Source organism: Tachyglossus aculeatus, chromosome 20 (assembly GCF_015852505.1).
Source record: "Tachyglossus aculeatus isolate mTacAcu1 chromosome 20, mTacAcu1.pri, whole genome shotgun sequence".
In the NCBI taxonomy this organism is placed as follows: domain Eukaryota; kingdom Metazoa; phylum Chordata; class Mammalia; order Monotremata; family Tachyglossidae; genus Tachyglossus; species Tachyglossus aculeatus.
The window spans coordinates 29,548,449-29,834,435 of NC_052085.1; the positions used below are offsets into that span (position 1 = coordinate 29,548,449).

The 285,987-nt window shown below is 47.1% G+C and overlaps 7 protein-coding genes across 20 annotated transcripts in view; 4 read left to right on the forward strand and 3 right to left on the reverse strand.

Moving 5' to 3' along the window:
• The first annotated feature begins 23,160 nt into the window (after positions 1-23,160).
• On the forward strand, positions 23,161-85,603 carry PICALM (phosphatidylinositol binding clathrin assembly protein). 4 transcript variants are annotated; one of them, XM_038761862.1, is made up of 21 exons: positions 23,161-23,296; positions 47,279-47,421; positions 48,602-48,677; positions 49,579-49,681; positions 53,944-54,037; positions 56,739-56,850; positions 58,050-58,156; positions 59,232-59,273; positions 61,373-61,458; positions 63,477-63,600; positions 63,971-64,107; positions 64,902-65,005; positions 69,056-69,202; positions 74,616-74,723; positions 77,135-77,266; positions 77,357-77,387; positions 77,559-77,658; positions 79,143-79,166; positions 81,580-81,639; positions 83,458-83,562; positions 85,493-85,603. In XM_038761862.1, the coding sequence occupies exons 1-21, from the start codon at positions 23,167-23,169 to the stop codon at positions 85,505-85,507; spliced, it is 1,980 nt and encodes a 659-aa protein (XP_038617790.1). In that variant the 5' UTR covers positions 23,161-23,166; the 3' UTR covers positions 85,508-85,603. The 4 variants fall into 4 exon arrangements, with proteins under 4 accessions (XP_038617790.1, XP_038617791.1, XP_038617792.1 ...); XM_038761863.1 differs by lacking the exon at positions 79,143-79,166; XM_038761864.1 differs by lacking the exon at positions 69,056-69,202.
• Positions 85,604-88,532: 2,929 nt separating this feature from the next.
• Positions 88,533-125,695, reverse strand: CCDC83 (coiled-coil domain containing 83). Of its 4 annotated transcripts, XM_038761947.1 has the most exons (12): positions 109,027-109,103; positions 106,721-106,789; positions 105,624-105,737; positions 103,977-104,061; positions 100,505-100,673; positions 99,092-99,259; positions 94,160-94,251; positions 93,299-93,367; positions 92,093-92,214; positions 90,707-90,783; positions 89,896-90,098; positions 88,533-88,867 (listed from the first exon to the last, which is right to left on the reverse strand). In XM_038761947.1, exons 3-12 carry the CDS (start codon positions 105,719-105,721, stop codon positions 88,703-88,705), a joined length of 1,248 nt encoding a protein of 415 aa, XP_038617875.1. In that variant the 5' UTR covers positions 105,722-105,737; positions 106,721-106,789; positions 109,027-109,103; the 3' UTR covers positions 88,533-88,702. The 4 variants fall into 4 exon arrangements, with proteins under 4 accessions (XP_038617875.1, XP_038617873.1, XP_038617874.1 ...); XM_038761945.1 differs by lacking the exons at positions 106,721-106,789; positions 109,027-109,103 and adding an exon at positions 125,281-125,695; XM_038761946.1 differs by lacking the exons at positions 106,721-106,789; positions 109,027-109,103 and adding an exon at positions 125,281-125,694 and having other exon boundaries at positions 90,728-90,783.
• SYTL2 (synaptotagmin like 2) lies at positions 94,247-207,204 on the forward strand. Of its 5 annotated transcripts, XM_038761940.1 has the most exons (26): positions 94,247-94,353; positions 96,247-96,429; positions 117,158-117,403; positions 124,502-124,582; positions 125,218-125,350; positions 134,541-134,636; positions 147,177-147,310; positions 153,694-153,845; positions 161,290-161,434; positions 164,220-164,301; positions 166,443-166,557; positions 168,667-169,509; positions 171,322-171,393; positions 176,023-176,124; positions 178,672-178,725; positions 180,896-180,943; positions 183,340-183,434; positions 189,636-189,755; positions 190,959-191,128; positions 193,041-193,143; positions 194,805-194,975; positions 200,614-200,692; positions 201,847-201,943; positions 203,285-203,490; positions 206,323-206,490; positions 206,521-207,204. In XM_038761940.1, exons 6-25 carry the CDS (start codon positions 134,634-134,636, stop codon positions 206,466-206,468), a joined length of 2,937 nt encoding a protein of 978 aa, XP_038617868.1. In that variant the 5' UTR covers positions 94,247-94,353; positions 96,247-96,429; positions 117,158-117,403; positions 124,502-124,582; positions 125,218-125,350; positions 134,541-134,633; the 3' UTR covers positions 206,469-206,490; positions 206,521-207,204. The 5 variants fall into 5 exon arrangements, with proteins under 5 accessions (XP_038617868.1, XP_038617872.1, XP_038617869.1 ...); XM_038761944.1 differs by lacking the exons at positions 94,247-94,353; positions 96,247-96,429; positions 117,158-117,403; ... (8 more) ...; positions 168,667-169,509; positions 171,322-171,393 and adding an exon at positions 174,869-174,975 and having other exon boundaries at positions 206,323-207,204; XM_038761941.1 differs by lacking the exons at positions 94,247-94,353; positions 96,247-96,429; positions 117,158-117,403; ... (11 more) ...; positions 180,896-180,943; positions 183,340-183,434 and having other exon boundaries at positions 178,675-178,725; positions 206,323-207,204.
• A 2,819-nt stretch (positions 207,205-210,023) lies between these two features.
• On the forward strand, positions 210,024-211,333 carry CCDC89 (coiled-coil domain containing 89). The gene has a single exon (XM_038761994.1). The coding sequence runs from the start codon at positions 210,182-210,184 to the stop codon at positions 211,253-211,255; it is 1,074 nt and encodes a 357-aa protein (XP_038617922.1). The 5' UTR covers positions 210,024-210,181; the 3' UTR covers positions 211,256-211,333.
• Positions 211,334-219,668: 8,335 nt separating this feature from the next.
• Positions 219,669-228,946, reverse strand: TMEM126A (transmembrane protein 126A). Of its 3 annotated transcripts, none has more exons than XM_038761988.1 (5): positions 228,910-228,946; positions 225,182-225,355; positions 222,385-222,578; positions 221,114-221,228; positions 219,669-219,923 (listed from the first exon to the last, which is right to left on the reverse strand). In XM_038761988.1, the coding sequence occupies exons 2-5, from the start codon at positions 225,283-225,285 to the stop codon at positions 219,722-219,724; spliced, it is 615 nt and encodes a 204-aa protein (XP_038617916.1). In that variant the 5' UTR covers positions 225,286-225,355; positions 228,910-228,946; the 3' UTR covers positions 219,669-219,721. The 3 variants fall into 3 exon arrangements, with proteins under 3 accessions (XP_038617916.1, XP_038617917.1, XP_038617918.1); XM_038761989.1 differs by having other exon boundaries at positions 228,886-228,929; XM_038761990.1 differs by lacking the exons at positions 225,182-225,355; positions 228,910-228,946 and adding an exon at positions 224,776-224,857.
• A 2,471-nt stretch (positions 228,947-231,417) lies between these two features.
• On the reverse strand, positions 231,418-241,594 carry LOC119941497 (complex I assembly factor TMEM126B, mitochondrial-like). Its single transcript, XM_038761962.1, has 5 exons — positions 241,527-241,594; positions 238,145-238,404; positions 236,248-236,441; positions 234,262-234,373; positions 231,418-231,995 (listed from the first exon to the last, which is right to left on the reverse strand). The coding sequence occupies exons 2-5, from the start codon at positions 238,258-238,260 to the stop codon at positions 231,830-231,832; spliced, it is 588 nt and encodes a 195-aa protein (XP_038617890.1). The 5' UTR covers positions 238,261-238,404; positions 241,527-241,594; the 3' UTR covers positions 231,418-231,829.
• A 4,183-nt stretch (positions 241,595-245,777) lies between these two features.
• Positions 245,778-285,987, forward strand: part of DLG2 (discs large MAGUK scaffold protein 2) — a 793,095-nt gene continuing 752,885 nt past the window's right edge. The window contains exons 1-2 of one of the 2 annotated variants that reach the window (XM_038761625.1): positions 245,778-246,077; positions 270,011-270,142. In XM_038761625.1, coding sequence (XP_038617553.1) covers positions 246,059-246,077; positions 270,011-270,142 — 151 coding nt within the window. In that variant the 5' untranslated portion in view covers positions 245,778-246,058. The remainder of the gene's footprint in view (positions 246,078-270,010; positions 270,143-285,987) is intronic. The other variant, XM_038761626.1, reaches the window with a different exon arrangement.

Here is a 285,987-nt window from a genome sequence, read left to right on the forward strand (position 1 = left end):
CCGGGCCTGGGAATCAGAAGGACCTGCGTCCCAATCCCAGCCCTGCCTCTTGTCTGCCGTGTGACCTTGGACTAGTCACTGAACTTCTCCGGGCCCCCGTTCCCTCATCTGTAAAATGGGGATTAAGAGTGTGAGCCCCAAGGGGGACAGGGACTGTGGCCAACCTGAGTAACTTGGATGTACCCCGGCGCTTAGACGAGTGCTTGGCACGTAGTAAGCGCTTAACAGGTGCCATCATTATGAACCCCCCGTTTTACAGATGAGGCAACCGAGGCTCTCCCTCGGCTGCCGTTTGTTTCAGCGGCTCAAGATCGTCGGAGCATTCGAGTCGCAGCAAGACCAGCATAACTGTGGTTTGGCTGCCAAAGCTGTCAGCTCTTTTCCTTTAGTGGCTCTTGGCCGGGAAGCAAAGGAAGGTTTGCACTAAGAGCCCAAAGAGCTGGTTTTAGTACTTCATTCATTCATTCAATCGTATTTATTGAGCGCTCACTGCGTGCAGAACACTGGACTAAGCGCTTGGGAAGTCCAAGTTGGCAACATATAGAGACGGTCATCATCATCATCATCATCAATCGTATTTATTGAGCGCTTACTATGTGCAGAGCACTGTACTAAGCGCTTGGGAAGTACAAATTGGCAACACATAGAGACAGTCCCTACCCAACAGTGGGCTCACAGTCTAGAAGGGGGAGACAGAGAACAAAACCAAACATATTAACAAAATAAAATAAATAGGATAGATATGTACAAGTAAAATAAATAAATAAATAAATAGAGTAATAAATATGTACAACCATATATACATATATACAGGTGCTGTGGGGAAGGGAAGGGCTCACAGTCTAGAAGACTTCTGCCCGAGGCCTGCTCTCCACTGCCTGAACTTCGCCAACCATCCGGCAGAAATGGACTTTCTGCTTAAGAGGGAAAAATAGCGCAGCTGATTAATTGTGGGAGGAAGACTCCCCCTTCCTCCCCGCTGCAGGCACCAAAACTAACAAGAAAAAAATTAACAACAAAAAAAAAACTATGAAAAAAAGCATCTGAGCAGCCAGCCACCACGGTCAGGCTAAGTAAGGTCAGTGCTTGAAAAAATATATAAAACAACAACAAAAAGATCTTCCAACGGCTTGCCGTCGCATGCTGATGGCTGGGAGCTGGGCATAGAGGAAGGAGAGGGTGGACACGGTGTTCTGAAAATCGAGGGATGGGGGAAGGAAGGGAGTAACTTTCATTCATTCATTCAATCGTATTTATTGAGCGCTTACTGTGTGCAGAGCACTGTACTAAGCACTCGGGAAGTACAAGTTGGCAACATATAGAGACAGTCCCTACCCAACAGCGGGCTCACAGTCTAGAAGGGGGAGACGGACAACAAAACGAAACATGTCGACAGGCGTCAAGTCATCAGAATAAATAGAAGGAAAGCTAGATGCACATCACCAACAAAATAAATAGAATAGTAAATATGTACGAGTAAAATAAACAGGCTTTTGTGCTACTGGGTCATTGCAGTTCATTCATTCATTCAATCGGATTTATTGAGTGCTTACTGTGTGAAGAGCAGTGTACTAAGCGCTCGGGAAGTACAAGCTGGCAACATAGAGAGAGCCCAACAGTGGGCTCACAGTCTAGAAGGGCAGTTGCCTGAAATATGTCAAGGTGATGGCTAAAAATGAACACGTCGGAGGGGAACGAATCGGGGAGAGCGCAAGTGAACGCACGTGGTACACCGAGGTCGTATAGTGTGTCGGCAACTCCCGACATTCAGAACACTTCCTTTCCCAGGAAGTCGTGGGGTGGGGTACTTTATGAATAAAATCCGGACCAGGACAATACCCTCATTTTCTTTCCTTGTTTGGATTCTAAAACCTGATTCCAGTGCCTTGAACGTTAATGGATGCTCAACAGATACTGTTGGGTGACTATTATTTATTTACGCTGCATAGTGTGTGTTTGTGTTGTAACTTTTCCCTCGAGAGCCAATCATACCGCAGTGCCTGAAGCACTTACCCGTATGGGGTAAGAAGATCTAGGCTGGAACTCCTTCCCTATAGAGAAAGGGACAGAGAGGTAAAGAAGAAGAGAGAGAGAGAGAGGGAGAGACTGTGTGTGTGTGGTTGTGTCAAAATATGAGATAATCATCCCCCATCAGAGACCCTCACCATCGCAATCACAACGATAAAGCGATCAGCAATGCCGTCCTGACAGGGTCGGGTGAATAAAGAGTACAAATCCAAATGCAAGGGCTAGGCAGAAGGGAACACAACTGAACACAACTTAAAGCCGCATTTTCCGTCACTAGCGAGACAAAATGGATCAGACAAGTTAACGTCGGCCCTAACTCAATCCAACACCATGTTGGGAAACCCCAGGGACTTAAAATGTTGGTAAATTTCTCCCCACAGTCAGATGGCCCTGCTGAGAGCTCACCTCCTCCAGGAGGCCTTCCCAGACTGAGCCCCTTCCTTCCTCTCCCCCTCGTCCCCCTCTCCATCCCCCCCACCTCCTTCCCTTCCCCACAGCACCTGTATATATGTATATATGTTTGTACATATTTATTACTCTATTTATTTATTTATTTATTTATTTTATTTGTACATATCTATTCTATTTATTTTATTTTGTTAGTATGTTTGGTTTTGTTCTCTGTCTCCCCCTTTTAGGCTGTGAGCCCACTGTTGGGTAGGGACTGTCTCTATATGTTGCCAATTTGTACTTCCCAAGCGCTTAGTACAGTGCTCTGCACATAGTAAGCGCTCAATAAATACGATTGATGATGATGATGATGATGATGGCCCCAGATGGTTTCCCGGGTACAGATCGCTTGACGGTGTCAATCAGTAAAGACAATGAAAATACGTTGGGCCTCCTGTTTCTTTTCCTTATCTCCTTTCTGGCGCACAGCGAAGAGATCCCTTTCATTCTGCACCTCTGAGACTAGAAGACAGGCCAGAAGAAATTCAAGAGAATTATAGCCAAGATCTTATCAACAACTGACAAGAGAAAGAGTTATCTCCGTAAGGAAGTCGGTCCGGTTTTATTTTTTCACCAGTAAGAAGCAGCGGATGAGAACTGGTCAAACGCAGTTAATATCTAAAGAAAATCAACTCTAATTCCAGTTAAAACCTGAAATAGAGGGTTAATTGCAGAAGATAGTTTATAAACGAGTCTATTAGCAGCACTGATGATAATGCGTGGAACTTCTGTGTCCTCTTTCCTCTAAAGAACTCAAGGCCCCTTTACTTTTATTATAAATGATTCATATTATTGTCCATCTCCCCCTCTAGACTGTAAGATCATCATGGGCAGGGAACTCGTCTGCTAATTCTGTTGCGTTGTAGTCTCTTCCAAGTGCTTAGAACAGTGCTTTGCACTTAGAAAGTGCTCAATAAATACCACCGACCGATGGGTCGATTGATTATTTCTTTCTCCCTCACCTTAATCCCTAGGTGGTCTGAGTGCTCTCAGAGAAGCGGCGTGGCTCGGTGGGAAGAGCCCGGGCTTGGGAATCAGAGGTTGTGGGTTCTAATCCCGGCTCCGCCACTTGTCGGCTGTGTGACTTTGCGCGAGTCGCTTCACTTCTCCGGGCCTCAGTTCCCTCATCTGGAAAATGGGGATGAAGACTGTGAGCCCACCGTGGGACAACCTGATCACCTTGTTAACCTCCCCAGCACTTACAACAGTGCTTTGCACATAGTAAGCACTTAATAAATGCTATTATTATTATTATTATTATTATTATTATTATTATTATTATTATTATTTCTAGACTGTGAGCCCACTGTTGGGTAGGGACCGTCTCTATATGTTACCAACTTGTACTTCCCAAGCGCTTAGTACAGTGCTCTGCACACAGTAAGCGCTCAATAAATACGATTGAATGAAATCATTCTCTGGGCCTCAGTTCCTTCATCTGGAAAATGGGGGTGAAGACTGTGAGTCCCCCGGGGGACAACCTGATCATCTTGTAACCTCCCCAGCGCTTAGAACAGTGCTTTGCACATAGTAAGCACTTAATAAATGCTATCATCATTATTACTCTCATTCCACATTCTGCTCAAGTTACAAAAAGAAAAGCATCCCTCCTTATTCTTCAGGGAACCCAGGAATGCCCTGAGTCTGCACAGTCCTTCTCTCCCCAGAAGTTGGATTTACTCCCCTCATTCACCCCTCCCTCAGTCCCACTTATGCACTTATGTCCATATCCATCCTCTATTTAGATTAATGCCTGTCTCCCCTACTAGACTGTAAGCTCGTTGTGGGCAGGGAACGGGTCTGCCGACTCTGTTGTATTGTAACTCTCCCATATATGTGCTCTGCATATAGTAAGCACTCAATAAATGCCATCAATAATAATAATAATGATGGCATTTATTAAGCGCTTACTATGTGCAAAGCACTGTTCCGTTAGAGGTTCTTTCCAGCGTATTTTCTAAACGTCGCCCATTTTTAAATGTCTCTAAGGGCAGTAGAGGCAGCCCCTGATGCACTGTGGGGCGTCTGAGGCCCTTGCCTAAGGATTTCTTCGCTCTGCCCATCATCCATCCATCATCATCAATCGTATTTATTGAGCGCTTACTGTGTGCAGAGCACTGTACACAGCTTGGGAAGTACAAGATGGCAACGTCTAGAGACGGTCCCTACCCAACAGCGGGCTCACAGTCTAGAAGGGGGACAGAGAACAAAACAAAACATATTAACAAAATAAAATAAGTAAAATAAATATGTACAAGTAAAATAAATAAATAAATAGGGTAATAAATCTGTACAAACATATATACATATATACAGGTGCTGTGGGGAAGGGAAGGAGGTAAGGCGGGGGGGATGGAGAGGGGGAAGAGGGGGACAGGAAGGAGGGGGCAGAGGCCCACCCTCTGCCCTACCCCTTTCCCCTCCCTACAGCACTTATATATACTTGTACCTATTTATTACTCTATTTTATTTGTACATATTTACTATATTTATTTTATTAATGATGTACATATAGCCATAATTCTAGTTATTCTGACGACATTAACACCTATCTACCTGTTTTGTTTTGTTGTCCATCTCTCCCTTGTAGACTGTGAGCCCGTTGTTGGGTAGGGACCGTCTCTGTATCATACTAGTATATATTTATAATGTAATAGTAATCAGAATTGTGCTATATGCCAAGCCCGTTGTTGGGTAGGGACCGTCTCTATATCATACTATTATATATTTATAATATAATAGTAATCAGAATTGTGCTATACGCCAAACACTTATACTATGTAAAAAAACACTGTACTAAGTGCAGGGGTAGATGCTAGATAATAATAATAATGATGGTATTTGTTAAGCGCTTACTATGTGCAAAGCGCTGGGGAGGGTACAAAGTAATCAGGTTGTCCCACGGGGGGCTCACGGTTTTAATCCCCATGTTACAGATGAGGTCACTGAGGCACAGAGAGGTTAAGTGATGGTTGGTGGAGGCAGGATTTGAACTCGTGGCTCTTTCCACTGAGCCACGCTACTTCAGTGATTAGCCGGATGTTTAGGTGGGACACAGTCTCTGTCCCACATGCGGCTCACATCTTCGAAGACCTTCTGAAATCCTACCTGCAGGCTACAGGAGAACTTTCACTCCAGCTAGCTCTTCCCACCGCAGCCTAGGGACCTCTTAGGGCTGACTCAGTTTCCCCCTCAAGCACTCCTCCCTGCAGCCAGGGATTATTCATTCATTCATTCAATAGTATTAATTGACCGCTGTGGGAGACTTTGAAGAATCTCTCTTCCTCATGTCACTGAATCAAAAGAATGAAAAGTTCAAGGCCCCGTTTGATCCGTCACTTCCTGATCCTTGGCTGGCACTAGGCATTACTCCCACCAGAAAAGACCACTTTACAGCTCATTTAAAGAGTTCAATGAAGGACCCTCCATCCAATTCCTCGTAAGGATCAAGTCCTGTTTACTCTTCGCCCATGCTCGCCAACCCAGACTGTAAAGCTTTCTTTTTAAAGCACCTGTTTGAAGCAAGCATCTCCCTCAAACGGAATTTAGGCCGAGGTGGAGGGCAACCACCTCTCTGAACCCTGAGCTGTAAATCCCGTTTCAAGTGAGTCGAAATCTAAAAGCGCTGCGGAGGACACGAGGAGGGTCGTGTTGCTTCTTAGACTCACTGTTTCCATTCAATAAACTCTTGGAAGTTGAAGGGGAAATCTGGGCTTCGGCCGAATCTTTCCCCCGGGCCCACAAAAGCGTTTTCATTTTCAGCTGGCAGGGCCGGAGGAGACCGGTTGTGGCCGGCGTTGGATTTCCTTTGTGATTTGGGGGTTTCTTTTTCCTGAGAGAAACTGAGGATGGAAGAGAAAATGAGCAGAACCTCTCTGCTAAAGTTGCTGGCTCCAAATGTCCGTGACGAGGGGAAGGTGGATTCCGCTGGAATCTGGTCCCCAGACCTGTCTCCGTTCAAAGCTGGGACTGCAAACACTTAAGGAGAAGATGTTGTTTAAATAGTTTCATTTCCAGAATGTGTGGACCGCTTTGTGCTTTTAGAAAATAAATCTGTTTGATGTCCTAACTGGAATTTAAACCAAATATTCAGCTAATTAGTTTCTCAGCCTTTTTCCGTGCCGTTTCCCATTTCAAAAAGACAGGACCTCCATTTTATTAGCAGATGAAAAACACGAAGCGTTTGGTTTTAAATAATTGAGTGGCGGCGGAACACTAAACGAAATTATTATACAGTACTTTGCTGACATAAAAGGCTTCGTGAATGCTCCCTATTACAGTAGTTACTAACCCAAATTATAATAATCGCAATAATGATCTGCCTGGCTCTGAGGAAGCTGGCTCGATTTTAGCGAGCTCTTGACCGTTTTTCTGAGCCACTGGAGGCAAAAACTCAAATACTGCTTATGAAAATGACACAAAAGCCCTTTGAACTTTAGTCTGTGAATATCTGTTATTTATTATTCATAAGATTGGCCTCCAGGCCTACATACATCTCATAGTACACTTTTTAATTTCTTGACTAAAACGACACCCAACAACACATTTTTTAACGAGTGTGAAGTGTCTATCATTTATTTACTGAGTAGTGGGGAAAATAAGACTGATCATCCTCATTTTTGGTTCTAGGGTTTTTTTGTTTCCTAATGGTATTTGTTAAGTGCTTACTATGTCCCAGGGACTGTACTAAGCGCTAGGGCGGTGCAGTTTCCCCGTGCAGTTTCCCATTTCAAAAAGACAGGACCTCTATTTTATTAGCGGATAAAAAACACAAAGAGATTGGTTTTAAATAATTGAGTGTCAGCAGGACACTAAGCGAAATTATTATACAGTACTTTGCTTATATAAAAGGCTTCGTGAATGCTCCCTATTACAATAGTTACTAACCCAAATTATAATAATCGCAATAATGATCTGCCTGGCTCTGAGGAAGCTGGCTCGATTTTAGCGAGCTCTTGACCGTTTTTCTGAGCCACTGGAGGCAAAAACTCAAATACTGCTTATGAAAATGACACAAAAGCCCTTTGAACTTTAGTCTGTGAATATCTGTTATTTATTATTCATAAGATTGGCCTCCAGGCCTACATACATCTCATAGTACACTTTTTAATTTCTTGACTAAAGCGACACCCAACAACACATTTTTTAACGAGTGTGAAAGTGTCTATCATTTATTCACTGAGTAGTGGGGAATATGGGACTGGGTCCTCACCCTCATTTTTGGTTCTAGGGTGTGTTTTTTTTCCTAATGGTATTTGTTAAGCCCTTACTATGTCCCAGGAACTGTACTAAGCGCTAGGGCGGTGCAGTTTCCCCGTGCAGTTTCCCGTTTCAAAAAGACAGGACCTCTATTTTATTAGCAGATAAAAAACACAAAGAGATTGGTTTTAAATAATTGAGTGTCAGCAGGACACTAAACGAAATTATTATACAGTACTTTGCTGACATAAAAGGCTTCGTGAATGCTCCCTATTACAATAGTTACTAACCCAAATTATAATAATCGCAATAATGATCTGCCTGGCTCTGAGGAAGCTGGCTCGATTTTAGCGAGCTCTTGACCGTTTTTCTGAGCCACTGGAGGCAAAAACTCAAATACTGCCTATGAAAATGACACAAAAGCCCTTTGAACTTTAGTCTGTGAATATCTGTTATTTATTATTCATAAGATTGGCCTCCAGGCCTACATACATCGCATTGTACACTTTTTAATTTCTTGACTAAAGCGACACCCAACAACACGTTTTTTAACGAGTGTGAAGTGTCTATCATTTATTAACTGAGTAGTGGGGAACATAGGACTGGGTCCTCACCCTCATTTTTGGTTCTAGGGTTTTTTTGTTTCCTAATGGTATTTGTTAAGCGCTTACTATGTCCCAGGAACTGTACTAAGCACTAGGGCGGTGCAGTTTCCCCGTGCAGTTTCCCATTTCAAAAAGACAGGACCTCTATTTTATTAGCGGATAAAAAACACAAAGAGATTGGTTTTAAATAATTGAGTGTCAGCAGGACACTAAACGAAATTATTATACAGTACTTTGCTTATATAAAAGGCTTCGTGAATGCTCCCTATTACAATAGTTACTAACCCAAATTATAATAATCGCAATAATGATCTGCCTGGCTCTGAGGAAGCTGGCTCGATTTTAGCGAGCTCTTGACCGTTTTTCTGAGCCACTGGAGGCAAAAACTCAAATACTGCTTATGAAAATGACACAAAAGCCCTTTGAACTTTAGTCTATGAATGTCTGATATTTATTATTCATAAGATTGGCCTCCAGGCCTACATACATCGCATTGTACACTTTTTAATTTCTTGACTAAAACGACACCCAACAACACATTTTTTAACGAGTGTGAAGTGTCTATCATTTATTTACTGAGTAGTGGGGAAAATAAGACTGAGTCCTCATCCTCATTTTTGGTTCTAGGTTTTTTTTTTTCCTAATGGTATTTGTTAAGCGCTTACTATGTCCCAGAAACTGTACTAAGCACTAGGGCGGTGCAGTTTCCCCGTGCAGTTTCCCATTTCAAAAAGACAGGACCTCTATTTTATTAGCGGATAAAACACACAAAGCGATTGGTTTTAAATAATTGAGTGCCAGCAGGACACTAAACGAAATTATTATACAGTACTTTGCTTATATAAAAGGCTTCGTGAATGCTCCCTATTACAATAGTTACTAACCCAAATTATAATAATCGCAATAATGATCTGCCTGGCTCTGAGGAAGCTGGCTCGATTTTAGCGAGCTCTTGACCGTTTTTCTGAGCCACTGGAGGCGAAACCTCAAATACTGCTTATGAAAATGACACAAAAGCCCTTTGAACTTCAGTCTGTGAATTTCTGTTATTTATTATTCATAAGATTGGCCTTCAGGCCTACATACATCGCATTGTACACTTTTTAATTTCTTGACAAAGCGACACCCAACAACACATTTTTTAACGAGTGTGAAGTGTCTATCATTTATTTACTGAGTAGTGGGGAACATAGGACTGGGTCCTCACCCTCATTTTTGGTTCTAGGTTGTTTTTTTTCCCTAATGGTATTTGTTAAGCGCTTACTATGTCCCAGGCACCGTACTAAGCGCTAAGGTGATTATAAGCTTATCATTCATTTCATTCAATCGGATTTATTGAGCGCTTACTGTGTGCAGAGCACTGTACTAAGCGCTTGGGAAGTACAAGTTGGCATCATATAGAGACGGTCCCTACGCAGCAGCGGGCTCACAGTCTAGAAGGGGGAGACAGACAACAAAACATATTAACAAAATAAAATAAATAGAATAAATATGTACAAATAAAATAAATCAATAAATAGAGTAATAAATCTGTACAAACATATATACGTATATCCAGGTGCTGGGGGGAGGGGAAGGAGGTAAGGCGGGGGGGATGGGGGGGGAGAGGAAGGAGGGGGCTCAGTACTTCTCTGTGCCTCTGTAAAATGGGGATGAAGACTGCAAGCCCCATGTGGTACAACCTGATCACCTTGTAACCTCCCCAGCGCTTAGAACAGTGCTTTGCACATAGTAAGTGCTTAATAAATGCCATTGTTATTATTATTATTATTCTCTGTACCTCAGTTACCTCATCTGTAAAATGGGGATTAAAACCGTGAGCCCCCCGTGGGATAAACTGATCACCTTGTAACCTCCCCAGCGCTTAGAACCATGCTTTGCACATAGTAAGCACTTAACAAATACCATCATTATTATTATTAACAATATTGGCACTTGTTAAGCGCTTACTAGGTGCCAAGCACTTTGCAAGCGAGGTTAACCCATTCATACAAAGCAGGACCTGCACTTAATATAGTCATTCATTCATTCAATCGTACTTATTGAGCGCTTACTGTGTGCATTCATTCATTCATTCAATCGTATTTATTGAGCGCTTACTGTGTGCAGAGCACTGTGCTAAGCGCTTGGGAAGTACAAGTTGGCAACATATCGAGACGGTCCCTACCCAACAGCGGGCTCACAGTCTAGAAGGGGGAGACAGACAACAAAACAAAATATGTGGACACGTGTCAAGTCATCAGAATAAATAGAAGGAAAGCTAGATGTACATCAACAAAATAAATAGAATAGTAAATATGTACAAGTAAAATAAATACGCTTTTGTGCTACTGGTTCATTGCAGTTCATTCATTCATTCATTCGTCTTTATTGAGCGCTTACTGTGTGCAGAGCACTGTACTAAGCGCTTGGGAAGTCCAAGTTGGCAACATATCGAGACGGTCCCTACCCAACAGCGGGCTCACAGTCTAGAAGGGGGAGACGGACAACAAAACAAAACATGTGGACAGGTGTCAAGTCATCAGAATAAATAGAGGGAAAGCGAGATGCACATCATTAACAAAATAAATAGAATAGGAAATATGTACAAGTAAAATAAATAGGCTTTTGTGCTACTGGTTCACTGCAGTTCATTCATTCATTCAATCGTCTTTATTGAGCGCTTACTGTGTGCAGAGCACTCTACTAAGCGCTTGGGAAGTCCAAGTTGGCAACATAGAGAGACGGTCCCTACCGAACAGCAGGCTCACAGTCTAGGAGAAAAAAACAAACTTCCAGTGGCCCGTACGGGGACTTAATGTCCTGAGGGCCCCAGAAATTATCAATCAATCAATCAATCATATTTATTGAGCGCTTACTGTGTGCAGAGCACTGTACTAAGCGCTTGGGAAGTACAAGTTGGCAACATATAGAGACAGTCCCTACCCAACAGTGGGCTCACAGTCTAAAAAATTACTCTGTGAGTGTCCTGATGGGGCCCCCCTGTTTCTCCACCACCCCAAGTTCCTTTCCTACTCCACAGCGTCTGCCACTGCAAGTTTTCCTGGGATATGTAGGTCTGGAATACCAAACCTGCTTCCCAGGCAGGAGAAGCAGGATGCCTTGGCTGAAGTCAGAGGACCCGAGGTCTCCCCCTTCTAGACTGTAAGCCCGCTGTTGGGTAGAGACCGTCTCTATATGTTGCCAACTTGGACTTCCCAAGCATTTAGTCCAGTGCTCTGCACACAGTAAGCGCTCAATAAATACGATTGAATGAATGAATGACTTCTAACCTCGGTTCTGCCGCTTCTCTGTTATGGCAGCTTAGGCAAGTCACTAAACTTCTCTGGGCCTCAGTTTCCTCATCTGTAAAATGGGGATTCAAAACCCGTTCTCCCTCCTACTTATTCGTTCACTCATTCAATCGTACTTACTGAGCACTTACTGTCTGCAGAGCACCGTACTAAGCCCTCGGGAGAATACAACAGAACAATAAACAGACACGTTCCCTGCCCACAACGAGTTTACAGTCTACTGTAAGCAGCGTGGCTCAGTGGAAAGAGCCCGGGCTTTGGAGTCAGAGGCCATGGGTTCAAATCCCAGCTCCGCCAAGTGTCAGCTGTGTGACTTTGGGCAAGTCACTTCACTTCTCTGGCTCAGTGGAAAGATCATGGGCTTTGGAGTCAGAGGTCATGAGTTCAAATCCCAGCTCTGCCACATGTCTGCTGTGTGACCTTGGGCAAGTCACTTAACTTCTCTGAGCCTCAGTTACCTCATCTGTAAAAAAAATGGGGATTAAGACTGGGAGCACCACATGGGACAACCTGATCACCTTGTATCCCCCCAGCGCTTAGAACAGTGCTTTGCACATAGTAAGCGCTTAACAAATGCCATCATTATTATTATTATTATTCTCTGGGCCTCAGTTACCTCATCTGTAAAATGGGGATTAAGACTGTGAGCCCCCGGGGGGACAACCTGATCACCTTGTAACCTCCCCAGCACTTAGAACAGTGCTTTGCACATAGTAAGCGCTTAACAAATACCATCATTTCAGCGCTTAGAACAGTGCTTTGCACACAGTAAGCACTTAATAAATGCCATTATTATTATTATTATTATTATTATTATTATTACTGTGTAGTTTACAATCTAAGTTCACATACATAATCGTTCATTCTTTCAATCGCACTTATCGAGCGCTTACTGTGTGCAGAGCGCTGTACTGAGCGCTTGGGAGAGTACAATACAACAACAAACAGTCACATTCCCTATCCGCAACGAGACATACTCTATTTATTTACTTATTTGTTTTACTTGTACGTATCTATTCTATTTATTTTATTTTGTTAGTATGTTTGGTTTTGTTCTCCGTCTCCCCCTTCTAGACTGTGAGCCCACTGTTGGGTAGGGACCGTCTCTCTATGTTGCCAACTTGGACTTCCCAAGCGCTTAGTCCAGTGCTCTGCACACAGTAAGCGCTCAATAAATACGATTGATTGATTGATTGAACCCCAAGTGGGACAGGGACTGTGTCCAACCTGATCATCTTGTATCCACCCCAGCGCTTAGTACAGTGTCCCTGTCCTCAAGGAGCTTACACTTTCATTCATGCAATCGTATTTATTGAGCGCTTACTGTGTGCAGAGCACTGTGCTAGGCGCTGAATTACTTCTGTTTACAACCCTAGTCTGACACTGCTGGCTGTTCTGGACGGGGCCCTTTATTTCCTCCCGAGGGCTATCTCGTTGCACTTTTGATTATTTTATATTTAGCAATGTCAACATGCCCCAGGGTGAAGTCAAGATTACCTTCCCAGATTGCAAGGAAACAAGGCTCGTTGCTTTGCTGCGGCTTTGCTGCTTGTCCAGAACACTTTCGCTATTTTTTTTTCCAAAAAAAAATCCAGCCAAAAAAGTCCGAAACTAAACTCATCAAAAGATTCTCCTTGGAGCCCGCTTTTCTTTGTCTTTCCCTGACTCCTTTTTCCCCCCCTTGTATTTGTTCCTGGAATGGATTAAGCTTCAAAGTAAAATGGGAAACAGTATTCTTTTCACAAAGAGAACGAAATGAAATGAAAACAAATAGAGGCTCAGTCAATTGTTTAGGCAATTATTCATTATGATGAGCCCCTGATTGCCTTGTAACCTCCCCAGCGCTTAGAACAGTGTTCTGCACATAGTAAGCGCTTAATAAATGCCATTATTATCATTATTATTATTATAGCATTTATTGAGTGCCCACTTGGTTTCTAGACTGTGAGCCCGTTGTTGGGTAGAGACCATCTCTATGTGTTGCCAACTTGTAATAATAATAATAATTGGCATTTGTTAAGCGCTTACTAAGTCATCATCATCATCATCAATCGTATTTATTGAGCGCTTACTATGTGCAGAGCACTGTACTAAGCGCTTGGGAAGTACAAATTGGCAACATATAGAGACAGTCCCTACCCAACAGTGGGCTCACAGTCTAAAAGGGGGAGACAGAGAACAAAACCAAACATACTAACAAAATAAAATAAATAGAATAGATATGTACAAATAAAATACAAAGCACTCTTCTAAGCGCTGGGGAGGACACAGGGTGATCAGGTTGCCCCACGTGGGGCTCACAGCCTTCATCCCCATTTTACAGATGAGGTAACTGAGGCTCAGAGAAGTTAAGTGACTTGCCCAAAATCACACAGCAGACATGTGGCGGAGCCGGGATTCGAACCCATGACCTCTGACTCCAAAGCCCGGGCTCTTTCCACTCAGCCACGCTGCTTCTTGTACTTCCCAAGCGCTTAGTACAGTGCTGTGCACACAGTAAGCGCTCAATAAATACGACTGAATGAATGAATGAGTGAATTACTTTACTTGCAAACATTAATGCTAGAATTCAAGCCCGTTGTGCCAGTGTCACTTGTTTGTTTGGTATTTCATTAGGAGCTTAGCTCTGTGCGTTGCTCTCAGTGGGTACTCATTAAATGCTAATAATAATAATGATGGCATTTATTAAGCGCTTACTATGTGCAAAGCACTGTTCTAAGCGCTGGGGAGGTTACAAGGCGATCAGGTTGTCCCACAGGGGGCTCACAGTCTTCATCCCCATTTTCCAGATGAGGTAACTGAGGCCCAGAGAAATGAAGTGACTTACCCAAAGTCACACAGCTGACAAGTGGCAGAGCCAGGACTCGAACCCATGACCTCTGACTCCAAAGTCCATGCTCTTTCCACTGAGCCACGCTGCTTCTATGATGCTCAAATCCTGTTAAGTTGCACTGAATAAGGATTGGTCACTTAGAGAAGCAGCGTGGCTCAGTGGAAAGAGCCCGAGCTTTGGAGTCAGAGGTCATGGGTTTGAGTCCCGGCTCTGCCACTTGTCAGCTGTGTGACTTTGGGTAAGTCACTTCACTTCTCTGTGCCTCAGTTACCTCATCTGTAAATTAGGGATTAAGACTGTGAGCCCCCCGTGGGACAACCCGATTACCTTGTAACCTCCCCAGCGCTTAGAACAGTGCTTTGCACATAGTAAGCGCTTAATAAATGCCATTATTAGTATTATAACTGCAGCAACTCTTCTGCCACAAAATGGTTTGCCTGTTTACGTGCTCGATTAATGATGAACTCTCAAGGCACTCCATCCTCCTTTCTTATTAGGTCAGAAATCTCTCTCTCCTATAGTTCTTTTCCTTGAAAACAAACGCTCTTCTCCAGCAAGTCAATTCACTTAATCCGATTCACCACTATATTGAACAACATTTTCTCGATTTTCCCACTTCTTCTCAGGCCCGAGTCCCGCATTTTTCATTTCCCACAAGATCAGGACACACTGTCCGTCGCCTGCTGGATCCAGGAAAGATCTGGCTAAATGTCAAGTGTGTTAATTAGACCAAAGAAAACAGCAGCTCTATTTTTATCTGCTTGAAAAACCCCATCGACGCCCTCCCCACAAGGAAAGTTATCTCAGGGCCAAGTTATTTCATTTTAGATGAGGCTCGAAAAGGAGGGGGTGTTCCCTCCTTAATTTTACAGTGGTAGATTTAAATGCCAGCATGGGGGGGTTCCCCCCTTAATTTTATAGTGGTGGATGCAAATGATAGCATAATTGAGGACCTGTCAGCTGTACTCAAATCATCGTCAAACCTTAATTTTGTAGAAGCATAACTTGGGGGTCCAAATTTTCAGTTGGTGTGAAACAAGCGAAAAGACTACAGACTTTTTATCGACCTTATATATTTTTATAGACAAAATCAGAACACATTTTTTAAAAAAAATGGAGAAGAGGTTCGCTACTTTAAAATATTCTTCGTCTCAAATTTTTTTAAAAAAATGGATGATCTCATTATGTAATCTAATTGCTTTAGTTAATTTAGATGTGGGACGTGGGTGGAAAGAAGTCAAAGGTACTGAACTTTGATGAGGCTGGTGTTTATGAAGCATTTACTATGTGCCAAGCATTAGGGTAGATGCGAGATAATCAGGGTCCCCAGATCTCAAAGGGAGGGAGAGAAGATAGCTTAGCCTCATTTTACAGATGATGCAAATGAGGCCCAGAGGAGTTAAGTGACTTGCCCAAGATCACACAGAAAGCAAGTGGCAGAGTGTCCGCAGTTCTGAAGAAAACGGGAGCATTTTACCATATGTTTTTGGCCCCGGAGGGAAGTGGTGATACAGATCTGATTCCTCATTCTTCTTATATACAGACCATTTGGTGAAGAGGTGTGAGAACAGTGCTTTGCACATAGTAAGTGCTTAATAAATGCCATTATTATTATTATTATTATTACCCCAGCGCTTAGAACATTGGCCCAGACTGGGCCCCCTTTATCCTCTCCTCCTCTGCATCCCCCCCGCCCTACCTCCTTCCCCTCCCCACAGCACCTGTATAGATGTTTGTACAGATTTATTACTCTATTTATTTTACTTGTACATATTTACTATTCTATTTATTGGTTAATGACGTGCATCTAGCTTTACTTCTATTTATTCTGATGACTCGACACCTGTCCACATGTTTTGTTTTGTCGTCCGTCTCCCCCTTCTAGACTGTGAGGCCGTCGTTGGGTAGGGACCATCTCTGTATGTTGCCGACTTGTACTTCCCAAGCGCTTAGTACAGTGCTCTGCACACAGGAAGCGCTCAATAAATACAATTGAATGAATGAATGAATGCTCGGCACATAGTAAGCGCGTAACAAATGCCATCATTAATTAGTTAATGAAGTCTAACAACTGTACTCAAAGTCCTTTTAATGAGAAAGGGACCGTCTCTATATGTTGCCAACTTATACTTCAATCAATCAATCAATCAATCAATCGTATTTATTGAGCGCTCACTGTGTGCAGACCACTGTACTAAGCGCTTGGGAAGTCCAAGTTGGCAACATTTAGAGACGGTCCCTACCCAACAGTGGGCTCACAGTCTAGAAGGCTCACAGTCTAGAGCCTTCCCAAGCACTTAGTACAGTGCTCTGCACACAGTAAGCGCTCAATAAATACGATTGAATGAAAGAATGAATTAGAAGAAACAGCAGCGTAATGGTGTGAAATCACAATAAAAATGATAATTATAATAATAACGGTATTTTTATGTGCTTACTACGTGCCAGGCACTCTACTAAGTTCTTGGGGGCCAATCGGGTGGAACACAGTCCGTGTGTGCAGAATCACAGTGCTCCGCACATAAGCGCTCAGTAAATACGATTGAATTCATTCATTCAGTCGTATTTATTGAGCGCTTACTGTGTGCAGAGCACTGTACTAAGCGCTTGGGAAGTCCAAGTTGGGATGAATCCCAAAGTCATAGAGCTCTGCCACCGGCCGGCCGTGACCTCACCGTAAGCGCTCAATAAATCCGATTGACTGACTGACCTCACCTCTCTGTGCTTCAGCCTTCTCATCCGAAAAATGGGGATACCTCCTCTCCTTCCTCTCCCCCTCGTCCCCCTCTCCATCCCCCCGTCTTACCTCCTTCCCTTCCCCACAGCACCTGTATAGATGTTTATATGTTTGTACATATTTATTACTCTATTTATTTTACTTGTACATATCTATTCTATTTATTTTATTTTGTTAATCTGTTTGGTTTTGTTCTCTGTCTCCCCCTCCTAGACTGTGAGCCCACTGTTGGGTAGGGACCGTCTCTATATGATGCCAACTTGTACTTCCCAAGCGATTAGTACAGTGCTCTGCACACAGTAAGCGCTCAATAAATACGATTGACTGATTGATTGGGGAGAGTGAGAGAGAAGCAGACAGCAAGAGGAGAGAGAAGATTGGCAAAAACGAGATAATAGTGATGGTATTTGTTTCTAGACTGTGAGCCCACTGTTGGGTAGGGACTGTCTCTATATGATGTCAACTTGTACTTCCCAAGCGCTTAGAACAGTGCTCTGCACACAGTAAGTGCTCAATAAATAGGATTGATTGATTGATTGATTGACCAGGAACTATTTCCGATTATCGGTTCCATCTCAGAATTTAGCAAACCATTTGGCCCACTGTAGGCGCGTAAAAAGAAGACCACAACCAACTGACGACCAAGCTTCTTACCTCCTAGGCTTGTCAAAAACATAGTCAACGGAGCCCAGAGTCGGAGTGGCAGTTCCCCACCTGGAAGAAAAGAAGAGAGAGAGAGAGAGAGCGTGATGAGGAACTTAATTTTAAGTTAGGTCGACGCCGCTTTTCAGTCCTGATTTGAGTATTTTATGATTTTTGCAGGTGAGGAGCAGGAACCTTGATACCAGAGAAGGAGGGCGGGGGGGGGGGGGGGGGGGGGGGGGGTCTCACGATTCTGATTCAGATCTGGTTCGGATGAGAAGCAGCGTGGCTCAATGGAAAGAGCCCGGGCTTGGGAGTCATCATCATCATCAATCGTATTTATTGAGCGCTTACTATGTCAGAGCACATGTGCAGTACAAATTGGCAACATATAGAGACAGTCCCTACCCAACAGTGGGCTCACAGTCTAAAAGGGGGAGACAGAGAACAAAACCAAACATACTAACAAAATAAAAAGGTCATGGGTTCAAATCCCGGCTCCGCCACTTGTCAGCTGTGTGACTTTGGGCAAGTCACTTCTCTGTGTCTCAGTTCCCTCATCTGTAAAATGGGCATGAAGACTGCGAGCCCCACGTGGGACAACCTCATCACCTTGTCTCCTCCCCAGCGCTAGTTTTATCCAGGATACTATACACACATGGTCACTGTTTTGCTTTATATCTTTCAAGCAGCCCCGGGCTGCAGTCGGGAGGCAGATGGTGAGTGCAAACTTTCACGGAGAACGTGTTAGCACCCCATTTGGAGCCAGAGAGATTATTTACGGCTACTATTATTGTGATTCGAGGTTGCGAAGAAGAGTATTTCGAACTCCCGCAGAAACACAGAGTCCCCTCATCCGGATGACCAATCCTCCTAGGAAAGGTGCTGAGAGGAAAATAATAAATCCCGGTAAGCGTGGCTCAGTGGAAGGAGCCCGGCCTTTGGAGTCAGCGGTTATGGGTTCAAATCCCCGCTTGTCAGCTGCGTGACTTTGGGCAAGTCACTTATTTATTTATTTTATCTGTGCATATTTATTCTATTTATTTCATTTTGTTAATATGTTTTGTTTTGTTGTCTGTCTCCCCTTTCTGGACTGTGAGCCCGCTGTTGGGTAGGGACCGCCTCTATATGTTGCCAACTTGGACTTCCCAAGCGCTTAGTACAGTACTCTGCACACAGTAAGCGCTCAATAAATACGATAGAGTGAATGAATGAACTTAACTTCTCTGGGCCTCAGTTACCTCATCTGTAAAATGGGGATGAAGACTGTGAACCCCACGTGGGACAATCTGATCACCTTGCAACCTCCCCAGCGCTTAGAACAGTGATTTGCACACAGTAAGCGCTTAATAAATGCCATTATTATTAGTGGGGCTGCCATTTGAGTGACTATACGTGTTCCATTTTACTCAGTCTATTTTTCCAGTGAATTTGTTAAAGGCAATATTGGAACTCTTGCTACTCTTCTGTAAATTGAAGTGTGTGTGTGGTTTTTGTGTGTGTGTGAGAGAGAGAGAGAGAGAAAGAGAGAGAGAGAGATTCCAGTTTCAACGTTGGTTGAATTCCTATGATCTACAAATTTATTACTCTTATTTATTTTACTCGTACATATTTACTATTCTATTTATTTGGTTAATGATGCGCATCTAGCTTTCCTTCTATTTATTCTGATGACTTGACACCTGTCCACGTTTTGTTTTGTTGCCTGTCTCCCTCTTCTAGACTGTGAGCCCGTTGTTGGGTAGGGACCGTCTCTTTATGTTGCCAGCTTGGACTTCCCAAGCGCTTAGTACAGTGCTTTGCACACACTAAGCGCTCAATAAATACGATTGAATGAATGAATGAATGAATGAGAATCTAGAGAAGCAGCGTGGCTCAGTGGAAAGAGCCTGGACTTTGGAGTCAGAGGTCATGGGTTCAAATCCCGGCTCTGGCAATTGTCAGCTGTGTGACTTTGGGCAAGTCACTTCACTTCTCTGTGCCTCAGTGACCTCATCTGTAAAATGGCGATTAAGACTGTGAGCCCCCTGTGGGACAACCTGATCGCCTTGTAACCTCCCCAGCGCTTAGAACAGTGCTTTGCACATAATAAGCGTTTAATAAATGCCATCATCATCATCATCAATCTCCTCCATTTACCTCTCACCTCCTTCTATGGTCAGGAGCTCAAATCCCAGCCTCAATCTGCCTTGTAGGGACAATTAGATAGCTGCTGACATCATCCTCCGGCTTCCTTTTCCTAAATTCCAGTGGAGCTATTGGGTTTCCTGTCCTGTCTGATACCCCCGGGGAAGGAAAAACGGAGGGACATAATGTCCCTCCGTTTATATATATAGATAGATAGATATATAAATATATAGCGACACCCTTAGGGGCGTCTCAGGTCACGATGCCAGGGAGGGGAAGGATTCAAAGAGGAGGCTTCTGGGGAAACCATCAGATGAGATGTTTAGCATCTTGATGGAAGGAAAGAAATATAAGCCTTTGAGTGCAATGAGGGGGAGGCGAAGAGAAACTGCTTTTGGGCAAGTCACTTCACTTCTCTGTGCCTCAGTTCCCTCATCTGTAAAATGGGGATTAAGACTGTGAGCCCCACATGGGACAACCTCATCTCCTTGTATTCCTCCCAGCGCTTAGAACAGTGCTCTTAGTGCTTTTAGAACAGTGCTTTTAGACTGTGAGCCCACTGTTGGGTAGGGGCGGTCTCTATATGTTGCCAACTTGTACTTCCCAATCAATCAATCAATCAATCGTATTTATTGAGCGCTTACTATGTGCAGAGCACTGTACTAAGCGCTTGGGAAGTACAAATTGGCAACACATACAGTCCCTACCCAACAGTGGGCTCACAGTCTAAAAGGGGGAGACAGAGAACAGAACCAAACATACCAACAAAATAAAATAAATAGGATAGAAATGTACAAGTAAAATAAATAAATAGAGTAATAAATGTTACCAAGCGCTCAGTACAGTGCTCTGCACACAGTAAGCGCTCAATAAATATGATTGATTGATTGATTGCTCTGCACATAGTAAGCGCTTAACAGATACCAACATTATTATTATTATTATTTCACCTTCCAGTAGGGTAGTTCTATTTATTTTATTTTGCTAATACGTTTTGTTTTGTTCTCTATCTCCCCCTTCTAGACTGTGAGCCCACGGTTGGGTAGGGACTGTCTCTAGATGTTGCCGACTTGTCCTTCCTAAGCGCTTAGTACAGTGCTCTGCACGCAGTAGACGCTCCATAAATACCATTGAATGAATGAATGAATGAATATGGACAAGATAAATACGATTTAATGAATGAATGAATGAAAGTAAGCGCTCAATAAATAGGACTGACTGACTGACTGGGCGGGAATTAGGCGGCCTCGGGCTTCGCGCCTCAGGCAGCAGGTGGTCGGGGGGAGGGGGAAGGCCGCGCCCCCGCGTCACGTGACCGCCTGGCGTCACGTGACCCCCGCCCTGCCGCGCGGCCTGTCAGTCACGCTAAGCCCCGCCCCCTCCAACTCGCTCCGCCGACGCGAGGGGCGGGGGCTACGAGTCACGTGACCCGGGCGGGAGGGAGCGGGGAAGGGGCGTGATTAGGAGTCACGTGACACGGGCGGTGCAGTGGGCGGAGCTAGAAGGCACGTGACCCTGGCGGAGGAGAGAGGGGCGGGGCCAGGGGTCACGTGGCGCGGGCGGTGCAAGGGTGGGCGGGGATAGGAGACACGTGACCCCGGAGGGGGCGGGAGGAGGGAGTCTTCTAATCAATCAATCAATCAATCATATTTATTGAGCGCTTACTGTGTGCAGAGCACTGTACTAAGCGCTTGGGAAGTACAAGTTGGCAACATATAGAACAAATAGAATTACAGCTATGCACTTACTATGCGTCAAGCACCATTCTACGCCCTGGGGTAGAAACGGTTTGGATACAGTCCGTGCCCCACACAGGGCTCACAGTCTTAATCCCCATTTTACAGAAAAGGCAACCGAGGCATAGAAAAGTGAAGTGACTTACCCAAGGTTGCACAGCTGACAAGTGGCAGTCGGCATTAGAACCCAGGTCCTAGAGAAGCAGCATGGCTCAGTGGAAAGAGCAGGGGCTTTGGGGTCAGAGGTCAGGGGTTCAAATCCCCGCTCCACCAATTGTCAGCTGTGTGACCTTGGGCAAGTCGCTTAATTTCTCTGTGCCTCAGTTACCTCATCTGTAAAATGGGGATTAAAACTGTGAGCCCCCCGTGGGACAACCTGATCACTTTGTAACCGCCCCAGCGCTTAGAACAGTGCTTTGCACATAGTAAGCACTTAACAAATACCATCATCATTATTATTATTACTGATTACGAGGTCCACGCTCTATCCACTAGGCCACACTGTTCCTCTTCCAGGATTTGGCAATTTGAGAAAAGGTACAGAGATGTCTGGATCTCTTTGTGCCCTTGGTTAGCACACCTCATGAAAAGTGATTTTCCAGAACTGAACTTGACTCTATTCGCTCACCATTGCTGTTTCAAAGTAGGTCCTTCGTTTCCACAGAAGGAATTCAGTCAATTAATGAATTGTATTGACTGAGTGGTTACTATATGCTTGGGAGAGTACAATACAAAAAATATAATAGGAACATTCCCTGCTCACAATGAGCTTACAGTTCTAGACTGTGAACCCGCCGTTGGGTAGGGAGCGTCTCTAGCTGTCGCCTACTTGTACTTCCCAAGCGCTTAGTACAGTGCTCTGCACACAGTAAGCGCTCAATAAATACGATCGAATGAATGGATGAAGGAGGGGGGCCGGCAGGAGGAGAAGGGGGCGTGTCCGAGGGACACGTGACCTCGGTGGCGCAGAAGGGGGCGGGAGCCACGTGACCCGGGCGGTAAGGGGAAGGGCGGGGGCTAGGAGCCACGTGACCCGGGCGGAGGAGGGAGGGGGCCGGCGGGAGGAGCAGGGGGCGTGTCCAGGGGACACGTGACCCCGGCGGCGCGGAAGGGGGCGGGGCCGGGAGACCCGGGCGAGGGAGGGGGCGTGGCCAGGGGGTCACGTGATCCCGGGGCGACGCGGGGAGGGGCCTGCGCGCGCAGAGGGGGCGTGGCCAGACGTCACGTGATCCGGCGGCGCGGGGAGGGGCGGGGCGGGCGGCCGGCAGAGGCCGTGGCGGCTGAGGCGTCTGAGGCGGCGGCGCCATTTTCCTTCGGGCTCCGGCCGGCTCGGCCCGCCCGCCCGCCTTCCTTCCGTTCTCCGTTCCTTTTTTTCCTCCGCCCGCCCGCCCGTCCTCCCGCCCGCCGGGCCGCAGCGGCCGAACCCCCCCCCCCCCCCCGCCCCCGGACGGCCGGGTCCGGGTCCCGGTCCGGGTCGGGGTCCGGGTCGGGGCCCGGTTCCCGGTCCGGCCCCGCCATGTCGGGCCAGAGCCTGACGGACCGGATCACCGCCGCCCAGCACAGCGTCACCGGCTCCGCCGTGTCCAAGACGGTCTGCAAGGCCACCACGCACGAGATCATGGGGCCCAAGAAGAAGCACCTGGACTGTGAGTGGGACACCGGCAGCCGGCCGGCCGGCCAGCCAGCCAGCTAGCCCCCCTCCCGCCCCCGGACTCCGGCTCCCGCAGCCTCGGCACGACCCCCTTCCCTTCCCTTCCCCTCCCTTCTTCCTTCGTTCCCCTCCTTTTTCCCTTCTTTTCTCTCCCCCTCTTCTTCCCTTTTCTTCTTCCTTCCCTTCTCATCTTCCTTCCCCTCTCTCCTTCCTTCCCTTTCCTTCTCTTCCCTTTCCTTCCTTCCCTTCTCTTTCCTTTTCTTCTCTTCCCTTCTCTTTCCTTCCCCCCTTTTCCTTCTTTTTCCTTCCATTTCCTTCCCTCCTTCCTTTCCTTCCCCAGTTTTACTTCCCTTTTCTCCTTCCTTCCCTCCCCTCCTTCCTTTCATTTCTTTTCCTTCTCTCCTTCCTTTTCCTTCCGTTTCCTTTCTTTTCGCTCTCTCTTTCCTTTTCCTTCCCTTTCCTTTCCTTCCCTCCTTCCTTTTCCTTCTCTTTCCTTTCCTTCCCTCCCCTTCCCTTCTTTTCCCTTCCCTTCCCTCCTTCCGTTTCCTTCCCTTTCCTTCCCTTCCCTCCCTTCCCTTTCCTTCTCTTCCCTTTCCTTCCCTCCTTCCCTTTCCTTCCCTTCTTCCCTTTCCTTTCCTTCCTTCCCTTTTCTTTCCTTTCCCTCCTCCCCTTTTCTTTCCTTCCCTTCCTTCCCTCCCCTTTCCCTCCTTCCCTTCCCTCCCCTTTCCCTCCTTTCCTTCCCCCGCCCCTCTTCCCAAATCATCCCCCCCCCCCCCCCCAGCCCCACTCCAGCTCCCCACGGAGATCCCCCCCACCCCGGGCCGGCCCTCCCGACTCCCAGTGCCTTGGGCATCTTCCTGCCCACCCTTGCTCCCAGTGAGTTCTCCCCAACCCCTTCTCCCGGCTGGATTATTCAGCTTCGTTGCACATCCATCCTTCCCCCCCCACTTCTCGCCCTTCATCCCTTCCTTCCCTCTGGCTCTCCCGTATCTTGGGTAGAAGGGGGGGGGGGGGGGGGAAGAAGAGGGGAGACTGAGGATTTGCTCGGCCGACCAAGGGGGCACTCTCTTTTTTTTTTTTGGAAAACTGGACGTGTTCGTGGGGCCTCCGCCGGGCTGAGGAATGGGTCTCCAGGGCCGGCGTCTGTCTCAGTGTGATCCTTCCAACCAGGTTCTGGCGAACGGGGACAGTGACGAGGCCGGTTTGCCGGCTGCGTGGATTTGGGCCAACATCCCCACTCGGAAGCTTAGAGGAGGAGGAGCGGAGTGTTGATAAAGTGTTGATCGGTTTGTAGATCTGACTGTCCATCGCTTCAGTCACCTCACGGCAAACATTTTAGAGACCGCCTTTCCGCCGTTTATCTAAATCTCCGCGTTAAACCTGCGCTTAGTGCTGTTGTCCATGGACCGTCTGAAACGGTACCAGGGGGTTTGAGAGGTATCTCCATGGAGCTGGCATTAGAGAGGCGATTTCTCTTGTTAGCTTGCGGGCTCACAAGGTCTGGGACTACTGCTCTCGTTACCCCTTTCTCCATGGACGGAACTTTTTTGTGGGAAACTCTGCAGAAGTAGGTGGGGAAAAGGGTAAGACTTACACAAGGTGAACAGTACTACTTTGCCCTCGTTGTATGTGTTAGGGGGGCGGCAAACTTAATGGCTCGACCAGGCGTTGACCTGAAACTTTCCAAGGTGAAGTAGGGAAGGGAGACATTTTCCCTTCCCTTAGACAAGGAGCATCCAGTCAATCGGACGTATCATTTTACTGCACACAGTAAGCGCTCAATAAATACGATTGAATGAGTGAATTTTACTCTAATCACACTTAGTGAAGCAATCTCTGGGACCTTAGGTTGAACAGCCTCTCTTGCCTGCTTTGTGAAGCAACAAGGGAACTTGGCCCGCTAAGTAATGGAGTCTGAGAAGGCTGGTTTCCTCTGCCTCTGGAAGCCTTTCAGGAAACTCGTGCTTCATTTAACCCAGAATTCGGTCAATTGTCACTTCAAGACATTTCAGACCTCGAATTTCATTTTCCTAGTTAGGGTCTCGGTCCTGGGTATCTGATTTTACCCCCTTTCTGGAGGAATGGTTGATTTGGGGAATGCATCTACCTGAACGGCGGCCTGCTTCCTGTTGCCTTCCCCTTCCTACTCCTTTCCTAAGCGGGTGTTTGGAAATGGGGTAGAGAGCGAGCATTAAAAGGCCTTTTGGAAAAAGTACTGTAATTTGTCGCCGTAACAATTGCCAAGCGGAGCAGGTTATTGCCCGAGACAAGCGGCAGGTAGCGTGATGACTTGAGAGATGATGCTGGGTGGTCTGTTGTGGCTTTCTAAATGCTAGCCCTTTTCCGTCTAATAACAGCTGTGGCAGATGTTGGCCAACTGGGCTTAGATTGATTAGAGAATATTCTAAATTCACGGGCCAGTTGAGTCAGCGGTTTCACTCCCTGCCTTGTTTACATCCGGTGACCTTTTCAGGATTCAAGTGGGACCAGTCCTTAATGTCAGATGTTAGGTATTATGAATACTAAGTGGTGTTAATTGTCAAGCTGTTACTATTGGTCTCTGTTTTTCTCAATTCTTCACCGCCTCTCACCCCTGTCCTTGCAAAGTTTGGTCAAAATCAACGCACTCTCTCTCTTAAATTTAAACATTTCCCCTGCTTCTCTCCTCCCCCACATGACTTAGTTGCCAAATTCCTGTTTTTCTCTTGAGCAGTCCCAGCCTGATTAAACAAAAGAGAAAAGACAGCCTCATACACCTAGTAATTCTTCCTCATTAGCCAACTTGAAGCTTCAGCTAAAAAGGACCAAACAGTCCGTCAAAGTAGGTCTCCTAGTTCTAGGAATCTGCTTTCTCTTTAGGGCAGTCAGGACTTCTGAACAAATATGCCACCCTTACCGTCCAGATGACCACATTCTTATATATTGGATGGAAAGCAAAAATGTCCTGTTATCCAGGATTTGTGTTTGTATCACCTTTTCATTCCCTCTGTACTGTAGCAGTATAGGGGGCTGCACCTGTCTAAAACTCTTCACACTGCTCATAGTTTTTTCATGTCAGTGTTCTAGACCTTTAAGTGCCCATTGTAATAATCACGGTGATATTTAAGGGCTTCCTTTGTGCCAAGCACTGTAGCAAGCACTGGGGTTGATAAAAGATAATCAGGTCAGGCACAGCCCTGATCTCATATTGGGTGGGGTCGCAGTTTAAGAGGGAAGATGAACAGGTCTGGGAATTCCCATCTTAAATGAGGGAAACTGAGGCGCAAAAGGGGTGACCTTTTGAGTCACTCAGCTGAACATGGTAGAGCTATTTGGGGGGCTGAGCGTTTTCAGCCTGCCCCAACTAGAGCCACCCCCAGCTCAACAACCAAAAGGACACGAGCGTTTCTCACCTGACCTCACTTCTGGGGAGAAGGAGCGGGTTTGCAGGGCACACTTGCGCAGGAGCTGGACGTTGCTGGGATGCACGCCGGGCCGGGACAGGAAAGCATGAGTGTCGAATCAGTCAGTCAATCGCATTTCTTGAGTGCTTACTGTGTGCAGAGCACTGTACTAAGCACCTGGGAGAAGACAGGATAGCAGACACAGTCCCTGTCCAAAGTGAGCTTACAGTCTAAAAGATATAATGTCCGGCTAAGCAGCAAAGAGAACGGTGCTAAATCTCTCAAGTTTCTTTCCTTTTTCATCTCTTTCCTTCCTCAGAGGGCCAGGTTTTTAAGGTTTAGGGGTTCACGTGGGCCACATCGCGGTGAAGCCCAGATTGGGTCAAGTTGGGTCCCTAAAATGTGAGCCTGTTCTGGCTGTTTGTGAGGATGGGGAAGGGCTGAACTTGTCCCCCTACATTGGGCGGACTCAAACTGGTCCCCCTACGTTGGGTGGACTCGCTCTGCGCGGTAATGCTTGTGGCATTTGTCACGGGCTTACTATGCGCAAAGCACCATACTGAGCGCAGTGCGAGGTATGAGATGAACAGGTTGGACATTGACCCTCAGTCCTGGAAGCTGGGATAGTAAAACTGAAGTCATTCACAGAGGAACTAAATAGTCATTCCCAGATGACAACATTAAGGGCAAAGTCCTTGTCTCTTATCCGTGTCATTCTTTCCTAAGCATTTAACACGGTGATTTATGCACATTGTTTTGTTTTGGGTTTTTTGGGTATTTAAGCGCTACGTGCCAAGCACTGTACTAAGCTCTGGGGTAGATGCAAGCTAATCAAGTTGGACACAGTCCCTGTCCCACATGAGGCTTACAGTCTTAATCCCCATTTTACAGAGGAGGGAACCGAGGCACAGAGAAGTGCAGTAACTTTCCCGAGGTCACAGAGCAGGCAAGTGGCGGATCTGGGATTAGAACCCACCTCCTTCTGATGCCCAGGCTCTATCCGCTAGACCACGCTTCTTCTGAAATGAGGGCGAAAGCAGCAGATGTGGCCTTTTAACTTGGAGAGTGCCTAAACATTTAGTTTTTTTCTTCTCTGTTTTGCTTTCCTCTTGTCCTTTGTAGTCCTCTAGTATTTCCATCCCCCTCTAGACTGTAAGCGTGTTGTGGGCAGGGAACTTGTCTGCCAATTCTATTGTATTGTACTCTCCTAAGGCTTAGTTTAGTGTTCTCTGCGCACAGTAAGCTCTCAGTAAATATCCCAGATTTTTCAGCCTACTTTTTTTCTTGATTCTTCCCGGCTTTGTGCCCTTTTTTTTTTTTAACCTGTTCTATTAATATGCCTCTCCTGTACTACTTCAGCTGTTTTCTCCTCCAGGCCCTGTAATAATGGCCTTCATTTCACCGACACTTTTCACTTCTGAAATTCCTGTCATGTTTTCTGCCTGATTTCAAGTGTTACTGTAGAAAAATAATCTGTAGTAACTCATCAACAAATATTTACTAAATGCTCAATGGTCGTGTGCAGTTATTATTATTATTATTATTGTCTACACCTGGCCAGTTTGGCTCATTTTCAGTCGTTATTTTGGGGACGTGCTTAGCTTAGAGCCAAGTTGACAATAATAATAACAATAGCAGGCCCATAGAACAAACATTACAGAGTCCTCAAGCACCACATTTAGTTTGGCATGGAGGTGGAATATGTAGTAATTGTATTTAAGGGCTTACTCTGTGTCAAGCACTGTATTGAGTGCTGGGATAGAAACAGGATTATCAGATGAGACACTGCCCCTGTGCCACGTGGAGTTTATCTAAGAGGTAAGCTATCTCATTCCCATTTTACAGATGAGGAAACTGAGGCACAGATGTTAAGTAGTTTAGAGTCTAGAGGACTGAGAACTCCTTGTGGGCAGAGATCCTATCCACCCACTCTTTTGCATTGTATCAGTCAGTCTTTGGTATTTATCGAGGGTGTACCATGTGCAGAGAATGGCACTAAGCACTTGGGAGTGTCGAAGACACATTCCTACTCTCCCAATAGCTTAGTACCGTGCGCACGGTAAGCGCCCGGCAAATATCGTTAAATGAAGGAACTCGCCCAAGGTCACACCATAGGCCGAGCTGGGATCTGATCTCAGGTCTCCTAACTCCCTGTTCCAGATACCATCCTTCGGAGTTTGATATAGCCCGGGAGAAACCGACCGTGTCTTTGAGGAATGGAGTCAAATGGAGAAGGGGAGGAACAGACCTTACGTATTAAATCACATGCCAGCTTAGCACATAGCCACGTGAAGGGGGAATGCTGTGGGTTGAGATGAGTGATTCTGATGCCTTACGCCTCCATCTCTTTAGGGTTGGCTCCCTCCATCTCTCCCCGTTCCTTCCTTTCCCGACTACTGGACTTAGAGGATGGGTAGAATCCAGCATTTATAGGCATATGAGTTTTTGCCTGAACTTCGGGGGTCTTGGGAATGTTTCAGGCACTAGCCATAATGATAATTGTGGTTTTTGTTAAGGCTTACTATGTGTCAGGGTTTCAGGCACTAGCCGTTATAATAATTGTGGTATTTGTTAAGGCCTGCTAGGTGTTGGGCCCAAGATAACGATCGTATGGTGCGACTCAATCCGCCAGTCACTAGTAATTGAATGCCTGTTGAGTGCTGAGCATTGTACCAAATGCTTCGGAGAGTCCAGTAGAGTTAGTAGGCAGGATGCCTGCCCTTGAGGAGCTTTCAATCTAGCGGGGGAGACAGACTCTATAGGAGGAGGAAAGAAAAGGAACCCACTACCAAAGGTAACCAAACTCAGGAGTGTGATCTTTGGCAATATAAAAATTTCAGTTGCTCTTCGCCGTTCAGTTCTGTCCTTTCTTTCTGGTGTCAGGGGGCTTACCTCTTTCTCTTAGTGTTTTTAGCTCTTTGGGTTATACACACGTAACTGGCCTGGCCTAGTGGGTAGAGTACGGACTGGGAGTCCAAAGGACCTGGGTTCTAATCCCCACTCCGCCACTTGCTTGCTGTGTGGCCTCTGGCAAGTCACACCACTTCTCTGTGCCCGTTACCTCATCTGTAAAATGGAGATTAAGACCGAGCCCCATACGTGACATAGACTGTGTCCATCCTGATTAGCTTGTATCGGACGTAGCGCTTAGTACAGAGCCTGGTAGCCTGTATCTAAACTAGCGTTTAGTGTGGTGCCTGGCACATAGCGCTGAACAAATACCACACACACACAAAATAGAAACTCCTGCTGTTTTCCTTTTAGGAAGTCCTAAAAGTGCAAAAACTAAATCCATCCCAGAATTGATTCATGAAGGTAATCTTGTAAATTCGTGACGATATTTAAGTGCTTACTATTTGTCAAACACTGTTCTAATCAGGTTGGAGCCCCTGTCCCCTTGGGGGCTCACGATCTAAGTATTAGCTCCAGTCTCTTTACATTTGTGTACGTGAACGTTTTTATGGCATTCACCTGCTGACTTTGATTTTTACATAATGTGTGTTTAGTTTTGAAAGTGCAAATAAGCTATTCCACAGGGCGATTTGGAAAAATCAAACTTTATTTGTAAAACGGGCATTTGCTAAGGTATGAACTAGAAGACCTCTGCCAAGGACTCGCTTGACTAGAAATAAAGTAACTTTGCCTTTTGAAAAGGTTTTCATCGTAAAGGCCAGTAAATAGAGACAGTGTTACTCAGAAGGCCCATTTTGTGGTTAAATAGCTTGTTACACTGACTTTGGTTCCTGGAAAGACAACAGCGAAGTCTGAATTTCACAACCACCCTCTCTTCCCAATTTATGCCATGTTCCTTAAACTTGTAGCTGCATTGTATGATCACGAAATATTTATTTTTTACACACGATCTGGAGTTGTGCACGTGAGCCTCCTTATTATGGTGAAGACTTGTACAGTTGGGGACTCTCTTTAAGATGTTGGGAACTCGTTGCTGTAGCTGATGGAAGGGGCTGTCTGCCACTTTGGTTTTCTGTTCTTGAATGGGACAGAGTGGAGGGGGTAGAATATAGGTAAGAATCTTAATCAGGCACTCTATGCCTCAGAAAATACCTATCACGTAGTCCTATTTTCCCAGAATTCAAGCTGGCTTCTCTGTACTTTTCCTCCAAAAAACAAAACAAACAAACAAAAAACCCACCCAAAAACAAATTTAGAGAAGTAAAATGAAAGCTTTTCTTGGGAAGAGACCCAAATCCCACCAGTGAGTCAAGTTTTCCTGGGCACTGTGTGATGTGCCCATTGAAGATTATTTTTAAATAAAAACCCTGAAGAAGCCCTTCGGGAGAAGCAGCTTAGTCTCCTAAGAAGTGGGATGGCATATGGAACCATCAGGAACCATCCTGCTGACCCGCCAAGATCAGGGTCCGCATCCAAATGGCTCACAAGGCATTTTTTTGTTCACATTCATTCATTCAATTGTATTTGAGCGCTTTCTGTGTGCAAAGCACTGTGCTAAGTGCTTGGGAGAGTATAATATAACAATAGACTCATTCCTGTCCAAACGAGCTCACAGTCTAGAGGGGACAGACATTAATATAAATAAATAGGTAAATAAATTTCAGCTCTATACATATGTGCTGTGGGGATGGGAGGGAGGATGAATGAAGGAGCACGGAAGAGCGTCGCAGAAGGGAGTGGAAGAAGAGGAGAGGAGGACTTAGGGAAGGCTTCTTGGAGGAGATACGCCTTCAATAAGGTTTTGAAATGAGGAAGAGCAATTATCTGTGTGATATGAGGAGGGAGGGCATTCCAGGCCGAAGGTAGGATGTGGGCGAGAGAACGGCGGTGAGATAAGATGGCAGCTAGGTAGATCACATACCTGGAGAACTGGGAACAAGACACAGTATTTCACAAGGGGAATGGCATTAGAGTATCTTAAATGCTAATTATTAGTATTTATTGAGCACCTACTGTGTGGAATACCGAGAGAGAGAGAGCAGTAGATATTAACAGTAGGGAAAATAATCGAGAATATTAGTGAAACCAAAGACTGAAGTAAATTGTAATGGAAGTCTCACTTTCTCTATCAACTACAGATAGGGGTAAGAGAGACCTACAGCTAGAATAGCATCCGTGAGGGAAGCATTAAAATGTTTCATTGGGAAACTTGTTCAGCTTCTCACAGGGCATGCTCTGCAGATTGATCACAGTGAAAAAAACTGCAAATGTGGAGAGCAGTGGGGAGCTTTGAGTGCCAACTCTGGAGAAATTTACTTGAAGAAACTACTATTTCTCGCATTTCATAAGATGACTGTGCTCTATCTATGTTGCGGGAGGCGGCATCTGAATGAAGGAATGTTTATGTGGAAGGTCATAGTTTTCTTCTAAAGATGATGATAATCGTGGTCCTTGTTAAGCACTTTGACAGTGCTTGGCACATAGTAAGCGCTTACAAATACCATAAAAATGTTAGCGTCACTAAATAACCTTGATGGTTGTACATTGCTACTTGCACTTCCTTGCCCCTGCCAGTCATGTCCCCACTGTGGCACGGAATAATAACGATGGCATTTGTTAAGCGCTTACTATGTGTAAAGCACTGTTCTAAGCGCTGGGGTGCAACAAGCAAGCAGGGTTGCAGCCCAGTGTGAAGCCCGTCCCAGGCAGGACTAGGGAGTAGAGCCCCGGCGGCCCAATTTTTCCAAACGCTGCTCACTGCACGGAACCAGCTTCGGGGCCGTGTTAATGGGGAGTTGTTGAGGAGTTGGGAGCACAAGTCTGTGTTTATGTAGCTTGTTTTCAAGAGTAGGATTGGGTAGGCTGGTGAAAGCATTGGGCTGGTACCTTCTCCAATAGCAAGCGTGGTAAAGTAGGAAACTAGTGGGGTTGTGACCTCTGAGTAAAACATCAAAGCTGATGTGGGGATGGGGAACGTTTCCTCCAGCTGGTAGGTGGCCTCAAGATATATTGTAGTGTAAACCTCAGTTCTGAGACGATTCAAGTGCCCTAATGTCTTTTTGCAGTGCTGTGGGTATTGTTTTCCGTGTGGGGTTACTTCAGATGCTTCTTCAACTCCCATATGAGGTGGAGGTGGGCAGGGAGTAGGGAAGGAAGCGTTCCCTGTCAGATGGTTAGTTTGATTTATTTGCGGGCTATGTTTGTTTTTGGGTTTCTTTTTCTTTTCCTTCGGTACCAGGAAGTAGCTCAGGTCAAGCGAGGGCTCCTTGATCATACAGTCAGTCTGTCGATGGTGTTTATTGAGTGCTGACTTAGTGCAGAGCACTGTATTAAGTTAGCACTTGGGAGAGGACAGTACAGTAGAGTTGACCGTCACATTCCCTACCCACAAGGAGTGTCTAATTCCTTAGTATTTGTCTGCAGGATCTGTGTCTGCAGAGTGAGCTAGATTTTTCAACTTGGCATAATCTTTGTGTTTAAAAGGTTGCCTCAGTGAGCCAAAGAGTTCTTTCTTTCTGCCTTCCCTGCCTGCATTGCCCTAGTTCAGCTCTCCATTTATCAACCCATTCTGGGTTCAGGCCCAACAGAATTGGGGCCGGTCTCTAGGTCATTGTCGATGGTTCTGCCCTGTTGTTTAACATTAAGATCGACTTAAAGACGATGTAGATGCAGTTGGACAGGGTGTGTGGAATTTGCATAAGCTTTGCAGTTGAAAACTCTCTAGATCTTCCCATTTGGACCGGAGGGACCTTGATGCAGATTAATGGTGTTTTACTCTGCGAACCTCCAATAGAGTTGCTCGTCGCCTTAATTAGCCATTGAATACTTGCACCTCGGTAACAAAACGCCCAATAATTCACCCATTGACCAAAGTAGAAAACTGAACAGTGGTACAGGAAATGGACGTAATCACTTATAGGGGGTGTGCGTGTACGTCTTCTCATTAGTGAAGTTAGAGTTGGTGGACTCGTGGCTGGTCAGATAATTTTATATTCTGTTGGAGAGAAGTAATTTATCCTTGTAAATAGCCATTGACTTTACGTTCTTCAAGAAGAAGAGATGGGTTATTTTTTTTCTTCCTCAGCTGTAAGTTCATTGTGGGCAGGGACTGTCTCCCAACTCTTACATTATATGCTCCCAAGCGCATAGTAGGTACTCAGTAAATACCATGGATGGATCGGTTGACCGATTCATGAATTTTGCTGGCCGCTTACCTCTTGAGGTAGAGTGTCTTGGGAAGGGGGTGTAGCCTGTAAACTTTTTTGTAGGTGGTGTACTAGTTTAGTAAGTCAGTGTGCAACCCTGCATAAACTGGTAAAAATTATGATCTCTAGAAAACTGAACTCTTGGAGTTTGGGGTGATGTTTTCATGTGAAATTTGTTCTTTACGTGATCACTTTGTCTCTCATTCCATAATTGGAGAATGTAACCAATTTTTATTCCCAGTTGTCCACTTCCTTTTAAAATTGTAACCAGCTGTCTGCAAGCTGGAGTGAAAAGCTAGAGTTTAACGGGCAGTTGTACTTCACTCTGCTCCTCTTGCCTTGCAAAAAAAAAAATATTTACATTGTCCCAGCTTTTCATCCAGGATTTTTCTGCCCCATTTCCAAATAAGCCATTTAGTGAGCTCCTTCTCAGTCTGTATTTGCACAGAAACATCATTTCAGGGTTTTGGCCTATCAAGAAGGTTATAACGACCTGCCAGTGTTTTAACATCAGCATTGAAACTGGGCTTATCACAGCACAGAATCGCTGTGAGAGAATGATGGAAAGCAGTGCTGAATGTTGAAGCGAGGAAACATTTTAAGGTTCCGATATAAAGATTAGGGCCCTGTGGTCTGGAAACACGGAAGCTGTGACGGAAGTTAAAATCATAAAAGGGGTGAATGGGAGACCGTGGCTTGGGTTTTGGATCACCGTGTACTAGAATCCCCAAATGAGATTGGGCACCCTTTGGAAGCGTGAAGGTGGTCGGTCAAAACTAACAGAGGGAAACACTTATTCTTAAGGATTCTTGCCACCAACTTGCCAGCGATGGCAGGATTTAACAAATGCTACCAGGAGGCCACTTTTGAGAGTTTCTGGGATGTTGTTGGGGCAGCCAGGGCCTCGATGACCTAATGACTTATTGTCACCTTTTGACATCTTTGAAATGGGGGTGGTCCCTAGGAAGGGGCGTCCTCCTACTTATTCATGACTCATCAGGTGGAAGGGTCACCATTGGCAACTCTCTTTCTCTGTCCTTGGGGTTTAAATGAGAGGAAATTAAAAGCGGAAAACAACACAGATACGGAAGGCCCAGGAATTCTGCAGAAGAGATGCCAGTGGCCTGAGAGGGTTATTGTCACCAAAGAATACTGGCTTAACACTTAATATGTCTAATTCACATCCCCAGCACTTTGATGCATCCGACTTTTTATATTCAACTATTTATTCAGATTTTTGATCCTGCACGTTTGTGCTACTTCCTGTTTTATTCTCGTTCTGCTCCTGTTTGTAATTTTATTTATTTATTTTTTTGGCCTGTCTCCCTCACTAGGTTGTAAGCTTCTAGAGGGCAGGGCACAGATGTCTTGTTCTTGTGATACTCTTTCCAAGTATTTGGTGATCTGAATTCAGTAGATGCTCAGTAAATACCATTGACTGATGTAATCCTCCTTCATGTGGGTAAGCCGGTCTTGACAGTCAACAATATCAAAAGCTGATGTGTGGTTTGTCTTTGTGCAGTCAACAAAACTCGAGCACACAAACTGGAAATTTTGAGCCACCGAAATCAGCGTCGTTCCCAAGTCTCCCTCTTGAAATACTGTGGTTACCCTTACGTCCTTGATTCAAGACATTGTCACAGTGAGAAGCAGCAGGGCCTACTGGAAAGAGCATGAACGTGGGAGTTGAAGGACTTGGGTTCTAATCCCAGCTCTGCCACTTGTCTGCCATGTAACCGTGGGCAACTTACTTAAATTCTCTGTGCCTTAGTTACCCCCATCTGTAAGATGGGGAATAAGACTGTGAATCCTATGTGGGACAGGAACTGTGTCCAATTTACCTTGTATCTACACCAGCGCTTAGTACAGTGCCTGGCACATAGTAAGCGCTTATCAAGTACCATTAAACACACACCCACACACATCTTGTTGATCGGCAGGAGGCAGTCTGTATGTTCATATGGTCAGGGCTGTCACTCATGCAGCCAAACGCAGTCCCATGACCCCCAGAACCAGGGCATAAAGACAGTGCCCAGTGGAAACCTTTCACCCCAAGACTGATTTCTAGAAGCCCCAGCTTTTTCTAGCTTTCAGAAACACCACCTTGCGAAATGCGTCCTTATGACCGGATGAGTCTCCTTTTGCGTTGGCTCAATCCAGTCATGCTACTGGTGCCTTTTGCCCTGGGGATGGCTCAAAAAAAGAAGAAAAAAAGGCCCTGTAGCACTTTGAGAACCCACTTTTCTATTTAGGAGTCAGAGTTCTCCCAGAATCACACGTTGGTTTTTGTGAACTTTCCAAAGGAAATGGGATGAATGTATTTTAGTGCCCTTTCTTTGAGGGTGGGGACAGAACTCTGGGTTCATGTTAACTTTCATGAGTGAGTCTAAAATTTGGGGGGAATGCAAGGACCTGCATTTTGCAAATTTTTGTGGTGGGAAGTGGTGGGCTAGCATTGCCAGAACTAAAGCAGATTCTTACCCTGATTGACTTCTGAGATACCAGTAATGATGTTACATTTGGTAAGAAGCAGGACGATTTGAACTGTACAGCTGGCAGCTCCTCCTCTGTAGTTTTCTGAATTGTTGAATTCCTTTAGAAAAAATTCAAACTGATCCCTGGGGTCCTCGCTGACTCTGCTCTTAACTATCTTTGGGGGTTATTTTTATCTAAACATAAGTGTCATCTTGAAGAAACATGTATTTAAGTTCGTCAGAAATACACGGAATTGAACCACACCCACAAAGCCGTTTACCGTTGAAGCCTGTTTCGACTGTGGATCCTTACCCGCCAAACTCTACCAATTGATTAATCAAATTCCCTTTATAAAACTTCCTTTGGGGGAAGCAAATTTTCAGCGCTACACTTCTGAGTTGGTAGAATATGCTGTTATTGCATTTGTCTCATCTGAGGGAGGGGGAAACATTCCCCAAGCTTCAGAGGGAAAGTTCAAACCGGATTTCATTGGCTTTTATTGTTTCTCACTGTTCAGAATGCCTTGCCAGAAATAGGCTAAGGAACCTCCAATCCTTCAATGAACTTGACACGTAATCCATCCTGGCCTCCTTGCTCAAGGAGTACCAAATCTGATCTAATTTAACATGAGCCGCTCTGCTTAGAGAGTCTCATTTTGGTAACATATTCCAGGGCTCTAATGACCTTTGATGCCAAACAATTCTTTCACATGTCTATTGTCAATCTCTCCTAGTCGAGTTGGAAACAACCCATCGTCCACTAGACTTTTGCGGGATTCCTTTGTAGTTTTCTCACTCCCATCTATGTAATTCCAATTCCTCCCCCGTTAATCTCCTCTGAACCTTCTCTGAGTTCTCATCGTCCCAACTTGATGGAATGCTCGTTTGGTTTTCTCTCAAGTGAAGTTTGAACATTCCAGTTTACCAAGGTAAATTACTTCAATGCTAACTCTTCCATAATTCATTAACTTTTTTTTTTTTTTTTGGTCTGGTTTAAACTTATATTACTTTTTCTGCTTAGGAAGCCAGAATGCTGGTAGCTGCCTCTATAAAGGGAGTCAGGCACTTGTTTCTCCTTGATCGTGACTTGAGTTGGATTGGTGGTAAGAGTGTTTCCATGTACAGAATTCTAATTGAAATGCTGCAGGTAGACTTTTGCAACTGTTGATGTTTTATTCACTTTCTGTTTCTCTTTGCAGGTGGAATTATGACTGTGACCTGAAGAAGGGGACAAAATACCCGTTTTAAAGACATCATCAACATGCATTTCTGGTTAAACGCGAGAATGAAGTTTTTTGTCCATTTTAAATAAATTCTTTTCAAAATCTGATGTCAAATTACAATTTGTTAGGCTTCACTTACGTAGTCAGCTCCAACTTTCCTTAAAAGCGACATTGAATCCAAAGCTGAGGAAATAAAATTCAAATAAAGCCAGAGTTCTACTTGCTCTGAAGTAACTTGAAAAGTGTTAGAAATTAGGGATGAATTTCCTACTGAAAATGAGTCTGTTCCAAGATCACAACACCCTGTATTTCTGGGTGTCCACCAAGTATTCATTCATTGTCGTATTTGAGTGCTTACTGTGTGCAGAGCACTATACTAAGCGCTTGGGAAGTACAAGTCGGCAACATATAGAGACAGTCTCTACCCAACGACGGGCTCACAGTCTAGAAGGGGGAGACAGACAACAAAACATGTGGACAGGTGTCAAGTCATCAGAACAAATAGAATTAAAGCTGTATGCACATCATTAACAAAATAAATAGAATAGTAAATATGTACAAGTAAAATAGAGTAATAAATCTGTACAAATATATGCAAGTGCTGTGGGGAGGGGAAGGAGGTAGGGCCTGAGGGGGATGGGGAGGAGGAGAGGAAGAAGGGGGCTCAGTCTGGGAAGACCTCTTGGAGGAGGTGAGCTCTCAATAGGGCTTTGAAGGGAGGAAGAGAGCTAGACGGTGCAGGCTGGGCTGGAGAAGGAGAGAAGGGAGGTGAGGCAGGATGGGGGAAATCAAGAGCAAACTATCCAAACTCTCCCAAGGCTTATATAGATCATCAGTGAATTGCAACATTCCTTGAAATGACGAAGTGGTCTGCTGTGGGTTTGATCGCCAGATTCTAGACCTGTTGATGCATCTGTAATTTTTCATGAGTAATCCCCAAGTGATGTTAAAAATAGCCCAATTTACTCCGTTGCTAAATTTAGATTTTTCTTTTCCTAAGAAAACGAACCCAAGAGTTTAGGGAACAAAGATCATACTTGAGATAGTCTTGAGTTTAGGGAACGAATAGAATAACAGCAATAAGTGAAGAAATAGTTCTTCAAGAGAAATGACGCTCTCATTTGACTGTGGTGTAAACCATCTCAATTCTTAAGATGACTGTTGTCTACGTTTGTCCACATTTCTGAAAAAAAAATGGATGGCTCCTTATAGCCTGACTTTATGCAGGGAGCTGGATATTGGGTTCTTTAGTCTCTCAGTTTGAACTGATCCATACAGAAAATGATTAAGTCACTGGAGCAAGTGCCCCTCCCTGAGGAAAGGTGCAATATACTTTTCTCAAGGCCTGAGATGACAACTTCTAGAGGTAATAAATTGTGACCTTTTTGATCAGCCTCGTCAACTTGATCACTTTGAGCAGATTTTTCTCTTTTTATTTAAAATGATCCAATACCAAAGTACAGGAGTCTCGATCACACCCATCTTCCCCTCCCCCCACCACCTGTGAAACGTTCCTAAGGGTGAAATTTTCACTTGTGAACTGTTATTTCAAAAGGAAATACGAGTGGTTCTAAGCATGTTCATCCAAAGCAGCAACATCCTTATCCATGCATTTTTGGACTTGTTTCAGAAGGCCTTCTCTTTGTCATTGGAGGTTGTGGATATAAAGTTCACATGCATATAATTGTGCATGGACATATCCCAGTTCCTTCATTTTTTCAAAACTTTCATATTTTTGACTTAGGGGGTGTGTTATTGTGTAAGTCTTCCTTCATATTTGGAAGCATTTCAGTTAAAGTAAATCAAGCCGGTGTGTAAATCGCAGTGCAAACAAGGATATACTGGCGGGTCCTTTTCTCTTTTTCAAGAGGTGAGAACACAGGCTTGGTGGTTTCTCCAGCCAAAAATAGCCTCCAAAATCCTCTTATAAACTTTAAATAACTCTCCCATTTCCTTTGTCTGAATTTGTGCAGAGCTTCTGTTGTACTAGGAGCTGGGAGTGCCGAACGACTCATGGTGCCGAAAGGAGCAAGCGATTAAGGTGTATGTATAAGGAATGAGTTTATGGGTAGAGAACTGAGTGTGTTGGAGCATTTTTTTGTATTTCCTAGATTGTGTTCTGAGAATTAGGACAAATATGGAGTTAAAAAAAAAACAGATGTGTAATCCTGGTGCCTGAAGGGAATTCCTTGGCTCTTATAGGACAAGTGGTGATAGAAGGAGCAGAACGCATTTGAGGCAGAGGTCCTGAGTTAAAACTGTCACTTGAGCTCTTTGTCAAATACTACCTTCTTGGTATTCAAAGATTGTCTAAGCTGAGAAGTTTTATTATGTAAAACCTGCATGGCCCTTGGACTACTTGACTGGTTCGTTACCGGACTGTAAGTTTATTGTGGGCGTGGAAAATTTCTACCAATTCTGTCGTATTTTGGTACAGCGCCCCACACACGGTACGCCCTCAATAAATGCAGTCGATGTAGCAGAGCTGGAAGTACTGATGAGAGTGTTAATCGGTGGTAGTTATTGAGCGCACACTGTGTTGAGAAGTTAGGTCACAGGTTACGTGCTAGACCAGAGGTCTCCTTGGCCAGGAGTTGGCAAACTGTGAAACAGATCTCTGGTGCTCAGTGATGGGGGCATTAGCCAATGCATTTACCTCTACTTGCTTGGTCATTGAACTGTCATGCCATGGGGACCCACCGAAGGGGTCTGAGTAAGGGGAAGAGGAGCGTGTCATTTTAGGGGGTGGTTCCTTCTCTTGTGGGTTAGTCCATTGATTGACCGTGGCTGAGCCGGCCCCAGATCAGGTACCCCTGCGTGGAGGGCGTAACTCTGTCATCACTTTGGACATTCAGTCAAACCTCACTAATTTGCAGCCCACTGACTTGGAATTTGGGGTAACAGACAAGTGAGCAATCTCATCACCCCTCCGCCTCCCACCTCCAGGGCGTAGCCGCAAAACCAAAGCATCACTTCCTTCCCCTTTCAGTTCCCTGCCTTGTCTTTTTGAACTCATTTCACCCCTGCCCTGCCGGAGCCTCCCACTTCTAAACACTCGCCTCTCAGTTGCCGGTTGGGGGTGATGAACAGAGCGACAGAAAAGTGTATCTGCACACAATAGCACTGTTGTTCAAAATGAAATATTGAGAGGATGAGTGATAGTGGGGAGTGGCAGAGGTATGAAGCTATAATGGAAGATTTGCAGAAAGAACATTTACCAAGAGGGGTAAAATCGGTTCCACCAAGATAAATGAGGCTTTCATGTGAAGTGCCGGAGTCAGGTGAGGGAAAATGGGGGACAATATGACTGTTCCAGACCAAGAAAGTGGAAGTGGTCAAGATGTGTCAAGAAGGTCAATTAGAGGCAGCCCGAAAGAAGAAACCGTTTATACAGAATTGAAATAGCAAATATGTAAGATGTTAAGTGTGGGGTATTTAGGCTGGTGTGCCTCTTTAAGAGTTGGGAAAGTTCCAGAGGTGATACGGATTTGCTGGGTCAGGAAGCAAAAGGAAAAATGAAGCCAGTTGCCCAATGTACCATCCAAAGTGGCCTCGAAGCTTGATTTGGTTGGAGGCCTTGAAAGCCAACCAAATACATTCCGCTTTTTGCTTGATCCTCCTGCTTGTTAGTTTGTAAATGTTCAGTTATTGAGGTTGCCCAGACAGCTTGTGCTCTCTCGCTCTCTCTCTCGCCAGTTGTGGGTCGGAAACGTTTCTACCATCTACCAACTCTGTTGTATTCTCCCAAGCACACAGAGAGCGTTCAATATGATCGATTGCTAGTGTAGCCCTTTGTGGAGTTGGTAGGGCAGTGTATCAAAGGCGGGTTTGAAGTGCTACAAAAAAGCAGGATTTAGTTCTGCCCTCACTTGCTTTGTGACTAATAGATTGGCATGGGAGAACTTGGAACGAAGCCCTTAAAATCTGTAGACTAAAAACTGCCTATGAATCAAAATAAGAGATTCTTTATGACTAAAACCCACCATTTGTTGGTGAGGACGGAGTACGAACTAGAAGCAGCATGAACTAGTGGAAGGGATTGAGTCACCTTACTGGGATTCCAGTTTTAGCTCAGCTACCAGCTTGCTGGGGAAGTTAGCCAACTTCTCTGTGCCTTGGCTTCTCATAGCTGTAGTAAGGTAATAATCCCTGTCCCATCTTGCCTCCCAGGGCTACTGGAGGACAGAATGAAAAGCGGTGAAGAGTTCTCTGAAAAGTGGTATTGCAATTAAACCTCCCAAGGCCCTTTCCTAGCTTTCTAATTTTACTGCTACGTTTGTTTGGGAACAAAGGCCATCCACTGACCTTTCGCTGTAATAGAAAATTGGGTGTAAAACGAGGCTATTCCTGTTAAATCTCATTTCAGTGGATATGTGTGTTGAGTATTTTTTTCCCCTAAAAAAAGTTGACCCTATTTGAAATCAGGTAAACCAGAATCGCAGTTACACTGTGAACATCGAGTGAACTAGAGAGTCACAACTGGACGAAAGGTTTCCACTCTGGACGGGGCAGAAAATCAGTTGAATCGGTCCTTGGTTGATGAGGCAAGAAGTGCTGGCTCCCGCTCTACTCCACGCCAAAGTTTCATCACCTTTCTGTGCTTTTTATGCCAGGAGAAAGATCAGAACTGCTTTGGAGTTCCACCTGGTACATATCTGGAGTTTCACGCAAGTCCTATGGGTAGAAAGTCCTGAAGAATGTAATGACTTGATAATTTTGAGGAAGTCATTTGAGTATAAAAGTAAACATGTCACTTCTCAGTAGATAGGTAGGCACTCCTTACCTGCCACTCTTTATCTGTGCTGTAGTTAGTATTTGTAGCATTCTTTCCTTCTCCCCGGCCCTCCTAATTATCGCAGAATTTCCCAATCTTTTGGAGGAGTAGAAGAATTGGTGACTGGGAAATGGGCACTAAATGAAAAATATTTTTCATGGGATTCTTGGAGAAATGGCCCTGTTCCAGTAGTCCACTCTTACTTATTTCATCAGAACTGCATTTCTGAATCTGACCTGAACGAAATTGTGTAAGAGAAACAAACTTTGTGATTCCCAAGTCCCACCTGGCCCATTTTCTTATAGTAGGGATGGGGGGGATAAAAAAAAAACCCAACAATCCCGTTCTAGAATGGGAGTAGATAATTACAGGGGAATAGATGCAGTTTGGTTATTTCTAGAAAACCCTGAATGAATTTGCAGTCAGAATTATGGTAAAAATGTTCTATTTTGTTTTGGGAGCGTGGACTCTTCAGTTAAGCGTATTGAGTGCTTACTGTGTGCAGAGCAATGTACTAAAGCACTCGGGAAGAGTACAATATAACAAGAGTTGATAGACACACTCCCTGCCCACAACAAGCTCCCGGTCTTCACTTGATTTGCAGGGAGCGAGTGAAATTGGGCTTGTGGCTTTCGGAGGTAAAGACTGGCTGAAACCGTGTGGATGATACTGCTTTTGGTTCAGGACTGCCACATTACAAAAGTGTCCCCTCTAAGAAAAAATGTGAAATCCCAATAGATTTATCAGGTAGCAGGAGCAGTAGAAATTTTGAAAGTGCCTGGGAGATACAGAAGTAAAAACAAAATTTGATTTTAATTTGTAGTGATTTTTCTGTTCATTGGCTACCTTTGGCCTAAACTCTGTCTCCTCTATGAAGGGGTGTGCTGTTCAAATGAACATGCCCAAGCAGTTTCACTTCGATTCTTTCCGATGCTTCCCAGCTGCTCCGTAGACCCGTGCAAAAAAATTGAAATGACAGAGAATAGAACTGGTGGAGCAGTTTTTTGGTGGGGTAAGGGGGATGAGAGCACTTTTCTAGAGCACAGATATTTCTGGAGCATGCTTTAGACACATGTGGATTGTCCCGAAGTGAAATGACTTCTTCGACAAGCGTATGCCAGCATGTAATTATTTTTTCCCTTAATTTTATTTTGATGACTCAGAGCCCCTCCGGGCATTTTACTCGTCTTAGCAGATATAAGCAGGGTTTAGTGCAGTTCCTTATTCCAAAAGAGACGTCTCCTGGATTGAGAGACAGGAAAGCAGAGGTGGCTGTGGCAGTGCACAGATGCATGAGTTTTGATTAGATTGGCTCACCCAGGATTGGTCAGAGGCGGGGTAAACATTTTCCTTCCGGAGTGGTGGAGTGCAGTCTTGGAAACATTTTCAGATTACCCCTTATGAATAGGAACATTGTGCAGGGAAAAAAAAATGTGAGCCCAGGTTCAGGCCTGAGAGCTGTCATTCGTGGAATTAAGCGAGCAGTTAACCGGCACCTTATTATAATAATAATATTAATAATAGTGTTGTGTGTCAAGCACTATATTAAGCACTGGTGTAGATGTGTGATAATCACAGCGTAAATAGGAAGAACAACAGGTATTGAATCCCCATTTTACAGATGAGGGAATTGAGGCACAGAGAAGTGACTTGCCCAGGGTCACACAGGTACTAGCGGAGTGGGGATTAGAACCCAGGTCCTCTGAATTCCCAGGCCTGTGCTCTTTCCCCTGGGCCCCACTCCTTCCCGTTCAAATGGGATATCATTCCCTCCAGCCCTGTAATAGTGGACAGGGTCCCTTGATGGTCACTGTTAGCCTGGTTCCCAACTTCAATGGTTTTTCTCCCGATGAGAGGAAATGAGGTATTCAGACCTGTCAAAATGGTAATCAGTCGTATATATTAAGTGGTTACAATGGGCAGAGGACTAAGCTCTTGGGAAAGTACGGCAGAATAACTAGCAGAAAAAGGGTAGTCATTCCTGTGCTTCCAAAGGGTATTAGGGTTGGGTACTTCTCTGGTTTTTAAACCATTCTGTCCTCCCAGTTATCAAAGATGAAAAGGTTTACTTTGTTGAAAGTGTTGAAGAAACAACTCAGTAGCCTCAGGACAGATGGCTGGCAGTGAAGCTTCTCCTGAAGAGCTTGTTTGTGCTGCTTTCCCTCATGGATCTGTAATTTTCTCTTCCTTATAGATTGTAGGTTCATGTCTATCAACGCTCTAGCATTGTACCAACCGATTAGGACTGTGCTGTGCACACAGAGTGCCCAATAAATATCACCGATTCTGCCATCTGTCCCTTTCCACATTTGGCCACCACCATTACAAGTTGGACAGAATCATTTGCTCTAACAGATAGGGCTCATCTTGAGATCAGATTCAAGGCTTGAGAAATCTAGGTGAAGTTCAGATGAAATTTAAGCGGTGACCTTACTTTTGATACAGTAGCCCATAGCCCTGGTAGCTGTAGCTCCCCAAGGCTCAGCGCCATTCATTGAGAAAGACCGGTCTGACGTCAGCCGGCGAGCGGCTTTTGGCACAAGGCTTAAGCCCTCAGATTAGGAGGCGAACTTGGTGGGTGTGAAATTGGGTGATGAGAGAATAGCCGGCCTGCAAAACTCTTCCTCACCGTTCCTAGGGAACATATGTGAGGGGGTGGAGGAAAAGTCAATAGCCAGAAAGTCCATGTATGAGTGAGACTTGTGTTCTCCTCTATCTGTCCTGCTTTCTTATAAGGGGGTATGACCGGGCCAAACGGGCTGGGGGCTAAGTGGATTAAATGTGCAGTTTACTGTACCTGACTGAGCCAGGAATAACCCAGCAGTGGTGTGGGAGGGGGTGACAGGCCTGAAGTGCCCAAGACCAGAAGCTGGGACCCCCCATCTGCTCTGGTGACTTAATCGGAATGTGGGGAGTAGGGGGGGCATCTAATGGAGGGTGGCCCCTGGGCCTGTTGGGATTGCAACTCTTAGCAGCTGTAGGGAGCAATCCGGCACATACATTAGTCCTTTCTCCCCCCATCCCGTGCTCCCTTCCTCTCCCACTTTGTCCCTAGAGGAAATGAGGTGTAGACCTGTCCTGGCTTGGTCTAGGCTCTCAGTCCTAGCCTGACTGGCAGGGTCTCACCTCTGACTCTGGAGCCCAGGGTTTTGCTGGTGGTTGGGCTGGGTTTTATTTTATTTTATTTTATTTTTTTGGAAGGGCGGGGGGTGCCCAAACAGAAGTCTTCCTTGGAATTAGGTTGATTTAGTGACCTGCGGTTAGCTATTGCCTAATAATAATAATAGTAATGGCATTTATTAAGCACTTACTCTGTGCAGAACACTGTTCTAAGCGCTGGGGAGGTTACAAGGTGATCAGCTTGTCCCACGGGAGGCTCACAGTCTTCATCCCCATTTTCCAGATGAGGGAACTGAGGCCCAGAGAAGTTGTGACTTGCCCAAAGTCACACAGCTGACAATTGGCAGAGCGGGTATTTGAACCCATGACCTCTGACTCCAAAGCCCGGGCTCTTTCCTACTGAGCCACACTGCTTCTCTTAAAAGCATAATGGCTTTTAAGTCCCAAATATATGTTTTGATATCAGACAGAATGCAGGATTCTCTGTACCAACCCCTTAGTTGTGGGCCAAAGGCATTCTAATAGGGACAGCCGAGCTTTCCTGGGTAGAACGACAATTTTCTTCTGCAAGGTTCAACAGTGATTAAAGGGAAGGCGGCAAAATTACCAGCTTCTGATGGCCTGCTGCAGAGCAAAGCAACAGCCCAGATGATGATTGTTTCTCCTCTCTGTCCTTGCGTTGAGTTCCAGACCCAACACTCCTGCTGGCTGACCGAGGACAGGTCCCTTTGAACAGCTGTCTGCTTTCCCTGGACTCTAGTGCTCATTTCTTCGAACCCTACAAAGCATACCTAAAACCCGTGGCTGGAGAATCAGAGCGTTTCGAGTGTTCAGTATTGACGGAGCGAGTTTTGCCTGAGACCTCCTCGATCAGAGCTATGACGTAGTGCTGTAACAGGAGATAGCAGGTTCTCGGAGTCCCTTCAAACGTGGGCCTTAAACCTACTCTCTCTCAGGGGCAACACCTTCTAGGAAAAAACTTGTGTTTTCTTGCCATAAATGAAAAAGGATTAGCTTGTGCAGTTTCTCCCTTTGGGGCCTGTAGCCAGTCTGGAAAAAGTGCTAAAAGATGATTCGGTTTGGCGACAAAGTAGACAAGACTGACTGATTTCACTTTCGGACACATCATATGTTTGGGGCCAAACAGGAGATAGAGCTAGGTATATGTTACACTACTTAAATCAGATCTGCTGGTTTAGTAGGGTTCACTTCCCTAGTGGGTTTTGAAAGCTTTTCAAAGCCCGATTTTGGAGGCCAGGCTCTGAGTGCACATCTCAAGAACTACCTTATTAAGTAACCAGAAGCCTCGGTTTCCCGCCGGGCTCGTTTGTTTTCCATCAGGGGACGCTAAATACAAGGACCCGTCTGCCGGTGACTCTGCTTTGGCCAGGTTTCCCGGACTAAAAATGAAAAGTGACTTGCCTGCCCTCTAGAAATCTTCCAGAAGTAGTGGATGGCGCCGTGGAAATGGGTGGGGCGCCTAACCTAGGGGAACTGGATTGTTCTTGGCAAGAAGCTCTGTGGTTGATTTTTGTTCCGTCTGTGAAGATCATATGAAGGACTCTTAAAAGGATGAAGAAGTTACAGAGCCATTGTGGGGAAAGGAGCTTCTGCTTAGGGTGTGAGAATATCTTTAATCGTGAAAATCTCTTACGATAACTCAGCGTCTGCCCTCTTTCTCTTAAAAGTGCCCTGAAAAGAGTGATAAGAGTGCTAAGCAGGAAAGAGCTATATGGGCTCTCTTGGTGTAGAGAGAAGAAAAGCGGCCTTCTGGCCACGCCATTGTCCTCAGAGCCCTCGGCCCTAGCAGTCCTCAACTTCTGTGAGTGTTAAATTCACTTAAAGCGTAAATGAATGAAGAGGTGAACCTTTTTGTACCTTTCAGATTTGATCCAGTGCACTAACGAGATGAATGTGAACATCCCTCAGTTAGCGGACAGCTTGTTCGAACGAACTACCAACAGTAGCTGGGTGGTGGTCTTCAAGTCTCTCATTACGACCCATCATCTGATGGTGTATGGAAACGAGGTAAGTACAGCTGGCCTATAAGTCGTCCTTTTCTCCTGGAATGATCACTCGTCGGGCAGAGGGGCTGCTGTTGTGAGAAGCTGGTGATGGGATTTTTTTAGGTGAGACAGCAAAAAGTAGAGCTGTGTGTTTGTGAGGGCGAAAGTACATGAGGTATTTTAAAGACAACAGTAGGGAGTCATTAGAAGGGACTCTAGTTCTTCGAGGGACTATTAAGGAAGGGAGAAAACACGTAAATGCACTTGAAGATCAGAAAATGCAGTGAAAATGTCGAAGGTTTATCAGCAGTTGCTTTTGCTCTGGACTCTTCTTCTGCCCGTCTGGCTTAGGTTTTAACCGGTCTGGAAATGCTTTGGGCTCATGAAAGTCTAGCATGTAAGTCAATCAATCAATCGTATATATTGAGCGCTTACTGTGTGCAGAGCACTGTACTAAGCGCTTGGGAAGTACAAGTTGGAAAGCAGTCCTGTAGGAGAGAACACGATCATCACAGACAATTCTTAGCCTCCCGTCACCTCCTTCGAGCGCAAGTGGAAATTTTCAGCCTATTGGTTTAGTGGTGCTTCTGTGCACTTGGAATAAAGTAATGACTTGTGCAAGTTGTCTGAAATTGACACTTATAAAATACAAATAAATTAGAATCCGAAATACAGACTTTAATTTTTCCTCCCACTCTAAGTCTGTGAGCCTTCCGTATGTAGTGAACTTTGTTTCTTAGTATCTGTAGGCAAGTTACAATATCCAGATTCTTAGATCGGCTGAAATACACTTTTTTTTTAATGGCATTTATTAAGCGCTTACTATGTGCAAGGCACTGTTCTAAGCACTGGGGGTATACAAGGTGATCAGGTTGTCCCATAGGGGGCTCACAGTCTTCATCCCCATTTTACAGATGAGGTAACTGAGGCCCAGAGAAGTTAAGTGACTTTCCCAAAGTCACACAGCTGACGAGTGGCAGAGCCAGGATTCGAACCCATGACCTCTGACTCCAAAGTCCGGGCTCTTTCCACTGAGCCACGCTGCTTCACTTAGGAGACTTATGAATTTCATGCACTGATAGTGAATTTCAAGGCTTAGTCCAACATTGCAATTCGTCGTAACTTTTAAAATGTTTCAATTATTTATATGGAATCAAAAAATGTCCTGAATTAACTTTGTGTTCTTTCCCCCCGGCACATAGCGCTTTATCCAGTATCTGGCATCAAGAAACACATTGTTTAATTTAAGTAATTTCCTGGATAAAAGTGGATTGCAGGGTAAGGTCAACTTTCTTTGTACAATCTTGAAAGGTAGGAACAGAGTGTCCACAGACGTGAATGTTTTCTGTTACTTAGAGAATGTGATGGAGAGGGAAGACATAGACTAAGTCGTGGAATCAGGTGGAAACTCTGATTATTTTTTTTTTCTTTATACAGTTGAACTATATATGTCAATATATAATTAAAAAGTGACGTAGTATTTGTGAATTCAGAGGAGATTTGAATTCAAATGGAACGTTGAGCTGGAACTGAGGATTAAACTTGCTTATCCACCAACGGTCAATAAAACCAACATTTGGGGATTATGTGTTCTATTTTCCTTGCCACCTAACGTTCCTACGTTTGCCTGGAAGGGAGGAGTTAGAAGCATGCTGCCTTGAGCGCGTGGCCTATCGTATTTTCAACCTACCCTTTCTCATCCAGGGTAGTAATCTTTCGGAATTAAAGATGTAACCCAGTTTTGCCAGCCATATTGCAATGGAGCGTGGTCTGAGCCAAGTCTGTCACCAGCATTCAGTCTGCTGAATCTCGCTTTTGGAGGGGAGGAATTGCTCCCGGGGGTTCCTCGAATTTGTAGTTCTGATAAGTGCTGAGCGACTTCTGTGAATTAGCAGTGGCACCCTGGAAGAGGGGTGTAACTTTCTCAGTCTTTTGGAGCCATGATCCTCCCTGGCCCATGGAAGTTGTGGAAGTGGACAACCTGCTCCGGCTTGAGGGGATTGAATTTATTCTAGAGATCAAAAGGAGCTTATCTAGAGGATGGAATTTATGCCAGAGATCAAACGGGGCTTATCAGACCTCTTGATAGGCCTGACTTCCCTTTTATTACAATGTCAGCAGAACTGTGGGGAGGGAATTTCATCCGAAAATGATTGAACCGTTGTTTCTCTCTCTGTAGGTTATGACATGTCTACATTTATTAGGCGATATAGTAGGTATCTAAATGAAAAAGCAGTTTCTTACAGGCAAGTTGCGTTTGACTTCACAAAAGTGAAAAGAGGGTAAGTTAAGTTTCCTTCTCTCCCACCAGTGTTATCTTAATGGGTTGAGGTCATGACAAGCCTGTGTCCATTTCAAAGCCTTAAAAGTTAACGGTGCTTTTTTTTTTAAATGGCATTTATTAAGCGCTTACTGTGTGCAGAGCACTGTTCTAAGCGCTGGGGAGGTTACAAGGTGATGGGTTGTCCCACGGGGGGGCTCTCAGTCTTCATCCCCATTTTACAGATGAGGGAACTGAGGCCCAGAGAAGTGAAGTGACTTGCCCGAAGTCACACAGCTGACAATTGGCGGAGCCGGGATTTGAACCCGTGACCTCTGACTCCAAAGCCCGTGCTCCTTCCACTGAGCCCTGATGCTTCTCCACTTTTGAATAGCACAAATGTTTATTTGAGAGACTTGGGGGGAAATTACGTTTATTTTGGTTTGTTGTGCGTTATACTGGTCTTTTTAGATCCCTGGCCTTTTCCTGACTTTGATAAAAAAAAAAAAAAACAACCAAGAAGATGGATGATTTTTTTTTTCACGTGTGACCCCTCTTCATTTGTCAAGTACAGTCGACTTCCTCCCAAAGTGGGCTCTTTAAGTCTTTGGCTTATCTGAGCCAAGTTCCGAGAGTCCGTTCCCTTTCAAACCCAGCACTTGCCGTAGTACTTGAGATTATGTTGATAATGTGGCTCCCTGGAAGCCCGGGACGGAGATCCCTTCAGTTGTGGAGCAGCTTCCACTCCCCTAACTCTGATCCTGGGAGCTTTCCTGCTGTAGCCTTCCTGGGGGAGAAGACCAAGGAGCCTTTTATGCAGCCTGCTACAGCTTCTGTCTTTACCCCATCGTCTGCTGACCCTCTGGAACCAGTCGTAGAGTAGCGGAGCCCCAGACACCAGGTCTAAGGGGACCCGCTCAGGACCTCGGCCCAGGCCTGGCTCTTTCCAGAGCCCACGTCGACGCTTGGCAGCTCCGCTCTGCGGTGACCATCGGTTGGGGCCGTGTCATCACGAAGCAGCCGCTGGTTGGTGACACCCTCCCTCCCTCTTCCTCCCATTGACACTTTAGTGGCTCGTGAAAAACGGCTTGCCGCCGAATTCCAGCTCTTTCGGTCGGCCTCCAAGAATCTGGTTGTTCCGATCGAGGTTCCTTAAGGAACCGATGCCAACTCTTTCCCACGGTAGTTTTCAGAGGGAACAGCTTGCCTGCACTTTGCTAAAACATTGCCCTGAAACTCCTGAAAGGATTATCGTATCTGATAGAGCCCAGAGGGTTTTAACTTCCCTTTATCAAGACAAAGAGGGCATGGCGTTTAACTGTATTTTGGGTCTTTATAAAATTGTCACGCGCATAAAAGCGTTTCTGGAGAATGGAAATTAGAGGTTGATGTTGGGTGCTCATTTTGCCTAGCATTGAATTGTTTTGGGATTGACTTGTTGTGAACCTTTCCCTCTGCTCCTGGCTTTAAAATACAGCAGGGTGTGGATTGCCCAAACAAACAGTATTAGAGACTCAAAAATTGGACCATGAAATAAAATTGGATGCATGCCTGCCAGCTAAGTGAATTTCTCACAGTGAGTAGAAGCATGCTTGGCTGTTGCCCTGTTAGAAAACTAGTGAATTGAATGGCCAGTTGTTTGGTTTGATGTCCCATTTTTAACTGGTGCGGTAGGTTGGGGCGGCAGGGGCGGTGATCTGCAGGTTATTTGGCTAGACACAGTTCATAGTCCACGCTTTCAATTTCTGAAGGCAGTTAATTTTCCTTAATCCCAGGGTGTCATGGTCACAGTGAGTCAGTGGGGTTATGAAGGGGGAGTCTCCCGAAAAGGTAACGGGGAGGTTGGCGATAGGATCCCCTAAAGGAAGCTTGGCTGCGTGGGCTAATGATAGTCAAGACCCTTTAAATGGCAGAGCTGTGGAATTTTTCCCCTTCCCTTCCCCAAAGGCCATTTCCTTCTTTGGGAGGGAACTAACCTGCTAAGCATAGACCTCCCGCAGGCAATTTCCCTTACACACCTTTCTAGTGATGATCGTCCCCTCTTAGAAGCAAAAAAAAATTGGAAGGTTTTTCCAGGGGCAGTAGCAGTTCGAGATCTGGAGTTCAGTTCTGCCGCAGTGTGTTTTCATTGCGTGCTTAGTCTGGAATGCCGTCGAGGAATTTGGAAACATTCTTTTGCTGGCATGCATCAGGGTAGAACGTGGCACGGTGCTGAGCGGGGAGAAAGCAATTGGGTGCCTTTGTGCGGTGGCTGTGCCCCGTACCAGGGGGTTCTTCAAGAACCAGTCTTCCACGTTACTGCCACATTTTGGAGGGCTAATGTAGCCTTAGTTGTAGCCAAGTCTCTCTGAAGTCTAACGGCCCCCATCGGGAGGGCTCCCCCAAAACACGCCTGGGAGCCAGATTGTCAGGTAAAATGCTTCACGTTCCAGATCGGGGCTCACTTGGTGGTCAGGAATCTGGGAGGGGTCCTTGCCTCTCAAACCTAACAGAAAAGTCCTGCTTCCAAACTTTCAGCAGAACCAGCTGTCTCACACTCGCTGCTCTTCCCCGAGGAGACTCATCGTCACCCAGAGGAGAGCTTTCCCAAGAAATCTTTCAGTTCCAGTGGCAAGCGCCAGTGGCAATAACATCGTTATTATCTCTTTAATCAATCCGTGGTATTAAGCGCTTATTGTATGCAGAGCACTGTACTGAGAGCTTGGGAGAGCTTTTAAAAGAGTCGGTAGGCATGTTCCCTTCCCACAACAAGGTTTTTATTAATAGTGTGGAGTTCAGAAGTCTGGAAACCTGGAAGATTCTGCCTGGCTCTGTGTTACGTGTTTTGGGCAGGAGAAGCACTGTATCAGCTGGGTTGTCAAACCAGATCACAGTGGAGTCTGACACAAATGCAGACTTGAATGAAATTACAGTGATTTCAAGAAATTTTGCGGGCCTGTTTCATATTTACGTAGTCTTAAGATGGTGACAGTTTAACATCGGTCATAAACAATGGGCCGTCAGGTTTGTGTGGGTTCACGGTGAGAATTCCTGGCTAGAAGATGCATTAGCGGATTCTCACAATGTAGTTACTAAATAATTAGGGCTATTCGACCTGGACTGCAATCCTCAAGCTATACTTCCAAGTAACTTCAGGTCCCTTAGCTTGTAACATCATCCAGAGATTTCTCTTCCCCTCAAAAAAAGCTAGCAATTCCCCCTCACCCCCCGCCCCCTCCAGTGGCTTCAGGAAGGATACTTTTGAAGGTCATCGGATACTACAGGGAATCCTTTTTTACCCTTGAAAAATGGGGTCAGTGAGTTTTTGCTTTTTTTAAAAAAAAAATTAAGTTAGTTTAATGTCTAAGGTAGTGTACCTTTGCGTACAAACCTGCTCATTTTCTCCAGGAAGAGGTCTTATTTTGTGTGTGTGTGTGTTGTATTGGGTTTTTTTAAATGGTATTAAGCTTTTACCATGTGTTAGGCACTGTAATTAGGGTTGGGTTAGATACAAGCTAATCAGGTTGGACACAGTCCATTTCCCACATGGGGCCCACGGTCTTAATCCCCATGTTACAAATGAGATAACTGAGGCCCAGAAAAGGGAAATGACTTGTCCAAGGTCACAGAGCTGACGAATGGTGGAGCTGGAATTAGAACCCAGGTCTTCTGATCTGTGCTCTAGGCCATACTGCTTTCTGCTGCTTGTGTTGCTTTATAAAGATGGGGGAGGGTAGGAAGAGCAAAGGAATGCTTCTGGATTGATTTAAATGAAGTCACGGGATCAAATGCAAAGGGCTGCTGCAGTGTGTTGAGTTCCAGGGAGGTCATTTTCTACCAAGAAGGCACAGACATTAACAGCTTTAAGGCACCTGAAAAGATGCCTTGTAAATTGACTGTCATTTAGGGATGTTTAAATAATTGCCCTGAAAGGAGAATGCATCCCTCTGGATTTGTCTTGCCTTCGTTCACTGCACGTGAGATGATCTCGTGAAAGTTGGGTCTTTTTTTAAACTCAGACCTTTGTGTTTGGGTGGTGGCAGATTTGTTGAGAGAGATTTCTTATTATCTGTACTAGTTTTTGGATCAGTGATCTTAAGTCCAGTCAGTTGGCAGGTCCCACCTTGGTTACTGCTGGCTGCCTGCTTCCTGACTGGGTGAGACCCATTTTACGAGTCTACATTTTTCCTCCATTGAGGGGAGGAAATATTTCCTGTTGATATCTGTTCTCGCTCCAGGCTTTAACTAGGAGCCAATGAAAAGCTATTTAGAAACATTCAGTTGATCCTCCTCCTTGTCTAACAGGGCAGATGGAGTTATGAGAACGATGAACACGGAAAAACTCCTCAAAACTGTACCGATTATTCAGAATCAAATGGACGCACTTCTTGACTTCAATGTAAGTTTACTCTAAGGATTTTTATGGCGTGGTTCATTTCTAATAGGTTGCGGTAACTTAAAAGGAACCAGCAATTCTGACTTCTCGTTCCAAATTAAATTACCTTCCATTTTCTCTAATTGCGTTAGGACTACCCCAGTGAGGGTGCAGGGCTTTCCTTATGCCGATGTCTCAGCACACTAAAGAGAGGAGGAAGGGAGGAGGAGAGAAGAGGAGGGATGTAGCTTGTTGTCACCCTGTTTACAAACATCTTTTGAAGGGGGCGTTTAGTCTTAGAAGGGTGTCGTAAACATATTCATTATAAGTGCTTTCCTTTGCTTGGCATTTATCCCGACAGAACCATTTAGAAATACTTGGAAATGCAAGTGGTTATCGCAGGATAATGTTCTGTACCCTCTTGATAACCAGAGGTTTAACGAATTTTCAAGTGGGTCCTGGGTATAGGCAGATAAAATTGCTTTTCAGGAGTAAATAAAAAAAAATTGTCCAGCTGTCGTATAACAGCTTCTGAACTGTTTGCATGAGAGGGTTTTATCCCCATCATTTGTGTTGTGTAGCTTTAAAGGACATGTTTAAGTTTGGTGTGGTGAACATGTGTGTATATATAAGCAAACTCATCCACTTGAGACAGTTTACTCAAATAGTGGCGATATTTATCATCAAGATATAAGAAGGTAGTTATGGAGAAAGCTTGTGTAAAGAGCGAGTTTTTGATTGTTAGGCTGCGCCTTTTGTTCAGAGGCCCTCTTTCCTCCACGGGTGTAATTTCCCTGATGAAAGCTGCAAAAAGGAGAGGCAGGATCATAAACGGGGTGGAAAATATAGGGCGAGAAGGTTGGGTGGGCCTAGGAAGAGAAGAAATCTAAGACCTCAGGCGGATGGTCGCCCAGGATGCTACGTAGAAGATAAGCCGATCGAGACATTTCTGCCAGCTCGTGTTCATACTTCCTGGGCTTCTTTGCCCATTAGAGGGCCTTGGAGACCTGTCTAATAGTAGAACGTGAATCCTTGGAGAATCCTTGCAGCTTCTGGGCCTTGGGGACTTCCAGAAGTCTCCATTCTCCTGCTTCCCCGAGCTGCCGGGTTGGGGGGAAAGGAGGGACGGGCGTTCACCCTCACACTTTGAAGACCTAGAAAAAGGAGGAGAGAGTTACTGCAGGGAATTTAGTTGAGCATTGATTCATTGACTCATTCATTCATTCGTATTTAGTGAGCGCTTACTGTGTGCAGAGCACCATTCATTCATTCAATCGTATTTATTGAGCGCTTACTGTGTGCAGAGCACTCTAGTAAGCGCTTGGGAAGTACAAGTTGGCAACATATAGAGACGGTCCCTACCCAACAGCGGGCTCACAGTCTAGACAGACAACAAAACAAAACATGTGGTCAGGTGTCAGGTCATCAGAATAAATAGAAGTAAAGCTAGATGCACATCGTTGACAAAATAGAGTAGTAAATATGTACAAGTAAAATAGAGTAATAAATCTGTACAAACATATATACAGGTGCTGTGGGGAGGGGAAGGAGGTAGGGCGGGGGGGATGGGGAGAGGAAAAAGGGGGCTCAGTCTGGGAAGACCTCCTGGAGGAGGTGAGCTCTCAGTAGGATTGATGCTCTGCCGATAACCTGGCCTGACTTATCACCAACCTGTTTTGCTATCAGAGCTGGCAGGAGGGTCCTGGGGCCAGAGGCTTTGCGGGGAGGGGATGCGGACATTCAGAGGGACTACGACTCAAGTGACCCCAGCACGTGTTGTCTAGGGGTGAATTTAGGACTCACAGTTGCCTCCATGGATTATTGGGGCCTCTGCCCAGCTCGACTGCCCGCGAGGCTTGCTGAATTGCTGAGTGGACCGCTTCAAGGGGACTGGCAGAAGTGATCGGGACACCCAAAACTTCACTCAAAAAAAGTTTACATGCACATGGAACAATCACCGTCCGATAATGGCATTGAACATTATAACCGGGGGAGGAGAGCATGTAAAATCCATGCCTTGGGTGGGTTGGCTTATTGGATACAGTGAATGGAAGCTTGCTGGATTGAATCTCTTGGGGGTGGGGGGTGTCTTGAACCCAGAAGGTATAGATATGAAGCAGTAAACACTAAATCACTTCATTATTCGAGGGAGAACAGGGAGGCTTAAGACTTACCCCAAGGATAGTGGCTACTTAACGATAAGGGAAACTTCTTGTAGGCTGTTTGAACATGAAAGTTTCCAGAAAGCACAATCACCTGCAAATTCAATTTTCCTGCAGCCAAAGCCACGGAGTTGTTTTCTGGTCACAATATGTGTTTTTTCAGCCTTCTCAGGATATCTTTTCAGACCCTGAGTGATTATGGCTCTGATCCTAAAAAATGATGAGCCTTTCTTGATAACCTTAAACCCGTCTGAATCTGACATTTTCATAAGCTCGTGATGGTTGTTCCGTGATTGGAAAGGAAGACTACCTTTAAACTGCAGTGTTTCAGTTAAAACCTGTTGATCGTTGGAATTGTTCCCTGGAGATTCTCCTGTCAATATGCATTTCTAGAATAGTTTTCCAGTTATGTAAAGTTGGCTATAGCAGTTAATTTCTGGTTTTATTTTTGGAACATAGAGAATGTTTACGATACTGTAACTTGAAGGCAGTTAATGATAGAGGGGCTTTGAAGTTAAAGACTTTCTGTTTAGGTGGCCAATGACTTTTCCTGATTTTTCCAGGTGAATAGTAATGAGCTGACAAATGGTGTAATAAATGCGGCCTTCATGCTCCTGTTCAAAGATGCCATTAGACTCTTTGCAGCCTATAACGAAGGAATAATTAATCTCTTGGGTAACTATTTCTCTAATTCATAGCACCGCATTTCTTGCCCATCTTGCTAACCGCATTCATCGGTCAGGAATCGCTTTTCCCCCCACTTTGAGCTTTGAACGCACATCTGAACACTTTGTTTTTGGAAGGCAGATTGCAGAATGTTCCAGAATTTGCCCTCATTGTCCAAAAAAAACCTCTTAATAATCCTTTCTTTGGGCCAGCAGGGTGATACTGCTCTGAATAGAATCTAAATGTGGCCTGCATTTTTCTCAAGACTGGCTTATCTTTAAATATTCTCGTGCCTAATTACTGTTTTACTCACTTGTAAACATAAAAGCATTTGCTTTTCCTAACTCAAAGCCAAGAATTTTTGGCACAGAACATGGCTTTTCTTTCTTTCCCCCCGCCATGAATTTTGACTGCCATGATTTTTATACTCCGCATCTTTTTTAAGTAGGTATTTTCTCTTGTAGTTTTTATTTCTTAGGATGCTATTTATTGATTTTTGTGTTTTGTATTCAAGTATTTTAATATTTTTGTGTGATTGTACAGTTACATTTCAACCTTACCTGGGGAATTCACTCGAATATTCAGGCAGAAAGGTTAAGCTTATCTTAACTGTTAAAGCAGATTAGGTGGACAGTCCTTTGCGGGTCTTATTTTACTGTTTGAATCATGCGCATTAAATCTGTGTATAAAATCTGTACATGCATGCTTGCTTAATCAATCAATCAATCAATCGTATTTATTGAGCGCTTACTATGTGCAGAGCACTGTACTAAGCGCTTGGGAAGTACAAATTGGCATCACATAGAGACAGTCCCTACCCAACAGTGGGCTCACAGTCTAAAAGGGGTTAAGATGTTAAGATGTTTTAAGATGCTTAAAAGATGTTAAGATCTCTTTCAAGTAACTTTGAGCTTCTACAGTTTAAAAAAAGCACCAAGTTTGTATAAGCTACTTTGTGTATGATTATACAAGTACCTGCATGGTTTCTGGAATTTAAGGGAAGTTTAGAGCAGAATTAAAATAAATGGCTTTTTTTTGCGGGGGGGAGGTGAGGGCCAAGAAATGTAGCCACCTCTCCCTAATATTAATCAATCGATCAATCGTATTTATTGAGCGCTTACTGTGTGCAGAGCACTGTACTAAGCGCTTGGGAAGTACAAGTTGGCAACAGATATATTTGACTTGATTATTTTTTTCTTCTTTGGCAGAAAAATATTTCGATATGAAAAAGAACCAGTGCAAGGAAGGCCTTGACATCTATAAGAAATTCCTCACTAGGATGACCAGAATTTCAGAGTTCCTCAAAGTTGCAGAGGTAAAATTATGTCTTTTGGAACCGCCTCTCAAACAATCACAATAGGCTTTGACAGTTTAGGTCTCGAGTTCACTTCCTCATGTTCAGACCAAGTGAGAGAGAGAAATTCTGGTTACAATCCTCTTGCTTTAAAAACTCCTCTCATTTGAAGACTAAGGCCTCCTCCCTCTTAGCCATCTTGCCTTTATACTATACTATAACCCCAATCCCCTTTAAACCTTGCCTAAATGCAGTGGAGAAAGCAGTTTATCTAAATTGGCGTGAAACCACCTTGACACCTTTGAGGGAGGTGATTCATTCTGAGGGAGCCTCTATTTTCTGCAAAGCTGAAGAACTTCTTAGGAGTGACCAGAACTTCCTTCAACCCAGAACAGCTCTCTTGGATCCGACCTTTCTAACCGCAGACGCTTAGTTGTAGAACAGAGTACCTGCTCCAGACATGTGAACGTCTTCTCAATGACTTTTACCTCCCTAATTTTGCTTCATTTCCTGAGATCGGAGGGTCCCCCCCCGCCCAAGAAAATGACAGAACTCAAAAGCCAATTATTGGGAAACAGATCTGGATGAAGTTTCTCCAGGTTTTAAGTGCACCGGTTTGGCTGGAAGTGTTAGCCCATCACTTGGCAATCGGGCTAGCCTTTGACATACCTGTCGTGGTCACCGGTTGCCAGCAGCCACTGCTGAACTTTGCAAGGTGGGAAGTAGCAATCGGCTGGACCCATCTCGCGCTCTCAAAATTCAGCATAAGAGGCAAAGAGAAGTTTGGTTTGGCTTTGCGGATCTCGTGTTCTAGGATTACCTTGTGGTGGTGGCGGGGTTGACGTGGAACCACATGGAGCCAGTTTCTTTCTGGCCAACCACCATCCCAGTTGCTACCTAGCAACTGGAATTCTGTAGGTGGTGAAGTTTGGTGTCTTTTTTTCTAGGTAGTTTTCTATATGAATGTCCCAGGTACTCACGTGTATTTTGTTAATACTCTCCCTCTGGCATAGCTTTTGTCTCTTCAGGAATATGAATTAACATTGTTATTGGAATGCTTTGATTCAACATGTGTTCTTTTTGGTTTTTGTTGCAGCAAGTTGGAATTGACAGAGGTGATATTCCAGACCTTTCACAGGTAATGACAATGATGGGTATTCTAGGAATGATATTGGCTGTTTTCTGTCACTTTACTGAGTTACCAGTACCTAAATTGAAGTAACAGAACTTCGACTGCTGACTACCGCTGTGTGGAGTATTCCGCAAAAGTGGACTGTGAGGATCGAACGGGCCTCGATTTGATCTTTTAACAAGCTTCTGACCTTCACTGTTGGTTTTTGCCAGTTGGCAGTTTAGCTGGGATAGCTCTTTAGGTGTTAACATGAAGGATCGGAGGTTTAGGAGCTTTTTTGTGTACAGTGTTCACAGCTGCTAACTGACCTATTGTTCTCTGCCTCCTGGACAAAATTAGAGTTTTTTGCTTCATCTCAGCCACCCTAGTACCACCTGTCCAATTTACTAAATAAACATTCATTGTCCATCGCTTCAAACTTGCGGATTCTTGAAGCATTGAGTGTATGATTAGCACTTGGGAGAGTACAATACAACAGTTGGTAGATACGTTCCCTGCCCACAAGGGAAGACAGACATTAAAATAAATAATGGATATGTACGTGAGGACTGTGGAGCTGAACCTGGGGTGAATAGGTACGCATCCAAGCGCGTAGGCGTCATAAGAGGAAGTAGGGGAAATGAATGTGTAGTCTGGAAAGGCCTTTTGAAGAATGTGAGGCTTTGAAGGTGGAGAGAACGATGGTCTTTTCATATATGAAAGGGATGGGAGTTTCAGGCCAGAGGGAGGACATGGGCAAGGGTTTGGCAAGATAGACAAAATGGGGGTCCAGCGATCAGTGATTTTCCCTCGTTAGTGGGTTTTTGTTTTGCTTTAGTTTCTTCCTTTGATCGAACCATTTGGATAGCGGTTGGGCCAGAGAGCGCAAAAGGACTGTGGCCTCAGATCGGAGAGCTAGGGCTTTTGGGGACCATCAACAAATACACGCTCACCTGGGCTAAATGAAAAACAAATGCTGTCAGGTGGGGAGGTGAGATGAGTCAGCCATGTGACTGTTCCCGATTGGGCAACCTCAGGGATGTTGGATTCAGGATGTGCGGTCATCTGGCTGGAGAACACAAATTAAACTCTTCCCAGGTCAGTTGCGGATGGAGGGGGCGGGGGAGTGAGGGATAGAACGAATATGTAGCTCCAGATCAATTAGTCAAAGCTATTTATTGAGCACATACTGTGGGCAGAACATTCTGCCCCGGTCCCCTATGGTAACTCCTCCTCAGTCCATTTACAGACTTTGGACCGAAGCAGTCAAGGTGCCTCTTTTATAATTTTGGTTTGAGTGGGTTTGTGCCCTTCCTTTTGGGAAGTCCTCCACGCCTGCCTAAGTGACTAATAGGTGACCTCTGGGCGGGAAGATTCTGTCACTGGATTTAGACTTGAATTCGTGGTGCGCAGCCTCCAAGTTCTGGTATTTATAGAGAACATCATACATTCTGAAAGGAGAAGAAAAAGTAGGCAAGAAGTAAAGCAGAATGCGCAGAAAGCTTTTTGTTGTTGTTTCAGGGATGGGCTTCTCTGAATGTCTGTTTCTGGTCAGCCGCAGTAGTAGATTGTAGAAACGCTTAGCTCTTCCAAAATATGCGTCTTCACTGTGCGTCTGAAATGAATTCCGTTGGGGAATTAGGGGACATCCTTCCAACAACACACACCAGTCCGAATAAAGCGCGGAGCCCTGTTCCGCACGTGCCCGCGGTGTCAGCCAAGATATGCATTTTCCTCAAGAGCAGACCCCTCGAGTTCTAAGAGAACTGAGTGTATAAACCGTTGTCCTTCGTCGTCTACTTGGAGCCCGGAAGTTTTACAGAGGAATTCGTAATCCATTTGCATGCCGTATGCGTGTCTTCACGAGTAGAGGCATCAACATGGAGCGCCTCTTGTAATGAAAAATATTTTAGAAAGCGTATCGTCTCAGGTACCTTCTGCTCCAGTGCCTCTAAATCGATTTTTATGTTTTTTTGCTAGAAAGGCGATAGCAGCAGCGGGGGTCCCGGGCAGGGTAATATTTTTTACCTTGTTACATTGTTGGTTTTCTGTAGCCCTGTTGTGGACAGGATCGTTGTTCAGGTGGTGGGTGGACTCACCCTTTCCTTGAATTTGTCCTCTTTAAGGCCCCAAGCAGTCTTCTGGATGCTTTGGAGCAACATCTAGCTTCCTTAGAAGGAAAGAAAATCAAAGATTCTACGGCCGCGAGCAGGTTTGTGTCTCTGAAACCCGTTGCGGGATTTTCGTTCAGTCTTTGTATTTTTATATCGTAGAATTCAGTTTGCAATTGCGATTGCCACCAAGCAAGCCCTTAAGCTCTTAGTACAGTGCATGGCACCCAGTATGGTCAATCCATACAGTCTTCTAGTCTTCTAGACTGTGAGCCCACTGTTGGGTAGGGACCGTCTCTGTATGTTGCCAGCTTGTACTTCCCAAGCGCTTAGTACAGTGCTCTGCACACAGTAAGCACTCAATAAATACGATTGAATGAATGAATGAATGAATCCGTGGTATTTATTGAGCATTTACTGTGGGCAGAACACGGTACACAGAACTCCTGGTGGGAGTATAGTACAGTGGAGTAGGGGAACCACCAGCCCTGCTCTCAGAGTTTAAAACCTAAAAGATTATTATTATTAATATAATTATATCTATCAATATTACCATCATCACCAAATCAGCTTTCTGGCAAGCTATCAGAAGTAAAGCCAAAATGATTTAGAATATCATATTGGAAAAAAAAAAAGGCCACCAAATCGAAGTATACAGATTTCTCCCAAATATTGTCTGTTAACCATAAAGTCTCTTTCAGTTTCAGGCTTATTTTGTGGTGGTATTCAGAACCTTTTGCGATTTCTTCATTTATTGTGCTCCACCACTGAAATTAGATAATTAGGGAATCAGTGTTCTTTCGGCATGCAGACTGAAACCGGGCCTCAGTTGTGATCTGGTCTTTTGGAAATTGCCAGCAGATAGATGTCTGTCCTAGGAGAGCTGCCCCATATAGCTTTACTTCCCTGTGGTCTCCAGAGAATTGGGATGCTAACTTTGGAAATGCAAGTCAATAATAATTATGCTAGTTAAATGCTTATTGTATGCCAAGCACCATACTAAACACTGGTATAGATAGTGTTATCAGGTTGGAAACGGTCTCTGTCCCACAGGGGCTCACAGGGTAAGCAGGAAGGAGTGGGATTATAATCCGTATTTTACAGATGAGGGAATTAAGATGCAGAGAAGTTAAGTGACTTGCCCACGATCACGCAGCAGACAAGTTGCAGAGTCAGTATTAGAACTCATTTTATTAGAACTTATTTTATTTTGTTAATATGTTTTGTTTTGTTGTCTGTCTCCCCCTTCTAGACTGTGAGCCCGCTGTTGGGTAGGGACTGTCTCTATATGTTGCCAACTTGGATTTCCCAAGCGCTTAGTACATGCTCTGCACACAGGAAGCGCTCAATAAATACGATTGAATGAATGAATGAATGAATGAATGAATGAACTCAGGTCCTCTGACTCCCAAGCCCTTGCTCTTTTCACCAGACCACACTGCTTCTCTGTGGAAGCAAAATAAAAACCATTTGGACGTATCAAATAAAAAATGAAAATGGTTTGTCAAGTGATATCTGTTAAATGCGTGCAATATTTAGCAGCATGAAAAGCAGCGTGGCTCAGTGGAAAGAGCCCGGGCTTTGGAGTCAGAGTCATGGGTTCAAATCCTGGCGCTGCCACTTGTCAGCTTTGTGACTTTGGGCAAGTCGCTTCACTTCTCTGGGCCTCAGTTCCCTCGTCTGTAAAATGGGGATGAAGACTGTGAGCCCCCCGGGGGACAACCCGATCACCTTGTAACCTCCTCAGTGCTCAGAACAGTGCTTTGCACATAGTAAGCGCTTAACAAATACCAACATTCTTATTATTCTTATTATTAACAGTTAAGTAGTAATGGTATTTACTGAGTGTGTATTGTGTGCAAGTGCTGGGAAAGTTCACAGGTGTGGAATTAGACACAGTCCACATCCCTTAAGGGACTCACACTTGATGAATGTTTTGCAGAAAATGAGCTGGCTGTAGTGTTTAATCCTTGGACACATACTCAGCTGTGGTGATAAGATTTTAAAAAACGCAGATTTAAGGAAGTGACTAAAGTCATTTTTTTTTTTTTAACAATTGATCCCTCGGTATTTGAATCATGTAAAGGCCAACAGCTTTGGTTTGTCCCAAATATTCCAGGGCTACAACCCTTTCCAATGCAGTCTCTTCCCTCGCAAGCACTGGCTTGTCACTAACCAAAGTCGACGAAAGGGAGAAACAAGCAGCCTTGGAGGAAGAACAGGCTCGTCTGAAAGCTTTAAAGGTAACTGGGGCTGCCCCTTCATTCCCAAAGCAAGTAAAGGAGCAACGACCTGGAAACCAACCGTTGTTATAGCTGCTTTTTTCTAGTGCTAGCTCCCGAACACAAACGGCACTGTCCAAACTCTGAGGATCCAGGATAGGAAAGGTGGAAGGACTAGGACTCCCTTTCCCTCTGGAAGCATATTCTCTTTGTAACCTCTAGTTTCCTTTGTTCGGACACCAAATAGCTGCTCTTGCACAGTTTCATTTTCCTGTTTACCATAGGGGATCCGCCGCGACAGACTTCTTTAGAGTGTTCGTTTGATGTACCCAGGAGCCGTGTAAACAAGCCTTGCTTCTGGATTTCTTACCCCAGCTCCTTTTCCCGGCAGGAACAGCGTCTAAAGGAACTTGCAAAGAAACCTCATACCTCTCTAACAACGGCAGCCTCTCCTGTGTCCACCTCAGCGGGAAGCATAATGACGGCGCCGGCCATTGACATATTTTCCACCGCTAGTTCGGCCAACAGGTAATGTGGTTCTGAGGCGGATGGACTTTTATCAGGCTGCCTTTTTGTAAATTACATTATAATGAGAATAATAATGATAGCATTTATTAAGCGCTTATTATGTGCAAAGCACTGTTCTAAGCACGGGGGAGGTTACAAGGTGATGAGGTTGTCCCACGGGGGGGCTCACAGTCTTAATCCCCATTTTACAGATGAGGGAACTGAGGCCCAGAGAAGTGACTGTGAGCCCGTTGTTAGGTAGGGACCATCTCTATATGTTGCTGACTTGTACTTCCCAAGCGCTTAGTACAGTGCTCTGCACACAGAGCTCAATAAATACGATTGACTGAATGAATTGACTTGCCCAAAGTCACATAGCTGAAAAGTGGCGGAGCCGGGATTTGAACCCACAACCTCTGACTCCAAGGCCGGTGCTCTTTCCCCTGAGCCACGCTGGTTCAAAAAAATCCAAAACAAACAAAAACCCAAACCGGATGCGACTATTTAATGTGATATTTGCACAATCGAGAGAAGAAAAGCAGTACTAAATTCCAAAGGGTCTTAGGTTTTTAATCACTCGATCAGTGGTATTTATTAAGGGTTACTGTGTAGAGGACATTGTACTAAGCTCTTGGGCGAGTACAGTAGAGCAGAGTTAGCAGACCAGTTCCCTCCCCACAACACCCTTACAGTCTAGAGGGGGAGTCAGACATTAATGCAAATAGCTATAATGGGTAGCCAAAAGATAGCTCCGGGTTTTGACCCTTTAATGTCTAGTCTGTGGAATTAAAACTCTCTCTTACTTGTCTCTTTAGCACGTCGAAGCTGCCAAACGATCTCCTTGACTTGCAGCAGCCTTCTTTCCATCCCTCCGTCCCTCCTCTCTCCAGCACCCCGCAAGTAGCCAGTACGTGGGGAGGTAAGCGCCTATTCGGTCCCATTCATCATCATCAATCGTATTTATTGAGCACTTACTATGTGCAGAGCACTGTACTAAGCGCTTGGGAAGTACAAATTGGCAACATATAGAGACAGTCCCTACCCAACAGTGGGCTCACAGTCTAAAAGGGGGAGACAGAGAACAAAACCAAACATACTAACAAAATAAAATAAATAGAATAGACATGTACAAGTAAAATAAATAAATAGAGTAATAAATATGTACAAACATATATACATATATACAGGTGCTGTGGGGAAGGATACAGCTGTTCACCCGTCGCTGTTCGCTCCCCTTCTCTTTGCATCCTCAGTAAGAGGTGGGAGGGACGTGACTTACCACGCTGCCTTTCCCTTACTAAATCTCCACGTCATCTGTTGCTTTGGGGAGGCTGAGAGAAGAACGGTAGACCGAAAATAGAAGGGTAAAAATCCCCAAGTAGTGGATGTTTGATGGAAGGGGCTGCTTCCTTTCCCTCTTCATAAGATGGGGACATCCAGTAAATCACTGAAGGGTATTTACTGAGTGCTTACCACGTGCTGTACTAAGCACGTGGGGGAGGTACAGTACGGTTGGTAGACACAATCCCTGCCCATAAGGAGCTTAGAGTCCAGAGTCAGACAATCGAATTAATTTGATTGTCACTGTCACCACTTTCACCTCCCCAGCGCTTAGAACAGTGCTTTGCACATAGTAAGTACTTAATAAATGCCATTATTAAATTAATTACAGAGAGGGGAAGTGGCACGCATCAGGTGAAGTACGTAAGGTGTGGTGAAAAAGCAGGAAGGGCAAAAGCGAAGATTGGCAGCCACGTTTCCGTTAAAGGCTGGCAATCGTTTTATTATGGGAAAACGAGTATTTTCCAGCCCAGTATTGGCAGTCACCTACTCTGTGCAGAGCACTGTACTAAGCACTGGGAGCGTACAGTAGGCCTCCAGTCCTTTGGGCAAATTTTTCAGGGTTTCCCCAAGTACGTTATTCACTTGGGCACCTGGTTGAATACCGTGACACTTTTTTGATTTTACAGGTCTTCTTTAGGATTCGAGGTTCAGTTCAAGAGTCACTATTTCGGGATTCAGACTTTCTTCCCAGTGTGTAAATAACGGACATCAGAGGTGATAGTCTCATTTGAGTGCTTACTGTGTGCATAGCACTGTATGGGAGAGTACAATATAACAATGCAACTGAGTTGGTGGACACATTCCCTGCCCACAGTGTGCTTATAGTCTAGACGGGGGGAAGCAGTTTTATTGCAATAACTCCGTTCCTCCCTTGCCTGGATTCATATGTTTATAAATATGAATTCTCCCTGTGGTATTTGTTATGACCGTCTTTAGGTCGAAGTTAGGAAGACAGCTTCCTCAGGTGTTCCTCTGATCAGTTATTCTCCCGGCTTAAGATTTTCACCGTTTTCTGCTTAACAGCAAATTGTTTTAGGAAAATTAATATAACTTGGACCTTAATATTATAGCTCGTCAGGCAGCTTAGAAAATGCATTTCCCTTTAAGACTGGAGTGAAAAGTCTTGTCTCTCACATCCAAGACTCCCAGTTTTGTGTAGGCTTCCTTGGCTTTTGTTTGGTGGCCTGGTGGGGGTGAGGGTTATTTTTTGGTTTTTCCTGGTTTTTCTGCCAGGTTTAAACCAGCCCTTAAGTGTGATTCCTTAAAAGCCACCGTGCCCGGGATGGGCCCAAAATCACAGGGTGCCTTAAGAGGACCCTGTGGGTGGGTGGTTGAGGGAGGAATCAGTGCTAAACATAACTTGGAATCAGTCATATTTGCCGAGAACTTACTCTGTGCAGAGTAATCAATCAATCAATCGTATTTATTGAGCGCTTACTGTGTGCACAGCACTGTACTAAGCGCTTGGGAAGTACAAGTTGGCAACATACAGAGACAGTCCCTACCCAGCAGTGGGCTCACAGTCTAAAAGAGTACTGAAGTAAGCGCTTGGGAGAGTACAGTACAGCAGAGTTTGTAGAAGCTTTCCATGCCCACAGTGAGCCTACAGTCTGGAGGAAACTAGGAACCTTAGAGTCAAAGAAGCCTCGTTGACTGGGCAAAAGAAGTCTTTTAATTGGAGAAAAGAGAAAGATGGGAAGAAAAAAAACCAGGGAAAGGCCACAGGTTCAAAATAGCATGTTTTGGTTCCTGGGAGATCATCTTTGCCAGTTTGTAGTGAAGCCTTTATGATGGTCTGTGGAGTTTTCATTGGTTGACACACTTAAGCCTTTTGAATCAAAGCATTTACCTGTAACCTGTTTTTTTTGCGGGGGGGAGAGGGAAAGGACTTCTAGATTGATATCTCTGACCGCAGAGCTGATAGAACTACTGTCTTGAAACAGAGCTGTTATGACGAGTTTTAGTGAACCGCTGATTGTGACAACTGAATCTTTCTCTGGGAGCAAAGATATTATGACTGATACACCTCTTATCCTTAAGGCTTATCTTAGCCAAACTCGTTTCTTCCTTTGATGCCCTGTTTCCTTTTCTTGTATGAATTGGCTGACCATTCCAAGTTCAATGCTTTATTTTCATTAGAAGAGGGATTTAAACGGGAAATCTTACTTAAGGTCGTGGTATTTTGGGTGTGTAGCTGTTCTCTGGTGGGATGGTGCCTCCTCAATACTTCGTATTCTCCTGCCTCTGAACCTTTGCATGAAGCACCCATCAGAGCTGCAGGAGGCCCTCTCCTCTCTGCCAAAGCTACATCCCCTCCCCAAATAACAATAATAATAATAGTTATTATTATGGTATTAAGTGCTTACTGTTCCATGTGCCGGGGTGGACATATGGTAAACAGGTTGGAAAGAGTGCCTGTCCCAGGTGGAACTCCCAGTTTAAGTCGAAGGGAGAACAGGTATCGAATCCCCATTTTACGGTGGGGAAACTGAGGCACAGAGGCGTCAAGTGGCTTGCCAAAGGTCACGTAGCAAGTAGATGGCATAGCCGGGTTTAGAATCCAGGTCTTCTGATTTCCCCTGCCCTTGCTCTTTCCACTAGGCCACTCTGCTTTCCCCATCCTTTAAAATATGATCAAAATGCACCACCTACCTAAGTCGTGGTTGAGTCATCAATCAATCAATCGTATTTATTGAGCGCTTACTTTGTGCAGAGCACTGTACTAAGTGCTTGGGAAGTAGAAGTTGGCAACATATAGAGATGGTCCCTGCCCAACAGTGGGCTTACAGTCTAGAAGGGGGAAACAGAGAACAAAACCAAACATATTAACAAAATAAAATAAATAGAATAGATATGTACAAGTAAAATAGAGTAATAAATATGTACATATATATATCATATATATATATATATGTACATATTTATTACTCTATTTTACTTGTACATATCTATTCTATATATATATAAATATATATATATATGTATGTATATATATATATATATATATACACACACACACACACAGGTCATGCTCCTCAGCCCTGCCATGCTCTCTAGGTCTGTCCTCGGGTTTACATTTCTGTACACAATAGCGATCATAAAACTGCACCCCCAGTTCTGCCATATCACTGTCCATTTTGGTTAGACTCTTTGGGTGCCGGGAGGCTCGGCTCCAAAGCCCCGAGTCTGTTTGAAGACAGAGTCCCGTGTTGTCAAAGAAATGGCTGGTGTTGGGAGTTTTCCTTTCCTTGGGGGTTCGTGAGAACGTGACCCTTTTGGGTGCATTTACATTACAAACCCTTTGAAGGGAGAGAGAGGGTCGATCTGTCAAATCCTACTAAACTGAGACCCAGTCGGAAGCACTTTCCATCTTGCCACACGTTGATGTGGAAATCCCCACTCAACTGGGACCCGGTTTAAAGTGTTTTCCATCTCGCCCCATGTAGCTCTGTCCGATCGTACTGAGCTGGGACCCAGTTTGAAGCGCTTTCCATCTTCAGTGTTTGAACTTTGAAAATTAAGCCAACTAACGGTTCTACCTAATCTGTTCCTTCGGCAGCTGATTTCGGTTCTAATGTCTCTCCTCCCTCTCTCCGCTTTCCTATACCGCCCTTTGGCCGCACAGATCCTTTCTCTGCTCCTGTTGAGACTGTCGATGATGCCATTCCAAGCTTAAATCCTTTCCTCCCAAAACCTGACGCTGTCCACCTCCCCATTTCTACAGATGCATCTCCATTTGCCTGTAGGACACCTACTCATGAAATGTTTGTTGGTAAAGTACTCTTTCAAATACTTTGCAATAAATGTCTTTGCTGCCTAAGAACTCATTTTCAGAAGGAACTGCTGTTGAGAGGAGGCAAACCAAGCCCTCCTTACATTAAGCATAAGTAATATGGTGAGTTGGTAGCTGCTTTTGGGGTTTTTTTTTTCCAAGGCTTTCTTTAGCATGGGGAAGGGGGGTCAGTGTGAGGTCATGGTGGAGGTTGAGAAATTGCCTCCAAGTTTGAAAATGAGTTTTCAATATTAGTGAGCGGGAGCATTTTGTTTAACACAGAGTGCTGTGCCCTCTGTAGCATACTAGCAGGTGTGAAAGTCAGAAAAGGCTGCGGATTCATTCATTTAATCACGTTTATTGAGCACTTACTGTGTGCAGAGCACTGTACTAAGCGCTTGGGAAGTACAAGTCTCGGCAACATATAAAGACGGTCACTACCCAACAACGGGAGATCAAAACATCATTTCTTGTTGTTTTTGAAGTCCTTTGGAATTTTTCTGGATTTCTCTCCCTCCCCCCCACTTTCATCCAATCATATTTATTCAGTACTTACTGTGTGCAGAGCACTGTACTAAGCGCTAAATATTAGCCTGATTTGTGTACACATCAGGGTGTTTAAAGGAAAAAAGTTGTAGTTTCCGTGGTTTGACCATGTTAACATATCTGTTCTTTTAGAGTATTTTGCTTTCAAGTGGACAGGAATTACTTGCCGCTTCCAAGAATGTGTTCATTTGTGCTCCTTCTTTAATCTTGGTGGGTGGGAGGTGGGGTGTGTGTGTATGTGTGTGTTTGTTTTTGTGGCTAGCCTAGCCAACTTTCGGACTACGATAAACAGGCTTGGAAATAGTTTGAGCTAGGAATCCCGCATAGTTGCAGGTCGGTTCTTTTTTTTTTCAGATAGCCACTGCCAGTCGTAACTGAGCATTTTCTGAAGCCAGTTTCCAGGAAGTGCTTTTTGAAATGGGAAGGCAGGCTGTTAGGTTTTCAGAGGGGGCCAGGCGTGGTCAGACTCATCTTTAAAGGCCGAGCTTTGACTTCTTGGATCTCAGCCTCTGTCTTAGGGGCAAATGGTTTTGTTCAAATGGAGAAGTGAGTTTTAGGAAAGCTCACCTGGGGCCAGAACCCCACCCTGCTTTAAAGCGTAAACACGCTTAATCAATCAGTGGTATTTGTTGAGGGTTTATTATGTGCAGAACACTGTACTAAGCACGTGGGAGAGTAGAGTATAACAGAATTAGCAGACACGTTCCCTTTATGACTTCAGTTTTGTAGCCAGCTTGTCACCAAAAAAAATCCCCCAGAAACCCCTGGGAATAACAAGGTTTTAGCCCACTTTTGTTTTTTGAGTGAGAAAACCCAGAAGTTGCTCTCCTTTGTGTTTTTAACTGGAACAGATTGGTTCATTTTTATCCATCGTGCCCTTGATGAGGTAAAACAAATGCTTCCATTTGTGTGATACATGAGGCGAATTCTCTTGAAATGTATTTTTTGATAAGATCAATGATAAAATATAGCTCTCCCTTGATATTTTTCTCTCACCACCCCCTCTCTCAGTGACCCTTCCTCTTATTTTTCTGCTTTTTATTGTGTGGTGTGCCTTGTTGGATTGTTTTTGTGGTCCTCAGCCTTGTCCTAACACTTCCCACACACGCCACGAACCCTCTTGGGTAGCCAGTGTGTTCGGAGGTAGGTAATTGGGTGCCGGAGTTCATTTCTTTTCCAGTGACTGACTGTCTCAAAGTGAAGTATTTCCATTTGTTTGGGAGACTCTAGTTCACTGTAGCTGGCAGTCCCACGCGTGTCCCCCCGTCCTAGGCGATTAGGTTAAGGAAAAAGGGCTCTCAATGGGTAGTGCTTTCCATTCGGTCATCATTTTTAATGTGAGAATTCGGGTCAGTATTTTTGCCTTATTCCAAAGGGGCTTGCCTTTTTTCTTTCCCCCAGTCCATTGAGTGAAACGAAAGTGTGGCGTTTGGCTAGGGAGACTTGCAGTAGGCTTAGGTGACTGGGTTGCCGTAGCATTAGGCCGTGGAGCGAGGCCAAGGCCTCCGCGCCACCCCCGCGCCCCCCGGGCACTAGGCGGGCAACGGACTGGCCTGTCGGGGAGTCAGGAAGTTGTTGGCGGCGAACCACAGTCGCTTGGAAGAGCCACCCACGCCGGAATGAATCACGGCTTCTCCTTCCCATTGCTCTCACTAGCTTGCCTTGGGTGTTTGGCGGATGCCCCTGGCAGCCGGCACCAGCCTGTTTGGTAGCCAAGTCCCGTAGAAAGCCGGCTCTCCTGGCCGTTTGGGGCCAGGGCTGAGGCTGGCGATGGTCTGGGGAGTCAGGCCTAATTGGGTTTGGCCATCTTGGCTCAGCGAGCCTTCGCTTGGGTTTCATCAGGACGTTCCTGGGGATTTCTGAGAACCGAGGTTCGGGCTTTGGGCTTCCTTCCGTGGGGAGGTGGGGGTAGGCTGGGTTAAGAGGGTTTGAAGGTTCAGTCGATCAGCGGGGACAACTGACTTAGTCGGGCCTGTAACGTGAGCATCGACACTTAAGTGACTTTTCGGCCATGTGAACAAAACAATAATTTATTTTTTTAATGGCATTTATTAAGCGCGTACTGTGTGCAGAGCACTGTTCTAATAATTGCCAGCTCACATTCTTCAACTCCTCCCCCACATTGTTGGGGCCTGGAATCTCTATGACTCTGTCCCGTAGCGAGTACACAGTGTAACGTTCCTTCTGACGGTCAGGTTTGCCTGCAGTAAATGCACATCGGGCATAATCTCCCATGGAGTCCTAGGGAATTAAAGTTGACATTTTTACTAGCCTGCCACCAAAACGCCACCCTGACCAGCTACTTTAGGCATTTGAACTGCGTGGGCCCCTGTTGGTTTCCAAAGAGTGTCCGTGTCAGCCGTGAATTCATTAAATCTTTTCTTTTTCATGTTCAGAGCCTGCGAGCTCCCTTGGGCTGACAATGGTAGCCTTACGCGCCCTCGGCCAATGGTTTTATTGTGCTCCTACTTAACCGTGGGCTTGGCAGTGAGACTGATCCCTATCTGGGAGTCCTCTGGTTCAGGGGACATGGGTTTGCCTGCCCTGTTTTCAGCTTCAGTTCGATCATAGCACCAAGTACTTCATCCTGGTTCCTCTCCTACGTCACCTCTTCTGCCCAGGAGTCCATGTAGGGGTGCCATTCTGGGTCAGCTCTGCCAGGCGGGCATTCATTCAGTCGTATTTATTGAGCGCTTACTGTGTGCAGAGCACTGTCCCAAGCGCTTGGAAAGTGCAATTCAGTTGCCGTGGGCTCTGCCTGGCTTGAGTCTCTCGGTCTCCGATGACTCTTGCGCCTGGTCTGGGGGTTCAGTTGCCTCTGGCACCCTTTCCCTTTCACCGAGATGTTGTGGGGGGAGCCCTGGGTTCATCTCAGGGTCTCACGTTCCACTCCCTCACGGGGAATTTAGGCACCCACCGCGGGTGAAGACTGGGCTGAAAGTTGGGCATGATCTGGGGACATTAGGAAGGAATCAGTTCTGGACTGCAGCTCTAGACCCTGGATCCCTTCCCTCCCAAGACCGATAGTCTCCATTGAGTCGTTCCGGTTTGCGGACGGTGCATTCTTCTGAAACGTCCTTCACCGTCCAGGCAGTTTCTGTGTGGGGAGGAGCTTTCCTCAGGCCCAGTGACTCGAATCTCGCAGCTCCACTCCGGGCAAAGTTATCAGCACAGGGCTCAGTTCTTCCCCAGTCCTCAGTTCTCAGTTCTTTTAGACTGTGAGCCCACTGTTGGGTAGGGAATGTCTCTATATGTTGCCAACTTGTACTTCCCAAGCACTTAGTACAGTGATCTGCACACAGTAAGTGCTCAATAAATATGATTGATTGATTGATTCCCCTTGAGAATCGAGGTGCGCCAAGGGATCCTCTTGTCTGGCCTGTGGGAACCTCCGCAGATTGGCCCCTGTAGTTAGACACTCTATTCCCTCGTCCTGGATGAGGTCTTAAAATTTTCCCATACTCTGTGTTCATTAGATATGTTCCCTCGACTCTTTCTAGTGCCCTCACCTTTCCAGCATGTGAAGAGGGTTTCCCTTTCATCCTCCGTTCCAGGAAACACACTGAATTTGAGAGCGCTTGATGTCGACTGTCCTAATTGGCCCTGCTCATTCTGAACTAATGACCATCATTAATATGAAGAGCCTAGGTGTTCTGATGACTGCTGAGCTGAACAAAGCATAACTCCGGTGGGCTGCCTGGCCTTTTAGAATCCTTTTTTCTAAAGAAGGCCTCTGCTGTCCTGCCACTGCCTATTCATTCATTCAGTCGTATTTATTGAGCGCTTACTGTGTGCAGAGCACTGTACTAACCGCTTGGGAAGTCCAAGTTGGCAACATATAGAGACGGTCCCTACCCAACAGCGGGCTCACGGTCTAGAAGGGGGAGACAGACAACGAAACAAAGCATATGAACAAAATAAAATAAATAGAATAAATATGTACAAATAAAATAAATTTCCACTCGGCATCCCTCCCGCTAGATTCCTGCAAAACGCACCTCCACCAGGAGCTCAGAGCTTAAACTCCTTGGGTTTAGCCAGTGAGGAAATCTGATGCCTTAATTCAGGTATATGCATTTTCTCACGGGCTTGTCCCAAAGGGTAACGTACTCGCACGGGACTGCCAGATGCGCCGGGAGGAGGGGAGCAGGAGTCCGGGCGACTGATGAACGTCACAAAAGCGTTTGCTGCAGTGGGGTCAGGCAGCCTGCAATTCAGATGCCCTGGTGTGTATTCGTCTTCCAACAAGGCGGGAATGGGAAATGTCAGTAACCCGTGGGATCTGCCTCTGAGTAGATTCGACCCACCTTCCGTACCATCCTGGAAAATGGGACGACTGACTTGCGGGGGTGAATCCGCCCCACTCCTCAAGTGCTTTTGTGGAGGTGAACTGTATGTCAGTGTGTGGGTCTCAAGCCCCCCTGTTGTGTTTGTCCTAAGTTTCTTAGTGCTAGACAGCAGAGACAGGTCTTATTTTTATTTATTTATTTTGTGTGTTTGTCCTAAGTTTCTTAGTGCTAGGCAGCAGAGACAGGTCTATTTTTATTTATTTATTTTGTCACGGCCCTAGGGTTTGCCAGGTAACATGAAAAGCGAGCACTGTTTTGCTGGGCCTAGTGATTCAGTCGAAGCTCTAGCCAAACACGGTCTCTGGCTTCTTAGTTTTCATTTCCAGTGGGAAGCTTCCTGTTCTTGAGTGTGTTGCTGTCTGTGATCTCTTCCGAAAACCGAGTGCCTTTGAAAAGTGTGTCACGGGGAGAGGTTTTTCCTCACCCTCCAGCACTCACTTTTTCGCCGTGAGCCCTGGAAAGGGACCACCAAAAACTGAGCTTTGTCTTTGGGGGTTTTTTCCCTTGGTTTTTCTCAGGGTTCACTCCTTCTCCGGTCGCCCAGCCGCAGCCTCCATCTGGCCTGAACGTCGACTTCGAGTCCGTGTTTGGAAACAAATCTACTAATGTAATTGTGGATTCCGGTGGTAAGCAGAGCATTATTTTTAGTGGCAGGGCGTCATTCTTTAATTCTTTGCTCTGGAGGGAGGGAGAGCAGGTAGCCCATTGTGACTAAGTGCAGAGATAGTGTCCCAACACAGACATTAAGTAAATCTGGAATGGGTTCCATTGAGAGTTGCCGCACTTCACGGGGCAAGAGCTGTTTAATCACCCCCCAGTTTTTACCCGAGTCTGCTGGGGCCCTCCTGCTCCCTGTAGGCTCCCCCCGGGGCAGGGGCCTGGCCAGTTGAGAGCGGCTAAGTTTCATATCCAACTTGCACTTCCCAAGCGCTTAGTACAACGCTCTGCACACAGTAAGCGCTCAATAAATACGATTGAATGAATGAATTATGTGTGAAGTTATTCTCCACCTTTCCCTTAATGGCTGAAGTGAAGCATTGCATTCTTGAAATGTAAAGATAATCCAGTGGCAGGTATGAGAGTAATAATTATTATTATTATTATGGTATATACTAAGCTCTTACTATGCGCCAAGCATTGTTTTAAACGCTGGGGCAGATACAGTTCATCAGATTGGACACAGTCCGTATCGCACGTGGGGCACACACGCTAAAGTCCCATTTTACAGATGAGGTAACTGAGGCTCAGAGAAGTGAAGCGACTTGCCCAGGGTCACACGGCAGACAAGTGGCGGAGTGGGGATTTGAACCCATGACCTCTGACTCCAAAGCCCGGGCTCTTTCCACTGAGCCACATTGCTTCTCAGAGGTGGGGTGGGAGGGGAAGAGTCCCTAGGAGCCTCATTCTCTGGTGTGTATCCACAGTGCATTGGGCACCGTGTGCTCTGCACACAGTAAGCGCTCAATAAATACGATTGAATGAACGAATCATCATCATCCATCGTATTGAGCGCTTACTGTGTGCAGAGCACTGTACTAAGTGCTTGGGAAGTACAAATTGGCAACATATAGAGACAGTCCCTACCCAACAGTGGGCTCACAGTCTAAAAGAACGAGTGAATGAACTCTCCCAGGGTCACGTACATGAGGCATCAGCCTTTGAGGATCAAGATCTCATATTGTATATTAGATGTCACGGTGATGCTATAGTACACCGCATGTTTCACCAACAGTGTTATTAGGGCACCCGGGGAGCTTTCTGTCACTTAAGGAACATTTTAGCAATATCTGTGCCAGAGAGACACTGGAAAGCGTTCCACAAATGGAATTAGCCGTGAGTCCCTGGTGTCGGGAAAGTAAGGATTGAAAGGTTGGTTTGTGAGTATCATGCTTTGGCAGTGAACCCCATTAGAGTCCGGCTCCACTGGAGGACCATTATATGACCGCTGCAAATTTGATGTATTTTTCTAGTTCCCAGAACTGTCCTCTAAAAGATTTGGGATGCATACATTTTTTTTTTTTCCCGGGTGCTTTTTTAATGAGTTTCTGGTTTGGGAGGTTGAGAGAAAAATGGATTTTAACAATTGTACTGGACCACAGTCCCTCTGGCTTCCTTTCCCACAACAATCTGGAACAACTCAGCTGGCTGGCTTAGATTCCGCTTCCTCTGTTTACCCCATCCTCCAGAAAGAAGCCTAATGGAGAGTAGTTTGGCGGGGGAGAGGTGCTGTCCCTCTCTTCCCTTCTTCCCCTTTTTCCCCCTTTATGTTTCCCCAAGCGTCTTTTTTTTTTTAAATGGTATTTTTGAAGCACTTTACTATTTGCCAGGCACTACTGTACTAAGCACTGGGGTAGATGGAAGCAAGTCAGGTTTGGACAAAGTCCATGTCGATCGATCAATAGTATTGAGCGCCCACACTGTGCAGAGCACTGAACTAAGCGCTCGGGAGAGTTCAGTCAGTGCAACAGAATTGGCAGAAACGTTCCGTGTCCATAATGAGCTATATTCCCACATGGGGCTCACAGCCTTAATTCCGACTTTACGGTTGTGGCAGCTGAGGCACGGTAAAGTGATTTGCCCAAGGTGTCACAGCAGACAAACGGTGGAGCCAGGATTAAAACCCAGGTCCTTCTGATTCCTAGGCCTGTGCTCTATCCAGTGAGCCACACTGCTTACCGCTGTGGCCGAGCCTCTCTTCTTCAGTGTACCCAGGGGCTCAGTCATCCATAGCACGGTCCTGTACTGAAGCAGGGGAAGAGCCGGCACCCACTGAGGTCATCTTTAAATGCCATTATTATTATTATTATTATTATTATTGTTATTATTATTATTATCTTTAATCTCCTGTCCCTGTAATTTGGCTTAGTTCGGAAATGAAGGGTGGTATTTCCTCAGAAAGAAGGAGGGGCTTCGGAACGACCGTATCAATCCCCCCTTGGAGGATTTTTCCAATAAGCAGATAAGGAGGGAAGGGTGGACCCCTTGAAATTGTAGCGTGCTGGATTCTTACGGATCCCGTTCTCCGTTGAATCCCCAGGCTTCGACGAGCTAGGCGGGCTCCTCAAACCGACGGTGGCCTCTCCGAACCAGAGCCTCCCCACCGCCAAGCTCCCTCCCAATAAACTCGTGTCCGACGACTTGGACTCCTCTCTGGCCAACCTCGTCGGCAGTAAGTGCTCGGTGGACTTCTCTGCCTCGGTGGCCCCCCGGTAGACCCGGCATCTGCTAAACGACCACTTTTCCTCTCTCTTTGTCGTAGATCTGGGTATTGGCAATGGAACAACCAAAAAGTGAGTGTGCCCATTTCTCCCGTAAGGAGGCCCACGCGAGGGAGCGGCGTAGCTTTTGAACGGAAGCCGCGCTGGGGCGAGGGCGGCCGGCGGCCATTCTCGCGGCTGCCCGGGGCGGGCCCTGGAGGGAGAGCCTCCCCTTTTCACCCGCTCTCCCGCTTTCGTTCCAAGTGACGTCAACTGGAGCCAGCCGGGCGAGAAGAAATTGACCGGCGGGTCCAACTGGCAGCCCAAGGTGGCCCCCACGACCGCTTGGAATGCCGCCACCATGGTGAGTGCGGGGCGGCCCCAAGAAAGGGAAGGAGCCGGCGGGTCACGCGACTCCCTCTGAAACGAGGGAGACGCCTCGCGGGCGTCCTGATCCGGGTATCCGAAGGGTCGTCCGGCTTGCTTTGTCACGTCTCCTTCGTGAGCTCTGTACCACTAACCCGTGTCAGTCGGTCAGTCGTATTTATTGAGCGCTTACTGTGTGCAGAGCACTGTACTAAGCTCTGGGGAGAGTACAATGCAACAATAAACGGTCACACCCCCTGCCCACGATGAGCTTACAGCGTAGAGGGGGAGACACGCATTGATTATAAATAAATAGATTACAGATATGTACATAAGTGCCACGTCTTCCTCCTAGTGTTAAACTCCCCTTTGTGGTTTCAGATTTACGGTGGCAGAACAGTGCGCTTCATCAGAGTAATCACGCTGGTCATTTCTTAGGCGCTTACTGTATGGCAGAGATTAGGTTAGAGACCATACCCTCTTTGTATCACATGGGACTCTTGGTCCAAAAGGGAGATGAGCTGTTTCCTCCCCATTTTACAGATAAGGTAACTGAGGCCCAGAGAAGCGAAGGGACTTGCCCACGGTCACACAGCAGGCAGGTGGCGGAGCTGGGTTTAGAACCCAGGGCCTTCTGACTCGGGCCCTTGCTCTATCCACTAAGCCACACTGCTTCCACAGTCACCCGATGGGCCGTCAAGCAGCGTCGGCTGGTTACCTAGCGAGCGAAGCTGTGTCACCGTCGTCAGACTCATTCCAGATACGTGAAGGCCGGGTGTTTCTCCCGGGTGACTGATGTTAAATGGCTGTTTAACTGGTGTAAGAAGTGGTGAACGTGACCGTTTTCACCCAGCTTTTTGGCGAGAACACGGTACACCATTTGAGATACCTCCGTGGGTCTTTTATGGACCCCCTCTGATGGTTTAAGTTGGGGACGATGCCTCACTGCGTCCTTCGATCAGCTGCCGCTTGCACCTTTTTCTCTACATTTCTACAGTCCTAACCGGTTTTAGAAATACGTACCCACACTCTGGAGGGTTTAAACTTTTTCTCTACATTTCTCCATTCCTAACCGGTTTTGGAAATACGTACCCACGCTCCCAAGGTTTTAAATTTGGCCGAAGGCAAACACTTGGCTAGCGTCCTGTAGAAAACTGAGCTTTATCTACCCAGGTGTTCACCCGCCTTAGAAACGGTACCCGAGCGAAGGTTCGCCTTTGCCGCGGCTGAGAATTGGGTGAGAGGGAGGGAGGTTTGGGCGAAAGCTTAAAGATAAGAGCAAGATTTCTACTTTGGAATGACGGCGCCTCTCGTAACGTAGACGCTCATTCACAGACTACCTTGGTGTTTAGGCATTTGAATTTTCAGGCAATTGTTGAGTGTACTTGTGAACTAAAATGCTCTCTCTATTTTCTGTGGTGGAAGTATTTGTTCTAATCCAGTGTTATTGCATTGTGTAATTGTTCTCCCTGGGGAAAACAGAATGGCATGCATTTTCCACAATACGTAAGTGACCAAAGACCGTAGCCCTTTTGCAATAAATTGGCATGCTATTAACCACTGCTGCTGCCAAATCTCATAACCTCCCCACTGTTCCACCTTTCTCATGTTCAGATCTTTGGCGTGTCAAATCCTCTCCGGTGCGTACGGATTCCGTGGGTGTGCTGTGGACTTTGATTCCAGTGGGGGCATGGGAAATAGCAAAGATTCCGTGTTTTTTTTTTCCCTTGTTTCCCCCACCTCGCTTAATATTCTGCCATTTGCTGCCAGATGGCTGAGTGTGTTTTGTACATCTCTGCTACCCTCATGCACTCCGTGAGTCCAGATTGAAGGGGAGAGCTTTCTCCTTCGGAGCAATAACTGCATGAAATCTCACAGGCTTCTGCTGAACATGATGTTTGGATCACTTTGCTTGCCAATCTTGACCTTAACCTAGGGCCAATAAATTATTCGTGCTCAGATGCAATTTCAAGCTCTTCAAATTGTACTTGAGAAAAAAATTCAAGCTCTGATTTGCCTATCTCTTCAGCAAAGGTGTTGATTTTTTTTTTTTTAACTTCTATTTGATGTCCGTTGTCGTTACTTGAGTAGGGGAGGCTAATAAATGGGCAAATACCGATCAGTCGATCGATGACTAGTCTTTCTTGAGCACCTGCAGGGTGCAGAGTCCTGAACGAAGCACGTGGGAGAGTACGACAGAAAAGTAAGGTGTGGTCTTTCCCCATAAGAAGCTTATACTCTGGCAGAAGTATCTGAGAGTCTCGGAAAAAAGTTCAGTACTGAGACTATTAATGTTGGTCCCTTTGTACGATGGGTCAGTAAAAATGAATTAAAAAGAGAAAATGCAGGCTTTTACATTTTTTGCTTCCTTTGTACGATGGGTCAGTAAAAATGAATTAAAAAGAGAAAATGTAGGCTTTTAAATTTTTTGGTTCCTTTGTACGATGGGTCAGTAAAAATGAATTAAAAAGAGAAAATGTAGGCTTTTAAATTTTTTGGTTCCTTTGTACGATGGGTCAGTAAAAATGAATTAAAAAGAGAAAATGTAGGCTTTTACATTTTTAAGCAGGCAGTGACTTTTGGAACAAGTCCTCTGGTAATAATTGTGGCATTTGTTAAGCGCTTACTGGGCGCCAAGCACTGTCGTCAGTGCCGGGGTACATACGAGGGAGTCGTACCTGTCCCACGTGGGTCTCACGGTCTTCATCCCCATTTTACAAATGAGGTAACTGAGGCCCAGAGAAGTGAGGTGACTTGCCCAAGGACACACTGCAGACAAGTGGCAGAGCCAGGATTAGAACCCACGTCCTTCCGACTCCCAGAACCGATACAGATTGTGAACAAATCTCGTTACCATTTATGTGATAGCAGCCACAGAGACCGCCTCCCTTCGTGTTCACAAAGCCCCAGAAGTGAGCGGGGACGTGGGGCCGGAACCAGATGATTTTTCTGCTGAGGCCGTTTCCTGAAAACGGGTTCATACCCACCCTGGGGTACCCCTCCTGGATCTTGGGCCTTCCCCTAGTCGGAACTTCTTTGGTTCCAGTTCTCAGCTTCAGGCGGCTGCGGGAAGTAGCCAGGAAGGAGCCTCGGTGGGCATTTTCAACACTGAGGGATCTCCCCTGTAATGATCATAGGCTTTGTCTTCATCATCATCATCATCATCAATCGTATTTATTGAGCGCTTACTGGGTGCAGAGCACTGTACTAAGCTCTTGGGAAGTACAAATTAGCAACATATAGAGACAGTCCCTACCCAACAGTGGGCTCACAGTCTGAAATGGGGAGACAGAGAACAAAACCAAACATACTAACAAAATAAAATAAATAGGATAGATATGTACAAGCAAAATAAATAAATAAATAAATAGAGTAATAAATATGTACAAACATATATACATATATACAGGTGCTGTGGGGAAGGGAAGGAGGTAAGATGGGGGGATGGAGAGGGGGACGGGGGTAGAGGAAGGAAGGGGCTCAGTCTGGGAAGGCCTCCTGGAGGAGGTGAGCTCTCAGCAGGGCCTTGAAGGGAGGAAGAGAGCTAGCTTGGCAGATGTTGGGAGGGAGGGCATTCCAGGCCCGCGGGATGACGTGGTCTTAGTTACAAACACCCAGGTACAAAGCTTTTTTATTTTTAATCACTTTTTTTTTCTTAAACCACTTTGTCATCCCAAAACTCTAAGCTGTCTTTTCCCATTGTCATCGTTTTGGGTACTTCAAGAAGCTCGATTTAATTAAGTAAGAGGAGCTGCGCCTCCAATTCACAGCAGTCTAGTTGCTGTTCAGTGCCAATTCATCACGGCTGTTCGGGCGAAGCTCTAGTGTCATCGCTGCTTTGGTCCTTCAGTAGCCTATTTTGTGTCCACAGGAATCACGGCTTGGGTGCTAATTTCCCTTTTCTCTTCCACCGTCTCAGGCACCCCCTGTTATGGCCTATCCCGCTACCACTCCAACAGGAATGATAGGCTACGGAATTGTAAGTACTTTGCTGGAAATAACCCCTTTCAAGTCGGTCGGTTGAGAGTAGCCGTAGTGAGAGGTGCTTTGCTTTTTTATTTTCTTTTTTGATTTCCACCTCCATCGGTGTGACTGCCGGACCTATCCATTGTCCCCGGAAAGTCTTAATGGGCTGACTGGCCCATTATGTTGCCAATTCCCAAGCGCTTAGTACAGTGCTCTGCACACAGTAAGCGCTCAATAAGTACGATTGATGATGATGATGATGGCCTTATTGGGTGGCTTTTCTCATTTTCCCTCCAATCTTTGCCCACACGTTGATTCTGGGAGGGAGCCGTGGGTCTGCCAGCTTCCGATTCCCCTGGCAGGACCACCCTTACCGCAGGGACCTAGAGCAGCCCGGGCCGTCCCTGGTCCAGCCCCCTGCCTCCGGCCTGGGAACGACTTCCAAGATGCACGGCAGGTGGAGGGCAGTTCTTGCCCGTAAATTCAGAAGTCGGGGTAACGGAGGCTGCAGTTCTCCCTTGGATGCCACTGTTTTAGCTCCCCTGGAGTCAGGAGGTCCCCTGCACCGGGCAAGCAACGCTTTGGCCACCAATCAGTCAAAAACGCTCAGGGGAATGATTGTGCGAACGGGATCTGTCCGGTCTTGGGGCGTACCCACCGTCTGTCTTCTCCATCCCGGTCCCGCTGCGGACTCCCACCGTCCTCCCGCAAAACGGGCACCTCGTCGTGGCCCATGCTTCCCTTTTTCAGCCTCCCCCATACCCTCCTTCCCCAACTCCTGGCCGGCTTCCGGTCCTCTCCCTATCAATCAATCAATCAATCAATCGTATTTATTGAGCGCTTACTGTGTGCAGAGCACTGTACTAAGCACTTGGGAAGTAAAAGGTGGCAACATATAGAGACAGTCCCTACCCAACAGTGGGCTCACAGTCTAAAAGGGGGAGACAGAGAACAAAACCAAACATACTAACAAAATAAAATAAATAGAATAGATATGTACAAGTAAAATAAATAGAGTAATAAATATGTACAAACATATATACATATATACAGGTGCTGTGGGGAAGGGAAGGAGGTAAGATGGGGGGATGGAGAGGGGGAGAGGAAGGAAGGGGCTCAGTCTGGGAAGGCCTCCTGGAGGAGGTGAGCTCTCAGTAGGGCCTTGAAGGATTCCCTACTCTCTGTTGTCGTTGCTGCTGTTATTGTTGTCGTCCTTTCGGAGACGGTGTCCCGTCCCCTTCGAAAGGCCAGCCCCTCTCCAGGCCCCGTTCCTTCTCTCCCTGTGCAGATCCTCCTATCTTCCTTCCTTCTCCCCTCTCTCTTAGTCTCTCCTTTTCCCTCCCAACAGGCCGAAGCATCCCTCAGCCATCCCCTCCTTTCTTTCTGCCGGCATCCGGTCCCCTTTCCAACTGTCCAACTTTAAATGGATCGTATTTATTGAACGCGTACTGCCTGCGGAGCACTGTACTGAGCACTTGGGAGGGTACAGTCGGTAAACATCTTCCCGACTCCCAGTTCAGGTGGAGGTGTTAATGAAGTTTATGAATGGGCATATAGGAATCGGCATCTCTGGGGATCCTTTAGCCATGATGACCTTCATTCCCCTTAAAAATTGGGCGCAGTAGGAAGGAGTGCCGTGGAAAGGGCTCAAGGGGATGACCAAAGTCTGGCGTTCTGTAGTGTCTCCTCCTCTCCCTCCCTTCCCCGATGCCCCTCGTCCCCAATTTAGCAGAAAGAGGGGAATAGGGCCTTTCATCTGTTCAGGTAGTGGAGGAACAGCGGTTTGGCCATGAATTGGCATTTCTTTTTTCAACTTTCTGCTCCGTTTTAGCCACCTCAGATGGGAAGCGTACCGGTGATGACGCAACCGACGTTAATATACAGCCAACCTGTCATGAGACCGCCGAACCCCTTTGGCCCTGTATCAGGAGCGCAGGTACTGGGCTCTGCCCGAGCCACCCCAAACCTGGGCGGCGGTTGCTTGGGCTGCAGGGCGGCCCGTCCGCAGCCTTCTGCTTGTTGGGGTGGGGAGCCTCTGCGCCTGCCCTCCACGAGGAGGGCTCTTCTCCAAGGAGAAGTGACTGGGGAGCCTCTTACCTGGAAGTCTTCCCCTACCCGTGATGCTCTGGGAGGAGGGAGAAGGGGGAGTTACGAGTAGTAAAAGCGCGAGACTCTCTGTCGGGGTACGTGCGGTCTAGTGGAGCCTGGGTTTGGGATTGGACGTCAAGAAGCCGTCCTCCGGGCTCTCTCGTTTGACGTCAGGTGGACCGTTGGCTTATTTTCGGGCAGCCAACCGGCGTTCCCCCAAGCCCTGCGTTATCCCAGAGGCAGCCTCCCGGCCGGGTGGACCTTGGGTTCGGCCCAGAAAAGGTGCTGCCGACGAACGGCCCCTCAGGCCACCTCTCCCTCTCTGGGTCCGGTTGGGGTAGTGTGGCCTGAGGGTCACGGCTCACTCCTGGCGGCCCTTGGGTAGGACCCGGGATCTGAGGTTTCCCAGACGGGCCATCCTTTTGCCCTGGAATTCTCACTCTCGACCCCATTCCCGGCGGGCAGTCGTTGGCGTGGTCCATCCACTAGCCCGCCGGGGCCCTCTTCTCCAGAGCCAGTCAGGTTGGGCTCCCAGTCCGCCCCTTTCTGGCTTAGTTTTCTGACTGAGTTACATTCAGTTGTAAGTAAGTGTAGTTCGGCACCTCCCTCCCATCGCCATCAGTATCCTTGGAGCCTTGGCGGGATCGTGACAGTCACCTGCATTGGGGCCGGGCTATGGGAAAACCATCCCGGACGCCCACCTCCCTCCGCCGTGTTACCGAGGGGTGGGCCGAGCTCACGGGGAGAACCGGGGTAGGCCGTTCCCCAGCTCCGCACTGGGGCTCGCTCCCGACGGGGAATGTTTCACACCTGGGTAAGTCAGTGTGGCCTTTGCTCTGGGCTGCGCCTCCCCCTGCGCTCCCTCCCCACACCCCAAAAAAAGTCAGATTGCACTTCTCGACATACAGTAACTCTCACTTAAAAGCATCTAACGTCCCAGGAAAGCAGCGGGGCCTAGTGGAGAGAGCACAGGCCTGGGAGTGAGAGAATCTATGCGACGTTGGGCAGTCACGTCACCTCTCCATGTCCGTTACTTCATCTGTAAAATGGGGATTAAGACTCCGAGCTCCACGGGACACATGGACTGTGTTCAGTCTGATGAGCTCGTATCTATCTCAGCGCTTAGCACGGTGCCTGGTGCCTAGTAAGTGTGTAACAAATACCATTTTTTAAAAAAATTGTGGAATTTGCCACATGCTCACTAGGGGCTAAGCACCGGAGAAGGTACTAAATCAGTTGTATTTATTGAGCGCTTACTGTGTGCAGAGCTCTGTACTAAGCGCTTGGGAAGTACAAGTTGGAAACATATAGAGACAGTCCCTACCCAACAGTGGGCTTACAGTCTAAATAGGTTGGATGGGGGTCCCTGTTCCTCGTGGTGTATAGGGGATGTCACCACACACCAGAACCTCGGCCAGCAGTGCCACTTAGCCTCGAGGAGGGGGCCGGCGGGGACTTCGTTGGCGTAACCAGGAGGATTCCCCCGCCGAGAAGCATTCCTTCTAGATCTCTTAAAGGGCAGGGTCCGAAGACCAGGGTTTGTGCAAGTTTGATCACGCTCTCCAAGTAGTCTCCTGCCTCATGATCTTTCCCCAGTCGAGCTTCTCCAGAGCCAAGCCGACGGGTTGTCCCGGCGTAGACTTTCCGACCTGGTCCCAGCGGTGGTGGTAGGGGTCTCGGGAATTGTGGTTGGAGGTCTCGGGGCCCGGGGCCCTTTGAGGGAGAGGCCGGAGGGGGCCCCGTCCCCAGGTGACGGGGGTGTTTCCCTCCCCCGGCAGATCCAGTTCATGTAACCCGACGGAAGAGCGGAGCCCGAGAGCCTCCTCCCACCCCGAGAGACACGTGCTCAGGCAGAAAATCCCCGCTTCCAGCCAAATCCAAACCGACGATCCGGTCCCGAGGAGAGGGCGGCGCTCCCAAACGATGCCAAGCATTAGCCGTGACTCTCAGACTGAGATCCGTCTCTCCGGTGACCGACCGACCCTTCGGCTCCGTCGCCGCCGCCGAACACCCGTAACCGGCCACCCCCGACGCCGGCCCCAGCTCGGGACTGGGGGGGAGGACTTCCGCTTGGAAAAGCAGCCCGGGGCGGAGACCGGTGGGTCCCGGACCGGAATTCGACGGGGCCCTGTTTCGGGGGAGCAAAAATCATAACCCGTATTACGCAGTACCTTTCTTTTTCTCCAGTCCTCAGATGTAGAAACCGTAACGGAAGTTAACTTTTCTTTTCCAAAAAAAAGAATAATAATAATTATATATTCAGTTTGCAGTAGACATTCCTTATGTATTTGTATTTATTTATGATTATCAGTTTAAGTCACATTAATATGGTATCAGACCTCCTTATGAAAATGAGTATGGATGTATACAGTATGTTTGATTTTTAGCCACAAGGACGATTCCGATTCCGAACGCTTCGCAGGCGACCTACAGAGCACTAAGTATTTCGAGGCGAGCCCGTCCGTCGGGGTCTCTCTGGGGAAAGGGAGGGTGGGGGGGAGAAAGAGTCATGGATGCATTAATCCCCAGAGTCTATTTCTGTGCCTGAGATATTACAGGGGAACGGCTTCACTGACTAGGAAGAAGCACGACACTACATTTTTAACTCGGCATTTGTGCATCGGGAAGGAACTCTATTGCTTTGTGCTTGGCGTGTCATTATTTTCCATTTGGCTTTAAGGCCTTTCCAAAACGAATGTGAGGAATTGCTTTCACTCGGAGACTTTCCTTCTTCCCGGGAAAACCCTGGGGAGCGCACGGGGGTGGGGAGGAGAGGAGGGGGGGCAAGTACCGGGACTCGGATCTGGCCAGCGCCAGGCGGACGATCCCGAAAGCTTAAGTGAGGGAAGTCGGATGTCCCGGGCCGTCTGGCGGGGAGCGAACGGGGAATTCGAATGCCGCGTTGACCGCGGCCCTGGGAGGACGCGTCTTTAACGTCGGGAAGGACAGTCGGGCTTGTGAAAGCAATTCTGTACACGACTTAAAGCGTACTCGTCGCATCGTCTCCGCAGATTCTATTTTTGTTTACAATATTAAAATGTACGTTAGCAAAAATGGGTGGATTTTCAAATAAAACGCAGCTTCCACAAAACGTCCGCCGCGGTGGCGGTGGTGTCGGCCTGCTGTCCTTGCCGCCGCGCGGGCGGAGGTGACCGGGGCCCAGCCCGGCCGCAGACCCGGCTCCGGCCCGGGGGCACGGACGGCGGCTCTGTGGGCCGGGCCGGGCCGGGCGGCCTCCTGGATCCGGTCGAAACGCCCTCCGACCGCGCCGGCTTCAGTAGATTGGGAAGACGAGGAGAGATCCCCGCTTTCCTTCCACGGAGAGACGGGTATCCTTAGCGGTCTGGTTTCAGTGTCGTTAGGGAGGGACTCGAAGCCCAGAAGAACGTGGCAGAAGCCCAGTTTTAAGGGAACTCGGGGAAGAACAGGTTTAATTTGCCTTGTGTGACGCTCGCTCGGTAGAAAGCTAACTGAAATGCCCTCTAAAATTGGACGAGCGCTCAAATGACTCACGTTTCTTTTCTTTCTCCTTTCCGTGGCACCTCCTCTCCCTCCCCCGGCTGCTTCGAGGGATCCGTCCATAGAGTTGGGAGAAGCAGGCCGATCCCACCCTCTGGATCTCGATCGCCCGTGGCTGCCGGTTTGGCAGCTGGCGAGCAGGGTGGCCTGGTGGATAGAGCCCCGGCCCGGGAGGCGGAAGGACCTGGGTTCTAATCCAGCTCCGCTGCTTGCCTGCTGTGTGACCTCGGGCAAGTCGATTCCCTTCTCAGCTACGACATCTGTAAAATGGGGGTTAAGAATGTGAGCCCCGTGTGGGACACGGACTGTGTCCAAACCGTGGCTCAGTGGAAAGAGCCCAGGCTTGGGAGTGAGAGTCATGGGTTCTAATCCCGGCTCTGCCACTTGTCAGCTGGGTGACTTTGGGCAAGTCACTTCCTTTCTCTGGGCCTCAGTTCCCTCATCTGGAAAACGGGGATTGATTGTGAGCCCCACGTGGGACAACCTTGATTACCTTGTATCCCCCCGGTGCTTGGAACAGTGCTTGGCACGTAGTAAGTGCTTAACAAATACCAACATTATTATTATTATTGTTATTAAATACCATAAAAAAGGGGGTGGGGGTTTTGAATCTCGCTCTCGGGCCCGTGAAGTTCCCTTGGAGAGCCTCAGCGGTGTTTGATGGGGAGATTCCTCCCTTCTACCCTTCGTTTCAATTTCTCCCGTCGGCGACGTGATCGAGGAGCGTGCGCGGACCAGATATTCTCCACCCTCCCCGCGCCGCCTCGGTCCGGTGGCTGGGCCGGTCCCTCGATGCCTTCCTGTCCGGGAGGAGGTGAGCACTACAGTGTGAGCTTTCCTACCCTGAGGTCCTACAAAACCCCAACCTCCGCCCTGAGAAGCGTTTGTGAGAATGTTATTCGTTCCGGTTGTGACAGCGTAACTTATTTATGCCGGACGGCAGGACCGGTAGAAAGGAGCTCTTGGGACGGAGGAGGTTGTCGGGAACAAGCAGACACGCGCTGCCCCTTGGGATGGGAACTTCAAGGAGGCTTTTACCATGCATCATACCTGGAAGACCATTCTTGGTGGTGCCTGGGAAGGCCTGAGAAAGCAGTGTGGCCTAGTGGATAGAGCCCGGGAGTCGGAAGGGCCTGCGTTGTGATTCCGGCTCCTCCGCTTGTCTGCTGCGCGACCCTGGGTGAGTCGGTTCACTTCTCTGTTACCTCATCTGTTAAATGGGGATTGACAGGGCCCGTGGCTTGTATTTACCCCAGCGCCTAATACAGTACTTGAAAAGAGGCAACCTGTTGGACGTAGCAGTGCCCGCACCCCCATTTGAACGTTTGGATTTGGGGCACTTTAATGAAACAACCCCGCTAATCCTCAAAAATCTTTCCTGTAGCATCACGTCGTCGGTCTCGCCCGGATCCGGGAAGCAATCGGAGCGCGCGCCGTTCACCTCTGGCATGGGGCGCCACGGCCCCTCGTCAGAGGAGCGACTGGACCATCTTGTGGGTGATGTGGCTGCCCGGCTCCTGCAGCGCTTCGCGCTCTCTTCTGCTCGGGGCCTCCTTCTCGTTCTGGTGAATGGGCATCGCCAGCCCTTCCACGCACATGAATTTCACCTCCAGTGAACCCATCTTCGCGTATTCCTGGGGGAACGGTTTGGAGACAACGGAGAGGGTAAGGCGGCGGTACGGCAGCCCGGGACGAACCCGAGCCTTTGAGTAAAGAGGAGTTTTCCCTCTCCCGCCTCAGTTGGGCCACACCCCTTCTTTTGAACCTTATAATTACTTGTGCGAATAATTCAATATTATTCTTGCCCCCGATGCCTGAGATAAAGAGGACGGTTCCCTGTATATATGGTTGCACATATTTATTACTCTATTTATTTGTTTTACTTGTACATATCTATCCTATTTATTTTATTTTGTTGGTATGTTTGGTTTTGTTCTCTGTCTCCCCCTTTTAGACTGTGAGCCCACTGTTGGGTAGGGACTGTCTCTGTGTGTTGCCAATTTGTACTTCCCAAGCGCTTAGTACAGTGCTCTGCACATAGTAAGCGCTCAATAAATACGATTGATTGATTATTGGGTCCACCCCAGCCCAGGAGCCCGTCTCCGGGCTACGGGACACGGAGAGGAACCGTGCACTGGTTGCCCTCGTGGAAGTCGTCCCCATCTTCTCATGAATTTATCCAAACCCTCCTTTAATCCCATGACATTTCCTGCGGCATTTCTCTCCTGGGCCCCCGAGAGAACTCGGTTTTCTCCTCTGGTAAAATGACTCGAGACTCTGAAAACAGAGATAGGTCCAAGGGGAGGAAAGTTTGTGCTGCCTAGATGGGGGCGGATTCCAGGTTTTACTCCGTGCTTATTACACCCCAGTACCTAGTCCCGCGTGGTTCACCGTAGAGGGGCTGAATAATTCCTTTTGATGGTGAATGTTCGGGGCGGGCTAGTATTCAATCGTATTTATTGAGCGCTTACTGTGTGCAGAGCACTGTACTAAGCGCTTGGGACCACTGTCCAGTGGGGATCTGTGGGAACGGCAACCCCCGGGTTCCGGGAGAGCTGGTGGCATTTCTCTACTACCCACTTGTACGTTTCGGGGCAGCCCAGCCTTCGAACGCCGCAGCACCCGGTTGGTTTGCCCAGCAGAATCACTTGGAAAAACGTACCTTGAAATCCTGTTCCTCCTGATAGAGTAAGTAGCTGAGACGCGAAGCAGAAGATACTGACGAGCGACCGTCTTCACGTAAAAGATGGCCCTCTCTAGGGGTTACGGAGTCATCTGTGGAGTCTAACTTAAAAGACAACGTTTTCTTCTTTCCCCAAGGGACTGTTTTACTCCTGAGAATTAAAGGTTCCATTTCTGACTTCCCTGCCGGGAAAAAGGGAGAGGAGGAAAAAAGGAATATGGAGGGAAATCGGATTTGAGAAGACAAGAATTTAGTGTTATGATTTTAGAGAAAGGAGGGTATTGGCCTAGTGAGCTGAGCACGGGCCTCGGCGTCAGAGGGACCTGGGTTCTAATCCCGGCACTTGTCTGTGGTGTGAGGTTGGGCAAGTCACTTCAGTATGCCTCAGTGATTTCATCTGTAAAATGTGGATTGAGACTGTGAACCCGATGCGGGGCAGGGACTGTGTCCAACCTGATTAGCTTTGTCTCTACCCCAGTGCTTAGAACAGTGCTGGACATTTAGTAAGTGCATAACAAATATTGTTACTGTTATTAGGTAGCATTTCTCCTAAACTTCACCTCGTCGCTCTCCTCAACCTCCTCACTCTTTCTCCCGTCTCCACTATCTTGAGTTCCGTGAGGACCCTCCCAGCTCATCAGCATGGGAAAGTTTTAAACCCAACTGGGCGTGGAGAAAGGCTTACCCGCCCTCGGTTTCCAGAGGCCGCCCCGGCCCTCCTCCCCCCGCGGCTAGCTCCGAATCCTGCTTTCCCACACCCGTCACCGCCTCCGATAAGATTTAATACAACCTGAAGGCAGTTTTATCGCACCTCTCCTCGCTTCTGGGTGAGTTTCCAGTCCAGCACACCGGGCCAGAAATAAGTGCCTAAACACACAAAATGCAGAGCTCATTCCTCTCCCTGAAAGGGAGGGTCAGAACGATGAGAATCATTTAGTCCGCTCTCTCGTTTTCGTTAAAGCTTTCGTTCACCGTGGAGGGGGAGTCTACAGCCTTACACTCAGCCCCACGAGGACCGCACGCATCCGGTTCGTGACACAGACAACGGTCCGTGGCCCCCAAGGGATTCGGGAGCTAAAGGGAGTTGGGGGAGGACAGGACGCTCAACGGTGAAAATGTCAGCAGGACCAGGGGGCCTTAGACTCGGTCCCCAGAATCCTCAGGAAATGCCCGTTGAGGCCAAACTGGTTTGTTTGAGGTCCATTTCACTCGGCCCTTAGTCCCACCTGCTGTAGTCCAAGCTCGTTTTCCTCTCCGTCTAACCTCGGGGGATGGAGGAAGATTGGTTACCATGGTAACCCAGTTGTGCAATAAGCTCTCTTTCTACTTTCCCCCCGCCCTCTCTCGCTCCCTCTTGATACTCAATTCTCTGGGTCCCTTCCCCGCCTTCTTCCACCTCCTCCCTGAATCCCCGGCAGGGACTTCCCAAACTCTCCACATTCCTCCTGGGTTGCGGGGGGTCCGGATCTGAAGAGCTTGTATCTACCCCGGTGCTTAGGAGAGTGCTTGGCAAATACCATGGTATTTCCTTGATCTCTGTATAGCTGCCCCTATCGATGTTCCTTACGGCTTTCTGGGAAGACAAATTTGCTTTAACGGTGAAGCGTTTTCACACGAGAACAATCACGGGCAGAGATGAGATGCGCTAAAATAAAGGTTTTTGGATATCTGTTTTCATTGCATTGGTTAGTTCTCCAGAGAATCGACTGAAGCATTTACACTCAGTTTCCCCTTCAGGGCTACCAAGCTAATAACTTAACCTGGCACTGCAGAGTAGGTAAGTCTAGCAGGATTAGTCACACTTTGCATTAATAATTAGATTTCTCGGCCTTTATTTTTACGGCACGTGGTATAAATGGTAACAAATACCATTTATATTAAAAAAAAAAACACTGGACAGGGAGTTCGGTGATGGGAGAGGGTCACTCTAAGGTTCCTCAGAGTCAAACACCCTCCCCGGTCTATCGGCATTGAGCGCATCCTCTGGAGAGCATCTTATAGCACTGATTCACGACCACTGGCTGTCCACTCCATCCCTCCTATCCTCCCGCTTCATGGATTGGAACGAATTCTTTTCTTCCCGTCCCTCCGCCCCAGGAATCCCCACAACACCCTCCGGCGAACACAGCCGCACGTGGCTGCTACAGCGCTGTTCGTATGTGGGCCGTGGTTTCACCTGGGTACTCTGAGATCCTTTAGTCGACATTCAAACATTTCGTTGACAAGCTTTACGTTTTCTTCCTCCAAGAGATGCGTGTCAAGTTCCAGATCCTCTACCTCCTTCCTATAAAGTGTAACCTATTCAGAGCAAGAGAGGGTAGCGGTGGGCGACCCAGCAGCCCCCCTCACCCTAGTGGGTCGGCCCCAGGGGGCTGGGCAATGGTGTCATTTACTTTTTAGCCAACCGATAAAGGCAAACTCCCTCACCCGGGAGCGGACATCTGATTTTCACGGCGTCCCTCTTGAAGCTTGGTTTCTTGAACCGATTTATTTTAAAATAGACTTTTTAAATGGTATTTGTTAAGCATTTACTATGTGCCAGGCCCTGTACTAAGCACTGGGGTAGAAGCAGCGTGGCTCAATGGAAAGAGCCCGGGCTTGAGAGAAGCAGCGTGGCTCAGTGGAAAAGAGCAGTGACCTTGGAGTCAGAGGTTGTGGGTTCAAATCCCGGCTCTGCCAATTAGCTGTGTGACTTTGGGCAAGTCACTTCTCTGTGCCTCAGTTACCTCATCTGTAAAATGGGGATTAAGACTGTGAGCCCCCCGTGGGACAACCTGATCACCTTGTAACCCCCCCCCCAGCACTTAGAACACTGCTTTGCACATAGTAAGCACTTAATAAATGTCATTATTATTATTATTATTGGGAGTCAGAGGTCATGGGTTCAAATCCCGGCCCCGCCAGCTGTCAGCTATGTGACCTTGGGCAAATCACTTAACTTTTCTGCACCTCAGTTCCCTCATCTGTAAAATGGAGATTAAGACTGTGAGCCCAAGTGCTTAGTACAGTGCTCTGCACACAGTAAGCGCTCAATAAATATGATTGATTGACCTTGCATCCTCCCCAGCGCTTAGAACAGTGCTTTGCACATAGTAAGCGCTTAACAAATGCCATCATCATCATCATCCTCAGCTTTCTTGACGCTAACTGAATGATGGTCTTCAAATAGAAGACCACTGGAGAGTTTCACAAGATCGTAAAAGAGCAAGAGGGCTTAGTCTATGGCACAAGGAACTTGGGTTACGAAGAGGGATGACAGGCCTATTGTGGGTCAGGTGACCAAGGAAGACTGTTGTTTCTCCTCCCTTGCAGCTGGGCCGGGCCGGAATCTTCTAAGGAGATGAAATTATTTTGTCTTTTCAAAAAAGGACAGGACAGTTACCTCTTTCTTAAGCCAGTCGTTTTCCTTGATCTCTGTATAGCTGCCCCTATCGATGTTCTTTACGGCTTTCTGGGAAGACAAATTTCTTTTAACAAAGAAGCGTTTTCACACGAGAACAATCACGGGCAGAGATGAGATGCACTAAAATAAAGGTTTTTGGATATCTGTTTTCATTGCATTGGTTAGTTCTCCAGAGAATCGACTGAAGCATTTACACTCAATTTCCCCTTCAGGGCTACCAAGTTAATAACTTGGCACTGCAGAGTAGGTAAGTCCAGCAGGATTAGTCACATTTTGCACTAATAATTAGATTTCTCGGCCTTTATTTTTACGGCTCCGAAGTTACCAAATTGAAATTAAAGCCAAGGCAACCAGCCTGCCCCTCTCAGGGTCATACCTGGAGAGTTTCCAGTACTCTACCAGTCTTGACTATGGCAGGGAGAGTCAAGCAGAGGCCTGTCCGTTCCATTCCTAGCTTGGGCAGTGCTTGAGAATGGCGAACCATCTGCTACAAGTCAAAACTCCCCTGTACTGGGCAGCAGCAGCATAGGAGAGAGTCGAGGGCGGAGACTCAAGTTGACTGCGCGGAAGGAGGCAATGGTAAACCACTTCTGTATTTCTACCAAGAAAACTCTACGGATCCACTGCCGGAACGACGGCGGATGGAGATGGGGTATACTGGGAGCGACGCGCCCACGGTATCGCTACGGGTCGCAGACGACTCGACAGCATAAAACCAGAAATTTGGCCTGAATTTTATTCCTAATCCCCCTAACCACGCGCATCCTTGCTTCAGTAATCACGATTCCCACCTCTGCTTCTGAAGCGCTTAAAAAGTTTAGGGGAAAGCTGAAAATATACCTTGGTGGCTAATTCCTTCTTCTCATCCACTTGCTTCAAAGTGAATCTGCCAATTTTCTTCTTTGTTTCTTCCACAGTGACTCGAAAATTCTCTTCCAAAACAGAAACAGATTATAAGTGAGTACTGTTGAAGTCCTGGCTTACAGAGTCACCTGACAAGAAAGCCCCGCTCATTCGAAGTGGATTCGACAAATGTGGGTAATGGGAAATGTAACTGTATTTCTAGAGAAATGATTCTGTCACTGTAGTACAGTAGTGGAGTGTCCCAAATAAATGTAGCTTCTACAGACAAACTAATGCTTTAGGGCTGGGAAGACAATGTGGCTTAGTGGTTAAATAATAATAATAATGATGGCATTTGTTAAGCACTTACTATGTGCAAAGCACTGTTCTAAGTGCTAGGGAGGATTCAAGGTGATCAGGTTGTCCCACGTGGGGTTCACAGTCTTAATCCCCATTTTACAGAAGAGGGAACTGAGGCTTACTGTGACCTACCCAAAGTCACACAGCTAAGTTAAATGCTTGGTCAGTGGAAGGGGGAGGGAAAAGGGGAGAGGAGGGAGAGAGAAAAATCATACAAAGGGATGATTCTGAAGGGAAAGAAGGAAATTGGAAGAAAAGTGAGTGATAAAGGAAAGAGTGGGAGTGGGTAAAAGGAAGTCCAATTTAGAGAGCCCTGAATGGTTCACAAGTCTCAGATGGGGCTCACAGAAAAGTTACCAAGTCTCCTATGACTACTGGGTCCTTTTCCTCTAGAAAAATAGTGCTCGAAGCAAATTAGGAATGTATGTATCCAGAGAGGAGCAAACAGATGAATTAGTCGTCTTGGGAAGTACGTCAAGCGAACTACCTGCGAAAGAGGGCCTCTCAGAGGTTCAGCTCTCGAGGCAGAACTACGATTGCATTTCCAGTCCTCTAATCCAGATTAATTTCCCATTCGGTGCTCTTTCCAGTATTACTCTGCTTCCTCCACAATTACAAAACTGGGTTAGGGCCTCCTGTTGGGGGACCAGGGAGAATCCTGTTTCTGTCTTCACAGAAGCTAAAAACCTCAATAAGTCTAGCCACCTCGGTATCTTTCCCCCATTGTAATAATAATGTTGGTATTTGTTAAGCGCTTACTATGTGCCAAGCACTGTTCTAAGGGCTGGGGGAGATACAAGGTAATCAGGTTGTCCCACATGGGGCTCACAGTCTTAATCCCCATTTTCCTGATGAGGTAACTGAGGCCCAGAGAAGTGAAATGACTTGCCCAAAGTCACACAGCCGATAAGTGGCGGAGCCGGGATTAGAACCCGTGACTTCTGACTCCCAACCCCGCTCTCTTTCCACGGAGCCACACTGCTTCTCTAATAATGATGGTGTTTTTTAAGTGCTTACTGTGTGCCAAGCACTGTTCTAAGCGCTGGGGGGATACAAGGTGATCAGATTGTCCCCCGTGGGGCTCACAGTCTTAATCCCCATTAGGTATCTGAGGCCCAGAGAAGTGAAGTGACTTGCCCAAAGTCACACAGCCGATAAGTGGCGGAGCAGGGATTAGAACCCATGACCTCTGACTCCAAAGCCCAGGCTCTTTCCCCTGAGCCACGCTGCTTCTTAGACCCCAAACTCAGCCCCCAAGACTAGGCTACTTTCCTCCTCAAGTCATACAGTCTGAGAAAGCCGGGTTCTAATCCCGACTCCGTCACTTCTCTGCTGTGTGACCTTGGGCAAGTCACTTCTCCATGCCGCAGTTACCTCATCCTGTAAATTGGAGATGAAAACTGTGAGCTCCATGCGGGACGTGGACGGTGTCCAAACTAATTCATTTATGTCTACCCCGGTGCTCAGTACAGTGCTTGGCGTATAGTAAGAGTTTAACAAATACAATTTAAAAAAAAGAAAAATGTACTGCGCTCTTGGCTCTTTTTCTGAGAGGATCCATTAACACCAGGCGATACTCTATCATTAAATACTAATCCTCTTCCTCTAAACCACGCAAAATGCACACTATCCTCTAACCTGCTTAGTGTTTGCTCTCCAAGTGTTTACATCATAATCCCCCCAAAGCAACACTAACAGACTTTTCTCTTCTGCCTTCCTCCCAGAATTCAGGTGAATTTCTCCTGGCTGCAGGAGGAGGGTTCGGCAGTGGGAAAGTTGTGACAATCCCTGGCTTGGATGAAGCGCACTGGAACTCGGAAAAGTGCCATCGAACCCAGGCTGACCAATCACAGCCCCATGAGTTGAAGGCAGCTGGGCCAGACCATCAAAATGCTAGCTGGGAGGAAGTAAGAATTTTCATAAAAATTGAAAATGCAGGCCTCAGGCAATCAGACAATCAGCCGTAAGCGTGCCGGACACTGTACTAAGCGTTTGGGAAAGTGCGCTACGGCGGAGTTGGTAGGAGCTTAAAGTCTGCAGCGGGAGACAGACGTTAAAGTAGATTAGGGACGGCGCTCTGCTTTTTAAACCGCTATCCTCATGCGTGTATTTTACGTGGATACTCGACTAGTTATTGGTTTTTCAGCTATTCCCATCCTGATACATTTGAACTACTTCCTGTTATAACCTTTTTTTTCTTCCTTTTGCCCCCACCATTTATAAGGTTGCTCTGCCCTCCCCATTAGGCTGGGGCTTCTGGAGGGGAGCGAGAGTGAGTCTTGCCTTTCCCTCCCCAGCATTTAGCAGAGAGTTCTGCACTCAGCAGATGCTTTTTTAAAAACTGAATTTGTTAAGCACTTACTATGTGCCAGGCACTGTAGTAAACTCATCAGGTTGGACACGGTCCCTGTCCCACAATCCCCATTCTATAGATGAGGAAACTGAGGCACGGAGATGTTAAGTGACTTGCGCAGGGTTGCACAGCAGACAAGGGGCAGCGCCGGGATTAGAACCCGGGTCCTTTTAACTCCCTAGGCCCATGCTCCATCCACTGGGCCCCGCGGCTTCTCGAACACACAGACCATTCTCCATAAAGTAGGCTTTTTTTCCAATTGTCTGTGAGAGGAGAGGTGGTATTATTTATTTAGATTACCTCCCTGCCCCCATTTTCCTTCTTGTCGTCAGTCTCTGTCCCGTGGGTACCTAATATGTGCTGAGCGATTAGGAGAGTGCAGAAGAGTTAGCAGACATGATTCCCTGCCTCCAAGGACTTTACAAGTCAGCTGGGGAGACTCTAAATTGATAAATGGAGAAAAAGGGAAAGCAAAAAGGAAAAGGGGGGATATCATCATCAATCGTATTTATTGAGCGCTTACTACGTGCAGAGCACTGTACTAAGTGCTTGGGAAGTACAAATTGGCAACATATAGAGACAGTCCCTACCCAACAGTGGGCTCACAGTCTAAAAGTACATAATATGTACATGAATTAGCGCTTAATAGAATAGGGAAGAAATAAACGTAAATGCAACATTATCATTGATTAACAATTGTGGTATTTACAGTGCTTTGCACATAGTAAGTGCTTAATAAATGCCATTATTATTATTATTATTATTTAAGCCCTCACTCTGTGCCAAGCTCTGGGATAGATACGATACAGTTTCTGTTCTACATGGGGCTCACAATCTAAGGGGGAGGGAGAATAGGTGTTTAATAGGTGTTTAACCCTCATTCTACAGAGCAGGAAATCACGACATAAGGAAGTTAAGTGACTTGCCTACGGTCACACGGCAGAAGAGTGGCAGACACTGGAGGAGATGTCATTTTAGAATGACTTCGAAGATTTTTCATTCATTCATTCAGTCGTATTTATTGAGCGCTTACTGTGTGCAGAGCACTGTACTAAGCGCTTGGAAAGTACAAGTTGGGGAGACTGTTGCTCTGTTGGATAGCAAGGGGGAGGGAATTCCAGGAAGGAAGGAGGACGTGACCAAGGGTCGTGAGCTTAACATTTATATTCATTTTTTTCAAGCTGAGTCCCAGCTCCCAGCGCGGAAAGGTTCTCTTTCCCAGCCTAGTGGGAGCCTATTTCCCTACTCTTTCCCTAGACCTTTATTTCTGAATAGAAATCAGAAGGAGTTTGAAGAGTACATAACTGCTGACTCGAACCCTGGGTAAGATTCCTCTTTTCCACAGCCTCCTGTGTTAAATCACCTAGTGAAATATTAAATGACCGGGTCACCTTTGTGAGCCGTGACTTATCTGGCTCTGTGATGTCATTTGCAAAATGTGACCAGAAAATGCCACGGCTTTTTGGCCAAGAGGAAAAATAATCCCGGGGAAGTTGAGGAAAAGTGCAGCCAATGGTTTCGCTCCATTGGAGGGATTACAATCTTGTTTCTCGCCGGCTCAAGTTCTCTGTTCCCAGAAACTGGCCTAGCGTCAGTGGTTGCTGATGACAGATTTTGAAATGCCCACTGGGTTTTGAGGAGATGAGAAGATACCGTATATAGGTCCCGGGTTGTGAGCCCACTGTTGGGTAGGGACTGTCTTGTACTTCCCAAGTGCTTAGTACAGTCCTCTGCACACAGTAAGCACTCAATAAATATGAGTGATTGATTAAAGGGGCTGTTGTGGCTGCTAAGGGGAAAATACCCAGGGCTGAACATCAAGTTGGGTCAAACCGGGACGGGGACGCGGCACTTGAAGGAGCCGGGCTGTTTTCTGACAAGGAAAATCTAAAAATATCCTGACGTGAACATTCAGGAACGCATCTGAATGTTTCTTTTGATTCTGCCTGGCCTTAGAAGTATTGTTTGGCCCCGTAACCAATAAGTTCTTTCAGTCCAAACTTGATAAGGCCGAGGACGATTCAACCGTTCATCTCTGTCAAAAATATTAGAAATCTGTAAATTCACTGCCGTTGGGGTTGTCCTTCAGTTCAAAGGTGACACTGCTGCTGATGACACTACATTCACAAGTGCGTCAGAGACTCTGTTGCAGAAATGCACCCTCGGCTCGCACGCATACACCCAACCGTACGGGAATTGACTTTGGGACGACTGACCTATCATTTCTTCTGTATTCTTTCTGATGACCTGGATCTCATTTTCTAAGGAAGAGATCTGGCTGGCGTGTTTTTTGCTCCCCACATTCTTGTATTCCTCCAGATATTCCTTCTCGCTGCGTTTCTGAATGTATTTTTTCTCAGCGCTCTCTACCTGCACGCGCATGTCTGTTGGAAGAAAATAAGGACAGCTCGTCAAAGATTCTGTCACAGTTCGCTGCCGACAGAGCACGCGTAAGCGTGTGCTGGGCCGTGACTGACGAAGAATAGCAGATAACTGTTCTTTTCAGCCCCGCTAACTGGGAGCCGTTGTATTTCAGAGGCCTGCTATGGAAATTAAGGTTTTGTCTAAAGGACTGGCCCGATTTTGTATAATGGATTAAATGACATGTATTATTCATTATTCTCGAGATCAGGCCTGTGGGCAGTAGCTGGTTACGACTTAAGTCATCCCGAAGCTCGTGACAGTTTTCTTTTGAGAAAGGTTACTTTGATAGAGTCTTCTGAAAACTTTATTGCCTTGAATGGTGAAATGGCATCATATGCCGGTCATGAGCACAAAACGTTTTTCCGCGATTCATATTAAATATGTTAGGGGGAAGGAAGAAAGCAGCTATAAACGCTGTTAAGTTTTAACCATCATAAATGATTAATTGGGCTGAGCCACAGCCCCAGTCATTTTTTCTTCTTTGCATTTCCTTAATGCCCCAGGTCCTCAACTACAAATTTACATGGTTCAGTGACTGGAAAATCTCTATTGCTCCTCATTCATTCATTCAATCGTATTTATTGAGCGCTTACTGTGTGCAGAGCACTGTACTAAGCACTTGGGAAGGACACGTTGGCAACATATAGAGACGGTCCCGACCCAACAACAGGTTCACAGTCTAGAAGGGGGAGACAGACAACAAAACAAAACATGTAGACAGGTGTCAAGATGTCAGAACAAATAGAATTAAAGCTAGATGCACATCTATTAACAAAATAAATGGAACAGTAAATATGTACAAGTAAAATAAATAGAGTGATAAATCTGTACAAACATATATACAGGTGCTTTGGGGAGGGGAAGGAGGGTTGGGGGGATGGAGAGGAGGAGAGGAAAAAGGGGGCTCAGTCTGAGAAGGCCTCTTGGAGGAGGTGAGCTCTCAATAGGGCTTTGAAGGGAGGAAGAGAGCAAATAGACATGTCACTATCTGCGACCAAATTTACCTACTTGTAAACACCGGTGGTGTTTTATAAAAGGCTTCTACAGTCAACCTAAGATTTATCTTATGCTACTAGAATGTTTGAAGCAGTGTTCATTATTTGAAAGTTCTTTTACAGCGACTGGTGCTCTTCAGAGATAAAACACTATATAAATCCACAAATAAATTGTCAATCTCGAACCATTTCATCTCACGATTAACCTACCTTCCAAATTCCTTTCCTGGTCTTTGACAAATCGCCATTTTTCCTTCATGGCTTCTTCAATTTCACCCCGCGTTACAGTCGGCTCTTGTTCTGACTTCTTGTCCTGCTCTCTCATTTCGCTTAGTAGATTCTTGATATGCCACAGCTGTTCTTTCTTTAGGCGTTCATTCTAAGATGAAAGCAAATAACGCTTGAACTCTGGCCTGGACTGTGTACATTTTTCTAAGTGTGATCGCCCACTGAAATAAGTTTCCCGTTGGTAAAAAAAAAAAAATAAAAATCAGGATTTTTTTTGACACGGCTCTATGTTCAGATTTAGCAATAATGCTACTGACGATACTTGACCCTTGCAGTAAGTTCAGCTGACAAGATTGATGCCCAACCGACAAATCCATTCACCGCTTACCCAAGATAAGGGGTCCGTTAACAACTGCTGTGGATTCCGGGAAATGAGAGTCAAGGAGCTCCCTCTCTGCCTTCCCCAGTTTGCATTACATCTCTACTTTTCTGCGGTTGCCCTCCTCTCTCTCAGGAACCATAGTGGGGGGAAAAATGTAGGATGGTGGGGGACACAGTCCTCTCAGGGTGAGGGCAGGAGGCCCCGGGAGATGGTGCATTGTGATGCCTGATTAGCTGGCTCTGACAGAAACGTCATCCTGGCCTGTCTTTAGGGCCGGGTACCATTTCTAATCCTGCTTCTTGGTGTCATGTTCCTCCTACAGCTTCTGCTCAAAACGAGCTACCTCTTCCTGACGGCTACACTGTGTGGTACTTACTATTTTTTTCCTCAGAAGGCCAAAGCTTTAATATTTTTCTTGAGCTTGTGCCTCCTTATCTCTGACATTGTTGTTTGCACTCCCTGCTAGGATTCCCCAACTAAACTCAGCAACGGCTCGCCTCGTCAATAGCCATTCTTCTCCACTGTACTTTCCTAGGCTCGCCTCGTCAATAGCCATTCTTCTCCACTGTACTTTCCTAGTCAAGCTGTATGGTGGTGAGTCTCTCTTCTGTGTTCATGGACTGTGGTTTGGCCCTTAAAGTGATCTTGCCTCCCTCTTTGACATTTAGGATTCCCCAACTAAACTAAGCAATGGCTTGCCTTGTCAATAGCCATTCTTCTCCACTGTTCTTTCCTAGTCAAGCTATACGGTGGTGAGTGTCTCGTCCGTGTTCATGGACTGTGGTTTGGCCCTTACAGTGATCTTGCCTCCCTCTTTGACATTTAGGATTCCCCAACTAAACTAAGCAATGGCTTGCCTTGTCAATAGCCATTCTTCTCCACTGTTCTTTCCTAGTCAAGCTGTACGGTGGTGAGTCTCTCGTCCGTGTTCATGGACTGTGGTTTGGCCCTTACAGTGATCTTGCCTCCCTCTTTGACGTTTAGGATTCCGCAACTAAACTAATCAACGGCTCGCCTCGTCAGTAGCCGTTCATCTCCGCTGTACTTGCCTAGACAAGCTATACGGTGGTGAGTCGCTCTTCTGTGTTCCTGGACTGTGGTTTGGCCCTTACAGTGATCTTGCCTCCCTCTTTGACGTTTAGGATTCCCCAACTAAGCAACGGCTCGCCTCGTCCATAGCCGTTCTTCTCCACTGTACTCGCCTAGTCAAACTATACGGTGGTGAGTCTTTCTTCCGTGTTCATGGACTGTGGTTTGGCCCTTACGGTGATCTTGCCTCCCTCTCTGACGTTTAGTTTATTTCAAGGAAGTTGAAGGAGTCGATGGAAAAAGAGACATGGGAGTCCGCTTAAGGAGGAAATGCAATTGAAGTACAAGCTCCTCGAAGGCAACGGCTGTCTTGTGTGTCTTTGCGCTCTGACAGTTGGAATCAAACATATTTATTGACTGTTTACTGTGTGCAAGAGCACTGTACTAAGTGCTTGGGAGAGTACAGTTGGAACTCAAGAACTGTTTTGCCTGACTCAGTGAATGAGGCCCTGTTCTTTCAAGTCAGCCTTTCTGGGGCCGAGGAAGGACTTTTTGGACTGCATTGTACTCTTTCCAGCACTTAGTACAGTGCTCTGCATACAGTAAGTGCTCAATAAATACCACTGATCGATTTTCTACCTTAATACTGTAACACAGCTAACTTCTAATCCACCTTTAGAAATCCTACAATTTCTTGCCACTGTCCCCGTGATGTCCATCAGTGAGGTTCAGATGCTTGGAAAATATGAAAGGTTGCTTTTATGTACCTCAACCCCTGCAACAAAAAACTCTTTTACCACAGAAAAGACCCGGATCTTACTTCATCTTCAAATAAAGATTAAATGGGGGGGAAAAAACACTGAAATTACTTTGACAGATAGAACCAAAACTGCTTGGAAAGAATAACTCTGAAAAGAAGGAATCGTGTTTTTTTCATGGAAAATCCCTTTGCCAAACCACTGCACCGCTGACAGAACACTTTTCAAATCCAGCCTTTTCCGTTTTCATCTGAAGAAATGGAAAACGCTTGGACCAAGTAGATTTTGAATAAATTGTGCTTAATTGATCTCTGGGGCTCATTTGAAGCTAATCAGATTGCACTGGTGTCGGTCAATTTTCTTAAGGTAAAAAAAAACCAGACAAAACACATTTCCTCCATCAGTGATAGTTTGAAAACCTTAAACAAAACCCCTCATTTATCTTTTTCTAAACTTGGAGAAGAAAAACAGTTGTCTCTGTTTACAGTTTCAAGATGTGAATTTTGAACTAAATATTATTCTTTTGAGGGTCTCTGGAATTTTCCTCTTGAAAAAATATGGCTTCTACGCAGCCTTAAAAAAGCTTCTGACATCAAATTCCTACCAGCATAGTCTGAATTAAATTTAAATTAATTGGAAGCAGGTGGATAAGATTACCCTCAGATCACACACTGGTTTTAAAATGAAGGGAAAAAGAGTTTGGCAAAATGCATTCTGAGTTTGGCCAAACCCAAAGTGCTTGAAAAATAACTCAGGGATGTTCATGGGGTTCATTCCCAAGCGCTTAGTACAGTGCTCCGCACACAGTAAGTGCTCAATAAATACGATTGAATGAATGAATAGGCCAAAAGGCGGAAATTTTTTTTATCTTTTTGTGCTTGATAAAGTGGAGCCAGTTAGTTATTTACTTAAGTCCTCGTAGAAGAAGTAGTAGTATCACTAAGTCTAGGGAATCTTGATACCCAAAATACCCGACGTTGAAAGCCACTCGAGGTTTAAAGAAAAAAAGGGAAAGGCAAATATAATAAAAAAATTAGTGTCATACTTCAGTTGAATGAGGGTGGTAGATTTTGAGATTAAATTTCAGACTCCTAAATGACTAAAATGTATAGTTTCCACTAGCAAACACCAGCCTGAAGGGTGAAGAGATCTGATAAATGGGGCTTGTAAACACGATTAACTTCCAGAATAAAGGGTATAATGTAACTTAGATGGACAGTGAATGAATTGAGTTCAAGGCATTTTAAAGTCTTTAAGAAGTGTGCACATTAAATAAAATACTCACCCTTTCCTGGTAGTTTTGGTTCTTTTCTTTAAGTTTTTTTACTTGAACCAAAAGTTGTTCTATCTCCTCTTCCTTTATCTCGATGCTGAAGAGAAACCCAGACGGAATCATTTTGAAAGATTGGAAAAGCTAATGAAGATGCCGTACGCTCAGATTAATCTGGGACTTCAGATTCCAGTAGACCTCCACAACTACTGCTGAGAAGCAGGAGGGCCTATTCATTCATTTAGTCGTATTTATTGAGCGCTTACTGTGTGCAGAGCACTGTACTAAGCGCTTGGGAAATACAAGTTGGCAGCATATGGAGACGGTCCCTACCCAACAGTGGGCTCACAGTCTAGAAGGGGGAGACAGAACAAAACAAAACATATTAACAAAATAAAATAAGTAGAATTAATATGTACAAATCAAATAGAGTAGGGCCTAGTGGGAAGGGCACGGGACTGGAGTCCAAGGACCTGGGTTCTAAGCCCAATTCTGCCAGCTGCTTGCGGTGTGATCTGAGGCAAGTCGTTTATCTTTCCTATGGCTCAGATTTTTCGTCTGTAAAATGGGGACACTTGTCCTCCCTCGTACTTCAGCTGTGAGCCCCATGTGGAACAGGGACTGTGTCCGATCTGATTGATTTGTATCGACCTCGGCTCTTAGAGCACTGCCCTGACAGGTAGTAAGTGCTTAAAAAATGTAATAGTAATGACAGCAATAATAATAATTCCAATTGGGGAGTGGGTCCAGATTGGAACAGGTTTTGGAGAGCTACTCTGGTCCAAAAGTACCTCAACCACGTCGGCCCCAGTCCTACGCTAATTCCAGGCCCAGGACACCGAAGCTAAGCGGTCCAATCTGAATGTAATGGTTTGTCCTGGAAAATCCCAGTTCCGAGTCCCTGGACTCTTTCTCAGAGTCAGAAGGACCTGGGTTCTAATCTCGGCCCTGCCACTTGCTGCCATGTGGCCTTGGGAAAGTCACTTCACGACTGTGAGCCACAGGTGGAACCTGGACTGTGTCCAACCTGATTATCTTGTATCGACCCCACCGCTTAGTACAGTGCCTGGCGCATAGTAAGCTCTTAACAAATACCATTAAAAGGGAGAGAGAGAAGGAAGGAGAAACCTGAAGAGTGGAGGGAGTTTGCACTTTGTGGGGACTCCAGCATTGTAATTGAGCCCTAAATCATCCCCCAATTAGCCATTTGGATGCTTTTGGTACCTGGGCTGACTTCTTCTATTGAAGCCTAATTCAATTACCTTTGGAGGGAAAGGGATTTTATAACTCTCACTAAACCCGCAGGACTGTGGTTCATCGTCAACTCCACATTCTGGGCCACTTTATGACGTTTCTGATGGGCTTTCCCCTTTTTTTCAACACTCCCGACAGCGCAGGAAATATCTTATTTTTAAAAGGAGAATATGCACACCATTCTTAATGCTAACCGACGAAAGTTGAGAAGAGTGGATTCCATACATTTAATTTGGAAAAGAAACCCCTTCAGTCAGATTCATGGGAGTTTTGTTGGCACGAGGAGAATGGAATTGAAGACTCCCTGATATCATTTCCTGTTTCTGGAGGGCGGTGAATTTTAACGTGAGTTCATACGCTGATTGAAACTTCAGTCAGAAACTTTTTCACTTCAGAATTTACACTTACTGGTATGCTAGCAGTGCTTCACTGAAAGGCAGTTTATTCTCTTTAGGTGATCCTTCTTGGACTTCCTTTTTCTTTGTTTTCCCCATATTTATGACCATGTGGATGTTCCAACTCCTAATGAAAAAAGAAGGTAAGGTCACAGCACCGGTCATCTCGATTCTTTGTTGTATCTCTCCCTATTGTGTGCTAACTCCCTCAAAGTCCAATTAGGAGAGTCCTTCCTGGGGCCGATTTTCCCTAAATCCTGGAACAACAGAGCCCGAGGGGACCTCAAGGAACCAACCCAACTAGTTTTTTGTTTGTTTTTTTTTTAATATCGTTTATTAAGTGCTTACTGTGTACCAGGCACTGAACTTACCGCCGGGGTTAGATACAAGCTAATCGGGTTGGACACAGTCCATGTCCCATAAGGGGCTCACAGTCTTCCATCCCCGACTTTTCCGGGTGAGTCCCCTGAGAAACCTCACCGATCTTTTCCGTTTCAACCAGTTAGATTCACATGACCTCAAAAGAGGGCTGATAAGGATTTTACTCGAAGGCTGGTGTAAAAATGAAAAATGGCAAAGGGCCTCGCTGGAATTCACAGTTCCAAAATAAACGCTCAAATATATCCCAGAGCAAATTCAGATGGCGTAATTGGCATTTAGATCCTTTAATGTGCTGGTAATAGTACTTCTACATTTGATAACGTATTGCTTCCGGATGACTTTCAACTCCTGAACCCCAAAAGTTTCTGGAAGGTCACAATCCTAGAAGAGAATTGTTGAATTAGTCGAAAGTCTGTATTGTGAGTTGGTCAACAACATGTGTTTATTAAGCTCCCCATAGAGCATGGCACGCTTCTAGAGAGAAGCTGGAGTTTTAAAGAATTTGCAAAATACCATCTCTACCCTGTGCAAATCTGAATCGGAAGGGAAAAAAGATAAAAGTGGGTTAGTGTAACTGCAGTTCATGGCATTTGCTGAGCACTTACTGTATGCAGAGCACTGTGTTAAACACTTGGCATTGCAACTGTTTGAAAAACGAATAACTTTAAAGAATCTTAGCAGCAACAAAGACATTCAGCAGAGCCCAGAAGACGCCGGGGCATTACGGACCTCTAGAAAGTGGGAAGTGCTCTTGGTATACCTCCTGGGTTCCTGGAGTTCTCGCAGTGCTCTGGACCTCTGTAAGTGCAGTGAAAAATGTGTCCGTCTCTTTAATGATCCCGATAATTTGTCTCTCTCCCTCCCCTCCACCCCCTGGAATTGAAAGGGGTGGCGTGCCACACGCTGTGATAATCTGTAGTGAGAGCCAGGTGGAGAAAAATCAGTCAATTGTATTTATTGAGCACTTATGTGCTGAGAGAAGGTGGGGAACTCCCCCAATAATAATAATAATAATGGCATTTATTAAATGCTTACTATGTGCAAAGCACTGTTCTAAGCGCTGGGGAGGTTACAAGGTGATCAGGTTGTCCCACGGGGGGGCTCACAGTCTTAATCCCCATTTTACAAATGAGGTAACTGAGGCCCAGAGAAGTTAAGTGACTTGCCCAAAGTCACACAGCTGACAATTGGCAGAGCTGGGATTTGAACCCATGACCTCCGACTCCAAAACCCGGGCTCTTTCCACTAAGCCACGCTGCTTCTCCAGTGCAGGCCTGGTGAGTGGACACTTGATATGCCACCATGAAGGTCTCTCTCTTCCCTCCATTCCCTCCTGCCTTCTTAGCCTAATTCATTCATTCGGTCATATTTATTGAGGGCTTACTGTGTGCAGAGAACTGTACTAAGCACTTAGGAAAGTACAACACAACAATAAACGGTGACATTCCCTTCCCACAACAAGCTCACAGTCTAGGCTGGGGGAGACAGACGTCAATACAAATAAATAAAATTACAGATCTGTACACAAGTGCTTTGGGGCTGGGAGGCAGGGAAGAGCCAAGGGATAAATAAAATGACAGATATTGTACAAAAGTGCTGTGGGGATGAGCAAAGGGGGGCAACTCAGGGAGATGGGGAAAAGTGGGGCTTGGTCTGGGAAAGCTTCTTGGAGGAGATGGGCCTTCAGTGCGGCTTTGAAGGTGGGGGAGAGTGGTTGTCAGATTAGGGGAGGGAGGGCATTCCAGGCCATGGGTCGACAGGTGAGATGGAGGCACAGTGAGAAGGTTAGCACTAGGATGTAGGAGAATCAATCAATCAATCGTATTTATTGAGCGCTTACTGTTTGCAGAGCACTGTACTAAAGTTAGCTTAGTACGGTTAGTAAAGTTAGAAGGTTAGCTCAGGGCCTGATGTGGGCTGGGTCTTGGCTCTGACATGGGAAAAGGCCCTCTAACTCTACCAGAGACACACACACACTTTTTTTCTCTCTCTCCCTCCCTTCCTGATGAGCTCCCCTTTGGCACAAAAGTGAGTTGGGGGTGAGCTCTCAGGGCTGGAGCATCCCGGCTGAGTTGGGGGGGATCTATGGGGATGTCGGCGCAGGGCATCAATTCACTCATTCATTCAACCATACAGTGGAAAAGAGCCCGGGCTTTGGAGTCAGAGGTCATATGTTCAAATCCAGGCTCCACCAGCTGTCAGCTGTGTGACTTTAGGCAATTAATTATGGCATTTATTAAGCGCTTACTACGTGCAAAGCACTGCTCTAAGCGCTGGGGAGGTTACAAGGTGATCAGGGTGCTCCATGGAGGGCTCACAGTCGTAATCCCCATTTTACCGATGAGGGAACTGAGGCCCAGAGAAGTCAAGTGACTTGCCCAAAGTCACACAGCTGACAAGAGTCGGAGCAGGGATTTGAACCCATGACCTCTGACTCCCAAGACCGTGCTCTTCCCACTGAACCATGCTGTTAACTCCTCTGTCAGTGACCTCATCTGTAAAATGGGGATTAAGACTGTGAGCCCCCCCCCCCCCCCCCCGTGGGACAACCTGATCACCTTGTATTCCCCCCAGCGCTTAGAACAGTGCTCTGCACATAGTAAGTGCTTAACAAATGTCATCATTATTATTATTATTGTAACCTCTCCAGCGCTTAACAAATACCATTATTATTATTTATTGAGCGCTTACTTTGTGCAGCAGGGCACTGTACTAAGCGCTGGGGAAGTACAAGTCGGCAACATATAGAGACGGTCCCTACCCAACATATTGAGCGCTTACTGTGTGCAGAGCACTGTACTGAGCGCTTGGAAAGTACAATACGGTAAGAAAGAGGGCCAGGCCCTGCCCACAATAGGGTTGCTGCCCAGCGGGTTATCTCTCGGGGTGGGTTCTCTCCTGTTCCTCCAGGCCCCCAGCCGCCCTCACGGGGACCACCACCGGCGGGACTTGTACTTCCCAAGCGCTTAGTACAGTGCTCTGCACACAGCAGTAAGCGCTCAATAAATGCGATTGAATGAATGACGGTCACCTACCCGGGCAACGGCCGCCACTCGCTTGGTTCTTCCCTGGGGCTCCGAGTTCACAGCATCGGCACGGTCGCCAAGGCAACGGCCGCGGCTCGGTTACCCTGGCAACCGCCGGAGCCCCGCCCGGTCGCCCAGGCAACCGCCGGGCTCGCGCCTCTCTCGGCGCGGGGCCGGCCCGGCGGCGCCACCTGGCGGCTAACGCGCAGAACTTCAGCAGGTGAGCAAACATTAATAATCATCATCATCATCAATCCTATTTATTGAGCGCTTACTGTGTGCACAGCACTGTACTAAGCGCTTCGGAAGTACAAGTTGGCAACATATAGAGACAGCCCCTACCCAGCAGTGGGCTCACAGTCTAAAAGTCTAAAATAATGACACAAATGATGGCGTTTGCGAAGCGCTTACTATGTGCCAAACACTGTTCTAAGCGCTGAGGGGGAATACAAGGTGATAAGGTTGTCCCACGTGGGGCGCCCAGTCTTCATCCCCATTTTACGGATGAAGTAACAGGCTCAGAGAATAATAATAATGATGATGGCATTTGTGAAGCGCTTACTATGTGCCAAGCACTGTTCTAAGCGCTAGGGGGGATACAAGGTGATCAGGTTGTCCCACGTGGGGCTCACAGTCTTCATCCCCATTTTCCAGATGAGGGAACAGGCTCAGAGAAGTTAAGTGACTTGCCCAAGGTCACACAGCAGACGTGGCGGAGCCGGGATTAGAACCCATGACCTCTGACTCCAAAGCCCGGGCTCTTTCCACTGAGCCACGTTGCTTCTCATTGAAGCATTCTTATCGAAGGCCCATCTCCTCCAAGAAGCCTTCCCTGACTAAGCTCTCCTCTGCTTAGTTAATCCCCATATCCCAACTGCTTTCAGGGAGTCAGAAGGACCTAATCTTGAATCCCAGCTCCACCCCTTGTCTGCTGTGTGATCTTGGGCAAGTCCCTTCACTTCTCTGTGCCTCAGTTTCCTCATCTGTAAAATGAGGATTAACACTATGAGCTCCATGTGGGGCAGGGACTGTGTCCAACCCAATTTGCTTTTATCCACCCCACTGCTTGCAGAGTGCCTGATACACAGTAAGTGATTAACAAATACCACAATTATTATAATAATAATGATGGTATTTGTTAAGCGCTTACATGTGCAAAGCGCTGGGTAGATACAAGGTGATCAGGTTGTCCCACGTGGGGCTCACAATCTTAATCGCCATTTTACAGATGAGGTAACTGAGGCACAGAGAAGTGAAGTGACTTGCCCGAAGTCACACAGCCGATAAGTGGCGGAGCTGGGATTAGAACCCATGACCTCTGACTCCAAAGCCCGGGCTCTTTCCACTGAGGCACGCTGCTTCTCTTATCCTCTTACCGTGGACTTCTAGACTGTGAGCCCACTGTTGGGTAGGGACTGTCTCTATATGTTGCTTAGTACAGTGCTCTGCACACAGTAAGCGCTCAATAAATACGATTGAATTCTGCTGAAATGCAGCATATTTCATTCTGTTGGACACATACCCAACAAATTTTCATTTTAAAGTCAAGTCTCAAACCAGGACTCTAATAGGATGATAACCCAAACTCTCAGGAAGAAGTTTGTTACCACTGTTGATAATTTCCAAGCACTTAGCACAGTGCTCTGCACACAGTAAGCACTTAATATGAATTAATGACTGATAATTATATTAAAAATTTCTAATATCATCTGTGGCACCATTCTCTGCCCCATAGAACATTTACTCTCTGTACTCCTCAGAATTCTTTTTGAATGGCTACTTGAGGTGCATCAATAAACCGGAATTTCCCACTCAATTCTAAAGCAATTACATTCGGGGTTGCATGAATGTGGTAATGTTTCTTTCCCATTCATCGGTCGGTCATCTAATCGGGAAACAACCCGTGATCTCCTTTTTGGAAAAGACTTAATTTTCCATTCGTGTGCCCGGTAGCTTCATCCCACAGGGACGGCGTGGCTGCAGTTGAAGAATTTTTCCCTCGGCGTCACCAAACTAGGGATTTGACGCTTCGGATCCCTCGCAAGGCCGGGGGAATTGTTTAGGACTTTTCGTAAGCTCCAGAAACCCAGCTGGGATTTGATGTCACGTCTCTAAAGGTCATAGTAAGCGCTTAATCAATCAATCAATCGTATTTATTGAGCGCTTACTGTGTGCAGAGCACTGTACTAAGTGCTTGATAATGGCATTTGTTAAGCGCTTACTATGTGCAAAGCAGTGTTCTAAGCGCTGGGGAGGTTACAAGGTGATCAGGTTGCACCACGGGGGCCTCACAGTCTTAATTCCCGTTTTACAGATGAGGTCACTGAGGCATGGAGAACTTAAGTGACTTGCCTAAAGTCACACAGCTGACAAGTGGCGGAGCCGGGACTTGAACCCATGACCTCTGACTCCAAAGCCCGGGCTCTTTCCACTGAGCCACACTGCTTCTCTTCAATAATAATAATAATGGCATTTGTTAAGCGCTTACTATGTGCAAAGCCTGACTCCTCCACTTAGCTGTGGGACTTTGGATAAGTAATAATAATAATAATGGCATTTATTAAGCGCTTACTATGTGCAAAGCACTGTTCTAAGCGCTGGGGAGGTTACAAGCGCTTCACTTCACTTCAAGTCACTTCACTTCTCTTTGCCTCAGTGACCTCATCTGTAAAATAGGGATTAAGAGTGTGAGCCCCACCTGACACAAGCTGATTCATTCATTTAATTGTATTTATTGAGCGCTTACTGTGCACAGAGCACTGTACTAAGCGCTTGGGAAGTACAAGTTGGCAACATATAGAGACAGTCCCTACCCAACAGCGGGCTCACAGTCTAGAAGGGGGAGACAGAGAACAAAACATTTTAATAAAATAAAATTAATAGAATAAATATGTACAAATAAACAGAGTAATAAATACGTACAAATATATATACAGGTGTTGTGGGGAGGGGAAGGAGGTAAGGCGGGGGGGATGGATCCACCCCAGCGCCACACAGTAAGCGCTTAACAAATGCTATTATTATTATTATTATTTCTCTTCACTTTGCTGCATCAAACTCCCAACACCCTCCCGCCTCGAGTTGTGGCATATCACTTCTCATACATTGTCTCTACTCTCCTGGGAAGCTAAACAGGCTATGGAAAATGAAAATTCCCCCATCCCGCAGAGCCCCAACACCAAGGCAAGTCTCTCTGCAAGGTCCTGTGACCTTCAGGGAATGATAAGGGACTTCGTACAGGGCAGGGAGCAGGAGGGAGGAGGACTGAACTGCGCCCTAAACAATGTTCCTTATCATCGCTTTTAAGGTCTCACAAGGTCTCTTCTGGACCCCTTCGCCTAAAATAATAATAATAATAATGATGGCATTTGATGATGAAGAGAAGCAGTGTGGCTCAGTGGAAAGAGCCCGGGCTTTGGAGTCAGAGGTCATGGGTTCAAGTCCCGGCGCCGCCACTTGTCAGCTGTGTGACTTTAGGCAAGTCACTTCACTTCTCTATGCCTCAGTGAGCTCATCTGCAAAATGGGAATTAAGACTGTGAGCCCCCCGTGGTGCAACCTGATCGCCTTGTAACCTCCCCAGCGCTTAGAACAGTGCTTTGCACAGAGTAAGCGCTTAACAAATGCCATTATTATTATTATTATTACTTATCCAAAATCCCACAGCTAAGTGGAGGAGTCAGGATTTGAACCTATGATCTCTGACTCCAAAGCCGTGGCTCTTTCCACTGAGCCATTGGTTGAGTGAATTCTCGTTCTCTTTTTCCCTCCTCTCTCTACCCAAAAGGGACCTGGGAATCTATACGTTTGGGAGCGCGATTCTGAATCCATCCCAGAGAAATCTGCTCAAGTCTAAGAAGAGCCGGATGCTTGAATGGGAGATTGTTCGTTCTCGCCTGTCCCGCCATCGACCCCCGGCCCCCGTCCTCCCCCGGGCCTGGAATGCCCCCAATCCCTCTGCCCATCCGCCAAGCTAGCTCTCTTCCTCCCTTCAAGGCCCTACTGAGAGCTCACCTCCTCCAGGAGGCCTTCCCAGACTGATCCCCTTCCTTCCTCTCCCCCTCGTCCCCCTCTCCATCCCCCCATCTTACCTCCTTCCCTTCCCCACAGCACCTGTGTATATGTATATATGTTTGTACGTATTTATTACTCTATTTATTTTACTTGTACATATCTATTCTATTTTATTTTGTTAGTATGTTTGGTTTTGTTCTCTGTCTCCCCCTTGTAGACTGTGAGCCCACTGTTGGGTAGGGACTGTCTCTAGATGTTGCCAATTTGTACTTCCCAAGCGCTTAGTACAGTGCTCTGCACATAGTAAGCGCTCAATAAATATGATTGATTGATTGATCGATCTCCTGCTAGGGGTTGGAGCCTACTTAATTGTCAGTTGATGACCAAAGGTAAAGGGGTCACGATTCTACTTCCCCCTACTCCGCTGCCAATCTTCCCGGACTTCCCTGAAGCCCCCCCCGAGGTGAGGGGGCGGGATTGGGGGGCTTCTACACTGTCCCCTCCTCCCCCAGACTGGGAGCTCGTTGTGGGCAGGGATTGTTGAGAAGGAGCATAGCCTGAATATTGGCTTGGGAGTCACAGGACGTGGCTTCGAATCCCAGATCCGCCATTTGTCTGCTGTGTGACCTTGGGCAAGTCGCTTCGCTTCTCTGTGCCTCGGTTACTCCATCTGTAAAATGGAGATTAAGACTGTGAACCCTACGTGGGACAACCTGACTACCTCATATCTATCCCGGTGCTTAGAACACTGCTTGGCATATAGTAATTTGGGCAAGTCACTTCACTTCTCTGGGCCTCAGTTACCTCATCTGTAAAATGGGGATTAAGATTGTGAGCCCCACGTGGGACAACCTGATCACCTTGTATCCCCCCAGCGCTTAGAACAGTGCTTTGCACAGAGTAAGCACTTAAATACCATCATTATTATTATTATTATATAGTAGACATCTGTTTATAGTTTTGTCGCCTGTCTACATGTTTTGTTTTGTTCTCTGTCTCCCGCTTCTAGACTGTGAGCCCGTTGTTGAGTAGGGACCGTCTCTATATGTTGCCAACTTGTACTTCCCAAGCGCTTAGTACAGTGCTCCGCACACAGTAAGTGCTCGATAAATACGATTGAATGAATGAGTGAATAGTAAGTGCTTAAATACCATAATTATTATTATCAGTGTCACTGTTTACTGTTCTGTTGTTCCTTCCCAAGTGCTTAGTACAGTAAGCACACAGTAAGCGCTTAATAAATACGACCGAATGAATGAATGACGAACCCAAAATGCAGTCAATCAGGTCAATCCACTAGATTCCTGTACTTCACTAGCTGTTTTATTTCTATATATTTTATAGAATTTTATAAATATATATATAGAATTTTATAAATATATATATATTATATATTTATTTTATTTTGTTAGCATGTTTGGTTTTGTTCTCTGTCTCCCCCTTTTAGACTGTGAGCCCACTGTTGGGTAGGGACTGTCTCTATATGTTGCCAACTTGTACTTCCCAAGCGCTTAGTACAGTGCTCTGCACACAGTAAGCGCTCAATAAATACGATTAATGATGATGATGTTTTCCCTGGGTTTGGGCAACAAACTGAATTTGGCAGCAAGGATGAGATCTCTCCTGAACCCAGTCGGGTCATAAGAGGTACGGTCCACTAGAAAAGATATCCTCTCCAAAAATAAACTGTGTCCAATGCAGATCCACCCAGTGAGTTGTTTTAATTGAAAAGGACGAGAGGGCAAGGACATTTTCCCACTATCGGCCTCTCCCTGAGGCATGAGAAAATGCTGGTTTCCTTGAGAAAATACAAAATGTTTTCTTTCCTCCGGGGCCCCGAGCCAAGAAAGCCACCGCTTTGAATGAAGATCGGGAAGCGCCCTGGCCTAGTGGAATGAGCTCGAGTCTGGGAGGAGCTGGGTTCTAATCCCGGCTCCGCCACTTTTCTGCTGCGTGACCTTGGGCAAGTCGCTCCCCTTCTCTGTGCCTCATCTGTACAGTGGGAATTTAGACTGTGAGACCCCACATGGGAGACGGACTGTTCCAACATATTTAGAATATATCTACTCCAAGCGCTTAGTATGGTGTCTGGCACGTTGTAAGCATTAAATAGTAAGGAAAAAAAGAGGATGCTTGGGTTTCCCTGCTAACATCTGTTAACACACATTCATTCATTCATTCAATCGTATTTATTGAGCGCTTACTGTGTGCAGAGCACTGTACTAAGTGCTTGGGAAGTACAGATTGGCAACATATAGAGACGGTCCCTACCCAATCAATCGTATTTATTGAGCGCTTCCTGTGTTCAGAGCACTGTACTAAGCGCTTGGGAAGTACAAGTTGGCAACATATAGAGACAGTCCCTACCCAACAGTGGGCTCACAGTCTAGAAGATAAATAGAGTAATAAATATGTACAAACATATATACAGGTGCTGTGGGGAGGGGAAGGAGATAAGGTGGGAGGGATGGGGAGGGGGAGGAGGGGAGGGGATTCGAACCCATGACTTCTGACTCCCAAGCCTGGGCTCTTTCCACTGAGATGTGTTCATGTGTGTGCACACACGAATGGAGCTGATACTGAAACAGGAGGCATAAATCTGCAGAGAAGCAGCGTGGCTCAATGGAAAGAGCACAGGCTTGGGAGTCAGAGGTCATGGGTTCCAATCCTGGCTCTGCCAACTGTCAGCTGTGTGACTTTGGGCACGTCACTTCTCTGGGCCTCGGTTATCTCATCTGTAAAATGGGGGGGGGGGGAAGAATGTGAGCCCATGTGGGACAACCTGATCACCTCGTAACCTCCCCAGCGCTTAGAACAGTGCTTTGCACATAGTAAATGGCAGTGGTGTTGACTCAGATGGGAAAGTTAGGGAAAGCAGGGGGTTTAGGATGAAAGGCAGATACCTCTGTTTTAGAGTTTGGGGTGCTGTCGGGACGTCCAGGTGGAGATGTCCTGGAGGCAAGAGCAGATGCGAGATTGCCAGTCAGGGCTAGAGAGATACATTTGGGAATTCTTTCCAAAGAGACAGTAGTAATAATAATAATAATGATGGCGTTTATTAAGCACATACTATGTGCAAAGCACTGTTCTAAGTGCTGGGGAGGTTACAAGGTGATCAGGTTGGGGGGGCTCACAGTCTTCATCCCCATTTTACAGGTGAGGGGACTGAGGCCCAGAGAAGTCAAGTGACTTGCCCCTTACTGTCCCAAGCGCTTAGCACGGTGCTCTGCACACAGTAAGCGCTCAATAAATACAATTGATTGATTGATTGCCCAAATCAATCAATTAATCTTATTTATTGAGCGCTTACTATGTGCAGAGCACTGTACTAAGCTCTTGGGAAGTACAAATTGGCAACATATAGAGACAGTCCCTACCCAACATTGGGCTCACAGTCTAAAAGGGGGAGACAGAGAAAAAAAACCCAAACATACTAACAAAATAAAATAAATAGAATAGCTATGTACAAGTAAAATAAATAAATAAATAGAGTAATAAATATGTACAAACATATAGACATATATACAGGTGCTGTGGGGAAGGGAAGGAGGTAAGATGGGGGGATGGAGAGGGGGACGAGGGGGAGAGGAAGGAAGGGGCTCAGTCTGGGAAGGTCTCCTGGAGGAGGTGAGCTCTCAGCAGGGCCTTGAAGGGAGGAAGAGAGCTAGCTCGGCGGAGCCGGGATTTGAACCCATGACCTCTGACTCCAAAGCCCATGTTCTTTCCACTGAGCCACGCTGATAGTACCTTCCTTCAGACTGTGAGCCCCTGGGGAGACAGAAACTGGGTTTGGTCTGATTATCCTTGCTTCCCTAATGCTTAGAACAATGCTTGCCACAAAGTGCTTAAATACCATTATTATTATTATTATCCAAAGTCATGTGAGTGGATAAACTCCTGAGCGGTTATTTAAACATTTATCAATGCTGATTGTAACAGGATTTAGTCATAGCACCTACTGAGACCAATGCACAACATACTAAGTGCTTGGGAAAACACAGAGAACCCCCAAGACCTATTTTAGACTGTCAGAGTAGCTCCCCAGGGCCTGGGTTTTATGGTCTTTAAAAATCAACCAAAGTCGTAAACAGTCTGAATGGGTGGCTGTGTTTTTCTGTTATTTCCAGTCCGTTGATGGTGATCGCATTGACCTCATCGCCCAGAAGGCCCAATTTCACAATTCTGCTCCAATTTAGAAAGCCTGAGAAAGCCCCGTTCCTTGTGAGATTTCCAGAGAAGAGGGCCATATGCTGAAGCATTGCCTCTGAAACTCCACTCCTACAACTCAAATATTTGCTGAAGGTTAATCTTGCCTCAGCCTTGCCAAAGGAAATCTACCCTTGGAGGCAGCTTTTTGTCTAAGCAAGGCTTCGGTGAGTATCATCAGGTGTAGACCTGTTATTCATGAAATTTAACCCTTGGCACCAAAGCTTAATAAACTCGAAGTTATCAAACACGGAAGGTATCTTGATTCAAAAAAAAGTCCAGGATGATGACTGTGAGCCCACTGTTGGGTAGGGACCGTCTCTATATGTTGCCAACTTGTACTTAGTACAAGCGCTTAGTACAGTGCTCTGCACACAGAAAGCGCTCCATAAATACGATTGATTGATTGATTGATGAAGTCAACCAATCGTATTTATTGAATGCCTGGTTGGGCAGAGTACTGTACTAAGAGGTTGGAAGAGTAGAAGTGAATTAGGAGGCATGATTCCAGGCTTCGACAACCTTACAATCTAGTAGAGCGCTTAAAACAGTGCTTTGCACATACTAAGTGCTTAACAAATGCCATCGTCATTATTATTATTAGAGAATCAATGATATTCATTGAGCACTTACTGCGTGCAGAGCACTGTACTAAGTGCTTGGGAGTGTACAATTCGAGTTAGCAGACATGCTTAACAAATGCCATCATCATTATTATTATTAGAGAATCAATGATATTCATTGAGCACTTACTGCATGCAGAGCACTGTACTAAGTGCTTGGGAGTGTACAGTTCGAGTTAGCAGACATGCTTAACAAATGCCATCATCATTATTATTATTATTATTAGAGAATCAATGATATTCATTGGGCACTTACTGCATGCAGAGCACTGTACTAAGTGCTTGGGAGTGTACAATTCAAGTTAGCAGACATGCTTAACAAATGCCATCATCATTATTATTATTATTAGAGAATAAATGATATTCATTGGGCACTTACTGCGTGCAGAGCACTGTACTAAGTGCTTGGGAGTGTACAATTCGAGTTAGCAGACATGTTCCCTGCCCACCTAAGAGCTTACAGTCTAGAGGGAGAGGCAGACATTAAAATAAATTACAGCTAAGGCATGTTATCGACAAGAAGGGGGGAAAATACGTTAACCACTGTAAATGGGCTGCAGGGTTTGAGAACCCAAGGTGGTGACACAGAGAGGAAAAACGACTCGAAGACCTGAGTTCAGATACAGCAGTAAAGATAGGAAAGCTGACTGCTCACCTGTTCACCTCCCGAGAGGTACGAGGGACGAACAGCCCCGATTCCAGCTGTTTTTTCCCTTTTAATAATAGTAATAATGGTATTTGTTAAACGCTTACTATGTGCAAAGCACTGTTCTAAGCGCTGGGGAGGTTAGAACAGTGCTTTGCACATAGTAAGCGCTTAATAAATGCCATTATTATTATTACAAGGTGATCAGGTTGTCCCACGGGGGGGCTCACAGTTTTAATCCCCATTTTTCAGATGAGGTAACTGAGGCACAGAGAAGTTAAGTGGCTTGCCCAGGGTTAATAATAATAATAATGGTGGTATTTGTTAAGCACTTACTATGTGCAAATAACTGTTCTAAGCGCTGGGGTGGGGCTACAAGGTGATCAGGTGGTCCCACTTGGGGCTCACAGTCTTAATCCCCATTTTACAGATTAGGTAACTGAGGCACGGACAAGTTAAGTGGCTTGCCCAGGAGTAATAATAATAATAATGGTGGTATTTGTTAAGCACTTACTATGTGCAAAGCACTTTTCTAAGCACTGGGGGGATACAGGGTGATCAGGTTGCCCCACTTGGGGCTCACAGTCTTCATCCCCATTTTACAGATGAGGTAACTGAGACACAGAGAAGTTAAGTGGCTTGCCCAAGGTCACACAGCTGACAAGTGGCGGAGCCAGGATTCACACCCATGACCTCTGACGCCCAAGCCCGGGCTCTTCCCACTGAGCCACACTGCTTGCCCTTGAATGTCAGTGGTGAATGTCAAGGGTTTAAAGCTCATTATGGGCAGGGAACATGTCTGCTAATTCTACTGTATTGTTCTCTCCCAATAATAATAATAATGTCGGCATTTGTTAAGCGCTTACTATGTGCAAAGCACTGTTCTAAGCGCTGGGGGGATACAAGGTGATCAAGTTGTCCCACGTGGGGCTCACAGTCTTCATCCCCATTTTCCAGATGAGGTAAAGCACTTACCCAAGCACTTAGTGGAGTGCTCCGCACATTGTAAATGCTCAATAAGCACCACTGATCCATGGATTGAGGAAAGGATACCAAGCGCTTAGTACAGTGCTCTGCACACAGTTAGCGCTCAATAAATACGATTGAATGAATGAAGAAAGGGTACGGCTACAAGTGCAGAGGCGACACAGAAGGGAGAGGGTCATACTCTTTTTCTTTTAGTGAACTCTCCCAAGCGTTTAGCTCAGTCTCCGTGGTGGCGTGCAATCAGTCGGACCATGGATCGACGGATGGATGCCTTCAAGTCTGTCCGACTGAAACACCAGTGGGATAAAACAGGAGGAGAAACTTCTCCCTTTCACATCTTTCCCTTCAAAGTCGCATCTCGACTGAACAACGCCAAGCTACGGGGAGATTCTCCTGCTCCGTGATTTCCCTTCCTGAGCGGTGCCAAGGAATTGCAGAGCTCGACCGGACGGGTAGATACTCCCTGACTGTGTAGTAAGTTTCTTTCATCTGCAAGGCTGCACCTCTACCTTTCCCTAATTAAAACCTGTTTTCCGGGATGGTTCACCCAGAAGGGAAATGAGGTTTCAGGTGAAACTGTTGGCTCAGGGCAGGCCCTCGAACACATGACCGATTCATGTGGCTTGTCATTTCTAAGGGACTGAGGCAGGAAAGGCCAGAAATTTACCCAGGGAGTGAAATGGCCAAGTCCACTGTGGGCAGGGACTGTGTCTGTTTGTTCTTATATTGCCCGAGCACTTAGTATAGTGCTTCGCACACAGTAAGCGCTCGATAAATATGACAATGAATGAATGAATTTCAGCTGCTCAGAACTTCCCGTTGCCTGAAACTGACTTATAATAATAATAATGATGGCATTTGTTAAGCGCTTACTATGTGCAAAGCACCGTTCTGAGCGCTGGGGGGGATACAAGGTGATCAAGTTTCCCACGTGGGGCTCACAGTCTTAATCCCCATTTTTCAGGTGAGGTAACTGAGGCTCAGAGAAGTTAAGTGACTTGCCCAAGGTCACACAGCAGACATGTGGCGGAGCTGGGATTCGAACCCATGACTCCAAAGCCCGGGCTCTTTCCACTGAGCCACCCTGCTTCTCTAGCAGCGTGATTTGATTTGGACTGGTCACTCCTGAGGTGATCTCAGAGTTCAGGAATTAGACAACTAGGAATGAAAAACAATTTTAATATAGAGAAATGAATAGCGCAGGGTCTCCATTCCAGGAAGATCTGGACTTATTCTTCTAGTTGTATGTATGTGTATATATATATATATATATATATATATATATGTATGTTTGTATGTATTTATTACTCTTTATTTATTTTACTTGTACATATCTATTCTGTTTATTTTATTTTGTTAATATGTTTTGTTTTGTTGCCTGTCTCCCCCTTCTAGACTGTGAGCCCACTGTTGGGTAGGAACTGTCTCTAGATGTTGCCAACTTGTACTTTCCAAGCGCTTAGTACAGTGCTCTGCACACAGTAAGCGCTCAATAAATACTATTGATTGATGGATTGATTCTAGTTAGAGGGTAATGTCGAGGGAACATATATTTTTGTTTCTGTTGGGTACTTCTAAGTGGTTAGCCCAGTACTTTGAGCTCAGAACATGCTCAATAAATATACCACTGATTGACCGAATGCAGAATGGGAGACAATCTTTAAACCAATCCCGTGGAAGGGAGTGTCTCCATTAATTTCACTGTATCTTCCTTTTTAACAAGACATTTTAACTACCAACATAAAAACCATGGATTACAATGACTCCGCTAGAAAATAAGTTAAAAGAACTCTCAATTATGTTTTGTTTTGTTGCCTGTCTCCCCTTTCTAGACTGTGAGCCTGTTTTTGGGTAGGGACCGTCTTTATATGTTGCCAACTTGTACTTCCCAAGCGCTTAGTACAGTGCTCTGCACACAGTAAGCGCTCAATAAATACGAATGAATGAATGAATGCTATGTTCCTCATCATCACTCGAGAGTGAATCTTGTAACTTCTTTTCTCTCCTTTCAAATGATTTTGTTTTTAATGAAGTCCTCGCTGGAAGCATCTCTTTTTTGTTGTTGTTCCCCAACGGAACGATGGTAAGGTCTCTGCATTTTTTTCTTGGTCCAGAGGAAAAAGGTTGGACTGGTGGTCAGAAGACCCCGGTCCTAATCTCGTTTCAGCCACTGTCCGGCTGGGTTATCCCGGCCAAGTCACTTAACTTCTCTGTGCCTCCATTTCCTCATCTGTGCAATAGAGACACAGTGCTGGCTTTCCTTCCCTCTTAGATTGTGAGCCCTACTGTACCCTCCCAAACACCTAGTAACGGCAGGTGTTCAATAAATACTATTGATTAAACAGGATCTTTGCATATATATCAGTGTCTTTCAGGCGCAGAGACCCTTCAAAGATAACCAGAATATCCTGAAAGGAAATGTGATTTCAATCACACCGTATTTTTTGAGCGCTTACTGCGTGCACAGTACTGTACTAATTTATATCTTGATTACACAGCCCTTCTGATAGGAAGGACTTCATCTAAGCAAAGGAGACTTCTGCTTTCTGCAATAGCTCCTTCTTTCCATCTCTGAGGGCCAAAATGTGTGGGAAGATTTATTTCAAAACATTGCCAGAGTAAACAGAGACTTCAAAGGGTGACAAATAATTTATGTTTGGAAAGGCACTTTGACTTTCATGGTTGAAAGGCAGCAAAATGACAATACTGATGCCCAGCTGTGAAAAAGCATTCACTACATGAATATTTTAGTGTCTCTCTCCTCGGCTAAACTGTAAGCTTTTTGAGGGAATGGACTCTGTCTATTAATTCTATTCTACCTTACTCTGTGATGAGTTCAGTGACCTTTTTCCTCTGGACCAAGAAAAAAATGCACACAGTAGGCATTCAATACATTGATGGATATTTCCTTTCAAACTCTTTATTTAAAAATAAAGATGACTTCTATCCTATAATAATAATAATGGCATTTATTAACTGCTTACTACATGCAAAGCACTGTTCTAAGCGCTGGGGAGGTTACAAGGTGATGAGGTTGTCCCACGGGGGGCTCACAGTCTTAATCCCCAACTACAGATGAGGTAATTCAGGCCCAGAGAAGTTAAGTGACTTGCCCAAAGTCACACAGCTGACAAGTGGTTGAGCTGGGATTTGAACCCATGACCTCTGACTCCAAAGCCCGGGCTCTTTCCACTGAGCCATGCTGCTTCTCTAACAAACAATATAAATGTTTTAATTTATATTAAATGCATATGTTGCCAACTTGTACTTCCCAAGTGCTTAGTACAGTGCTCTGCACACAGTAAGCACTTAATAAATATGATTGATTAATTAAATAGAACACAGGCATTGGGACTCCTGCAGATAGATTTCTGATACTTTCTTTTAAAATGTCAACTTTAAAATGTCTCAAAAGACATCATCATCATCATGATCAATGGTATTCATCAGGCACCTGATTGCAATGGACTGTATTAAGTGGGAGAGAATGCGAGACGCAAGATACACAAATCACTGCCGCATCAGGAGCTTACAAGTTCTACTACTAATAATTAATACTAATTATGGTATTTGTTAAGCATTTCCTATATATCAAGCGCTGGGATAGATACAAGTTTATCAGGCTTGATACAGTCTCTGTCCCACAGAGGGCTCACAGTCTAAGAGGGAGAGGACAGGTGTTTTATCCGTAGTTCGCAGTTGAGGAAACCGAGGCCCAGAGAAGTTAAGTAACTTGCCCAAGGTTACACTGCAGGCAAGTAGCAGAGTGGGAATTAGAACCCAGGGCCTCTGACTCCCAAGCCCGTGCTCTTTCCACTAGGCCATGTGGCTTCAGTGAGGTACAGACACTGACAAAAATGTTTACAGTACAGAGAGCAGGAGAAAGAATGCTATAACAGGAAATAATAATAATGGCATTTATTACTGAGCCCCTTCCTTCCTCTCCCCCTCGTCCCCCTCTCCATCCCCCGTCTTACCTCCTTCCCTTCCCCACAGCACCTGTATATATGTTTGTACATATTTATTACTCTATTTATTTTACTTGTACATATCTATTCTATTTATTTTATTTTGTTAGTATGTTTTGTTTTGTTGTCTGTCTCCCCCTTTTAGACTGTGAGCCCACTGTTGGGTAGGGACTGTCTCTATATGTTGCCAACTTGGACTTCCCAAGCGCTTAGTACAGTGCTCTGCACACAGTAAGCGCTCAATAAATACGACTGATGATGATGATTTATTAAGCACTTACTATGTGCAAAGCACTGTTCTAAGCGCAGGGGAGGTTACAAGGCGAGCAGGTTGTCCCACAGGGGGCTCTCAGTCTTAATCCCCATTTTACAGATGAGGGAACTGAGGCCCAGAGAAGTGAAGTGCTTACCCAAAGTCACGCAGCTGACAATTGGCGGAGCCAGGATTTGAACCCATGATCTCGGACTCCAAAGCCCGGGCTCTTTCCACTGTGCCACGCTGCTTCTCAGTAGTATATATGTAGTAGGCTGAAATAGCTCGATTGATAATTGAGTGTGCAGTCATTCATGTACGTAAGTGCTGAAGAAAGAACTTAACAATGACTTGCTTGGGAGGCCTTGGTATTATTTACATGAACAATATTTTTACTTTGCTTACCCAATCTCATGACTTATTTTTGCCTTTGTGTGCCATACATACGCTACCTCCAGCTGAAAGTCATCTAACCACAGAACAGACAAGGCATCATTTTGTCATTTTCCAGAAACCCTGAAAACCTCAGTCTGGTTACGGTCCTAGACACGCATTACTTAAAAATGAAATCATCTCTTAAAAATAACGAAGCTCTCTCGAACTGCCAAGGTCAGGGGGTGACCCTCATTTCAGCCTTAAGTCTAAAAGGGGATACCTAGGTGACATACGCTTATTTGTGCTCGTCTTACCCTTTTTTTGGGCTCCGACGCTGATGACCCCATCGATTGAATGAATCCATTTTGCAATGGCTCCATTACTTGCTGAGCCACATTTTCTGCCTTTCTCAGGGTACAGAGAAGCCTAGATCCTCACTGGCCAGACCCAGCTTAGCTGCATTCCAGGACATCCTGAGGCCACCCCAGAACCAAGTAGGTTGGCCTAGTAATAATAATAATAAATAATAATAATAATAATGGTATGTGTTAAGCACTTCCTATGTGCAAAGCACTGTTCTAAGCACTGGGGGGATACAAGGTGATCAGGTTGTCCCACTTGGGGCTCACAGTCTTAATCTCCATTTTACAGATGAGGTAATTGAGGCCCAGAGAAGTTAAATGGCTTGCCCAAGGTCACACAGCTGACAAGCGGCGGAGCCGTGATTCGAACCCATGACCTCTGACTCCCAAGCCTTCTCTCTTTCCCCTGAGCCGCACTGCTTCCCCCAATTATAGAGCAGAGGCCTAGAAGTCAGGACTGGGCTTCTAACCGTGGCTCCTCCACTTGTCTGCCGTGTGACCTTGAGCGGCCCGCTTAACTTCACGGTACCTCAGTTATCTCATCTGTAAAATGGAGTTAAGAGTACGAGCCCCATGTGGGACAGGGACTGCGTTCAAAGTGATTGGCTTGTAGCTACCCCAGTGCTTTGCACATAGTAAGTGCTTAAATACCACCATCATCGTCAAAGTTATTACTAATAATAACTAGTGTGATAGCACTTTCGGGTTGGACCGACAGTCCGTTCAGCCCGGAATTCGGGTAAAGGCCGCCATCTCTATTTTCATAGGAATGGGATACAAGCGATCCAGAAATCTTGGAATGACGCTCCCACCCACGGATGCCCTCTCACCTCGAGCAGTGCTGTTTCCTCGCCGGCTGCTTTTGGCCTCCCTTCAACCCTCGTGGAAGGACCGTCTCAGGTGAGTCTCCCACTTGGGTGGCCATGAGTCCTAGACCCTTGGCCAGCTAACCATGATGCAGCAATGGATATTCTGGTCCTGCTCCCACCCCCTCCAACATCCCTGCACCAGGGAGGTTTAGGGAAGAAGGGAAAGAGAGAGGGGGAAGAGATGAGGGGGAAGGGAGGGCCCTAATGGCTAGGCCTTGGGGTTAACAAGGTAGATGAAAACGAGGCAGGTGGAAATGAGGGAGGAGGAGAGAAAAACCAAACTACTGAGAGGCATGGGCAGGGAGGGGAAAAAAACAAGTGAGGGACTAAAGCCAAGGCGAACATGGTCAAGGGAAAGGGATGGGAAGAGGATGAAAGGGAAGGTGACTGGGAGGGAAGAGAAAGGAAGGGAAAGAGTGGGAGGAAAGAGGAAGAAAGGAAAGGTGAATGGGAGGGAAGAGGAAGAAAGGGGAGGTGAATGGGAGGGAGGAGGAAGAAAGGGGAGGTGAATGGGAGGGAGGAGGAAGGAAGGGTTGTGAGTGGGAGGGAGGAGGAAGGAAGGGTTGTGAGTGGGAGGGAGGAGGAAGAAAAGGAAGGGAAGTGGGAGGGAAGAAGGAGGAAGGGAAGGTGAGTGGGAGGAAAGAGGTAGGAAGGGTTGGTGAGTGGGAGGGAAGAGGAAGGAAGGGTTGGTGAGTGGGAGGGAAGAGGAAGGAAGAGTTGTGAGTGGGAGGCAAGAGGAAGGAAGGAAGGGTTGTGAGTGGGAGGGAAGAGAGGAAGGGGACAGGGAGGGGAAGCGGAGGTGGAGAAAGTCCTGCGGGGGAAGGGTGCGTGTGTGAGTTGGGCGGGGAGCCGCTGGCACCGGGAGTCCGGGCGCTCGGGCGTCCAGCTCCTCCTCCTCCTCCTCCTCCTCCTCCTGGCCCTGGTCCCGGCCCCGGCCCGCCCCCGGGCCTCGGTGGGGCTGCCCTCCCACCTGGGCGGAGGGGCAGGCAGCCCGCCAGCCAGGCCCGGGACCCAGCCGGCCCCCACGGGACCAGCGGGACCGGCCGCCGGGTAAGGGGGGACGGGCCGGGCCGGGACGGGACGGGGTTTGGGGGGCGGGGGGCCCGGAGGCTTGGGGGACACCCCCCCCCAGCCCAGCCCAGTCCAGCGCAGCCCTCTGGCTCTCCCGGACACATCGCGGGGTTCCTCTCTCCCTTTCCTCTCCCCCCGTCCCTTCTCTTTCTCCCCTCTTTTCCCCCTTTCTCCCCTCTTTTCCCCCTTTCTCCCCTCTTTTCCCCCTTTCTCCTCTCTTTTCCCCCTTTCTCCTCTCTTTTCCCCCTTTCTCCTCTCTTTTCCCCCTTTCTCCTCTCTTTTCCCCCTTTCTCCTCTCTTTTCCCCCTTTCTCTTCTCTTTTCCCCCTTTCTCTTCTCTTTTCCCCCTTTCTCTTCTCTTTTCCCCCTTTCTCTTCTCTTTCCCCCTTCCTCCTCTCTTTTCCCCCTCTCTCCCCTTTCTTCCCCCTCCTCCCCCCTTCTTCCCCCTCTTTCCCCCTTTTCCCCCCGTTTCTCCCCTTTTCCCCCCATTTCTCCCCTTTTCCCCCCGTTTCTCCCCTTTCCCCCCGTTTTCCCCCTTCTCTTTTTTCCCCCTTTCTTCTCTCACCCCCAACTTCTCCTCTCTCCTTCCCCCTTTTGCCCCTCTTTTCTTCCTGCCTGTTTCCAGCATTCCTTCAATAATAATAGTAATATTTGTTAAGCACTTACTATATGGCAAGCACTGGGGTAGATATAAGGTAATCAGGTTGTCCCACATGGGGCTCACAGTCTTAATCCCTATTCCACAGATGAGGTAAGTGAGGCACAGAGAAGTGAATTGGCTTCCCCAAAGTCACCCAGTTGATAAGTGGCAGAGTCGGGATTAGAACCCACGACCTCTGACTCCCAAGCTCAGGCTCTTTCCACCAAGTCACTCTGCTGCTCTATACTCAATACTAACAGGATTCATTCATTCAATCAGGTCATCCAGCAGACATTTGGAGGGGCTGGGGTTTGGAATCCAGGTCCTCTGACTCCCAGGCTACATTGGATTTTAATGTGGAGTTTTTCCCCTTCTGTTATTTGGGTCCCGATGTGATGCTTGTCTGCCACCGGCCAAACGCTAGATGCCAGCTAGAGTCGGGCAGGGACTGACCCATGTCCAGAGGGGGTTGAGATCACACTGACCTCGATTTCAGATCTCCCCATCAACCAAGTCGAAGAGAAGCAGCTCTGGGGTGGACAGACTACAGGCCGGGAATCAGAAGGACCTGGGTTCTAATCCCACCTCTGCCACTTGTCAGTTGCGTGACCTTGGGCAAGTCGCTTCACTTCTCTGTGCCTCAGTTACCTCCTCTGTAAAATGGGGATTCAGACCGTGAGCCCCACTTGAGACGTGGACTGTGTCCAACCTGTTTGTCCCTATCCCAGCGCTTAGTGCAGTGCCTGGCACACAGTAAATGCTTAACAAATGCCAGAAAAAAAAGTGCTGTTGTTCTTTAAGATCCAACCTCCCCCTTAAGTCAGTAGGTTCAAGGGATTTTTTTGCCTTTAGGGTAAAGGTGAATGGAAAACGGCCATCAGGGTTCAAGCCCCGGTTGCCATTCTGAGATTAGGGAGATCTCCCCAGACAGGGGAGATCTCCATGGGATAAGGCTGTTTATCAGCAAACTGGTGGGAGAGGATTTGAAGGAATCGGTGGGAGGCACCTAGAGAGAAGAGAAGACCTCCTCAATGGCAGCATATTTCTCTTTAGTTACTGGGGAAGAGGCTCTGACCCATTTGCAGGCAACAGACTCTCTCCACTCTCTTTACCCAGCAGTTATTCGTGGCTCTCCCGTGTTTTCCTCTCAATCAGCTCAGCCCAGAATTGCCCCTTCATGATTCCCTTGTGTAGAGGAGATATTACACTGGAAAGAAAAGATGAGCTTTACCCGTGGGATGCCGATCATATTTTTTACATGGTATTTGTTAAGCACTTTGTGTCAAGCACTGTTCTAAGAGCTGCGGTAGATACGAGGTAATCAGGCCCGGTAAGATCGCTGTCCCACGTTGGGTTCAGGGTCTAAGTAGGAGGGAGAAAGAGGTATTGATTGATGGCAGAGTCGGGGCGACAACCCAGAAATTCCTGTGTCCAGGTCAGTCCACTGCTTTCAAGAGAACCCCAGCCACACTAAACACTATGGTGTAATAATAATAATGTTGGCACTTGTTAAGTGCTTACTATGTGCAAAGCACTGTTCTAAGCGCCTGGGGGGGATACAAAGTGATCAGGTTGTCCCACGTGGGCCTCACAGTCTTAATCCCCATTTTACAGATGAGGTAACGGAGGCTCAGAGAAGTTAAGTGACTTGCCCAAGGTCAAGGTGACTTGCCCATGGTGTCCCATGAAAATGCCAGACTCGCGTCGTTCTCTAACAGTACCATGAGCCTCTTTTTCCGGAGGTCTGTCTGGGCCTTCCTTGGCAAGAGCGCTTCTCTGGGGGAGCCCCTGTCCCCCATTCCTTGCTGCAGATTTATTGCTGCTATTTATTTTATTTTGTTAGTATGTTTGGTTTTGTTCTCTGTCTCCCCCTTTTAGACCGTAAGCCCACTGTTGGGTAGGGACTGTCTCTATATGTTGCCAATTTGTACTTCCCAAGCACTTAGTACAGTGCTCTGCACATAGTAAGCGCTCAATAAATATGATTGATTGATTGCAGAGCCACCGCAGTCCCCATCCAGGTTCCTGTGAACCTGGGCGCCATCCCTGAGTCGCAGAACTCGGGGGCAGGAGCCAGGGCAGAGAGTGAGGCTGAAAAGAAAGAATCCCAGACATTAAGGCATCCCGTCCTACTTCTGTAGAGATTCATTCATTCAATCGTATTTATTGTGCGCTTACCGCGTGCACAGCACTGCACGAAGCGCTTGGGAAGTACAAGTTGGCAACTTATAGAGATGGTCCCTACCCAACAACGGGCTCACAGTCAGGAGATGGGTCAGCGGATAAACAAACAAATGGCCACCGCAGACCCTCTCCTTCCTGAGGATCAGATTGGGGTCAGACCCCCACTTTTCCTTTTGAATAGTAATAATGGCATTTATTAAGCACTTACTTTGTGCAAATCACTGTTCTAAGCGCTGGGGAGGTTACAAGGTGATCAGGTTGTCCCACAGGGCGGCTCACAGTCTTCATCCCCATTTTACAGATGAGGTAGCTGAGGCACAGAGAAGCGAAGTGACTTGCCCAAAGTCCCACAGCTGACAATTAGCGGAGCTGGGATTTGAACCCATGACCTCTGACTCCAAAGCTTGGGCTCTTTTCCACTGAGCCACGCTGCTTCTCAATGTAATGACATGAGGCCTGTTGGGAGCCATCAGGGGCAGGGACGCCGGGCTCTGCTTTTTTCCTCCTCAGTTTCTCCCCTGAAAGTGAGGGCTCGGTTAAAACTGTGGAAGGAACGAATCATTGTGAGAGAGAGAGAGAGAGAGAGAGAGATCATGTTCCCCTCCTCCCTTTTGCCACCTTCCTTTTTGTTTTGAGACAGTCCTTTTGGGTACCAATTTGGCATGGCGACTAAAGAGGCTTAAAAAATGTTCAAGCAACTTAGTAAGAGTGATAAAGGTTGAGTGAACTCTACTTAAATTATTAAGTGCCATTTCCGGAGGGCTCCCTGGGTTTTGTGCCCAGGTACTGAACAAAGAGAAGAATCAGGCTTTGCCCTCGGGCATTCGATCATCTCCTGGAGCCAACAAAAATCTAGTCTCATGATCGAGACCGGAATGGACCACTTCCTGCTCCGAGCTCTCTTGCTCTGCGACCAAATCCGTGCACCGTTGTGCAGTATTGGGACTTGGGGATGCTTACGTGCTTGCCCTTCCTCTGGTTTGATTTCCCATCAGATCGGCAGCTCCCTGAGGACAATGCCTTGTGACTGTTGTACCCCTCCCAAGCTCTTAGTACAGTGCCTGGCGCCTAGGAGACGCTCAATAATTAATCAATCGATGGTATTTATTGAGTGCTTACTATGTACAGAGCACTGAACTCAGCACTTGGGTGAGTGTAACGCAACAGAATTAGCAGACACGTTCCTTGCTCGTAACTAACTGACAGTCTAGATATCACTGATAGGTGCAGGATAAGATGGAGTAGGAGATGCAGGAGTAATAATAATAACAATAATAATAGCGTTTATAAAGCGCTTACTATGTGCAAAGCACTGTTCTAAGTGCCGGGGAGGTTACAAGGTGATGAGGTTGTCCCACGGGGGGCTCCCAGTCTTCATCCCCATTTTACAGATGAGGGAACTGAGGCCCAGAGAAGTGAAGTGACTTGCCCAAAGTCACACAGCTGACAAGTGGTGGAGCTGGTATTTGAACCCACGACCTCTGACTCCAAATCCCAGGCTCTTTCCACTGAGCCACGCTGCTTCTCTACCGAGTACTGAGGAAGGGATATTTAACAGCAAAATATCCCCCAAGCTGCATCCACAGCGACAGTTTGAACAGGTACTGGCTCTGTATCAAGGCCAAATGGTGTATCTCAGTCATCGATCAATAGAGTTTATTGAGCACCTACGGTGTGCAGAGCACTGGACAGAGCATTTGGGAAAAAGTGCATGATTCCTGCCTCCAAGGAGCGGGTGACAGACACAATTTACAGATAGAAGAAAATAGCTGTGGCCTACAGTGTGGAAATCTTTATGCATAAAAGTGCAGGGAGTGCCGAAGTGCTGAGTTGGTGAGAAAGTGCTGGGATAATTACTGAGAAACCGGCACCTGAGAAAAGTTTTTAATTCCACCATTTCCTGGAAAATGTGGCTAGATGATGGTGTGAGGGAGGTGGAGACTTGTACTCCAACAACCAATATCAGCAATAGAACTGATACAACCCCCCCTTTCAGACTGTGAACCCACTGTTGGCTAGGGACTGTCTCTATATGTTGCCAACTTGTACTTCCCAAGCGCTTAGTACAGTGCTCTGCACACAGTAAGCGCTCAATAAATATGATTGATGATGATGATGATGATACAATCAATCAACCAATTGTATTCATTGAGGGTTTACCGCTGTCTGCAGAGCACTGTTCCATTCATTCGATGGTATTTGTTGAGCGCTTACTGGGTGCAGAGCACTGGACTAAGCGCTTGGGAAGTCCAAGTCGGCAACATATAGAGACGGTCCCTACCCAACAACGGGCTCACAGTCTAGAAGGGGGAGACAGACAGTGTAGCTGATCCCTGCCCACAAGGAATTTACAGACTAGAAGCGGGTGACTTGGTTCTCAGGTGAAGAAATCCAGTCTGGAGAAGCAGGGGTCAGGTTTTCAGGGAGCGGGAGTGTGTGTTGGTGTATTTTGGGGCGGTGTTCGCCTCGCCCAGGGAGAAAAGTCTGTCCTGTTCCTGCTTCGCGCCTCAGCGCGAGAGACGCAATCTCTCAAAATTCCTTCAGGAGAGTCATAGAGTGAGCTCACCTGTTTGCTGGATGACAGCACCATCACCTGCCTCCCATAAAAAGAAGGTGGGACCAGGGAGAGTCAGGCCCCGGGGAAGGACAACACAACAGACTCCATCTGTTAGTTTTGGTGCTGATGGGAGAGAGGTGGCCCTGTTCCCCGGGAGCTCAGCCTGTTTGTTCTGTGGGTGTCACACATATCCGACTTGGAATGCCCCCAATCCCTCTGCCCATCCGCCAAGCTCGCTCTCTTCCTCCCTTCAAGGCCCTACTGAGAGCTCACCTCCTCCAGGAGGCCTTCCCACACTGAGCCCCTACCTTCCTCTCCCCCTCGTCCCCCTCTCCATCCCCCGCATCTTACCTCCTTCCCTTCCTCACAGCACCTGTATATATGTATATATGTTTCTACATATTTATTACTCTATTTTACTTGTACCTATCTATTCTATTTATTTTATTTTGTTAGTATGGTTTTGTTCTCTGTCTCCCCCTTCTAGACTGTGAGCCCACTGTTGGGTAGGGACTGTCTCTATTTGTTGCCAGCTTGTACTTCCCAAGTGCTTAGTACAGTGCTCTGCACACAGTAAGCGCTCAATAAATATGATTGATTGATTCAAGGCCCATCTCCTCCAAGAGGCCTTCCCTGACTAAGCCCTCTTTTCCTTTTCTTCAACTCTCTTCTGCGTCGCCCTGACTGGCCTCCTTTATTCATCCCCTCTCCCAGCCCCACGGTTGCCTTCCTCTGAACAGAAAGAGCACGGGCTTCGGAGTCAGTGGATTATTTATTTATTTATTTATTTTACTTGTACATATTCTATTTATTTTATTCTGTTAATATGTTTTGTTCTCTGTCTCCCCCTTCTAGACTGTGAGCCCGCTGTTGGGTAGGGACCGTCTCTAGATGTTGCCAACTTGGACTTCCCAAGCGCTTAGTACAGTGCTCTGCACACAGTAAGCACTCAATAAATACGGTTGAATGAATGAATGAATGAACTGGGGTCCTAATTCTGGCTCAGCCACTTGGCTGCTGAAAGACCTTGGGTAAGTCATTTAACTCTGCCTCTATTTCCTCAACTCTAAAAGGGGGATTGAATACCTATTCTCCCCCCTACATAGTACGTAGGCTGTGGGACAAGGTATATATATGTATATATGGGAGCTTAGAGTCTTGTGGCAGGGAGAGTTTCTCCTCCGGCAGGACATCTAGCTTTATTTTTATTTATTCTGGTGACTTGACACCTGTCCATGTTTTGTTTTGTTGTCCGTCTCCCCCTTCTAGACTGTGAGTCCGTTGTTGGTTGGGGATCATCTCTATCTGTTGCCGACTTGTACTTCCCAAGCGCTTAGTACAGTGCTCTGCACACAGAAAGCGCTCAATAAATACGATTGAATGAATGAATGTATATAAGTTTGTACATATTTATTACTCTATTTTACTTGTACATATTTATTCATTTTATTTTGTTAATATGTTTTGTTTTATTGTCTGTCTCCCCCCTCTAGACTGTGAGCCCACTGTTGGGTAGGGACTGTATATGTTGCCAACTTGTACTTCCCAAGCGCTTAGTACAGTGCTCTGCGCACAGTAAGCGCTCAATAAATATGATTGATTGATTGGGTAGGGACCGTCTCTATATGTTGCCAACTTGTACTTCCCAAGCGCTTAGTACAGTGCTCTGCACACAGTAAGCGCTCAATAAATACGATTGAATGAATGAATGAATGAACAAGGACTGTGTCCAACCTGAATAACTTGCATCTATCCCAATGCTTCGAATAGCGCTTGACAGATAGAAACCGCTTAATGAATACCATTGTTATTATTATTGTTATGAATAATAAAAGTAATTATAATAGGGAGCTTGCTCTAAGCAGATAGCATAGGGAAGGTATTTAGAGCTCCATCTCCCCACAGCACCCTAGTCCCAAGCCACCCTGTTTCTTGGCTGAGATCAGAGAAATGTTAAGGATCAGCAGGAGAAGTCTGGCAGAGGACAAGGGCACCTAAGGAACATTTAATAATAATAATAATAATGTTGGTATTTGTTAAGCGCTTACTATATGCAAAGCACTGTTCTAAGCGCTTGGGTAGATACAAGTTGATCAGGTTGTCCCACGTGAGGCTCACAGTCTTAATCCCCATTTTACAGATAGGGTAACTGAGGCACAGAGAAGTTAAGTGACTTGCCCAAAGTCACACAGCTGACAATTGGCAGAGCTGGGGTTTGAACCCATGACCTCTGACTCCAAAGCCCGGGCTCTTTCCACTGAGCCACGCTGCTTCTCTTGCGCTTCCTCTGTCACCTCGATGCCATCCCTGCATGGTGCCCCCGGGCCTGGTGGTTTCGCTGATGCCGGTGGTGGCACGTCACGGCCACCGTGGTTTGCCGAGGAATGAGACCCGTCAGCATTTCCACCAGAGAAAACCTTCAATTTGGGGGCTGCCGGCCTGTAGCCGTTCCTCCCGGGCCCAGACCTGGCAGAGCGTCTTGTCATCTGGGAGCGATTTGGGTTATCGGAATTTGAGAGGACGAGGGTGAGCCGGAGTCCGAAATGACGGGCCTTGAGGGGGAAAGGAGAAACCAAGTGGGTCTGGCTTGCCCTTGAGGTTCCCGTAGCCCGCTCCTCCGAGACGCGTCGCGGACCGTTTTTCGTCCGGGGTTCAGATGGGATTGTGGGGAGGCGGGTCAGACGTGCTGAAGCCGGGAAGGCCTTGGCTTCCTGGAGGTGGTCGTCTGGTAGTTCTGATTGACGTTTCTCCATCCCTCCTTCCTCCCCAGCTTTCGATCCGGAGCCTCTTGTGGGACGGGGACCGAAGACAAGGCCGTGCAGTCTCCGGAGCTGAGGGTGTCACACAGTGCAGGATTCCACACATGGTAAGTGCTTCATAAATGGGATTTGGTCATTCAGTCGTATTTATTGAGCGCTTACTGTGTGCAGAGTACCGTGCTGACAGCTTGGGAAAGTACAGTACAACGGTAAAAAGGGACATCCTTGGACGACCGTGACCAGGCCCGCCTGGTGGAGGAGGAAAGCAGCCGATGGAATCCACACTGGGGAAGCGGTGTGGCCTAGTGGGAAGAGCTCGGGAGTCAGAAGGACCTGGGTTCTAATCTCAGCTCCGCTGGGTGACCTTGTGCTAGTCTCCTAACTTCTCTCTATCTCAGTTACCTCAACTGTCAAATGAGTTCAATACCTGTTCTCCCTCCTACTTAGCCTGTGAGCCCCTATGTACAACCTGAATAACTGAGCAGCGTGGCTCAGTGGAAAGAGCACGGGCTTTGGAGTCAGAGGTCATGGGTTCAAATGCCGACTCCGCCACTTGTCAGCTGGGTGACTTTGGGCAAGTCACTTAACTTCTCTGGGCCTCAGTTCCCTCATCTGTAAAATGGGGATTAAGACTGTGAGCCCCCCGTGGGACAACCTGATCACCTTGTAACCTCCTCAGCGCTTAGAACAGTGCTTTGCACATAGTAAGCGCTTCATAAATGCCATTATTATTATTATTATTGTATCTACTCCAGTCCTTAGAACAGTGTTTGGCACATAGTGAATGCTTAACAAGTACCATTTTTTTTAAAACCCGCTGAATAGATTCCCCAGTGACTTCTTAGAGCAACAGGGTGGGAAAGATTCTGTGCACTTGAATTTGTGACCTTTGGCTGTTTGATATTTGCCCCAACCCCACATAGCTTTAAATTCTTTATTATAAACTACTTATTCATACTGCTGTCAGTCTCTCCTTCTAGACTGTATGCTCATCGTGGGCAGGGAATGTGTCTGCTAATTCTGTCGTAGTGTACTCTCCCAAGTGCTTAGAACAGTGCCCCGCACATAGTAAGCACTCCATAAATGCCACTGATCGATTTGATTAAGAACCGACGTCCAGGCCTCTTTGAAAGATGTGGGTGTTTTTTATCAAAAAGGATATGCTCTAGTAGAGGTCTCTGTATATAATATAATAGCAATAATAATAATGGCATTTATTAAGCGCTTACTATGTGCAAAGCACTGTACTAACACTGGGGAGGTTACGAGGTGATCAGGTTGTCCCACGGGGGGCTCCCAGTCTTAATCCCCATTTTACAGATGAGGTCACTGAGGCCCAGAGAAGTGAAGTGACTTGCCCAAAGTCACACAGCTAAGTGGCGGAGCCGGAATTTGAACCCGTGACCTCCGACTCCAAAGCCCGGGCTCTTTCCACTGAGCCACACTGCTTCTGTGTATATTCCACTTCACTAGTCTGCCTGCTTGTTTCCCATGTGACGCTCAATCGTCACTAGCCAGGGACATTTTGACGTCCCCAGAAAGTAGGCGTGCTTAAAATCGTTTCTCTCAGATTTTCCGTTCCGGACTCTTGGAATTAACGGCGACACGAGAAGCAACGTGGTCTAGTGGAAAGAGCGCGGGGCTGGGAGTCAGGAGACCTGAGTTCTAATCCTGGCTTCGCCACTTGTCTGCTGTGCGACATTAAGTGTGTTGTTTAAGTTTTCTGGGCCTCAGTTTCTTCATCTGGAAAATGGGGATTAACTGTTCTTCCAGTTCTTCCAGGGATTAACTCCCTGTTCTTCCTCTCCGTTTCACTGTGAGCCCCAGGAGGGCCAGGGACCATGCCCGATCTGATTATGTTTACCCCTGCAGTTAGTGTGGTGGTTGGCATATAGTAAGCGCTTCCCAAATTCTACAATTATTATTGCTTTCTTGCCTAAATGTTCCTGAAATGGAAAAAAAAATCTCTATAGGCTCAGTGTATTGATTCAGAGATTAAATATGGGATACTAATAGACGAGTCCCAGAGAAGGAGCATGGTCTTTCGGAGTCTGTGGCTTGGAAATTTCAGTCAGCAACAGTTATCGAGCATCTTCCGTGAGCTTAGCGCAAAACTAGATATGGAGGTACATAGCTAGAACTAAAAGATACGGTCGCTTGCTCTTGAGGAACTTCCATTCTAGTGAGAAGGATGGGTGGTCAGAAATGCCCATAGTAAGCGCTTAATAAATGCCATCATTATTGTTATTGTTATTATTAAATGGACAAATGGCTTGTGGTCTGTTTCAAAACGAATTTCACAACAGCAGCAAGACATGCATAAGCCCTGCTCTCCGGAAGCGTGCGATCAAATGAAGGGAGAGGGAGCAGAGATGGAAAAAGCGGGGAGTTGTGGGGGGAGACCGCCTGAGGGAGCAGGGTCTGGGAAAGAGGAAGATCGGGAAAATATGGGGCCAGCTGGGAATGGCAGCCAGGGCCGGGTGGAGTGGTAGAGGATGGCAGGGAGAGGCCTGAAACCTGGTAATGATGGGAGCGGAGGCCAGTGGGTGCTAAATAAATACAATTGAGTGAATAGACTGTGAGCCCACTGTTGGGTAGCGACTGTCTCTATATGCTGCCGACTTGTACTTCCCAAGCGCTTAGTACAGTGCTCTGCACACAGTAAGCGCTCAATAAATACGATTGATTGAATGACAGTTCAGATTCTTTGGATCATGGCGCGAATCCTCTAACAGAAGTTGGGGCATATGTTTTCATCCCGAAGCCAAGCTCATAAAAGCTCAGGAGATGCCCCAGCTTGGATCTCATGTGCATTTTCCAAATCCGCAGCAGTTTGTAAGGCCCTTTAGAGAGTGGTTTTTTTTTTTTCCTTTTTGTCTTTGTTCCCTGGGGGAATTACACCATTCATAAGAAGTGGCCCTGGAGAAAGATCATTCTTCTCTATAAAACTCGGAGTGCTGTTGGCAACAATTTCCAAAGCGGGTGATGGATTTTGTTAGTAAATTGAAGGTTTCAAGGAGGAAGCTGGGCTGCAAGCTGAAAACTGGGATTTATTTCCAAGTGGAGGCAGTGTGGCTTAGTAGAAAGGGCCCGGGGCTGGGAGTCAGGAGACCCGGGTTTTAGTCCCAGCTCTTCTACTGGCCTGCTGGGTGACCTTGGGCAATTCACTTACCCTCTCCAGGCCTCAGTTTCCTCATCTGTAAAATGGAAATAAGATAGATTGTGAACTCTGTGGGACAGGAACAGTCTGATCTGAAAATCTGTGCCTTTCTTGGCACTTAGTCAATCAGTGGTATTGAGAGCTTACTGGGGGTGTAGAGAAGCAGCGTGGCTCAGTGGAAGGAGCCCGGGCTTTGGAATCAGAGGTCACGGGTTCAAATACTGCCTCTGTCAATTGCCTGCTGTGTGACCTTGGGCAAGTCACTTAACTTCTCTGTGCCTCAGTTCCTTCATCTGTAAAATGGGGGTTAAGACTGTGAGCCTCCCGTGGGATAACCTGATCACCTTGTAACCTCCCAGTGCTTAGGACAGTGCTTTACACATAGTAAGCGCTTAATAAATGCCATTATTATTATTATTATTATTGTTATTGTGAGCCCCCCGTGGGATAACCTGATCACTTTGTAACCTCCCCAGTGCTTAGAACAGTGCTTTGCACATAGTAAGTGCTTAATAAATGCCATTATTATTATTATTATTATTGTTATTGTGAGCCCCCCGTGGGATAACCTGATCACTTTGTAACCTCCCCAGTGCTTAGAACAGTGCTTTGCACATAGTAAGTGCTTAATAAATGCCATTATTATTATTATTATATGTAAAGCATAGCATGAAGCAGCATGGCGAGGTGGATAGAGTAGGAGTCTGCGAGTCAGAAGGTCATGGGTTCTAATCCTGCCTCTGCCAGTTGTCTGCTGTGTGACCTTAGGCATGTCACTTTACTTCTCTGGGCCTGAGTTACCTCATCTGTAAAGTGGGGATTGAGACTTTGAGCCCCACGTGGGACAGGGACTGTGTCCAACCCGATTTACTTGTATCCACCCCAGCACTTAGTACAGTACCTGGCACATAGTAAGCACTTAACAAATACTACAAGTATTATTACTATAACTACCTAGTCGAGTCTCTAACGATAATTAAATGGTTTTCAGCGATATGCTCCTAAGGGAACCCTTTTATTAATAAAACGGTTTTATCCTTTGGGTAATTTCCCCTTCCAGTGGGACCTTAGGGGGAGTAAAATCATTTCTGGGGCTCGTTCCGTTCATCTGGCAGGAATCCCTGGAAGGTTGGCTTGCCTTAAATCCATGGAGTGGCAAGAACGCAACCCCTGGATTCTCGAGATCCACGGTGTTTGCCCTTTTCAAAAGCTGGAAAGGGGCCCGAAAACGGAAATCCAGTCTTGAAAAACCCGCATCTTGTGGGGAAAACTTCAAACGTCAGTCTCCTCCCTTTTAAGGGGAGAACTTCGGACTGTGTCTTCTCCCCATCAGTTTGCAATTTCTGATCTGCAGCCCGGCAAACACCTGTGGGTCCGGCATGACTTATCTAGAGCAAATACCTTTTGTGAACAGTGACAGAAAGGTAAGGAGCAGCAAGCCGCCCGTTCCATGAGGCCTCGGTGGCTTTAATGAGGAAGGAGTCGACTTATCCCGAAAATAAGCATATCTCAGAGCTGAGAAAATAGAAGGCCTCTTCACATCAGGCAACAACTCGGAGCCCTCAGAACGAATACGGCATGGCAGAGCGAATATTGGGCTTTGCACGGCATATGCCCAGGGTTAATGGCACTTGGCTGAAACTGGGCATGGAGCCCAGTTGAAACTGTGGTTGCTTGCTTGCCCACGGCCCCGGGGAGGACACGGCTCTCTTCTCTCTGGCTGTCGGCCTTCCTCTTTGGGTTTGAGGGGAGAAAAAGACGGAATGGTGCCCACCTTGCGTGCCCTGGGCTCGGGCCCTCCAATCAATCAATCAATCGTATTTATTGAGCACTTACTGTATGCAGAACACTGTACTAAGCACTTGGGAAGTACAGGTTGGCAACATATAGAGACAGTCCCCACTCAACAGTGGGCTCACAGTCTAGAAGGGCTCACGGTCTAGAAGCAGAGTGGAAGGAGTCAGTGCTGGGGTAGATACAAGGTAAGACTGGGGGGCTCACAGTCTTAATCCCCATTTTACAAATGAGTTAACTGAGGCCCAGAGAATAACAATAATAATAATAATGATAGCATTTATTAAGCACTTACTATGTGCAAAGCACTGTTCTAAGCGCTGGGGAGGTTACACGGTGATCAGGTTGTCCCACGGGGGGCTCACGGTCTTAATCCCCATTTTCCAGTGCAGGTCAGGGGTTAGAACCTCCTGACTCCCCGTCCCTTGGCTCTAACCACTAGTCCACACTGCTCTTTGGCATCATAATAATTATGGTGTTTGTTAAACACTCACTATGCGCCAGGCACTGTACTAAAGCATTAGGGTGGGCACAAGCATATCGGGTTGGACACGGTCCCTGTCCCACGTGGGGTTTACAGTCTTAATCCCCATTTTACAGATGAGGGAACTGAGGCACGGAGAAGGAAAGTGAGTTGCCCAAGGTCACACAACAGACAAGTAGTGGAGCTGGGATTAGAACCCACCCGCCTCTGGCTCTCAGCAGTTACCCACCGTTTCCCAACTAACAGGTGCAGGTTTCCTGGGGTTGCTGCCTATATGATGATGATGATGGTATTTGTTAAGCGCTTCCTGTGTGCCAAGCACTGTTCTAAGCGCTGGGGTAGATACAAGGTAAGACTGGGGGGCTCACGGTCTTAATCCCCATTTTACAAATGAGTTAACTGAGACCCAGAGAATAATAATAATAATAATGATAGCATTTATTAAGCACTTACTATGTGCAAAGCACTGTTCTAAGCACTGGGGAGGTTACACGGTGATCAGGTTGTCCCACGGGGGCCTCACAGTCTTAATCTCCACTTTCCAGATGAGGTAACTGAGGCCCAGGGAATAATAATAATGATGATAGCATTTATTATGCACTTACTATGTGCAAAGCACTGTTCTAAGCACTGGGGAGGTTAAACGGTGATCAGGTTGTCCCACGGGGGGCTCACAGTCTTAATCCCCACTTTCCAGATGAGGTAACTGAGGCCCAGGGAATAATAATAATAATAATGATAGCATTTATTAAGCGCTTACTATGTGCAAAGTACTGTTCTAAGCACTGGGGAGGTTACCCGGTGATGAGGTTGTCCCATGGGGGGCTCACAGTCTTAATCCCCATTTTTCAGATGAGGTAGCTGAGGCCCAGAGAAGTGAAGTGACTTGCCCATAGTCACACAGCTGACAATTGGCGGAGCTGGGATTAGAACCCATGGCCTCTGACTCCAAAGCCCGTGTTCTTTCCACTGAGTCACGCCGCTTCTCCTAGGTCAGCTGGGGTCAGCAGGGGGATTGGGCCTGGCAGGGGTAGAAAGAGATGAGCGTTGGGAGTGACATGAGTTTCCAACATGCATGCTTCCAGGTAGAAACCTGGGCACTCGGGAGTTCAGCAGGACCTGTTTTTCATGATTGGGGGACTAATAGTGTGCTCTGCACACAGTAAGCGCTCAATAAATACGATTGATAATAATGGGACCGCGGGGAACGAATCCCCAAAGGATGGAGCAGGGGGGTGCATTTCCCTCAATCTCCTTCATCTATCATGAGGCCCAGGGCATCAGCTGATGCTTCTTCTCTCCAGGCTGTGAGTCACCGTTAAGGCCAGACCCCAGTCCCGTGTCTCCTGACTCTAAAACCCTACGCTCTCGACCCGCAGCCGATGCGGTGATAGGATTTTTTTTTTTATAGATGCATTGATAATTTCAAGAAAATGCTATTTTCCTCGCCAACTGTCGCTCAGTTTCAGGGAGGTCAGATCAAGAGACAGTCTTAACTCCGCTGACCCCCTTCCGATGGCCCGGGGAGGGAGTTGGTGATCATTAGACTGCAAATTCCCGGAGGGCAGGGACCCCAGCTTTACTCCTGTCATATCATCATCATCATCAATCGTATTTATTGAGCGCTTACTATGTGCAGAGCACTGTACTAAGCGCTTGGGAAGTACAAATTGGCAACACATAGAGACAGCCCCTACCCAACAGTGGGCTCACAGTCTAAAAGGGGGAGACAGAGAACAAAGCCCTTAATACAGTATAGTATTACTGTATTACTTATGAGGATAACGGTTCTGTCCGGGTTAACGACCTCCATATGCTTCCAAGCCCTTAATACAGTGCTTTGCACACAGTAGACATTCAGTAAATACCGCCGGGAAGCAGTGTGGCCTAGTGGATAGAGCCCGGGCTGGGAGTCAGAAGGACCTTGGCTCTGTCTCTTAATAATAGTAATAATTATTATAGTATTTGTTAAGGTAATAATTATAATAGTATTTGTTAAGCGCTCACTATTTGCCAGGTACTGAACTAAGTGCCGGGGTGATGCAAGCCAATCAGGTGAAACCCATTCCCTGTCCCCTGTGGGGCTCACAATCTCAATCCCCATTTTACAGATGAGGTAACTGAAGAACAGGAAAGTTAAGTGATCTTGGGCAAGTCTCTTCACTGTTTCCTGCCTCAGTTCCCTTATCTGTAAAATGGGGATTAATACCGTGAGCCCCATGTGAGACATAGATTGTGTCCAACCCGAATATCTCTTATCTACCCCAGCACTTAGCACAGTGCCTGGCACATAGTGAACGCTTAGCAAATACAGCATGGAGCAGCGTGGCTCGGTGGAAAAGAGCCCGGGCTTGGGAGTCAGAGGTCATGGGTTCAAATCCCAGCTCTGCCAATTGTCAGCCGTGTGACTTTGGGCAAGTCACTTCTCTGGGCCTCAGTTCCCTCATCTGTAAAATGGGGATGAAAACTGTGAGCCCTCTATAGGACAACCTGATCACCGTGTAACCTCCCTAGCGCTTAGAACAGTGCTTTGCACATAGTAAGCGCTTAATAAATGCCATCATCATTATTATTATTATTCTCTGGGCCTCAGTTACCTCATTTGTAAAATAGTAAGCGCTTAATAAATGCCATTATTATTATTATTATTATTAATACCTTTAAAAAATTGATTGGGAGTCTCCCACTAAGAAGGCTGGATGAATCTCAGTCCTGAGACTTGAGAATCAGCATCCTCCATGAAGGAATTGGTTGTACAGTACTTTGCACACAGTAAGCGCCTATTGAATCCGATCGAATGAACAGTCCCCTACACTGTAATCAGAGATCGTGTCTACTATCCCTATTGAATGCTCCCAAGTGCTTAGTCCAGTGCTCTGCACATAGTAGACTGTAAGCTCCCCCCCCATCCCAGGGTAGATACAAAATAATCGGGTCGGACATAGACCCTGTCCCACCCAGAGATCGCGGTCAAAAGGGGAGGGAAGACAAAATCCCCATTTTGCTCACTGTATATGCAGTGTATCCGGGTCACCCTCTTGAGCCGAAAGGACTCGCTCTGGGGCGCGGGTGAAGGATTGACTGCCGACTTGATCCAAACGCCCAACGAAACTTCTTGGATTTTGGGTTTTGGATCCCTACATCCACCCCGCAGTGCCCTGGTAGTAGCACACTTAGCCAAGGGCTTATGAGGATAACGGTTCTGTCCGGGTTAACGACCTCGATATGCTTCCTTGTGTAGTATTGCCTTTAAAGGGCAGGCTGTCACTGGCCCAAGAAAATGGTCTTGGCCTATTTTTAGGCCCCTGGTGATGGTGGGGCTCTGGAATGAACAGAATCCATAAGGTCAGTCCGGGGTTTTCCCAACAAACCGGCCGAATCGTGCATTGGCCGCTTACAGTGTGCAGACCGCTGTGCTAAGTGTTTGGGAAAGTACAACGCAATAGTTCGTAGATGTGATCCCACCTTCGTGGAGCTTACGGTCTACAGGGGGACAAAGACATTCCGGGGCTTAGTGGAAAGAGCCCGGGCTTGGGAGTCAGAGGTCACGGGTTCTAATCCTGGCTCCGCCACTTGGCAGCTGTGTGACTTTGGGCCAATTCTGGGCCTCAGTTACCTCATCTGTAAAATGGGGTTGAAGCCTGCGAGCCCCACGTGGGACAACCCGATAACCCTGTATCTACCCAGCTCTTAGAACAGCGCTTCGCATGTAGTAAGCGCTTAACAAATGCCATCGTCATCATCATAAATAAATTCATTTATTCAATCGTATTTATTGAGCGCTTACTGTGTGCAGAGCACTGTACTAAGCGCTTGGGAAGTACAAGTTAGCAACCTAGAGAGACAGTCCCACTTTTTGGTTGTGTGGGCAGGCTACCAGGGGAGTGTTAGCACTCGTATGTCCTGGCTGATTTAGTCATTCATGTGTTTGGAGGCAGGGGATTGGGCCAGATAACCTCTCACCATCCCTCCAGCTCTGATTCTAGGGTGGATACAGCAGGCACGCTTAGGAGTTCATTCATTCATTCAATCGTATTTATTGAGCGCTTACAGAGCACTGTACTAAGCGCTTGGAAAGTACAAGTTGGCAAGTAAAAGGAGTCGTTCAATAACATCACTGGTTGAATAATTACTTGACTAGGCCCAAAGGAGAGGAGACCAGGAGGAACAAATCTGTTTTTCTTTCAACCTAATCAGACATCTCCAAACGGTCTCACTACGATAGAATTGTTGACTAATTTCAGGTCTATGTACTGTGCAGTGCTCTGTGAGGTTTGGAGTGCTTTCTCAAATCAAGAATCGTTTTAATCCAAAGGAGAAGCTTGTTTGTTTTTTTGGGTTTTTTAAAAAAAGATTTAGCTGGGGTCATGTGGGTTTTGTCAGCGTCGTGTGTGTCCTCTCGAAAGCTGGGGAGCGTGGGACTGGGGAGTGGGGGGTGTTCCATGGCCTTCTCCTCCACGTCAGTCTCTGTGCCGATCCACAGCAGGCCTCGGGACGGTACGGTATAAAAGACACATTCCCTGCCCACAATGAGCTTACAGTCTAGAGGATCTTCCGAGGGTCTCTCGGTGGGCAACGAGGCGGGCAGGGTGGTGGCACATTCTGACGCGCCCTTGAGAATTTTAGTTACAGATCCATCAGCCGGTCGGGGGTTCTGTGAACAGAGCATTGTATTAAGTCCTTGGAGAGCTTGATACAACAGAGTTGGCGGACATGAACTCTGCCCTCGAGAAGCTTACAATCTAGGGGGGAAGTGGCTGCACGTCAAACTGAATAAAAGTAAAATGCTATATAGTATCACTGTTACCCATCAGAATACCCTATCAAGTTTATTTCCACACTTCTATGTTGCCAATTTAAGTGGAAATGACCCAAGTTAATCACTCGGTAGCATTTATCCAGCACCTACAGTGGACAGGGAGAGAGTGGGATTTGTCTACAGGACTCTTCTTCTTTTGGCCCGTTAGAGGCTTTGGGTCATAGTGATGATGATGGCATTTGTTAAGCGCTTACTATGTGCAAAGCACTGTTCTAAGCGCTGGGGGGGATACAAGGTGATCAGGTTGTCCCACGTGGGGCTCACAGTCTTAATCCCCATTTTACGGATGAGATAACTGAGGCTCAGAGAAGTTAAGTGACTTGCCCAAGGTCACACAGCAGACATGTGGCAGAGCTGGAATTCGAACCCATGACCTCTGAGTCCAAAGCCCGTGCTCTTTCCATGTTGAAAATGAGGCTGAAGCGATTTGTTCCCTGAGTCGAACGGCTGTATGGGCAAATTCCAGTCACTGACGTAAATCTTTTTATATTCTATTTCCCTTATCCCTAATCTATTTTATGATCTGTCTCCCCCTCTAGATTGGTTGCTCCTTGTAGGCCTGGATCATGTCAACTAACTCTGTTGTATCATTCCAGCGCTTAATTCAGTGCTCTGCACACAGAAAGGGCTCGGTAAATATCACTGATTGATTGAAACGCAGGCGGTAACTCGTCCCTAAAGCCATTTTGGCCGGGAACATGGCTCTATTCCGTGAGTTGAGCTCACCGGCCTGTGGATTTGGCCGATACATCGTGGCCTGCTTCAGAGCAGCTTTCCCCGTAGCACACAATGTTCTGGAATGTCATGACCCCTTCCGCAGGCTGCTTTGTAACGACCTTACAAAGTAGAAAGCTGCTGAGCTCCTTTGTGTTTTTATTCATTTGTCCCATGTGTTTCAACCCCTTTATTCTCAGCCCGTGAGCTCCTTGGCGCCCAGGAAATGTGACAAATTCTCCTCTACGGGTTTTTTCCCCAGTGCTTAATACAGGGCTTTATACCCAGCAGGTGCTTAATAAATACAATAACCAATGCTACAGCTGTACCCTCCGCAAGCAGAAAATTCCTCCGGCCTGACTTCCATAATAATAATAATAATAATGGTGGTATTTGTAAGCACTCACTATGTGCAAAGCAGAGTCCTAAGTGCTGGGTAGATAGTCACATCGGACACAGTCTTCGTCCCTCATAGGGATCACCGTCTAAGTCGGAGGGAGAGTAAGTATTGCATCCCCATTTTACAGATGAGTAACTGAAGCACAAAGGAGTTAAAAGCGACTTGCCCAAGGTGACAGAGCATTGATGCAAAGCCATTCTGCTTCCCAACATAATGGGGTAGAAAACACTCCCTCCTCCCACACAGGGTTTGCAGCCTAAGGGTCTGGCACGTTTGTTACCTGCCCAACAGGTAGACACTGACTAGCCACACAAAAATCTCATTTTCCAAGCCAAAGGCCCCTGCAGCGGGAATATATCATCTTTCCCAAAGTCCTGAGCGTTGATCAGGAGGAACAACGGATCACGTTTCCATCCTCCTCGTTTCTTCCCATCACCCGAGTGGACGTTAAACATCTGCAGTCCCTTTAACGTGGTTTCACCTCTCCCCACCGTGGGCGTTGAGTCAGAGTTTGTTTCCTGACCTACACTCCGGGGGGGTGATGAGGTGGCAGAACAGGTTTGGCTGATCTTGAAGCAGTCGCCTCCTGTCGCCTGTGATCTTATCAGGCGCTTAGTACAGTGCCCGGCACTCGGCGGGCGCTCAGTAAATACTAGTGTTATCAAACACTCTGACTCCGCTTTCCGTCTTCTGAACCGTCCTAGACATTGGGAAGCAGCGTGGCTCAGTGGAAAGAGCCCGGGCTTTGGAGTCAGAGGTCCTGGGTTCAAATCCCGGCTCCACCGATTGCCAGCTGTGTGACTTTGGGCAAGTCATTTAGCTTCTCTGTGCCTCAGTTCCCTCATCTGTAAAATGGGGATTAAGACTGTGAGCCCCACGTGGGACAACCTCATCACCATGTAACCTCCCCAGTGCTTAGAACAGTGCTTTGCATATAATAAGTGCTTAATAAATGCCATTATTACTATTTCTCAGAGATCTCTGCCCTCCTGGGATTGGTGTCCTCACACAGGCATGGTGAGACCTGACTGTGAGTCTCTGTTGAGAAATTCCCCTCTGCTGGGATGAGGCTGTCACCCATCCCCTAGGGTACACAACCCCTTTTCCCAACATCAAGCCAGGGACAGCCACCTCCCTCCCGACCCGCCGATTGTCGGGGTTTGCGGCGTGGGGGCTTTCTGGCCGGCCTGGTTTAACTCCACCGACGTTAGAGTTTACCGAGACCCGGCTCCTCACCTAAAACCAGCCGAAAAAATCTGTTTGTGCTTCCTTAAAGCCAATCCGAGCCGGTGGCCGGGAGGATTTCAGCATGATCGACCTGAGCTTCCTCACAGAAGAAGAGCAAGAGGCCATCCTGAAGGTCCTGCAGCGGGATGCCGACCTGAAGAGATCCGAAGATGAGAGGGTCAGGTAAGATGTCGCCGTCGGCACGGTGTGGGGGGCATGCGGGGAGAGAGGGCGGAGGAAAACCCGCGGATGGTGAATATGTTCAAGTCCCCCTCTAGACTGTAAGCTCACTGTGGGCAGCGAACATAGCTATCAACTCCATTATATTATTCATTCATTCAATCATATTGAGCGTTAACTGTGTGTAGAGCACTGTATTAAGCGCTTGGGAAAGTACAATACAGTAATAAACAGACATATTCCCTGCTCACCACGAGCTTACAGTCTAGAGGATGAGACATTATCCTCTCCCAAGCCCTTTGTACAGTGCTCAGCACACAGTAAGCACTCAATAAATATGGACGATCGATCGTTTGAGCAAAGTCGGTTCGTTTGAGAACATCAGCACGTTCCCTGCCAACGAGGAGCTTGCAGCCGACTGGGGGAGTTCGGGCTGGTGGTTATGTCCCTGGACTTGGTTTGGGAGGATCCTGGGATTGAGAGCGATGAGGGATGGATATGGAGTAAGCCCGGGTGACCGGGAGGGAATGCCTGAAGGTAAGAAATCCGGTCTTGTCGGTTTTAAGCCGGGAAAGAGGAAGCTCTTCTGGCCTGGGGGTTGTCCAGTGGGCAAGTCTCTGCCCAGTTATGGTCAGCCCTGGGGCCCAGATCATTTTACGATTCCGCCTCCCCTCTGAATGGAGAAGCAGCGTGGCCTCGTGGAAAGAGCATGGGCCCGGAAGCCAGAGGACCTGGGTTCTAATCCCCGTTCCACCATGTACCTGTTACGTGACCTTAGTCGAGTCACAGCTTCTCTGTGCTTCAGTTCCCTCATCTGTAAAATGAGGATTAAGACAGTGAGCCCCACATGGGACATAGACTGTGTCCAACCTGATTAGCTTGTGTCTACTCCAGTGCTTCGAAGAGTGCCTGGAACATAATAAGCGCTTAACAAATACCATAAAAAAAAAAATTGCCCTTGTCTCAGGGATCCCAGCTAGCTCTAAAAGTCTCGCCCTGCTGTTTCGTGGTTCAATGTAAATAGGGTGGGGAGGAAAGTCCCCCCGGAAATGCAGTGTCCTTACTCAGCGCTGGCTGTCTTAGCGTGGGGTCTCCCCCTTCTAGGCTGTGAGCCCACTGTTGGGTAGGGACCGTCTCTATATGTTGCCAACTTGTGCTTCCCAAGCGCTTAGTACAGTGCTCTGCACACAGTAAGCGCTCAATAAATACGATTGAATGAATGAACGAATGGGGGAGATCGGGGTCAACAGCGCTTAGAACAGTGCTTTGCACATGGTAAGCGCTCAATAAATGCCATCATGATTATTACCAGCACCAGTCGGTCTGCAGCAGCGGAGCAGAACGCTGTGGCTCCCCCGGCCTGTGGTTTCGTGGCTTTTCATTTCCATCCGCCGCTCAGAGAGGATGGGAGGGCAAGGGCTGGGGTGTGATTCCCCTTACTCTGGTCTCCTGTCCTTCGCCGAATCGAAGTGGGCGACTTGAGGGTGTTTTGGAAACTCTGATGCGACTTGAGCTGTTTCTGGTCCGTCCCCCGGCCCCGCCATCCCCCACTTTCTGCCACGGTGGCTTCGCCCCACCCCCAGTGTTTATTCAGGTGCGGTGGTGTGGCCCGAATCTGGGACTCTGGTGTTGGGATAAGGATGACGCACGTCACCCAGGGCAAGGAGGCCTAGAGCCGTTGCCCTGTGGCTACACAAAAACAAGCCCCACCTTGCCACACAGACACACAGATGCCCACATATGCACGAAAATGATTGAAGGACATCTATGGGACGAGGTCCTTTCTTTCTCCAGCATCGAGAGCCACGAGTAGCAGTACTGCACTAGACATAACCATCATGCTTCTTCCTGCAAGGGCCAGTGGTGAACAAGTGCTTAGTGCAGTGCTCTGCACACAGTAAGCGCTCAATAAATACGATTGAATGAATGAACCGACAAGGGTTACGTCGGCTTTCTGGACTGGCTCACTGCCTTACCTTCCTCTTTATCCCTGTGGCGTTTCCTCCCGCTTAAGACTCCTCCCCTCCATCCCCAAACCACCAGACCACCCCTCTTCTCCACTTCAAAGTCCTCCTGAAATCCCACTTCCTCCTGGGAGCCTTCCTTAATCATTACCCAACACCCCAAGTTGTGTCTTTCCAACAGACATCCTTAACTCAAGTCTGTTTTTAGCCACGCTCAGCACTGGTGTGTGTTTGTATATTCCATTCTTTATTCTGATTCGTTCCGTCATTCCGACCTGGCGTATAATTTACCGATCGCCTGATCCTAGTTCTTTCTCCTCCTCCCACTATTTGTACTTGACAATTTTGGCTGTTTGAATGTGCGCTCGTTTTCTGTGGTGTTCTGTCCCCAAACTCTTAGTACACAGTGCTCTGCAGTCAGTAGGCCCTCAGGTCATGCCATTTCCTTTTTTTTTGGTGGTGGTTGAGGAAGCACTTTCTGCTTCCGAGTCTCTTAAGGTTATACCTTGTATCCCCCCAGTGCTTAACAAATACCATTATTATTATACCTTGCAGCCTCTAGTCACATTGACATTTTCAGCTCCTCCCTAGGCCCCATAAAGGGCACAGTGTAAACTGGGGTAAGCTGACATCACGGGATCTGTTTTGAAACTGTAAATGCCTGAAAGAGAGACAGACCCTAAGACGGGACTTCTCCCTCTTTCCTTTTTTAGAAGACAGAGTTAGTTGTAATCACATTAGGGCCTCTCCCTCTTGCTTTTTTAGAAGACGGTTGTAATCACAATATTTTTCAGCAATTAGGGCTTTGATTCGGCAATGCCAGTCGTAGTTGGGACGCCACAAGCTTGTGAAAGTACAAGAAAAACCTGAGACTTGTTCCCTGCCCTCAAGAGACTTACCTTCAAGTCAGTACAGTATTACGTGACGATGATGATGGTGGTATTTGTTAAGTGCGTGCCAAGCACTGTTCTAAGTAGTAAGTGCTGGGGAGGTGCACAGGGATATGGTGTCAGATCCGTTGCCTGGAAATTTCCTACTGGAAATAAACCTTCCAAGATAGTTCCTTCCCTCAACACTGGAGCAGGGCTTCTGGGAGGTCTTGATGAGCAGCAGGGGGGCCAGGCTTTGAGGAAGAGGTTAGTTTGGGGCTGGACGCCTTGATCCAAGGTTCCAGCATGGCTACATACAGCTGTTCAGCCAGTGGCCATTTGAGATCAGGCCCAGAGCACAAAAGATGGTCATCTTTTTTTTCATGGTATTGGTTAAGCGCTTACTATGTGCCAGGCACTATACCAAGTGCTGGGGTAGATACAAGATAATCAGGTTGCGCAAAGTCCCTGTCCCACAAAGGGCTCACAATCTTAATCCCCATTTCACAGATGAGGAAACTGAGGCACAGAGAAGTGATTTGCCTAAGGTTATATAGCAGAAAAGCGGCAGAGCCGGGATTAGAGCTTTATCTACAAAGCCACACTGGTTCTCCCGGGCAGCTTCATTCATGGTTGGGCCCGTGGCTTGTTAGCTCTCAAAAGATGAAAGCCAGGCCTTGACTCTGGGGTCTTCCAGAGCATTGCTTTCCAGGGTCTCAGGGGCAAGGGCCGCTCTATACTCCCACGCACTTAGGACGGAGCTCTGCATGGAAAATGCTCGGGAATCTAGCCTTTCTACTGCAGATCCGATCTGGCAGTCGTAAAGAGTAAGGGAGTTCTGAACACAGGGAAGGGCACAAACCGGGACTGTGATGTGGGAGACTTCAGAATGAGATTCAATATGGAGGCTACACTGGGAGGAGTGGAAAGCGCGAGCGAGGAACAAAATTTTCTCTTCTCCTTATTTCTGTCACCTTAGCTTTCTAGATAGAGTCGGGACATTGACCTCCGTGCTGCCTTCTTGCCCAAACTCTCAACCTAAAAGTGGTCCATTGTACGGCGGGATGGGGTGACTCTCTCTCCATCCCCCTCCCCTCCAGTACCCAGCAGCAGTCCTCGGCCATGTCTCTGCTTTGTTCTGCCGACCAAAAGCAGGTCTCTCAGCAAACAGTGGGTAATTGCCGAGGCTGTCTTCCTTTTTTTTAAAAAAAAAAAAAGGAGGGGAAAGAAGGATTTCCTTCACAAACAGGTGTGTACAAATAGCTATTCGTATTTGAAAATGTCACTGCTGATGGTGATGCTTTCTGGGCTTGTCTTCATGCTCTCTGGAGGAAGTAAATATCCTCACATGGGTCTGCAGAGCACTCTGTGGTGAGCCGGGAGATAGTAATCTGCTATACCACGGCTTGTGCTGAACCGCTTTGGTCTTTCCGGGGGCTCGTGTCTTCAACTGGTGCTTACTGTAGCTGCAGAGGCGCTTACGGGGGTGGCCTGATTTCCTGATTTCAAGTCTCATCTTGTTTCATCTTGGGATAGTCCCCTGTATTCCCCCATCCTCTTTTCTCTTCTGCAAAAGTCACCAAAGCGCCGGCCCTTTCCCTGAAAAGGGAAATGCCATGAATCAATCAATCCATCAGATTTATTGAGCGCTTACTGTGTACAGAGCCCCGTGCTGAACGCTTGGGACAATACAGTAAAACAGACGGGGTGGACACGTTCCCTGCCCGCAACGAGTTTACAGTCTTAGACTGCAAGCCCCATATGGGACGGGGGCTGTTTCTGGTCTGATTACCTCATATCCATCCCGGTGCTTAGTTCATAGTAAGTGATCAACAATCACTGCTATTATTATTCAGAATAATAACACCCATCCATTTGATGACTACTTTTCCCTGGTTAGAGCCTGTAATTGGTTCCGTAACTAGAGATTGTTAAATGAAAGAGCCCTAATTCGTTCATTCAGTCGTATTGAGCACTTACTAATCAAAAAGAAGTCTCCCGCAGAAAATACCATAAAGTACACTAATACATTCCCGATTCCCAAATCTGGCAGAGATTGAGGCAGTATTTTGAAAATTAATAATGAAGACACAATAGATTTAAGATCAAATAACGCACCTATGTACAATGAACAAGCTATTTTGAATAGGGGGCTCTTTGGGGCACATTGGTAAAGATGTAATTTTCAAATAACAATTTTTCACTTCCTATTCAGCCAAAGGCACCCTCTGCTAAGAGACTAGAGAGCTGTCATTACCTATGCTAAATAGAGCTGACATTTTCTAGTAGTAAATTGAAAAGGGCTTTAATCAATCGATCCAAGTCAGTTAAAAATATTTCAAAGGTTGAGGAGGAGAGGAAGAGAGGTGCTTAGGCCAAAGTAAATACTGCAGCTTTATCTTGAAGTGAGAGATCTGTGACATTAAAAGTAAACAGTGCTATCTGGAAAGAACTCTTAAAAGCTTTAGAAGAGTGTTATATAGAAGGATAATAATAATGGCATTTATTAAACCCTTAGGATGACTGTACTGTTTGACGCATTAATCAAAACCATTTGATTTGGGCTAATTTCTTGGTTTGGATTTTTTAGCCCTTTATTGCTAAGTGGGTTTTTTTTTATTTTTTTTATGGTATTTGCTAAGCACTTATTGAATGTCAAATATTGTTCTACTTCTGGGGTAGGTACAAATTATGGAGGTCAGACGTGGTTCCTATCCTGCATGGGGCTCACAGTCTAAGTAGAGAAAGAACGGATATCCCCATTTTATAGTTGAGGGAATTGAGGCACAGAGAAGGACTTGGGTTCTAATGCCGCTCTGCCACTCGTTGGCTGTGTGACCTTGGGCAAGCCACTTAACTTTTCTGTGCCGCAGTTATCACATCTGTAAGATGGGGATTACGTTTGCGAGGCCCAAGTGGGGACTACGTTCAACTTGGTTAGCTTGTATCAACCCACTGTTTAGTACAGTGCCTGGCACGTAGTAAGCGCTGAACAAATACCAATTAAAAAAAAAATGTTGTTCCTTGCCCAAGACCACACAGCAAGCAATTGGCAGGGCCGGGATTAGAACCCAGGTCTCTTCTCTCTCCACAAGGCCATGATGCTTATCCAAGGGGTTCTCAGCTGATGGGGTCGGCCCCGGCCCCTTGGTCACAGTTGACAGATTTGCAGCCCCGAGCATCCCCTCTCCCCCGACCCAAGAACAGCCACGCCTGCCCAAACAACTCCACTCTTCTGCCCCCCAAAGAATTTCAGCCCTCCTAGGCCCCTTTGGCCAAGTCTCAATCCCTCCTTAATTTCCCAATTTGGATGTGGAAATGCCGTGTTTACGTCTGCCGTCGATTGTGACTTGCAGTTTGGGGAAAAATTTGGCTGAGGAGCCCTTCATTTTCTCTGGAGCGCAAGTTATGCAATGTCTGGGGAGCTCTGGGATTATTGTGTGGGGTGGGTTTAGTTTTTAATATTCTTTCATCAAAAAGCATAGTTCCTTCTGGTGAACTCATTTTGTTTAGCCTGGGCTCTTGACTAAATAAAGCCCTTTCCCTTTACCAGACATCTGCCTGAGAAAATCAAGGATGACCAACAGCTGAAAAACATGAGCGGGCAGTGGTTCTACGAAGCCAAGTCGAAGCGACACAGAGATAAAATACATGGAGCAGATATCATCAGAGCATCCATCAGGAAGAAGAAATCCCAAACCGTCGGTAAGCTTGTTGTTCGGAGGCCTAGGTGCATTTTTAGGTTGCGTGGTTGTCCCCGGAGCCTATTTAAGGCAGCGGCTTAACTCTGTTATTTTGTATCCTCCCGAGCTCTTAGTACAGTGCTGTGCACACGGTAAGCGCTCAATAAATACCACTGATGGATTAGTCATCGTGAGATGCTTGATCTTGTCGGCTCTGTCTGCCCTGTTGACGACAGCCTAGAGGCCCACTTGTTACACCTCTGCCAGACCCCTCAGTTTTTCACTTTTTTAAAGGTATTTGTTAAGCGCTTACCATGCGTCCAACACACTTCTAAGCTCTGGAGTAGGTGCAAGTTAATTAGGTCGGTCCCACATGGGGCTCAGAGTCTAAGTAGGAGGGAGATCAGGCATTTAATCCCCATTTTACCGCTGAGGAAACCGAGACGCAGAGCGTCATCATCATCATCATCAATCGTATTTATTGAGTGCTTACTATGTGCAGAGCACTGTACTAAGCGCTTGGAAAGTACAAATTGGCAACATATAGAGACAGTCCCTACCCAACAGTGGGCTCACAGTCTAAAAGGGGGAGACAGAGAACAAAACCAAACATACTAACAAAATGAAATAAATAGAATAGATATGTACAAGTAGAATAAACAAATAAATAGAGTAATAAATATGTACAAACATATATCCATATATACAGGTGCTGTGGGGAAGGGAAGGAGGTAAGATGGGGGGGATGGAGAGGGGGATGAGGGGGAGAGGAAGGAAGGGGCTCAGTCTGGGAAGGCCTCCTGGAGGAGGTGAGCTCTCAGCAGGGCTGTGAGGTAACTTGCCCAAGGTCACGCAGCAAGCAATTGGCAGAGCAACTGACAGAGCCGCGTGTTTAGAACCCAGATCCTCCGGCTCCCAGGCCCGTGCTTTTCCCACGAGGCCACGCTGCTTCTCCCCTGGGCTGTACTTGGAAAATGCTTTGAACTGCTCAGATGAAACGGACGGGAGAGGGTTAAGGTATTATCGCCGGTCATTAATGATAGGTTTTCAGCGTTGTCATCTTTGATCTTGTTTGATGTTTAACCTGTGATGGGTGATAGGGTGATGCCTGCTTCACCGAGGGGTTGGGGAGGGAGGAAATGCCGTCTGCGCCACCCCACCGCTCTACAGAGCATCCATGTGGATGAGGCCAGGCTGGATTTCATGCCTCAGTGTCTGGTATTGAGGGCCAAACCACTGACCACTCGAGGTGTAAGGCAGATTTGTAAGCAATTTTAGGATTATAAAACAGCATCTGTCTCCCCTCAACGAGGGGAGCCCAACTGTCAGTGGGCTGTGGAGAAAAAGGCCCTAGTCAAGTCAGACTATCCTCCCCTCACACACACACGCAAGCACACAAAAAACCCACACACACCCCGCCGAAATAAACTGATAACGGATTCAGGGGCTGGCTGAGAGGTAATGAAGGAGGTTGAAAGCAAAATGGCCACCCCTGGACTCCTGCGAGGCCCAGCGGGTGGGAGAAGGAGTTGGGAAATTCTCAGGTTTCCTTGGGAACCTCCTGGCCCTGACCAGCGTCAGACGGCGGGTAAGGTAGGGAGTCCCCTCAGTGGGTTGCGAGAGGAGGGCGAAATGTGCGACTCTTCACAATATGGCATGGAGGGGAGCCGTGTTTGTCCCCCCTCCAAGGGAATGGAGGCAGGGACCCGCGACTCACGGGAAGACATTCAGGGTCTCGGTCAAGAGGCGGCCATGGGTAGGGCGGCCAGTCAACCTGTTCGTTACCACTGTCAGCTCCAATAGGGAAACGGACACTTTTAGAGACCAACGTGACCAAATGTTGCAGAAGAGCATCCTTCAGAATGGGAGAGGGTGGGTGAGTTTTCAAAAGCAACGTGGAGATGTCTGTCTTCCCCTTTCTAGACTGTGAGCCCATTGTTGGGCAGGGATTGTCTCTATTTCATTCATTCATTCATTCAGTCGTATTTATTGAGCGCTTACTGTGTGCAGAGCACTATACTAAATGCTTGGGAAGTACAAGTTGGCAACATATAGAGACGGCCCCTACCCAACAGCGGACTCACAGTCTAGAAGGGGGAGACAGAGAACAAAAAAAAAAACCATGTGAACAAAATAAAATAAATAGAATAAATATGTACAAATAAAATAGAGTAATAAATACACACAAACATATATACATATGTACAGGTGCTGTGGGGAGGGGAAGGAGGTAAGGCAGGGGGATGGGGGGGAGGAGAGAGAGAGGAAGGAGGGGGCTCAGTCTGGGAAGGCCTCCTGGAGGAGGTGAGCTCTCTGTTGCTGAACTGTACTTACCAAGCGCTTAGTACAGTGCTCTGCACACAGTAAGCGCTCAATAAATACGATTGAATGAAAAGAGTGTGGGTACGGGCCTGGGATCTGGCTTCGAATGTCGGCTCCACCACTGGGTCCTGCTCTCTGACATTGGGTAAGTTACTTAACCTCACTGAGCCTCAGTTTCCTCCTCTGTAAACTGGGACTGAAATATCTGCTCACCCTCCCTCTTAGACTTCGAGAGACCCAGGTGATATAGGACCTGAATCTAATCTGATAGTTTTTGATCTATCCCAGCACTCAACACATGTTTGGTATACCTAGTAAGAGCTTAAATATTATTATTATTAAGTACCATCGAGTCGTTTCCTATTCACAGCGACTCATCGGATATACTTTCTCCAGAACGTCCTGTCCTCTAACGCAATCTGAGTTTAGTAAGCACCATAATTATGTTTCAATTCCAAAAAAATTCTTTTAAGGAGTCATACGTGAAATTTGATTGAACGTGTTACAAGAACACAGCAGATTATATAAATTCAATATGACAGAAGCAGGTTCTGTAAATTCTGCTGTGCTGTACTCTCCTGAGCGCTTAGTACAGTGTTCTGCACACAGTAAGCGCTCAATAAATACCACTGATTGATTTCAAAAAGTCAAATAAAGCACCACCTCCTTGGCCCTAGACTTATTTATCCGCTTGGAGTTCAGAGCTTTGGGTTACCTCAGTACCCAAGCACTTAGTACAGTGCTCTGCACACAGTAAGCGCTCAATAAATACGATTGATTGATTGATTACCTGTGAGTTTTCATTTTCTTAGGGAATGAAGTCCTACAGAGATGCTTAGTAGAGCTTTGGAGATGGAACAGCGCAAGGTTTAGGCATAAATTAGCATGGATTTGCAGATTTCAGCACAATGGTGCAATAATTCTTCCACCACATAGGTACCGCATTCACAGATTGCAGCCCAGCCACGAATAACTCCCGTTCGAATAGGGATTTGGGGAGGGATATCGCAGGACCCGAATTCCTGACATGGTTGTCGAGTTTGGGTGCCAAAAGCATCTTCAGTGGTGTGTGTCTGTTGAGTGCGTCAGGGATATTTTTGGCTGCAGAAGTCCAGCCCCTCCATTTCTTCGGGCTTCCTGGTGCCTTGTGGAAGAGTTTTTAAAATGCTTGCGTTTCCCCACCGGACACATCGAAAGGCAAGTGTGTCACAGGCAAGCCAGAGCCAGCAGCTCCGGATTTGCAAGCCCAGAATCTCGAACTCCAGCCCCTTGTGGAGCGGGGACCGTGTTCGAATTCACCTATTTTGGATTCGCCCGAACGCTCAGGGCATTGTCCGGCACAAAGACGGCACCATTCCCCTAGCTAATGCTGTTTTAAAAGGCTTCTTGGAGGTGTCTTGGAAGCCAAGTGAGGGAGTGGAGAGGGTAGAACCCAGTTTGGGAGCCAGGGCGACTGACAGGTGGCCGTCAAAGCTGAACGTATGGAGAAGTAGTCACTATAAAAAATAAAAATAGGGATAAAAGACCCGTTCTCCCTCCCCGCTAGACTGTGAACCCCATGTGCGCAGGGATTGTGTCCAACCTGATTAACTTATATCATCAATCGTATTTATTGAGCGCTTACTGTGTGCTCTACTCTATATCTACTCCAGTGCTTAGTACAGCACTTAATAATAATGGTATTAGGCACACAGTGAGTACCCAAACCGCACTAGTATTATTTTGGGCCACCAAGTGTGTTTTCGACAGTTGTCGCGGCATGCTGTCAGAGCCCAGTCTTTGCTGAAATACTACTCCCCGTGGCTGACCGTTTAGCGCGGAAGGGGTCTTCCGTCACGTGCAGTGGATATGGACAAAACAACTGTCCATTTCCTTCAGTTACTCACCAAGAAATCAGGGAACGACGATAAAAGCCTTCTGTTGTCCCTGCCCGGGTTGTTTTAGATGGCTGACCGTTTAGCGCGGAAGGGGTCTTCTGTCACGTGCAGTAGATATGGACAAAACAACTGTCCATTTCCTTCAGTTACTTACCAAGAAATCAGGGAGCGATGATAAAAGTCTTCTGTTGTCCCTGCCTGGGTTGTTTTAGATGGCTGACCGTTTAGCGCAGAAGGGGTCTTCCGTCACGTGCAGTGGATATGGACAAAACAACTGTCCATTTCCTTCAGTTACTCACCAAGAAATCAGGGAGCGACGATAAAAGCCTTCTGTTGTCCCTGCCCGGGTTGTTTTAGATGGCTGACCGTTTAGCGCAGAAGGGGTCTTCCGTCACGTGCAGTGGATATGGACAAAACAACTGTCCATTTCCTTCAGTTACTCACCAAGAAATCAGGGAGCGACGATAAAAGCCTTCTGTTGTCCCTGCCCGGGTTGTTTTAGATGGCTGACCGTTTAGCGCGGAAGGGGTCTTCTGTCACGTGCAGTAGATATGGACAAAACAACTGTCCATTTCCTTCAGTTACTCACCAAGAAATCAGGGAGCGACGATAAAAGCCTTCTGTTGTCCCTGCCCGGGTTGTTTTAGATGGCTGACCATTTAGCGCGGAAGGGGTCTTCTGTCACGTGCAGTAGATATGGACAAAACAACTGTCCATTTCCTTCAGTTACTTACCAAGAAATCAGGGAGCGATGATAAAAGTCTTCTGTTGTCCCTGCCTGGGTTGTTTTCGATGGCTGACCGTTTAGCGCAGAAGGGGTCTTCCGTCACGTGCAGTGGATATGGACAAAACAACTGTCCATTTCCTTCAGTTACTCACCAAGAAATCAGGGAGCGACGATAAAAGCCTTCTGTTGTCCCTGCCCGGGTTGTTTTAGATGGCTGACCGTTTAGCGCGGAAGGGGTCTTCCATCACGTGCAGTGGATATGGACAAAACAACTGTCCATTTCCTTCAGTTACTCACCAAGAAATCAGTGAGCGATGATAAAAGCCTTCTGTTCTCCCTGCCCGGGTTGTTTTAGATTGAGCTACCATCGAGTTTCAAGTAGGAATGTGTGAATGATGTAGTGAGTGCCAGAGGGGAAAACAAGGAGGCCAGCAGCACTTAACCCTCATTCTTACTTCATCCTGGAGCACAAAATACATTCGTAGTCGTAGTAATAGCAACACTGCCAACGAATTTATTTTTCCAAAGCACTTTTATCGATCATCAGTGGAATTTGAGTGCTTATTGTGTGCAGGGCACTGTACGAAGCGTTCAGAAGAGTACAACAGAGTTGTTAGACGCGTTCCCTACCCGCAACGAGCTTACCGTCTAGATACTTTCGTGTCAATTATCTGATTCTATGGCCTATTTTAGAAGGCCTTACGGGTTGGCGGGCATTGGGTATCCAGACATTGAGCTTCTACTGTTCTGGTCTGCTGCAGTGGTAGCCTGTCTTACTCCAGATCACAAGTCTGCATGTTCGGATTACATTGCGAGGCTTTTGGCTCTTTCACTCATTGCTTAGACGGTGAGCCCCATGTGGGACAGGGACTGTGCCTGACCTGCTTTTCTTGGATCCTACCCCAAGGCCTAACACTGCTTGGCACACTGTGGAATTTGCCAAGTGCTTACTATTGTTATTATTATTGTTACTGGTTGCACCCTTCTTCCCAGCTGGAATGCCCTCCCCTCCCTGTTTTTCTCCAGATCAGCCCCCTCAAAAAAGTCACCTCTTCCATTCAGTACGCCCTGATTAATCACCCCTTTCCCATCATTCGATCCTCTCGGCTATCTCATCTCTCTTGTGTATCTGTCTATTTGTGACTGATCGATTTATTTATCCTCTTGTGTGTACTATTTATAGCTATTCCCATGCTCTTTTAACTCATGTTTTCTCATCAGTTTGCCTGCTTGTTCCCCTTGTCTGCCGCTGCCTCAGTAGGATAATGATAATAATGGCATTTATTAAGCGCTTACTATGTGCAAAGCACTGTTCTAAGCGCTGGGGAGGTTACAAGGTGATCAGGTTGTCTCACGGGAGGCTCACAGTCTTAATCCCCATTTGACAGATGAGGTCACTGAGGCACAGAGAAGTTAAGTGATTTGCTGACAGTTGGCGGAGCCTGGGTTTGAACCCATGACCTCTGACTCCAAAGCCCGGGCTCTTTCTACTGAGCCACACTGCTAGACTGTGAGCCCACTGTTGGGTAGGGACTGTCTCTATATGTTGCCAATTTGTACTTCCCAAGCGCTTAGTACAGTGCTCTGCACATAGTAAGCGCTCAATAAATACGATTGATGATGATGATGATCCCCAAGCACTTGGTACAATGCTCCATCCACAAGGAAGTCCTGTTATTAAGTTCTGTGGGGACACATCTTCATGGGGTCCATTTTAAAAAAATTATTATGGTATTTATAAAGACCTTGCTCTGTGCCGGACACTGAACTAAGTGCTGGGGTAGACACAAGCTAATCAGTTGGACACAGTCCCTATCCCATACGGGGCTCTCAGTCTTAATCCTCATTTTATAGATGAGGTGGCTGAGGCCCAGAGAAATCCATCAATCGTATTTATTGAGCGCTTACTGTGTGCAGAGCACTGTACTAAGCGCTTGGGAAGTACAAGTTGGCAACATATAATGAAGTGACTTGCCCAAGGTCATACAGTAGAAAAGTGGGGGATCCGGGATTTGAACCCAGGTCCTTCCAACTCCCAGGCCCACTAAGGCCACGCTGCTTCCCTGCCTCTTTGCCCTTCCCTACGGGAGCCTAGTTCCAGAAAAGCATAAGGGAGGTGGGGTGAACTGACTCAATCCATCAGTGGTATTTATTGAGCATTTACTGTGTGCAGGCCATTGTACTAAGCGCTTGGGAGAGTCCAATACAACAGAGTTGGTAGACACGTTCCCTTACCCCAGTGAGGTCCCTGTGTAGAGAAGTCACCTTGCCAGGGACCAGCCGATGGGAACGCTGCGTCTCCGAGCTCTGGGATTTACCTGGGCACCATGGTGTCTCCCTGAGAGGGCACGAATGAATGGCAACCCACCCCCGGGAGCCCCCCCAATTTTCCGGTCTGGGTGTCTGCAGTTTGGGGCCTCCTCCCTGAAGAGTACAGTAGCATCTGAGCCTGGAGATCCCAGTGCGAGCGGCCGACCGGGCCGTCGCTCCGTAAGTCACTGAGGTGATAACCTTGCTCGCTCTGGCGTTTCCTATTTCAGCTGAGCAGAGTCAGCACAGGATGGATCGGGCCAAGAAGAGCTGGGTGAATAACGTCCACAGAGACCTCTCCCTCCCGCCGGAGATCTGTGGTGCCATGGAGGAGCTGGAAAAAGTCACGGACGCAGCAGCGCACCCCAACCCGAGGTAATAATAATAATGATGATGATGGTATTTGTTAAGCCAAGCGCTGTTCTAAGGTAGATCCGATGTTAAGTGCTAACTATGCGCCAAGCGCTGTTCTAAGGTAGAGCCAAGCTCACGGGCGGGCGCAGCCATCGTCGCCTTGGGACGGTTTCTTCAGGGTTGGCTGGGTCCAACGGGCGGGAGGAAGCGACTTCAGCCCTCCCGGGACCCGAGTAATGGTCCCGTCTCTCAGCCTGCCATCGTAGCTACTTGCGAACGGGGCTGTGTCGCGACTCTGCTCGGGGCAAGAGGGCGGGTGATTGATGGGAATAAGAATAACCTCGACGATGATGATCTGGCTAAGCGCTGACTAGGTGCCAAACCCTGTTCCAAGCGCTGGGCTAGATGCAAGAGAATCAGCTCGGACCAAGTTTCCACCTACGCGGGACTCCCGGTGTCTAAAAAGGAGGGAGAGCAGGGAGCCCCGCTATACGGAGGAGGATACTGAAGCATAGAAAGGTTGAAATGACTTGCTCAAGCTCACACAGTGGGCCAGTGTGACACCCTAAGCATATCCCTCTAGACTGTAAGCGCCTCGTGGGCAGGGAATGTGTCCCAAATCAATAAGTGGCCTCTAGGCTTCCCTTCCCTCTCTACAGCTCAGTAGGTTGGCTTGGGGGTCTGATTCCATATTTGCTGCATTTCTGCAGTTCATTCGTTCATTGAGTAGTATACATTTAGCTTGTTGTGGGCAGGAAATGTGTCTGATATTGTATTGTACTCTCCCAAGCGCTTAGTAAAGTGCTTTGCTCACAGTAAGTGCTCAATAAATACAACTGAATGAATGAATGCATTTTAGAGTCTCCCTCCTGCTAAATTGTAAGCTCCTTGAGGGCAAGGATCACATCTGTGAACTCTTACCTTCTCCTCCCAAGCTCTTTGAGCAGTGCTCCGCACAAAGTAGGGGTTCATTAAATAATATAATTATAATGGCATTTATTAAGCGCTTACCACGTGCAAAGCCCTGTTCTAAGCGCTGGGGAGGTTACAAGGTGATCAAGTTGTCCCACAGGGGGCTCACAGTCTTAATCCCCATTTTCAAGATGAGGTAACTGAGGCCCAGAGAAGTTTGGATGTCTGATCCGCCTTCTTTTTTATTTAATTTTTTTTTACAGGTAGCTGGGGGAGGATGGGAACGGAAATGAGATGTTGGGTGTGAAGCGCTTTGGTTGAGTCTGTGTGTACGTGGTGCTGTGCCATTTCAGGTTCATTATTACTATATTATCCTCCCGTGGCTACAAGCCAAGTCCACTGAGCTGGGGGGTGAGGACGAGGGCCGGAGACAAAGGAGTTCTTGTTGGTGTGGGGCTTTGCGCTTGCTTAGAGGCTGACGGCTGGGTAAATACTTATTGTTGCTAGTTGTTACCCAGAACTCTAGAGTGGCTTTTGTTGGTCATCCCACCCCCTTCTTCTCACCTCCTTTGGCAACTTGCAATTGGTCTGGGATTCAGTTTCCTGAGAACTTGGCTAACGTACGCTCTAAACCTGCGGGAACTCAGGGGGCAAAATATGTTTGAGGCCCAGGGCCACTTGGAAGATGGGGGCTTCCGAGTGATGCGGGAGCAGGGTTTTCTCAGCCGGACGTCGGGGCGCAGGAGGCGAAGGGGTTGCTGGCCCGTTGGCTGCGGAAGAGCAGGAAGATGAGACACGAGAAGGGTCTTGGTGTCTCCCCATTACCCTGGTCCTCCCCGCAGGGCCACTCTGGGGTTGCTGAGTTTGTTGGGCGAGTTAAAGGTTTTAGGTTTCACCTTGCCCAACCACATTTTATGACCCCCATGAGGTCCATCTGTCAGCATGAGATCACCTGTGTTTGCCCAGCATCAGCTGATCAGAAAAGGCCTCCCCTTGCCCCTCACCAGAGACGACATCGGCCGTTTGAAGTGACCACATTGGCATTCAGGGCTTAATGATAATAAAAATTGTGGTATTTGGTAAGCACTTACTAAGTGCTGAGAGAAGCAGCGTGGCTTAGTGGAAAGAGCCTGGGCTTGGGAGTCCGAGGTCATGGGTTCAAATCCCGGCTCCGCCACTTGTCAGCTGTGGGACTTTGGGCAAGTCACTTCACTTCTCTGGGCCTCAGTTCCCTCATCTGTAAAATGGGGATGAAGACTGTGAGCCCCACGGGGGACAACCTGATCACCCTGTACCCCCCACAACGCTTAGAACATGCTTGGCACATAGTAAGCGCTTCACAAATGCCATTATTATTATTATTATTATAGATACAAGTTAATAAATTTGAGCACGGCCCCTATCCCGCATAGGGCTCAGAGTCTCAATCTCCATTTCACAGCTGATTTAACTGAGGCACAGAGATGTGAAGTGACTCGCCCGAGGTCACACAGCAGACGACACATTAGAACCCAGGTCCTTCTGACTCCCGGGCCTGTCCATTAGGACACGCGGCTTTCTTTCTTCCTCCGTCCTCTTTCCTCCCCACTGCCCTGCCGTTGGTAGCATCAGGAACGTGAGCTCCTACACGTCCTACAGCCTGTGCAAACCTGCAATCTGAGTGTCTTGTAGAGGCAAGTTGCAGTTCCTGTTCTCCAGTAAATAATAATAATCATAATGGCATTTATTAAGCGCTTACTATGTGCAAAGCACTGTTCTAAGCGCTGGGAGTAAAAGCATAATGGTGTCGAGAAAGAGAAGCCTGGAGAATCGGGGTCATTTTTCTTTGCTTCTCCTGGCTCGGAGTATTGAAGCCTCGTCTCTCGGCCTGGGTTAACGGCGGTTTCTTTTGCAGTCTCACCGGGTCACATCCGATTTCGGGTGGATTAGACGTCCCTAAAGACGACGCGAGCAAGACAGCCGTTTCGACAGCAAAGGTAGTTCCAACTCAGACTTCCTTTCAGAGTCGTGCGAGCCTAGCCCTGAGAATGCTTGAGCAGAGCAAAACAGTTAGGAGGGCAGGGTGGATAGGGCTTGAACCTATGCTTAGGGTACAGAAAAGCGTTTAATCTGTTATTCTTCTACAGCAAAGCGTTTAACATGTTATTCTTTTGGTGAAAAGGCCGAGGCTGTATATGCCATTAGTCGGCCTGTGTCATTATGTATTACATATCTATTCTATTTATTTGTACTTCCCAAGCGCTTAGTACAGTGCTCTGCACATAGTAAGCGCTCAATAAATACGATTGATGATGATCTATTCTATTTATTTTATTTTGTTAGTATGTTTGGTTTTGTTCTCTGTCTCCTCCTTTTAGACTGTGAGCCCACTGTTGGGTAGGGACCATCTCTATATGTTGCCAACTTGGACTTCCCAAGCGCTTAGTACAGTGCTCTGCACACAGTAAGCGCTCAATAAATATGATTGATGATGATGATGATGATTTATTGAACACTGTACTAACCGCTTGGAAGAATACAATGTAACAGTATAACAGACACATTCCCTGCCCATAATGAGTGTAAAGTCTAGAGGTGGAGACAGACATTGATATAAATAAATACTAGATGTAACAATAATAATGGTATTTGTTAACGCTTTCTATGTGCCAGGCTTAATATAAATAAATAATCGATCTAATAATAAGAATAGTAGTAATAATAGTGGTATTTGTTAAACGCTTTCTATGTGCCGGGCTTAATATAAATAAATAATGGATGTAACACTAAGAATAGTAATAATAATAATGGTATTTGTTAAACGCTTTCTATGTGCCAGGCTTAATATAAATAAATAATGGATGTAACTATAATAATAATAATAATAGTAGTAATAATAGTGGTATTTGTTAAACGCTTTCTATGTGCCGGGCTTAATATAAATAAATAATGGATGTAACACTAAGAATAGTAATAATAATAATGGTATTTGTTAAACGCTATCTATGTGCCAGGCTTAATATAAATAAATAATGGATGTAACTATAATAATAATAGTAATAATAGTGGTATTTGTTAAACGCTTTCTCTGTGCCAGGCTTAATATAAATAAATAATGGATGTAACAATAATAATAATAATAATAATAATAATAATAATGGTATTTGTTAAATGCTTTCTATGTGCCAGGCTTAATATAAATAAATAATGGATGTAACAATAATAATAATAATGGTATTTGTTAAATGCTTTTTATGTGCCAGGCTTAATATAAATAAATAGTAGATGTAACAATAATAATAATAGTGGTATTTGTTAAATGCTTTCTATGTGCCAGGCTTAATATAAATAAATAGTGGATGTAACAATAATAATAATAATAATAATAATAATGGTATTTGTTAAATGCTTTCTATGTGCCAGGCTTAATATAAATGAATAGTGGATGTAACAATAATAATAATAATAATGGTATTTGTTAAATGCTTTCTATGTACCAGGCTTAATATAAATAAATAATGGATGTAACAATAATAATAATAACGGTATTTGTTAAACACTTTCTATGTGCCAGGCTTAATATAAGTAAATAGTGGAGGTAATAATAATAATAATAATAATGGTATTTGTTAAACGCTTTCTATGTGCCAGGCACTGTACTAAGCGCTGGAGTGAATACAAGCAAATCAAGTTGGACACAGTCCCTGTCCCATGTGGGGCTCACAATCTCAATCCCTATTTTACAGATAAGGCAACTGAGGCACAGAGAAGTGAAGCGACTTGCCTGAGACAGTAGATAAGTAGTCGAGCCGGGATTAGAATCCATAACGTTCCTACACCCAGGCCCGTGCTCTAGCCACAATGCCATGCTGTGCTGTGGGGCTGAGAAAGGGGTGGATATTCATGAATATTAATGTTAATATCTGTCTCCCCCTCTAGACTGTAAGCTCGCTGTGGGCAGGGAATGTTCCCTGCCTACTCTGATGTACTGTACTCTCCTAAGGGTTTAATACAGTGCTCTCCACATAGTAAGCATTCAATATGTAACATTGATTGATTGGTAGGCTGTCACCCCTAACACTGTACAGCTGTTTCCACCTCAGATATAAATGTAATAAACATTTTTTTTTTTTCCCAGCCCAGGAAGAATCCATTTAATAGCTCCAGCGTTCCAGAGAATAATTTATATATCCAGACCAAAAGCGAACAGTCAGGAAGCGGAACAACTGGTTTCCCTCGTACATCAAAAGAGGGTAAATATTTTTTCGGGGGGTCACATATTTTTAATGGTGCTAAACTCTTGACTACAGGGAAATCAGTGGGTTCCTGTTGCAAAATAGAACTTCCAGGAGAAAGTTGGGATTTCATCATGATCCGTCTGTCCGAACCATCTGGTCACTTGCCTGGGAGAAGATATAATCCAGATCTGGAAAGTCCCAGAGCTCACGAATCGTCCCGTTCCGTCCGTCACTGACTGCCGGATTCGGGATTTGGTCGTGCTGCTTTGGCTCCATCAGAGAAAGCAGAGATTAGACCACTTCCCCCCCGGTGAACCCCTTTCCACCCATTCCCTGTCATCCCAGTGAGGTTTAGGGATGGTATCTGCACACAGTAAGCGCTCAATAAATACGACTGAATGAATGAATGAATCTGTTCAGTGCTCCTATGTACCAGGCACCGTTCTAAGCACTGAAGTAGATACAAAGTAATCAGGTTGGACACAGTCCCCGTCCCCCACTGGGCTCCCAATCTTAATCCCCATTTTGCAGATGAGGGAACTGAGGCACCGAGAAGTGAAGTGACTTACTCAAGGTCACACAAGCAGATAAGCGGTGAAGCTGGGATTAGAACCCAGGTCCTCGCGACTCCCAGCCCTGGGCTCTTTCTCCCAGGTCACGCCGCTTCCCCTGCCGGATACTTCCACGTGCTTCTTCCCCCAAGCGTTTCCGTCAGCCGGGATTATCCAGGGGAGAATGGAATGGTCCATTCATTCATTCATTCGATCGTATTTATTGAGCGCTTACTGTGTGCAGAGCACTGTACTAAGCGCTTGGGAAGTGCAAGTTGGCAACATCTAGAGACGGTCCCTACCCAACAGCGGATTCACAGTCTAGAAGGGGGAGACGGACAACAAAACGAAACATATTAACAAAATAAAATAAATAGAATAAATATGTACAAGTAAAATAGAGTAATAAATATGTACAAACATATATACATTTAATATACATATATACATTTAATCAAGTTGTCCCACATGGGGCTCACAGTCTCCACCCCCATTTTGCAGATGAGGTAACTGGGGCCCAGTGAAGTGCCTTGCCCCAAATTGCTTAATTTGGGGCTTAATAAATGCCATTATTATTATTATTATTCTCTGGGCCTCAGTTCCCTCATCTGTCAAATGGGGATGAAGACTGTGAGCCCCACGGGGGACAACCTGATCAACTTGCACTCCCGCCACCAGCGCTTAGAACAGTGCTCCGCACATAGTAAGTACATATCAAATAGCATCATTAGTATTATAACACGATTAATGGTCTTTCTCTGGGAGCGCGAGGCGCGAGGCGTCCATGGGGCTACTGGCTAGGAATGGAGCCAGGGAGGTGAGCTCTTTATTTAGTTGCCTTGGAAGAAGTTGAGATGGGTTGAGAATGGGGCAGCGATAAATGAGCAGGGAGATTTTTTTCATTTCTTCCGAGAATAAATTCCCCAAAGCCCATGGCCCCTTAGAACTTTGTAGCAAAAGCATAGCTGAGTGTTTTAATAATAATAATAATAATAATAACAATAGAGAGAGTAAGAAGAACCTTGGTGTTACGCACTTACTAGGTGCAAATACTGTACTAAGCACTGGCATAAATATAAGGTAACCGCATCAGAACCAGTCCCTGCCCCACATGAGACTCACAGTCTAAAGGGGAGGGAGAACAGGTATTTAACCCCCATTTTACAGGTTAGGAAATGAAGGCCCAGAGAAGTTAAGTAACTTTCCCAAGGTCATACAGCAGGCATGTGGGAGACATGGGATTAGAACCCAGTTCCTTTGGCTCCCAGGCCCATCGTCTTTCTACTAGGCCATGCCGCTTTTGTGCTGATTTGGAGAGTGGTTTTTTGTCGTGTTTTAAAATTTGGTTTCTCTTTCTCATTTCTGCTGAAGAATTTCTGCTGTTTAATGAAGGTTTTTCCTGTACTCCAGGCTTCTGCTGCATGCTCTCTCCACGTTGTCCTTTAAATCGAGACCCTTGACGATTTTTTTATCGAGTGTGTGTTGTCTGCAGAAAATGTCTTTGAGTTTGCCGTCTTCGTTTTGCAGGATGCACTGAATTTTTTCCTTTGCCTCTCCCAATTCTTTCTCCCAGTTGTTCCGAACCCTTCCAAGGAATCCTTTTCCTCCCCAAAGCTTCCCCCGCCCCGGCACATTCCTCCGGACACCGAGGGCAGCCGCCCAACCCAGCCTCCAATCCCCAAACCCAGAAGAGCCCTCTCCAACGCCACAGAACGACGCCCGGAGGACGAACCGCCTTTCCCTAAATCCGGACGAAGGGCCGAGCCCGGGAACGGCCGCTTCCCCCCCCGGGGCATTTTGAAACGCAACTCGAGCACCAGCTCAACCGATTCCGAGGTGACCCGCGGGAATCCGAACTCGGAATCCAAGGGCAAGAATCCGCCCACCTCTGTCAGCATTCCCGAAGGCATTTTGGAGAAGGACCCTTCGGCCGAAGAGGAGGGCTCTTCCCACAGTGCACTGGAACCGCTGAAGCACGTGCGATTCTCGGCAGTCCAAGAAGAGCTTCCTCAGCATCCCCAACTTCATCGTGGGAAGGAAATGGGAGCGTTCGCTTTAGTAGGATCTGCAAAGACTGAGGCCCAGTTGGAAGACCCGGGGCCTTACGTCGGCGTGGAGGAGGATACTGAGTTCTACGGTCACAGAAAACCATTCCAGACCTCTTGGCCGACTTTCGTGCCAACTGCGACGGACACTAACTCACCCGAACAAAACCCGCCGGCTTCGGAGCGGTACGAGATGAATGGGCCCGGCCCGGCCGCCGAGCGCGTCTCAGATCGGGTGGCGAGTCCCCGTTTGGACGGCCTAAGCCCGAGGTGGTCTTCCAGAGAGCTCCCGGCTGACGCTCAGGGGGAGCCTAGAGCCAAGCCCTCCTCCAAGTCAAGCCTGGAATCCGAGTCATCCCCAAATCCCGAGGGTAAGAGAGGGGTTGAGATTCCCATTAGCAGATGGGGGAAATGCCGCCCGCTTTGCTGCCAGTGTGTCAGTTGACGGTATTTTATCGAGTGCTTACTGTGGGGGACGTTGCCATCCCTTCCCATTCCACTGGAATCAGTGCCCCCCATCCTCGCTCCAAAAGTATCGTGTCCCCCATCCCAGATCCCTCTTCACACAGACACCACTTCCAACTCAGGTAGGAAAAGAAGTGTGGCCTATTGGAAAGAGCGCGGGCCCAGGAGTCGGAGGACCTGGGTTCTAATCCTGCCTCCGCCACTTGTATGCCGGGCAAGTCGCTTCACTTCCCTGTGCCTCGGTTCCCTCATCTGTCAAATGGGGATTAAGACTGTGAGCCCCACGAGGGACAGCGCATCCACCCTGATTAGCTTCTATCAGTACAGTGCCGGGCACGTAGTAAACGCTTAAAAAATACCACTGCAGAAAATAAACTCATTTAACTTCTTTGGGCCTCAGTAACCTCAGCTGTAAAATGGGGATTAATACTACAAGTCCCACGTGGGACATGGGCTGCTTGGCTCGTATCTACCCCAGCGCTTAGTACAGTGCCCGGCACATAGTAAGCACTTAACCAGTACCATAAAAAAGGTCAGGCAAGTCTAAGGCGTTTTCCAATTTTCAACCCTTCAGTCAGAGTGTTCTGAGGTGCTGGCTCCTGAAGCCAGACGGGCAGACAAGGGATTGACCATCGGGAGATTTTCTTTGATTCCTTTATCCTTAAAGTATCTTTGGCCAAACTCTCCTCTGTAGTCCCCCTTCAGATAACGTCATCAGGTTTGCCTTGTGATTTCCCAATCATCACGTCCCTGGGACCTGCTACCTGGACCATAATATTTCCACGGTGGAATTTGAGGGGAACCTAGACTTACCTAAATCTCTTTTAACTAATCCAAACCTGGATCTCCGTAAGACTAGCACTGCTGGCCGTTAATGAGTTGCAGTGATCCAGGCGATTCACTGCTTCCCCCTGAAACCAAATAAAGATTCCAGAGCTTCAAGATAAAAGTAATAAAATTGCTCCAGGAAAATAATCTAATATTAAGGAATTTTGGCCGGGGCTTTTGAAGTTTAAATTGCTTCCGGCCTTTCCTAGAAATCCAAAGCAGCAAATGTTTCCAAACTCCCCTTCCCTGCTTAATATGGTGCTTGGTAGGGATTCAACCTGGCCCTTGTCTTTGATGGTTCCATTTCACCAACCCCGATCTTTCCTAGGGATTTTGCCCCCAAAGAAAGAATGATCGAAACCATCCAAGCAGTGACTCCCACCTCTCCAGGGTAGAGGGTTTTAGTGTTCCCACACAGTAATCTGTCTCCCCCTTCTAGACTGTGAGCCCATTGTTGGGTAGGGACCGTCTCTATATGTTGCCAACTTGTACTTCCCAAGCGCTTAGTACGGTGCTCTGCACACAGTAAGCGCTCAATAAGTACGATTGAATGAATGAAATCAAATATATTTATTGAGCGCCTATCGTGTGCACAGCACTGTACTAAATGCTTGGGAGAGTACAATATAACAGAGTTGGTAGACACCTTCCCTTCCCCCAGTGAGCTTACAGTCTAGAGAGGGAGAGAGACGTTAATATAAATAAATTAATGGATACTTGCGTAAGTGCTGTGGGACTGAGGGAGGGATGAATAAAGGGGGCAAAGCCAAATACGAGAGTGAGGCAGAGGGGAATGGGAGAAGAGGAAGTGAGGACTCAGTCGGAGATGAGGAAGTCACCCGAAAAAGGATATGTGAGCGCTCCTTTGAAAAAAGTGTTTTGTATTCCAGCCTGGCAGCCGTGTCCCCCTGAGTCCGCTCCTCCTCAGGTTCCTGATTTCCCCCGGGCGGAGCGTCAGCAAGGTAAGCGCGTTCTTATGAAGGGACGAAATGCTAAGCCGCCCTCCCAGCCTGAGAAATATGCCATTGAGTTCGCCAAGGCCACTGACCATTCCATATCTAAGGTATTAGACTGGTTTAGCCGAAGTTCTCCTCCCGGCGAGACGAGTCTGCCTCCCGATAGCCACCTGGGAGCAGAGTACCCGGGACGGCCACCCGCCAAGCCACCGAGAGTTGGCATCTTGGCCGAAGAGAAGCCCAGGCCAGGCCCCGGTGACTACAGTCCGGCGTTTTTCACTCCCAGCAGACCAAAGCCCGGGAAAGCAGAGTATCCGTCTCAAGGGCTGCCTTTCAGAAACGGGAAAGATGGCAACGGAGCTGTCCCCGGACCCCATCTTATTCTTCCGCCCAGAGATGTCAACTCGGAAGGAGGACAGAAGTCACCACCACCCAGGAGCTATAATTCAGATCAAGATAGTAAGCCCGCCAAACTGAGCCGAGAGCCACCGCGGGTTGGTCAGGGTCCAGGAGGGTGTGGAGAAGTCCACTCCAACTCCGGTCAGTCACGTGGAACCTGCGTCCCCCAAGGATCGGGGGCCCGAGGAAGCCGGCCTTCTGTGCCAGATGAGGTGACCGGCTGGCGTCTGGAAGAACTTCTAATCGGAAGAACACCCAACTCAAGAGCGAGTTTTGGCCCGTCGGAGATCACTGCGCTGAAAGACAAGGCGCCAGTCCAAAGTAACAGAGAGGAATCTACTGACCCACTACAATTTCTCTTGGGCCGAGAGGTCGCCGGGTTCCCAACTGTGGCGGGCGATGGCAGATTTGGGGAGAGAGAACCGAGTTCTCTTCCTCGGGGTGTACCTGAAGGCCCGCTGAGTCCTCGGGAGAAGCCGACCGTCCACCCATCACAGATTGCCAATCGGCGACCCGAGAGCCCCACTCAGGCCGCAGAGAAATACAGGCGAGTAAGTGATCTCAAATCCTTCTGGGAAGGAGAGAAAGCCACTGTAGCTGCTTCTACTCCATTGGCGGGCAAGGACCCCCAGCCTGAGGAAAAACAAGTCTCAGTCCCGCCAGAAGTGAGCAGGCCTAGGACATCTGCCGGGGGGCCCTGTCCCGAAGACCGAAGCAAGTACGGCCTTTCCACTGCTCGCTGGGTGGACCTAGGCCACGGCGGTCAGTTTCCTGACAGCTGTAGTGTTGAAAATGAAAGATTAAATCCGGAACGCGCAGGCCTGTCCAAAGTGTATCCCTCCACTGGCGCCCCTGAGAAAATGCCTTGTCCTGGGAGGAGGACTAGGGAACCTGGAAGACGTCACGAAGCGGATGGTTTTCAGGCCAGAAGCGACGCCGCTCCCTCGGCGTTGGGAAACGATGCTCCAGAGGACCGGAGCGAAGAGTGTTCCCTTTTGGAAAAAGGCAGGCTGCCCGTTTCCCAGGAAAATTCCAGCTCGAGCTCTGGACCCTCAGGGGAAAGGGCGGATGAGGATTCATTGGAACGGGTTTCCCATCGGGCGAATTTCGAGAGCTTAAAAGCCTTCTGGGGCCAGGGAGCCAACTCAAACGAGAAAACCCGGGTTACGGCCAACCCTACTCATCCAAGTAGAGGTTATTTAGGCTCCCACGAGAGCCAGCGACCCAGAGAGTTCAGTGACATTCATCTGACAGAGGCTCCCAGAGGACAAAATGGACGGATGCCCCAAGAAGAAATAAAAATAAATTCCAAGTTTGTCCTTCAGCCCCTCTCTGCTGAAAGCAAGTTGGAACCACCCAGGTGTTTCATTCGGGATTCGACCCGTGAGTCAGAAATGGATATGGCCCCAAAGGGAGAAGGGGAGAGATCCCAAGTGCCGGAGTTCAAGGAGAAGAGAGAGGTCCCAGAGCAAGAATTTGTAGTGAAAACAGCCATCTGTCCTAAAGAACCTAACCACGTCTTTAACAAGGCCGTGAAAGCCCTGCTTTCGGAAATCTCGCTGTCACCACCCCAAGCAGCCGCTGACGGAGGTAGCCAAGGAAAAGGGTTCGGGCCACGGGAGCAGCGGAGTTCTCCAAGCCGTGCGGCGGGCCTCAGAGACACTGTTTATCCAGATGTGGAGGAGAAGGAGGCTGTGGAAGAGAGTGTGGAGAGAGCTGTAGCCCCACCCGCTGCCAAGTCTGCCACCTTCATTGCCAGTTTGGAGAAGCTGTGGATGGAGGCCTCTGGAATGCCCACTTCTTCCCAGCGGGCTTGGTGGGGAATCAGTCACCCAGAGCCTGCTTCTCGGCCAGAGCGGAGGAGGTTGTTTGAAAATTGTATGGAGCCAAGTCGAGGCGACCCGGCTGCTGGCGGTGAGAAAGGGCCACCCTCTCGAGGGGGAGAAGACACCCTAGGAGGGACAGCTATGCCGCTGAAAGCTGACCGGGCTCAGTTTCGGGCAAATGTGGAGAAGCTGCTGGAGGGCATTTCTGTCGCTTCCTCCTCCAGTCTCGGGACGAAGCCTTTATTCCGGGAGGAGCCCGGGGCTCCCCAAGGGCTGGCATCTTCCAACCTGGTTGTTTCCGACCCTCGAAAGATGAAGGCGCCTCCTCGGAGGGAAATTTCCGAGGCTGTTGAAGAAACGGTTCTTCCCTCCAAAGCTGAGATGCGCGATTTCAACGCCAGATTGGGAAGACTGATCAAGGGAGTCCAGGGGGTTTCTGGGAATGAGCTGCAACTGAGGACGCAAAAAGGGAACGACCCAACTCCTAGTCCCGATGGCCCTCCGGAGGGAGAGGTCCCTTGGGCGTTACCTGAATTACTTATCTGGGGCCGGCGAAGCAAGAGCCTTCCGGAGGAACCAAAGGAAACAGTGGAGAAGTCTGTAGCTCCGTCTAAAGCAGAGCATTCCCTCGGGACCGATTTAGAGAGGCTCCCGAATGAGGCACCTGACACTCCTCATCCTCCGCCCGAGGGGACGGTGTGGAAGGGATTTTTTGACCACGTAGCTGCCCAGTCAGGGCAGGGAAGGGAGTCTGGGGAAGTGGAGGAGGAGGGAAAGGTCTTGACACTAGCAGAGGACAGAGATGTGGAGTTGGTTGGAGGTGAACCTGGGCTGGGTGTCAGAAGAGGGCCTCCTGCCCTAGAAGGCAGCACGCAGGACCCCGGAACCCCTCACCCTGGGGCGGCTCCCACTAAGATGCCACAGTTTGAGGCAGGAGCCGGTGAAACTCTAAGTGAGACACCGAGCCTGAATTTGAGGGACAGTGAAAATGAGGCCCAAAGAGGAGAGGGAGTTCAAGTTAGGGAAGAGCTACTGAAAGGAAGTGGTCCAGCCAGTGTTCCTGTGAGCTGTGAAAAAAGCGTGGGAGTAAAGAAGATGGAAATGATACTGGCATCTCCAGTTGAAGGAAAAGAAGAGGATGAGGATGAGGAAGGGGGAGAGGAGGAAGAGGAGGAGGAGGAAGAAGAGGAGGAGGACGAGGAAGAGGAGGAGGATGAGGGGGAAGAGGAGGAGGACGAGGAGGAGGAGGAAGGGGAAGAGGAGGAGGAGGAGGAAGGGGAAGAAGAGGAAACAAGCTGCTCTGACTCGGGTTTTTCAGCTAGATGCTTGAACTCCACTCCAGAAAACCGGATACGTCCTTCCCGTGAGCATTTTGAGTTTATACAATCCTTGTTTTAAATGGTTTGAATCCATAAGACATCGATTTGTGAAAGGCTAAGAGTTAGGAGTAATAAGCTAAGATTATATACTTTCATTTTCCCTCCCCAAAATAGCGTTATATTTTAGTTATTGTTACGAAATTTCCCCGGTAATGCCAAACGCACTAGACTATTCCCCTAACTTCTGGGATTTGTGGAAGAAAGTTCAGTCGCATGGTACCTTGTGGGGACTTTTTCTTTTTTTTTCTTTTTTTGGATGAACTTCACTGGTAACCAGGTGTGGGGACGAGATTGTTAGACTGTTGAGTCACCCACGAGAAACCCGATAGACCCAGCCCTCCCATAGTGTAAGGCCTTGCAAAACCCTCTGTAGGGAAAACTCACTGTAGCACGCGCACACCCGCACAACATGACACACACACAAACACAATTTTTCCAATACCACGGCAGACCAGATCACGCCGCAAGGACGTTGCTTCCCAGCACCAGTCAGGAGTAGTTGTTGAGCTCCTACGGTATTCGGAGAGCTGTTCTAAGTACTTGGGAGAGTCCCGTAAGTTAACAGATCAATCAATCAATCGTATTTATTGAGCACTTACTGTGTGCAGAGCACTGTACTAAGCGCTTGGGAAGTACAAGTTGGCAACATATAGAGACAGTCCCTACCCAACAGTGGGCTCACGGTCTAGGAGGGGGAGACAGAGAACAAAACAAATCATATTAACAAAATAAAATAAATAGAATAGAATAGATGAGGTGTTCTTGGTGAGGAGCTGATAGTTTAAAGACAGGTACAAACTGAAGAGGCTCTGTGAAAGCACTGATCCAGGCTGGGTTTAAACCCTACAATTTAGTAGTATTTATTGAGCGCCCACTTGGTGTGGAGCCCTCTACTAAGAATGATTTTTGGATGGCATTTTTAAACCGCTCTCTCATTTGGCCTTGCGCGAGCCTCGTTTTTGTTTCTCTAAAGACAGGTTATCTTTTTGTTCGACAAGAGGGCAGTGTTCACCTGATCTTTCTCGCAACAGGTTCGGAAGAAGAGTCAAATCCCGTTTTGAAGGCTTTGAAAAGGACCGCTGATAGGAAAGTGCCTTCCAAAAGTCTAGAGGACATTTCGTCAGACCCACCAAGTGAGAATCGAGCTTGCCTGCCGCCCGTGCCCCCGACTTGAGCTTGAAAAACCGCTTCCGTGCTGTCCCCTGGTCCCCCCTGCATGGAGTTTGGTTCCCGAACTCCAGCTGTGGGCTTGGCAAGTCACTTCCCCTAACCGAGCACGCTAGCAGACCCTCCAGCCCCACTTCCTCGAGCAGAACCGGGGGCTCCCCCGGGATCCCGTGGCCAGTTCTCCTTCGGTCGCGAGGCCCTTGGAAACAGGGCTTCTGGTTTCGCCCGCGGCCTCAGCCACGGCGACGGGCGTGTTTTCAAGAGGCGCGGTGCAGGAGCTAGCTGGATTTTGCAGAACGTAGTAAGGGCTCGATCCTTGTCCGCGCAAAGCTCGTTTCTAACCTTCCCCTGCCGTGCTTCCCTGGACTAATCTTTCTCCTACGCACGCATCCCGGTGGCAGGGACTATGTCGGTCAGCCAGTTGTGTTTATTGAGCACTTACTATGTGCAGAACACTGTACTAAGTGCTTGGGAGAGTACAGTATAATATAACAGACATAGAGTAGGCCAAAATCTCTAGTGTGGCCCTGTCTTAGCCAAGGCAGACTGGATTTCCCAGCCAAATGGGACATGGGAAACTGGGTGGGTTTTTTTTTTTAAATCCTTCTTTATTCAAAAGGAACAGAAAGCGCCCCGGTTCACTGGATGCTCTGCCGCTCGTGCCCTGCTTGGAAATATCCCAGCTTCATTGAGAATCCTTTCTCCTTCCACCAAGCCAGAAGCCCCCAACCTGTCCCTTCTGTCTGACTCAAGCACCGATAGAATAAGCCAGGGTCAGTGCCAAGCTCTTAAGATCTGGTCAGATCTTACAAGCGCTTAGTACAGTGCTCTGCACATAGGAAGCGCTCAATAAATACGATTGATGATTGATGATCCGGTGAGCTACAGGTTGAGGTAAACACGAAGGGGAGTTTGTTTGTTTGTAAAGGTATTTGTTAAGCGCTTATTGTTGCTAACCACTGTTCTAAGTAGCTCCGCATGGGGCTCACAGCTCAAGCAATAATAACAATCATTGTGGTATTTGTTAAGCGCTTACTATGTGCCAAGCACTGTACCGAGCGCTGGCGTAGATATAAGGTAATCAGGTTGGATACGCATCCTGCATGGGACTCCCAGTCTTAATCCCCAGTTTACAGCTGACGTAACTGAGGCCCAGAGAAGTCAAGTGACTTGCCCAAGGTCAAACAGCAGACGTGGAGCAGAGCTGGGATGAGAACCCACTTCCTCCAACTCCCAGGCCCGGGCTCTTTCCGCTCCGCCAATTGTCAGCTGTGTGACTTTGGGCAAGTCACTTCACTTCTCTGGGCCTCAGTTACCTCATCTGTAAAATGGGGATTAAGATTGTGAGCCCCCCATGGGACACCCTGATCGCCTTGTAACCTCCCCAGCGCTTAGAACAGTGCTATGCACATAGTAAGCGCTTAATAAATGCCATCATTATTATTATTATTATTTCCGGTAGGCCACACTGCTCCTCTCATTTTATGGTTAAGGAAACTAAAGGCGCAGAGATGTGAAGGGACCTGGCCAAGGCCACACAGCAGGGAAGCAGCGTGGCTCAGTGGAAAGAGCCCGGGCTTTGGAGTCCGAGGTCATGGGTTCGAATGCCACCTCCGCCACATGTCTGCTGTGTGATCTTGGGCAAGTCACTTCACTTCTCTGAGCCTCAGTTCCCTCATCTGCAAAATGGGGATTATGACTGTGAGCCCCAAGTGGGACAACTTGATCACCCCAGCGCTTAGAACAGTGCTCTGCACATAGTAAGCGCTTAACAAATGCCATCATTATTATTAGGTGGCAGAGCCGGGATTGGACCCTTCCCACCAGACCACGCGGCTAAATGCCGTTACATTTAGCAGCCTTAGTCCTGGGGCTGTTTGCCTTCTGGAGGTTGGAGAGATGCAGGGATTTTCAGGGTTAAAAAAAAAAAAAGACGCCTCCAGTATTCCCGTACGCAGCATTTAAAATACCGATACCCACACTCTCAGCTGCTGCCAACATCCCATTAGCAGCCGGTCCCCAGCTCCATCCCTCCCCCGTCAGCCGGCTTTCCCAAGCAGCCTCCCGGAGATGGTGTCTAACGATGATGCATTCCCATCAATATTTGCTACTAGACCGTGGGCGTAGGAAAGTGATCGTCACGCCCGAGCGGGGCTTTCAATCCCTTGGAAAACGTAGGCGTCGCTGCCCTGGGCTTTCTGCTCCCGGCCGATCCCGCTGCTGCCGTGCCATTGAGCGCTCGGGATGACCCCTCCGGCTCCGGAGGTCAACGCGCTGCCGGGCACCGATGCGAATTGCATCAGCCCGGAAATGGGATCCTTGGCTCGCCTTGGCTCGAGTGGGTGGTCCCGACAGAAAATATTTGGAGGAAGACACCTCGCTCATTTGGTCTTCTGTTCAGCTGTCACCCAGGGCTGCTTCTCCGCCCTTCGTTTTCTAACTCCCGTGGCTTCCAGTGTCCTTCATCTCCGGGCAGCCGGCTCATTAACCGTCTGTAACTTTCTCCTGCACAGATCCGGCCAAAGTAGATATTCCAAAAGAAGAATTAGTTCGTAGTGCTGAAGATGGTAAATATCTCCTCTCTGCCTGCATGCCTTGGGTTTCGGGGTGGGCAGGGGGGGCATTCCAGTTTCCAGGGTGGGGCGCGTACTTGGCAAGTTTGAGTTCGGATCGGCACCGGGTCAGAAATGGGGAGAACGGTATTGGGCTGGGTATGCTTCGGATGCGAGCGTAGAACCGGTTTGCGTTCCTGATGCCGCCACCGCTGGTCTCGGTGAGGGAATCTGTACGTGACTGGACAGGGAAGAGGTTTCTATTTTTAGAAACCTCTTCTTGGGGGGTCTTACCCAGTTGGCCCTCTTCTTGCCCCCAGTGAATTCAGGGATTCTCCTTGGGGGCCGAATCCCAGGTCTGGGCTCTTCTCATCTCGACTCTTGCGTTCAGGAGATGGGTTCAGTCTCTTAGAATCCGGGACTTTTCTAATCAATCAATCAATCAATCGTATTTATTGAGCGCTTACTATGTGCAGAGCACTGTACTAAGCGCTTGGGAAGTACAAATTGGCATCACATAGAGACAGTCCCTACCCAACAGTGGGCTCACAGTCTAAAAGTCTAATCGTTCCTGGCCCTCGGAAGGTGGTTCGAGTGTTAAGTGAAAAGGAAGGTTCTTTCTCAGTGAGGCTCTCCCGTTTTAGTCTAAAATGAAAGATTGGGAAGCCTGGAACTCATGTATTAGAGGGGAAGCTGCTCTCTCCTGTATCCGGGAATATCAGTGAAACAATCAATAGTATTTATTGAGTGCTTACTATGTGCAGAGCACTGTACTAAGCGCATGGGAGGGTACAATACAACAGAATTAGCGGACATGTTTCCTGCCCATAGCAAGTTACGGTCTATAGGGCAGCGTGCAGTCTAGACGGGCAAGAGAGCACACTGTCTTTTTGCTCAGGAACAAATGAGGGGAGGTAAAATTCCTTTATAGTTGGAGACATTGATAGAGCCATGATCCATCTTGCTTCACTGATCCCGTGGTAATCATGAATATCATTTGTTTAAGGAAGCGGCTTGGCCTAGCAGAAAGAGCATGGGCCTACGAGTCGGGGGACCTGGGTTCTAATTCTGCCTCTGCCACTTGTCTGCTGTGTGATCCTGGGCAAGTCACTTAATTTCTCTGTGCCTCAATTCCCTCATCTGTAAAATGGGGATTATACCCTAGTCCCTCCTACTTACTGTGGAACGCGGACTGTGTCTAACCTGTCTTGTAGTCAGCACGTAGTACAGTGCTTTGCACATAGTAAGCACTTAGCAAGTTTGTGGCAGGCACTGTACTAAGTTCTGCAGTCGATGGAAGATGATCGGGTTAGACATCGTCCCTGACCCCTATGGCGCTCGCGGTCTGAGTGCAGCTCTTAATATCATGAGTCGATGCCCTTCTGGGGTAAAGACCGCAGGATTTTGCTGCCCTGAAGCCAGGCTTCTTCACTTGAAAATAACGTGGCCTAGCAAGAAGAGCACAGGCCTGGACGTCAGAGGACCTGGGTTCTAATTCCGGCTCTGCCCCTTCTCTGCTGTGTGACCTTGGACATGTCACTTCACTTCTCTGTGCGTCATCTGTAAAATGGGGATTAATAATAATAAGGTTGGCATTTGTTAAGCGCTTACTATATGCCAAGCACTGTTCTAAGTGCTGGGGTAGATACAAGGTAATCAGATTGTCCCACGTGGGGCTCACAGTCTTCATCCCCATACAAGGTAATCAGATTGTCCCACGTGGCGCTCACAGTCTTCATCCCCATTTTACAGATGAAGGAACTGAGGCCCAGAGAAGTTAAGTGACTTGCCCAAGGTCACACAGCTGACAGGTGGCGGGGCCAGGATTAGAACCCATGACCTCTGGCTCCCCAGCCTGTGCTCTTTTAAAACTATGACCCCAATGTGGGACAGGGACTGTGTCCAACCCGATTATCTCTTTTCGACCCCAGCGCTTAAATACAGTACCAGGCCCATAGTAAGCGCTTTACAGATTCCATTGAAAAAAAGATATAAAAATAAATCACCTCAAATGTCCAGGGAAGGATCAGTTCTGGAAGGGGAAGAGATGTAAGAGGAATATTCAAAGGTGCCCGGGGAGAAGGTAGAAAATTACCACCTCGAGTTTTTCATGGTTTGCTGTCTTATTCTGATGGGAGTCTTATTAACAGTTCTCTCAAAATGACACTGTGGCTCTTCTGAGCAGATGCGAAAACAGATCAACCACAAGATACAAATGAAAACAGGCCAGGAAGTGAGTAGCAGAATGTTTGCAGCGAGCCTAATTGTCCAATACCCCTTCTTAAGGGTGAAATGGTCTGAAATAATAACTAACCCCCGGAATGACGCAGCATGTTTTTGTCACTAAATCCCTGCAGTGGGCAAAACCGTTTCATTGCAGCTAAGACGGTCTAGGGCATTTCCACGCTAGCCATTTGAGCACTCGCTGGCGGGCGGGATGTATTAGCCCATGTTCCCCTGATGAGGGGAGGCTAGAAAGGCGGGAGGCGGGGACCAAACCGCAGTCGACTTTGATCTCCTTCAGCTTTCGCTGAAAACTGTGAAATGATTGATCTTTTCTGAGCCGGTTAAGATGCGAAGGAAATGCAGCTCCTCTTTGGAGCGGTCGCTCCTCCTTGCCTCCCCGGAGGGCTGCATCCTTCCCCTCCCGAGATGTGAGCGACTAAGGAAAGAATTTCATCATCATCATCATCAATCGTCTTTATTGAGCGCTTTCTATGTGAAGAGCACTGTACTAAGCGCTTGGGAAGTACAAATTGGCGACATATAGAGACAGTCCCTACCCAACAGTGGGCTCACAGTCTAAAAGGGGGGAGACAGAGAACAAAACCAAACGTACTAACAAAATAAAATAAATAGAATAGATATGTACAAGTAAAATAAATAAATAAATAGAGTAATAAATATGTACAAACATATATACATATATACAGGTGCTGTGGGGAAGGGAAGGAGGTAAGATGGGGGGGATGGAGAGGGGACGAGGGGGAGAGGAAGGAAGGGGCTCAGTCTGGGAAGGATGGGAAGGCCCGTCGATGGGGAATATTGTTGGGAATTCTAGCCAGGGAGCCTAGAGGATCCTATCTGCCTGTGAAATGCTGAGAAGCAGCATGGCCTAGCAGAGAGAGGGCGGCCTGGGAGTTGGAGAGCCTGGGTTCCAATTGCCGGCCCTGCCGATCGCTTTCTGGGTGACCGTGGGCAAGTCACTTCACTTCTCTGTGCCTCAGTGCTCCTGTTCTCCCTCCTACTTAGACTGTGAGTCCCATGCGGGACAGGGGCTGAATCCAACCTAACTGACCTGTATCTACCCCAGTGTTTAGAACAGTGTTTGAAACATAGTAAGCGCTTAGCAAATACCATAAAATGAAAGAACAGAGGTGGCCGGAGGGATTTGAAGTCCCGGACTGTTCCTCGGGCCACACTTTGATGTCTGTAGCTGCAACTCCTTGAAAAACAGCTGGGGTTTAAAAAAAAAAAAAAAAGAGGCATGCCTTTGGCATAGTGCTTGACACCTACTAAGAGGGTAAAAAATACCATTATCATGATCAATTCCTAATATATATTGAGTGCTCACTCTCTGCAGAGCACTGTACTGAGTGCTGGGAGAGGACGGTAAAGTAGACATGCTCTCTGCCCTCAAGAACCTTACAATCTAGCAGGGGTAACATTAATGAAAGACTTTGACAATTTGGTAGTCCAGCCTGGGAATACTCCCTTGTCTGAACCTTTTTTCTCTTTTCGAATGAAAGTGTACATTTTAGAAGCTAGAAAAATCAATCATCAATGGTATTTACTGAGCGCTTACTGTGTGAAGGGCATTGTATTAAGCACCTGGGAAACTACAATAGATAGAATCAGTAGACTTTCCCTACTCACAAGGAGCTTACGGCTTGCAGTCAGTCATTAGGACCACAGACCCAGCGATGGTTTTCAGTCAGTCATATTTATTGAGCGCTTTCTATGTGCAGAGCACTGAACTAAGCACTTGGGAGAGTACACTATAACAATAAACAGACACGTTCCCTGCTCACAACAATCTTACAGTCTAGCACTTCTCTGTGCCTCGGTTCCCTCATCTGTAAAATGGGGATTAAGACTGTGAACCCCACGTGGGACACGGACTGTGTCCAACCTGATTATCTTGTATCTACCTCAGAACTCAGTTCCGTGCCCGACGCACAGTAAGCGCTTAACAAATACCGTTAACAAAAATTCCAATGGAAATTCTCCCTGGTTTGAAATTTGACAGTGTTGTGGCCATTGAAGGCAAGCCCATTGGGAAGCATTTCCCACTGGGAAATGGTCCGTCTTCAAATGCCAGTGGCGATCCTATCCTAGTTGGAGGAAAGCTAGCGGGTTCATTGGAATGGCCTGTCTTCGTCTCATTCGGCTCCCTGCTGTAGAACTAAGTCTGCACTGACCACAGCAGCACACGGCTTCCTTTACCTTCTTTTGCATGTAGACATCTGTGAACTTGACCCGTTCCAATGCGCTCCTCCCTTTCGGAAAGCCAGCACATTCACGCACCCCCAAGCGGGTCTCTCTGTCCTCCCACCCGGCTTTGGCATTGTCCCGTTGTCGTCCGCAAGCGGTCAGGGTTCCTTAAAAAATGGGAATGCTGCTCTTCAGTTTCCACAGGGCCATCAGCCCCTGAGCACCAGTTTTTGCAGCCTGAAAAACTCAAAAGGATGAGCAAGTCTGTGCCTGCATTTCTCCAGGATGAGGCAAGTTTGCGCTTGAAACGTGTACGTGTGGAACGGGCTGGAGTCGGGTGGCTGTATTGGTTTGGGTCCTGAGGCGACTGCTGATTCTGCCATATCGTACTTTCCCAAGCACTTAATGCAGTGCTCTGCACGTAATCCCTGAATTTACTTTGAGATCCTCAGTCTGGTACCTCTCCGGTCACCCGTGGCAACCAGTTCTGGAAGTCGGCGATGAGGAGGAATGCTTCCTTAAGCGCTCAATAAATACCGCCGATTGATTGATGTCCTGGGAAGATGGAGGAAGCTTCATTTACCTGCCTAGTCACGGCGGGACCCTAGAGAGCCTCAGTAGTAATAGGAATAGAATTCATTAAGCGCTTACCGTGTGCAGAGCACTGTACTAAGCACTTGGGAGAGTAGAATACGACAGTTGATAGACATGTTCCCTGCCCACAAGGAGCTTGCAATCGTACTAAGCGCTGGGAAATGATGCACAGACGAGAATTAGGCACAGTTCCTCTCAGTTAACTTTCTGAAGCATTCCTCCTTTTCACCGACTTCTAGAACTGGTAGCCACTGGTGACCGGAGAGGTTCGAAGCCGAGGATCTCGATGTAAATTCAGGGAGTAATAGTAGTCTACTCGCTTTGGGATTACTTTATGGCCATCACTACAAGTAGCGGAGGCTGTCAGCGAGGATGTCTGCGTTTTGACACCTAACTGCATGAATTGATTCTCCGGTCTCTGAGTGGCTTTCCTTTTGTCTACACGTTTATTCTGGGGATTTCCTGCATAGAGGTTCCCTCTAGACTGTAAGCTTGCTAAGGTCAGGGATGGTGTCTGCTAATTCTGTTGGTTCGTACTCTCCCAAGCGCTTAGTACAGAGCTCTGCACATAGTAAGCGCTCAATAAATACCATTGATGATGGCGCAACCTCATCAAAAAGGCAGCTCCTCAGTCCCTGTGGAAACGTCCGGAAAGTGGCGACGACACAATGTCACCATCAAGGGATGAGAGAGAGGAGATGGAGGAGGAAGAGGCCGCCTCTCCATCACTGTGTGATGCCCGTCGGAGCCATGGGTCCCCTCTTGCTGCCCTAGAAGCTTTTGGGTTGCGGGTGGAAGCCGATAGTTTGTGACCATGCCATCTGATGTGGGACATCTGGTCGCCACACGATGTCGTGGCCTTGCCCGAGATGCCCCATCCCATCCCTCCAGATAGAGCCCCCAAATGAAGTTTCCTCAGAGATCACCACCAAACTGTAGGGACCACAACCGTCTCAATCAATCAATCAATCGTATTTATTGAGCGCTTACTATGTGCAGAGCACTGTACTAAGCGCTTGGGAAGTACAAATTGGCATCACATAGAGACAGTCCCTACCCAACAGTGGGCTCACAGTCTAAAAGGGGGAGACAGAGAACAGAACCAAACATACCAACAAAATAAAATAAGTAGGATAGAAATGTACAAGTAAAATAAATAAATAAATAAATAGAGTAATAAATATGTACAACCATATATACATATATACAGATGCTGTGGGGAAGGGAAGGAGGTAAGACGGGGGGATGGAGAGGGGGACGAGGGGAGAGGAAAGAAGGGGCTCAGTCTGGGAAGGCCTCCTGGAGGAGGTGAGCTCTCAGCAGGGCCTTGAAGGGAGGAAGAGAGCTAGCTTGGCGGATGGGCAGAGGGAGGGCATTCCAGGCCCGGGGGATGACGTGGGCCGGGGGTCGATGGCGGGACAGGCGAGAGCGAGGTACGGTGAGGAGATTAGTGGTGGAGGAGCGGAGGGTGCGGGCTGGGCAGTAGAAGGAGAGAAGGGAGGTGAGGTAGGAGGGGGCGAGGTGATGGACAGCCTTGAAGCCCAGGGTGAGGAGTTTCTGCTTGATGCGCAGATTGATCGGTAGCCATTGGAGGTTTTTGAGGAGGGGAGTAATATGTCCAGAGCGTTTCTGGACAAAGATAATCCGGGCAGCAGCATGAAGTATGGATTGAAGTGGAGAGAGACACGAGGATGGGAGATCAGAGAGAAGGCTAGTGCAGTAGTCCAGACGGGATAGGATGAGAGCTTGAATGAGCAGGGTAGCAGTTTGGATGGAGAGGAAAGGGCGGATCTTGGCAATGTTGGCAATGTCTCGCATTTGAAGCTCATGCCTGCTCTCCACCGTTCTCCTGATTCTCAAAACAGAATGAAGCCGATCTGGTCAGGGCCCACCTTTTCACTCCCTCCCTTTGGAAAGGTTTTGAATAACCTTGGGTGGGGGTCCCCGGCCTGCTGTATTTAGGCTGGCCAAAAGGGTCTGGGGCTTTAAAGCCACGATCTTGGGACACATCCCTTCAAAGTGTTTCCTTTCTGGCTCTTGTGCCGTCTCGCCTCTGGAGTTCTTGTGATCTTACCCATTTACGGATTGGGCATTTGGGCCTCCCTACACCGATCTGAGGCCGTTGTTTGGGTCGGCGACACTCCTCCATGGGATCATCAAGAGAGAGAGAGAGAGAAACACATGACTCAGCTCTGCTTCTTCTCCCTCCATCGGTTTCAATTGGCCGTGGCACAGCCCCATGCCGAAGGGAAGGCAGCTGACTTGATTTTGTGATTATGATTTTGTGATTAAGCGCTTAGTACAGTGCTCTGCACACAGTAAGCGCTCAATAAATACGATTGATGATGATGATTTTGGGCCTGTCAAAAGCCAGAATTTTATCATGCCAGAAGGGCTCACCCTTAGGATTGAACTGGGTTTCAGGAAAGATCATACCGTGGTGGGGCCTGATGCTACCCCTTGGCCCCAAGACTCACTCATCCCTCAACAGGAAGAATCAATCAGTCCATCAATCAGTGGTATTTATTGAGTGTTTACTAAGTGCAGAGCACTAAGAGCTTGGGCGAGTACGACACAACAGAATTAACAGAAACGTTCCCTGCCCGTAACGAACTTACAGTCTTAAGGGGGGAGGCAGACACTCTAATGAATAAATAAGCAATTTATAGTGTATAATTTAAAGACATAAGTGCAGTGGATTGGGGGGTGTGGAGCGAATATCAAGTATCACAGATCCAAGGTAAGAAATGACAAGGGCCCAGTATATCACATAATCTTCACACAAGGGACTTTTTCCTTTTCTCCCTTTGGTTCTTGAGTCTGTTCTTTTCCCTCGGCTGGCTCTCAAGAATGGTGTTCGTGGCATAGTGAGCGGCAGGGCGCTGGGGTGCTTTGGCATGAAATAACTCCTTCACGAAGGTGTTTAATCACATGTTTAATTCCCTGGCATTCCTCCCAACATCAGATGTCTGTGGGAATTGCTGGAGGAATCAGTCAGTTGACAGTATTTAGCGAGCACCTACTCTGAAGAGAGCAACCAATCAGTGGTATTTATTGAGCACCAGTTAGGTTGGGAAATACGGTTTTACGGTTTTCAAAACCATTGCAATCCCGTGTGTGCCGCCTTCCAACCTACACATTCAGTTTTTTGGGATTGTCCTGGAGTTCACCTCCACCTTCATTGGCTTTTCATCACCCGGAAGAGCTTAGTGTCATCTGTGGATTTGGGGATTTCACAAGGACTCCCCTTTGCAGATCATTTGTGAAGATGACAAACAAATCGGGTGCTAGCCCAGATTTATGGGGGACCACAATGGCTATGCACTTCTCCCTTCTGAAAGTGGCCTCTTTCCTATGATTTGGCCAGATTTCAATCCACAACTGACCATTCCCTCCTATCCCATGAGGCTTAAAAAGGCTTTGGTGGGAAATCCTTTTTATTTTTTTAATGTCATTTCTTAAGCGTTTACTCTCTTCCAGGCACAGTGCTAAGTGCTGGGGTAGATATAAACTCATTAGGTTGGGTACAGTCCATGTCCCTCATGGGGCTCACAATCAATCCCCATTTTACCGATGAGGTAACTGAGGCCCTGAGAAGTGAAGTGACATGCCCAAAGTCACCCAGCAGTTAAGGGGAGCGCTTAGAACAGTGCTTTGCACATAGTAAGTGCTTAATAAATGCCATCATTAAGGGGAGGAACTGAAATTCGAACCCAGCTCCTCCTGATTCCGAGGCCCATGCTACATTCACTAGATCACACTGCTTCTCTTTAAAGGCCTGTGGAAAATATAAATATATTACAACCACTTGTTCCCCCAAACCAACATGCTTATTAAGACTTTCAAAGGATTCCAGAACAGTAGTGATTTTCCCTAACAAGAGAAAAACCATGTTGCTGGGGTTTTTTTCCCTACAGTGTTTCATATTTCTCCAGGTACTCACTGATCGTAAATTTAATTATTGATTCTACTTACTACCGGGAATAGAGCTGAGACTCACTGTAATTTCCGAGACCACTTCAAAAGGTTTTTGTTGGTTTTTTTTACAGATAGGAGTGACAACAACCATCCACCAGTTTTCTGGAACAGAGGCTATTAATAATAATAGGTTACACACTCTCATCAGGAATGATGGAGGTCACGGAGAGGTAGTGTAGCTTGGTAGAAAGAGTGTGGGCCCGGGAATCAGAGGACCTAGATTCTAATCCTGACTCTCCCCCTTGCCCACTGTGTGACCTTGGGTGAGTCACTACACTCTGTGGGCCTCATTTTCCTCATTTGTAAGATGGGGATTCAACACCCGTTCTCCCACCTACTCAGCCTGAGCGCCCCATGCAGAAGGGGGACTGTGTCCCCCTTGATTATCTTATATCTACCCCAGTGCTTAGTGCAGTACTTTGCACATAGTAACCACTTAACAGACACCACCAAGATGATTATTATTATCTGGGTCCAATGCTCCGTTGACCCCTAGGTTGTCTAAAACATCCTGGGGTTCACTACCGTTGTTGGATAGGGACCGTCTCTGTATGTTGCCGATTTGTACTTTCCAAGCGCTTAGTACAGTGCTCTGCACACAGTAAGTGCTCAGTAGATATGAATGAATGAATACAAGTGGATCCAGTTTCTTTGATCCAACTGCACTAACAAACAAAATAAAAATGGGACTGTACTGACAACTAAAGAATGAATTCAGCCGCTTTGTCTTCTACTGTGCTGTCATCAAGTGACCCCATATGTTCCCAAGTCAGCTTCGGGATTTTGCTGTTTGAGGAATTTATGTTGTTAGCTTTGGCATCCCGTACAAGATGCTCTTCAGACTCCTTTTTCTGACCTGCCCGTTAATTTCCTGTTGGCACCAGGCCCACCACTCCTCATGATCTTCCTGTTTCCCCTCCTCCAGGGAGGCTGTCCATTTTTGCAAAGGATGACTTTTCCTCTCGCTGTAACTGGTCCTAATTTCCTTTAGAGAATGTGGTCCTGTGATATGACCAAAACTTCGATAAGCCATTTATAGATTTGCTATTACAGGCACGTCGACAATGACCCTTCTCTATGCTCCTGGGCTCTTGCTTCAGTGCTCTGCACGCAGAATTAATACCATTAATTATCAATGACTAAAAATGCAGGGGTACTTGACACAGGCTTTGTATACAAGTATATTTCCCTTAATATGGGATGTACGAGCTCAGTAGCAGGTTGGGAATGCGCAAGAACCAAAGAAAAGAAATATAACGTAGAAACCGGTCAGTATCGTTGTTATTTTCCAAACCGATTAAAGTAGTAGTAATAGTAGTTGAGAATTTCCAGGTTACGATAAGACTGACGGATATTGAAGGAAATTTGTTAGGTTCATTCTAGAAGTATGAAAAATAAGTGTTTTTGTTGAAGTAGCGTGGCCTAGTGGAAAGAGCCCGGTCCTGGGAATCAGAGGATCTGGATTCTTATCCCAGCTCTGCCACTTGTCTACTCTGTGACCTTGGCAAGGCACTTCATTTCTCTGTGCCTCAGTTCCCTCATCTGTAAAATGGGGATTAAGACTGTGAGCCCTGTGCGGGTCAGGGACTGCGTCCGACCCGATTATCTTCCATCTATCCCAGCGCTTAGTATAGTGCCTGGCACATAGTAAGCACTTTAACAAATACCATTAATATTACCGTTATTGTTATTGCGTGTTTTTCTAATTCGACCGCGTTCTTCTAACCTCTTCTTATTTCTGGTCTACTAGCGCATATCTAAAACGGGAGCAGCTGAATAACGCATGATCAGCCCAGCTGCTTGTGAAATGCCCCAGAGTAAAGGAGTGCCGAGCTCTTCCGTCTTTACCAATCCGTCTTCTAACTGGACGCGACGCGGCCTGACTCTAAATAACATCTGCCTTGTGTGATGTCTTGTAGAGTGATGACAGAGACACAGACACGGCATCAGAGAGCAGCTCCCGGCTTGGCAGGCACCAGAAGAGCCCAAACTCTTTAACCAATCTTAGCAGCTCTTCTGGCATGACATCCTTGTCTTCTGTATGTAAACAAAGGCTTGGTTTTCATACTGCTCCGTTTGTGCTAATCTTCTCCGTGCCTTTTTCTGCCCTTTGTAAACCTGGGTCACCTAACTCTCCGTTTCCTTAAACTCCCACGTGCAAGCTTTCTCTCCTAGATGGATGGTGGGCTGCTAACGGACTAATTGTTAACTCGTTTTAACGTGATGTAAGCTCTGTTTGGGATAACTTGAGTCGGACGTGTCTGTGAGAGGTGGCGTGGCCCTGCGGACCCGGGGGTCTAATCTAATCCCATCTCTGTCCCTGGCCTGCTGCGAGTCTCTGAGCAAGCCCTTCCGTCACCGCGGGTCTCAGTTTCCTCATCTGTTAAAATGGAACTGTTGTGAGGGCGAAATGAGGTCATGAGCAAGAAGGCAGTTTGGAAGAATTTCCAGTCCGAGATAGTAGCATTATCATAAAAGGAATCTAGATTTCAGAGGGGCTAAATATTCCAACAGAGCTGAACATCATAGCGACCGGGCGTTCATCAGGCGTCCTGTTGGCTGAACCCGTTGGTCATTCATTCATTCAATTGTATTAATTGAGCGCTTACTGTGTGCAGAGCACTGTACTAAGCGCTTGTCTTGACCTAATGCCCGGATGAATCGAATTAGCCTGGTCTCCTGAGCAATTTCCGGACCCATTATATTATTGATACTTTGGGCCTCATTGTTCCATTGGAAATTCTCATCACTTCTTGAAAACCTCCTCTTTAATCCGATCCCCAAAAAGCGTGGACTCAGCATGAGTCTTGTGCCAAAGGGCCCCTCTGAAATTTGAAATAAAAATGGATTCCTGCACCTAGGGTGCCGGGTGGCCGTCCAGTGTTAAACCCTTTCTCTGGCCTTTATTTAAATGGGCACTCCTAAAAGCAGGCCTATATAAAATCCCAGAGGAGGAATCGAACCTCCTTTTAAATAGGCCATCCTACCTTAATAGCATTTCACTTCTCCCTTAGGTTTTCAAAATGCTTTTGAAGCCCCCACTTAGTGGTTCTCCTTGGTGCATTGCCTGGGTTAAGGTTCGGTGGCTAAAAATGACCTTTACTTATTGCAACGTGTAAGTCGCTAACTTCTCTGTGGCCGATGAATTCTGGGCAGAAGAGGCGCGTTTCTTATTTCCCTGCCTCTTCTCTCGGAGACGTCGCTGACCCGCCGAAACCATTTTGTCTTGGCGATGTCCTCAGGTGAGTGGGAGTGTGATGAGCATCTACAGTGGAGATTTTGGCAACGTGGAGGTGAAAGGGACGATCCAGTTTGCCATTGATTACGTGGAGTCGCTGAAGGAGTTCCACATTTTAATCGCTCAGTGTAAGGACCTGGCATCTGCTGATGTGAGGAAGCAACGTTCAGACCCGTAAGTGTTCCGGGAAGGGAAGCGTTGTTCATTCCTCCTCAACCTGCCCTTCTAGCGGGGAGCATCCAAGAAAGGGGTTGGAATAGAGAAATATGCGTTCCCCTTTCCGACTGACGTTCCCAACGATTGGGTCTGTCCTCACTAGACCGGTCGCCTGAGCCCTGCACCGATCCCAGCTGTTCTCGTTCACTTTCCCAGCATAACCGACTCCATCTGAGCTGGAGTCTGTTCAGTTCGGATCCCAAAATATTCTTGGACGTGTAGTTCAGATGAGCCAGACTGCTTGGAATAATAATAATTCAATCAATCAGTGGGATTTATTGAGCGCGTACTGTGTTCAAAATACTGTACTAAGTGCTAGGGGGAGTACAATACAGCAGAGCCGGTAGCCATATAGTCCCTGTCCACAGCGAGCTTAGAGTCTAGAGGGTGATAACTGTGGTATTTAAGCACTTTCTATGTGCCAAACTCTGAACTAAGCCCCAAGGGAGAATAATAATAATAATAATAGCATTTATTAAGTGCTTACTATGTGCAGAGCACTGTTCTAAGCGCTGTGTAGAGATAAAAGATTGAAATGTCAAGGGTGAACTGACCTAGTTGCATAATTGCATGAATCTGCCTGTAGGAGAAGGTATTTGCCCATCAGCTCAAAATGGAGACCTTAGTACAGTGCTCTGCACACAGCAAGCACTCAACAAATACGATTGAATGAGTGAATGTAAGTTCAGTGAGGTGAAAGGAAACCCCTCATTATTATTATTATAATACTATATAATAATGATGGTATTTGGTAAGTGCTTACTATGTGCAAAGCACTGTTCTAAGCGCTGGGGGGCTACAAGGTGATCAGGTTGTCCCACGTGGGGCTCAGTCTTAATCCCCATTTTACAGATGAGGGAACTGAGGCACAGTTCAGCGACTTGCCCAAAGATAGAAGTTACTCAGGTCAGACAGCCTGTGTCCCATATTTGAAACACCAACATTTCCTCTCCACCTCCCGCCTCGCCTCTGTCCTGCTCTCTCAGCCCCTGAGAGGGAAAGAGAAGGCCCCAGTTCAGTCGTTACACATGTCCAAGGAGACTCGTAGTCCCTTTCAGGATCTGTTTATATCATTCCTTTTTGTCCAGCGAGCACCGACACTAGGTCAGCTCCTTTTTTGTTTTTTTTTGTGGGTTTTTTTGTATTTAAACACTATTTGCCAGGCACTGTACTGAGCACTGGGGTAGATACAAGCTAATCGGGTTGGACACGGTCCCTGTCCCACATGGGGCTCATAGTCTTAATCCCTGTTTTATAGGTGAGGTAACTGAGGCACAGAGAAGAGAAGTCACTTGCCCAAGGTCACACAGCAGAAAAGTGGCAGAGCTGGGATCAGAACCCAGGTCCTTCTGACGCCCAAGCGCATGATCTTTCCACTAGGCCATCCTGCTTCTTTGTGATTTTCCTTTTTTAAAAACCGGGGTTTTAGGCAAGGCCGAGCGGAGCTCATTATTCTATTGAGGAAGTCGAGTCGAGACTGCAGTTTTTACCGTCTGTATAAAATGAGGGAGGTTTTTTTTTGTTAGTAGAAAGAATCAATGGAAAGGTTTCAGCGAGCTCCCAAGTCCAATAGAAAGAGGGATTAAGTTGACCTTGAATCAATAGCAGCCTAGGTCGGAAGGAAAGGATTATTCCTAAGAATCATAAAATATCAATAATACATTCTGGATAGTGGCTGTTTTATCATTCCTGATCAATTTAATGGACTTTTTTAAAAATTTAAAGGTAAGCACTGTCAGAAAAGTGGTAACTATGTCTTTCATCATTGTGAAAAGGATTTTGTATTTTAGTTCAGAATTGTCTGGGGGGAATAGAGGAGGGATTGTTGTTCCCCAGGCTTTCTTCGACTGACTTGCCTATTCCATTTTAGGTACGTGAAGACCTACCTATTACCTTACAAGGGCAAGGTGGCTAAAAAGAAGACCCTTGTGGCCAAGAAAACATTGAATCCTGTGTTTAACGAGATACTGCGGGTAGTTATGAACGGCCCCACCGAAGAATCATTAGCAACCCTAGGGAAATTAACTATTGGGGGTGATGCTCCTTTTTTTCCCATTAGATTTTTTTTTCCTTTTTTTGTTCAAGGCTCTGTGGAGATGTCAGATTTTCAGGAAGATCAGTTTTCTTTCAGGGACGTTGCAATGACTTGGGCCGGGTTCCAGTCAGTGGTATTTATTGAGTGCTTTTCTATGTGCAGAACACTGTATTAGGCGCTCGGGAGAGTTCAACAGAATTAAGCAGATTCCAGATCTGAAGGATGACTTCACTGTGTGATCTCATCCTCCTCCTTTAACATTCGTTAAATATTGTGAAGGACGTTGAGACGTATTACAGAAACTCCAAAGCCGTCTTTGCGAGATTCCTTCAGCGAGTGCTGGACATGCCAAGGCAGGCCCCAAAGATCATTTTCTCCACTGTCCCATATTGTTTTCATCTTCAGCCACCGTATTATCTAGACTGACTCGGAGGCTTTTAAAGATGCACGCTGCTAGAATATGTTAACTCAGTTTCGCCGTGGGTACTTGGGGCTCTCGTAGTTGATCAATAATCCTGAGTCTTGGAAGAATTATCCCTCACCATCCCCTGCATTTAATATCTGATCTCCAAGACCTCGGTAAGGGGAAGGAGAGGAAATGTTGTAGAGGAAAAATCAGTCAGTAGACTTTTGTGGGCCTGCTATGCCCAGGGCACTGCTCCAAGCACTTAGAGGGTGAGTGTCTTTTAAATGAATCATCTAAAGAGGGGGTCATCACACTTCCCATTCTGCTTTGGCACCTCAGAAAAAAGGCTGCCTTTTCTGGAAAAGTTTGTCTCCTGGAGTAGGTTGGGTTTGTACTAAAATGTGGAACTAGGACTCATCCTCACCCATAAAGTACAGACAGCCAGGGTGGTGCAGATGTGTTCTGTCTTTAAGACTATTCTACTTCTGAGCACTTACTGTGTGCAGGGCACTGCAATAAGGGCTTGGGAAAGTACAATAGGATAATAAACGGACACATTCCCTGCCCAAAATGAGCTTGAGAAGTGATTTGATCTCTGAAAGAAAAAGAGATGCACCTTCTAAGAGAGCAGGGGAGCATGTCAGCTCCACAGAGGAATAAGATGGTGCTGTAAAATCTGAGACTCGAAATGTGTTGCCTGAAGAAATGTGTTAATTGACATGCCCGCCTCCTCAGTCAGTCACGGACTCCATCCCCCCCATCTTACCTCCTTCCCTTCCCCACAGCACCTGTATATATGTTTGTACATATTTATTACTCTATTTATTTTGTACATATCTATTCTATTTATTTTATTTTGTTAGTATGTTTGGTTTTGTTCTCTGTATCCCCCTTTTGGACTGTGAGCCCACTGTTGGGTAGGGACTGTCTCTATATGTTGCCAACTTGTACTTCCCAAGCGCTTAGTACAGTGCTCTGCGGAAAGTCAGCGCTCAATAAATACGATTGATTGATTGACTGTGAAATTGCTTGTTGGAGGCAATCAATCAGTCGTATTTATTGAGCGCTGACCTTCCGCAGAGCACTATACTAAGAGTTAGTAGACATGTTCCCTGCCCCCAGCGAGCTGACAGTCCCCTCAATTTTCCTCTTTCTCCCCTCAATTCTCCTGCTTCTCTCTGGATTCTGTGCAGTATAAGGTCGACAAGCAGGTTTTAAACACCCAGAAGCTGAACGTCTCCGTGTGGCACCGGGACACTTTCAAGCACAACAAGTTCCTGGGGGAAGTGGAGCTGGATATGGAAACGTGGGACTGGGGAAACAAGCAGAATAAGCAACTGATTTGGTATCCCCTCAAGAACAGGGTAAGTTTGGGTTCCGGGAGACGAGGTGAAGGAAGGGGAGACGTCTCTCAGAACTGGCTGAGAAAAGTGGCAGTGTTATTATTATTATTATTATTATTATGGAATTGATGAATCACTTACTATGTGCCTGTTGTTATTATTATTATTATGGAATTTGTGAAGCGCTTACTCTGAACTAACTGCTTGGGAGAGTACAGTTGAGTTGGTAGACATGACTCCTGCCCGAAAGGAGCTTACAGTCTACTGGATGCTACCTAGGGTGGTGAATTCGGCAGGCACCGATTGGAAACTGCCACTAGTAATAATAATAATGGTATTTTTTTAATGGCATTTATTAAGTGCTTACTATGTGTAAAGCACTGTTCTAAGCGCTGGGGTGGTGAAGTCGGCAGGCACCGATTGGATACTGCCACTAGTGATAATAATAATGGTATTTTTTTAATGGCATTTATTAAGCGCTTACTATGTGTAAAGCACTGCTCTAAGCGCTGGGGTGGTGAATTCGGCAGGCACCGACTGGATACTGCCACTAGTAATAATAATAATGGTATTTTTTAAATGGCATTTATTAAGTGCTTACTATGTGTAAAGCACTGTTCCAAGTGCTGGGGTGGTGAAGTCGGCAGGCACCGCTTGGATACTGCCACTAGTAATAATAATAATGGTATTTTTTTAATGGCATTTATTAAGCGCTTACTATGTGTGAAGCACTGTTCTAAGCTCTGGGGTGGTGAATTCGGCAGGCACCGACTGGATACCGCCACTAGTAATAATAATAATGGTATTTTTTTAATGGCATTTATTAAGCGCTTACTATGTGTAAAGCACTGTTCTAAGCGCTGGGGAGGTGAATTCGGCAGGCACCGCTTGGATACTGCCACTAGTAATAATGATAATGGTATTTTTTTTAATGGCATTTATTAAGCGCTTACTATGTGTAAAGCACTGTTCTAAGCGCTGGGGGGGTGAATTCGGCAGGCACCGATTGGATACTGCCACTAGTAATAATAATAATGGTATTTTTTTAATGGCATTTATTAAGCGCTTACTATGTGTAAAGCACTGCTCTAAGCGCTGGGGGGGTGAATTCGGCAGGCACCGATTGGATACTGCCACTAGTAATAATAATAATGGTATTTTTTTTAATGGCATTTATTAAGTGCTTACTATGTGTAAAGCACTGTTCTAAGCGCTGGGGTGGTGAAGTCGGCAGGCACCGCTTGGATACTGCCACTAGTAATAATGATAATGGTATTTTTTTAATGGCATTTATTAAGCGCTTACTATGTGTAAAGCACTGTTCTAAGCGCTGGGGTGGGGAAGTCGGCAGGCACCGATTGGATACTGCCACTAGTAATAATGATAATGGTATTTTTTTAATAGTATTTATTAAGCGCTTACTATGTGTAAAGCACTGTTCTAAGTGCTGGGGAGGTGAATTTGGCAGGCACCGCTTGGTTACTGCCACTAGTAATAATGATAATGGTATTTTTTTAATGGCATTTATTAAGCGCTTACTATGTGTAAAGCACTGTTCTAAGCGCTGGGGTGGTGAAGTCGGCAGGCACCGATTGGATACTGCCGCTAGTGATAATAATAATGGTATTTTTTTAATGGCATTTATTAAGCGCTTACTATGTGTAAAGCACTGTTCTAAGCGCTGGGGTGGTGAATTCGGCAGGCACCGACTGGATACTGCCACTAGTAATAATAATAATGGTATTTTTTTAATGGCATTTATTAAGCGCTTACTATGTGTAAAGTACTGTTCTAAGCGCTGGGGGGGTGAAGTCGGCAGGCACCGATTGGATACTGCCACTAGTAATAATAATAATGGTATTTTTTTAATGGCATTTATTAAGCGCTTACTATGTGTAAAGCACTGTTCTAAGCGCTGGGGTGGTGAAGTCGGCAGGCACAGATTGGATACTGCCACTAGGAATAATGATAATGGTATTTTTTTAATGGCATTTATTAAGCGCTTACTATGTGTAAAGCACTGTTCTAAGCGCTGGGGTGGTGAAGTCGGCAGGCACCGCTTGGATACTGCCACTAGTAATAATAATGATGGTATTTTCTTAATGGCATTTATTAAGTGCTTACTATGTGTAAAGCACTGCTCTAAGCGCTGGGGTGGTGAAGTCGGCAGGCACCACTTGGATACTGCCACTAGTAATAATAATAATAATGGTATTTTTTTAATGGCATTTATTAAGCGCTTACTATGTGTAAAGCACTATTCTAAGCGCTGGGGTGGTGAAGTCGGCAAGCACCGATTGGATACTGCCACTAGTAATAATAATAATAATGGTATTTTTTTAATGGCATCTATTAAGCGCTTACTATGTGTAAAGCACTGTTCTAAGCGCTGGGGTGGTGAAGTCGGCAGGCACCGATTGGATACTGCCACTAGTAATAATGATAATGGTATTTTTTTAATAGCATTTATTAAGCGCTTACTATGTGTAAAGCACTGTTCTAAGCGCTGGGGAGGTGAATTCGGCAGGCACCACTTGGATACTGCCACTAGTAATAATGATAATGGTATTTTTTTAATGGCATTTATTAAGCGCTTACTATGTGTAAAGCACTGTTCTAAGCGCTGGGGGGGTGAAGTCGGCAGGCACCGATTGGATACTGCCACTAGTAATAATAATAATGGTATTTTTTGAATGGCATTTATTAAGCGCTTACTATGTGTAAAGCACTGCTCTAAGCGCTGGGGGGGTGAATTCGGCAGGCACCGACTGGATACTGCCACTAGTAATAATAATAATGGTGTTTTTTGAATGGCATTTAGTAAGCGCTTACTATGTGTAAAGCACTGTTCTAAGCGCTGGGGGGGTGAATTCGGCAGGCACCGATTGGATACTGCCACTAGGAATAATAATAATAATGGTATTTTTTTAATGGCATTTATTAAGAGCTTACTATGTGTAAAGCACTGTTCTAAGCGCTGGGGTGGTGAAGTCGGCAGGCACCGAGTGGATACTGCCACTAGTAATAATGATAATGGTATTTTTTAATGACATTTATTAAGCGCTTACTATGTGTAAAGCACTGTTCTAAGCGCTGGGGTGGTGAATTCGGCAGGCACCGATTGGATACTGCCACTAGTAATAATAATAATGGTATTTTTTAATGGCATTTATTAAGCGCTTACTATGTGTAAAGCACTGCTCTAAGCGCTGGGGTGGTGAAGTTGGCAGACACTGATTGGATACTGCCACTAGTAATAATAATAATAATGGTATTTTTTTAATGGCATTTATTAAGCGCTTACTATGTGTAAAGCACTGTTCTAAGCGCTGGGGTGGTGAATTCGGCAGGCACCGATTGGATACTGCCACTAGTAATAATAATAATGGTATTTTTCAATGGCATTTATTAAGCGCTTACTATGTGTAAAGCACTGCTCTAAGCGCTGGGGTGGTGAATTCGGCAGGCACTGAGTGGATACTGCCACTAGTAATAATAATAATAATAATGTTATTTTTAATGGCATTTATTAAGCGCTTACTATGTGCAAAGCACTGTTCTAAGTGCTGGAGAGGTTACAAGGTGATGAGGTGGTCCCACGGGGGGCTCCCAGTCTTCATCCCCATTTTACAGATGAGGTCACTGAGGGCCAGAGAAGTGAAGTGACTCGCCCAAAGTCACACAGCTGACAAGTGGCGCTTGTCTTCTAGACTGTGAGCCCGCTGTTGGGTAGGGACCGTCTCTAGATGTTGCCAACTTGGACTTCCCAAGCGCTTAGTCCAGTGCTCTGCACACAGTAAGCGCTCAATAAATGCGATTGAATGAATAAAGTGGCGGAGCCAGAATTTGAACCCACGATCCCTGACTCCAAAGCCAGGGCTCTTTCCACTGAGCCACGCTGCTTCTCAAAATGATAATGATGGCATTTGTTAAGCGCATACTATGTGCAAAGCACTGTTCTAAGCGCCGGGGAGGATACGAGGTGATCAGGTTGTCCCACAGGGGGCTCACAGTCTTAATCCTCATTTTACAGATGAGGGAACTGAGGCACAGAGAAGTGAAGTGACTTGCCCAAAGTCACACAGCTGACAACTGGCGGAGCCAGGATTTGAACCCATGACCTCTGACTCCAAAGCCCGGGCTCTTTCCACTGAGTGCTTACTATGTGTGAAGCACTGTTCTAAGCGTTTGGTACTAATGTTACCGGTAATGGTTGTAGACGTAGCAGCCGATAGAGAGGGCTTTTTGGGTGGCGGAATGGAGTCGTCTACTTGAATAGTCGTAGTCGCATTTATTGAGCGCCCACTCCGTTTGGGGCCCTGCACTACTTGGCTTTGGAGGGTACCCGACTCCTCGGTGCTCAGGTTGGGGCTTCTCTCTTACGCGTGGGAGTGAATTTGGAGTCCCTGGCATTCCATGACCACATATGTGTTGCCAACTTGTACTTCCCAAGCGCTTAGTACAGTGCTGTGCATGCAGTAAGCGCTCAATAAATATGATTGATGATGATGATGATGACATAACCCAGGAGGAAATGCCAGCATGGCCTGGTGGATAGAGCAACAGCCTGGGAATCATGGGTTCTAATCCCGACTCCGCCACGGCTCTGCTGTGTGACTTTGGGCAAGTCACCTCACTTCTCTGTGCCTCAGTTACCTCATCTGTAAAACAGGGATGAAGACTGTGAGCCTCACATGGGCCAACCTGATCACCTTGTAACTCCCGAGTGCTTAGAACAGTGCTTTGCACATAGTAAGCGCTTAATAAATGCCATCATTATTATTAGTATTATTCTCTGTGCCTGTTATCTGTCAAATGGGGATTGAGACTGTGAGCCCCACGTGGGACAGGGACCGTGTCCAACCCAATTTGCTTGTATCCACCCCAGCGCTTAGAGCAATGCCCAGCACATAGTCAGTGCTTAAAAAATACTAGCGTGGCTCAGTGGAAAGAGCCCGGGCTTTGGAGTCAGAGGTCATGGGTTCAAATCCCGGCTCCGCCAATTGTCAGCTGTGTGACTTCGGGCAAGTCACTTCACTGTGCCTCAGTTCCCTCATCTGTGAAATGGGGATTAAGACTGTGAGCCCCCCCATGGGACAACCTGATCACCTTGTAACCTCCCCAGCGCTTAGAACAGTGCTTTGCACATAGTAAGTGCTATAAGTGCCATCATTATTATTATTATAAATACCACAGTTATTATTATTATTATTATTATCAGCCTTCCCGGACTGAGCCCCTTCCTTCCCCTCCCCCTTCGTCCCCCTCTCCATCCCCCCATCTTACCTCCCTCCCTTCCCCACAGCACCTGTATATATGTATATATGTTTGTACATATTTTTTTACTCTATTTATTTAATTTATTTGTACATATCTATTCTATTTTATTTTGTTAGTATGTTTGGTTTTGTTCTCTGTCTCCCCCTTTTAGACTGTGAGCCCACTGTTGGGTAGGGACTGTCTCTAGATGTTGCCGATTTGTACTTCCCAAGCGCTTAGTACAGTGCTCTGCACATAGTAAGCGCTCAATAAATACGATTGATGATGATGATGATGAGTAGCCAAGTCCGGGGCTAAGCGGCTGAGGTCCCAGAAGGAAGAATTCAGTTGCAACCGAGTCGGTCAGAACGGTGACAGATGGTTCTTTCTCAATTTCCAGACTGCAGGATCTGCCCATGAGATGGAGAACCAAGGCGAGATGAAACTGGCCCTCCAGTACGTCCCCCAGCCACCGTCCGGTAAGGGACTCTTCTCCGGCTCGTCCCGGGGGCGGGACGGGATGGGTGGACTCGCCAGCCTTCCAGGACAGGCATCTTCCGACATTGGCCGGAATTGAATGGGATGTTTGGAGCCTTCCCTTGACCACGTTGAAAGGATGGTCTCCAGAGCTGCGACTTAGAAGTCCTGTGATTTAGCCATGGTTTACTATTTGCCCTTCTGTGCTTCTAGTTGAACTCATTCATTCAGTCGTATTTACTGAGCGCTTACTGTGTGCAGAGCACTGTACTGAGCGCTTGGGAAGTCCAAGTTGGCAACATCTAGAGACGCTCCCTACCCGACAGCGGGCTCACCGTCTAGAAGGGGGAGACAGACGACAAAACAAAACATATCAACAAAATAAAATAAATAGAATAAATATGTGCAAATAAAATAAATTCATTCATTCATTTAATGGTACTTATTGAGCACTTACTGTGTGCAGAGCACTGTACTAAGCGCTTGGGAAGTACAAGTTGGCAACATCTAGAGACGGTCCCTACCCAACAGTGGGCTCACATCTTATCGGAGTATCAGTTTTCTTGTATCTTTTCGATCGCTCTTAAGGCTTCCCCTGTAATGCAGCTGAAGGTGGTGACTTCGTTCAGTTCATTCGGTTGAATTCATCGAGCGCTTACTCTGTGCAGGACGCCGTACTGAGTACTTGGGAAAGTACATTCATTCATTCAGTCGCGTTTATTGAGCGCTTACTGTGTGCAGAGCACTGAACTAAGCGCTCGGGAAGTACAAGTTGGCAACATTCATTCATTCAATCGTATTTATTGAGCGCTTACTGTGAGAAGTACAAGTTGGCGACATATTTATTACTCTATTTTACTTGTACATATCTATTCTATTTATTTTATTTTTGTTAGTATGTTTGGTTTTGTTCTCTGTCTCCCCCTTTTAGACTGTGAGCCCGCTGTTGGGTGGGGACTGTCTCTATATGTTGCCAACTTGGACTTCCCAAGCGCTTAGTACAGTGCTCTGCACACAGTAAGTGCTCAATAAATATGATTGATTGATTGATAGAGACGGTCCCTACGCCAACAATGGGCTCACAGCCTAGAAGGGGGAGACAGAGAAGTACACGATGGCAATAAACTTCTGATTTTGTCCCGTTGGTCCGTCCTAGGGAAGAAGCTTCCGACCGGCGAAGTGCACATCTGGGTGAAGGAATGCACTGACCTACCGCTTCTAAGGGGCAACCAGCTGAACTCATTTGTGAAATGGTAACCCCGCTGGGGGGGATTCAGAAGGGAATGGGTGGGCTCCGGGCCCCTGGAGAACGGTTCATTTTGCCAGCTTCATTTTGTGATTAGGAACCTCACAGTCTGAAGGCTCCCTGAATTGTGGCCCTATGAGTGAGACCCCCCGCCCCTCATCCCCCTGCCTAGGCCAGCCTGGGTTTAGGACTTCAGGAGTCGAGGGGACGACGACACCAAGACCGGTTCTGGGAATGGACTGGGAAAGAGGGTGGATCCAGATCCATCGATCGATATTACCTGTTGAACACTCTCTGTGTGCAGAGCACCGTACTAAGTGCCAGGGAGAGTACAATGCAACAGAGTTGGGCGATACATTCCCCGCCCACAATAAAAATAATAATAATAATGGCATTTATTCAGCGCTTACTACGTGCAAAGCACTGCTCTAAGCGCTGGGGAGGTTACAGGGTGATCAGTTTGTCCCACGGGGGGCTCACAGTCTTCATCCCCATTTTCCAGATGAGGGAACTGAGGGCCAGAGAAGTGAAGTGACTCGCCCAAAGTCACCCAGCTGACAGTTGGAGGAGCCGGGATTCGAACCAGTGACCTCTGACTCCAAAACCCGGGCTCTTTCCACGGAGCCACACTGCTTCTCTAAGAAACTAGAAACAAGACTAGACTAGAAACAAGAAGTTTATAGTCTAGAGAAGCAGCGTGGCGCAGTGGAAAGAGCCTGGGCTTGGGAGTCAGATGTCATGGGTTCTAATCCCGGCTCCGCCACTTGTCAGCTGTCACTTCACTTCTCTGGGCCTCAGTTCCCTCATCTATAAAATGGGGATGAAGACTGTGAGCCCCACGTGGGACAACCTGATGACCTTGTTTCCTCCCCAGCGCTTCGAACAGTGCTTTGCACCTAGTAAGCGCTTAACAAATGCCATCATCATCATTATTATTATAGAGGTTTTAGAGGATCTGTAGAGGAGATCCTGGTTTCTAGTCCAGGCTTGGTGGCCTTGAACAAGACACTTAACGTCTCCATGCTTCAGTTTCCATAATCGTGAAATATGGAAGAATTGGGCTGATCCATTCCTGCTTCTCCCGACTTCACTGGGCTGTTGTGCAGATAATGAGTCAGTCGGTCAATCGTATTTATTGAGCGCTTACCGTGTGCAGAGCTTGGGCGAGTGCAGTACAACAATAAACAGACACATTCCCTGCCCTCTCCTATCGTCACTCCGGCCACTTTTCCCCGGGACCTGTGGCTAAGGTCTGCGTCCGTGGACGCGGCCGCAGTGGGGTCCGGGAGGGGAAAGATCCCGTCGCCCGTTGGAATGCCGCCTCACAACGCCGCCCCTTCCTTTCAAGCACCATCCTTCCAGACACGAGCAGGAAGAGCCGCCAGAAGACGAGGACGGTCCCCAAGACGGCCCAGCCGGTCTTCAACCACACGATGGTGTACGACGGCTTCAGGGAGGAAGACCTGAGGGAAGCTTGCGTGGAGCTCACGGTCTGGGACCACTTCAAGTTGACCAGTCAGTTCCTGGGCGGCCTGCGGCTCGGCTTCGGCACGGGTAAGGGGGAGCGGAGCCCTCGTGCTCGGCCCCGGCCCGGTCCCCTCGCCCTCGGCCCCGAGGTCTGACCGTTTCCCTATCCTGGAGGAAGCAGCGTGGCTCAGTGGAAATAATAATAATAATAATAACGATGGCATTTGTTAAGCGCTTCCTATGTGCAAAGCACCGTTCTAAGCGCTGGGGGGGATACAGTGGGATCAAGTTGTCCCACAGTCTTAATCCCCATTTTTACAGATGAGGTAACTGAGGCTCAGAGAAGTGAAGTGACTTGCCCAAGGTCACACAACGGACTTGTGGTGGGGCCGGGATTCGAACCCATGACCTCTGACTCCAAAGCCCGGGCTCTTTCCACTGAGCCACGCTGCTTCTCTAAAGACCGCGGAAAGACCGCGGGTTTGGGAGTCGGCGGTCATGGGCTCGAATCCCGGCTCCTCCACTTGTCAGGTGTGTGACCTCGGGCAAGCCACTTAACTTCTCTGGGCCTCAGTTCCCTCATCTGGAAAATGGGGATTAAGACTGTGAGCCCCCAGTGGGACAACCTGATCACCTTGTATCCCCCCCAGCGCTTAGAACAGTGCTTTGCACATAGTAAGCGCTTAACAAATACCACCATTATTCATTCATTCAATCGTATTTATTGAGCGCTTACTGTGTGCAGAGCACTGTACTAAGCGCTTGGGAAGTACAATCAATCGATTGTATTTATTGAGCGCTTACTGTGTGCAGAGCACTGTACTAAGCGCTTGGGAAGTACAAGTTGGCAACATCTAGAGACGGTCCATACCCAACAGCGGGCTCATAGTCTAGAGGGGGGAGACAGGCAACAAAACAAAACATATTACCAAAATAAAATAAATAGAATAAATATGTACAAGTAAAATAAATAGAGTAATAAATACACACAAACATATATACAGGTGCTGTGGGGATTATTATCCAATCAATCAATCAATCAATCGTATTTATTGAGCACTTACTGTGTGCAGAGCACTGGACTAAGTGCTTGGGAAGTACAAGTTGGCATCATCATCATCATCATCATCAATCGTATTTATTGAGCGCTTCCTATGTGCAGAGCACTGTACTAAGCGCTTGGGAAGTACAAATTGGCAACACATAGAGACAGTCCCTACCCAACAGTGGGCTCACAGTCTAGAAAACTATACTGTAATAATAATAATAATTGTGGTGTTTGTTAAATGCTTGCTAAGCGCCAGGCTCGGTTCTAAGCACTGGGGAAACCGGACTGGACGCGGTCCCTGTCCGACGAAGGACTCAAAGTCTTAATCCCCGTTTTACAGATGAGGGAACTGAGGCACAGAGGCACATCCGCCAAGCTAGCTCTCTTCCTCCCTTCAAGGCCCTGCTGAGAGCTCACCTCCTCCAGGAGGCCTTCCCAGACTGAGCCCCTTCTTTCCTCTCCCCCTCGTCCCCCTCTCCATCCCCCCGTCTTACCTCCTTCCCTTCCCCACAGCACCTGTATATATGTATATATGGTTGTACATATTTATTACTCTGTTTATTTATTTATTTATTTATTTTACTTGTACATTTCTATCCTACTTATTTTATTTTGTTGGTATGTTTGGTTCTGTTCTCTGTCTCCCCCTTTTAGACTGTGAGCCCACTGTTGGGTAGGGACTGTCTCTATGTGATGCCAATTTGTACTTCCCAAGCGCTTAGTACAGTGCTCTGCACATAGTAAGCGCTCAATAAATACGATTGATTGATTGATTGATTAAGTGGCTAGCCCAAGGACACCCAGCAGGTGAGTGGCGGAGCCGGGATTAGAACCCAGGTCCTTCTGACTGCTGGGCCCGTGCTCTATCCACTAGGCTACTCTGCTTCTCCAGGCTTCTGGAGGGTAGGGATCGGATGTGCTGGCTCTGTCGTGCTCTCCCAAATCACCCGGGAGAACGCCCTGCACCCAGAAGGCCCTCAGTGAGCGTCGGGAGGTTGATTGAGAAGGGGGGCAGTGCGTTCCAGTGGATACAGCATGGGCCCGACAGTCAGAAGGCCCTGGATTCGAATCCCGGCTCCGCCGCCTGTCTGCTGGGCTGCCTTGGGCGACTCACTTCACGTCTCTGTGCCTCAGTCACCTCATCGGCAAAATGGGGATGAATACAGTGAGCCCCGTGTGGGACGTGGACTGTGTCCATCTCTAGTAGCTTGTACCTAGCCCAGCATTTAGGGCAGCGCTTGGCACACAGTGAGCAGTTAACCCGTGCCGTAAGGGAAAAAAAAAATCCAGAAGCCTTTGCATTTGAAACACACTAAGAGTTCAACACGCACCTCGATTAATATTCTTCCATATGTATATATGTTTGTACATATTTATTACTCTATTTATTTTACTTATAATAATAATGGTATTTATTAAGCGCTTACTATGTACAAAGCACTGTTCTAAGCGCTGGGGAGGTTACAAGGTGATCAGGTTGTCCCACGGGGCGCTCACAGTCTTAATCCCCATATTACAGATGAGGTAACTGAGGCACAGAGAAATTAAGTGACTTGCCCAAAGTCACCCAGCTGACAGTTGGCGGAGGCGGGATTTGAACCCATGACCTCTGACTCCAAAGCCCGGGCTCTTTCCACTGAGCTACACTGCTTCTCTTGGACATATCTATTCTATTTATTTTATTTTGTTAGTATGTTTGGTTTTGTTCCCTGTCTCCCCCTTTTAGACTGTGAGCCCACTGTTGGGTAGGGACTGTCTCTGTATGTTGCCAACCAAGCGCTCAGTACAGTGCTCTGCACACAGTAAGCGCCCAATAAATACGACTGATTGATTGAGTGATGAAAATGAGTCTCACGGTTCTGGTTTTCCAGGGAAAAGCTACGGTACCGAGGTGGATTGGATGGATTCCACCCCCGAGGAGGAGTCCCTGTGGGAGAGGATGGTGAACCACCCCAACACTTGGATAGAAGGAACGTTACCCCTCAGGATGTTGCTGGTAGCCAAGATGACCAAATAAAGGGCCTCCCCCTCCCGGGTTGTATCCGCTGGGGAAAACCTGGTGGAATCTCTGACCGTTCGCTCGGTAGCCCGTGTCAAGCCCGTATCGTTTTTACATCTGTCGTCGGCGTCGAGGCGGGGAGGCCGAACGATAACCGGGCGGATACGTGGCGTTGGTGCGGCTCTGCTTGGTCACCCGTGGTCTAAAAAATGTCTCGCTCCTTCCCACCTGCGCTGTCCTATCTGTGCCACCAACCTTAGTTCTGAATTCTCCTCGTGGAGCTGTTTCTGTGGTCGCCAATGCTTAGAAGCTGTCGGGAGGCTGGGGCTCCGGGTCCGTCCTTACCCCGGCCGCGGCGTCAGCGGGTCTGGGAGAGAAAGAGCGATCCTCTGGCCTTCGGGATTAGAACTGTCAGTCGGAATTTCGGATAAATCCATTGGCTAGGGATGGGTTCGTTTCATCAGCCGGCCCCGCGGCGGGAGGGATTTTTAAAATATACTCCGGTTCCCCCCAAGGGACCTGATGGGGATCCCATCCTTCTTAGTTGGAAGGCTCAGTTGAAGACGAAATAGACGTTGGCGTAAGCCCCGAGTAGCCTAAGTTCTCTGGGGCTCTTGAAACTTGTCTAAATGTGGCTCTGTTTGCGCTCAAGGGTTGAAATATAATATAATTGTTTCCTATATATTTGCAGTTTTCACAAGGTATTTTGCAACGCCCACCCTGGTCTTCAAAATAAATTGTAATACGACCATAATCGCACTTGCCTGTCTATTGATTCCCTCCACTGAATAATGATGGTATTTATTAAGTGCTTAGTATGGGCCGGGGACTGTACTATGCGCTAGAGGAAGTAGAAGGCCATCATATTGGACGTATTTCTTGTCCCATATGGGGCTCACAGAGGGAGAACTGATAGTTTATCCCCATTTTAAAGATGAGGCACAGGCGCTTGGGAAGTACCATTCGGCAATAAATAGAGATAATCTGTGCCCACAACGGGCTCACAGTCTCGAAAATACACACACATACATACGAGAAGCAGCGTGGCTCAGTGGAAAGAGCCCGGGCTTTGGAGTCAGAGGTCATGGGTTCAAATCCTGGCTCCACCAATTGTCAGCTGTGTGACTTTGGGCAAGTCACTTAACTTCTCTGGGCCTCAGTTACCTCCATCTGTAAAATGGGGATTAAGACTGTGAGCCCCCCGTGGGACAACCTGATCACCCTGTAACCTCCCCAGCGCTTAGAACAGTGCTTTGCACATAGTAAGCGCTTAATAAATGCCATTATTATTATTATTAAATATCCTCGAGTGCTAGAAGTCAGAGGTTGGCTGAACGACACGTCCTCCCCAGTCCCGTGAAGTCACGGCGTTTCAGGGCTTTCCAGCCGAAAATAACAATAATGATGGTATTCGTTAAGCGCTTACCAGGTGCCCAGCACTGTTCTAAGCGCTGGGGTAGATACAAGGTAATCAGGCGGTCCCAAGTGGGGCTCACAGTCTTAATTCCCGTTTTACGGATGAGGTCACTGAGGCACAGAGAAATGAAGTGGCTTGCCCAAGGTCCCACGGCAGACAAGTGGATGAGGCAGAATTAGAACCCATGTCCTCCGACTCCCAAGCCTGTGCTGTTGCCACTAAGCCGCAAGCCAATCACTGGTGCCCCACCTGATTACCTTGTATTCACCCCAGGGTTTAGAACAGTGTTAGGTACAAAAAAAACACCCAAACCAACACAAAACACCCCCCCAAAAAGCCCTCGAGCGCTGTGAGAAGTGTCTACTTGTTTTGTTTTGCTGTCCGTCTCCCCCTTCTAGACTGTGAGCCCGTCGTTGGGTAGGGACCGTCTCTACCTTTCATTCATTCCATCGTATTTATTGAGCGCTTCCTGTGCGTGGAGCACTGTATTAAGCGCTTGGGAAGTACAAGTCGGCAACATATAGAGACGGTCCATATCCAACAACGGGCTCACAGTCTAGAAGGGGGAGACAAACAACAAAACAAAACGTGGAGACAGGTGCCACTTTGTCCTATCCAAGCGCTTACTACAGTGCTCTGCACACAGTAAGCGCTCAATAAATACGATGGAAGCAGCGTGGCTCAGTGGGAAGAGCCTGGGCTTTAGAGTCAGAGGTCATTGGTTTTAATCCCAGCTATGCCACTTGTTAGCTGTGTGACTTTAGGCGAGTCACTTAGCTTCTCTGTGCCTCAGTTCCCTCATCTGTAAAATGGGGATTAAGACTGTGAGCCCCCCATGGGACAACGTGATCACCTTGTAACCTCCTCAGCGCTTAGAACAGTGCTTTGCACATAGTAAGTGGCACCTGGCTACATGTTTTGTTTTGTTGTCTGTCTCCCCTTTCCAGACTGTGAGCCCGTTGTTGGGTAGGGACCGTCTCTATATGTTGCCGACTTGTACTTCTCAAGCGCTTAGTCCAGTGCTCTGCATAAACACGATTGAGTGAATGAATAAGCGCTTAATAAATGCCATTATTATTATTATTGGGAAGCAGCATGGCTCAGTGGGAAGAGCCCGGGCTTGGGAGTCAGAGGTCATGGGTTCGAATGCCGGCTCTGCCACAAGTCTGCTGTGTGACCTTGGGCAAGTCACATCAGCGCTTAGAACAGTGCTTTGCACATAGTAAGCGCTTAATAAATTCCATCACTATTATTATTATTCGCTGAACATCTGTAAAATAGGGACGAAGATTTTGAGCCCCACGTGGACAACCTGATCACCTTGTATCCCCCCCAGCGCTTAGAACAGTGCTTTGCACATAGCACTTAATAAATGCCATCATCATCATTATTATTATTATTCTCTGAACATCTGTAAAATGGGGATGAAGACTGTGAGCACCACGTGGACAACCCGATCACCTGGTATCCCCCCACAGCGCATAGAACAGTGCTTTGCACATAGTAAGGGCTTAATAAATACCATCATTATTATTATTATTATTTTCTGAACTTCTGTCAAATGGGGATGAAGACTGTGAGCCCCACGTGGACAACCTGATTACCTTGTATCCCCCCTAGGGCTTAGAACAGTGCTTTGCACATAAGTGCTTGATAAATGCCATCATTATTATTATTATTTTCTTAACTTCTGTCAAATGGGGATGAAGACTGTGAGCCCCACGTGGACAACCTGATCACCTTGTATTCCCCCCCCCCCCCAGCGCTTAGAACAGTGCTTTGCACATAGTAAGCGCTTAACAAATGCCATTATTATTATTATTATTATTGTTATTGTTATTATTATGGAATGAATGAATGAAGGTCGGCAGAATGGGACGTCCCCCCTGCTCCCGTGACGTCACGGCGTCCCAAGGCTTTCCAGCCAATCACGAAGTCCCGCACGCTTCCCCCTCCCCGCGCATCTAGGCGTTTCCATGGCAACGGGAAGCGGTCCTCTCAGCATCCCCGAACCGTCACCGAGCGCCGACCAATCACGAAGCCCGAACGCCTGCCCTCCCCCGAGGTGTTTCCATGGCAACGGGAATCGCCCCCCCCATCCCTAAACCGTCACCGAGCGCCGACCAATCACGAAGCCCGAACGCCGGCCCGCCCCGAGGCGTTTCCACGGCAACGGGGAGCGTCCTCCCCAGCATCCCTGAACGGTCACCGAGCGCCGACCAATCAGGAAGCCCGAACGCCTGCCCGCCCCCGAGGCGTTTCCTTGGCAACGGAAAGCGTCCCCCGAGCATCCTGCAGGCCCTGCAGCCTTTCCATGGCTCCGGACGAGCCGGGCCCCGGGCCGTCGGTGTCCCCGGCAGGACCCGGGGACGCGCTGTGGGAGGAGGACGAGGAGCTGGAGGGGCTGAAGGAGGCCCTGGCCAACCTGCGGCAGCTCTCCGACGAGGAGAAGAGCGAGAAGGCCCTGCTGCGCTCCCGCCTCCTGGAGCAGTCGCAGCTCATCTGCATCCTGAAGCGGCGAGCCGACGAGGCGCTGGAGCGCTGCCGGATCCTGGACCAGCTCAACTCCGAGCTGGAGGAGGAGCGGGACCGGCAGGTCGGGGGGCTGGAGGCCCAGAACCGGCTCCTGGAGGCCCGCTTCGGGGAGCTGGCGGCCAACCACGAGGAGATGACCCGCTTCATGAACGAGCACAAGCGGCAGAACGCCCGGCTGAGGGAGGAGAATGAGCTGCTCAAGGTGCAGCACAGGAGCCGCTTCAGCCAAGCCCTGAGGGATCGGGAGGCCGAGGTGGATCAGCTCACCGCCCGAGAAGAGGCCCTGACCAAGGAACTGGGGGACCTGAAGGCCCAATACGCCCAGGACGCCGACAGGGCCCAGGTGCGGGAGAAGGAGCTGCTGGAGGCGCAGAGCCAACAGGCCAGCGTCCACGCCGGAGAAGCCGACCTGCTGCAAGGCCAGCTGCGGAGCCTGCAGGAGCGACACCAGGAGACCCTGGGGCGGCTGGAGAAGGCCGAAGAGTTGCAGCGGGTGCAGGGAGGGGAGCTGCGAGCCAGGCTGCAGGCCCTGGCCCGGGAGAAAGAGGAGCTGCTCCAGCTGGCCATGCAGAGGGGCAAGACCCTGCAGCTCAAGCAGGAGGAGATCGGCAAGCTCCTGGAGAAGCTGGAGGCGGCCGAGAAGGCCAGGAAGATGGCCGCGGACCGCTTTGAGCGAGAAGCCGCGGCGGTGGATAGCAACCTGAGGGTCCAGGATCTGCAGCGCCAGGTCGGGGGCATCCAGAAGGCCTACGACGAGCTCCTGCTCCGATCCGAAGCCTTTAAGAAGCACAGCCTGGACTTGCTGTCCAAAGAGAGGGAACTCAATGCCAAACTGCGCCACCTCCTTCCTTAGGACGCCCTCCTCACCGTCCCCCTCTCTCTGGAGCCCGTCTGGGTCTTAGGTTCTCGCAAAGTAAACACACTCCCTGTCCTGTGTGTCCCCTATTTATCAACCCGAAAGCCAGGTTTCTTATCGCACCCCTCAGTCGCAGCAGGCTCGCACTATTTCCCCTGTGTTGCCGCCGAAGGCGAGTTCCTCTGTAGGACCCTCGAGATTAGGGAGCGTAGGGCTGGTTGAATTGCTCTTCACTGCTCAGATCCCCTGCCTAGTTGTGGAGTTTAAGTCAGTAAGTACCCTGAGAAATATTCAATGAAAATTTAGCCTGCAATGATGTTTCCTGTTTTCTTTTTTTGGAAAGACCACTGTTTTAATAATAATTTTTAGAGAAGGTATGGGTGCGAGTTGCCCCTTCAAAATTACATGTGTTACAAGTGACCTTGAACTGGGGATAAAACACTAACAGACTTTCCTATCACTGTAGGCAACGCCACCATTCTCCCCGCTTCAGAAGCCCATAACCTTGGCCTTATCCTCAACTCATCTCTCTCATTCAACCCACACAGTGAGTCTTGTCAATAAATTCATTTGCTTCTCCTGTACATCTCCAGAATCCACTCTTCTCCACTCAGACCGCTGCCAAGTTGTTCCGAGAGCTCACCGTTTCCCGCCTCGACTACTGAATCTGATTCCTGCCTCTCACCTAAACCGCTAAAATACTATTGCTAGAGCCGTGAACTGAAAGATTGAAATTCTTAGTCAAGGTAGCCCTCAAACAGATCTCTGCTGATTCCTCCTTTTCCCTTCTCCCTCTCATTTCCTCTTCTCTCTCTCTCCCTTCTGCGCCTCCTTGACTTGCCTCCTTTATCCATTCCCCTCCTTGCCCCACAACTCTTAGAGAAGCAGTGTGGCCTAGTGGCTAGAGCACAGCCCTGGGAGTGAGGAGGACCTGGGTTCTAATCCCGGCTCTGCCACTTGTCTGCTTTGTGACCTTGGGCAAATCACTTAACTTCTCAGTGCCTCAGTTACCTCATCTGTAAAATGAGGATTAAGACTGTGAGCCCTATGTGGGACAGGGATCGTGTCCAACCTGATTTGCTTGTTCCACCCCAGCGCCTGACACAGACTAAGTGCTAAACAAATACCACAATTATTATTATTATTGTCTACATCTGTAATTTTATTTATTTATATTGATGCCTGTCTCCCCCTCTAGACTGTAAGCTCGTTGTGGGCGGGGAATGTGTTATATTGCTGAATTGTACTCTCCGTAGCGCTTCGTCCAGTGCTCTGCACTCAGCAGGCACTCATCCCCCCCTCTAGACTGTGAGCTCACTGTGGGCAGGGAATGTCACAGTTTATTGTTGTATTTCCCCAAGTGTTTAGTAAAGAGCTCCGCACTCAGTAAGTGCTCAATAAATATGATTAATACTAATAATAATGATGATGGTATTTGTTAAGCGCTTACTATGTGTCAAGCACTGTTCTAAGCGCTGGGGTAGATAGAAAGTAATCAGGTTGTCCCACATGGGGTTCACAGTCTTAATCCTCCATTTTACAGGTGAGGTCACTGAGACACAGAGAAGTGAAGTGAGTTGCCCAAAGTCACGCAGCTGCCAAGCGGCGGAGTTGGGATTGGAACCCATGACCTCTGACTCCCAAGCCCGGGCTCTTTCCATTAAGCCATGCTGCTTCTTAGAGCTTCAGAGAAGCAGCGTGGCTCTGTGGAAAGAGCTCGGGCTTGGGAGTCAGAGGTCATGGGTTCAAATCCCAGCTCTGCCAGTTGTCAGCTGGGTGACTTTGGGCAAGGCACTTCACTTCTCTGGGCCTCAGTGACCTCATCTGTAAAATGGGGATTAAGACTATTAGCCCCACGAGGGACAACCTGATTACCTTGTAACCTCCCCAGTGCTTAGAACAGTGCTTTGCACATAGTAAGTGCTTAATAAATGCCATTATTATTCTTAGATGAATGACGATGATGGTGATGGCATTTGTTAAGCGCTTACTATCTGCCAAGCACTGCTCTAAGCGCTGGGGGGCATACAAGGTGATCAGGTTGTCCCTCATGGGGCTCACAGTCTTCATCCCCATTTTACAGATGAGGCAAATGAGGCCCAGTGAAGTGACTTGCCCAAAGTCACCCAGCTGACAAGCGGCGGAGTCGGGATTAGAACCCATGACCTCTGACTCCCAAGCCTGGGCTCTTTCCATTAAGCCACGCTGCTTCTTAGATGAATGATGATGGTATTTGTTAAGCGCTTACTATGTGCAAAGCACTGTTCTAAGCGCTGGGGGGATACAAGGTGATCAGGTTGTCCCACAGGGGGCTCACAGTCTTCACCCCCATTTTACAGATGAGGCAAATGAGGCCCAGTGAAGTGACTTGCCCAAACTCACCCATCTTCCAAGTGGCGGGATTAGAACCCAGGACCTCGGACTCCGAAGCCCGGGCTCTTTCCATTAAGCCACGCTGCTTCTTAGATGAATGAATGATTAGGCGAATGAATGAATGAATGAATACTTCTAGCTGACTGACAGGGCTGCCCTCCTCCCCCTCCCTTCCCGCCCATTAGAGCCCGGAAGTCTCGCGATGATGCCCTTCAACTTCCAGTCCCTCCCACCGGAAGTGGCGCGAGCCTTGCGCGCGCGAGGCTGAGCATGCGCACTGCCGGCCTCGCGCTCCTTTCCCGCCAAAAGCGGCGCCTGAGGGAAAGGGGGGCGGGGACGCCTCATCCATGGCCGCCATGAGGCCCAGGCCCTAAGAATAATGATAATAATGATGGCATTTGTTAAGCGCTTACTATGTGCCAAGCACTGTTCTAAGCGCTGGGGAGGTTACAAGGTGATCAGGTTGCCTCACGTGGGGCTCACAGCCTTCATCTCCATTTTACAGATGAGGTAACTGAGGTCCAGAGAAGCGAAGTGACTTGCCCAAAGTCACACAGCTGACAAGTGGCAGAGCTGGGATTTGAACCCATGACCTCTGACTCCCAAGCCCGGGCTCTAATGATAATGGTGGCATTTGTTGTTAAAGCGCTTACTATGTGCCAAGCACTGTTCTAAGCTCTGGAGAGGATAAAATAATAATAATAATAATGGTATTTGTTAAGCACTTACTATGTGCCAAGCACAGTTCTAAGTGTTGGGGAAGATAATAATAATAATAATAATGATGGTATTTGTTAAGCGCTTACTATGTGCCAAGCACTGTTCTAAGCGCTGGGGAGGTTACAGGGTGATCAGGTTGTCCCACAGGGGGCTCACAGTCGTAATCCCCATTTTACAGATGAGGTAACTGAGGTACAGAGAAGTTAAGTGACTTGCCCAAAGTCACACAGCTGACAGTTGGCTGAGCTGGGATTTGAACCCATGACCTCTGGCCCCATGTGGGTCAACCTGATGACCTTGTATCCTCCCCAGCGCTTGGAACAGTGCTTGGCACATAGTAAGTGCTTAACAAATGCCATTATTATTATTATTTTATCCTCCCCAGCGCTTAGAATGCGCCAACTGCTGTTCTAAGCGCTGGGGAGGTTACAAGGGGATCAGGTTGCCTCACGTGGGGCTCACAGTCTTAATCTCCATTTTACAGATGAGGTAACTGAGGCCCAGAGAAGTGAAGTGACTTGCCCAAAGTCACACAGCTGGCAACTGGCAGAGCTGGGATTTGAACCCATGACCTCTGACTCCCAAGCCCGGGCTCTAATGATAATGGTGGCATTTGTTAAGCGCTTACTATGTGCCAAGCACTGTTCTAAGCACTGGGAAGGGTAAAATAACAATAATAATAATGATGATGGTATTTGTTAAGCGCTTACTAGGTGCCAAGCACTGTCCTAAGCGCTGGGGAGGATAAAATAATAATAATAATAATGGCATTTGTTAAGCACTTACTATGTGCCAAGCACTGTTCCAAGCGCTGGGGAGGATACAAGGTGATCAGGTTGACCCACATGGGGTCACAGTCTTCATCCCCATTTTACAGATGAAGTAACTGAGGCACAGAAAAGTGAAATGACTTGCCCACAGTCATGCAGCAGACAGGTGGTGGGCCAAAAAAATCTTTCAGCTGTCTTAGAGAAGCAGTGTGGCTCAGTGGAAAGAGCATAGGCTTTGGAGTCAGAGGTCGTGGGTTCGAATCCCAGCTCCGCCACTGTGAGGCTTTGGGCAAGTCACTTCACTTCTCTGTGTCTCAGTTCCCTCATCTGTAAAATGGGGATTAAGATTATGAGCCCCATAGGGGACAACCTGATTACCCTGTATCCCCCCAGCGCTTAGAACAGTGTTTGGCACATAGCGCTTAACAAATGCCATCATTATAATTATTATTCTTAACTCCGATGCCCTAAAAACAGCTTACTTCGGCTAAAGAGGCGTCACACTCTCCCCTTGGAGTACGTCAGTAACTCTTGGTCAAGTAAATTGGGCACGGGTGTCCTTCGGTAGGAGAAAAGTCCTGTGGAAATTCTTTGTGAAACAGCACTGTTAAAGCGTGCGCGTATTTAGCATTCTTTCTTTTTCTTTATGCTAAGGTGGACTCCGCTGTTGGGGAAGAAGAGACGGGACCAGCTGCTGGACACATTTCCTGCTTAGTAGTGTCAGAAATGAGGAATAATGAGGTAACGTCGGGGCTTTTGTTTTTATCTTTCAAATGTGTGTAATTCAAAAAGAGTGATTCCAACGATGACGACCCGAGAGGTGGTTTTGTAAATGGAAACCTTGGCATACTGTGTGTGTTTTGTTGCTGGATAAGAGAGGTGGGTTTTTCACCCTGGTCTCCGATATACAGTTGGCATCTCAAGAGTGTGTGGTCACATCGCCTGCTGCTGTTGACCATCCTGGCTTCATTCATTGAATCGTATTTATCGAGCGCTTACTGTGCGCAGAGCACTGTACTAAGCGCTTGGGAAGTCCAAGTCGGCAACAGATAGAGACGGTCCCTGCCCAACAGCGGGCTCACAGTCTAGAAGGGGGAGACAGACAACAAAACAAAACAAGTAGACAGGTGTGGGTTCAAATTATACATCGGGCGAGAAACCTGCTGCTTTAAAGAGCAGGATCGACCCCGGAATGCGACCGCATGGATTTTCTTTAGTTCCTCTGGGATCTTACAAACCCAAACTAGCTGGGGAGTTCGTAAGAAATTTCTGCTAGTTTGCGCTCTCTTTTTAGAATTCTGTTAAATGTATCTTTCTCGCAACAGATGACTTTAGTTGGAATTGAACAGGATTTGAACATTTTGGTGTCTGTTTCGGGGTATATAACTGTGCTGTACCTATGAACAAAGGAATATGGTGTCACAAATAAAAACCGGGCTTATTGATCTTGTGGTTATGGGCTCCAAAAATCTGTTTATCTCACCCCTTTTTATCCCAACGGATGGTCCTCTTGTACACTGATGAATGCTGGGTTCTGGTCGTCTGTGGATCAAGTGTGAGATCTCAAACAATAGACAAGGGACAGTTGTTTTCCCATAGCTACATCCTAACCCTACTGTTTTGTTGTTATCTGGACTTTTTCCATAAATTCTGTTCGGTTTGGAGGTTGGGGAGGTCAGAGGGGACGAATTGCCAGAGCGTTGTATCCCGGGGTCCTCTTTAGCTTTGCCCTGTCTTAAAATTTTAGGCGTCTTCAGATTTCCGCCTTTGAAAATGTCATTTTTGACAATGACAGTATTTGAGGAAACCCTCATCCTAGCCCCGATTTTTTTTTTATATAATTTATGTGATCAAGGAAATAATTCATTAGGACTTTTTTTTCAAGCTGCTTGCTATGTAGGAATCTTTATGCTTGGTCAGTTGATTTTGGCACTGATTTCCATTTAGGTTCTTTTTTCTAGTTTTGGTGACGTAGCATTTTTCTCTCCCATTTCCCACATCGATTTTTCGTGTCACATTTTTATTTCCACGTGGTTTGTGTAGCGTTTAAGGATCCCTCAGAGGCTTTTGAGAGTTATGATCAGATTTGGGGTTAAGTACATTTTCTTGTAAATGCTGAAGCTTCCTGAACCCGAATCTGTCCGTTTCAATATGTCATTACGCACATCTTCCTCACCCGGGGTCACCCGATTTTTGGTTACTACAGTAAGATGTGCCATGAAACTTAGTTTAGTGCCCTAGACGGTGATGATTCTGATGATTGACATCAAGGGCAAGGGGTTATAGTATAACAGTTTGCCATTCCAGAGGAGGGTGGCCCTGGTTTGGGGGCTGAGAGAAAACTAGGTGAGAGAAAGTATAATTAAAAAGGAGTTGAAAAAGAGTAAGGTAATACGAATGTTCCTCAGCGACTCTTGGAGCTCTTTGGGGGAAAATAACTGATTACATGTTGAAAAGAAACATAATGTTACTTTAAAGGAGAGGGATTATTTTACCACTGGAGGGTAAGCACCAAGTCTCTCCTTACCATTTAGAGTATTCTGAACAACTAGTTGCTGTTGAATTGCACTGACATGGTAGAAACTTTTATTCTGCCCTCTTTATGGGAATATCTTCATTCATTAGTCTCTACACTGTATGATCTTTCTCCCTTTGAAAAAAACCTCCTTCTGCAATGTGTTTAGTCAACATCCTCTCATAATTTATGCGGTGAACTTCTGTTGCCCTTGGGCTCTCCAGGAGCAGCTCTGTCGTTTGGTGGTAATAGAATGGATAATAATAATAGCATTTATTAAGCACTTACCATGTGCCAAGCACTGTTCTAAGTGCTGGGGAGGTTCCAAGGTGAACAGGTTGTCCCACGTGGGGCTCACAGTCTTAATCCCCATTTTACAGATGAGGGAACTGAGGCACCAAGAAGTGACTTGCCCAAAGTTGCACAGCTGACAAGTGGTGGAGTCGGAATTTGAATCCGTGACCTCTGACTCCAAAGCCCGGGCTCTTTCCACTGAGCCACTCTGCTTCTCTAAGTTGGATGAGTTGTATACCTCTGGATTTGAACGAACAGTGCACAAACTACAATCAAGAGCCTATAGCTAGGGATTGACGAGGTAGTCCTCGCTGTCCTGACAATGGAAAATATGATATTCCCATAAAGGGGGTAGAATAAAAGTTTCTGCCATGTCAGTGCAATTCAAAGGCAACTAGGTGCTCAGAACGCTCTAAATGGTAAGGAGAGACTTGGTGCTTACCCTCCAGTGGTATAATAATCCCTCTCCTTTAAAGTAACATTATATTTCTTTTCAACACTTAGAATTGTAATCAGGAGTAGATGTATAAGGAGATACAAACCGTTTCCAAATGGAAAGCGGCTTGATGTGAATGGACCATTAATCCTGGCTGTTCAAATGGCAAATTGTATGTCTGGTTAAAGTCTTGCTCAGCTAGAAATAGAAATAGTAATAGAAAAATAGAAGAGTAATAGAAAAAACCAAAATTCTCCAAGGTGTCTTACTGAAGCCACTTCCCTTCATTGATATCCAAGTTTCCTGCCGCTAGCAGAGGTGATGGTGAATGCCCCTAGATTGAATTCGGGCCTGGCAGCTTTTTCTCTGAATTGCAGAAGGAGCTGGGCCTGAGGGTTCTTTCGAAGAATGAAAGGTTTCGGGGAGAAGGGCAAGGGGATGCTCCAGGGGTTGGTGCTCTTTTCTATAACCTGCAAGGGTCTTACTAAATTCAGTAAATTGAAACTGCCCCCTCAAGGTATTTCCTGTCAGCCCATCCCTATTCTACCACAAATCTTTCTAACAATTTGACTCCTCTAGACTGTTGTGGGCAGGGAATGTGTCTATTATATTGTACTCTCCCGAGTGCTTAGTGCAGTGCTCTGCACACAGTAAGCACTCAGTAAATCTGATGGACTGACTCCAGGTTTCCCTGGCTTCGGTTTCAGTTGCTGGGCTTTCTTTAGTTATCACCAGTCTCCCACTGGATTTTTTTCCGCGAGCTTATTGCTTCTTTTAAGGTTGTGATTTCTTTTATTTTTTTCTGTACCATTCTGTCAACGCCATCGACTTAAAATATCCCTTCCCTTCAGTACTGAGATATTAAGTGTATTTTGATCAGTATTGGAAAATTGCCTTTTTGCTGAGTCAATAGAAAAACTGATTGCAGTAGTGGAAATTTGGCAATTTGACATTTTGAGTGTTTCGACCCAAGTTTTAGCGGAGAGAGCACGGGCTTGGGAGTCAGAGGACGTGGGTTCTGATCCCGGCTCCGCCACTTGTCTGCTGTGAGACCTTGGGGAAGCAGCTTAACTTATCTGTGCCTCCGTTACCTCATCTGTAAAAATGGGGATTAACACCGTGAGCCCCACGTGGGACAACTTGATGTCGTTTTATTTACCCCAGTGCTTACAACAGTGCTTGGTACGTAATAAGGGCTTAACTAATTCCATCATCATCATTATTTTTTTCTACCAGTGTGTCTTCCAGTTCTACACCAGTATACGTAGGAAAGCCGCTGAGTTTAGTGTAGGTTTTTTTTTAAATTTATTTTTATATTTGCTAAGTTGCTCCCTCTGACATATACAGGCTATTTGTCAGTGAGACTTTTTCTTGTCCACTTCAGGGTCCGGCAATTGAAGTGCTTTTATAAATATTCTATATTGTCTGGAACCAAGATAGAAGGCAAATGCAGTCTGCAACAGTATAGGGAAAAGCATCTTCCTGAAGATGGGCCTTGAAAGAGTTATCCAGTAGTTTAGGATGTTTCCTCTCTGTGGCAGCGGGCTCGTGTGGTAACTAAAGAAAACAAACAAACAAAAAATGAGCTGTGCAATTTAAGTCTTTCCTTTTTATCCAAGGCGCAAGAGCAGCTGTGGTTCCATTCTGCGTGTGGGTAGACGTATTTCTAGAAAAACGCCAAGCCTGCCGGGCACAAGGGATCGTTATTTGGCCGTACGGGTTACGTGCCCTCCCGACTCCCGTGGTATATTCAGGTTGGGTGACTTGAGTCCATCTGAAATTTTTTCTTCTTCAGCCCCTCTGCGCATTAACCACAGCCTGCCCCCACTTTGCAGATCCTACAGTCACTTGCCTCCACTCTTCAACCCCTTTCCCGAATATTCCGTATTCATAACTTGGGTTCCCTAACTTGTCAAGAACGGGGATCAGGTTCTGAGCGGGTTGAATGGTATGTTAAATCCATCTTGGGCCATTCTGAGTGTTCTTAGGGCATCGAGATGGAATTGGACGTAAAAGGAAAATAGGTCTGACGGGCATCGGTTCCCCCTGTTTATGGGAGAGGCAACAGCTAACTTGTAAGCTTCGGCGTAGTTTCAGTGGGTGCTTTACTCCAGAGCCCCGGTCATTGGAGGGACACTCGATCGTTGTAGTTTTATAGATAAACTGTCAGGTCTTAACCTTCACTATTATCCAAGCCCAGGGTGCTGGAAGAAGCAGCGTGGCTTAATGGAAAGAGCTACAGCCCTAAGAGCCAGGGGACTTGTTTTCTAATTCCAGCTCCACCACTTGTCTGCTGTGTGACAGCTGCCTTAGTTATCTGGCATTAAAATTGAGCTCTATGTGGGATAGGGACTGTCCAATCCGATTATCTTGTATTTTCCCCAGCGCTTAGTACAAGTAGAGTGCCCGGCACATAATAAGCGCTTAAAAAGTGGTGTTGCAGTGAGGGCTGCTGTAAGACCTGCCCTCATCACAGACAGGCGGGCACGTACCCGCCACTTTAGCCGTACCTATCTACGGGCACAATGACTCTCCTTCTCTGGCTACCGAAAGAAGCCACTGTAAGGGTCGAAAAGGCCAAAGCCCTCCAGCATGGAAACAGCGTTTGGCACTAATTAATTGGTTCCTCTTCCACGGAGCCTGTTTTCTGAACAGCGATAATTAGTTTGTCCATTCTTCAGATGGAAGGCAAAATGTGGACAATCCTATCATTGTTGGAAGGGGAGGGAAAAACCAAAGACACTTACATGGTTGCCAAGGCTCCATTGATGGGAAAGGCCAAGACAACAGGATAAAGTCCGCCGATCAGCATTCCAACCAATCCACTTCTTATGGTGGTGCAGGTTTCACAGTTCAGGTCACCTGGCCAACAGAACCAAGAAGCCTTTATTTCCCTTCTAATGATGGCATTTATTAAGCACTTACTATGTGCAAAGCACTGTTCTAAGCGCTGGGGAGGTTACAAGGTGATCAGGTTGTCCCGGGGGGGGCTCACAGTCTTAATCCCCATTTTACAGATGAGGTAATTGAGGAATGGAGAAGGTAAGTGACTTGCCCAAGGTCACACAGCTGAAAATTGGCAGAGCTGGGATTTGAACCCATGGCCTCTGACTCCAAAGCCCAGGCTCTTTCCACTGGGCCACGCTGCCCCTCTAAAAAGCAGAGGACAGCCTTGAGTCAAGGAAACCTGGGTTCTCACAATTCAGTCACCGTCCCCGACCCACCTGAGGCTCACCATTCAAGAGGGTGGGGGAACTGATACTGAAATCCTATTTTGCGGATGAGGAAATCAATCAATCAATTGTATTTATTGAGCGCTTACTGTGTGCAGAGCACTGTACTAAGCGCTTGGGAAGTACATGTTGGCAACAACTGGGTTTCCTTGCAATTTACACTCTTAATTTTTAACTCCCATTACATCTTGGATGATGCCATTACTGCCTTTCAGAAGAATTCATGATATTTTTAAGTGCTCTCCTTAATCGCCCGCTAATTTTTGAGACTCGGGGGTTCTCCCTTCCGCCGGATTCTGGGAACCGTGTGGAGAAAGGAGAGGAAAACACCGGGATGAGCCACGCTCGTGGGAGGGGTGGAAGGAGAGGGCCGGGAACGGCTGGGATTGACTTTTCCGTCTAACCCAGTGCGGGGCCGGGGAACCAGTGTGGTCTAGTGGAAAGAACGCAGGTCAGGACTGGGAATCAGGAGATGTGGGTTCTAATCCGGGTTCCGCCTCTGGCCCATGGAGCGGGAAGGACGGTACAGCCCTGGGAATTGGGAGTGAGCGTGGTGTCCGGACGCCAGAGCCAAGGTGGCGGCTCAGCAAGAAAACGCCCTGGAGGTAAAGACCTTGGGGAGGAACTGGCTCGAGCGGAGAGAGAGGAGAGCACGCCCAACGCCGAATGTGGTGGCCAAAGGGGCCCGTGGCAACCCTGTAAACGGTCACCGTGGCATCACCCGGCTCGGCGGGTCTCGGGAATTCGATCCCATCCCGGGGCCTCGCCAAAGGAAAACTCCTCACCCGAATTCAAAGGGTCGGTGACGAAAGTCTGGTAGGTCGTGGTGGTGGTCAGAAACGGCAGGATGGCCATGGGCAGGCTGGCCGCGAGGCGAGCCTGCGTGACGTTGAGGACGCGGCGGCAGAAAGTGTTGGCGATGAGGCCGCAGAGAGCCGCGTTGGTGCCGACGTACCCCGAGCCGTAGGTGAGCAGGTTCCTGGGTGGAGACGGGCGGTGGAGAAAGAATCGATCGATCCATCGGGGTTATTGAGCGATGACTGTATGCAGAGCACTCTACTAAGTTTTTGGGAGAGTACAGTTCAGCGCTTAGAACAGTGCTTTGCACATAGTAAGCGCTTCATAAATGCTGTCATTATTATTATTATAGCAGAGTTGGTAGGACTCGCTCCCTGTCCACCGGGAGCCTACAGTCTGGGGGTGCTCAGAAGAGACGGGACAGTCCAAGCTTCCCCTCCTCAGTTCTTCCTGCAACTGGGAAGCAGGGTGGCTTAGTGGACGGAGCACGGGGCTTGGAGTCAGAAAGACCTGGGTTTTAATCCCGGCTCTGCCGCTTGAATGCTGTGTCAACTTGTACTTCCCAAGCGCTTAGTACAGTGCTCTGCACACAGTAAGCGCTCAATAAATACGATTGAATGATTGAATGAATGAATGTGTGGCCGTGGGCGAACTGCCCCTCTTCTTTCCTCATCTGTAAAATGGGGATATACATATATGTATATATGTTTGTACGTATTTATTACTCTATTTTACTTGTACATATCTATTCTATTTATTTTATTTTGTTAGTATGTTTGGTTTTGTTCCCTGTCTCCCCCTTTTAGACTGTGAGCCCACTGTTGGGTAGGGACTGTCTCTAGATGTTGCCAACTTGGACTTCCCAAGCGCTTAGTACAGTGCTCTGCACACAATAAGCGCTCAATAAATACAATTGATTGATTCTATTTATTTTGTTAATATGTTTTGTTTTGTTCTCTGTCTCCCCCTTCTAGACTGTGAGCCCACTGTTGGGTAGGGACCGTCTCTAGATGTTGCCAACTTGGACTTCCCAAGCGCTTAGTCCAGTGCTCTGCACACAGTAAGCGCTCAATAAATACGATTGATTGATTGAGTATCCATTCTCCCTCTCAGGCTGGGAGCCTCATGGGGGACTGTGTCTGACCTGAACGTTTTATTTCTTCCCCAGCATTCAGTAACATGCTTGCCAAACAGTAGTGCCATTATTATCGTTACTATGGACTTAAGTAGCCGTAGGTGACGCACAGTCTTGGAGGAAACTAATCCCAAGACTGCTTTGGGTGAAAGTATTTTAGGGAAAGAGGGCCCTGAGGGAAGAAGGGTAAATAAAGTAGTAGAGGGGTACATTCGTATCACATCCAAGGGCAGGGAAGCCCTCCACAAACTGGCATCCTAGTGGCATTTTAACGGTCAAACAGCAACCGGGTCCGAGTGGAGGAAAGGCCCAAACGAGCACTAGCGGAGCCGATCACTGGTCTGGGAAGCCCCCTCAAATGATAATAATCACGATGGCATTTGTTAAGCGCTTACTAGGTGCCAAGCACTGTTTGGCTGTTCATCCCCTCAGCGCAGGACAAGGGAAGTGGCAGAAGCAATTCTCTGCGCAACTGCTGACCTGTTGGTGTTGGTGTTGGTTGCAGTAGTAGTAGCTATCCCGGTTTGGGGGCAGAGGGGGGATACCCCCTAAGGGGTGTGAAGGTCTCAGGTAGTTTGGAGACCCACTGGCAGGGTGTGGGGGGGAGTCTGAGGCTGCACAGTTTAAGGTTGAGATTCCAGCTCCAAAATCCCCCCATCTCTCCCCTAGAAATGGCCCTCATTAGCCGTGCTTCAAAGTGTCCAAAATGTGCACACATCCTCAAAGTGGACAGTAATATAAGTTAGGAACTGCTCGTCATACAGTAAGCGCTCAATAAATACCCCTGAGGACAATCGCAGAACACCTGTTTGGTTTTGTTCTCTGTCTCCCCCTTTTAGCCTGTGAGCCCACTGTTGGGTAGGGACTGTCTCTATATGTTGCCAACTTGTACTTCCCAAGCGCTTAGTACAGTGCTCTGCACACAGTAAGTGCTCAATAAATATGATTGATTGATTGATTGATTGACCTATGCACTGAAATGCTGAGTTCTGAGGAACTTGAAAAGCCACCTGATTCATTCATTCATTCAATCAATCGTATTTATTGAGCGCTTACTGTGTGCAGAGCACTGGACTGAGCGCTTGGGAAGGACAAGTTGGCAACATATAGAGACGGTCCCTACCCAACAGCGGGCTCACAGTGTAGAAGGGGGAGTCAGACAACAAAACAAAACATATTAACAAAATAAAATAAATAGAATAAATATGTACAAACATATATACATATATACAGGTATATATACCTTGTCTCACAGCCTATGTACTATGTAGGCTGTACAGAGAAGCAGCGTGGCACAGAGAAGCAGTGGGGCTCAGTGGAAAGAGCCCGGGCTTTGGAGTCAGAGGTCAGGGGTTCGAATCCCGGCTCCACCACAAGTCTGCTGTGTGACCTTGGGCAAGTCACTCAACTTCTCTGAGCCTCATTTACCTCATCTGTAAAAATGGGGATTAAGACTGTGAGCCCCACGTGGGACAACTTGATCACACTGTATCCCCCCCAGCGCTTAGAACAGTGCTTTGCACATAGTAAGCGCTTAACAAATGCCATCATTATTATTATTATTATTATTATTATTATTATGTAGGGGGGAGAACAGGTATTCAATCCCCCTGATCCATCCCGAAACACCCACCAAGACGCTGACTGACCTTTCCAATTCTGGAAGGAGCTCGATTTTCCTGGCAATGTCTTCTAGGGTCATTAATCTTTTCCCCCGGGGAACATCCAGCTCTCCAAGCTTCTGATGATCCATCTTGGCGCCGCGAAGTTTGGGAACTGTAAGATCCGCTCTTCAAGAGCTTAGGGAAAGGTCCCCAAGTCTGCTGTTGGGGTCAAAAGATATTATTTATATATATATGTATATACACACACATATATATATGTATATATATATATATAGTATATATATAGTATTTTTATTTATATATTTATTATTTCCTGGATCCAGAATACATTTTACGGTGAATGTGCTCAGGGCAGAATACGACAGAGTTGGCAGATACGGTCCCTGCCCACAGTGAGCTTACAGTCATACCAAGGTACTCACTGTCATCATCATTATCGTTGGGAAGCAGCGTGTCTCAGTGGAAAGAGCCCGGGCTTGGGCGTCAGAGGTCATGGGTTCTAATCCCGGCTCCGCCACCTGTCTGCTGTGTGACCTTGGGCAAGTCACTTAACTTCTCTGAGCCTCTATTACCTCATCTGTAAAATGGGGATTAAGACTGTGAGCCCTCCGTGGGACAACTTGATCACACTGTATCCCCCCCAGCGCTTAGAACAGTGCTTTGCACATAGTAAGCGCTTAACAAATGCCATCATTATTATTATTATGTAGGGGGGAGAACAGATATTCAATCCCCCTGATCCATCCCGAAACACCCACCAAGACGCTGACTGACCTTTCCAATTCTGGAAGGAGCTCGATTTTCCTGGCAATGTCTTCTAGGGTCATTAATCTTTTCCCCTGGGGAACATCCAACCTGATCACCTTGTTTCCCCCCCCCCCCCAGCGCTTAGAACAGTGCTTTGCATATAGTAAGCGCTTAACAAATGCCATTATTATTCATTCATTCATTCAATCGTATTTATTGAGCGCTTACTGTGTGCGGAGCACTGTACTAAGCGCTTGGGAAGTACAATTTGGCAACATATAGAGACGGTCCCTACCCAATAGTGGGCTCACAGTCTGTTATTATTAATTGAGTACTTACTGTGTGCACCGTACTGAACACTAGGGAAAAGTATACTATAAAAGGTGGCAGATACATTCACCATCCACAACATTGTGTCTCACTCTGGTTTCCCTCCCCACTGATCACTTATACTCCAGTGCTTAGAACAGTGCTTGGCACGTAGTAAGCGCTTATAAAATACCATCATTGTTATTGTTATTGTTATTATTATTATTATTATTATACCCTCCCTCCTGTGTGGAACTCACTTCCCTTTCATAGATGATAGATCTCTATTCTCCCCCCTATTTTCAAAGCATCACTAAAATCACATCTCATCTCCCCCCAAAGCTCATAGGCCTTCACCTATTCATTCAATCGTATTTATTGAGCGCTTACTGGGTGCAGAGCACTGTACTAAGCACTCAGGAAGTACAATTCAGCACCTTCACCCTTCGCAGCGCTTCTTCGTAGCTTTATATTCAGCTGCTTGCCCTTTCTGTCTCCCTGGCTAGATGGGAATAGTAGTAATAGTGGTATTTGTCAAGTGTTCCCTTATTGTGGAAAACTGTACTAAGCGGCGGAGCTGGGATTTGAACCCACGACCTCTGACTCCAAAGCCCGGACTCTGTAAAATGGGGATTCAACACCTATCGTCCTTCCTTCCTAGCCTGTGAATCCCACGTGGGACAACCTGATTACCTTCCATCTACCGCAGCGCTGATAATAATAACAATAGTGATGGTATTTAAGTGCTTACTACGTGCCAGACACTGTACTAAGCGCTGGGGTGAATACAAGCAAATTGAGTTGGACACACTCCCTGTCCCAAGTGGGGCTCACAGTCTTAATCCCCATTTTACAGATGAGCTAATTGAGGACCAGAAACTAATAATAATAATGATGGTATTTATTAAGCGCTTACTATGTGCAAAGCACTGTTTTAGGCGCTGGGTAATAATAATGATGGTATTTAAGCGCTTACTATGTGCCGAGCACTGTTCTATGTGCTGGGGTAGAGACAAGGTAATCAGGTTGTCCCATATGAGGCTCACAGTCTTAATCCCCATTTTACAGATGAGCTGAGGACCAGAAAATAATAATAATAATGATGATGGTATTTATTAAGCGCTTACTATGTGCCAACCACTGTTGTAAGCACTAGGTAATAATAACAATGCTATTTATTAAGCCCTTACTATGTGCCAAGCACTGTTGTAAGCACTGGGGTAGATGCAAGGTAATCAGGTTATCCCATGTGGGGCTCACAGTCTTAGTCCCCATTTTACAGATGAGCTAATTGAGGCATAGATAACAATAATAATAATAATAATGGCATTTGTTAAGCGCTTACTATGTGCAAAGCACTGTTCTAAGCGCTGGGGGGGATACAAAGTGATCAGGTTGTCCCATGTGGGGCTCAGTCTTAATCCCCATTTTACAGATGAGGTCATTCATTGAGACTTAGATAATAATAATAATGACAGTGTTTATTATGCATTTACTATGTGCCAAGCACTGTTCTCAGCACTGGGGAGGTTACAAGGTGATCAGGTTGTCCCACATGGGGCTCACAGTCTTAATCCCCATTTTCCAGGTGAGGCCACTGAGGCATAGACAGTAATAACAATAATAATAAGGTGGCAGAGGCGGGATAAGAGGAACAGCGTGGCTCAGTGGAAAGAGCCCGGGTTTGGGAGTCAGAGGTCGTGGGTTCTAATCCCGGCTCTGCCACTTGTCTGCTGTGTGACTTTGGGCAAGTCACCTCACTTCATTGGACCTCAGTTCCCTCATCTGTAGAGAAGTGGTGTGGCTCAGTGGAAAGAGCCCAGCCTTTGGAGTCAGAGGTCATGGGTTCAAATCTTGGCCCCTCCACTTGTCCGCTGGGTGACTTTGGGCAAGTCACTTCACTTCTCTGGGCCTCAGTTACCTCATCTGTAAAAGGGGGATGAAAACTGTGAGTCCCCCGTGGGACAACCTGATCACCTTGTAACCTCCCCAGCGCTTAGAACAGTGCCTTGCACATAGTAAGCGCTTAATAAATGCCATCATCATCATCATTATTATTATTATTATGGGTTCAAATCTCGACTCTGCCAACTGTCAGCTGTGTGACTTTGGGCAAGTCACTTCACTTCTCTGGGCCTCAGGTACCTCACCTGTAAAATGGGGATGAAAAGTGTGAGCCCCCCTGTGGGGCAACCTGATCACCTTGTAACCTCCCCAGCGCTTAGACCAGTGCTTTGCACATAGTAAGCGCTTAATACCATCATTCCAGCGCTTAGAACAGTGCTTTGCACATAGTAAGCGCCTAATAAATGCCATCATTATTATTATGATGACGATGAAGAGGCTGCTGATGCTAGAGAAGGAGCATGGCTCAGTGGAAAGAGCCCGGGCTTTGGAGTCAGAGGTCATGGGTTCAAATCCCCACTCCGCCAATTGTCAGCTGGGTGACTTTGGGCAAGTCCCCTTCACTTCTCTGGGCCTCAGTGACCTCATCTGCCCAATGGGGATGACGCCTGTGACCCCCACGTGGGACAACCTCTGATCACCTTGTAACCTCCCCAGCGCTTAGACCAGTGCTTTGCACATAGTGAGCGCTTCAGACCATCATTCCAGCGCTTAGAACAGTGCTTTGCACACAATAAGCGCTTAATAAATGGCATCATTATTATTACCTGCCCAAGCCAGTCCAGCCTTACCGCAGTGCGCAGGCGCCGCCCCCGTTAGGCCTCGCGCTCGGGCTTAGCTGCCGCCATGGGCGCCCCCGGCACGTGACGATGGTGCGACCGCCATGGTCGCCCCCGTCACGTGGCGGTGCCGTTGCCGCCACGGACGCCCCTGTCACGTGACGGTGCCGTCTCTGCGGGGGCCCCGCCCACTTCCGCTCCCGTTCGCGCTCCCCCTGCTGGCCGCCTTCGGCTGCGCGCCTCAGCCACCGGGCGGCCGGGAAAGCGCGCCCCCTACCGCGCCAACTGGTAGTCACAACGGACCGTCTCTCTAGTCATTCATTCAATCTCATTGATTTTTTTTTTAATGGCATTTATTAAGCCCTTACTATGTGCAAAGCACTGTTCTAAGCGCTGGGGAGGTTACAAGGTGATCAGGTTGTCCCACCAGGGGCTCACAGTCTTCATCCCCATTTTACAGATGAGGGAACTGAGGCACAGAGAAGTGACTTGCCCAAGGTCACACAGCAGAGAAGTGGCAGAGCCGGGATTAGAACCCAGGTCCTTCTGATTCCCAGGCCCGGGTTCTATCCAGTACACCCTGCTCCTTCTCATAATAATAATGATGACGGTATTTGTTAAGCGCTTACTATGTGCCAAGCACTGTTCTAAGCGCTGGGGAGGTTACAAGGTGAGCAGGTTGCCCTACGGGGGGCTCACGGTCTTTATTCCCATTTTACAGATGAAGGAATTGAGGCCCAGAGAAGTTAAGTGACAATAATAATAATAATGGTATTTGTTAAGCGCTTACTATGTGCAAAGCACTGTCCTAAGCGCTGGGGAGGTTACAAGGTGAGCAGGTTGTCCTACGGGGGCTCACAGTCTTTATCCCCATTTTACAGATGAAGGAACGGAGGCCCAGAGAAGTGAAGTGACTTGCCCAAAGTCACCCGGCTGACAATTGGCAGAGCCTGGATTTGAACCCATGACCTCTGACTCCAAAGCCCGGGCTCTTTCCCACTGAGCCACGCTGCTTTACTATGTACTTACTCTGTTCCAAGCACTGTGCTAAACCCTGATAGGCCCAGAACAGATCAGAGTCCCTGTCTCTCACAGGGTTTAGAGTCTAGGGGGAAAGAAGAACAGAACGCACATCTCAAATTTTTCCTCTACTTCTTTCATTCATTCGGTCGTATTTATTGAGCGCTTACTGTGTGCCCAGCACTGTACTAAGCGCTTGGGAAGTCCAAGTTGGCAACATCTAGAGCCGGTCCCTACCCAACAGCGGGCTCACAGTCTAGAAGGGGGAGACGGACAACGCAACAAAACATATTAACAAAATAAAATCATCATCAATCGTATTTATTGAGCGCTTACTGTGTGCAGAGCACTGTACTAAGCGCTTGGGAAGTACAAGTTTATAAAATAAATAGAATAAATATGTACAAATAAAATAAATACTTCTTTACTCCAGTACCCATTATGAACCTCTTGCCTTTCTGACCAACCCTGTTGGACTGTTCTCTCCCGAGTGCTTAGTACAGTGCTCTGCACACAGTAGGCGCTCAATAAATACCATTGGTGATGATGGGGATTAACATCTCTGGGATATAGGGAGACGGGAATAGCCTCGACTGTAAGCTGGTTGTGAGCAGGGAACGTGTTTATCGTTATGGTGTGCTCTCCCAAGCGTCTAGTACAATGCTTTGCACACAGCGCTCAATAAATGATTGAATGAATGGATGAGGGCCTAAAAAAAACGGGCCAGTCCCCTGTAGGAATTTTTAAAATTTTTATTTTTTACTGATGTATTATGAACAGTCGATCCTCCAAAAGATCCAAGGTACCTTAGGGTGAATTCCAGACTTTATGGCAGGCAACTCTTCAAAATTAAAATCAGTGGAGAGAGGGGAAAGGAGCAGGAATAGGGAAAATAGAGAGGAGTCAAGGAGAAAGAGTTAGGAGCCCAGAACACAGTACATGCTCCAAAATCAATCAATCAATCAATCAATCGCATTTATTGAGTGCTTACTGTGTGCAGAGCACTGTACTAAGCACTTGGGAAGTACGATTGATTGACTGAAGTGACTGCCCAAAGTCACACAGCTGACAATTGGCAGAGCCGGGATTTGAACCCATGACCTCTGACTCCAAAGCCCACGCTCTTTCCACTGAGCCACGCTGCTTCTCGACTTATATACCCATACTTAATTCATTTTTATTAATGTCTGTCTCCCCCTCCAGAGTGTAAGCTTGTTGTGGGCAGGGAACGTTTAATAGCATACTCTCTGTAATCGTGCTTAGTACGGTGCTCCGCACACAGTAGGCGCTCAATAAATAATAATAATAACGATGGCATTTGTTAAGCGCTTACTATGGGCAAAGCACTGTTCTAAGCGCTGGGGAGGTTACAAGGTGATCAGGTTGTCCCACGTGGGGCTCACAGTCCTTATCCCCATTTGACAGATGAGGGAACTGAGGCCCAGAGAACTGAAGTGACTTGCCCCAAGTCACCCGGCTGACAAGTGGCGGAGGCGGGATTTGAACCCACGACCTCCGACTCCAAAGCCCGGGCTCTCTCCGCTGAGCCACGCTGCTTCTCTGACACAACTGATGGACGACCGCTTGATATTCTTTTAGACTGTGAGCCCACGGTTGGGTAGGGACCGTCTCTAGATGTTGCCAATTTGTGCTTCCCAAGCGCTTAGTACAGTGCTCTGCACACAGTAAGCGCTCAATAAATACGATTGATGATGATATTCTGAGACTGTGGCAGGGATGCGCACGCCCACAGGAAAGTCGCCTCCGCCCTCACGGTCCGGATGTCCTGAAAAAGGAGTTTTTTATTGACGCTCAAGGCGCACGTGCCGTTGCGCTGCAGCGGCTAACGCCCGTTTTTCCTCCAAGCCCCCTCCAGCCCACGATCCGCGCTGACGGCGGGCTTGCGCGTCCATCACTCCAGCAGATTTTGAAACATTTCGTGGTATTTGTAGCCCAGCAGGCTTCCGAAGAAGACCTGCACGATCATAGAGAGGCTCATCAGCTTGCAGGCCGGGTGGCACAGCGTCGCCCAGTACAGTATTGCTTTTCCTTTGGGTGGCAGGGGGACGGTTTCATACCTAAAGGGAGGAGGAAAGTCATAATAATAATAATAATAATAAAATAATAGCATTTTACTATGTGCACTGTTCTAAGCGCTGGGGAGGTTACAAGGCGATCAGGTTGCCCCACGTGGGGGGGGGGTCACAGTCTTCATCCCCATTTTACAGATGAGGGAACTGAGGCCCAGAGACGTGAAGTGACTTGCCCGAAGTCACACAGCTGACAGCTGGCGGAGCCGGGGTTTGAACCCATAATAAAATAATGATGATGATGGCATTTATTAAGCGCTTACTATGTGCAAAGCACTGTTCTAAGCGCCGGGGAGGTTACAAGGCGATCAGGTTGTCCCATGGTGGGGGGGCTCACAGTCTTCACCCCCGTTTTCCAGATGAGGGAACTGAGGCCCAGAGAAGTGAAGTGACTTGCCTAAAGGCACCCAGCTGACAAGTGGCGGAGCCGGGATTTGAACCCACGACCTTTGACTCCGAAGCCCGGGCTCTTTCCGCTGAGCCACGCTGCTTCTCCAAGCCACGGGCAACCTTTAATTGCTGCAAGTCACAACCTGGGTGGGAGGAAAAACCGTGGATTTTGTCGGGGGATGAGAACGGCGGGCTTCCAATCAATCAATCAATCATCAATCAACCGTGTTTATTGAGCGCTTACTGTGTGCAGAGCACTGTACTAAGCGCTTGGGAAGTCCAAGTTGGCAACATCTAGAGACAGTCCCTACCCAACAGCGGGCTCACAGTCTAGAAGGGGGAGGCAGAGAACAAAACATATTAACAAAATAAAATAAATAGAATAGATATCAATAATAATAATAATGATAGCATTTATTAAGCGCTTACTATGTGCAAAGCACTGTTCTAAGCGCTGAATAATAATAATAATCAATCAATCGTACTTATTGAGCGCTTACTGTGTGCAGAGCACTGTACTAAGCGCTTGGGAAGTACAAGTTGGCAACACATAGAGTCAGTCCCTACCCAATGGTGGGCTCACTGTCTAGAAATGTAGAAAGTCTAGATATGTACAAATAAAATAGATTAATAAATACGAACAAACATATATACATATATACTTCCACAAGAGCATCGCATCCACCTGCCTCTCCTCACTCAGTACCATCGCTACTACTACTTTTTTTACGGTACTTATTAAGCACCTACTATGCTCCAGGCACTGTACAGAGCGCCGCGTTACATACAAGCCAATCAGGGTGGACACAATCAATACTACTGATTGACCGTCTCTATATGTTGCCAACTTGTACTTCCCAAGCGCGTAGTACAGTGCTCTGCACACAGTAAGCGCTCAATAAATGCGACTGATTGACTGATTGACTGGTAACAAAACAGAGGCGGGTTGGAGAAACTCTACGAAATACTTTCAGGGGAAGCCAAACCACTCTCAAATACGAGTTCCTTTGTAATAATAAGAATAATAATGATGATGGCATTTGTTAAGCGCTTACTATGTGCAAAGCACTGTTCTAAGTGCTGTTGTTAAGCAGTTACTCTGTGCAAAGCACTGTTCTAAGCGCTGGGGAGGTTACAAGGCGATCAGGTTGTCCCACGGGGGGCTCACAGTCTTCATCCCCATTTTCCAGATGAGGGAACTGAGGCCCAGAGAAGTGAAGTGACTTGCCCAAAGTCACCCAGCTGACAAGTGGCGGAGCCGGGATTTGAACCCATGACCTCTGACTCCAAAGCCCGGGCTCTTTCCACTGAGCCACGCTGCTTCTTTGTAGATCTCTCCAACGAGATCTGTGGCTGCATGCGATTACAATAGAGAAGCAGCACGGATTAGCGGACGGCGCCCGGGTTTGGGAGTCAGGAGGACCTGGGTTCGAATCCCGGCACCGCCACTTGCCTACTGCGTGGCCTTGGGCAAGTCACTTCACTTCTCCGGGCCTCAGTTCCCTCATCTGGAAAATGGGGATTAAGACTGTGAGCCCCCCCGTGGGACAACCTGATCACCTTGTGAACTCCCCGGCGCTTAGAACAGCGCTTTGCACATAGTAAGCGCTTAATAAATGCCATTATTATTATTATTATTATTATTATTATTATTCTCCGGGCCTCAGTCACTCCGTTTGCAAAGTGGGGATTAAGATTTGCAAGCCCTTCGTGGGACAGGGACTGTGTCCAACCCGAATTGCTTGTACTCACCCCAGCCCCCGGGACATTCTTTCATTCGATTGTATTTATTGAGCGCTTCCTGACATAGTAATTAATTAATTAAGAGAAACAAGAGAGTCCGTGTAAAATGAAAGCCACTTACTTGACAGCCAGGCGACCGTTTTTAAGGAAAGCCAGAGCAGTGGGGTATCCTGCACCTAGTGTTAATCCAAAAAATCCACCTCTTAGAACACACTGCTCTGGACTCAAATCACCTGGAAGAAAGAAAATTCGGTTTCTTAGGGTCTTTCAAATCTTCCTGAGCGTAATAAACTACATTAACCCCAGAGGTGTCAACTTTTCATTTTGAGCATGGAGATGAAAAGGCGATTTTTTTCCCCCGGGTAGGAAGAGGCCTGGGAGGGGCTACGTTCAAAATTATTATTATTTTTATGGGTTCAAATCTCGGCTCCGCCAACTGTCAGCTGTGTGACTTTGGGCAAATCACTTCACTGCCCTGGGCCTCAGTTCCCTCATCTGTAAAATGGGGATGAAGACTGTGACCCCCAACGTGGGACAACCCGATCACCTTGTAACCTCCCCAGCGCTTAGAACAGTGCTTTGCACGTAGTAAGCGCTTTAATATATGCCATCATTATTATTATTAGTATTATTGGTTCAAAACCCGGCTCCGCCAACTGTCAGCTGTGTGACTTTGGGCAAGTCACTTCACTTCTCTGGGCCTCAGTTCCCTCATCTGTAAAATGGGGATGAAGACTGTGACTCCCCACCGTGGGACAACCTGATCACCTTGGAACCTCCCCAGCACTTAGAACAGTGCTTTGCACATAGTAAGTGCTTAATAAATGCCATCATCATCATCATTATTATTATGGGTTCAAACCCCAGCTCCGCCAACTGTCAGCTGTGTGACTTTGGGCAAGTCACTTCACTTCTCTGGGCCTCAGTTCCCTCATCTGTAAAATGGGGATGAAGACTGTGAGCCCCCTGTGGGACAACCTGATCACCTTGTAACCTCCCCAGCGCTTAGAACAGTGCTTTGCACATAGTAAGCGCTTAATAAATGCCATCATTATTATTATTATTATAGGGACCAGGCCAAAAACCCACCATTATGGGTGGTTTCTGGCCTGACTGGAAACTCTCCAGATCTTGTCAGAGACCAAGGGCGAGCGAATCTGGGAATTTTTTGATTTTTTTAATGATGTTTGTGAAGTGCTTACTATGTGCCATCATCATAATCATCAATCGTATTTATTGAGCACTTACTGTGTGCAGAGTACTGTACTAAGCGCTTGGGAAGTACAAGTTGGCAACATAACATACGGTGCCAGGCACCGTACTGGGGGCTGGGACAGATCCAAGCTACGCAGGTTGGCCCTGGTCCGCGTCCCACATGGGGCTCGCGGTCTGCACCCCCGTTTTACAGATGAGGTAACCGAGGCCCAGAGAAGTGGAGCGACCTGCCCACGGTCCCGCAGCGGACAAGTGGCAGAGCCGGGATCGGAACCCGGGAGTTGGGCTCGGGGGGCAATGAATGACTTCCCAAGCGCTTAGTCCAGCGCTTTCCACACAGTAGGTGCTCAATAAATACGACTGAATGAATGAATGACTTCCCAAGCGCTCCGGGGTGGGGGGGGCCCGGCCTGTGGAATTAGACAACCGGCGGGCCCTGAGGTGGGGGCCGGGGGGAGGGACCCCCAGACCAGAAAGTGGATCCGCATGGCTCAGTGGAAAAGAGCCCGGGCTTTGGAGTCAGAGGTCATGGGTTCGAATCCCGGCTCCACCACATGTCTTCTGTGTGACCTTGGGCAAGTCACTTCACTTCTCTGGGCCTCAGTTACCTCATCTGGAAAATGGGGATTAAGACTGTGAGCCCCCCCCGTGGGACAACCTGATCACCTTGTATCCCTCCCAGCGCTTAGAACAGTGCTTTGCACATAGTAAGCGCTTAATAAATGCCATAAAAAAAAAAAAAAACCTTGGTTCTGCTCCAGATGGGAGCGAAGGGCTCATTTTGGGAACTACTGAGTGTGCTCGATGTCTTCATCCAGAGGGTGAGAAAACCATCCCGTCTCACGTATTCCACCTATTCATCCCTCCGCCATCCGCCGCCGTCCCAACTTACCCGCCTTTAAAGGGTCCACCACCAGAAGTTTGTAGACCACGGCCGTCGACAGGAAGGGTATCACGGCCAACGGCACGTACGTCTTTACGGGGTGCTGGGTGACCTTCAGGTTTTGCCGGAGAAGGTAGTTTCCCAAAATTCCACAAATGGCCCCAGTCGTTCCCAGATACAACGGTCCGTAGGCGTACAACCTCCTGGCCGGGGAAACAGACAAGCCAAACCGTCCCCGTCGGCGTCACCAATACCGGCTCTCTTCGTTCAGGTAACGGCCACGCCTCAGGACGGGCTTTTTTACGGATGAAATCAAATCGGTCTGTTTATTTTATTTTGTTAGTATGTTTGGTTTTGTTCTCCGTCTCCCCCTTTTAGACCGTGAGCCCGCTGTTGGGTAGCGACTGTCTCTATCTGTTGCCAACTTGGACTTCCCAAGCACTTAGTACAGTGCTCTGCACACAGTAAGCGCTCAATAAATAGGATTGATTGATTTGACAGGTGAGGTAACTGAGGCCCAGAGAAGTGAAGTGACTGGCCCAAAGTCACACAGCTGACAACTGGCGGAGCTGGGATTTGAACCCATGACCTCTGACTCCAAAGCTCCTTTTCTTTCCACTGAGCCAGCTGCTTCTCTTCCATTATTCTTTTTCCATTATTCCATTATTCCTTTTTCTTCCATTATGAAGGCTGTCCCCTCTGTTTCTGTCAGGGGGTGGAGACCGTAAGTTTGTTGTGGGCGGGGAATGTGTCGTTTACTGTTGTATCGTTCTCTCCCCAGCGCTTAGTACAGTGCTCCGCACACAGTAAGTGCTCAATAAATGAACGTATGAACGAGCGGAGGGGCTTTAGCGTCCCTATCGTGGGTGATGCTCGTGTTGTTTGGGGGGCGGGAGGGTGGACGGACAATCTATCAATCGATCGATGGTGTTTACTGAGTACTTACTATGTGCGGAGCACTGTACTAAGCACTTGGGAGAGTATAACAGAGTTGGTAGACGCGTTCCCAGCCGACAGTAAATTTACAGTCTAGAGGGGAAGACAGACATCAGTATAAATAATTTCTTGTACATGGATAAATGGAAATCAGCTTCCAAAACTTGGTTAGCACCGGGTGAATTTAGCAGGCAAAGACACCCCTGAAGGCTTCTCTTAGAACACAGCAATATAAATAATTTCTCGTACAAGGATAAATGGAAATCAGCTTGCAAATCTTGGTTAGCACCAGGTGAATTTATCAGGCAAAGACACCCCTGAAGGCTTCTCCTAGGATTTCCGGGATCTGTCTTGTTTCTGCTTCTGTCCGGAACACACGTCTCCGACTCCGGTCCGTTCCCCCCAGAACTGGCCGGAGGCAGCGAGGGATGTCTTTGGATTTATCCTCGGATCCCTCCGGCCTGGAAAACCTGAGGGATATCTGTGTGAAGCGAATTAACTGCGGCCTCAACACCTTCCGGCCGAATTAGTCCTGGTTGTCATTGGGAATGCGACCGCGGAGAACCGCGCCTTGGGAATTCAGGAGGAATGGCACCCTGAATCCAATGGGCTTCCCTCAGGAACTACCCCGGGGACAGAAGTGGCAGCAGCTGGATTTATTGAGCGCCCACTGGGAAAGCAGAGCACAAAGATGTGACGTGTTCCCTGCCCGCAAGGAGGGCTTACCGTCTAACGGGAAATCTGGTACCAGACCCCGAGTCTGGAAATCCCGGCCAGAAAATCACCATTTAAAGCAAATACACCTCTGGCCAGGATCTGACGGCGAAATGTGGGTTTTTTCACTAACCTATCCGGTTCTTCTCCGACCCACACCTTCTTTCCAGAAAGGAATATCCCGTCCATCACACGGTTTCCCTTCAGGACGGAGGTGAAGATCAATTCCACTCCGACTCTGAGAAAGGCTACTTACCTGTCTTTTGAATTCAGGCGATCCAAGTTTCTCCCCACAGTGTCAAGGATCCTTAATCTTCTGAATTCCGCCTCTTCTACGGAGGAGCCGGATGGGGCGTGCACGTGAGTGGTCATCTTGCACCCTGAAAAGCGCCTCACAGACCCCCAAAAGATGAGTGGGGCTCTCTGAGTTTCTCTTTGTCCAGCTCTGGAGGTTCAGGGAAGGCAGGAACCCGCCCAAACTTTCACACATCCACGTGCCACGGGTGTCTCGCTGTGCTAAAATAATGAAAATCTGGGTCTGCATCATTCATTCATTCAATCCTATTTATTGAGCGCTTACTGTGTGCAGAGCACTGGACTAAGCGCTTGGGAAGTTCAAATTGGCAACATATAGAGACGGTCCCTACCCAACAGTGGGCTCACAGTCTAGAAGGGGGAGACAGACAACAGAACAAAACATATTAACAAAATAAAACAAATAGAATAGTAAATATGTACAAGAGCCTATTTGCAGGCCACCTCCCCCACTCCAAGGCAAAGACTGTACAGTGAGATTTCTGGTACTTCCCACACAGTAAGCGCTCAATAAATACGACTGAATGACTGAATGAATGAATTTCTTCCAGGCCTCTCGGGATTTTGGGCTTCCCGGGCCATCCCTAAGGGGCGAATCCGGGCCGCTACCCTGGGCTTCGGGCGACCCGGGAGCGTGTCCTGCGCTAATCAACCGACGTAGTACAAAACCAAAGCTTAAAGGGCTCAATCTGAGACCGGAGGCTGGTTTCGGGAGCGGATCCGCTTGGGATTCTTAACTGGAGTCCGAGCCCAGAGGTGACGGCCCCGCGTTGGCCAACTTCCTCCCTGCCGCCTAGGGAAAACTCCCGGGAGCAGACGGGGACTTGTGAGGTTGGACTGGCCCAGGGGTCAGCGATGAATGGCTATGGTCCCTAAGGCTTCCAAATAATAATAATAATGATGATGGCATTTTATTAAGCGCTTACTATGTGCAAAGCACTGTTCTAAGTGCTGGGGTAGAAACAAGGTAATCAAGTTGTCCCACGTGGGGCTCACAGACTTAACCCCCATTTTCCAGATGAGGGAACTGAGGCCCGGAGAAGTGAAGTGACTTGCCCAGAGTCACAGAGCTGACAAGTGGCCGAGCCGGGATTTGAACCCATGACCTCTTGACTCCAAAGCCCGGGCTCTTTCCACTGAGCCACGCTACGGGCCACGGGGCAATGCACTGGGAGCAGTAGTCCCCACGCTGGGGCAGATCGGGGTCTTCCCATGATCTCTGCCACTTTAGGGTCAATTCGACAGTCTGCCGGGCTAGTCATTCATTCAATCCTATTTATTGAACGCTTACTGTGTGCGGAGCACTGTACTAAGCGCCTGGAGAGGCCAATTCGGCAATAGCTAGAGACAGTCCCCACCCAAACTTGGTGCTGGTGGCCGCGCTTCACTAGCTCCCTCTGATAATAATAATAACAATAATGATGGCATTTATTAAGCGCTTACTATATACGAAGCACTGTACTAAGCACTGGGGAGGTTACAAGGTGTTCAGGTTGTCCCATGGCGGGGCTCACAGTCTTAATCCCCATTTTACAGATGCGGTAACTGAGGCCCAGAGAGGTGAAGTGACTTGCCCAAAGTCACACAGCTGACAATTGGTGGAGCCGGGATTTGAACCCATGACCTCTGATGCCGTCTAGACTGTGAGCCCGTTGTTGGGTAGGGATTGTCTCTATTTGGTGTGTAACTGGACTTTCCAAGTGCTTAGTCCAGTGCTCTGCACACAGTAAGCACTCAATCACTCATCTCACCTGGATTACTTCTGTCTCCCCCTTCTAATAATAATAATAATAATAATAATGATGGCATTTATTAAGCGCTTATTATGTGCAAAGCACTGTTCTAAGCGCTGGGGAGGTTACAGACTGTGAGCCCACTGTTGGGTAGGGACTGTCTCTACATGTTGCCAACTTGTACTTCCCAAGCGCTTAGTACGGTGCTCTGCACACAGTAAGTGCTCAATAAATACGATTGAATGAATGAATGAATAAATACGATGGACCTTATTATTATTCTCTGAGCCTCAGTGACCTCATCTGAAAAATGGGGATGAAGACCGTGAGCCTCACGGAGGACAACCTACCTTGTATCTATTAAGCACTTAATAATGAGAAGCAGCGTGGCTCAGTGGAAAGAGCCCAGGCTTGGGAGTCAGAGGTCATGGGTTCCAATCCCGGCTCCGCCACTTGTCAGCTGTGTGACTTTGGGCAAGTCATTTCACTTCTCAGCGTGGCAATAGTGGCAAGAACCTGGGCTTGGAGTCAGAGGTCATGGGTTCTAATCCCAGCTCGGCCACTGATCAGCTGTGTGACCTTGGACAAGTCACTTGACTTTAAAGAGGCAGCGTGGCTCAGTGGGAAGAGCACGGGCTATGGAGTCAGAGGTCATGGGTTCAAATCCCAGCTCTGCCAATTGTCAGCTGTGTGAACTTGGGCAAGTCACTTCACTTCTCTGTGCCTCAGTTTCCTCATCTGGAAAATGGGGATTAAGACTGTGATCCCCCCATGGGACAACCTGCTCACCTTGTAACCTCCCCAGCGCTTAGAACAGTGCTTTGCACACTGTAAGCGCTTAATAAATGCCATTATTATTATTATTATTATTCTGTGCATCAGTAGCCTCATATATAAAACGGGGATGATGACTGTGAGCCCCACGTGGGACAACCTGATCACCTTGTAACCTCCCCAGCGCTTAGAACAGTGCTTTGCACACAGTAAGCGCTTAATAAATGCTATTATTATTATGATTCTCTGTGCCTCAGTAACCTCATCTGTAAAACGGGGATGAAGACTGTGAGCCCCACGTGGGACAACCTGATTCCCTCGTATCTACCCGAGGGTTTGGAACAGTGCTTGGCACATAGTAAGCCCTTAGCAAATGCCATTATTATTATTATCATTATTCTCTGTGCTTCAATGACCTCATCTGTAAAATGGGGATAATAATAATAATGAAGGCATTTATGAAGCGCTTACTATGTGCAAAGCACTGGTCTAAGCGCTGGGGGGATACAAGGTGTTCAGGTTGTCCCACGGGGGGCTCCCAGTCTTCATCCCCATTTTAGAGATGAGGGAACTGAGGCCTAGGGAAGTGAAGTGACTTGCCCAAAGTCACCCAGCTGACAGTTGGCAGAGGCGGGATTTGAACCCATGACCTCTGACTCCAAAGCCCGGGCTCTTTCCACTGAGCCACGCTGCCCCAGGTGGGACAACCTTGCATCTCCCCCAGCGCTTAGAACAGTGTGGCACCTAGTAAGAGCTTAATGAATACGAATTAAAAAATGCCATCATCATCATCATTATTATTATTATCATCATTACCTTGGGCCAATGGCCTCGCTCCCTCAGGGGCCCAGCTCACTCTGCCCTCATGGGCGCCGCCATCTTGGCGCCGTCACGTGACGGGCTGGCAGCCAATGGGTGCGCCGGGCTCCGGCGGGCGGGGGCGGGACTTCCTGGAAAGAACGAGCGCTCATTGGCTGGCGGGGCGGTCGGTCGGTAGCCCCGCCCCTTCGCCGACGCAGCAGAGCCTCGCCATCTTCCTTTTGCTCCCTCCCATCACTGGCCTGGCCTTCCCCTTAACAATAATAATATTGATGGCATTTATTAGGCGCTTACTATGTGCAAAGCACTGTTCTAAGCGCTGGGGAGGTTACAAGGTGATCAGGTTGTCCCCCGGGGGGCTCACACTCTTCCTCCCCATTTTACAGATGAGGTAACTGAGGCCCAGAGAAGTGAAGTGACTTGCCCAAGGTCATACAGCTTACAAGTAGCGGGGCCGGGATTTGAACAAGTGACCTCTTGTAATCCCCGCCCTCCTCCGTTTCAACTCCCTTACAATAATAATAATAATGATCAGAATAACATTTGCTAAGCGCTTACTACGTGCCAAGCACTGTTCTAATCATTGGCACTCTTCTAAGCGCTAATAATAATAATGATGGCATTTGTTAAGCGCCTACTACTAATAATGATGGCATTTATTAAGTGCTTACTATGTGCAAAGCACTGTACTAAGCCCTGGGGAGGTTACAAGGTGATCAGGCTGTCCCACGGGGGGGGCTCACAGCCTTAATCCCCATTTTCCAGGTGAGGTAACTGAGGCCCAGAGAAGTGAAGTGACTTGCCCAAAGTCACACAGCTGACAATTGGTGGAGCTGGGATTTGAACCCATGACCTCTGACTCCAAAGCCCGAGCTCTTTCCACTGTTCCACGCTGCTTCTACTATGTGCCAAGCACTGTTCTAAGCTCTGGGGGAGATACAAGGTGATCAGGTTGCCCCCCGTGGGCCTCACAGTCTTCAACCCCGTTTTACTGATGAAGGAACTAAGGCACAGAGAACAATAATAATGGCATTTGTTAAGCCCTTACTATGTGCCAAGCACTGTTCTAAGCGCTGGGGGAGAGACAAGGTGATCAGGTTGTCCCCCGTGGGGCTCACAGTCTTCATCCCCATTTTACAGATGAGGTCACTGAGGCCCAGAAAAGTGAAGGGGCTTGCCCAAAGTCACACAGCTAACAAGTGGCGGAGTGGGGATTAGAACCCACAACCTCTGACTCCCAAGCCCAGGCTCCTTCCACTATGCTACGCTGCTTTTCTTTAATAATTGTGGTATTTGTTAAGCGCTTACTATGTGCCAAGCACTGTACTAAGCGCCGGGGTGGATCCAAGCAACTCGGGTTGGTCCCAGTCCTTGTCCCGCTTGGGAATCATTATCTGCCCCTTTGTCTCCCACCGTCCCTGATAATAACAGCAATAATTATGGTATTTCTTAAGCGCTAATTCACTCAATCGTATTTATTGAGCACTTACTTTGTGCAGAGCACTGTACTAAGCGCTTACCATGTGCCAGGCACTGTTACTAAGCTCTGGGATGGGTTCGAGCAAATCAGGTCAGACACAGACCCTGTCCCACGTAGGGCTCAATCCCCATTTTGCAGATGAGGTCACTGAGGCGCAGAGAAATGAAGTGACTTGCCCAAGGTCATGCAGCAGACCAGTCCTGGAGCCAGGATTAGAACCCATAACCTTCTGACTCCCAAGTCTGTGCTCTATCCCCTACGCCATGCAGCTTCCGTAAAAACTATGGTATTTGTTAAGCACTTACTATGTGCCAGGCGCTGTACTAAGCACTGGGGTAGATAGACGGTAATCAGGTTGTCCCACATGGGGCTCACAGCCTCAATCCCCATTTTACAGATGAGGGAACTGAGGCATAGAGAAGTGAAATGACTTGCCCAAGGTCACACAGCAGAGAAGGAATAGACCCCACGACCTTCTGACTCCCAAGCCCGGGCTCTAACCATTCGGCTCCTCAATCACCTGCTGTCCCCAGAGCCCCGGCACTCGGCCTCATTCATTCATTCATTCAATCGTATTTATTGAGCTCTTACTGTGTGCAGAGCACTGTGCTAAGCGCTTGGGAAGTCCAAGTTGGCAACACATAGAGACGGTTCCCACCCAACAAAGGGGTCACAGTCTAGAAGGGGCCTCCAGGGCCTGTCCCTAATGACCCCCCACCCCCAGCCCCCCACCATCGATACCCAGGACACCTAGCGCCTCCCCGCGCCTCTGGGCGGCCCTTACTTTTCCTCTCCTTCCCCAGTCCTTATGACCGTTCTGCTCTCAGCCCCTCTCACTCCACTGACTCTGACTCCCCCAGCCCCTCTGACTCTCTTCCCAGCTTTTCCCCCAGCCCCTCTCATTCCCACTTCAGCCCCCCCGATTCTCCTCAGCCCCTCTGATTTCCCCCCAGCCCCTCAGACTCCTCCCATCCCCTCTTACCCCCTTTCCAGCCTCTCTGATTTTTCCCCAGCCCCTCATTTCCCCCAGCCCCTCTGATTTCCCCCAGCCCCTCTGATTTTTCCCCCAGCCCCTCTGATTTTTCCCCCAACCCCTCTGATTTCCCCCCAGTCCCTCTGATTTCCCCCCAGCCCCTCTGATTTTTCCCCCAACCCCTCTGATTTCCCCCCAGTCCCTCTGATTTCCCCCCAGCCCCTCTGATTTCCCCCCAGCCCCTCTGATTTCTCTCCAGCCCCTCATTTCCCCCAGCACCTCTGATTTTTCCCCCAGTCCCTCTGATTTTCCCCCCAGCCCCTCTGATTTCCCCCCAGCCCCTCTGATTTCCCCCCAGCCCCTCTGATTCCCTCCCCAGCCTCTGAGACCCCTCCCATCTCCTCTCACTTACCCCCTCTCCAACCCCTCTGATTTTTCCCCAGCCCCCCGAATCCCCCGTCCCCCGATTCCCTCCCCAGCCCCTCTAATTCCCTCCTCAGCCCCCCTGATCCCCCCAGCCCCTCTGATATTCCCCCAGCCCCTCAGACTCCTCCCACCTCCTTTCACTTACCCCCTCTGATTTTTTTCCCCAGCCCCTCTGATCCCCCTAGCCCCCGATTCCCTCCCCAGCCCCTCTGATCCCCCTAGCCCCCGATTCCCTCCCCAGCCCCTCTGATCCCCTCCCCAGCCCCCCTGATTCCCTCCCCAGCCCCTCTGATTCCCTCCCCAGCCCCCCTGATTCCCTCCCCAGCCCCTCTGATCCCCCCAGCCCCTCTGATTCCCTCCCCAGCCCCTCAGATCCCCCTAGCCCCTCTGATTCCCTCCCCAGCCCCCCTGATTCCCTCCCCAGCCCCTCTGATTCCCTCCCCAGCCCCCCTGATTCCCTCCCCAGCCCCTCTGATTCCCCCCCAGCCCCTCTGATTCCCTCCCCAGCCCTTCTGATTCCCCCCAGCCCCTCTGATTTTTCCCCAATCCGTCTTATTCCCCTGCCAGCCCCTCTGATCCTCCCACCCCTTCTCACTTACCCCCTCTCCAGCCCCTCTCACTTTCCCCCAAACCCCCAGGCCACCTCCCCCTCCCCACCTCTGACTGTGGATCCTCCTCCTCCTCCTCCTCCTCCACTGACATCCAGCATCCCCCCCCCCCTGCAAGCATCCTTGGAGACAAGACTGGGGAAGCCGGGGTTGGTGTCCTTGCAGGCTGGAGGAAGACCAGGAACGGTGGGATCTGACCAGCTTCCCGGGGAGGAAAGGGAGGTGGGACGAAAAATCCCCTCCTCCGGCTCATCCCGCATCCTGCGCCCACCGAGGAGTGCGGCCCCTTTAATGTCTCCATGCCAGGGGATCGCTCTCCTCCTTGCCAACCGTCGGCTCGATGCACGCCAGGATCGGAGGGGCATTAAAGAGCCAGCCGAGCCCCGAAAGCCAAAAAAAAATCCCCAGCAGGATGGAAGGGACCGCAACAGGGATCCCGCCCAGCTGAGCCAGGGGGGGAGATTGGAAACTTGGTGTCCTGAGAATTAAAAGAGGCCTCTGGGGTCTCGCCGCACAGCCCAAACTCACCCAGCTCTTCGGAGACCAGAGAGAGAGAAGTTTATCAGAGGATCTCTGGGGATCTTTTTGCTTTTTAACAAGTCCCGAATTGGGGACTGGAGAGGATTCCAGCAGGACGGGTCCCCCCTCCATCCTGTAGAGTCCTGAAACAGCTGTCTAAATTTGGACTGTGCCTTAATCGAGTTGGTCATTAAATTGACACACATTTTTGCCACCCCAAGGGAATTCACGTTTTCGATGCCAAGGAGCGTCTTCTAGATGGAGACGTATTTTCTACATTCGCGTAATTCCCAAATCCCCCCTACCTTTCCCCCCCAGTTTTGCGGGAAGCGCTAGAAGTTAGGAAACACTGGGCGGCGTTCCGTCCATCTACGATGGAGACCGGGCTGGGGTGTGAAAATTGAACGGTGAAAGTGGGTTGGCATCAGATGCCCGAATCCTGGCTTTAGTCCGGCAGGAACAAGTTCATCCCGATCCCGCAAATCCGTGCTTGAGTCCAGTGGCCAAACTGGAAGATCGAAGAATGCCCGTCAAGAAGAAAGGTAGGCTGTGTTGCTTCCCCTCTCGTTTCGCTGGCAATTATTTGAAGTCTGTGTTGGAAGGGGGTGGAAATCGCCTGACATTTGAGCAGGAGGCTTCCTTAGGCCGGAGAAATGTTGAGGATGGTAATGCCCTTTCCTTGATTAAAAAAAAAATAACGGTAATCGTGGTATTTGTTAAGCACTTACTGTGGGCCAAGCAGTAGTTACAAGATCATCAGGTCCCACGTGGGGCTCACGGCCTAAGTAGGGGGGAGAACAGGCATTGCATCCCCATTTTGCAGATGAGGGAACTGAGGCCCAGAGAAGTGAAGCGTGACCCAGTGGAAAGAGCAGGGGCTTGGGAGTCAGAGGTCATGGGTTCAAATCCCGGCCCCGCCACTTGTCGGCTGGGTGACTTTGGGCAAGTCGCTTCAAACCTCTCTGTGCCTCAGTTACCTCATCTGTAAAATGAGGATGATTCATTCATTCAATCATATTTATTGAGCGCTTACTGTGTGCAGAGCACTGTACTAAGCAGTTGGGAAGTCCAAGTTGGTAACATATAGAGACGGTCCCTACCCAACAGTGGGCTCACAGTCTAGTCACAGTCATCATCAGAGTCAAAGGTTGTGGGTTCAAATCCCTGCCCCGCCAATTGTCAGCTGTGTGACTTTGGGCAAGTCACTTCACTTCTCTGGCCCTCAGTTCCCTCATCTGTAAAATGGGGATTAAGACCGCGAGCCCCACGTGGGACAACCCGATCACCTTGCATCCCCACCGGTGCTTAGAACAGCGTTTTGCACATAGTAAGCGCTTATTAATGCCATCATTATTATTAAGCAAAGCGACTTGTCTAAGGCCACACAGCCCGCAAGCGGCGGAGCTGGGATTGTTACCAGGTGAAGCGGCGCTGAAGCGTTTTTGAGTTCGGTGCTTGCGGCTTCATTCATCAGGTAAGCTATTATCAGCAGTTGTAACGGAGATAAAACGCGGTGCTGCGCGTTCTGGATTTTTCCCAGAAAAGCGGTTTTTTTAAAAAAATAAACTCGTGTTTGGTTGGGAGAGTTTTCACGTGTTTCCAAAAAAGCCAACCGTAACACTGTAAGGAATTCCACTGATGATGTACAGTCTGGAGCGAACGAAAGGGCACTTTATTCTGATGACTTGACCCCCGTCCACATGTTTTGTTTTGTCGCCCGTCTCCCCCTTCTAGACCGTGAGCCCGTTGTTGGGTAGGGACCGTCCCCATATGTTGCCAATTTATATTTCCCAAGCGCTCAGTACAGTGCTCTGCACACAGTAAGCGCTCGATAAATACGATCGAATGAACTGGCCCGAGAAATAGGCAGGTTGGCCAATATCGACCTGCAACTAAAAAGAGAATAAAACACCTTTTGAGTAAACCAAGGACTTTCCAGACGATCCAACTGGCCGGATTCCGAGAATCGGCCCCGCTCTTATTCGCCTGGGGCCTGCCCCGGAGACTGTGAGCCCGCTGTTGGGTAGGGACCGTCTCTATCTGTTGCCAACTTGTACTTCCCAAGCGCTTAGTACAGTGCTCTGCGCGCTGTAAATACGATTGAATAAATAAATACGATTGAATAAATGAATGAAAGGTGGGGCTCGGAGGAGTATTCTGGTTCGTGAGCCCCAATTCAGCGGCCATCTGAAGGACTCTTCTAGACTGTGAGCCCACTGTGGGGTAGGGACCGTCTCTATCTGTTGCCAACTTGTACTTCCCAAGCGCTTAGTACAGTGCTCTGCGTGCTGTAAATACGATTGAATAAATAAATACGATTGAATAAATGAATGACAGGTGGGGCCCGGAGGTGTATTCCGGTTCGTGAGCCCCGGTTCAGCGGCCACCTGAAGGACTCTTCTAGACTGTGAGCCCACTGTGGGGTAGGGGCCATCTCTATATGTTGCCAACTTGGACTCCCCAAGCGCTTAGTACAGTGCTCTGCACACAGTAAGCGCTCAATAAATACGACTGATTGATTGATTGACTCTGGTTCCAGAGCCGATCTGGAAGGCTTAATCAGCCGGTGGTATCAGAGAAGCAGCGTGGCTCAGTGGAAAGAGCATGGGCTTTGGAGCCGGAGGTCATGGGTTCGAATCCCGGCTCCGCCACATGTCTGCTGTGTGACCTTGGGCAAGTCACTTCACTTCTCTGAGCCTCAGTTCCCTCATCTGGAAAACGGGGATTAAGACTGCGAGCCCGCCGTGAGACAACCTGATCACCTTGTAAACTCCCCAGCGCTTAGAACAGTGCTTTGCACGTAGTAAGCGCTTAATAAATGCCACCATTATTTATCGAGCGCTGACTGTGTGCGGGGCACTGTACTGAGCGCCTGGGAGAGTCCAACAGAATTAGCGGACACGTTCCCTGCCCTCAGCAAGTTTAATGTTGCCCTACAGTGGGCTCGGGTGGGTTCGCTCTTGAATTTCTGGACTAAATGGGTGTTTGCAATTGGAAGAACATGCTCTCCCCCGTCTCTCACGAAGCCGCCCCGTCTTTCTGGTGGGTCCTTGTCCTTTATGTTGCCAACTTGTACTTCCCAAGCGCTTAGTACAGTGCTCTGCACACAGTAGGCGCTCAATAAATACGATTGATTGATTGATTGACGTTCTGGCTGCGCACTAAACACCCCAGGCTGGGCTCTGGTCATTCCTAGGCCCGTCAGGTGAGCAAAATCAGAATTAAAGTTCAGGCTCAGTCTGGAATCCTGGAGTTTGTCCTGAACCGTTTTGATGTTTAGATTTTTTAAGGATTGTTAGGGAGCCCTGGGGGTTTAAAGGGATTTAGTGCTCTCACTTCCGTGGTCCAGGTTTATTTCCCAAACAGGGAACAGATACTTTTTCCCCTCGAGACTGCAAGCTCGTTGCGGGCTGGGGTCTTGTATGACAACTCTGTTGTATCCTACTCTCCCATTTAGAGAAGCAGCAGCGTGGCTCGGTGGAAAGAGCCCGGGCTCTGGAGTCCGAGGTCATGGGTTCAAATCCCGGCTCCGCCCATTGCCAGCTGTGTGACTTTGGGCGAGTCACTTCACTTCTCTGGGCCTCAGTTACCTCATCTGTAGAATGGGGATTGACTGTGAGCCCCCCGTGGGACAACCTGATCACCTTGTAACCTCCCCAGCGCTTAGAACAGTGCTTGGCACATAGTAAATTCTTAATAAATGCCATTATTATTATTATTATTTGCTTTACTGGAGGCACGTATTAAGTGATCAATAAATCCCATCAATTAACAGGACAACGGCAGACGATTCTGAGAAAAGATCCCGTTTTCATCTTGAAGGGATTGATTCTACTGTGAATGGAAATTGACTTTTTTAGGTGATTCTGACTCCTCTATTACTATACTGTGAGTTGTGGTTCTGCTTAGGATGTTCCTGAAATAGGAAATATACTCTGTCATGGCTAATTTTGGATCAGACACACTGTATCATTTTATGTTAATCTACGTGACAGGAGCCCCGCGATATTAATACGGAGCCTTTTGAACATTAGACATTGAACACTGAACATTAGAGAAGCAGCGTGGCTCAGTGGAAAGAGCCTGGGCCATGGGTTCAAATCCCGGCTCCACCACTTGTCAGCTGTGTGACTTTGGGCAAGTCACTTCACTTCATGGCTAATGTAACCTTGTAACCTCCCCAGCGCTTAGAACAGTGCTTTGCACATAGTAAGCGCTTAATAAATGCCATTATTATTGTTATTATTAATTTTGGATCAGTCACATTATCATTTTATGTTAATCTACATGACAGGAGCCTCACGATATTAATACGGAGCCTTTTGAACATTAGACATTGAACATTGAACATTAGGGAAGCAGCGCGGCTCAGTGGAAAGAGCCCGGGCTTGGGAGTCAGAGGTCATGGGTTCAAATCCCTGCTCCGCCACTTGTCGGCTGTGTGACTTTGGGCAAAGTCACTTCGCTTCTCTGGGCCTCAGTTCCCTCATCTGGAAAATGGGGATGAAGACCGTGAGCCCCACGTGGGACACCCTGATCGCCTTGTAACCTCCCGAGCGCTTAGAACAGTGCTTTGCACAGAGTAAGCGCTCCATAAGTGCCATCGTTATTTATTATTATTAGACTTTTCACCTCTCGTGCCTTCGATTGATTATTCTAAAACTTCAGACCTGTGCGGGCTGTGTGGCTTTGAGAAGTCACTTAACTTCTCCGCTCCTCTCCGACCTGATGGTCGTGTATCTATCACAGCGCTTAATTCAGTGTGCTGGGTACCTAGTAAGTGCTCGACTGATGCCGCGGTATCGGGCCTCGGGCAAGTCACTCCACTTCTCTGTGCCTCAGTTTCCTCATCTGTAAAATGGGGCTAAACATCCCGCTCCCTCCTTGCTTAGTCTGTGAGCCGCACGTGAGACAGAGACTGCGTCCAATCTGGTTATCTTGTATCTACCCCAGCGTTTAGTACAGTGCTTGGCACACCGTGGGCATTTAGCAAGTACCATTATATCAAAACTACTTTCCAGAGACTTCAGAAAGGACGTTCTGGTGGGTCAGAGCCCTCCGTGAAGAAAATGTATTTTGGTTTTATTTTGGAAAAGGTCCTAATTAGTACAGTGCTTGGCACACTGTGGGCATTTAACAAGTACCATTAATATCAAAACTACTTTCCAGAGACTTCAGAAAGGACGTTCTGGTGGGTCTGAGCCCTCCGTGAAGAAAACGTATTTCGGTTTTATTTTGGAAAGGGTTCTAATTAGTACAGTGGTTGGCACACCGTGGGTATTTAACAAGTACCATTAATATCAAAACTACTTTCCAGAGACTTAAGAAAGGACGTTCTGGTGGGTCTGAGCCCTCCGTGAAGAAAACGTATTTCAGTTTTATTTTGGAAAGGGTCCTAATTAGTACAGTGCTTGGCACACCGTGGGCATTTAACAAGTACCATAATATCCAATTTGTGCTTCCCAAGCGCTTAGTACAGTGCTCTGCACATAGTAAGCTCTCAATAAATACGATTGATTGATTGATTGATTGATTGATAATATCAAAACTACTTTCCAGAGACTTAAGAAAGGACGTTCTGGTGGGTCTGAGCCCTCCGTGAAGAAAACGTATTTCGGTTTTATTTTGGAAAGGGTCCTAACCGTCACTTTTTGAATCTTCATTTCCCTTTCCCCTGTGTGGACATGAGGGAGGTGGCAGCATTGTAAGTTGTAACAGTATTTAATGCTTACTGTGTGCAAAGCGTTGTGCTAAGTGCTGGGGAAAGAATACACCTTTTCCCTGGAGGGGTTCGCAATTCATAAAGTGTGAACAAACACAGAAGAACGCGAATTGAATCACAGAATCAATCAATAGTATTTACTGAGCGCTTACTATGTGCTGAGCACTTGGGGGAGGATACTATAACACAATTAGTAGACACATTCCCTGCCCACAATGAGTTTACTGTCTAGAATTAGACGGAATCTGAGCCCTGGCAGTGACAACAGGGCACGCTCGGAAGGACACTCGATAGAAGTCCCTCTCGGCATCCGTTTGTTATTCCCCAATAATAATTCGTTAATAATTAATAATGAAAAAGAATAATTCATTCTTCTGTCTAGCTCGTGTGGGGAGGGATCGTATCTACCCGCTCTGTTCTGTTACTAAGCACTTAGTAAAGTGCTCCGCTCTCAAAAAGCGCTCAATAAATACTACGGATTTGGTGGTGACAAACTTGGTAGGATGTGGATTTTCTCGCGTCGTCATAATAATCGCCGGTTTGGTTAAGCTCGTACAATGTGCCAAGCACTGTACTAGGCACAGGGGTAATAGAAGATAACCAGGCCCCACGAGGGGCTCACAGTCTAATTAGGAGGGAGGACAGGTATTGGATCCCCATTTTGTGGAAAGGGAAATGAGGCCCAGAGAGGTTATTAGGAGGGAGGACAGGTATTGGATCCCCATTTTGCGGAAAGGGAAATAAGGCCCAGGGAGGTTAAGTGACTTTCCCAAGTTCACCCAGCAGATTCGGGATTGGAACCCACGTCTTTTGACTCCCAGGCCGGAGCTCTTTCCAGCAGGCCGTGCTGCTGTGAAATTCCTCTTTCAAGTCTTCGGCTGAGCGAGTTTGGAGCTTGCTCCTTCTAGGCTCCAGTCTGGACGAGGCCATTGACTTCCAGGTTCCCTTGTTGGCCGCGGCTCAGTCGGCTGCTCCCGTTCCATCCCAAACCCCGTGCCCAAGGTCCCTTGCCTCCCATCCATCAAATGTACCATTTCCCTCCCCGCTCCGTCCAAATCCCTGCTCCAGTTGTCCGGGAGCATCTGTCTCTACTCAGGAAATGACTCTTTCGTCAGAATGGGATTTTTACGGTGACTGCTCTTAGCATCAGAAGCAGCGTGGCTCAGTGGAAAGAGCACGGGCTTTGGAGTCAGAGATCATGGGTTCAAATCCCGGCTCTGCCAACTGTGTGACTTTGGGCAAGTCACTTCACTTCTCTGTGCCTCAGTTACCTCATCTGTAAAATGGGGATGAAGACTGTGAGTCCCCCGTGGGACAACCTGATCACCTTGTATCCTCCCCAGCGCTTAGAACGGTGCTTTGCACATAGTAAGCGCTTAATAAATGCCATCATTATTATTACTATTATTATTCTCTGTGCCTCAGTTCCCTCATCTGTCAAATGGTGATTAAGACTGTGGGACAACCTGATCACCTTGTAACCTCCCCAGCGCTTAGAACAGTGCTTTGCACGTAGTAAGCGCTCAATAAATGCCATTATTATTATTATTATTATTATCAATGACGATAACGACGCCGGTGGTATCGAGGGCTCACTGTGAGCTAAATTCTGGAGTATTGTTGACGTAATTAGATCGGGCACGGTCCCTGTCCCACATGGCGCTCGCAGTCTCCGAGGGAAGGAGAAGTCCAGATGAGGAAACTGAGGCACGGCGTGACTGTGAGGCCGCTGTTGGGTAGGGACCGTCTCTATATGTTGCCAACTTGTACTTCCCAAGCACTTAGTACAGTGTTCTGCACACAGTAAGTGCTCAATAAATACGATTGAATGAATGAATGAATGAACTTCCAAGTACATGGTTAATTTTTTATTTTTTTTGGTGAAAATGATATCTCCTTCACGGTACTGCCTAGTGTCCAGTCTCCCAAGACCTGATCCTGACGTGTCTGAATTTAATGCTGCCAAATTGAAGTTCCTTAACGTGGCAGGTCGACTTTGACTTTACCCAAATTACAAATTCAGAGCAGCTCAGATCAATACCGCTGCTCCTTTACTGTTTTTAGCAAAGTTGTTCCTCTTTGACAAATATATCAATCAATCAAACGTATTTATTGAGCACTTACTGTGTGCAGAGCACTGTACTAAGCGCTTAATATATACCAGTTTGTGCTTAATAAATGCCATTATTATTATTATAATAATCTCTGTCCTACATGGGGCTCCCAGGCTTACTACAAGTTAAGCACTGGAGATAGATGCACGATGATCCCCTCGTCCCCCTCTCCATCCCCCCCATCTTACCTCCTTCCCTTCCCCACAGCACCTGTATATATGTTTGTACATATTTATTACTCTATTTATTTTACTTGTACATATCTATTCTATTTATTTTATTTTGTTAGTATGCTTGGTTTTGTTCTCTGTCTCCCCCTTCTAGACTGTGAGCCCACTGTTGGGTAGGGACTGTCTCTAGATGTTGCCAACTTGTACTTCCCAAGCGCTTAGTCCAGTGCTCTGCACACAGTAAGCGCTCAATAAATACGATTGATCGATTGATTGATTAGAACAGTGCTTGGCACAGTGCTTCACAAATACCAAAATTATTATTACTATTATAAAGGGAAGGACGACTTCCTTCAAGAGGACTTCGGAAAACCCATCGGTGAGAGCGAGGCGGAAGGAACGAGGAATCCTGGGAGAAGCAAAACGATTATCATTCCCCGCCACATCTCTTTTCCGATCCCATGAGCGTGTCAAGGTCCCACTCTGCTGGGAATTTTTTTTTTTTTCCTCCGCATTTTCTTTATTCTGCCAAAAGTGATATGCTAATGGCTTGAAGCTATCAAATAGTGAACCTCTTAGGCCTTTGGTAAAGCTCCAAAAGTGCTCAATTTAAAAGCCCATTTATAAAGTCCCCCCCCCCCTCGGGGATCTGGCTCTGGGAATAGCATGGTTTAATTAGTCGCTGTGTGGCTGCATTCAAGGCACTCATTCATTAAATCAATACTGTTAAGGAACTGAAAAAAGAAAACTCCCCTAAAAGGGTACGGCTCATTCAGCCACTTTCATGAATGGCCGCCCTGGGAGCTGTGTTAACCGTTGCCACCTGCTTCGTGTTTGTTTGTACATATTTAATAATAATAATGGCATTTGTTAAGCGCTTACTATGTGCAAAGCACTGTTCTAAGCGCTGGGGGGATATAACATGATCAGGTTGTCCCACGTGGGGCTCACAGTCAATCCCCATTTACAGATGAGGGAACTGAGGCTCAGAGAAGTTAAGTGACTTGCCCAAGGTCACACAGCAGGCATGTGGCGGGGCGGGATTCAAACCCATGACCTCTGACTCCAAAGCCCGGGCTTTTTCCACTGAGCCACGCTGCTACTCTATTTATTCATTTATTTATTTTGCTTGTACATATTTATTCTATTTATTTTATTTGGTTAATATGTTTGGTTTTGTTCTCTGTCTCCCCTTTCTAGACTGTGAGCCCACTGTTGGGTAGGGACCGTCTCTAGATGTTGCCAACTTGGACTTCCCAAGCGCTTAGTACAGTGCTCTGCACACAGTAAGCACTCAATAAATATGATTGATTGATAGGAAGTGAGCCAACTACACATCATGGGTTTGCAGCCCTTTCTCCCACATGTTTTCCAATCCCCCCTCCGCCCCTCGTCTGCTGTGTGACCTTGGGCAAGTCTGTTCCCTTCCCTGGGCCTCAGTTTCCTTAACTGCAAATTGAAGATTCAACCTCTGTGCTCCCTACTAGGCAAGCTGCAGGGAATAATAATAATAATAATGATGGCATTTATTAAGCACTTACTATGTGCAAAGCACTGTTCTAAGCGCTGGGGAGGCTACAAGGTGATCAGGACAGCGTGGCTCAGTGGAAAGAGCCCGCGCTTGGGAGTCAGAGGTCATGGGTTCAAATCCCGGCTCCGCCACTTGACAGCTGTGTGACTTTGGGCAAGTCACAACTTCTCTGGGCCTCAGTTCCCTCATCTGCAAAATGGGGATTAAGACTGTGAGCCCCCCCGTGGGACAACCTGATCACTCTGTAACCTCCCCAGCGCTTAGAACAGTGCTTTGCACATAGTAAGTGCTTAACAAAAACCATCATTGTCATTATTATTATTATTAGGGGGCTCACAGTCTTAATCCCCATTTTCCAGATGAGGTAACTGAGGCCCAGAGAAGTGAAGTGACTCGCCCAAAGTCACCCAGCTGACAATTGGCGGAGCCGGGATTTGAACCCATGACCTCTGACTCCAAATCTCGTGTTCTTTCCATTGAGGCATGAAGCAGCATGGCATAGTGGATAGAGCACGGGCCTGGGAGTGAGAAGGTTATGGGTTCTGATCCCGGCTCTGCCATGCATCTGCTGTGGGGCCTCGTGCCTCAGTTACCTCATCTGTAAAATGGGGATTAAGACTGTGAGCCCCACGTGGGACACGGGCTGTGTCCAACCTGATTTGCTTGGGAGAGAACAACATAAGTCCTCGCCCCATTTTAAGGAGGAGGTAAGTGAGGCGCAGAGAAGTTAAGTTCTAAACTGTGAGCCCGTGGTGGGGTAGGGACCATCTCTCTTGCCGAATTGTACTTTCCAAGCGCTTCGTAGAGTGTTCTGCTCACAGTAAGCGCTCAATAAATCATCATCATCATCAATCGTATTTATTGAGCGCTTACTATGTGCAGAGCACTGTACTAAGCGCTTGGGAAGTACAAATTGGCAACATATAGAGACAGTCCCTACCCATCAGTGGGCTCACAGTCTAAAAGGGGGAGACAGAGAACAAAACCAAACAGACTAACAAAATAAAATAAATAGAATAGATATGTACAAGTAAAATAAATTAATAAATAAATAGAGTAATAAATGAATGAATGAAGGGAGCGTCTTGGCCAAGGTCACGGAGCAGATAAGTGGCAGAGCCGGGATTAGACGGGTCCTCTTTCCGCTAGGCCACGCGGCTTCCTGGTGGCACCACAAGCCGGAAATGAGAATACGGCATCGGCAGCAACAGCCCCGCTTCTGTGAATCAATCGGACGTTGTGCAGAGCACTGTACTAAGCGCTTGGGAGAGTACAGTACAACAGAGTTGGTAGAAACCTTCCCTGCCTGCTTAGGCCTGCGCTTACGGCCTAGAGGGAGATTTCACAGTCGAGAGGATGATCTGAGGGAGACCGTGTGTCCTCTTTTATTCCGGACTGTCTTCCCCTGCTGTGCCCATGTTCATTCATTCATTCATTCAATCGTATTTATTGAGCGCTTACTGCGTACAGAGCACTGGACTAAGCGCTTGGGTAGTACAAGTTGGCAACATCTAGAAACGGTCCCTACCCAACAGCGGGCTCACAGTCTAAAAGGGGGAGACGGACAACAAAACAAAACATATTAACAAACGTATGTTCTCCTCTCCCTCCCGCTGCAGCAGGGCACCAGACTTCCCAGGACCATCCATTCATTCATTCAGTCGTATTTATTGAGCGCTTACTGTGTGCAGAGCACTGTACTAAGCGCTTGGGAAGTACAGGTTGGCAACTTATAGAGACGCTCCCTACCCAACAGCGGGCTCACAGTCTAGAAGGGGGAGACAGGGAACAAAACCAAACATATTAACAAACATATGTTCTCCTCTCCCTCCCGCTGCAGCAGGGCACCAGACTTCCCAGGACCATCCATTCATTCATTCAGTCGTATTTATTGAGCGCTTACTGTGTGCAGAGCACTGTACTAAGTGTTTGGGAAGTCCAAGTTGGCAACATATAGAGACACTCCCTACCCAACAGCAGGCTCACAGTCTAGAAGGGGGAGACAGACAACAAAACAAAACATATTAACAAACATATATTCTCCTCTCCCTCCCACTGCAGCAGGGCACCAGACTTCCCAGGACCATCCATTCATTCATTCAGTCGTATTTATTGAGCGCTTACTGTGTGCAGAGCACTGGACTAAGCGCTTGGGAAGTACATTCATTCATTCATTCAGTCAATCGTATTTATTGAGCGCTTACTGTGTGCAGAGCACTGGACTAAGCGCTTGGGAAGTACATTCATTCATTCATTCAATCGTATTTATTGAGCGCTTACTGTGTGCAGAGCACTGGACTAAGCGCTTGGGAAGTACATTCATTCATTCATTCAGTCAATCGTATTTATTGAGCGCTTACTGTGTGCAGAGCACTGGACTAAGCGCTTGGGAAGTACATTCATTCATTCATTCAATCGTATTTATTGAGCGCTTACTGTGTGCAGAGCACTGTACTAAGCGCTTGGGAAGTACATTCATTCATTCATTCAATCGTATTTATTGAGCGCTTACTGTGCGCAGAGCACTGTACTAAGCGCTTGGGAAGTACATTCGTTCATTCACTCATTCATTCAATCGTATTTATTGAGTGCTTACTGTGTGCAGAGCACTGGACTAAGCGCTTGGGAAGTACACTCATTCATTCATTCATTCGATCGTATTTATTGAGCGCTTACTGTGTGCAGAGCACTGTACTAAGCGCTTGGGAAGTACATTCATTCATTCATTCATTCAATCGTATATATTGAGCGCTTACTGTGTGCAGAGCACTGTACTAAGCACTTGGGAAGTGCATTCATTCATTCATTCAATCGTATTTATTGAGCGCTTCCTGTGTGCAGAGCACTGGACTAAGCGCTCGGGAAGTCCAAGTTGGCAACATATAGAGACGGCCCCTACCCAACAACGGGCTCACAGTCTCGAAGGGGGAGACAGACAGCAAAACCAAACATGTGGACAGGTGTCAAGTGGTGAGAACAGATAGAATTAAAGCTAACGGATGCCATTTCTAGGGAGCCTGCGCTCAGCTATTTTACCTTTTAACTCAGCATGGCTTGAGGATAGCGATGGCAAGGAGGGCAAACATATTAAGCTTGCCTAGCAAAATGTAAGAATAGACGAGACCCAAGGAAGTAAGCAAAAAGGACGCCGAGTCAAGCTAAGGGATTTTACCGTCCGGTCTGGTCACGTTTCGGCCCGGATGCCCGCGCCATCCCCGGCTGCTGAATGATTCTGCGATGTTCTTTTCAAGTTTAGAAGGATGAACATCAAAGCTGCTTTGACTGGGTGCTAGGAAACGTGTTCTTCCTTCCCTTACCTCAATCAATCAATCGTATTGATTGAGCGCTTACTGTGTGCAGAGCACTGGACTAAGCGCTTGGGAAGTACCAATTGGCAACATCTAGAGACAGTCCCTACCCAACAGTGGGCTCACAGTCTAAAAGGGGGAGACAAAACCAAACATACTAACAAAATGAAATAAATAGAATAGATATGTACAAGTAAAATAAATAAATAGAGTAATAAATATGTACAAACCTATATGTACCTCCTTCCCTTCCCTGCAGCACCTGTATATATGTATATGTGTTTGTACGGATTTATTACTCTAATGATTTATTTTACTTGTACATATCTATTCTATTTATTTTATTTTGTTAATATGTTTGGTTTTCATCATCATCATCAATCGTATTTATTGAGCGCTTACTATGTGCAGAGCACTGTACTAAGCACTTGGGAACTACAAGTTGGCAACATATAGAGACGGTCCCTACCCAACAGTGGGCTCAACAGTCTTAAAAGGGGGAGACAAAACCAAACATACTAACAAAATAAAATAAATAGAATTGATATGTACAAGTAAAATAAATAAATCAATAAATAGAGTAATAAATATGTACAAACCTATATGTACCTCCTTCCCTTCCCTGCAGCACCTGTATATATGTATATATGTTTGTACGGATTTATTACTCTATTTAATGATTTATTTTACTTGTACATATCTATTCTATTTATTTTATTTTGTTAATATGTTTGGTTTTGTTCTCTGTCTCCCCCTTCTAGACCGTGAGCCCACTGTTGGGTAGGGACCGTCTCTAGATGTTGCCAACTTGGACTTCCCAAGCGCTTAGTACAGTGCTCTGCACACAGTAAGCGCTCAATAAATACGATTGATTGATTGATTCTCTTTCTAGCTGGGGCCCTCCCTCCCTTCTGGCTGGAATTTAGCCCCCCACTTCTCATCAGGCAGACTGCTGTAATCCCCATCTTCAAAGCTCTCCTACATTCATTCATTCAATCGTATTTATTGAGCGCTTACTGTGTGCAGAGCGCTGTACTAAGCGCTTGTACAGTGCTCTGCACGCAGTAAGCGCTCAATAAATACAATTGTTTGATTGATTGGGAAGTCCAAGTTGGCAACATAGAGAGACGGTCCCTATCCAACAAGCGGGCTCGCAGTCTAGAAGGGGGAGACAGAGAACAAAACAAAACATATTAACAAAATAAAATAAATAGAATAAATATGTACAAATAAAATTAATAAATAAATAGAGTAGTAAATCCGTACAAATATATATAGGTGCTGTGGGGAGGGGAAGGAGGGAGCTCAGTCAGTCCTACAATCCCAGCTCCTTCAGGAGGCCTTCCCTGATTCATCGCTCAGCTCCTCACTTTATTGCCTCCCCAAAAACGCCACCGCATCACCTCAGCACATCTCCATGCTTCACACCCTGCCTATTTTCAGCTCTATGGCTTTCCCTACCTGTAATTTATTTTAATAATAATAATAATAATAATAATAATAATAATCATGGCATTTATTAAACACTTACTATGTGCCAAGCACTGTTCTAAGTGCTGGGGAGGTTACAAGGTGATCAGGTTGTCCCACGGAGGGCTCACAGTCTCAATCCCCATTTTACAGATGGGGGAACTGAGGCCCAGAGAAGTGAAGTGACTTGCCCAAAGTCACCCAGCTGACAACTGGCAGAGCCGGGATTTGAACCCATGACCTCTGACTCCAAAGCCCGGGCTCTTTCCACTGAGCCACGCTGCTCAGCCAAATCGTCAGCTCCTGGACGGCGGGGGACCCGGCCCGCTAACTCTGTTCTTAGTACAGTGACAGTACTTAGTACACAGAAGCAGCGTGGCTCAGTGGAAAGAGCCTGGACTTTGGAGTCAGAGGTCATGGGTTCGAATCCCGGCTCTGCCGCATGTCTGCTGTGTGACCTTGGGCAAGTCACTTAGCTTCTCTGAGCCTCAGTTACCTCAGCTGTAAAATGGGGATGAAGATTGTGAGCCCCCCGTGGGACAACCTGATCACCTTGTAACCTCCCCAGCGCTTAGAACAGTGCTTTGCCCATAGTAAGTGCTTAACAAATGCCATCATCATCATTATTATTATTATTACAGTGCTCTCTTTCCACACCATCGCCAAGACTGGGGCTGACTTTGGTTTTTGGCCCTCCTGGCAGTTTGCGTGGCCTTGAGGGAAGCAGATTTGTGGAGTGGAAAGATCATGACCCAAGTTTGAGTCCCAGCTCTGCCCCAGCCTTACCGTGTGACCTTAGGCAAGTCATTTAGCCCGTGAGCCCGTTGTTGGGTAGGGACCGTCTCTATATGTTGCCAACTTGGACTTCCCAAGCGCTTAGTACAGTGCTCTGCACGCTGCTCCATAAATACGATTGAATGAATTTAGCTTCTCTGTGCTTGTTTCCTCCTCTGTAAAATGACAGTGAGCCCCCGGGTCTCCCTGCCTGTTAGGTTATGAGCCCTATGTGGGATAAGCAGCGTGGCCCAGTGGAAAGAGCCCGGGCTTTGGAGTCAGAGGTCATGGGTTCAAATCCCAGCTCCGCCCCTTGTCAGCTGTGTGACTTTGGGCAAGTCACTTCACTTCTCTGGGCCTCAGTTCCCTTATCTGTAAAATGGGGATTAAGACTGTGAGCCCCCCGTGGGACAACCTGATCACCTTGTAAACTCCCCAGCGCTTAGAACAGTGCTTTGCACATAGTAAGCACTTAATAAATGCCATTATTATTATTATTATTATTATTATAAGCATTTGGGCAAGTCACTTCACTTCTCTGGACCTCAGTTCCCTCATCTGTCAAATGGGGATGAAGACTTGCGAGCCCCCCGTGGGACAACCTGATCACCTCCCCAGCGCTTAGAACAGTGCTTTGCACATAGTAAGTGCTTAATAAATGCCATTATTATTATTATAAGCACTCAATAAATATGATTGAATGAATTTAGCTTCTCTGTGCTTGTTTCCTCCTCTGTAAAATGACAGTGGGCCACCCGGTCTCCCTGCCTGTTAGGTTATGAGCCCTATGTGGGATAAGCATTTGGGCAAGTCACTTCACTTCTCTGGGCCTCAGTTCCCTCATCTGTCAAATGGGGATGAAGACTTGCGAGCCCCCCGTGGGACAACCTGATCACCTCCCCAGCGCTTAGAACAGTGCTTTGCACATAGTAAGTGCTTAATAAATGCCATTGTTATTATTATAAGCACTCAATAAATATGATTGAATGAATTTAGCTTCTCTGTGCTTGTTTCCTCCTCTGTAAAATGACAGTGGGCCACCCAGTCTCCCTGCCTGTTAGGTTATGAGCCCTGTGCGGGATAAGGATCTTGGATCATCCTGTCTCTACAACAGGGAAAACACTTAATTGGTACCATAGTTGTCCCAAAATAGGAGCAACCTCCCCTTCGCTAGCTTATCCTCAGTCTGGTGACCGATGCCCTCAATTGGATAACAAGGGCTTTCCCTTCTGGAGTTTGCAACATCATAAATAACGGTTTAAAGCGCGGCGGACAGCCGAGCATTTAGCACAGTCCTTTGCATCCGGTGGGAGCTCAATAAATGCCGTTACTTCTGCTATTCCGATGTAATATCAGGCCCTCTAGTAGGTTGTTTCGCAGCTACCCTGGAACACATCTCGTCTGAAAGATGTTTAAACGGATCCCACGGCTTTCCGTTGCTCTTTCTCTTGGAACAGAAGGGAAAAGCACATCGGGGTCAGTGGGGTTTTGTTGACGGGCTTTGCGATTTATTGTTGGGAAAGGATCCGTTTGCTCTAGAAGATTATGTCCTCTGGAAAAGCCCCAGCCAAAATCAGAGAAAAATAGGGATCGTGATTTCTAGTCTATTAGGCAACACCTCTCTAGGGGGAAATGCCATTCCTTGACAGCTTGATTGGAGAGATTTTATTTTTCCTTTTAGAGCTGTGGGGCAGCTTTTGTTTCACTTACAGGTTTAAGTTGTGATTCTTATATGCGAGTGCAGCGTGGCTCGGTGGAAAGAGCCCGGGCTCTGGAGTCCGAGGCCGCGGGTTCAAATCCCGGCCCCGCCGATTGTCAGCTGGGTGACTTTGGGCAAGTCGCTTCGCTTCTCTGGGCCTCAGTTACCTCATCTGTAAAATGGGGATGAAGACTGGGAGCCTCCCGTTGGACAACCTGATCAGCGCTTAGAACAGTGATGTGCACATTGTAAGCGCTTAATAAATGCCATTATTATTATTATTATTATTAAGTGGTGGGCATTCCTATGTAAGGTGATGATGACGGAGTGACAGATGAGCCTTGGCTCTAAGCGATTAGCACAGTGCTCTGCACACAGTAAGCGTTCAGGAAATCCCATGGATTGATTGAGATTTCAGGACCAAAAACCCGTATGGAAAAAAATGAGTCCAGTGCCTGTGGCTTACATGGTGTCACTCACCTTATTATCTCTCCGCCAGCCATTTTTCCTCTAAGGAGCACTTACTATGTGCAGAGCTCTGTTAATATTAATAACAATCAGATGGGGATTGGGGCCTTCTGGACCACTTTTAAGGGGCGAAATCTCACATCTTGGGCGGCATTCCCCTTTCCAAGCCGTGACCAAGTCGAGTCAGCTGATTTTTAGAGCCAGGAGCCTTGTTTTCTGAAGTTGCGTTTTCTAGCTCTGTGCAAGCTTGCCCGGAGACACACATGCGAGCGTTTTGCATCCTTTAAAAATAAACTAAGAGTTTATGTGCCCATATGTTCTTCTCTTCCTTGAATCAGTCATAAAGTGTTTTCATGGTTGGCATCACAGGGTTGCCCATATTGTCAAACAATGATAGTACGGGGAAACGGCTCATTTATATCGGCTTAGAAAATATCCTTGTTTTCCAGCTGTAATTCTTACAGAGGGCAGCTTAGTTGTTTGACATTTTTTTACGGTATTTTTTAAAGGGTTATTATGTGTCAAGCAATGTGGCCTAGGAGTCAGAAAGACCTGGCTCTGCCACTGGTCTCTGAGTGACCTTGGGCAAGTCGCTTAACTTCTCTGGGCCTCGGTTACCTCATCTGGAAAATGGGGTAATCCCCACTGGTCTCTGTGTGACCTTGGGCAAGTCACTTAACTTCTCTGGGCTTCAGTTACCTCATCTGGAAAACGGGGTAATCCAGCCAGCCCAGAGGATTTCAACTGATATCTGAAGCAGCGTGGCTCAGTGGAAAGAGCTCGGGCTTGGGAGTCGGAGGTCATGGGTTCTAATCCCGACTCCGACCCTCGTCGGCCGCGTGACTTTGGGCAAGTCACGTAACTTCTGTGTGCCTCAGTTCCCTCATCTGTAAAATGGGGATTAAGACTGGGAGCCCCACGTGGCACAACGTGGTTACCTTGTATCTATCCCGACGCTTAGCAAATAGTAAGTGCTTCCCAAATACTATCGTTATAGAGAAGCAGGATGTCTTAATGGAAAGAGCCCGGGCTTGGGAGTCAGAGGTCATGGGTTCTAATCCTTGCTCCGCCACTTGTCAGCTGGGTGACTTTGGACAAGTCACTTCACTTCTCTGTGCCTCAGTTACCTCATCTGCAGAATGGAAATGAAGTCTGTGCACCCCACGTGGGACAACCTGATCACCTTATATCCTCCCCAGCGCTTAGAACAGTGCTTTGCACATAGTAAGCGCTTAACAAATGCCTTCATTATTATTATAAATGGCAGAGCAGGGGTTAGAAGCCATGACCCAGACTGAGCCCCCTCCTTCCTCTCCCCCTCCTCCCCATCGGCCCCGCCTTACCCCCTTCCCACCTGTATATATGCATATATGTTTGTACAGGTTTATTACTCAATTTATTTATTTATTTTACTTGTACATATTTATTCTATTTATTTTATTTTGTTAATATGTTTTGTTTTGTTCTCTGTCTCCCCCTTCTAGACTGTGAGCCCGCTGTTGGGTAGGGGCCGTCTCTATATGTTGCCGACTTGGACTTCCCAAGCGCTTAGTCCAGTGCTCTGCACACAGTAAGCGCTCAATAAATATGATTGAATGAATGAATGAATATATTGCCAACTTGTACTTCCCAAGCACTTAGTCCACTGCTCTGCACACAGTAAGCGCTCAATAAATACGATTGAATGAATGAATGAATGTTGCCAACTTGTACTTCCCAAGTGCTTAGTATAGTGCTCTGCACACAGTAAGCGCTCAATAAATACGATTGAATGAATGAATGACCTCTGACTCCCAAGCCCGTGCTCTTAGTAACAATAATATAATGATGGTATTTATTAAGTGCTTACTATGTGCAGAGCACTGTTCTAAGTGCTGGGGAGGTTACAAAGTGATCAGATTGTCCCACGGGGGGCTCACAGTCTTCATCCCCATTTTACAGATGAGGTAACTGAGGCCCAGAGAGGTGAAGTGACTTGCCCAAAGTCACACAGCTGACAATCGGCGGAGCCGGCATTAGAACCCATGACCTCTGACTCCAAAGCCCTGGCTCTTTCCACTGAGCCATGCTGCTTCCTGCCAGGAAAGGTTGAAGTAATAATAAATAATAATAATGGTATTTGTTAAGCACTTATAATAATAATAATAATAATAATAGCATTTATTAAGCACTTACTATGTGTAAAGCACTGTTCTAAGTGCTGGGGGAAATACAAGGTGATCAGGTTGTCCCACGGGGGGCTCACAGTCTTCATCCCCATTTTCCAGTTGAGGTAAATGAGGCCCAGAGAATCAATCAATCGTATTTATTGAGCACTTACTGTGTGCAGAGCACTGTACTAAGCGCTTGGGAAGTACAAGTTGGCAGCATATAGAGACAGTCCCTACCCAACAGTGGGTTCACAGTCTAGAAGAGTGAAGTGACTTGCCCAATGTCACCCAGCTGACAATTGGCGGAGGCGGGATTTGAACCCGTGACCTCTGATTCCAAAGCCCGGGCTCTTTCCACTAAGCTGCTGCTTCTCGGGCAAATCTGTAAATAAGTTAGAGATAAGAGGAAACAATAGAGTCGTGGAGAGAAGATAAGGGCAGTCTTCTAGACTGGGAGCGCCCTGTTGGGGAGGGACCATCTCTATAGGTTGCCGATTTGGACTTTCCAAGCGCTTAGTACAGTGCTGTGCAATCAATCAATCGTATTTATTGAGCGCTTACTGTGTGCAGAGCACTGTACTAAGCGCTTGGGAAGTACAAGTTGGCAACATCTAGAGACGGTCCCTACACAACAGTGGGCTCACAGTCTGAGGGGGAGACAGAGAACAAAACCAAACATACTAACAAAATAAAATAAATAGAATATATATGCACAAGTAAAATAAATAAATAAATTGAGTAATAAATATGTACAAACATATATACAGAAGCAGTATATTGAGAAGCAGTGTGGCTCAGTGGAAGGAGCCTGGGCTTTGGAGTCAAAGGTCATGGGTTCAAATCCCGGTTCCGCCACTTGTCAGCTGTGTGACTTTGAACATGTCACTTAACTTCTCTGTGCCCCATCATCATCATCATCAATCGTATTAATTGAGCCCTAACTTTGTGCAGAGCACTGTACTAAGCGCTTGGGAAGTACAAGTTGGCAACATATAGAGACAGTCCCTACCCAACAGTGAGCGCTCAATAAGTATTTTTGAATGAATGACGAGGGGTTGTTAAGTGCTTAGGTAGCGGGAAGGGGGGCGGAAACATCAGGTGGGGGCATGGTTGCCAAGACCCTCGTGCTTTTTCGGCTCTTTAGTCCAGCACAGCCGGTTGCCACAATTAATCAAAGGTGGCCCAGGGCAAACGCAGTTGGCAGTGGGCACGGGCCAGGCTGGGGGGAAGTTCGGCCCGGTCCCCCCCTCCTCAGGGAAGTTTGATTTTTGGGGGGACAGACTCCTCATCTTTGATGCTCCCGTGGGATTTGACCCTGCCCTTCTGAGACTGTGTTTACAGCAGACCGAGATTACTCACAGTAAGTACCCAAACTCCATTCATTCATTCATTTCATTCAATTGTAGTAATAATAATAATGATGATGGCATTCATTGAGTGCTTACTATGTGCAAAGCACTGTTCTAAGCGCCGGAGGGATCCAAAGTGATCAGGTTGTCCCACATGGGGCTCCCGGTCTTCATCCCCATTTTCCAGATGAGGGAACTGAGGCCCGGAGAAGTGAAGTGACTTGCCCAAAGTCACAGAGCTGACACTTTTAGACTGTGAGCCCACTGTTAGGTAGGGAGTGTCTCTATATGTTGCCAATTTGTACTTCCCAAGCGCTTAGTACAGTGCTCTGCACACAGTAAGCGCTCAATAAATACGATTGATGATGATGAAGTGGCGGAGCCGGGATTTGAACCCTTGACCCCTGACTCCAAAGCCCGGGCTCTTTCCACTAAGCTGCGGCTTCTCGGGCAAATCTGTAAATAAATTAGAGATAAGAGGAAACAATAGAGTCGTGAAGAGAAGATAAGGGCAGTCTAATAGACTGGGAGCCCCTTGTTGGGGAGGGACCGTCTCTATAGGTTACCGATTTGGACTTCCGCAGCGCTTAGTACAGTGCTGTGCACAGAGTGAGCGCCCAGTAAGTATTTTTGAATGAATGACGAGGGGTTGTTAAAAGCTTAGGTAGCGGGAAGGGGGGAGGAAACATCAGGTGGGGTCATGGTTGCCAAGACCCTCGTGCTTTTTCGGCTCTTTAGTCCAGCACAGCTGGTTGCCACAATTAATCAAAGCTGGCCCAGGGCAAACGCAGTTGTCATTCATTCATTCAATCGTATTTATCGAGCGCTTACTGTGTGCAGAGCACTGTACTAAGCGCTTGAGAAGTACAAGTCGGCAACATCTAGAGCCGGGCCCTACCCAACAGCGGGCTCACAGTCTAGAAGGGGGGGAGACAGACAACAAAACAAAACGTATTAATAAAATAAAATAAACAGAATAGTATTCATTCATTCAATCGTATTTATTGAGCGCTTACTGTGTGCAAAGCACTGTACTAAGCGCTTGGGAAGTACAACTGGGCAACATATAGAGATGGTCCGGGCCAGGCTGGGGGGAAGTTAGGCCCGGCCTCCCCCTCCTCAGGGAAGTTTGATTTTGGGGGGGCTTTCTCCTCACTTTGATGCTCCCGTGGGATTTGACCCTGCCCTTCTGAGACTGTGTTTAAAGCAGACCGAGATTACTCACAGTAAGTACCCAAACTCCATTCATTCATTTCACTCAATTGTAATAATAATAATAATGATGATGATGGCATTTGTTAAGTGCTTACTGTTATCGACAAGTAGACTGTGAGCCCACTGTTGGGTAGGGACTGTCTCTATATGTTGCCAATTTGTACTTCCCAAGCGCTTAGTACAGTGCTCTGCACATAGTAAGCGCTCAATAAATACGATTGATGATGATAAGTAGGGTGCAAAATAGGTTAACTCGGTGTAAATCGGCCGCAGGGTTCTTGCACCCAGGGTGGTGAGGCAGAGAGGAAAAATGACTCGGAGACATGAGTTCAGATAGAGCAGCAAAAGAAGGAAAGTGGCTCCCTGCCCGTTCACCTCCCGGGAGAGGGACGAGTGACAAGCAGCCTTTTATTCATTCATTCATTCATTCATTCATTCAATCGTATTTATTGAGCGCTTCCTGTGTGTAGAGCACTGTACTAAGCGCTTGGGAAGTCCAAGTTGGCAACATATAGAGACGGTCCCTACCCAACAGCGGGCTCTAGGGACTGTCTCTATATGTTGCCAACTTGGACTTCCCAAGCGCTTAGTACAGTGCTCTGCACACAGTAAGCGCTCAATAAATACGATTGATGGTGATGATGAAGCAGCCCCGCTCCCATGCTCACTGTGGCTTTTATTGAGTTACAGCAACATGGGAGTGGGGCATTTGGAAATTTCAGGAATTCCATGTACAAGTAAAATAGAGTAATAAATATGTACAAACATATATACATATATACAGGTGCTGTGGGGAAGGGAACCACTTCTTAATAATAATAATAGTGGCATTTATGAAGCGCTTACAATGTGCAAAGCACTGTTCTAAGCGCTGGGGAGGATACAAGGTGATCAGGTTGTCCCACGGGGGGGCTCACAGGCTTCATCCCCATTTGACAGATGAGGTAACAGGCACAGAGAAGTGAAGTGACTTGCCCAAAGTCACACAGCTGACAATCAATCAATTGTATTTATTGAGCGCTTACTGTGTGCAAAGCAGTGTACTAAGCGCTTGGGAAGTCCAAGTTGGCAACGTATAGAGACAGTCCCTACCCAACAGTGGGCTCACAGCCTAAAAGGGGGAGACAGAGAACAAAACCAAACATACTAACAGAATAAAATAAATAGAATAGATAGGTACAAGTAAAATAAATAGAGTAATAAATACGTACAAACATATATACATATATGTATATCCCCATTTTACAGATAAGGAAAGAAGAGGGGCAGCTCGCCCAAGATCACACGTTGACATTTGGCGGAGCCGGGATTTGAACCCATGACCTCTGACTCCAAAGTCCGTGCTCTTTCCACTGAGCCACGCTGCTTCTCTAATAATAATAATAATAATGGCATTTATTAAGCGCTTACTATGTGCAAAGCACTGTTCTAAGCGCTGGGGAGGTTACAAGGTGATCAGGTTGTCCCACGGGGGGCTCACAGTCTCAGTCCCCATTTTACAGATGAGGGAACTTAATAATAATAATAATGGCATTTATTAAGTGCTTACTATGTGCAAAGCACTGTTCTGAGCACTGGGGAGGTTACAAGGTGATCAAGTTGTCCCACGTGGGACTCATAGTCTCAATCCCCATTTTACAGATGAGGGAACTGAGGCCTCGAGAAGTGAAGTGACTTGCCCAAAGTCAATCAGTCAATCAATCAATCAATCGTATTTATTGAGCACTTACTGTGTGCAGAGCACCATACTAAGCATTTGGGAAGTACAAGTTGGCAACATATAGAGACAGTCCCTACCCAACAGTGGGCTCATCATCATCATCATCATCAATTGTATTTATTGAGCACTTACTTTGTGCAGAGCACTGTACTAAGCGCTTGGGAAGTCCAAGTTGGCAACATATAGAGACAGTCCCTACCCAACAGTGGGCTCATACCATCATTATTATTAATAAATGTGATGAACTGACCCATTGACCTCTTAAAGTCCCTCTGGGTCTAAGATCCTACGTTCTGTTCACAGACCTGATTTTGGGTGAGGGTCATTGCCTAATAATAATAATAATAATAATAATAATAATAATCTAACAATTGCCTAAGCTTTGTGCGGGGCGATTGGGCCCGGCAGCAAGACGTCGGCGCCTACGATCACTCTGCTGCAGTAGGACCAGAAAAGAACAGCATCGAATGCCTCGCCTTATGAACTATAATAATAATAATAATAATGGCATTTGTTAAGCGCTTGCTGTGTGCAAAGCACTGTTCTAAGCGCTGGGGAGGTTACAAGGTGATCAGGTTGTCCCGGGGGGGGGGCTCGCAGTTTTAATCCCCATTTTCCAGATGAGGGAACTGAGGCCCAGAGAAGTCAAGTGACTTGCCCCAAGTCACCCAGCTGGCAGTTGGCGGAGCCGGGATTTGAAGAACCATGAGCGGAACCGTGTCCTTTTAAGAACTTGGCCCTCTTCGAAGGCCACGTGAGGACGTTTTTATGTAATGTCTTTTCAGATACGGATCGGGCTTTGGCGCTGTTGGAAGACTACTGCGAAAAGCTAAGGAAACCAGAGGAGCAGCAACTGAGAAAAGCAGTCAGGAAGGTGATGGGCATCTTCAAGAGCAGCTTGTTCCGGGCTTTACTCGGTAGGTCCCCCGATGATGCTTTCACTTCGGGAAGAACGGTTACTCTTAGTTGGACGCTTTGGCGCTTCTGGCCTGTGAGCCCACTGTTGGGGAGGGACCGTCTCTGTATGTTGCCAACTTGGACTTCCCAAGCACTTAGTACAGTGCTCTGCACGCAGTAAGTGCTCAATATTAATAATAGATAATTATCATATAATATAATATAATATAATGTAATATGATATAATGTAATACAATATAATATAATGTAATACAATATAATATAATATAATGTAATACAATATAATATCACATCATATATCATGGAATATAATATAATATAACATAATATAATAATATAATATAATATAATATAACACAATATAATATAATATAATATAATATAATGTAATATAATGTAATATAATATAACATATCACATCATATACCATATCATATCACGGAATATAATATCATATAATATAATATAACATAATATAACACAACATGATTTAATATAATATAATATAATATAACATAACACAATATAATATATAATATAATATAATATAATGTAATATAATGTAATATAATATAACATATCACATCATATACCATATCATATCACGGAATATAATATCATATAATATAATATAACATAATATAATACAACATGATATAATATAATAATGTAATTATTATTATATGATTGATTTGGCGGAAGCCAGGGAACTTTCTACTCTTTGCGTCTTTAGTGACCGGTTCTCCTGCGATTGGGTGCCCAGGGTAGGCTGAGAATCAATCAATCGTATTTATTGAGCGCTTACTATGTGCAGAGCACTGTACTAAGCGCTTAGCACTGTACTAAGCGCTTAGCACTGAGAAGTGGAATTACTCTCGGAAGCAACGTGGCCGAGTGAATAGAGCACGGATCCGAGTTCTAATCCTGCCTGCTGGGCGATCTTGGGCAAGGCACTGAACTTCTCTGTGTCTGTTGCCTCAGCTGTAAAAGGGGAATAATAATAATAATGACGATGATGGTATTTGTTAAGCGCTTACTATGTGCAAAGCGCCATTCTAAGCGCTGGGGAGGTTACAAGGTGATCAGGTTGTCCCACGGGGGGGCTCACAGTTTTAATCCCCATTTTACAGATCATAATAATAATAATAGTAATGGCATTTATTAAGCGCTTACTATGTGCAAAGCACTGTTCTAAGCGCTGGGGAGGTTACAAGGTGATCAGGTTGCCCCACGGGGGGCTCACAGTTTTAATCCCCATTTCACAGAAAATAATAATAATAATGGCATTTATTAAGCGCTTACTATGTGCAAAGCACTGTTCTAAGCGCTGGGGAAGTTACAAGGTGATCAGGTTGTCCCATGATTGGCTCACAGTCTTCATCCCCATTTTACAGATGAGGTAACTGAGGCACAGAGAAGTGAAGTGACTTGCCCAGAGTCACACAGCTGACAGTTGGCGGAGCCGGGATTTGAACCCATGACCCCCGACTCCAAAGCCCGGGCTCTCTCCACTGAGCCACGCTGCTTCTCTATGAGGGAACAGGCACAGAGAAGTGAAGTGACTTGCCCAAGGTCACACAGCAAACAAGTGGCAGAGCGGAGATTAGAACCCAGATCCTTCTGTCTCCCAGGCCACTAGGTCACCCGGCTTCTTTCCAGTCGGAGCGAATTACTTCTTTTCTTTTTACCTTTTATTTGATGGTATTTGTTAAGCACTTTGTATCAAACACTACTCGAACCGCAGATGTAGGTTCAAGTTTATTATTCATTTGATCGTATTTATTGAGCGCTTACTGTGTGCAGAGCACTGTACTAAGCGCTTGGGAAGTCCAAGTTGGCAACATATAGAGATGGTCCCTACCCAACAGTAGGCCCACAGTCTAGAATCAGAAGGTCATGGGTTCTAATCCTGGCTCCGCCACTTGTCGGCTTTGTGACACTGGGCGAGTCTCTTCACTTCCCTGAGCCTCAGTTACCTCATCTGGAAAATGGGGGATTGAGACTGCGAGCCCCAACGTGGGACAGGGACTATGTCCAACCCTATTTGCTTGTATCCACCCCGGCGCCTAGTACAGTGGCTGGCACGTAGTAAGCGCTTAACAAATAGCATTACTATTATTGTTATGAGAAGCAGCATGGCTCAGTGGAAAGAGCACGGGCTTTGGAGTCAGAGGTCCGGGGTTCAAATCCCGGTGACTTTGGGCAAGTCACTTCACTTCGCCGTGCCTCAGTTCCCTCATCTGGCAAATGGGGATGAAGACTGTGAGCCCCCCGTGGGACAACCTCATCACCTTGTAACCTCCCCAGCGCTCAGAACAGTGCTTTGCATGTAGTAAGCGCTTTATAAATGCCATTATTATTAATTATATCAATTATAATATTAATTATTAACTATAATATAATTAATAATTATTAATATAATATATTAATGATATATTATTAAATACCTCCAAGTAAGTGGTCACGCCGTATAGCTTTCATAATGTTTTACGTCACCCGTACGCCAAGCTGTTGGGTGAAGCCCCGCCTGATTTTGAAGATGTGCCGTTAGTGAAATGGAGTGCGATTGATGTGAAAATGTAGCTTAGTGATTAATGGAAACCTGATTTGGAAGCTTAGAAAACTCTTTGAGATGAAAAAAGCCCGCTTTGTCGGTGGCTCCAATTTCCTAAAAACATTATTTTGCTTCTGGTTGGCATTAATAGGCCTCAAATAGCTGTAATCCTCTTAACTGGTATTAGGTAAAAAGTAATCTCTGGAGTCTTCTAAAACGCAGATACACCCTGCCTCAAATGGACATAGCTCAATGTGGGGTTGGGGAGAGTTTGGGACCTTAAATTCTCTTCGGCTTTTTGGATTTTGGTTCATTTTAGGCCAGGCGGGGAGAGTTTGGGACCTTAAATTCTCTTCGGCTTTCTGGATTTTGGTTCATTTTAGGCCAGGCGGGCTCAGTGGAAAGAGCCCGGGCTTTGGAGTCCGAGGTCATGGGTTCAAATTCCGGCTCCGCCAATTGTCAGCCTCAGTTCCCTCATCTGGAAAATGGGGATGAAGACTGTGAGCCCCTCGTGGGACAACCTGATCACCTTGTATCTACCCCAGCGCTTCGAACAGTGCTTTGCACATAGTAAGCGCTTATCAAATACCAACATTATTATTATTATTATTATTATCTGGACCTCAGTTCCCTCATCTGTAAAATGGGGATGAAGACTGTGAGCCCCCTGTGGGACATCCTGATCACCTTGTATTTCCCCCAAGCGATTAGAACAGTGATTTGCACATAGTAAGCACTTAATAAATGCCATTATTATTATTATTATTATTATTATTATTATTATTATCTGATGCCTTTCAAATAAGGGCCACGTTTGTATTTGCCGACGCCATTTCGCATCCGAGGTCTTCTGGCCTCTCTCCGGCGCCCAATCCATCCCAAGTTTCCTCCCCCGATCACGTCATGACACTGAGCTGCACGCTTCCACTCATTCATTCAGTCTTATTTAGAGAAGCAGCGTGGCTCAGTGGGAGGAGCCCGGGCTTTGGAGTCCGAGGTCATGGGTTCAAATCCCGGCTCCGCCAATTGTCAGCTGGGTGACTTTGGGCAAGTCACTTCTCTGGGCCTCAGTTCCCTCATCTGTAAAATGGGGATGAGGACTGTGAGCCCCCCGTGGGACAACCTGATCACCTTGTATCCCCCCCCTGCCAAGCGCTTCGAACAGTGCTTGGCATAGAGTAAGCGCTTGAAAAATACCAACATTATTATTATTATTATTATTATATGTAATGTGAAAGCACTTTGGGAATAAACACGCTATATAAAACTGTCCCTAATTCCCAAGCGCTTAATACAGTGCTCTGCACACAGTAAGCACTTAGCACAGTGCTTTGCACATAGTAAGCGCTTAATAAATGCCATCATTATTATTATTATTAGTTCCCTCACTAATAAAATGGGGATGAAGACTGTGAGCCCCCCGTGGGACAACCGGATCACCTTGTAACCTCCCCAGCGCTTAGAACAGTGCTTGGCACATAGTAAGCGCTTAATAAATGCGTTCTAATCCTGGCTCTGCCGCTCGACTGCTATGTCACCTGGGGCAAGTCACCTCACGTCCCCGGGCCTCAGTCCCTCACCTGGAAAATGGGGTTTGAGACTGTGAGTCCCAAGTGGGACAGGGATTGTATGCAACCCGATTTGCTCATATCCACCCCGGCGCTTAGTACAGTTCCTGGCACGTAGTAGGCACTTAACAAATATCATTATTAGTATTATTTGCCAAGAGCCCTGGGATCTGTACCTTTTAGCTAGTCCCGCAACCCTTTAATTCTTGTCTTTTAGACTGTGAGCCCACTGTTGGGTAGGGACTGTCTCTATATGTTGCCAATTTGTACTTCCCAAGCGCTTAGTACAGTGCTCTGCACATAGTAAGCGCTCAATAAATACGATTGATGATGATCTGTACTTTTTAGCTAGTCTCGCAACCCTTTAATTCTTGTCTTTTAGACTGTGAGCCCACTGTTGGGTAGGGACTGTCTCTATATGTTGCCAATTTGTACTTCCCAAGTGCTTAGTACAGTGCTCTGCACACAGTAAGCGCTCAATAAATACGATTGATGATGTCAGCACTGATTGCATCATGAGAAGCAGCGACGCTCAGTGGAAAGAGCCCGGGCTTTGGAGTCAGAGGTCATGGGTTCGAATTCCAGCTCCGCCACATCTGCTGCGTGACTTGGGCGAGTCCCTTCACTTCCCTGTGCCTCAGTTCCCTCATCTGTCAAATGGGGTTGAAGACTGTGAGCCCCCCATGGGACAACCTGGCCACCTTGTAACCTCCCCAGCGCTTAGAACAGTGCTTTGCACGTAGTAAGTGCTTAATAAATGCCGCCATTATTATTACTGTTATCATCCAAGCCATCGATTGCGATCCGTATCGGCAGTCTTCTAGAAGATTTTGTTCGTTTGGGGTCCGAGCAGTGATTATATCCTCCTAATGCAGCCCGAATATTCGTAATAAAGGGAAAAGCCCCCCTAATCTGTGCAAAACCGGTTATGTAAGTAATCCGGATTTCCCTCTGAATCCATGGAGATGCCCGGGCTGCCTGGAAAGCTGTTTCAGGGTAAATAAAGAGCAGAGCAACATCCCTTTGCCTGCTGGAGGGAACGAGGGGATGCAGTGATCTCTCTCTTTGGGGGTTGCTTGGGTGTATGCTTGGGTGTATGTAGACTCTGAGCCCACTGTTGGGTAGGGACTGTCTCTAGATGTTGCCAATTTGTACTTCCCAAGCGCTTAGTACAGTGCTCTGCACTTAGTAAGCGCTCAATAAATACGATTGATGATGATGATGATGATGATGCAAGTCACCCATCGTTCCCGTGCATCTCCAGGGCCGGCATAACATCGCTACCAGAAGCGGCCCGGCTCAGTGGAAAGAGCCCGGGCTTTGGAGTCCGAGGTCAGGGGTTCAAATCCCGGCTCCGCCAGTTGTCAGCTGGGTGACTTTGGGCAAGTCACTTCACTTCACTTCTCTGGGCCTCAGTTCCCTCATCTGGAAAATGGGGATTAAAATTGCGAGCCCCCCCGTGGGACAATCTGATCACCTTGTATCCCCCAAGCGCTTAACAAATACCATCATCATCATTATTAGTATTATTATCATAGCCTCGTTTGGGGCTGTGGTTGGGTTGGAGAAAAGGTGACCTTTTTTCCCGGTTTTCAGCTGGTCTGTCCAGGACGGGCACGGTGTACCCAGTCCTTTCCCGTGCAGGACTTTAGATTGCAGAGCTCAGTCTTGGCTCTTGCCACCAGATTTCCCTGGGCAGAAGCAGCCCACCAGGGCTCCCCTCTCGAAGATGCTGTAGTCAGCTCCAGTACTCTGTAGTTTTGTCAGCTCTGGGCAAAAGCGCGGAGACTTACTAAGGCCTAAAAGGCTGAAGAAACAGTTGTTTGGAAGTTGATCCAGGCTTGGAGTGGCATCTTGTGGCAGCAACCACGAAGAGTACTTCCCGCACTATGAGCTTGAAGAGCTCTGCCAGAAAATCATCATCATCATCAATCGTATTTATTGAGCGCTTACTGTGTGCAGAGCACTGGGCTAAGCACTTGGGAAGTCCAAGTTGGCAACATATAGAGACAGTCCCTACCCAGCAGTGGGCTCACAGTCTAAAAGGGGGAGACAGAGAACAAAACCAAACATACTAACAAAATAAAATAAATAGAATAGATAGGTACAAGTAAAATAAATAGAGTAATAAATATGTACAAACGTATATCCGTATATAAAGGTGCTGTGGGGAAGGGAAGGAAGTAAGATGGGGGGATGGAGAGAAGGACGAGGGGGAGAGGAAGGAAGGGGCTTAGTCTGGGAAGGCCTCCTGGAGGAGGTGAGCTCTCAGTAGGGCCTTGAAGGGAAAGACCTCTGCCAGAAAATCAATCCACTGAGTGTTTACCGTATGCAGAGAGCATTGCATTGTTACCTTGGAAGATTGTACTTCCCAAGCGCTTGGTACAGTGCTCTGCACACAGTAAGCGCTCAGTAAATACGATTGATTGATTGATACCTTAGAGAAGCAGTGTGGCCCAGTGGAAAGAGCCCGGGCTTTGGAGTCTGAGGTCATGGGTTCCAACCCCGGCTCCTCCAATTGTCAGCTGGGTGACTTTGGGCAAGTCACTTCACTTCTCTGGGCCTCAGTTCCCTCTTCTGTAAAATGGGGATAAAAATTGCGAGCCCCCCGTGGGACAACCTGATCACTTTGTATCCCCCCAGCGCTTAAGCAAGCGCTTAACAAATGCCATCATCATCATCATCATTATTATTATCATAGCCTCGTTTGGGGCTGTGGTTGGGTTGGAGAAAAGGTGACCTTTTTTTCCTGGTTTTCAGCTGGTCTGTCCAGGACTGGCACGGTGTACCCCCAGTCCTTTCCCGTGTGGGACTTTAGATTGCAGAGCTCAGTCTTGGCTCTTGCCACCAGATTTCCCTGGGCAGAAGCAGCCCACCAGGGCTCCCCTCTCGAATACACTGTAGTCAGCTCCAGTACTCTGTAGTTTTGTCAGCTCTGGGCAAAAGCGTGGAGACTTACTAAGGCCTAAAAGGCTGAAGAAACAGTTGTTTGGAAGTTGATCCAGGCTTGGAGTGGCATCTTGTGGCAGCATCCACGAAGAGTACTTCCCGCACTATAGACTTGAAGAGCTCTGCCAGAAAATCAATCCACTGAGTGTTTACCGTATGCAGAGAGCATTGCATTAAGTTACCTTGGAAGATTGTACTTCCCAAGCGCTTAGTCCAGTGCTCTGCACGCAGTAAGCGCTCAAGAAATACGATTGATTGAGTGATACCTTAGAGAAGCAGCGGGGCCCAGTGGAAAGAGCCCGGGCTTTGGAGTCAGAGTTCATGGGTTCCAATCCCGGCTCCGCCAATTGTCAGCTGGGTGACTTTGGGTAGGTCACTTCACTTCTCTGGGCCTCAGTTCCCTCATCTGGAAAATGGGGATTAAAATTGCGAGCCCCCCCGTGGGACAATCTGATCACCTTGTATCCCCCAAGCGCTTAACAAATACCACCATCATCATCATTATTAATTAGTATTATTATCGTAGCCTCGTTTGGGGATGTGGTTGGGTTGGAGAAAAGGTGACCTTTTTTCCCGGTTTTCAGCTGGTCTGTCCAGGACGGGCACGGTGTACCCAGTCCTTTCCCGTGCGGGACTTTAGATTGCAGAGCTCAGTCTTGGCTCTTGCCACCAGATTTCCCTGGGCAGAAGCAGCCCACCAGGGCTCCCTCTCGAAGATACTGTAGTCAGCTCCAGTACTCTGTAGTTTTGTCAACTCTGGGCAAAAGCGCGGAGACTTACTAAGGCCTAAAAGGCTGAAGAAACTGTTGTTTGGAAGTTGATCCAGGCTTGGAGTGGCATCTTGTGGCAGCAACCACGAAGAGTACTTCCCCCACTATGAGCTTGAAGAGCCCTGCCAGAAAATCAATCCACTGAGTGTTTACCGTATGCAGAGAGCATTCAGTCATTCAATCGGATTTATTGAGCGCTTACTGTGTGCAGAGCACTGGACTAAGCGCTTGAGAAGTACAGGTTGGCAACATCTAGAGCCGGGCCCTACCCAACGGCAGGCTCACAGTCTAGAAGGGGGAGACAGACAACAAAACAAAACATATTAACCAAATGAAATAAATAGAATAAAATATGCACAAATAAAATAGAGTAATAAATTCATACCAACATCTATCTATTTATTCTATTTATTTTATTTTGTTAGTATGTTTGGTTTTGTTCTCTGTCTCCCCCTTTTAGACTGTGAGCCCACTGTTGGGTAGGGACTGTCTCTATATGTTGCCAATTTGTACTTCCCAAGCGCTTGGTACAGTGCTCTGCACACAGTAAGCGCTCAATAAATACGATTGATGATGATACCAACATATACATATATGCAGGTGCTGTGGGGAGGGGAAGGAGGTAAGGCCGGGGGGCATGGGGAGGGCATTGCATTAAGTACCTTGGAAGATGCCTGAGAGAAGCGGCATGGCTCAGTGGAAAGAACAGGGGCTTGGGAGTCCGAGGTCATGGGTTCTAATCCCGCTTCCGCCCCTTGTCTGCTGTGTGACTTTGGACAAGTCACTTCACTTCTCTGTGTCTGTTACCCCATCTGTAAAATGGGGATGAAGACCGTGAGCCCCATGCAGGACAACCTGATCACCTTGTATCCCCCCCAGTGCTTAGAACAGTGCTTGGCACCTAGTAAGCGCTTAACAAATACCATCCTTATTATTACCCAGTGCTTAGAACAGTGCTTGGCACCTAGTAAGCGCTTAACAAATACCATCCTTATTATTACCCTGCGCTTAGAACAGTGCTTGGCACCTAGTAAGCACTTAACAAATACCATCATTATTATTAGCCGGCGCTTAGAACAGTGCTTGGCACCTAGTAAGCGCTTAACAACTACCATCATTATTATTACTCAGCACTTAGAACAGTACTTGGCACCTAGTAAGCGCCTAACAAATACCATCATTATTATTACCCCGCACTTAGAACAGTGCTTGGCACCTAGTAAGCGCTTAACAAATACCATCATTATTATTATCCAGTGCTTAGAACAGTGCTTGGCACCTAGTAAGCGCTTAACAAAGACCATCATTATTATTACCCAGCACTTAGAACAGTGTTTGGCACCTAGTAAGCGCTTAACAAATACCATCATTATTATTACCCAGCGCTTAGAATAGTGCTTGGCACCTAGTAAGCACTTAACAAATACCATCAGTATTATTACCCAGCGCTTAGAATAGTGCTTGGCATCTAGTAAGCACTTAACAAATACCATCATTATTATTACCCAGCGCTTAGACTAGTGCTTGGCACATAGTAAGTGCTTAACAAATACCATCGTTATTAGTAGGGGCAGGGAACGTGTCTGCTAGTTCATTCAATCGTATTTCTTGACTGCTTACTGTGTGCAGAGCACTGTACTAAGCGCTTGGGAAGTACAAGTTGGCAACACATAGAGACAGTCCCTACCCAACAGTGGGCCCACAGCCTAGAAGAGTGGGCTGACATCAGTTGTGTTGTCCTCTCCCAAGCGCTTAGTATTGTTCCCTGCACATGGGCAGCGCTCAGTAAATGCCCTTGATGGATTGGAGCACAATTTGATGAAGACGACGACATCCGGAGCGAGGTGGGGGTATTCAGAGCAGATGCCTTCTGAAGGTTCGGGGCTTCTGTCACCAGATGGCACCATTGAATTAAATGTTCATTTCCTAATATTAATACGGGCCGATATGTTTCCCAGGCAACAGAAAGCCCCAGAGCTCATCATTTCTGTGAATGAAGTAAGCAAACTCACCAGGGGGAACCTTTCTGCCACCCTACTATGTGTAATCAATCAATCGGGTATTTATTGAGTGCTTAGCACCATGATAATAATAATGATGATGATGGAAAACTCACCAGAGGGAACCTTTCTGCCACCCTACTATGTGTAATCAATCGGGTATTTATTGAGTGCTTAGCACCATAATAATAGTGATGGCAAACTCACCAGAGGGAACCTTTCTGCCACCCTACTATGTATAATCAATCAATTAGGGGTATTTATTGAGTGCTTAGCACCATAATAATAATAATAATGATGATGGCAAACTCACCAGAGGGAAACTTTCTGCCACCCTACTATGTGTAATCAATCAATCTGGGGTACCTATTGAGTGCTTAGCACCATAATAATAATAATAATAATAATAATAATAATAACAATGATGACAAACTCACCAGAGGGAACCTTTCTGCCACCCTACTATATGTAATCCATCAATCAATCAGTCAATCAGGGGTATTTATTGAGTGCTTAGCACCATAATAATAATAATGATGATGATAGCAAACTCACCAGAGGGAACCTTTCTGCCACCCTACTATGTGTAATCAATCAGTCAGGGGTATTTATTGAGTGCTTAGCACCATAACAATAATAATAATAATGATGATGATGGCAAACTCACCAGGGGGAAACTTTCTGCCACCCTACTATGTGTAATCAATCAATCAGGGGTATTTATTGAGTGCTTAGCACCATAATAATAATAATGATGATGATGGCAAACTCACCAGAGGGAACCTTTCTGCCACCCTACTATGTGTAATCAATCAGTCAGGGGTATTTATTGAGTGCTTAGCACCATAATAATAATGATGATGGCATTTGTTAAGTGCTTACTATGCGCAAAGCAAGCCTCGGGAGAGCACAATACAACTGTAAACGTGTTGTGGTCAGGGACCATGTCCACCAACTCGGTTGCATTGTACTCTTTCTAGCACTTAGTGCAGTGCTCTGCACACAGTAAGCACTTAATAATAATAATAATAATAATAATAATGGCATTCATTAAGCGCTTGCTATGTGCAAAGCACTGTTCTAGGCGCTGGGGAGGTTACAAGATGAGCAGGTTGTCCCACGGGGGGCTCACAGTCTTAATTGGTTCAGTGGAAAGAGCCCGGGCTTTGGAGTCAGAGGTCATGGGTTCAAATCCCTGCTCCGCCAACTGTCAGCTGTGTGACTTTAGGCAAGTCACTTCACGCCAATTGTCAGCCGTGTGACTTTGGGCAAGTCACTTAACTTCTCTGCGCCTCAGTTTCCTCGTCTGGAAAATGGGGATTAAGACTGTGAGCCCCCCGTGGGACAACTTGATCACCTTGTAGCCTCCCCAGCGCTTAGAACAGTGCTTTGCACATTGTAATTGCTTAACAAATATCATCATTATTATTATTATTATTCTCTGGGCCTCAGTTCCCTCACCTGTAAAATGGGGATTAAAACCGTGAGCCCCCCGTGGGACAACCTCATCACCTTGTAACCTCCCCAGCGCTTAGAACAGTAAGCACATAGTAAGCGCTTAACAAATACCATTATTATCATGATTAATCCCCATTTTACAGACGAGGTAACTGAGGCCCAGAGAAGTGAAGTGTCTTGCCCAAAGTCCCACAGCTGACACTTGGCGGAGCCGGGATTTGAACCCATGACCTCGGACTCCAAAGCCCGGGCTCTTTCCACTGAGCCACGCTGCCTCTCAATAAATATCATCGATTGTCTTCTTGTACCTAGTCTTGCTGGTCTCACTGCAGCTTGGTTCGTTAAGGTGTTTTTATTAAGTACTGATTATGTGCTAAGAACTGGGGTAGATCAATCAATCAATCGTATTTATTGAGCGCTCACTGTGTGCAGAGCACTGTACTAAGCGCTTGGGACGTCCAAGTTGGCAACATATAGAGACGGTCCCTACCCAACAGTGGGCTCACAGTCTAGATGCAGACTGTGAGTCCCTCGTGGGACAGGGGCTGTGATCAACCAGACTATTTTATACCCAACGTTTAGCACAGTGCCTGAGAGTAAGGGCTTAACAAATGCCATTTTTTTTTTTTTTAAAAGTAATACTCAGGTCAGACTCGGTCCTTGTCCCTCGGCCTAAGAGTTAGGGAGATAAGGTAAATACAAGACTATGTGGGCCTCTGGCCTTTGGGGAAACTGAGTCACGTAGCTGCTCTGACGGACACTTCTAAAAGATAACGGGTGTTCGTAGGGTTGACTGAAGAAGAGAGAGATTGGAGGTAGGGAGTTCAGTAAGGAGATGAGTGTGTACCCCGCGGCTGATTTGGGGGCCGGAGAATAATAATAATAATAATAATGGGATTTATTAAGCGCTTACTATGTGCAGAGCACTGTTCTAAGCGCTGGGGGGTTACAAGGTGATCAGGTTGTCCCACGGGGGGCTCACAGTCAACCCCCATTTTCCAGATGAGGGAACTGAGCCCAGAGAAGTTAAGTGACACAGCTGACAATTGTCAGAGCCGGGATTTGAACCCACGACCACTGACTCCAAAGCCCGGGCTCTTTCCACCGAGCCACGCTGCTTCTCTGTGAAATATTATAGAGGAAGAAGTGGTGGGATTTAAAGGCAAGGAGTCGAAGATGATACCATAGTTGTGAGCTTCTGGGATGGGGAGGATTGTGGGGTTAGGGAAAGATAAGAAGAGAAAGGAAAGGTTTTACGGGGGCGGGGGGAGGCTGAGTTCTGTGTTTGGCGTGTCGATGTGGGTAGAAAGGGACCGAAGGCAGGAGAAATGAGTTTATAGAAAAATAAGAGGTCGGGGTTGGGGTTATAGATTTGGGTGCCACTTTCGTCAAAGTGGCCGTGGAAACCATTTGATTTTTCCCTTTCCAATTTGGGACTCCTAACACGTTAGGAGTCGGGGCGTTGCTAAGGCCCCATCCGAAACAGTGAGCAAAGCCCCTCCGCTGGGGATTTCAATCAGTGTTAGAAAATGAGGTTGGTGAACATGTCGCGAATGTAATGGAGGACTCTCACCCGGAAAATAGAGGTCCAAGAAACCGTTTCCAGCACAGCGGGATGGTATCGGTTCGTCTCGCCGTCTGTGCTCTCCGTCAGGTGCCGGAGAGCATAAACCTTTTCCCGAGCGAGTCCTTCACGTTTCCACGTCGAATCAGTTGGGTCTCCCATTGACGCGTCTTGGAAATAATAACAATAATAATAATGATGATGGCTTTGTTAAGTGCTTACTGTGTGCAAAGCACTATTCTAAGCGCGGGGGGAGATACAAGGTGATCAGGTTGTCCCATGTGGGGCTCACGGTCTTAATCCCCATTTTACAGATGAGGGAACTGAGGCCCAGAGAAGTGAAGTGACTTGCCCAAAGTCACACAGCTGACAATTGGCGGAGCTGGGATTTGAACCCGCGACCTCTGACTCCCAAGCCCGGGCTCTTTCCACGGAGCCACGCTGCTTTGTTGACTGTCCCCAGTCACCTCAATAATAATAATAATAATGATGATGGCATTTAGTTTGTGCCAGGCACTGTCCTAAGCGCTAGGGTGGATACAAGCACATCGGGTTGGACTCAGTCCCTAGCCCACAGTCTCCAACCCCATTTTACAGATGAGGTAACTGAGGCCCAGAGAAGTGAAGTGACCTGCTCAAGGTCACACAGCAGACAAGCGGCAGAGCGGGGATTAGAATTTGTGACTTCTAACTCCCGGGCCCCTGCTTTATCCACTACACCATGCTGCTTCAGCTTTAGTCTAGAGGGGGAGGCATATATTAAGTGCTGTGGGGAGAAGCAGCGCGGCTCAGTGGAAAGAGCTCGGGCTTGGGAGCCAGAGGTCATGGGTTCTAATCCCGGCTCTGCCACTTGTCAGCTGTGTGATTGGGCAGGGATTAAGACTGTGAGCCCCACGTGGGACAACCTGATCACCTTGTAACCTCCCCAGTGCTTAGAACAGTGTTTTGCGCATAGTAAGTGCTTAATAAATGCCATTATTATTATTATTGAATGCTGACTGTGTGCAGAGCACTGTACTAAGTGCTTGGGAAGTACAAGTTGGGTTTGCATTTCTTTAGGAGTGTTCCAGTTTGCCCTTTCTTTCCTCCCATCCTCATGTACTTTTACGTCGTTAATTCATTCAATCGTATTTATTGAGCGCTGGCTATGTGCAGAGCACTGTTCCATCCTCGTGTACTTTTACGTCGTTAATTCATTAATTCATTCATTCAATCATATTTATTTACGTCGTTAATTCATTCATTCATTCAATCGTATTTACTGAGCGCTGGCTATGTGCAGAGCACTGTACTAAGCTCTTGGGAAATACAAGTCGGCAACATATAGAGACGGTCCCTACCCAACAACGGGCTCACAGTCTAGAAGGGGGAGACGGACAACAAAACAAAACACGTAGATGGGTGTCAAAGTCGTCAGAACAAATAGAATTGATTCTTCTTTCGTGTTTCCCTGGGGGTTTTGGTGCGTTCTGTGATGAAGTTGGGCAGTTGAGGTCAGCAGAGAAAATCATTTTACTAGAAAGAAGGTGATGGAAAACCCCACACCCCCAGTAGGCTCAAGAATAATAATAATAATAATAATAATAATGGCATTTGTTAAGCGCTTACTATGTGCCAAGCACTGTTCTAAGCTCTGGGGAGGTTACAAGGTGATCAGGTTGTCCCACGGGGGGCTCACAGTCTTAATATCCATTTTACAGGGAACTGAGGCACAGAGAAGTTAAGTGACTTGCCCAAAGTCACACAGCTGACAACCGGCGGAGCCGGGATTTGAACCCATGACCTCTAACTCCAAGGCCGGGGCTCTTTCCACTGAGCCACGCTGCTTCCCTAAGAACATTATCTTAGCTTCGCACTAACTTCTGTTCTAACTTTTTTCCCTTCTAGACTGTGAGCCCACTGTTGGGTAGGGACCGTCTCTAGATGTTGTCAACTTGGGCTTCCCAAGCGCTTAGTCCAGTGCTCTGCACACCGTAAGCGCTCAATAAATACGATTGAATGAATGAATGAATGAATGTACGTTTTATGAGAAGCGTGAACTCGTTACTAGACCGGAGCCCGAGCTCTAAATTCTGGAGATCGGAATGTTCCCAATAACGCAGGTGGTTATTATTAGTTTTATTAGGTTAGTTTTAGTTTTTTTAGTAGCGTAGGTTTCTTGGACCAGTTTGAAGGGCCCACCTGGTTCGCCGTGCACCCTCCAGCCTCAAGGTTAGAATTGTTATAGTGGTCGTACCCTTGTGCTTAGCACAGCGCTTGGCACAGAGTAAGCGCCTAACAAATGCCACGCTTATTAGCGGACCCCTGGACTGACCCGATGGGGCGGTGATTTTGGCCTTGGGTCGTTGACGGCCTTCCATAGTGAATTCCCCTTAGAACCACAGACTGTGGTTCTAGACTGTGAGCCCACTGTTGGGTAGGGACCGTCTCTATATGTTGCCAACTTGTACTTCCCGAGCGCTTAGTACAGCACTCTGCACACAGTAAGCGCTCAATAAATACGATTGAATGAATGAATGAATGAATGAACCACAGTCCCGGGGCCTGTATTTCCATCTGGACACGGCCGGAAATGTGGTGGTCTGCCCATGCGGGTTAGAGCGAAGCCAGTGCTTTCCCCCCCCCGTACCCTCACGCCGCCCGAGTCCTCGCAGAGAAGCAGCGTGGCTTAGCAGATAGAGCCCGGGCCGCGGAGTCCGGAGGATCTGGGTTCTAATCCCAGCTCCACCACTTGCGTGCTGTGTGATCGTGGGCAAGTCACTTCGCTTCCCTGTGCCTCAGGTCCGTCATCTGTAAGGTGGGGATGAAGACTGTGAGCCCCATGTGGGACAGGGACTGTGTCCAACGTGATTTGCTTGTATCTCCCCCGATGCTTAGTACAATGCCTGGCACCTAAGTGCTCAACAAATACCACAATTTACAATGCCTGGCACCCAAGTGCTTAACAAATACCACAATTTACAATGCCTGGCACCCAAGTG

Excerpts from the sequence above, each read along its gene's own strand:
- PICALM (XM_038761862.1), top strand. The coding sequence starts at position 23,167 with ATGTCGGGCCAGAGCCTGACGGACCGGATCACCGCCGCCCAGCACAGC. Across the intron at positions 48,678-49,578 it reads GGATAAAAGTGGATTGCAGG|GTTATGACATGTCTACATTT; the intron begins GTAAGGTCAACT and ends CTCTCTCTGTAG. Across the intron at positions 61,459-63,476 it reads GATTCTACGGCCGCGAGCAG|GGCTACAACCCTTTCCAATG; the intron begins GTTTGTGTCTCT and ends CAAATATTCCAG.
- CCDC83 (XM_038761945.1), bottom strand. The coding sequence starts at position 125,375 with ATGGCCACCCAAGTGGGAGACTCACCTGAGACGGTCCTTCCACGAGGG. Across the intron at positions 104,062-105,623 it reads GAAGCACTGCTAGCATACCA|CATCGAGATAAAGGAAGAGG; the intron begins GTAAGTGTAAAT and ends GTTTCTCTTCAG. Across the intron at positions 92,215-93,298 it reads ACGACTGGCTTAAGAAAGAG|GTTACACTTTATAGGAAGGA; the intron begins GTAACTGTCCTG and ends TGCTCTGAATAG.
- SYTL2 (XM_038761940.1), top strand. Across the intron at positions 147,311-153,693 it reads TCCGAAGATGAGAGGGTCAG|ACATCTGCCTGAGAAAATCA; the intron begins GTAAGATGTCGC and ends TCCCTTTACCAG. Across the intron at positions 164,302-166,442 it reads CAGCCGTTTCGACAGCAAAG|CCCAGGAAGAATCCATTTAA; the intron begins GTAGTTCCAACT and ends TTTTTTTCCCAG.
- CCDC89 (XM_038761994.1), top strand. The coding sequence starts at position 210,182 with ATGGCTCCGGACGAGCCGGGCCCCGGGCCGTCGGTGTCCCCGGCAGGA.
- TMEM126A (XM_038761988.1), bottom strand. The coding sequence starts at position 225,285 with ATGGATCATCAGAAGCTTGGAGAGCTGGATGTTCCCCGGGGGAAAAGA. Across the intron at positions 222,579-225,181 it reads CTCCTTCCAGAATTGGAAAG|GAACCTGCTCACCTACGGCT; the intron begins GTCAGTCAGCGT and ends GTCTCCACCCAG. Across the intron at positions 221,229-222,384 it reads CACCGACCCTTTGAATTCGG|GTGACCTGAACTGTGAAACC; the intron begins GTGAGGAGTTTT and ends TCTGTTGGCCAG.
- LOC119941497 (XM_038761962.1), bottom strand. The coding sequence starts at position 238,260 with ATGACCACTCACGTGCACGCCCCATCCGGCTCCTCCGTAGAAGAGGCG. Across the intron at positions 234,374-236,247 it reads GGTGGACCCTTTAAAGGCGG|GTGATTTGAGTCCAGAGCAG; the intron begins GTAAGTTGGGAC and ends TCTTTCTTCCAG. Across the intron at positions 231,996-234,261 it reads AACGGTCGCCTGGCTGTCAA|GTATGAAACCGTCCCCCTGC; the intron begins GTAAGTGGCTTT and ends TCCTCCCTTTAG.